General features: G+C 39.7%; 1 protein-coding gene and 1 long non-coding RNA gene across 2 annotated transcripts; one reads left to right on the forward strand and one right to left on the reverse strand.

Annotated features, from left to right (window-relative positions):
• Window positions 1–18,152: 18,152 nt before the first annotated feature.
• Window positions 18,153–30,243, reverse strand: LOC131573641 (uncharacterized). Its single transcript, XR_009276225.1, has 3 exons — window positions 30,105–30,243; window positions 28,934–29,109; window positions 18,153–18,323 (listed from the first exon to the last, which is right to left on the reverse strand). It is a non-coding gene; the product is annotated as an uncharacterized LOC131573641 (long non-coding RNA).
• LOC131573640 (signal peptide, CUB and EGF-like domain-containing protein 1) lies at window positions 30,199–229,548 on the forward strand. The gene is made up of 23 exons (XM_058827792.1): window positions 30,199–30,574; window positions 33,373–33,495; window positions 69,501–69,629; window positions 91,215–91,349; window positions 138,322–138,447; window positions 146,426–146,542; window positions 149,346–149,435; window positions 164,512–164,628; window positions 184,900–185,022; window positions 204,762–204,878; window positions 207,236–207,358; window positions 210,676–210,795; window positions 211,853–211,945; window positions 213,954–214,070; window positions 215,730–215,888; window positions 216,903–217,106; window positions 218,517–218,678; window positions 221,970–222,137; window positions 222,963–223,124; window positions 224,540–224,737; window positions 226,162–226,314; window positions 226,776–226,855; window positions 227,913–229,548. The coding sequence occupies exons 1-23, from the start codon at window positions 30,199–30,201 to the stop codon at window positions 228,063–228,065; spliced, it is 3,345 nt and encodes a 1,114-aa protein (XP_058683775.1). The 3' UTR covers window positions 228,066–229,548.
• The last annotated feature ends 15,690 nt before the right edge of the window (window positions 229,549–245,238 follow it).

Genomic DNA, 245,238 nt, shown 5'->3' on the forward strand with positions numbered 1-245,238 from the left:
CCCACCAATTCCATGTATCTGAAATTTTATCATTATGTTGGGAGTCTTCCCCCTACATCTTGTGTCTTGCAAGAAAGTCACAAGTGACCACACTGCAGCAATGACTGCTCCTGTGCAATCCCCATCTCTCTCCCCTGTTCTCCTGTCTTGGTTCTAGAAGACAGGTGTCTGCTAGAGAGGGCAGGAGCCTCCCTTGGGATGAAAGAATGTAGACCCCCTCCCTCCGAATTATTATAATTTTGAAATCAAGGGGCTTTTAGGCAGAGATCTGGGGATAGGAATAACAGTTCTTTACTAGTAGAACCAGGCAAACAAACAACAATAACTACAGCATTAACAAGAAAACAGAACCAGGGGCCCCGGGACAGCTTTCTCGGCTGAGACGGGATGGAGGAGAGGCTTTGTTTCACAAACCCCCTCGGGCGGGCAGTCCCGGTGCTCCTGCAGGGCTCCGAGGAACAGTCGGCTGGGACAGCAGGGATGAGCTGAGATCCTGGGCTGGTGGATGAGGTGTATCAGCAGCTCCGCGGCGGTGCCTGGCACTGCCACATGTCCCGGCAGGACAGGGGGTGCGAGGACACCAACAAAGAGGGGAGAAGGAGAAGAAGCAGCAGCTCTGTCTGGGTGATGGCGAAATTCCCTTCTCTCCACCGCAGCAGCTCCTCGACCCAGAAAAACGAATGTCTTTCTCCGAAGCCGAAGAAATCCAGCCTAAAACTGTCCCCACCCTCCTTTCCTGCCCCCTTTCCCCCCTGGGCCCGGCCACTCTTTGTCCTTTCTCGAGTACCCACTAAATACCCACAGTTAGGTTGTCTCCGCAACTAATGGGTAAAAATTCCACGGGCAGGCCAGAACAACAAAACAAACAAAAAGACACCTAACCCTCAACATCTCCACAAGATCCTCTTCCTGGAGCCATCATGCTGCAGTTGCTGTCTCTTGCACAGCAGATGTCCTGGTGGATACTGAAGGGTCAGGAGCCGGTGTCCCACCACATATCCCTGGGGTTTTCATTGTGATGGTCCTTCAGTGAAATAATTTTACTTGGCTGAATACCTTGCAGCATTATGGACTGTGGACCTTACCCTCTTTACTGCCCTACTTCTCCCTTGTTTTTTTGGAAATTGTGAATTAGAAAGCTGTGATAAAATAATAAATAATCTTTGGGGGACATTGAAGAGCCAATTTAGAGCAGCACAATACCCAGTGTGTGTGTGCAGATCACTCTACATAACTAGCCTAAGTGCCAAGGGACAATTTTTGAAGCAGGTGTGTTTATCAGGGTAAATATAGACCCTAAATAGTAAGGATTATTAGTGGAACTTAATTGTAAAAGTCACTCTGAAAACAGTCCTGGATATTCCAATTGAATGAAGCTGAATATTTTTTAAGGTATAATGGCGTAAATTATTCTTTATGCCAGTGCCAAGCATTATTATTAGGCTTTTGAAGATGAAACCCTCTATTTTTGGAGTGTCCAGCCACAGCGAGAGACCAAAGTGCAAATTGCCCCAATAATTTTAATTGTTCTCCAGAACCCAGTTTGCTACCAGATACTTAAACAGTAAAGAAAGGGACGGGTTTTGTAGCCCTGAGAGAGTCCCACTGAAAAATGCTCTATCCAGTGGAAATTAAGACAAAATATGGGCATAATGAAAACCACCCTTTCTAGAAGAGAAAAGTATTACAAATGGAGTGAAAGTATTCATACCAACTTCTACACTGTTTCTTTCTAAAATGAACTGTGAGATTCAGCTCTTCACCTAACCTAATTTGTTCAGCAGCAGCTGTTAGCTCTACACAAATGGAGAGGAACAACACATTCTGAGAAGTAATCAGTTTTGAAATTTGAATACAGGCTAGTCTCTTTCTTCACTTTCACAGAATAGCATCTTTTATTTGAAGAGTTCAAAGCATTCCTCCAATAATTTATTACATCTCACCACCTTCTCTCTGAGGCTTTTAAATATTATTTTCCTCATTGCAGAATAGGGAAAAATGGAGAAATCAGAAAAATTAAGTTACTTTCCAAAGACCACACAGTGAGTCAGAATAGAGCAGAGAGTACTATCAGTCTGAAGTGATAACTTCAGCTCTGCCATTCCAAATGCTAGATTATAGTTTGTCTGCAACATTCCCTCCAGGGAGAGGTAATAATTTTCTGAAGAACTACTGTAATTCAACTTGCAGTTTACTGGGACAGATGTGTTAATTACTGGATGAAATTCTGTCACCTAGCTATTCAAAGGGTCAGACTAGATGGTCAGAAAGGTCTCATCTAGTCTTAGAAGAGTCATTGCCACCATACAAATCTATTTGTCCTTTCTCTCCTTCCAACAAAAATCAGCAATTAGTCGTGTTGAAAAGCTGGCTATGGAACTGCATTTTTCAAATCCAAGGCATATTATGCCAGGGGCTGTGGGTTTTCCAAGCAAGGCTAACACCCTTATTCCAGGAGCCAGCCCGTGGCCTCTCTCCAGGGCCACCCTGGCCAATCTACCCACAAGACATCAATATGATGGATGGCGAAGCAATGGCGTTTATTGCAGGGGAATTTGACAATTTATAACCTAGGGTCATTGTGTTACTCCCATCTACATACGTCACACCTAAGTGCTATTGGCTAATTGCAGGTTTTGCTATCCTAACAGAGAGGGGGTCTAGCAGCTTCCCGTTACAATCCCGAATTCTTCCGCAGCGCAATGCCCTAAACTACAACATATTCCCCCCTCACTATGAATAATTAATTTGCTAAAATATAAGGTATATTAGTCTTCAAAATTCTAATGTTATTTTCTATATATATTTCTAAACACTTTGTCTAACTTATCTATATTATAAAGTTTTAAAATTAGATAATATAAAATTGAGTAAAATATAAAATACTTAACTAAAAGGCTAAAAGCTTATAAAATGGATACTACAGTTTTCATTAGTAAATATGAGGCACAAACGGTGACTAAGTATATTTTTAAAGCATCTGTTGCCTTTCTATAAGCAAAATGTTAACTTTTTCTAGTCGGCTTTTAACAAAGGATACAAGCTTATTTAAAACACACGGTCCAAAGATTAGCACAAATAAAATCATCACAACTGGTCCGATCAGGGTAGACACCAGGGTGGTTAGCCACGGAGATTGGTTGAACCAGGACTGGAACCAGTTTTGCTGGGCTTCTCTCTCTGCCTTTCGTTGAGACAGCCTGTCTCGTAGCTCTGCCATGGTGTCTCTCACTACCCCGGTGTGGTCAGCGTAGAAGCAGCACTCCTCTTTCAGGGCAATGCAGAGGCCTCCTTGCTGCATGAATAGAAGGTCGAGACCTCGCCTGTTCTGTAAAACAACTTCAGAGAGTGAGGAGACTGATTTTTCTAGAAAGGATATGGATTTCTCAATTCTCTGTAGATCTTCATCTACAGTCATCTGTAGCTAAAACAGTCTCTGTTGTTGGGTCACGATGACAGAGACACCTGTGGCAGCTCCAGTTGCTCCCAAGCCGAGCAGCATTGCTATTGACAGTCCTGTCAACAGCTCTCTTTTCTGAAGGCGGCCTGCTCGCTCAAGGTACTGGTTCACTTCTTCTTTGGAGTGGTATAGGACCCTGGGGATGATAACAGCTAATACACAAAAGTCAGCAGAGGAGTTAAAGCTTTGGGTGTAAATGCAGGGGCTTAGCCCACTGCGCTTGCAGACCCACATGCCAGACAAGGGGGCGATTGCCCATTTCTTAGACTTGTCCACCTGCACGATGGTCGCACAAACTTTTTTGTCAACAACAGTAGCTTTGCCTAAGCAAAACCCTCGCCCTGTCATGTGGCTGATGGTGATTCTGCGAGAAGGTGACTCACCGCGGCACTGGACTGGGGCTTCTGCATTAACCCACAGCGGCCGGTTATTAAGGGCCACAGCCTCATAGTAAGGGGGCTGTGTGTCATAACACAGCCAACAGGATTCTGTGGCATTAGGGTTGGATTGATTCAGGGGTAAAAAGGTGGCATCTAACATTCGATAGAGCGAATCAAAAGCAGCGGCTTCAGAACTTTGGGGAGAAGCTTCTTGTTTATGCAGCGGGTATAAACTATTAGATCGTGGGTTCTCAGCCCGTACCACAAGGTTGGGACCAACTGCTTCGGGTGTCATGACTGGCAGCCGGATAATTTGTACTACTTCACCGGGATTTCTACCAGCTTTGTGCAAGAACACTGACCACATTCTTCCGGTGGTCCAGCCCACATCAGCTGGCTGCAGAACTTGCATGACCATTTGATGACAGACTTTAGATTGATCATCATAAAAGCCATAAAACACTTGCCCTATGGAGTTGAAGCTGGGACGCATACAGCCTGCCGGACCCCAGGTTACCTGCAGAAACTCATCTGCTTTTAGTGGTGCCCATCTGTTACTCAGGACTATTGTTTCGCACCCCCAATAGCCACAAAACCAATACCCTGGTTGGCGGCAGTAGTCTTTGCCTGGGTTAGTGGCTGGGCACCAGTAGGACTGGTACAGCTCAAACCGAGGGTGGATGTTCTGAGTTACTATACCAGGGAAAATGTCTCGGATGAGCACAGAGAACCTTGGGGTGCCTGCTGTAACTACCTCTTTGATCACTTCATTCGAGGCACGGCGTAAGATCCACCTGAATGGTTGATGGGGGTTATATTCTGCACCAACCTGCTCGCTGTTAACAAGTGCTAGAAACAAGATTACACACAAAAGTTGTTGTTGCTTGGGCTTCACAGGCTCAGGAGTTTTGGGCGTCTTCGGGTTAACTGGTGGTTCACCGCGTCCCTCTGGCAGTGGAGCATATACATCACGTGGGCGCCCAATGATCAGGTCCTGCAAACAAAACTTCAGAGTTCTTGTCAGTTTCATTTTTAAGGTCTGGTTTTATTGACTTAAGTGGACACCACTTCACTTTACCGTCTCTCTTCACTGCAGCGTACCCTCTCCCTGTGAGTACTAATCTCCAACCTTTCTCCCACTCCCCTAACTCATTTTTGATTATGACCTGCGGGCCCTCTTCTAGAGCTCGAGTGGCCCAGTGTTTTTGGGAGGGACTGTTTATTTCATCTCCCCTAGGAAATTGGTTCAGTGCTAACAGTGCAGTTGCTAGCAAGCGCGCCTGATCTGCCTGAGGAATGGAATTGGCAAAGCTTTCTGATTTTGCTAGCACTTCTAGCTTAGTTTTCAAAGTTTGGTTTGCTCGCTCAACAATGGCTTGTCCTGTGCTATTGTACGGGATGCCTTGCACCAGAGTGATACCCCATTTGGAGGCGAATTCCTGGCTCGGCTTTGAGATAAAATTTGCACCATTGTCCGTTTTGATTTGCTTGGGGATGCCGAGCCAAGCCATGGCTGTTAGCCAATGCTGGATAGTTGCTTTGGAGTTGGTTTTCAGGTGCTGCGTGGCTACAATCATTCCGCTGTACGTATCCACTGTTACTGCAAGCCATGCTCGGGGTTTCAACAGCTGGCACAATGTAAAGTCTGTTTGCCATATCTCTGAGGCTTTTAGGCCTCTGGGGTTGATTCCACAGGACCACAGTGGTGCTTTTTGGCAGTGGGGGCAGGAAGCTACTACGTGTTTTGCATCAACAACTGAGATTTCACATCTCTTTGCTAGTGCTTTGGCTCCGATGTGCAGGGTTTCATGTAGCTGACGAGCTTCTTGTAGGGTCCACAATCCTTTTGCGGCAGCATCTGCTTTATCGTTGCCGATTTGGAAGAACCCTTTGATCGGATTGTGGCTGTTAACATAGATGACTGATATGGTACCTTTTCGAGAGGAGAGCGCTTCTTCTAGCATTAGAGCTGCTGTAGATGTTGATATGCCGGGTCCTGACATAGCCAGGCAGAGCTTGGCTACAAACATTGAATCAGTTACAATGTTAAGATGCTCTGTTTGGAACAGTCCACATGCCAGTACCACAGCTGCTACTTCCAGTTGCTGGACTGAGAGTGTACGATCAGTCGCTTTGACACAGTGCCACTGGTCCTCTGATTGCCACACTACAGCCGCAGTGGAGGTTGTCGAGGATGCATCTGTGAAGACTGTCGGTCCTGGCTGGGGCCGGTCCATGACCTTTTGTGGTAGGTCTACGTCGACAACAGCCAGCATCTGAGTCCAAGGGGGCTTTGCAGAATACTGAATCTCTCCGCCGAACCCAACCAGGGCTGTCGCCAGATATTCTGACATCACTGTTGACTGTGTAGAGAGTTGCTTGCGAAAAGGCAGAAATATTCTGGCTGGCTCAATGCCAAGGTGTCTCAGGGCAAGTTTCCTGCCCTTCATAATGAGGCTGCTGAGATACTCAGCTCCTGGGGAAAATGCACGTGTCTGTTTTCCCAGGACTATCCACTGTATTGGATGAGCTTTTTCTGGGGGGCCTTGAGCCAGTGCTCCTACCCCCCCTCCCTTTGTGAAGTGCACATACAGATCGAGTGGTACCTGGGGCTTCCACCTGGCGAGGGAACTTAAAGATACCTGCTGTTCGATAAAGTCAAGAGAGTCCATTGCTTCTGCTGTCAGGGCTTTGTTTTCCCATGGATTTTTCCCTCTCAGTAGATTATACAGGGGGGTCATCTTCTCAGGTGGGATTAGGACGATGTTGCGGAGCCATTGCAGGGATCCCACCAGCTGCTGCACGTCATGGAGCGTTTTGATGTCCCGACGGATCTTTATCTGGGGAGGGGATATGTAAGAGTCTGTGATCCCCACCCCCAAAAAGGTTACACATGGCCCCTTTTTTATTTTTGCACTCGCGATTTCAAAGCCATTTGCTTTTAGAGTTTCTGTGATTGTTGACACTAACTGGTCTACCTGACCTCCTGAGGGTGCAGCAATCAGGATGTCGTCCATGTACTGGATGATGGTCGCAGTCGAGTTGCTATGACGGATCGGTGCCAGCGCTCGGTCGACTGTGATTTGGCAAATTGTAGGTGAGTTGACCATCCCCTGAGGCAGTACTTTCCACTGGAAGCGTAGGTTGGGGCGCTGGCTGTTTGGAAACACCACGGAGAAAGCAAACCGCTCCCTGTCTTCCTCATGTAAGGGTATAGAAAAGAAACAGTCTTTGATATCAAGAACAGCACAAGGTTGGCCCTCTGGCACCATAGAGTTCATAGGTAACAATGTTTGAACAGGTCCCATGGGTTGAATTTTCTTATTCACTTCACGTAAATCGTGGAGGAGGCGAAACCCTTCTCTGGATCGCTTAGGGATTACAAAAACAGGAGTATTCCACGGGCTAGTAGATGGCTCTATATGACCTTGTTGTAATTCACGGTTAACTAACTCAAGAAGGGCATCTAATCGAGGCTTGGACAAGGGCCACTGCTCGACCCACACTGGGTCAGATGATTTCCAAGAAAGCTTGATTGGTGGCAGTGGGTGCACAGCAGCGGCCCTTAGGGTAAATTTGTCACCCTGGCTTTTAGCAGGGCTAGGGCGTCTCTCCCCAGCAATGCTGGGATTCCTGTCATGACATACGGGAAGAGGGCAATAGTTTTTTCTGGCCCTTTTTCTGTGTGGAGTGTAATGGCTATTAGCTGTGCACTTTTTCGAGCTCGTGACAGCCCTCCAACCCCGCCCACCATGGGGGCATCCTCTAATTTCCAGAGAGAAGGCCAATTTGTCTCCGGAATGACTGTGACATCTGCCCCAGTATCAATTAGAAAAGGAACACTGATGGACCCAGAGGGGATACTTTGATCACCTGAGGCATCATAAAGAGTGCAGATCCCCCATACGACTGGCGGGTTGTCACACCTTACTGCCAGGGCCACCCTGGGGTCCTGTCTCCCAACTGTGATCCCTGCAATCCCTGAGGCAGATAAGGCAGGGTTGGCTGAGCAACTGGCTGAGTTATGAAAGTGGTTGCCTCTCGGGGGGGTAATGGGTTCGGGAGCAGCTCGGTTCTTGCAGGATTGGCATAGCTGGGCCGCCTCGCATCCCAAGTGGGAGAGAACTGGATGCGGCCCTGCTGTCCTCTCCCCCTCCCGTTTCCCTGAGCCTTGGATGTGCATTCTCTGGCACGGTGCCCCTTTTTCCCACAAGTCCAGCATAGTCCTTTAAACTGGCTCTGCTGTGAGGTGGACGTTGCCTGGGCCCCCCCCTTTTTGCAACTTGCAGCAACGTGACCTGCCTGACCACATCTGAAACATGCCATCACATTAGCAACTGCTGTGCAGATTGCAGTTTGAATCGGAACTGCCTGTTCCTCCCTTGCGACATGTTTAATCATCTCTGCTATATTTGCCCCTGCCGGTAGTGAACGAAGAATATCTTTGGCTGTTGAATTACACTGCTGTCGTAAGCAGTCTGCCATGACTGGGCCTTTTGCCTCTTGGGGCAGGGAAGAGGAATCAACAGCTGCCTGAAGGCGGTCTACGAATTGTGTAAAGCTCTCACTCTCTCTTTGTTTTATTGTGGCCCACGGTGATGACTTAGCAACTACTCTAGAGGCCGAGCGAATAGCTTCTCTGGCTGCACGAGTGGTTATCATAACTTCATGGGCTCGCATACCCTGGGCTTGTGCCTGAGGTGTCGTCATGGCTGGGTCTGTGCCCAGTAACCGTGGCAGGCTGGAACCATGTAGTGGATGGTCTGCCCCAGTTACTTGGGCTAGGTATCTGGCACAGTTATCTTCCCACTCTTGTTTAAAAACAATCATTCCTGCTCCATCAAAAAACATTCTGCAAGTGTGTTTTATATCAAAAGGAAGCAGGTCGTCACCTCCAAAAAGACCATCGATGAGGGAGGTGACCATGGCTGAATTAAGCCCTTTTTCTGAAACTGCTTTAACAATCATTTTAACTTCTTTAGGATTTATTGGTGAGTAAACCCTCTGCCCCCCCTCAGACACCCTGACTGGGAATACTAATGCATCTGGGGCAACCCAGGTGGCACATTCTGCTCTTATCTGTCCCCAGTCGGTGAGAGGGGTGTCCTCTCTTAGTTCTTTTTTAATGCGGGGGGGGGTGTTCTTGTTTATCTTTATTGTTTCCTCTTCTGAGGACTCGGGCTCTGAGCATTCATCACTAGTATCTCCGTCTGAGTCAGAGCCCGACTGGCTGGCCACTTCCTGTTTGCAGTGCCTTTTTGTTGGGCTTCGGCCCCGCCCACCACCCCTGTGGGCGGGCCATTCCCTCCCTCCTGGTTCCACTCCGCCTCCACCCCGCCTCTCGCCCCACCTTTCCCTCCGCCCCTCACTCCAGGCTCTAACCCGCCCTTTGCTCCTCCTCCTTTCCACCGCCTTCGCATTCCACGCATTCTGCACGCATCCTCCACTTTCTTCTCTACATTTCTTATCTCTCTCAACTCCCCAACTGTGCCCATCTTCCAAGGCCAGCTTTTGTTCTTTGTTAAAGACATACTTTTCTCGCTCTATAACATTTTTCTCAGCGCCATCTTTAAGTCCAAGGGGGGATGTGTCTCCCCTTACTTTCTTTGCTACATTTCTGGCTTCTTCTGTTAAATTTTCCCAAAAATCTCTTGCTTTCTGTTGCCCTTCTGAGAGCAGCTCAGGGTTTGGGGTTTTAGGAGGCATATCATCCTCCTGTGTCCCCTTCTCAGCTGAGCTACTCTCATCTGGGGATTCTAAAGTTTGTGTTGTAGCACTCACCCCTAGTTTTGGGGTGACCAACAGACAGCTTTTTGCTGCTGTCCAGGTTTCCTGTTTCAGTCTAGCTTTTTTCAAGGCCTTAACGACCTTCCCCCACGACTTAAAATGTTTCATATTACCAGAATCTACAGTTTCATTAGCCAGAGCTCTGGTACATTTCTCCCACACCTCAGGGTGAAGAATGTCCACTGGCTGTTCTATAATACCGATTTGTAAAAGCTGTGTAACAGCAAGCATAAAATCCTTAGATTTACAGTCTACACCCCACTGTTTATATAGTTCAGATACGACCTTTATCCTTGGGTCCATCGTCGTTCACGATACAGGGACGTCTCCCTCGTCTAGGAAAGGTCCAGCCTGTCCTGACCGCTGCTCCTGTTTTTCCAGGGATTCCTCACTTTCCGGATTTTTCCCACTTTTCTTCCCGGGTTTCGGGCACCAATTGTGGGTTTTCCAAGCAAGGCTAACACCCTTATTCCAGGAGCCAGCCCGTGGCCTCTCTCCAGGGCCACCCTGGCCAATCTACCCACAAGACATCAATATGATGGATGGCGAAGCAATGGCGTTTATTGCAGGGGAATTTGACAATTTATAACCTAGGGTCATTGTGTTACTCCCATCTACATACGTCACACCTAAGTGCTATTGGCTAATTGCAGGTTTTGCTATCCTAACAGAGAGGGGGTCTAGCAGCTTCCCGTTACAATCCCGAATTCTTCCGCAGCGCAATGCCCTAAACTACAACAAGGGGCTAGCAAAAATAGCCTCAGAAATCCTGCAAAATTGACAGATTGAATCTATCAAATCCATTTTTAATTTTATTTTGACAAAAATTCACACTGGGGCTGACAGCTCCTTGTAAAAACAATGTTGCTGACTGCACTTTGAAACACACATGCTATAAAACCTTGGGAACAGGATTTATAATAGAAACCTGGCAGTCTCCTAACTCTACCAGTATTATCACCATGTGTGACAATAATATATTAGGACCATACTTCAGAGCTCCTTCATTAGATTCTGACATATGAAGGAGAAAAGAGACCCTGAAAACTAGGGAGGACATAGAGTGCAGTCTCAGCTGTGCATGTTTATCATCTAAATCAAGTGAAGGCTATTTATTGACTTATTGATTCTAATTCAAAATGAGAACTTAATTAAAAGTTTAGTTCATTACCACACAATTACATGGCCCCTCAAGACATTTCCAGGATACTAAAGTGCACATTTAATCATGTGGTATATTGGATCTTCAGTTGTTATAAATCAGACATTAGTGGTGCCATGCTAATTTACACCATCTGGGGACAGGGCCTATTAGTTTTCTATGCAGGAGACATTTGTTATTGTTTTAAATAAGGGAACTACAGTTTAATGTTGCCCTTTGCTGAGCAATTTGCCTTTCAACCAGAAGGCAAAGCAGTGATGAGAAATTTTGTTTCAGTGCCATATATGCCACATACATATACCAGCCTCTGCTCAAGCAACATGAAGGACTTTCTGCCAAAATTATAATATCAAACCCTAGAAAAGCTGTTCTGCCTTGGAAACAGGCTTTGGTGACTCTGCTAAGAGAGATTTTGGCAGAGAACAAACGTTTTTGCCTATTTCTCCACAGAAGCATAGCACTCATGTCCAGATGCAGCCAGCATCTCCATCCATGTGCTGTGCCAGCTCTGACAACCCTTTAGGTTCTCAGCCTCACAGGGCTGCACCCCACAGGTGAGGCTACAACTCATAGCTTGTGCTGCTCCCCTCAACACAGCCAGTGGAAGAGTTTGGTTATGTAAATTTGCCTTCTGAGGTTCCTTGAATGCAGCAAATTTCAAATTTGTCCCTGCAAAGGATGAAAGTCCCAGCTATATTTGTATTCACCTAATGCAGCATTCGACGGCTCTAATCTTGAGGATCTTTCTGTCTTTCTGTATTTTTTGATCATTTTTATCTATTTACAAATAGCCAGAACTGACAGTCAGGGAATCAAACTGAAAAGACTTTCACATGCAGGCATGAGCTGTGTTAAGTCATAGAGCATTTGAGGGCAAGTTAAGCTGTTCATGAAGAATCATTGTGTATCTTCAGTGACTAAAGTTCTTTCTCTAAAAGACAAACTCAGAAAAAAACCTGCAGAATGATACTATAAAGTGTGATCCACAATAACGGTTTGAAACTTTCACTTTGCCTGGCATCTTTTTTCAGCTAATGCTTTCTACCTCTGAGCCTTTTAAAAAGAATTTGGGCAGACAATTTCTACATATGCTCATGTTTTGGACTTTCAGCATGGGTCTTCTAGTAGTACAGTGGAGTGAACTAATATCAAACTAATTTTATTCTACTTCTGACCTATGGGATTAAAAAGATTTTTCAGGTGATATGTCCTGTATTTCAACACATGAGCCAGACACCAGCAAGGAAGCGGGACTAGAAAGAGTTTTCAGTCAATTTTTGGCTCCCAGGCTGTTACTCACAGATAAAAGGAAGTGCGGCTGGCAGGGCAGGTGTGATCTGACTGCACAAACAGCACAAACTCTACCTGTTTAATCTGAAGCAAGGGAAGGGCAGAGGGAAAGGAACAGAGAAGGGCACCAGATCCAGCCAGGAAGCTGCATTCAGGCATTTGTCAGCCAGCAGAAATGAAAGCTGTGCTGCAGAAAGCACAGTGATTATCCACCACAGGTACATGTGCTAGTGTGACTGCTGTGGTGGTGACAACAGAGCCAAAGAAGAGAAGCCTTAAATGACAGAGCTTTTGAAAACCCTGTGGCCCAAGGAGTATCTATAAGGAATTGACTGGGGGAACAGGCATTTTAATAGCTGCTTATTAGGTGCACCTGCTACACTCAGTGTTTAACCCAACAGTATTTTCCAGCTATTGATCGAGCACATCCCAAAGCTTCTGAGGAGCTGTTCTTACATAATGCCGGATATTGTGTGTGACTGCGCTTCTCTGTTGCCTCGGATGTTTCTGTAACAAGGAGACACAGACTAAGATGGCCCCTGCTATGTTTGGTTACAGTATCTCCAGCTGGCAAGAACTCATGTTTTAGAGTAATGGTTTGTGCCCTTCTAGTGCTTACAGCTCTGAGCCATCACACTGAGTTTGTATCAATAGCTGCATGAGACATTCTGCTCTCTCAGATCCCATTTACTGTTTCAGTAGTTGTCTTTTCCTTCCATGCTTATGCTTTTTCTTAGGTTTCATTTTGGTGAGTTGAGATCACTCAATGTGTTTGTGTGTGGCCAGTGAATATTGCTGGAAGGGACAGAAGTATGAGTAAGGATAAAAGAGTTTGTCTTGCAGCCATGCTCTGTGCCATAGCTTGTAAACCTGACGCAGTTTTCATTTTGCAGAACTTTTTGGCATTTGAGAGAGAATTTCCCTGACACCTTATGAATCCTACTGAAGTCTGAAACTGAGTATTCAGGTCTAGCAGAGCTAAAACTGCCATCAGTGTGTCCTGGTTTAGGGCAAATTTGGGAGAAAACCTCCAGTGGGGCTCCCCCCGGGAAGCAAACTCACGTGGCCCTTTTCTCCCACCCCCCAACCGGTTCGGGAAGAGATTCCTCTGAGAGAAGTGGAAAAAAACCTGTTTATTTCACAGGCACAGCACTACCCAGCACAAAAATGAACGATATCAAATTACAAAATCTCTCGCCGTTCAGAAGAGATGACAAACTTCAGAGGGTCTCTTTCTTGTGGGTGTTTGCTCTGTTATCAGTCCCTCTGGTGCTGGAAAATGCCGCTGCCCAGGCTGGGCTCTCGGTAGTCCGCGGGTGCAAGCTCCCGGTGCTCCCCCGAGTCTCCAGTCCAGAACAGGCTTGATTCGTTTCAGAAAAAGGGAAAGAAAACAGTCCAGGAAGACCTCTCTGCTCCGGATAGTTGGAAAGCCAAGGTGATCTATGTCTTGTCTGTCTGTGCTGTAGTCAAAACTCCCGATGTGGGGGGGGGAGCAAGTACAGCCTCTGATAACAGACTCGGTGCTTCTTTTCCACTTACTTTTGCTCTCAGATGGAATTTTAAGAATATAAAACCTGTCTCTGGGTTAGGTGGACGAATGGGGATACAATTTAACATCATAATCAACCCAGGACACAGTGTTAACACAAAATGCAACCAAGCAGTTTATCAGTGATTTTCAAGTTTGCAGAAATTGATCTGATGGGGAAAAGTTCATGCTGGATAAATTTTACACTGATTTCAGAAAGTGTCCTAGTATTGAGAGCAACTGAACATTACAGTAGATTAAGGAGGCAGCATGATTGACACCACTTGGAGTCTTTAGGGGGCAGTTTGGATAACTTTCTAAAAGATATTCTTTCAAACTGTGTTTGGCATGAATGGTCCCTTCTGGCCAAGGAATCTGTCCAGAATGTATCATTCATTCAGTTCCTTCCTTCATATGCAACAGGCAGAATAAGTCCTCAGCATGATCATGATTTGCATAAAAATAATGGTTATAATAAAAGCCTGGACTTCAGGGGTTTAGCTGGGTAACCACTGGGGTCAAGATTTTTTTTTCCTCTCACTATACAATTAACCAGATGTACTCTGGGTCAGTGTTTGCTTAGTTCCTCTGAAGCACTGGAAATTGGCCATGCCTAGAAACTGACTCCTCCTTGCGGAGGAGTGGCCCAGGGTTACACAGAAACTCCTCTCCATCCGGAATAGTGGGGGAAGAAGTTTGCTCAGACCTCAGAGCATCTCCTGCAGCATGACAGCATGGCTAGCTTGGTCTACCTCATTGTCTTTAAGTGCTCTCCCAGCACCTGAGAGACTTTGGAAATGGAACAAACTAAAGTAAAGATTGGAGTGACTCCTTTTTTTCTAAATTCTGCTTCTTAAAACATCACTTCTGGAGTTATAAAGGCCTTTCTGTGCTAATTTGGGGAAGGCAATACCAAGAAGTTCAAAGGAGGGAGTATCTACATTAAGTAATCAGGTTATATAGGGTTTCCTATATCCTTCAACTCTGCTGCTGCATTTTTCCAGCCTGTGTAGGTATACCCACCCCCATCCCATCACCATCAAGCCCTCTGCCAGAACTGCAGGTGTGCAAGACTTGGCACATGAGGGAGAGTTTGGAGGAGCCTGTGAAGGTCAGTGACACCAACCACACCCGAGTATTAAAAACCAGCTGGAAATTGTCAGGCAGGCTGTCTGCAAGGGGCTGCAAAGCAGCTTTGCTGGCAGAAGGATACAGCACCTACTGGGAATTGGAAGAGAAGATTAGAGGTGAAGGTAACCTGCCAGTCTTGAGCTTGTTTATGGAGTTGCTGGGCTTTTCAGGCATATAAGCTGTGTGTTGATCCACATTTGTAAAGTGCTTGTATCAGACTCATTTTTACTTTGTGGGCATTAAAAACTGTATGTATGTCATGGGGTTACTTTACCTTTAAGAAGGTTAAAGTTGCTGGGGGCTGCCGGAAGTCTTCTCTCCTGACCAATTATCGGTCATTGCTGAGAATTGACAGCAGTTTTAGCCATTAAAAAGTAGAATCAAGTTGTGAACCCCACCTTAAAGTGTACAACCAGAAGTCTGTGGCTCTTTTTGTTTTCTGGCTGTGAAAGGTAGTAGAGCTTCGGCCTCTCGCTCTGCCCGGCCACGTGTGGCCGGGCGGGGGCCAGGCCGGGCCTGCCGCGTCTCCCGTCTCCCGGCCGGGAGATGGGGCCTGCGGGAGCTTGCTCCGAGCCAAGCCGGGCCAGGCCGGTTCCTGGCTTGGCTGCAGGTTTTGCCGTGATAGAATTTACCAGAAAACTGTCGAGTAAAGAAAGAGAAGAGCTCTAAGCCTGCTGCAAGCAGAGACAGTGACCATGCTCTCCAGAGCAGCTATGAGGAACTTTCCATCGCAGACAGCTCCAGCTCCTGTTCAGCAGAGATCACCGAACCATCTACAAAAGCTTGGGCAGAATTTTAACTCTTTCTTATCCAGATGAGACTTGCGGATTAATCTTTTTATCCAGAGAGAGAAAAGGAAAGTGATCAACATGAAAAGAGACTTTATAAACTACTAGTGGCAAGAAAGAAAAGAAACTTCAAGAAAGGTAGAGAATTAAGAAGATGCTTTAATTAAGCTGAAATATCTTTCTGTTAAAACTATGGGGATGGACAATAAAGTCCTGAAAAGAACTCTTTTAATTCATGATAGTGTATGGGGAGGAATAGAGTGTTCAAAGTGTAAATTTGAGTAAAAAGTAGAGTAATTGTGGTATAGTGAAGTGCTGGGAGATTTGAAGCCTTGAGAGGCAATGAAAAAACTGTTTTCTAGTGAAGCTCACAGAAACAGATGAAGAATACTTTTTGCCTTTGACTAACTTATCCTTAAAAATACTATCCCTAAACATCATGACCCATAACACATTTCAGAGTGATGTGGAATGAGAAGAGTGAGCTTTGATAACAGCAGCTCTGGGCAGCTGATATCAAGGAAACAGAAAACTATAACAAAATAGCTTTCTTGTGAGAAACTCCATAAATTAACAGAAAGGAACTTCTGTTTCTCTACAGAAACTGAGGAAAATACTATAGAAAGAATTAGGACTGTTTAAACCATCAAAATTCTAAAGTTTTTGTCTCTGTTGTCATGTGAACAAAAGAATGGTGAGCAGTGAGAAATGAAAAGGTTTTTCTAAAAGTTTATTCTAGTGTTCTTATTCTTGTAGTTTGTCAATAAACTTTCTTTATTCCTTTTAAGTATTATGCCTGGTTTGCTCTTGTTTTAATCCATATCTCACAGCAAGAAATAAATAATCCTTTTTTCCCCTTTTTGTTAATTACTGGTTCAAAACCACGACAATGTATTATGCATTTCTTAGAGAAATCGTAGTTGCTAGGTTAAATCTTTCCTGTGTTAGAAAATATGCAAATATAAAATCTATCAGGCAGCACAACATAGTTTTGATCCTTCTTTCCTAACCTCCAGTGATTTTAATAGAGCAGGAAGAAGCCTAATGAGATTTGTCAGGACATACTACTGAGATCTGGTGGCTGTAGCAGCTGAATGCTGTATAAAATGTAAAACTCTTCATATAGTGCACAGGTTGTCATTGATCTTTTACTATGGCTCTTTTGGCAGTAAAACTTCCATGTTTGAGACAAAGTAGTGTTTTCATACAAATGAATTCTCTAATACAGGGCTCCTGCAGCTCAAGAATGGGTCCTGATTCTTGAATACTCTAAACTGTTGGTTTTAGTGCAGATGCTCACAGGAGTTTGTCTCTCTTAATCTTGCCCAGTGCTGGAAAATTTTACTTTCAAACATTTTTTTACTCAGTGCAACTTCCTGTGGCTACTCTACTGCACAGCTTGTTGGCTGATAATAGACTGGCCCACAAGTTAATTATTTCCATGTTCTACACAGTAGCTTTTTTTTAAAACTCCTCTTTTGTTAGGAACTTCAGCAAAGATGGATTTTAATGTTTTTTTAGCTGTTGAAACTAAGGCTAGGGGAATATATCCAGAGTATCAAAATTCATAAGGCAGCTCCTAAGGCAGCTCTTTTTCAACAGTACTAAAACAGAGCTGGATTTGTCACATTAAATGTTTACAAAATCTCCCCCCTTCTGTCCCACTGCCCCCACCCCATGTATATTTGTATCCTTTTTAGTATTAATAGCAGAGTTCCCTCAGAATTTTCAAAATCTAAGGCAAGAGTTTGCCATAAAAAATTCTGCTAAATACTGCTTGTTTTCAACCCTCCTGCAGAGTACTAAAATACAATGGAATTTCTTTTCACTAAAAAAATTCATAAAGTCTAATTGTGCTTAGACTTTTTTGATGATTCTCCAGTTTTTTGTGGCTTCTACTGGACCTTGGCTTTCATGCTGTTTGGTATTTTTTTTTTCCTTTGTAGGCAAAGATAGCACCTGATTTACCCTTAAACCTGATTCCTCTAGAACTCTGTCACCTTTCAGTGTTCAGGTGTGCAAGTTTTCTCACTTCCTTTCTAAAGGGAGCAGATGGTTCTGTTTCAAGCCGATTTTCTTACAGTCACAGTAATTCAAGTACCCATTGATTGTTGGTCCTGTCTTGCCTGGTAACACGGCTGTGTTGTCAGTGATGTGCCAGTGTGTGACACCAGGACACGTTTGCCTGGTCTGGGGATCATAAACTAACTTTTACAAACCTTGCCAAAAAATGTGAATTTTAGTTTAGAATATGTGTAGTTTAGATTGTATAACTGTTAAATATTAAGTGTTACCTTTAAAAGAAAATCATAGCTGTCTGGTGTTATGCCAGTTGCAATTAATTTCTCTAAAAATATTTGAATTCGGATACAACCTAAAAATAACATATTTTTCCGACTACTGCAAAAATTTTCTTTACTGAACTGTACTCATTTCAAAAGTTTTAATCAGAGTTGCTGCTACCACTTCCTGCAAGGTTTAGATTTGGTTTTTTGCTCCACTGTCTGACTAGGGTTGCAATCATCTGTAAACACAGGGGACATTTAGGTTAAATAAAAGGAAAACATTGAAGCTTTGATCTGGGGAAAAGGAGGAGGTGGGTTTTGTTTTTGAATTTCTTCTTCATGATTTTACAGTTTATTAGCACCAATTTAAACAAGCTAATAGGTTCAAATTACAACAAGATAATTGCAGTTTTTTATAGAGGCACTATGAAATAACCTCCCTTCTATTTTAACCTTTCATCTTGGTCTCATTCTTATCTGTGGACTTCCCCTTTGCCCTTCTTCCACTTTGCCTGAAAAATAAGCAGAAAATACAGTTTACATTATGTCTGTACACACGTCTAGGTTTTTTTAATATATCCCCAGAGGAAATTGGATAAATAAATATACATTTTTCAATAGCTGTAGGACATTTGTTTAACATGGACTAACTCCCCAATAACTAGCAGAAGATTATACATGCAAATCTGATTTTCCATCTAACTTAAGGTTCCCTCTCTTGGGAACCTTGGTGACTACTTGCAAACACTTTCCTTGAATGAGCAGTACCAGCAAAGATACATTATGGTGCTAAAAGTATATAATGTAAAAAGTGAGCTAAAAAGATGGAAGAAGGTTTAGAAAAAAGGAGGAGATGGAAAAGGGAAGTACTATAAAGGGAAGGGCATCTATAAAGAGAGAGGGGTCTAAGCCTTTTACAATAGAGGCAGACTGAAATAACCATGGTTTCTTCTTTGAGTCGTGAGAATAGCTATTTTCTTGTTTAAAAGCTTAAAGAGCTATTAAGTTGGGCAAATCACTGGTAAAACAGCTGGAAATGTAAATAGCAATTTAAACAGTCCATTGCCCCTCAATCCAAATGTGGAATGTGCAGATCTACTTCAAAAAAGTTCCTCTGGTTTTATTATATTGTCAATGGTAAGAGGATTGAGTAGGCACCCTTTCTCCATGGGCTGAATGGAGACAGTGTGCTTTATTTAGAAAATCCACTTTTTTTTTTCCTTTTCTCATTTTTCTTCTTTTTTCCCCTCTTCTTTCCCCCTTCTTTCCTTTTTCTCAATTTTTTCCTTTATTTTTTCTTTTCTTTTTCTTTTTTTTTTTCTTTTTGCAAGTGAGCAGACGAGTCTCTAATTTTCACACCATTCTCCCTTAGAGACCTCCTTCAATTGCACCATTCTTTCATTATGTGGAACTAATGAAGTGCTCTGCAACCTTTAGGTCTCCAAAGAATCCGTTCCATTGCTCCAGGAATATAGTCCTTAAATAAAACATGTTTCATTGGCTGACTTCAAAACACTATTCTTATGGGGGAGGGGGGATAAATAATTGGCCTGGAATCACTGTGAGGAAAAAAAAAGAAATTACATCAGACAATGCTTTTAAATTATAGTTACAGTCAAAGGATACATTCAGCAATGGCAGTTTGGGTTCTTATTCCTAGTAAACTGCCAAAATTGGAATATAATTTCTTTGAAGTTCCAGACTGCAAATCTTTTTATGACTATTGTCTTTTCAGTGCCTGTGTTCCATTGAGAGCAAATGGCTTTTGTGGTGTAAAAAATCATGCAGTAGGAGATCAGTAAGACTAATAATTCAGCAGCTGAGTTGGAAGGCTGGCTGCTTGTGTGTCTCAAAAATAACACCTCACATTTTATACACTGCTCTTAATGTAAACATTTAAACTTCTTTATTAGTATTCATTTCCTTTCACATTGCTTATCTTTTGGTGCTTGATCTAATTTGTTGCATATTGGATTCTGGCTTTTGGTAAACTGAAATAACACTATCAGCATGATTATTGTTATAGTTCTGGCAGAAGAGATTTGCTGGCTTAATTTCAGTGAAAACTATATGTCTGTATTTGGCTGTAAAACAATTTATATTTATAGAAGCTGTTGTAATCACCTATTTTTGAGTGAAAGGATTTCTTGGCACATAACTGTTCTTCAATACCCAGGACTTATCGCAAATTTCTAGTGTAAAAACAATACACTTAAGCTCTGTTGAACTGATTAGAAAAGAAAACAGTGCTTAATGAATGTGGGGCTTTGATTTTTGGGTACCTAGGGATAAGTTACAGCCTTCAATTGGCTCCCACTGTATTTTGGTAGGACAGCACGCTGCACTTTGCAGTAATGAAGGTTGTGGAGCAGCAGTCAAGAATAGGGACTAAGTTTTGCCAAGGTCATTAGTACCAGTGGTTACCTAATTGTGGACCCTCTAGAGTGGCCTGATTTCAAACAGGAACACAGCTTGCAGTCCCTGTGTCAAGCTACTCTTACATTTATAGTGGCGACACCTGAAAATCCTTCCAAAATCCTGGCTCTGACTCCATTTCTTGGTTTTCCAAACTTCCCGTGTGAACCTGAGAAAGTAATTCAACCTCTCCGTATCTTTCTGTATCTGATCTTTCCCTTATTTTTACTAGGGGAGAATAATACTCCGCTTTTCTGTGTTGTGAGACCTGATTCATGAATATTTATCAATCTCTTTAAACAGAAGAGAGTTGCACAATGCTGGCCTCATCATAAATAATTTTTGAAATTGCAAATTTGAGACTTGCTGGAATTTCTATACCTTGATATAGGAGTGATTCTGGAGTTGCACCCTCTCAGTTCCTAGTGTGGAGTGACTTTTATGTAACTTTGGTATCCAAAGACAGAGTTCCTATTTTGTTTTCTCCCCAAAATGAAGCGTGCAGTTGCTGTAGCTGGCAAGCCGTGAAAGCACCAAGTGAGGCCCAGATGACTCTGAGTGCCAGCACTTGCTGCTGTTGCCCAGCTGCTCAAGTTATTCCTCCCCTGCAGAGAGAGATGTGGGCTCTACTACACCTCAGTTGTGTTCAGGTTGAACTGGGACATGGAGTGCAAGCCCCCCACAGGGCTGACACTGCTGTTCTGCACTCTGCAGAGCTGTTTATCTTGCTGTTTAGATGTTGCACGGTTTGCATACCCGTGACACAAACCTGAGTGTGCAACTGAAGGCCAAATAAAGCCAGCAGAAAGCTCTCCATTAGTCTGAGTTGCGGGGTTGGACTTTCAGAGGTAAAAAGAAGATGAAACTTGAGATCCTGTTCAAGCATTTAATGCCCTGATTAAACACCAGCTGAAGACAAAACAGGGAAAGCTGTAGAAGGTAGGTACTTTCATGTTCAGTGTCGGCTCCATACAAACATGTAGGTGGAGCTGTCTATTTCTAGGTAAAAAAAAAGAGATGCTATGTTTCATGGAGGTTCTGAACATCAAGAGAATTTGCATGTACTATCTGCAGTCTTGACACATGTATCTACATACATCTGGCTTTTTTGGTGTCCAAGGTTTCTTTCATTGGGAAATTGGTGACACAAGTACTGATTTTCTTTCTCTAACTCTACCATATTTGATTGAAATTAATTCCAAATTATTTTAGATGTGTCATTTAAGTTGAAGAATGATGAGAATTTACCCAGGAGCTTTCAAGCAGTCAGTATCTTATGCCTGCTGTATTTTCACTTTGTGATAGTATACAATTTTCTGATTTCACCAGCTCTCTGAGCACACTTTTATGAAGCTTTACTATCCTGTAATCTTCTGTAAACTCCTTTCACTGTAATTTACTATACCTGTGTTAATCCAATCCATCTCTAATGATATAATAATACTAAAAAAAGGCAACACTAATAATAGGTCTGCACTATGTATTTCATGTAATTTGAAAAGAGAAGCAATGAACATTTGAAACTAAATCCTGCTGTCCTTCTTTATTCATTCAGCCATGGCCTTTCAATAGAACAAAATAATATGCAGGATTAAGGTGAGTGGAATTTTACCCTTTCTATATCCAGGCCTCCTGAGGATGCTGCATTTAATTGTATTTGATAATCTTCTCTTTTATTTGCCATTTCACACCAGCTGAAACTGCAGCTGCCTGTCAGGAATTCAGTTAGTCTGAGCTTCAGCTATCATAGGTAGCTTAGTGCACTAAAGCACAGGCTCCTCTGGAGAGTCCTTAGGGAGGAGAACTCATTTAGCAGAAAAGTATAATTGGGGCTTCCAAGTGGTTCTGGAATCATCACTGTATATTTGGATAGAATGATGCATTTTCAAAGCCTCTGCAAGTGTGTAACCAAGCTGAGTGTGCTTTTAAGGATGAAGTAGGCCACCAGAATGCTTTAATTCCTGGGCTTTTTAAACATGATTACTGGGAAAATGTGTCAGATATGCACTCTACCATTGAAATGCAACATGATGGCAGTATGAGGGGTCTGAGGAGTGGTGTTCCCCTTCTGTGCTGTAGCGGGATCTCTGCTGGACCCTTCACAGCCGTGTTAGGAAACAGGGCTGGAGTCTGTGCCAACATGGCCTGTGAGCAACAGGTTCCCTCACAGCAACTGCAATTACCCTGAAACACCCCTGCAATACCTGCTGAAATAGAGTCCTGGGACTTGGGAAAAATGTGCTAGAAGGAAAGAAGATTTGCTGACCTTTTTTTTGTTAAACTCAGGTTAGAACTGCAAAAATCAACACACACAGGTGCATAGACTTTCTTTGTCTTGTTTTGTTTAAAGAAGGGGAGCCATTAGTTGATGTGGTAGAAAAATCTGAGGCAAAGATTTGAGCTTAGATATTTTCTGCAGTATCTTCTCTGTAGGAAGTTTCTTGTAAACCACGAAGATCATGATAGCCTGGTTCCATCAGATTTGTCTGGTGTGTTGACAAGTGCAGCATTGTTCTACACAAGACATGAACTTTCCTATTGCAGGCGTTTCTCTGCATGTTGGAGTCTAAAGGAAAGCACAAGAGTTCCTGCAAAGAGCAACAACAGGAATAGGTAGCAGCACAAAGAAGCTGTGTCTGAACTTCTTCCAGTTCCATGTGAACTGAATTGTATTTATAGTATCCCCATTAAAACCCTAAGCACCCAACTGTATCCTTAGGTCGAACTTTCATTTTTCATTTCCTTTGTCTAGTCTTTCCAATTAAAACATATTCATTTTCACTGGTGGTGAGGTTCATAAGTGTTCAACATCAACATTTTAAGCATTTGAATATCTAAAAATGTGAGGAACACAGCTGATATAAATTATAAAATTAATATAATTCTACTTAATAATGTATATTTAATATAATTTTAAATTGTAAAAATGTTATTAATTTAATATAAATTATACAATAATCTTGGCATCTCTAGACTTTGTTGTCTTTATGAGAATATTAACTTTTCAATAATTTTCAATGCTTCATCCAAGTATTTTAAAGATCCTATTGTGAGATTTATCCTTCTTCCTTAAAAGATAATTAGGAAAAAGTCTTTTCCCTGTTTTGAATTCTTCTTTTTTCAGAAGCCCTATTCTGTTTACTGGAAAACCATTGAAACATCTTAATTGTCACAATTCTTAGCTAATCTGAGCCTGCCTAGAGATGGAAAAGAGTTACTACAGGACTATGAGAGACAGGACCCTGCTTGTTCTCTTTCTGAACCTTTGATTGTGGTGTTGCACTGCTCTGAAAGTTATTTCTCACCAATGAGCCCCACAGTGCTCATGCTACAGGCCTAAATTTCTGCTGCTATCCCCCTGATACTCACTGGTCCTGCCAGATGACAGCTGGAGTGTTTTATAATATTTTTTCACAGCTGAAGAGGTTAAGGCTACAATCACAACAGGGGAGATGCAGGCTTCCTGATCAAAGCTCATCTCAGTTCAGCTGTATTGAAGGAACAGAGCAACTGAATTAAAATGCATTTAATTACAGTACAAAGAATTACATGCATCTATATTTCAATATAGGTACCTACATTGGAATACAACTTTACTTGGTCTACACCAATTTTGCCTACGATAAAAGTTGTTACTGGTAATACGCCAGGCTTAATGGATAAAGTGATGGCTTGAACTCAATCACATCTTTCGTAATAGGCTTCTTGTTTAAGTTTATATGGCAATGAGCTCTTAAATTCTGGATTGCGTGCAGTAAAGACTGCAGCTAAACAAGGGGATGAGTATATGTTTACACTTGAACTAAAATAAGCACACTGATTTTAAGAAATCTGTACTACATAGCTCCCGCTACATAGCTGGCTTGGACTTGGATTGGTAAAGGAATTGATGCTCTGACGTGGTGCTTAGTCCTCCAGCTGGTTTTGATGGAAGAATTTCTGTCCCTGCAGTAAATTGAACAGATGCTGCAATGCAAAACTATCTAAGTTTCAACAGCATTGGACTCTCTTCATATTACAGCAAATTAAAGGGAAAATCTTGAGAGCAGCTTTGGTACTGTGGGCCTCCCTGAGGAATGCAGAATTTCAAATTAGTACACAAATCTCACTCTAGCTCTCAGTGGCTGGGAGGGTAGGGAAGGAGAAAAATTGCAGGAGCTGGCTGCATTACAGATATTTTTTTCCTTCCTTTCTGCAGGAAGGTGTCCTGAGAAATAACCTTTAATTGTTTGTAGAATTGTAGAGTCAGGAAAAAATTACATTTTATGAAAAAGCTTCTGTTGGAATTTTCCTGGAGTCTTGTTGTTGCTTTTAATGTTAAAAATTAAATTGTTTTGGATCAGGAAAGGTTTAAAAGAATTGTTGCAGGAGTCTTACAAGAACTTCCCATGATTTGTCAAGTTGTCCTGCCAACTCACCCACATCTGCAGCTTCTCTGCCAGGCTGCAGTTGAAATTTGCAGCCTCTGGAAGTCCTGGGGCTTTTGTGAGTGCTTTTGGTTTGTGCTGGGTTTTGTGCTTAATTTTTTTCTTTTTTTTTCTTTTTTTAACATTTTTTTGAGGGAAAGTAGAACAGGTAGGCAGGGCTCTGAATTGAAAAAAAATAAAATTTCACAATATTAAGCGTTCTGTGAAGCTGAATCAGCTTTTGCCTCTGAACTGCTGCCATGGTGTGTTCCACAGAGCAGAGAGGACTGCCCATGTGGATTAGAGCCATGTTACTCCCCACAGCTGGTTTTGAACTGTGCTGAAGGATAAAGGGAATGTGAGTGGAGGGCAGGGCCTCTTCTCTTTATCCTGCACTACACAATCCCAAGCCTGCTGAGACAGTCTTTGCAGAAGTCTATAGGCAAGAGTAGTCCTGCTGATAAATATGTACATGCTTCAGTGTTCCTTGCATGTTCAGGGCCTTGATTAGAATGGGAAAGGGAACTGATAGCTGACCACAAATCATGGGTACAACAGAAAGTACCTCAGCCTGAGGGCCTAAAGTGCTTTGAAGAAGAAATTAGAGCCATCTGTAGCCATTTTTGAGAAAAAGTTCACTTTCAAACAAGAGATCAGAAAATGTTTTCTAAAACAACCCAAAAGCTTTCTCTCATCTGCTGTGTTACTAGAATGCTGTTTGTTGTACTGTGCAGTTTGCTATCCAGAGCAGTTAATGACTATTCAGAATTTAAGATTTTAACTAACTGTGATAAGCCTAAAACACTGAAGACAGTAGTTTCCTCTGAGTTGCTTGACATTTTTGGAGTGTGCAGTCCCAGGTGTTCAAGAAGATTGCATGTTAGAGCATTAGCAATACATATTTCTTTGCAATCACAATAATCTGTGAGATTCATTTTGAGACTAACTGAAGTGCTAATGCTAAAATACAATGGCAAGTAATCTGCAGCAGATTAGGAGCAAGAACTTGTACTAGCACAAGTTACTGTTTTGAAGTCCTCAGTGGAGGAATCATTAAGTTAAAATTTTCATCCTACTCTAGTGTAAAGCTAGTGGATGGACAAAGATCAATTGGATTTTTTTTCTCCTTGATATTTCCCTTCTGACTCCCTCATGCCTCTACTTCCTAAAACCAAGCCATTTCAGAATGCCACTGCATTGTGAATCTCCTTGTGAACACAAGGACACATTGCTAGCATTTCTGAAACTATTTTAGCAACAGACTTATCAAACAGGACTTTTAGAAGTTATTCTTTTCAGCTCTACGCTTCCACAGGTCTTTCTCATCATCTCCCACCTGCTAAGGTATAATTTCAAAGCAGGTAGTAGGCACAACCTTGTTTTGTGTGTTCTTTCATGCAGATTTTAGAGGTGACCCTTATTAATTTTAAGAGAGACTGCTGTTACAAATCTCCTGTATAATGATGGTTATAAAGTTTTATCCTGCTCTTTATGCATCAAGTCCTTATTCACCTGTTTGAGATGTAACCTTCATCTTGGCAAAGTATACTTTTACTAGGCTGGAGTACCACTAAAGGAGGATCTACTCTACTTTTCAAGGTGATGGTGGTATTTTCCATCTCTTCATTAATGTTTTCATCTTTCCCTCTCAGTGGTTATAATTCAAGCAGGGGGGAAAAAAACAAACATTACTCTTCCCAGTAACTCACTCCTCTCCTGCCATTTAACACAAATGTTAAAGTGTTTTTCTGAATAGAAAACTGTTCATGACACACTTAAGAGGAAAGAAACTTATGGATTTGTAGATAGTAATGTTAAGTAAGGTGTTTTGAGCCTCATCATCCACTGTGTTAAACTAATTACATGTTTAAGGAAGTGCTTTTGCATGAGTCTTCATCTCTTTTGGCACCTTGGCAATGAAAGGGGAGGAATAGCTGGATGAAGCAGGTGACAAATTTTGGAGGAAGGTAACAGCACAGAGAGTAGATGTCCTCAAGCATGAGTTGATGTTTCTCTTCAAAACCTGGCACTGACTTCCACCTTTTTTTTTCCCAGAATATCCAAATTTGCCACTAGTTCCACAAGGTTTCACATATTGTCTCCCATCATATTGATGGGAGAGTGAGATAAAACTGATTGTGATCTCACCAAAGCTATGGAATAAATGTCCCCTCTTATCTGTTACAGCAGCTGCTCTGTAATTCCCCATTTCCTCCAATTAGGGAAAAAAAGAAAAAAAAAAAAATCCTCATCCCCTTATACACCGAATTTTCTTGTGCAAAACTTTCGTTATGGATTATGGTAGACATTTGTTGTTGTTGTTTTTTATTCCCATGTACAAGAACAAAGCATTGAATTACTTCAGCTGCATGCTTCTACTTGACTTCCTGGAAACTTATGCTGTATTTTCCTGGAAAGAAGTAATACAGCATCAAGTATGTGGTGCTATGCATGTTTATTGCCTGTTAGTATCAAAAGTTATATGTAAACAAATGCAGAATGGTCTATATTGCTTTGAAGAGTTGGGCTTGCATTGTTCCTTCCTAATAGAAAGTATTTAAGTAAACTTTGGAGATACATGGTTCAGGGTTCAAAGTGTAGGTGCTCCCAGCACAGATTCTGACACATGGATTCGTTGTCCCCTATTCAAGGGATCCAGATCTCTCTCGGTTCTTTGAAGTACAGTTCAGAAAAAGAGATGAATTGAAGTTAAAAGGGTCAGGCTTTATGTGCCTCACTGGACTCATAAAAGCCGTAACTGGGGAAACAGACAAAATAAGTACAGTATATTATTTTGAGAGGTGCTGTATTAATACAGTGAAAGATAGGCCCTGCTACAGTGGGCTTTCACTGCAAATGGACAAGAGGGACAGAAGGAAGAGAAACAGAAATGAAGAAGCAATTGGTTCAAGTTTGCACAGGCTATTCAGTGACTGCTGTGATTCCTAGCACTATCAATAGCTTGTGTTGCCTCCTGAGGCAGCAGTGGCCCCAGTAGTCAAGTGTTCACAAATAGCAAACCGGGAAACCAAATAATTCTGCAGATGCTGTTCTGTCTTTTCAAAGCACTTTTGGAATAGTGCATATCTGTGGGAGAAAGTGTTCTGAAGGTGGGAGTACTGTTCTGCAGCCACAATTCTTTTTAATGCTCTTGCCTGATATGCAGCTTTTCATGGACCTTCTATTCTGTAAAGAGATTGATCCTAATAAAACATATCTCTTTTATTATTAAGCATTATTATTATTTTATTGGAATAGCTTTAGGGGCATTAGTATGGAAGAACATTAGAAGCCAATTAACGTGCTGCCCAAAGGCTTTTAGGCAGAGCTAAAGTACTTTGGTAGAGAGGTGAAACACTGGAGGTGCTCCTCAGGCTGGGCTGGCTCCATCTGCAGCCCAGGTAGCTCTTGCTTATGCCCCTTACCCAGAGCAGGTTTGCAGTCATGAATCTGCCTTTTGCCATCCACATTGGAAGAAGCTGCTTGGTCATTACTTCTAACATTAAATTTTTCATAGAATCATTTGTGGAATTGACACAGAGATGATGTTAGATTATTATAACCAAGCACAGGAACATAATTACAGGTGCAAAAGGTAAAAATCCATAAGGATCCCTTTTTTAAGATGTGTCCCTTAGCAAGAAAGACTCTGAAATGACCCATCTGTAAATATTCAGCCTGGCATTGTAGATGATGTTCTTTATTTTATGTGATAATCCTGGCTTACTGTTAAGGTGCTCTTTTAATAAATACAGTACTTTTGTATTTCCTTATGTATTCTATCTGTCAGGACCTTGGTTTAAGGAAATAAACAACGAGCTTGCTAGAAGATGGACACCTGATCTGAATGATCTTTAGCTTTGTATGCCACCCTGGGAGTATACAAGGCCATATATAGACAATGTGAGATTTAGACCAAAGGGACTTCCTTTCCTGAGTGCCATACAGGTGTTACAGATTATAAATGCATAGAGTCAGGCACAAGTGTGGTGATTTCTGTAACTCAACAGATGCAGCTAACATGACACAATGCATGATAGAGAGCAAGTCACCAAGGCAGTGAAAGTATTTTGTTGCTTTAGCAAAATTCTTCATTGCACTGTGGCTTTTAAAAAAGTTGAAATAGTTGATAGCTGAACCACAATTCTGGTGGATTCCTTCATGAAATGTAAACTTTTTTGGATTATTTATCCCATAATAAATTTTATTATGAGTCCATGAAATTGAATGAAAAGGCCAATTGTGAAATACTTAAAGAAGAAACAAATGGGGGCGGGGGGGGGGAGAGAGATTAGCCTTACTTTTCACCTAGAACAAAACTCCTTCCAAAATCTTGGAAAATAAAGGCTCTGGCGTGACGGTCACGAGGTGGCGCTCCAAGACACCGTGTGGCCTCTCTGGGGACCTCCAAGGCACCAACGCGCCGTGGTGTATCCATGGAAGACTCGGGCATGGAATCCGCCGCTGCACCTCAGCTCTGTAACATAAAAAAAAAAAAAATAGGCGTCCGGATTTAAAATAGCAATACCCCTAACCCCACCCCTAAGGGATTAAGGACGGGAATGCCCAAAGTAGAGGTGTAAACACGCGGAAAGCAAACAGCTTTGGCACTGTGTAGTAGTGGTTTCGTTTTATTGGAGGACAAGGACCGTGGTGTGGAGTTTTACTAAACACGCAGCTGAACTGAGCAGTTTTTCTTACATTTCCTTCCCATCTCTTCAAGCTTAAAAGTACTTAATAGTGCTCCTTTCTGGGCAAGTATATTGTACTGACATATATGCACATTTGGGAGGAACTTGTCAGAAAGAGGCATCTAAGGCTGTAACAGGGTCTATTTATCTTCCAGACGACAAGTGGAACTCATACACGACAGGCAGCCTCTCGGGGGAGTTAGGAGTTGAAACAACCAAAAGTAGCAAAGCATTTCAGCAGTAGGGTACCTGTGAAAGAAAGGTGTAAAGCGAAGAGGGGCGGCACGGCCGTAACAAGGGATGTATGCCAGCTATTTCAGTCCTTTAAAGACAGTCTGAAATGGTTTAGGGTCATGAAGCTTGGCTCGGAGGGGAGAAATGTCTCACGTTTGGGTTTAAAAGTGCAGGATTTTCGCCTCCAAGGTGGTGGTGACAACGACACTCATATGCTCGTCTGGAGCGGAGATGATTTTGGGGAGTGCATTCCTCCGGGCCGGGCCAGGGCCGCAGGGATCACTTGCGGAGCTCGTGGTTGGCCCGAGTGAACGGCTTGGAGAAGTAAACCTAGGGCTAGAAAGGCGCACTGGCCTCCGCAGCAAAGCCCTCAAAACGCTGGAGGAAGTCAGCGGCTGGTGATAACCCGTGGCAAGCGCGAGCGAGTTAGCCGAAGCTAGGAGGTAGGCAGAAAAAAAAAAAAAAAAAGTCGTCTTTTAGCCTGAACCCGAGAAGGGGGAAGGATCCCTAGCCGCGGTTGCCAAGGAGATGGGCAGTGTCCGCCGACCTGTCTGCCCTCACAGCCGCGGTGTGGGGGTATCTGTCCGTATCTATCCCTGGCGGCGCCCGCAGCCTCGGAGGGGCGCAGCGCGGAGGGTACGATGCTGCAGGGTCCCTGCCGCCCCTCCCTGTCGGGAGCAGCCAGGCCGCTGTGCCACGCCGGGCAGCGCCCGAGCCACGGACGGGCTCCCCGGCGGCCGAGCACCCCCTCCCCGGGGCGGCGGGGCGCGGGGGCGGCTCTGTCCCCGGCCCGCCCCGGCACCGCCCCCGCCGCGGGAGCCCCGGCGAATCAGCGGGGCGCTGTCAGGGCGTCAGCGCCGGCGGCTCCGCGCGGCCGGCCCCGAGCGCGTCCCTTATCGCAGACGGGCACCGGGGATCGCATCATTATCATGGGCACTGTTTTCTTTTCGCGGCGCTGCTGTTTGCTTTTCGCTCTCGCCTGGGCCGGCAGGTTGGCGGGAGGCAGCGGGGGCGCAGGTAAGAAGAGGGGGCTCCGCCGCCGTGCCGCCTTCCCCAGGCGCGGACGGTGCGGAGCCGCCGCCCCGGGGGGACTGTGGCCGTCCGCTCTCCTCTGCCCTCTGTAAGGTGTTCAGGGGGAGGTCACTTCTCGCTGCTCGTAGCGCCGAGGGTGTTGGAAGTTGCGGTGGGGAGGCGTTTTCTCGCGTGTTTGACACAGCCGGAGCCGAGGGATTTCTGCAGGGAGAGATGGGGAAGAAAAAGTTACTCAAGTGCCTACGAGATAAGCCTGTGCTGAGGTCTGTAGACTCCGCAGAGCAAGCGTTGGCTAGGATATCTTCATAGGTTTTCCTTGTCTGCGCATTAACCCAAAGACCTGGCGTTTTTAACATCGGCGCTCGTATCGGTTTAATAGCTGTAATTATGCTTTGTTTTCGCTTCGGTGATTAAAAGAAAACAAGCCAAAAATCAAACACCCCCCAATGTTATCTGCTTTGGAACGTTGCAAGCCCAAAGTGCTTTTTGAAAGAAATATATGCAGGCTCCGAAGTTGTGCAAGGAGAAATCTTTTGAGGTGAAGTACGAGTGGGAGCAGGCGGGGAGGGAGGAGGAGGTTGTGGAAAAAGTCCCTGGTCCTCGGATAGAAGAGTTTAAATGTAACAAAATGAACGAAGTCAGCCTAGAAATTCTTAAAGTCCGAGTAATGCAATGTGAGATGTGGAGCAGAGCAGGGGCTCATACTTTGTTTTGCCCTTTCATTTGACTCATTGGCATTCACGCCTGACTACCAGGCATCCTCTGGTTGCTGTGAAATGTCCCCCTTGTTGGCTCAATGCAGTTTGAATTTTTGACGGCATTATAAAGAGTCCAGCTGTCACTTTTGCTGTTCTTGATGGGAGATGGGTGCCGGTTTTAATGACTCGAAAGTATGAACCAAAGCACAAAAAAAAAAAAAAAAACAAAAAAAACCAGAAAAAAAACCTCCCAAAAACTTCTTTCTTCTTTGTGGTTGACTGAATCTGTGCCTGATCTGGGCAACACCTAAACTAATTCACATAAATCATAGCTGGATCTGAACTGGCTCAGCCGTAAAAATATACGAATGGACAAGAAAGAAGGAAACATTACAGCAGCTCTGCCTTAGTACGGAAAATTACGACGCTTGGTGTTCTGTTCAGTTTTTTTCTTAAAACAAAGACAAAAAAAAAAAAACAACAAAAAAAAAAACCAAAAAAAACCAAAACCAAAACACCTCTACAACAACAATACAGAGTCCGGGTAATTCTCTCCCTGGGATTCCAGAGGTGTCCCGCGGGGCTGTCCCGGTCTGCACCTCCCAGCGAAGTTCTCTGTTGTGTGCCATGCTACAACGTCTGCTTATTCTCCCCTCTCTAAATAGCCCCCTCCCGTTCCCGGTGACTTTGAAGGATCCGCGTGTTATCACTGGAGATGGCTGAGCAAGCACTTATGAAACAATTAACGTTCGGATTTCAAGCTAACAATAAAACTGTTTTCACTTTAGCGCACCTTTTTGAGGACCTGTTAATCTAACTGGCATGAAACCAACTGCACAAGCCTCTCGCTGGATGCCCGGCTGCCTCCCTCCGCAGCACCTCTGTCTCCTCGGTGCTTCCTGACCATAAAGCGGGGGCTGCGCTCTGTGCAGCTCTGCGGGCTCCCCTCCGGCTGCTCACCCGCTTCCCTGCCTGCGTGCTCGTGTTCTCCCGGCAGCCCCAGATGTGGCTGTGGCGTGGGGCGGGGAGGAAGCCCCTGGGAGGTGCGGGATTGACAGCACGGCCGCGCTGACGGCTGCCGTGCCCGGGCTGCGATGCCATCGCGGCTCCCGGTGTCGGGAGCTCCGGGTGCCGGGGTGGCCGGGCAGCGGCTGTGGGCAGCGCGGGGGGCGGGGCAGCTCAGGCAGGGCTGTAGGTGTTCCCATGCTCCCAGCACACCCCATCCCTTAGTAGGTCGGGGTTGGGGTTTTCCCCCCATGCTCACTTCATCAACATTCCCACGACTACCAAATCTGGATTCTGCCTCATCCTCCTCCCTCCCCATCCTCTTTAAGTCCGGAGGACAGAACGAATGTCCTTCACTGAAATGTTTGTAATGTTTCTTACACTGAAAACAAGAAAAGCGGTCTGGGTCCCCCCTTTCAGAGTCAGACTTACCCAGTAAGGTACACACCCGAGCAGGGGCTGGGAGGACTGCTGGGACTTTTTTCCTCTTAAATGAGTGTTAGTCCTAGTAGATGATGTTATTGCAGGTTACTTTCCTCCACTCTACCGTACCGAGTTTCATATGGTCTTCCATTTATTTATTTTTTTGCTTCTCAGGAAAAAGTATTAATGTGGTTTTGCTGTTTAAATATTTCTTTTTCCCATTCCCTCACCAGCATAGTTTATTTAAACTAGGGTCTGTCTTTATAAATTAAGAAAATCTCTGTGCTAGAACAGGCTAGTGGTCTTTTTTTTCTTCTCTTATAGGTAATTTAAGCATTCTCTTGTTTTACCAAGATGTGGGTCTCTAGTACCAGACTTAAACAGCAGAAGCTAATTTCTAGTGTCTTAAGTATTTTATTCATAGTGCAGAAATGTGAGACTGAGTCCCTCCACCTCAGTGGAACAATGCTTGTAAGTGGCTTGAGGAGATATCACGTTTTCTGGTTTAGTTATTTAGCCTCAGATGTTCCCATTTCCAGCATGACACTGGGAAGGCAGGCAGGCATACAGCTTCAAGGGGAGTATCTATCCTTGGTGTTTTGTTTCTCATCTGTCCCCTTCTTATCTGTCCCCTTGGGGTTCCCTCTGTGCTTCCAGATGTTGACGAGTGCGCAGAAGCTACGGATGACTGTCACATCGACGCAATTTGTCAAAACACACCAAAATCCTACAAATGCATCTGCAAGCCGGGCTACAAAGGGGAAGGGAAACAGTGCGAAGGTAAGAACAGATCGGCTCCTCTCCTGTCTCTTCTCCCCTCCCTTCTTTTATTTGTTTGCTCTTTGAAAGCTTTTGTAAATAGCTGAATTCCTGAAACGATTAATGCAGATTTACAGCTGCTTAACCTCAAATCTGGGTGTTTATTGGCAAGCATCCCCCTGCTGCTTTTGCTAATTGTTCGGCACCGCAAAACGTTGTGCCCGCCAGCCTCCTCTTCAGAATAAAATGAAACAAAAAAGGGGTATGAGGGGGTGGCATTCCCTGGCAGCACCAGCTCCTCCTGGGCAGTGTTGGGCTCGAAGCGCCGCGCCAAACACGTGGGTGTGGCCCGTGGATGGGATGGGATGGGCCAGGCCCCTGGCCAGCTCCCTAGCAGAGAGCGCACGGAAAAGGCTCACCACTGTTTTCCCCATACAAGTTACAGAAGGTGTTTTTCTGTACGTACTCAAACAGGATGCTGGGATTTGCTTCTCTTTGACATTCTACATGTGTCACGATCATATATTTCTAATCCTTGGGACATAATTTTAAAAGGAAGAATATCAGATTATTGTGTTTGTACAGACTTGAAAACACTTACTTTACTTCTCTATGTCCTCATATCACTCTTGTCATTGAAAAAGACCTAGCAGGTTTTATTAGGCTCAGTGTATACTCATATTCCGGATTTTATGGACTCCATCTTGTCTATTGAATCTCAGTGGATAGATTCTCTGGTGAAAAGAACAAATATTGTAATCACAGCAGAATGCCTTCCAAATAAAAGATGCAAGGTTTTTATTTTTTCCTACTTGTAGATGCTTAGTAGATATAACATTTTCCTTCTAAGTCTCTTGCTTTCTATGGCAGAATGCAGATTTTTGAGAAACATCTGTAGCTAGTCCATTAAAAAGATTGGAGACCTAGATATTAATTTGGTTAACTACAAAAATATGAAACCACATATTATTCTCCATGGACCTCAAAAATGTTTGTGCAAGTGTCCTCAGAAAGCATTTTTGTGGTTGTCATATTTTTCTGTCTTGGGCTTAAATTGACAGGGACAAACTTTGATTGTCCACCTTTTGGTGCTCTAGTATATCTGAGCTGCTCCTCTGGAAGCCAAATTTTATTTCTTGCAAACAGGATAATCATTCAGCACCAGTTCTTCCTCTATTCATCCCTTTCAGGGAAAGAGCTACAGAACTCTGAAAAAATGTACTCAAGGCCACAGATGTGGAGGTTACAGCATTCTCGGCATTGGTACTTGTATTGGTTTTCTACATTAAAAGTTTCCTTATGCTTTCACTATTCATATTTTGGTTGTTTAGCTCTGTTTAGTGGTAGACATGGCTTATATTCATGCTTGACTAATACACATATATCTCTTTTCCTGACTTGCCTTGGCTCAGTAAAAAAACCCAAAAAAATCCCAAACTCAGGAAATAGAAAAAACAAGATTTATCCTTGTAATGATGTACAGAAAAATGGAACATATAATATCAAACTCATATCTAATAGATTTTAGTGTCTGACCAGCCTGATAAGTAAACTAGGGCAGACTGCAATATGTTCTGCATGGATGTTCAGCATTAGTCAGGTAATGTAAGTGGCCTGAACCAGGTGTTACTGTGCATGATATATAAGGTTTTTCCTACAACATTATGGTAACAGTTCTAAAGATTTTGCATCAGTGTCACCCTGAAAACTAAACCTTCTGATCTTGTTTTCATAGTTTTTGTTACTTTCCCAGGAAAGTATAAACATACGTGTTTACACATTCCTTCTAAGAAATGTCTTTGATGGACGTTTCACATGACCAGTGTGATTGGGAAGGTGGTAACTTAGTTATTCAATCCCTGGTCATTGTCAAGAATCTATAAATACTGGAGTCAGAAAATAAAGTTACTTCTTTTCCTGACATACCATTGAGACGTGCTCATGTGAATCATTCTGTGTCCTTTAGCGACATATCAGTTCTGTGTCTTAAGTTGGTAATTAATACCAAATTTTGGTAGAAGCAGAAAGCTTCAGAATGGGTCGGTGGCAAATCTAAGATCTGCCTCAGGCCTGTTGTACATGTATATTGTATCTGAGGTTAAGTATTAAAAACCTACAGAAATAAACAGACTAGCTTAGTTGATTGGTATCTAGTATTCTGTCACAAGACAACCTCAGTGACCAGCTGTTAGAAGTTATCTTTTAAGATAAAAGTGACTGTTAACAAAGGTGAAACCCACTGGGTTGTTTTTGTTGTGCTAAAACCAAAACTGGGCCATTAAATTATTCTTGTCTTGAGTCTAAAGCCCAGTCTTTATAACTGGGCTTTTCAAAATAAGTCTTTTGATCCGTGAAACTAGTTACCTATGAGAAAAAGATTTTGTACAGATAACAAGCCTCTTAACTAAGTTTGTAGCAAGCTACCAGTGTTGCTTCAAGTCTGAAGAGTATTCGTTATAACTAACACACTTATATCCCAGTCTCTCTGATACAACAGGATTTTACTAAACTAGTAGAATTTCTATTCATACAGTACAGTGAGTTTAAAGGCATTATACTATCAAATTAATTCTGATGAATTTTAGTGAGCTGCCAGTTTGGGTTGTATTGAGGCATTGCAATTAATTTAGAAATGTGCATGTTTGTTTATTTTAAATGGTAGTCTTAAATACTGCTTTTGTTCACTGAAAATTTGTTTTAGAGCAAGGGGTAGAGTATGGGAAGTAAGATTTTTTGGATGACTCTTAGGAGCACATATTTTTACAAAAGTGTACAGTGTATCAATATGTATTTGTGTACTCTTATGTATTTATAGTTTTTTCTAAACAATGGGATGCTTGGGCCAATGCAGTAAATGTGGAGCCCAGCCACTTGTGCAGGATTTTGCTCAGGGTTTGCTGCTGTGAGCCAAAGGGTGGGGAAAAATATATATGACACAAGTATTTCTTTAAGGACATGTGGAGAACTCTAGCAGCAATTGTATGGAAATTAAACATTTTCCTGACAGTCTGTTAAGTTTCTTTGGTAGGGAATTTATTTCTGAACTTTGATTTTTCTATCAAAATGTCTTTTGGCCTGGGTTTCTCCAGAGTTTATGAGGATTGAGGATGACTTTTCAGTTCACAGATCTTTTTCTTAGTTTTTTTCTTTCTGGATAATTTTCTTGTCTGAACCACTTGACCTGTTTCTTTTCACAGAGTACAGTTATTTGTCCAGACAGAAGAGTTCCTCATTCTTCTTGAGTCCTGTCTTCTGCTTCCTTCTGTAGATTTCACTTTACTTTTTTTCTTTCTTTAATCAGGTATCTGTTATGCTTTGTAAAGCCTCATGGTGAGCTTTGCCACGATATTTTTCCGTATCATGTAATGTATTAATATGCCTAGAACACAAATTCTCTAGCTGGCATTTTCATAGGACAGAATATTGTGTCCAACCCAGATAACTTTTAAAAAAATAATTCTCTATTTCTAGTCAATATACAAAATACATTAATTTATAATTAATTAACTCGCTTGCCCTGGCACATGTGCTATTACCTAAGAAGTCTTCCCCATTGTGATTTTAGTCAGGATCTCACACACAGTGGGCTGGATTCAGCTGCAGGCATGATTTTTCATGATAGGACTTTGTCGTTACCTTCTCAACATTGAATTTTGGCTTTTCCACAGGTTGATATCTCAACAAAATTGTGTCTAAGCAGTGGAAATTCCAGAAGGTTCAAAAGCATTCCAGGTCCTGGGGTTCCTTATGCCCTGACAGAGCATTCTTTGTCTCCAATGCAATGTTGTGTGTTTTCAGTTGTAGGATATTCTGTTATTGAATGGTGTATGAAGGGTTTTAAGCTCTCAAACCCAGTTATTTGGGGTTTTTACCCCAAACTCTTATGCCATTAATGGTTAAAATATTCTGTATAGTTGTTTGTTGGTGTTCACCTATGCCCATTTTATATCAAGTTAGTGTTAAGTTTATATTCTAGGTTGATTTTTTTCCTTAGACTACTTTTTGTCCTCAATGGGACTGTAATTTCAGTGACTTGCTCTAGCTGTTGGTTTTTCCTTTTGGATTATACCTTACATGTAGGACCCTTAAGACACATTTATTGGGAACTGTTGCTTCTGAATTGTTAAACTCTGTGCTTTCCCATATTGACTGAGATTTTCCTCTTGGAGCATTTTTTCTACTGTCTTCCATAGTATTTTCAGACCTCTGGTTCAGTTATTTTAATAATTGATCTCATACAGTTGTTACAATGTTTCTTGAACTTTTTGTGCAGAAGAGAAATGTTCACAACTTTCAGCTGGACTTTTTTTCTTTTTTTTTTTTTTAATTCTCCTATGAAGCTTCATAATGTTGTTGATGGATTTCTTGCTGAGGGCAACATACACATACCATGGCAAAGGGTCTGATAGAGTCTGCCCTGTGAGGGTGATTTTCAGATTTCTGCTCACATTGGAAATTTGTGCTATATCAGCAGCAGTTGTGCTTGACTGCTAGGTGAGCAGGATTGTGCAGTTCTAGTGATTAAAGTCAGTCATGTGTTTGTGTATTTGTAGTCTTTTTCTTAATGTAAATCATCATTCTAGATAAGTAGGCAGGTTATGGTGATAATCTGCAATGAGGGCCTTTATTCTTGATTGCCCCATTGACAGGACCTCACTGGGTTTAAGTACAATCTCAAAATAAGATGAACCATTCCTGCCACAGTCACAGGTATATTCAGCCTCTGCATGTGTCCATTTGGAAACACAAACCAGTTGTCCCTTCTGACCAGCCATTATCATCTTCAGTAGTTTTGTGGACATAAAGCCAAGTTTCTACTTGTACCTGTTTTTCAGATCTGTTTTTAATGGATTTTAAACAAATCTTAGCAATTGGAAAAGCATCTCATCACTTCCATTAAAATAATGATTGACTCTCCAGGCTTGATTTAATACTCCTGTTATAATTTTAATCTTGTTGACCTGCTTTATCTTTCATTTTCTTAAGAAGCTCATTCATAGTCTCACTCATTGGGTTTTAATTTTATTATGGTCTTTTAAATACCTGTTGTGTTCTTCTCATGCTCCTCAAAAGTGAACCCAAATATTGTGACAGGGCCGCTCTGAATCAATCATCCCAGAAACACAGGACTTGCCAGACTTATCATTTCCCAGCTCCCAATCTAGTATCTCATAGTAGAGCCTCCTTTTGTCTGCAGGGATAAGTAAGTAGGGTACTTCTGGATATCCTTTACTGGAACAGTGATCCCATTTCTTTTAAGAGCTCTGTGGTATCCCATCAATCCACTCTCAGCAATTCTTTCTTAACCGAGTCATCTTCATCAATGATGTCCTCTGAGAGCTGGGACACTGTTGGGTGTCTTTTGGTTTCTGAAACTCGGGCATCTTGATGCTTTCACAACTCTAGTGAGCTTAGACTTGTTCTGTCTGTCTCTGCAGAATAACAGTGGTCCCACTGAACAAGGCAGCTTAAGTGACTTCTTCCTGATTGATGATTCTTCCAATTGCAGTAGAAGGTGAATTAATACTTTTGAGGACTGCCTTGATCTCCCTGAATGAGGTCTGCAGTGAATATTAGGTGCTGAAGCTGCTGTGCTTTCTGGGGTTACAATACCTTGACAGATGGTGCTCAGGTCATGTGTTGAAGTTCATGTCACCCTCCCCTAAGAGATGAGACCTGGTGCTCCAAGTCTGTGCTGCTGCGTTTGTGAGGCTGGCTTGAAGCAGCCCATCTGAGAACAGAGCAACACACTCTGCCATCTCCAAATTTTATGGGGATTTCTATTTCAGGGTCAAATCTTCCTTCCCAGTTTGATTCACACAGATTATGGCTTTACTCTGGATGAGCCTCTATGCTGATTTCCCTGAAAGCAGCTTCACAATGAAGCAGTACATGTTGTCAAAAAATGAAGGAGAGAGAATACCAACTAGCTGATTTGATTTGAGCTGGTATCTGCTTTTGTTTTCTCTTTCTATTATTGGGTAGCTTGATGCATTTTATTTGGTTTAGGCTGATAAAAGTGTTCCCAGAATTGAATTCTAAGGCCTTCTACATCTCTGCTTTTTTCTTTCTCCTTTTTTGTTTTAATTGTCTGGTACTATTTAATACTTAATTCTGACTTGCAAGTTTTCTAACTTGCACCAGGGGATGAATTTTTTCTTGATTCTTGGGGGATGGAGAAGTGGAGAAGTAGCAGCAAGTAAGAAAATACTCCTGAGAACATTCTGTATTTAATCAGTATTTTATTACAGCCTAAGTGAATTAACAGCTTATGATAACTTTTTTCTTTTTCCTCCTTCACGCTGCTTTCTGTTCAGTGAATATGGCTTTTGTTTTGGTCATAGTTGAGCCTTGATTTTACTTATTTATTTACTCAAATTGCTTTAGTTTCCCAACTTTGTTTAGTATTTCATCCACTAAAACCAGAATATCCCTTAGCAGGGCTGACATGCCCTGTTTAACTGCTCCCAGGCCCATCAGTCCTTATGTGTCAAAAACCCTATTGTATTCTCCTCTCCCTTTTCTTCCCTACCCTATCCTACATCTCTGAGCTGCTTTTTGACAGCTCATAATGCTGCTTCAGTGAACAGACCCCCGGTGGTCCACTTTGGAAATCTTCCATTTTGACTTAGAAAAAAAACATCCATCCAACTTTTTTTTTTTTTTTTTTTTTTTTTTTTTTTTTTCTCCCTCCAGAAATGCTTTTTGGCTACAAATATCACTATATTTTGCATAAACAAATACCATCCCATACAAAATATGGGCCTCATTCTTCAACAGCATTACACATAATTCTCAGTTTGGGCAAAAAGAGGGTTTTTTCCAAGGACACTTTAGCAAAGTGTTGATAAGCTCCCTGTCTGCTGGATGGCCTATGGGTATTTTGGGTACTTATATATAAAATTTCGTCAGCCTTAACAGTTGCTAAGCTGCAGAACCCAGGGTGGCCTCCTGGGGTGATGTAAACTTGGTATTTAGAAGGAAAGCTTTCCATCCAGATACACAATGTAAATTAGCTGTCAGGAAAATTATAACGAAATGAAGGAGCATAAATAAAACACACTAAGCTCAATAGGTCTGTCCTTCTTTTTACATCTGCCACATACTATCCAGTTTTCCTTGTTTTTCCAACTGTCACCTTTACTTCTGGCACAGTCCCCTTTCCTTGCTGTTTTCATTATGTTGTCTTGTATACTCTGTTACTCAGCTGTCTTTTAACCTTGTCATTTCCCTACAGCAAAAACTGTTTCTCTTTTGTTCTTTCCTCATATATTTTCAGTTATTTCATTTAGCTTTCCTTCCCCTGTCCTCTCAGTGGCTTGCTGCAGTTACAGCAGTGTTGTTCTGAGAGTGAGTGTCCCACAGCAAGACCTCTGGGCCTGGAGAACTGGCAGCTCTAAGTGCCTCTTACTGGTCCTTTCCCTTCAGTTTCATCTTTAAGTCAAAACAGCTCCTACCACCTCTCAGATTTCCCTTTTTTCTTGCCTCTTCTCCCTTTTCTCCACCTTTTTCCTGGCACCCATCAGGAACTTGGAGCTCACCTGTCCCTGCTGTTTCCACCCCCTGCAGACCCACAGCTGGAAAAAGTGGCCGGCTGGAAAAAACATCTTTGCCTGGCTGATTGCCATAATTTGTTAGCTCCTTTTTGGTTATGGGCACTGTCTTCATGTGTGTCCACTGCCCTGTTGAAATACACATTCTTTGATCTGATGCTGCTGCAGGACATGATCAGGTAGCCTCTGCTGGGATGATGGCAAAGGAGGAGTTAAGGAATGTGACCTTCTGCTCCCTTGCCCAAAAAATCTGCACTAATGCTACTTTTGTTTCCTCTGCATTTGAGCCAGGTAGCATCCACTCTGTTTATTAGCATTCATGCTGTCAGAACGCTGTGGAGGTAATGGGAATCATGGGTGGTGGATACTGTCTGTACCTGAGGAAGAGGAAGATACCCTGTACCCATGGTACCAGTCCCAGGTTATTCTAGCCCAGGATAGCTGTGAGCCTTAAATGCAGGGCAGGTTTGGCCAAACCTCAGGCAGATCTGTGATGGAGGATGTACAGCAGGAATTTGTAGGGAAAATGTGCATGAAGTCTAGTGGCAAAAGGAATAGTACTCCCTCTGCCCTGATTTAGGAAGTTCCTTTTCCTTGATGGTACTTTTTTTTTGCAGAGGGGCAATTGATGTGGGGCTATTCTGTGAAGAATATCACTGAAATAATAACCCCAAAATGGACGAGAACACAAAGAAATAGAGCCTGGCCTTGTAAGCATTTCCACACTGAAAAGTCAATGGACTGGAATATAGAGGCTGAGACACATGGGAGGGAGAAGGTGGTGGTGAATAAGGTGAATAGATTTCCTAATCTGGTTTAGTTTCTGGGACCATTGTGGTGTGAAACTATAGCATAAGGTTGAAAAAAAACACCTACCAAGAAGCACATTTTGGAAACTTTAGCTGCCTAAATTTCAGCAGATGCCTGTTGAGCTTTGAAGTTTTTATGTTCTTGGGGGAAGGGGCTAATGAATTTTTAGATGGCTACTTTTATTTTTTTTGGTAAATTTTCGTCTTTAATTTGACCATCTTATTCTGTCCTGAGAAATCTCCTGAAAGGTAACTCCCTGACACCTTATTGGAAACAAAATCTGAGAGTATTAAATCTGTTAAAGCAGTTGAGGGAGATTTTTTTTAAACACAGCAAAGTAGTGATTTTTCTATATAATCCCTTTAGAAAAAAAAGCTAACTTCTTGAGTTTTTCCCTTAGTTTGTTTTAGTACATATATATGTTTTAAATTTTGACTGAAAAAAAAAGACCTGCTTTAAAGCAGATACCTTGAAACAAAAAATGTAGTTCATAAATCTTTGGCAGAATTATAAAAGGCTGAAGATAGGGTCTGACAGACCCTCTTGAAATGTCAAGACTTTTCTGCACATTTAAGATGCTGAGCAAAAGGAGTATCCTTACATTACAGTTGGAAGAATTTTTTTGTTCAAGTGCCATGAATCACTGGAGTACTCAAGCATGTGCTTAATCTTAAGAAACTGTAACCTTTTCAAGTAATTCTGTTTAAGTGTTTTAATAAATTGAAGTCACTGCCTTATTTTATGTTACAGTGCTGCTTCTTTTGAGCCTGTAGAAGGTCAGTTTTTCCTTCAGTGGCCAAAGAATTAAAAAACACCTGGATCATTTAACAAGGTGATTTAGGACCTTGATCTTGCACATGATTTAGACCTAAACTTAGTGCAGTTTGTTTGGTGCTATAGGACCCATAGCATATTAAATTCAAGACCATGCTTTCACAAGTATTGACAATGTTTTATAGTACACCCACCAAAGAATCAGAAACATTAAATAGACAACTCTCAGATTGTTCTGATTCTTACAGTTTGCTGAGCAGATGAGCTGTTATCTCAGAGAATATAAAAGCCAATTTTCATTTACTCTCTCAGGGTGAGGTAACTAAGCTTCATACTATTGTTCCCATGCCTTAATCTGCATGAACCACTGTCAGTCCTTATATTTAATGTGGTGCTCAGAGAGCATCAAAAATTTTACTGAGGGGAAAAAAAATAAGAACAATACATAATACCAATTTGGTGATTATTAATGTTGTTGGAGGGAATAGTGGTGCTGCAGAATGTGCTTCGGAGAAGGGGAACCTCTGCAGAAATAGGTATTTGTTAGATATACCATTGCTGAAAATACTACAGGACGTTACTGCTGTGCACTCTAGTTCTTGCTGTTGTAAGAGGGGAACTGTAGTGAAGTGCCTTTGTTCTGATTTCATCTGGAAGCAGAGGTCACATTCTAAACTTTCAGTCTCCTTGTAGTGGAAAAGGGGGTTGAAGTAAGTGGGGTATTTGCTTTGCTGAATAAGTAGGTAATAAGTAGGCTAGGTAATGCATACCTAAATTGTTTGGCAGCACATGCATAGAAGGAATTTGATATCTGACTTCATACCTCTAGAGATGTCAGTGTCTCTACCAAGTAGCATTTTGGCTTTATTCTTCTTGCACATTTCTGTTTGCAGAACTTTGTTGGAAAAGGATTCCACAAAACCTATTACTTGGAGACATGCCAATGTTTTTCTCAAGCTACAAAGTACCAAAGTCCAACTTCATTTAGAAATTTCTGTTTTTTCCTGATGCATTCCAACGTGTCTAATGATGCATGCAATCATCTCCTTTCCCTCTCCACCAGCACTTTTCTCTTAAAACAGCCCAATTTTTGCTTGTAGTGTGGTGGAGTTCACCTGGTCTTTAGTGCAGATCTTGGTACATGACCCTCTGCAAAGGCAGGTGCTCTGACAGGTTTGCTCCTGCTCATGATTTGGGATTTTCCTTGGAATTTTCCCAAGGCTCTCATGGTGGCTTTGTGTGCCTGGACACACTGGGGAAAGGCAGTGCTGCAAACCGAAGCCAAATCCATGAGGGAGGCTAACTGCATTATCTGGCTCCTAGAGGGAGGTCACAAGTGGAACCCTCTGGCTTTTGCTTGGCTTGAATTCCTAAGGAGGCGATTTTACCTCTGTTCCGATGGGAGTGTGCAGACATATTGAGAGTGCAAGAAACAAATGAGGGAAGAGGGGCTGCCAGGATTTCTCTGTCCTGTGACTGTTTTGTTATGAGAATGAGCCAGGGAATATGTGTAAGAGAGAAATAGACAACCTCAGCCTGTTGTCTGGAAATGAAAACCTGAATACTAAAATGCTTTGGTTTGATATAGTCTATTTCATTAGGTGTAGAATATTTCATCTGGTGAAAATGGCAGCAGCTTGTTCTGTATACACAGTTTAACATTTAAGGAGCTTGTGGCTTCAGAATGGAATAACTTTTATAATACAGTTTTCTCAAAAGCTAAAACAATGGAAACAACCCCATCAAATTGTTTATAGTATGATTGTTTACAAGGAAAATACTTTTTTGTGATATGAGTAAACTCTAAGGTGTTGTCACTTAAGTTGTGTATTAACAGTCACATCTAGCTGTATATTAAACATATTTCTCTTTATCCTTCTGGCACTTTTATCCTTTCACTGTCTGTTTTCAAATTTATTTTTTTCAAATATTTTTCTTGATGGAAATGCAAGAACTGCATTGTAAAAAAAATATCTGTTGACTGCATCACATGTGGGCTTACGGAGCAAAACCCAAAAGCTTCAGCTTTGATTCTAAATAGGAAATACACAGAAATCTGTTCAGGATAGCAATAGCATTAATTTTCTAGAATAGCTTAATGACACATCTTACCTTGAGTTAATACAGAAGTTTCCAATGCACATTTCTGAGTTCTTTCACTGGAGTTTGCTGCACAAAACCAAGAAAGAGTTACTAGAAAGTAGTTTCTAGAGTACTGTATTGTTCTGTATTCCTGTACTGCTTATGCTGAAATGCTCTTAGTGATGTCCATTAATGTTGATGTTATGATTAGGTACTTGTCATAATTTTGAGCTGTTTTTAAGACAAGTATTCTAGTGGTCTGTATAGAAGGCAACAGACAGTTGTTGAAGCCTGCTCCATCCACAACATTAGTCTTCATTCTGGGTAGGATCACATGATACAATTGCCTGAGCTAGCCAGAGTCTAGACTCAAGGGATGGGAAGACACCTTCTGGAAGGACTGGCATGTTTTCCTTAATGCTGCCATTCACTGAGGAAAGCCCCAGTGTTGTCGTTCTGAGAGCACCTGAGTGGTCATGTTTCCACACAGCATTTTCTGTGGGTCTCCTGTTTTATAGAAAGGACAGCCTTTAAATCTTTAAACTAATCTTTAAAACTGTGATTTATTTATGAGGGAGTTCTGAAGAGTCCAAAAGGCAGGTGAAAGGTTTGAGTGTGAGTGTTGCCAGGGGGTCCTGCTGAAGATGGGCTCCGGCACAGCCAGGCAGAGGGATGTGGGGGAGGCTCTTGTGCCCTCAGCAATACAGCCTTGATTTGCTCACCCAATTTGGCTTGAGCTTCCTAGAATAACTTGATCTTAAGGATAGGACCAAGCATGAAGAATCTCAGTCTTTGAAGAAGCTGTGAAAATGGGAAAAATAGGAAATGGAAGGTGAGATGGGAATGCTTTAAAAGTCCATTTATGTACAAATTGTAGTTTATTTCTACCTTTATCTGTCAAGTACACACACAACAACTATGCTTAAGACCATGCCAAGTATGAGTACAAATATCAAAAGTCAGAAATACGCCACTAGGAATTTAGTGCATATTCTTATTATTGATATTTATGGAATCAGGGAAAAAAACACAATGGGAACAAACTTTATACTATAATGAACTGCAGAATTTGTATTTTGTATTTTGGTTTTTTAACTATTAACAACATATTGTTCCACTGAAAACTTAGTTTACCAAGAGTTTCTTCTTCAATATATTTTATGATCAACAAGGAAGTAAAAAACTTAAGGGAAATAAATGCATGTTAATATATGTCTTCTGGTCTGAATTAGTCACTGACATAGTCTTTTCTATTATAGCATTTGAAGCAGGAGGGAGTGCTTTAAATGCTTTAACCCATTTAACCTTAATTGCTTGGTTTTAATAGACATTTGCTAACTAAAGGAACTTATAGCTTGAATTAGGCCTTACTAATCTTAATTAAAAGCTCTGCTTTATAATCGGAAACAGCCTATGTTTAAAACAGTAAGCCTTTCTTAAATGGCTTACTTTTAAATACCAAGACCCTTTTGCTAATAATTGTTCAGACTGAACACAGGTAACCATTATTTTCCTTATATTGCACTTAATTAAAAATATCTCCTCCATGTGGCTTTGTGCAGTCTGCTGGCTGTAAAATTGTTTGACTGGTGGGGGTGGAATTACTTTACTCTTCCTGTGGTAATTTGAAAACATGTTTCTGCCTTTATTTTAAAAGTTTTCTGGGGTCACAAGTTACAAGACTACCATGTGAATCAATACAAAGAAATTAGCTTCCTGCATTTGTCTGTCCTCAGGCAAACACTTGTCAGTCACAACCTAATATACATAATACATAATATACATAATATACATTATATACATTATATACATTATACATAATACGTAATCATAATGCACCCTATAATTCATTTAGTTCAACACTGAAATTATGCTTAGGCACTTGATTATGGTCTCTGCACTCCTTCAGAGACCTAAATTTCAGAATAAATCAAATTTGGCTTTCTCTGTTGATCATTTGGTGTATTAACAGAGCTTCTGTGCTTTTCAGGGCTGTCTGAAGAGGATGGAGGGTGGATTTCATCTTTTCAAAGGTGGCTCTCAGTACTACAGATCAGCCCATTTGAACCATTTGCTTTGCTTTCCCTTTATGGTTGAGGGAGAGGAATTCCCTTCATGCAGTTTGCATTGCATTGTTGGAGACAAAAATAGGGCAGATAAACCATGTCCTCAAAATAAGAGTCTTCTTTCTGGCACAGGTGTGGGCATCTACAAAGCTGGATGAGGTCTATCAGGGCAAAGAGCCTGCAGCTGTGAGATTCAAATTCTAGTGTAATTAATGAAAAATATTTTGTACTTGTGCTTCAAATTTAATCAGGACATGGTATTTATAAGCTGCCATACTATCATTGGATCGTGATGAAATTCATTCTCCCATGCTGTGGCGGTGTCGATGACAGGGGTGCCATGACTACCCTAAAGAAGCCGTCCTGAAAAGGACTGCCCAGGGGCACAGGCACATCCTCTGCCCGGCGAGTGATCTCAGCTCAGCAGCAGCGTGCAGGCAAGGCAGAGAGAAAGACTAGAGAGCTGTATGGCATTCCACTGAGAAACAGCCTTTATTATAACAGGGCCCTCAGTGAAGGGAGACAGTGACAACAGCTCTCCCAACTGGGGAAAATCCGGGGTATTTATAGGGAAGGAGAGGGGAGGGGGAAACTTGGATACATGTATCAGGGTGGATTGATAGGGAGGGAAACCAATGGGGTGTAACAAATTAACATGTTCAACTCAAAGGCCCCTGGGAGTGACAATTTTTCTCTTCATGAGATAAAGTGTCTCACCTAGGGAGAAGCTCTCCAGGGGAGAGCCAGGCTTTTGTGGTTGGCTGCTTCTTTGGCCTCCACAACTCCCCCTTCTTTATTTAATAAAAAGGGAGTTTTTATTAAATAAAGAGACCTTGTCAACAACTTCTTACAAACAGTAAACATAAATAATTATAATTAAAAGAACCAAAAAAATGTTTTTTTAGGATGCAGGCAACTCATCCCTTGAGTCCCCAACTGCCTAAAAGGTCCTCAAACCATTGGTGCTGCTTTTCCTTTTTGAGTTCCTGGACCAGGTTGTTGATTTTCTGGATGTGTGCGTGGATGCTTTCGCTGTGAGTGGACAAGCTGAAGCAGCACAGCCCATCAAATTCCTCATAGCTCTGTCCATGGGCAAGGAGTGGTGGCGCTGTCCATGGACAAGCACATGTGGTCTTGCTTGAGAGACTTTACGAGGGTGATCCACACCTTCTCCTGGGGCTGTGCTACCAGCCAGGCATCCATGACAGCTGTTCTCAGGAGCATCCAGAGGGCCAGGAACCCAAGGTGGCTCTGCCTCTCATGGTCTACAATGGAACATAAAAAGGTTAACTTCTGGTTTCGGAGGGGAGGCTCCCCCCCTTTTTTTTTCTTTTAAAAATTAAGAAAGGAATGGGTACAGGGGATGAGGTAGTGGTTTGCTGGTGGGGTCATTTTGTGCATAGGGGACACATGACCAGACACCAGCGGCAGCAGCATTAAGGTGCGTCTGGTGCAAATTAACAAGTGGGTAGTTTAAGGGTAGGTATTTAAGGTGAGAAAGGGAAGAGGGGGAGGGAAAAGGGAAGCAAAAGGAGTTAGAGGAACCTGTGCGTTTCACAGTGTCAAGCTGCGCGTTGGCTCTTGTCTTTTTGCAGTCTTGGTGGCACGACGATTTGGCTTATATGAAGTGGGTGGTCTGGCGGTAAGCTGTGTCGGTCACCGTCTGATCGATGGTCTGGTGGCGGGCTGGCTCGGTGGGCTCTGGCGATGTCTCCAGGCTGTGGTGGCTTGTTGTTTTTGAGAACCTGTGTGGGTCTCAGTAGATTCTGATTGATCTGGTTCTGGTGCAGGGTTTGCAGGGCCTAAGTATGGTTTTATATTTTTCCCTGGGAGCCACCTAGGACCAGATAGTGTCGACACACAAGCATACCCTCTCCCCCAGGTAATCAATGGGAAAGGTCCCAGTGTTTGCTGTGATTTGGGGTCTTTGATCAGCACCGGCGGTTTCTCCTTGAGTTTGGAATGGGTCGAATTGGAGAAGTGCCATATTACAGGGGGGTCAGGCTCTGTAGGTGAATAATTCAGAAAATTCATAACATACAGAGCCTCTCAATGGGAGGAATGATCTCTGTTCCTCCCTGCTGCTGATCAAGAACTCTCTTAAGGTTCTGGTGTGTCCTTTCCACAATTGATTGCCCTGTGGGAGAGTGAGGTATGCCTGTGGTGTGCCTCACCCCCCACTGGCTGAAGAAATCTCTCAACTTGTGAGAGGTGTAAGCAGGTCCATTATCTGTTTTTATTTGTTGGGGGACTCCCAGGGTAGCAAACGTAAGGAGAAAATGTCAGATGGTATGTTTGGCACTTTCTCCTGCATGGGCTGAGGCAAACACTGCACCAGAAAAAGTGTCCACCGAAACGTGAACATATTTAACTCTCCCGAAGGACGGGACGTGGGTAACATCAGTCTGCCAAATTTGGCAGCTGTTTAGTCCTCGGGGGCTAACCCCAGAATTAATTGCTGGAACTTGAAAAGATTGACAATTGGGACAGGTGGCAACTATTGCCCTGGCCTGATCCCTGGGTAACTTGAACATCCTCATCAGGGCGGGGACATTCTGATGGTAAAATTGGTGGGACAATTTTGCTTGTGCAAAAATGTCTGGGACTATGGCCACTCCAGCAGGCATGGCTAAGGTGCCCGCTCTCTTGTTACCCTCCGCGATGGCACCTGGGAGGTCAGTGTGTGACCTCACATGCATGATATAGTACGGTTGCTTTCTGTGGGAGATGAGATATAGTAATTCAGAAAGCAATTTGTATAAATTTGGTTTAGAGACCTCTTTTAGAAATGCATGTTCTGCTCTCATAGCTATTCCAGCCACATAAGCTGAATCAGTCACCAGATTGAAAGGTTCTTGGAATTTCTCAAAAGCTCTGACAACGGCTGCTAATTCAGCAATCTGTGGTGATCCCTCGACCACTTGGACATCAGACTCCCACTTCTGTGTCCTGGGGTCCTTCCAAGTCATTACTGACTTGTGAGATTTCCCCGAGCCATCAGTAAAAACTGTCAGAGCCTTGAGTGGTGTTTTGATAAGTAATAATTTGGGGACCAAATTAAACGGGGTTTTAAATAATTTGTGGCCAGGTGGGTGTATAGAAATTTGGCCTGAATAGCTATCGAGAGCGAACTGAAGGCTCTCGTTGGTTTGGAGTAAAGGCTCCAAATCCCCAGTTGTCAATGGAAGGAAAATGCATGTGAACTCACACCCCACAAGAGTGCAGAGACGGGTTCTTGCCTTCTTAATGATTTCAGCCATGATTTCTTGTGGAGTTGTGATAGTTTTGGTGGGCTGATTGTGTGTGAAGATCCACTCGATGATAAGGAGTGGCTCTTTCAATGCCATGTCCCATTGGAAAATGAGCGTTTATAAGCGCGGTGCCTTACCCAGGATAACCAGTTGGAAGGGCAGGCTGGGCTTGTAGTGGTGGGCTTGCCGCGAAGACAGGGCCTCCTGGACCTTGGTGATGGAATTCCGGGCCTCCGGCATGAGGCTGCGTGGTGAGTCGAGGTCCTCACTGCCGCGGAGTAAGTTGAAGAGGGGCGTGAGGACATCTGTCGTGATCCTGAGCAGGGGATGTACCCAGTTGATGGACCCACAGAGCTGGTGTAGATCTCGTAGGGTCTTGGGGTCCCCTGCTGGGGTACAACGGTCCGCTCACGGATCCGGAGTCCGAGGCAGGTCCAAGGGGAGGTGTGCTGGATCTTGTCTTCGCGGATTTCAAACCCAGCGTCCTCAATTGTCTTTATAGTCTTTTGCAAAGTCCGGTGGAGATAGTCTTCATCAGCAGCACGAACTAAGATGTCGTCCATGTAATGTAATATAACTGTGTCTGGGAACAGGACCCTCACTGGGGACAGGATGTGGGCCACGTACCATTGGCAGATGGTGGGAGAATTCTTCATCCCTTGCGGGAGAACAAGCCAATGATACCTTTTTAAGGGTGCCTGTCTGTTTGGGGAGGGGACGGAGAACACAAACCTGGGGGCGTCTTGGGGGTGGAGAGGGATGTTAAAAAAGAAATCTTTGATGTCTATGACTGCAAGCTTCCAGTCCCAAGGGAGCATAGAGGGGGAGGGCATACCTGGCTGGAGGGGACCCATATCCTCAATGACCTCATTGATCTTTTGGAGGTTGTGGAGGAGTCTCCACCTGTCCTTGACTGGTTTGCGTAGGACAAAGACAGGCGAATTCCAAGGGCTGTTGGACTTGGTGATGTGGCCCTTGGCAAGCTGCTCCTCCATGAGGGCTTCTAGTGCGCACAGTTTTGTCTCAGAGAGGGGCCACTGATCAACCCACACTGGATGGTGTTGTTTCCAGGTGAGTTAAGGGATGGTAGGCTTGGCACACTCTTCAGTGACCCCCACTAAAAATCCCTGCTGGGAATTCTTAGAGAAGCCCTGCATTGGGACAGGAGATCCCTTCCCCAGAGTATGATTGGTGCCCTCACCACAAATGGCCTGATGGTCTCCATTTTTCCCTCGGGTCCTTCAATGATGACATTGCGTTTGCTTCACATGGAAGCAGTCATCCCTCCAATCCCCGAGATCATGCCTGCCACAGGCTGCAACTCCCAGTTGTCTGGCCACTCAGGGCAGGCAATGATGGTTACGTCCGCTCCTGTGTCTAGCATTCCTGGGCGATGGATACGATCCCCATAACGGAACAGGCGGCAGTCGATGATTGGCTTATTTGAGCCCACAGCCTGAGTCCGCATGGCGGTGGGATTGAGGGGAACCTGTTCCGGACAGTCATTTGGTAACAAAAAGGCTTGTGCCACTGGAGTCTGATGTTTTAAAAAATAAGGAGGGTCTGTGCAAGTTAAAGAGATGAAAATTTCATCTTCTGGGTGTAAGGTCTGGACTTCAGGTGTTATATGGACTTGTCCCGGAGAGTTAATTGGATCCCCAAGTATTAAAATGTTGGAGGGACGGCCTGGTGGTGCATGTTTCCCTGTGGGGATCTTATAAACACAATTACCCTTGAACTGTAAAGAGAGTCTGGTTACCACTTGGCGCCGGGTTCCCATCCGGATTGCTCCACCTGCTGGGTCTGAGGTTGTGGTCCCCATGGAAGTGGGATGGTAGACTTGGCAGGAGGAGCGCAGCGGCACTTCTGATTTGATGTCGGAGCGCAGGGCTGTTCCGCACTCTGCTTGGAGTTTCCTGAACACCAATGTGGTCTGGGTAACCGTTGGTGGGTAGATGGTTGTGAGTAATGTCTCTATGGACAACTTTTACAAACATGTTCAGGCTCGGCACAATGTCTGTCGGGGCAGTCTTTGAAAAATGTCCAAGTTCACCGCAATTAAAGCAGCAGCTTTTGCTTGGGTCTGCCATGAAAGCGCCAGGTATCCCTTCTGCCACTCCCTTAGCTATCACTATTGCCACCGTATGTTCAGTCGGGGCAGCAAAATGCTTGGTGCAGGCTTCCACCATTTGGTCAATGGTTGGTTCGGGGTCAAGTGGAAGGGTTCGCAAAACTGCCTTACATTCTGAATTTGCATTGACCATTGCCATCTTGGCTGGTAATTCCTTTTGTGCTGGGGAGCCCTCTATTTGTTTTTCAATTGCCAATTTTAGTTTATCCACAAACTTAATAAAGGATTCACTTGCCCCTTGTTTAATGTTTGTGAAGCTCTGCGTAGGCACCTTATCATCGGGAGTGACAAAAAGAGACGTCCTGGCAGCATTAGCGATGTCGTGTAACGCTGCCTCGGGCAGATCTCGGGCCTGATCTCTTGGTTTCTGGAAGTCACCTTCCCCTGCCAGTTGTTCCAGAGTTAAATTTGGCCTGTTGGCATCCTTTGCATATGCATCTGCCAGCTGTTTCAAATGTTTTTTCCACTGCCTTTCCCATACCATAGCATATATTCTGCTGGGGAGAGAAGGCAGTTCATGATATTTTTAATATCATGAGGCACCATGATATAGGTGGTGAAGGTGGCTTCCAGTAGGCGTTTGAAAACATTAGAGCCCCGGCCATGCTCTTCAGTGGCTTTGCACAGCTCCTGTAACTCCCTGTAGTGTAGGGTCTCCCGTACATTAATGAGTGCCCCTGCCCTGTCCTTCTTATGTACTACAGGCTAAGATCTTTTTGGACAGGGCTGAGTCCCTTGCCCGCGTGGCTTCCCTCTGTACCTCGGCCCAGTGGTCCTCATATTCAGATTCTGAATATGAGGACTCACTGTCCTCATATCTTGGAGGAGATGGGGGGCGCTTGATAACAGCACGTGGCAGTTTCGGGCAACTGCTACTGGCTTGTGAGTGGCTAAGGAAGCCAAGATAGCTTCCTTCCGGTTGCCGTCATTACCACTTCCGGTCCCAGTGTTGGGGGGACTGGTGGAGGGAATGCCATTGGGGGCAGAGCTCTGGTTGGAAGGGGCATGACTGGGGTCCACAATGGAGAGGGGTTTCCTGATGGAAAGGGAGGGGCCCAACACGGTTACACCCAGTGACACGATGGGAGGGGAAGAGAAGCAGGGCACGACAGGAAGAGAAGGGGTACAGGCGGGAAAGTGGCCATTTTGAGGTGCAAAGGCGGGAAAACCTGGGTGCGAAGGAGACAAGATGGTGGGGCTGGCCACGTTGCTGGCACCATCTTTACTAACGTTAAGAACCGGGGGGGATGCAACTGGGTATGTGGACAGAGGGAGGGGGGTAGAGGAAAGGTCCAGAGCAGCATGGCCAGTGCTGTCCTTGTAAGGGTAGAAAGGCGGTGGGGGGGTGTCAGGGAGACAGCAGCAACCCTGTGCCTGTAGGCTACGTCCACCCACCGTCTCTCGGGTAGGGAAGAGGGTTTAGGAACACTTGGAGAGGGTGATGGGGATGGGGATTTCAACTGGGGGCCCGAAACTTGATCAACCCTTTTTCCCTCTTTCTCAACAGAAGGTATAATGGTTTGAAACAAAGGAAAAAGCTTGGCAACTGATAAATCTCCCCCTGCCTGAACAGTATATAACTTTCTCCACACATTGTCCCAAAATTTTCCCAGTTTAACAGAATTAGAATCAGCTTTAAAATGTTTAAAAATACAATGAATAAATCTCTTTAACTCCCCTTTTGAAAACTTAAAATTTCCTGCTTTGATGGTGCCCACAACTTGGATATAAAAGTCCTTCTCAGGAGGGGTCAGTCTCGGTCTGGAGTGCTGGTTCCCCATCCTTCTCACTCCCCACCCAGCAGCAAAATGCAAACTAAACTAAGAAAGGCCAAAAAAACCCTTAATGGGGTGACTCACACTTTTTCTTCGGCCGATGTCGATGAGGCCAACAGAAAGCTGGTGGGTGGGTGGTCACCTGTCAGCCGGTCCTCAAGAGCTCTTCTATCTTCTGTCTTCTTAGCCCCGGATGGTCAGCGAGGGTCCTGGTCGCAGCCCTTTGGATTGCCTCTTGCTAGAACACAAGAGGTTCTCCTCAGGGGGTGGCAGCTCCAACAGCGGCACGCTCTGCAGTTAAAACTGCAGGCGGACGCTTCTTCAGGGGCTCTTCATCTGCCCTGCGTTGGGCGCCACTTGCCGTGGTGGTGTCAATGGCAGGGGTGCTGCGACTACCCTGAAGAAGCTGTCCTGAAAAGGACTGCCCAGGGGCACAGGCACGTCCTCTGCCCAGCGAATTATCTCAGCTCAGCAGCAGCATGCAGGCAACACGGAAAGAGAGACTAGAGAGCTGTATGGCATTCCACTGAGAAACAGCCTTTATTATAGCAGGGCTCTCAGTGAAGGGAGCCAGTGACAACAGCTCTCCCAACTGGGGAAAATCTGGGGTATTTATAAGGAAGGAGAGGGGAGGGGGAAACTTGGATACATGTATCAGGGTGGATTGATAGGGAGGGAAACCAATGGGGTGTAACAAATTAACATGTACAAGTCAAAGGCCTCTGGGAGTGACACTTTTTCTCTTCATGAGATAAAGTGTCTCACCTAGGGAGAAGCTCTCCAGGGGAGAGCCAGGCTTTTGTGGTTGGCTGGTTCTTTGGCCTCCACACTCCCAAACTCAGTCTTATGGTTTTGATTCTTTAATTTAAATGTTTTTCTTAGTGCATCCTACTGAGGAAGCGCTGCTATACTGTGTGGTCATACCTTTATTTAATTTACAATGCTTTTAATTCAGTGGCTGAATCACATACTTGCACAAACTAAGCACAAATTAACACTTTATGTGCTAAGTCTACTAGACCTCTATATGCACTTGGGAGAAAATTCCATAAGAAGTTATTTGTGCCAGTTATGGAGATGGACAGACCTTCCTGGATGTCAGTTTTGTTTCCCTAGGTATCAGATCGTTGGAAATCCACTAAAGCATTTTTTATAATTTCTGCTTGTTTTCCAGTTAGTTTCATGTTCTGTGATGATTGAATATACAAAGATTCTTAAATTATACCCAGTAAAGGAAAAAAAAATAAGGACTCTTCATAGTGGATGCAAAGAATCTGGTCCCTGCCTATGTGTATTTATATTTTAGTATCAAAAGTGTGCAAGCTGGCCAGACCAGGTTTGACTGAAGATCGGTCTAGCCTGATGTGCAGTCTCTGACAGTGGCTGACAGTGGATGTTTACAAGTAGATTATACAAAAAACATGAAATGGAAGAAAGCAGCTTGAGACTTAAAGACATCCTGAGCCAGAAGTTTCATTCAAAGCACTGTGTTTAATGATATCTTCAGAATAGGAATAGAAAATAAGCGTGTTTGCTTCTCCAAGTGTTCTGCAAAACTCACAGTGATAGACAAGTGGTTAGCCATGCTCAGAATACTGGGAAAGAATTGTGCAGGAGCACGTAATTCTGTACATCTGTCTCTTTGCAGCCTCATCTAATGTGGTTTAACAGGAACCTCACAATGTGTTTCCCTACATGGGCAAACCCTACAAACCTGAGTTTTTGGTTTGGCAGCTAACAGCATCTTCAGAATGACGGGCCTTCACACTTCTCTGAAAATGAGACTTCATTAAGGAGAACAATTCAAGTCAGTTGTGAAAAACTACTAAGTACTTTGAAAAGCTTCACCTGGATGTTTGACTGAACTTCAGATGGCTACACTGTTAAATCAGGTGCTGTGCATGAACACACATAACCCTATTATTACATTTTTGAGCCTTTTACAAGTCCTGTGTTATTTATGGGTGAGTTAACTAGTCAGGCCTTGATGCCCTGTTTTCAGTGGATAACCCAGGATATTATAATGTGTTCTCTCCTGGACTTCTGTTTATGTATCTTAGAAATACTGTGAATATACAGCAGAGACTATGCTAAAATTGGAATTCTCTAGAAAGATGAGGAAAAGGAAGAAGCATGTGGAATTCATGAAGAGCATTTCAAGAAGTGACATCTCACATCTCATGTTTTATGTTGGATGTACTGTCCAATTAAACAAACAAACCCCCCCCCAAAAAAAAACCTACAAAAAAAAGAAAGCGAACCCAAATGGTTTATTGGGCTGTTACCCAAGTCTTCAGGCAAGATATTGCTTTGTTTTGTCTCTCTCTGCATAATAAAATAACGTTGTGAAAAGCATCTCATTAGAAATCATCTACAGAGCACTGGAGATAGGTCTACAGGACTAAACAATGGCTTATATAACCTTAGCCACTTTCACCCCTCTGCTGTTGGAGAGGAGGTCAGTAGAGCTGTTCATCTTGGCTTTCTTTGGTGTATTCTGTCAAAAGCAGATTATTATTTGAATACTACACAGAAGTTGTAGGCATTCTCTGGTTCTCTCTACCTAACATTCTCCCCAACATAACGAACAAATATAATTGCTTATAATTCCCAAAGGAAGATTTCCAGGCTATGAATATGAGCACTCTTCAATTTACAGCAAATGCCCATATTATTATTTCTGTATCTGCTGTTTCATCCTTTTTTCATTTAATAGTGTTAATGGAAGATGTGTGTGCTTTCTAGTATAGGATATTTGAACACTGGAGCCAAATTGTCTGATTTCATGGCAAAGCTGAAATTGCATGTTTTCCCTATCTCCCTTTCTTATCCAAACATCAGATGTGAGCACAGATTATAAATGAAAATATTTTGATGTCACGAGTCAACAGTGGTATTTTTCAGATTTTAATGTTTAATTTCATTCTTTGCCTTTTCATGGACTTTCCTCACTACGAAACTGGTGTTTGTACAGCTTGTCTTGGCCTCATCTAACCCTCACTTACCTCTTATCCAGCAAAGATGAGTGTGTAACTTCATTAAGTCCTGTTCCTGGTATTGCTTACTCTCTAGTTGCCAAAGAGTCCAGATAGTCTGGAAAGGGTAATGTTGATGGAAGAGCCAGTGGGTTGCCTGCTACTATTCACTATCTGTACATTTATGTCCCTGTTGGACAATGGCTGCACATGCACAGGTCAAAAACCAAAGGCTCTTTACTACTGTTTATTAGATTTTTCTCTTTTATTTGTCTCTGGTGATAAATAGGGCTCTGGTTCACAAGACTAATTTCTGCATGGCCTTTTCAAAGACTGAGGAGAGCCTACAGGATAACTGATGGCCTCTTTTTGTTGATAAAATTTTAGGACTGTCAGCATGTATCAGTAGGATTGGGTTTTCTGTTTCAGGAATAAAAAATTACATCAATTTGGTATTTGTTTGAAAATAAAACCCTTTTGCATTCATTAACTACAACATCTAGAGCTTCTTGTTGATACTGGCCAGGTCCATGCTTTAAAAAAAAAAAAAAAAGGAAAACATTCAGTCTGTACATCCAAGCAAAACTCTATGACAGGTACTTTACACGCTGTGGCGACAGAATTGTTGTTAAGAAGCTGAGAGAGGCTGTGCCAGAATTCTGAGTTGTGCAGCAAAATTGCCAACTGTTTTGGCATCTTGAAAATAGCTCTGCATTTCATGATTGTACAGTCCTGATGGAGACAGCTTTTAGAGCTGTGAACTGTTTCAGATAGTGCTTATGTGTGCTCACATTTAGGGTATCATCATTGTTATCACTGGTTTAGTATGTTTGAACTTAAAGAAAGTGAGATGCTGAAACACAAATCTGTAACAAGCTTATATTTTCATTACAGGGACAAAATATGACTTGATCATCCTAAACCCTTGCATAGTAGTAAAATTTGTAGCCTAGTAATTTTTGTACCTTCTAGGTGGTGCACAGAGCTGATGGGTGGTAGATAAATATGAGTTTAAGCTTTTTTTGCAAGACTATCTCAGATTAAAAAAAGGTATTGTAAATATTTGATGATTTCTATCCAGTTTAGTTTTCTGAGATCTTTTTGAAGTGAACAGATCAAGCTCATAAATGAGCTATGTAAACGGATTCATGTAGGGTCATCTCAACTAATTTTATTGTTTGTTTCCTAAAAATACCCACAGCTCTGCAAGGGACTCATGAGCAAAATTAACACCACTCTCTTGAAAACATAAACTAAATACAAATCATGTATCTGTATCTAGGCTGGAGCAATGAAGTATTTTCTAAGAAAAATTTTCTTAACATCATAGAAAAGAAAAGGAAGGTAAGAAATCCTCAGTACTATCTCCTGGATAAAAAGAAATGTAATATGAAATTACTACTATTGCAAATCAGGCAACATATTGGTATTAATAGATTACTCTTGTTAGAGGTACTCTGGAGTCTTAATTACCATGAGTGCGAGGGAATTCTCTTTCATTGAGTTTTAATGAATGAATAATATTCTCATTTTTCAGTGCATTTCATGTGTGTTACAACTGTTTTACCATCATGTACACCCTCCTAGACTGGATAAAAGCTTCTGTTGGTAGAAAAACTATTTACAGCAAAACCAATTTTAATGATTCTGAACCAAAGAAGGATCTGTGTTTTAATGAACCAAGTTATCCCCAATCAGCTGCAGTTTAATGGGTGAGGACTTACAGCCTTTATCCCTGTGAAGGACTAAGAGTGGCATTCCTTGTAGGTTGCTCTTTGCTGTTGTCTGCAAACCAAAATGCTGAGAGGCCTTCAGTTCATCAAGGATGTTGTTGGGGAATGGTACTAATTTGTCTGTATTCAGGGAACAGGTGGAAAAATAGGAGGCAGAGTTGGTTTCTGGGGCTTCATAAGTATTGGGTCTGTCAGGGCATAAAAGTTCATGGTTTCCCTGTGGATCATGTTTAGAAGTAGCCACACAGCTTCAGTAAATGTTGAAATGAAAGGCAGCCCTGAACAGGTGATTCCCTCATTGCAGGGCCCAACAGTAGTGTAATGCAAAGCTGCTCTGCTCACTGCTTGTGTGGGACTCTCCTGCCAGGTTTTTTAGGCTAGCAGAATTAATATCTAGTATGTGTCTCATACGGAGTAGGAAGTTTGACCAAGTGATACAGGATGATAGGAAGCCCTGTATTTTATAAATCTTGCATGATATAAATTACATTATATTCCCCAAGTGGTTAACTAGCACAGCAGAGTAGTTTTCAGCCAGGAGTCTGCAATTACCCAAGGACTACCGCTAAAGTTCAGGTGGCAAAATATAGTTTGAGAACGTAAGCCTGCTGTCTGAAGATGTAAATTTGCTATACAAATGTTTCCACTTCTGCTGGAAGACATACTAGTTCCTCATATCCAGGGAGGCTGAAAACCACTTCTCTGTAGCCTCTCATACTGTTTTGTGGTCTTGGCTTTTTCAGCCTGAAACTGAAGAAATGTCAGTCTGCCAGGGACTAAGGAATCATGTCCTCTATGATATTAAGAAATCTTCTATTTGGCAGTGCATCTGCCACTGACTCATTCTGAAATGGGCAAGAAGCAATGTTCTGCTCCTCTGCATGAAGTGCCACATAAAAGAAGTTAATATTCGTTCACTGATAAGTAATAAAGAAATTTACTTCAGAATAGAAGGCTGGTATTTTTTCCCTTTGTCAGTGGACAGACATTTAGAAATAAAATGCAAAGTAAGGCTGGAGATAAACAATCTGAGAATGTGATGCCTACAGAGTCTGGAAAAAAAGTCAGTGAATTATATCTGTATCAATGAGCTAATTTCACTACTTGAAACATTCTTCTCAAAATTTATAGGAGCATATTCAAATTTAAAGATCTAGGACAACCTTCTGCCATGACTTACTGAAACAATTATCATTAGGATGCATGCACACCAGCAGTGTCAGTAAAGACATAGAAGTACTCTCCCATTATATCACCAAGTACTTTGAAAATTCGATGAAGAATCAAACATTTCCCATTATATTAAGAGCCAGCTGGAAATGGCTGTGATTTAGAAGTGGTGGGAAAAATGCCGTCAAATGTCATGTTTCACATTCATAACAGCTTGTGAACAGGAAGCCTCTCTGCTTGAGCTTGTCGGGCATGGCAGCTACTAAATAAAGACAGACTCTACAACTGTTACGTGCTCTGCAGGTATCCATCTTTATTTGGGTATCTCACTTGAGCTTCAAAGAACTTGCAGCCAATCTGTTTAAATATTAATTAAGACAAATGTCAAGCTGTTCCAAACTCTAATCAAGAGTTCAAGATGCTGAATGCAGGATTACAATAATTTTGGGTTTATCTAGAAAAAAAAATAAATCTATTTACTGCAAATGAAACTGGAATGGTCCCAAATAAGTTTTCATTGTGCTAGTCGAGATGGCAAATGTCACACAGGGCTAATACTCGGATACATTAATAGAACATAAAATGTCCCCTAGGGAAAGAACTCTGCTTAATTATTTCTTTCCCCATAAAGGATTCTAGCTCTCCAAAGGTTTCAGGCATCCAAAAGGTACTGTAGGTAAAAAGCTCTGTAAAACTCCAATGTTAATGCAGTAGGAAGACTTGACAAACAGTCAGAAACTCTGTAAGGTCCTAAGTGAAGAGTGTTCCATATGACTTCTTGATCTCCTCCCTGTTCCTGCTGCTGGAGCGTTATGTATGACAGCACATAGAATATTTAGGTGTCTGGCAAGTGACATCAAATGTGTGCAGAATCTCAGCTTTCACTTTGTATGTTACCTTTTTTATTTCTATATTTTTGCATATTTCTTACTTCACTGTACTTCAGTGATAACTTTGCAGTGGCAAGGACTGAAGCTAGAATACCTGTCTTGAGCATCAGGCATCCTCACAGGAGGAATCAAAGGGGTAGGTTCTTGTGTCTGTTGTCACTTCGATTGGCATATCAATGTCCAGCCACTAAAAATGTTCTTTCAACTCTTCAAACTAAGTTTAAATAAGGAGGGAAAAGCACAGGAAAGAGAACAGTGACAGGAAATGGAGGAAGGTGAATTTAAGAAAAACGTAAGGAAGGGAGTCTCCGGACACCATATTTCTTATTGATGAATGAAGAATGGGATGGTTTTTCACCAAAAATGTGAGATATAACAATTCAGCTACTGCAGAAATTTTGGATTTTCATCATCTGTTGCCTTGTTTCATTTACCAATGTGTGAGCTGTGTCAGCTGAAGTCAGCCTACAGTACTGGGCACTTGTTACTGTCTAGTCACTTGTGTCTTTCAATGTGACTTATTCTCTTTATATGATGCACAATATTTGAAGATAATTAACTAAAACTTGGAAAGGAGCAACACACCTAAACATACCTGCATTTGCTACAGCTGATAAACTCAGTTCAATTACTTCATCAACTCCTTAGAGAAAGACTTGTGTGTCTGAAAGCTGTTTTTCCCCAGGCTGTGAGGGTGATTCCTATAAGGCCATCTGTACTCTGTGCGACTTGAAAATTTGATCCATGCTTACTGTACAAAGTATAATAATAGGAAAAAAAATTACAGACACAGGGCAAAATAGGGATCATTAATGGTTACCTCTGTGCTTTCTTTAAAAGGATAAGTTAATAATTGTGGTTAGGGAAAAAATTATGAAACAATATTTAAATAATACTAAATTTAAAATTACAGAAAATAAAAAAAGTCATATCTACAGGCAGTGATAAATGTGATGATGTCTCATCTGTCTTTCAGATGTATCCTAAATGCTTTTAAGCAAGATAGTTCTAAATATGAAACTGTTCACACTTTTAAAATGTTTGTGTTCTTGAACCAGCTGGGCATACCTTTACAGTTTGGTTTGTATTCCATTTCCCCCCACTACTTTCAGACAATAATTTAGCACGATATAAAGTATGATGAACTTTGTGTTCAGCCATCACAGAAGGAGAGGAAACAAAACTGTTGCAGAGTACTTGATCTTTTCTGGAAACTGGATGAAATGGCTTCCAGAAAAACAGCACAACAATACCACAGACTGTATCCAAATCATGTCCACTAAGCTGGCATGACCTTTTCATTTTATTGATGGTTTAGTACTGGGAAATAAGGGCTTGTGACATTTTTGAAGGAAGTTGTAAAATTGAATTATTCTTTTTCTTTGTGGATGCACTAATGGGAAAAACATGGGAGAGGCAGTACCCATAGTGGAAAGGCTCTTGAGGGATTTACACTGAAAAAACCTCAGGTTAAACAACGTATCGTACCTGTTCTTTTTCCTTCTCCACCGAGAAACATCCGCCTGCTCTTTTTGAATTTACCCTGTTCCCAGCCTACCCACCCTTGACCTTGCCTCTTAGAGAAGTCCTAATGGCTATCAAATTTTACAGTGTTCTTTGGCATAAGCGTCTTGAAAACATCATGGCAACTTGAAAGCTGTAAAAACTGCACTCTTTGTTCCTCTGATTCATTAGATTGTAACATTTATAAGGTCACAGCATCTAAAGATGTTAACATTTATGAGTCAAAAAAAGAAAGTATTGCAGGAAGGACCAGATATAACAAATAATTTGTTTTATAGTAAAAGTAATTTTACAAGCTTTTCATGGAAAGATATTTTAAAAATGGACATCTCTGAAGGTGAAGGGGTTTTTTTGAGTAGATATATTGAATGAGTCCTGGCATATCAATATGTTCTTCATAAAATTTGGACTTGGAGTAGATGCTGAATCCTGATACCACAAAACACAGATGGAAATGGTATTTCGTCAGGTCAGATGGAGTGAAATTTATAATTGATAACGTTTTCCCACCCAGTTCTTCATACATGGGTTACATTCTGTGAATTTTAAGAGTAGAGCAGACTTCAAATGTGTGGAAATGTGCTGATGCTAAACTCTTTGTAAGAATCTAACATGTTTAGTATTGCTGCTTAGGTTGAGTGTTTCCCAGAGAGCTGAACTGACAAGAGTCACCTGCTCTTTACCAGAATGGCCTTTAACCTATGTTTGGGCTTTTATCCTGGCCTTTAGATCTGGAACTGGTTCCCTTCTTAAGGAAAGTGTAATTTCATATGGGAAATGAAAATGCCTTAGGTTCAGGTTGTTCAGAGTGTGATGTATATCTGCTGAAAGTATATAAAACGTGGACTCTGACAAAGAACATATATAAATTTATAAATTTATAAATATTCCCATATAATTTTTACTTATTTTCATGGCTTTTGCAGTCTCAAACCCAGTTATGAAAAAGAGTAAGATGCTGATCTGATTGTGATCCAGGACTTGAACTTATTTGTAATTCTTGTGAGTCTGAATGTAACTTCATTTCCCCCTGTTTCCTTTAAAGTAGCAGTCAGTGCTATCTGCTGTTTGTTCTGAATTGGAAATAGGAACAAAAAATTTGAGTACTGATCCTGTTTCACATATCTCTCTACTGTGAATCCCAGAAAATATGTCTTCCTGGCTTCACTAAGCCAGTCGCAAAAAAGCCTTGTGGCTTTTTTAGGATTGGGATTTCATCTCAGGCTATTTTATCTTTGGATTTTACAAGGTTACTTTCTTTCACGAGCATCTGAGATCAAGCTTGCGTGAAGCTATGCAATGAGGAAGATATTTCTGCGCTGTAAATCTGTTCTTAGTGCGTAGGATTTAGAATCTAGGGGTGAGACTTTTTTCCTGGATTTTTCTGTGGATATGAGGATAGCGCAGTAGCCAAAGGAGGAAGAGTGACCAAAACTCAATAAAGAATCAATAACATTCTTTGCAAGCTCTTAGTAGAGAAGCCATGAAAGTGAAAAATATTGCCACATGGAAATACGGGCTCCAGTGTCTTGCAGTGTTCTTTGCTGTATATTAATTGTGGATAAGCAAGCAAGATGCTGCTGTTGCAGAACTATAGGATGGCATTTTTTAGCAGAAGGCAACTGATAAAAGAGAATTTTGCATCTGGTATGCTTTTCCCTCTGTAGAGGCTAGCAGCAACCCCTTTTGAAGCAAGAAGGTAAAACAGTTTCTTTCCTGTCACATTTGTAAGGACAATGTTATTGACTGTCTCCATAGTACCTTTTTGCCAGTATTTTGTTTAAAGCAGTTAGATAAAAGGAAGATGAATATAATTTTTTTTTTCTTTAGATGCTGAAGAAATACATGGCTTCATCCATCAAGATGTACTTACAAAGTTTTTAATATTTCTTTTTCTAGCTATTTAATGGATTTCAGCTTCTTTATGAGATGTTCCACATCTGCATGTTATACCTGCACAATCACTTTTGTTTGTGGTTCTCTAAATTAGAAGTTGATGTGGGCAGACAGCTTTCTTTGGCTATTTCTTTTAAAATGTCCAAGCACATAAATTACTCCTTTCAAAGTCAATTGAATTTTTTTTCACTAAATTAGCTCCAGATCTTGCCCTTATATTGCTAGTCAAGAAATACTTTAAAATGGACATGGATTTTATTCAATCCCATGCCTGTTTTGAACATCTTCTGTTGCATTGTGAGTGTTGGGATCTGTGGCCTTGACAGATGCCAAGATAAAAATTGTGTCAATGCGCACTTTCCCTTTTTCTATAGAAATCTGTGGAATTCAACACTAAACACTGAATTTGGCTTGTTGACTTCCAGGCCTCAGTCATTCTTTCTTTTGCATGTTAATGGCCATAAGGCTTCTTGTGACAGTTTAGCTGTGACGCTCATCCAAAATTCATCAAAATCCATGCAAGCATTTGCTTTGATTTCAGTAGCTGTGCCCATGATGATCTGTAGCTGTGCTGACAAACTTTGTTGCCTGTGTTGAAACTATTTTTGGACAGTTGGGAACTTAATTAATTGCAAGTGATGCAATGAAGCGTAGAGTAGAGTACCTCCAGAGTTTCTGGAGGTAGGCTTTTTGCTTTCTTGCCATAAATTCTGTGCCACCTTCTAGGACAGCTGGTTAGTGCTTGGAAAATATGATTAGCACACAGTAAATTTCATGACACTGCTAAAAATGTTTAGACAAAATGGGAACCAGCCATTTTTCAACTTCCTCGCTATTTAACAGTTTGATATGTCTTGTGGACATTAGTTATTGCATGCATTCTATTCTCTGCTGAAAGAGAAAGCTGAAATACTGTGATATGGGAAGCAGAAGAGTTTGATTCTTTTTTATTTTGAACATTTCATAGTTGCATGTGCTTCTGGAAGAGCTGCTTCTCTGCAGGGTGGCATTGTGAGGCTTTTGAGAGTTCCGTCTTTGTGGCAGAACAGACAAATTAAACAAATCCTGAGGGATGGTCAGTTTCACCTCTAATAATGAAAGAAGAATCAACCCCATTATGTGTAAGGGAAATACAGGTCCCATCAGGCTAAGAAGAATCAGGTCACTTAAAAAGAAAAGTCAAATTCTTATCCTGTAACTGAAATTCAAGGACTGTAAATTACAGCATGTCCTCATGGTAACACATCCTCAGATTTTCTCAGATACTTGTCTAGGGTTTTAAAAAAAATTCTTGGATGCTTGCATTGTGTAATAACTGCAGTCTCAAAGAATAGGTGTTCTTTAAGTAACACATCTGCTTCTTGAGGAGGGCAGTAGCAAAGCACAGCTGTGTTCCCTAGGGATGTGTTATTTCCAGATAGGAACAGAAAGGTCCACCTCTGCTTTCCAGAAAGAATTAGGATGGAGTTTCCAAGCCTCTTTTACTTTGGTAAATAGCTGGACCAGTACAGTTACTAGTACACCCAAGTAATCAAGTTTCTTTTACCTCTTTTTTCCTGATAATTTTTTAATTTAAAACTTTTGAAACAAGCAGTGAATTTTTGAGATTTTCTGAACCAGTTCCAGAAAGAGACGATCAAAATTATTTTGCCAGCATTTGAGGATGTCCTTACATGCATCTCTGGGATTGGGAGTTGCTGTCTCTTTTGAATACACTAAGTTCAAATCGGTTCTTGGCAGGTTGTGGCTAAAAATGTCTCTACACCTTCTTAATCATTCTAGTGCATTTAATTCTTGTCTGAGATTCCCATGATTCCTGCCATTGTAGTACCACATGAAATTAATTCCTCTTGGACTAGAAGCACCGCAAATCTCTTTTAGGTGATTTCTTCACTAAACAACCCGAGAGTTCCCCATCTGAGCAGCCGGAATTTAAGGAATTGAAAACTTTATTAATATTTTGCCAGTGTAGATAAAAGGTCAGGTTTCCCATTGAGAAACCTTGCAAATTCATCAGCAGATGCACCTACATCCATCACAGTTTCATGGTTGGATATGTACATTTATTTTTTTCTCTTGGTTTTGGTTTTTGTTTTTATGGTAATTCCTTCATGATGAAGGAATATGAAGTGAACAAATGCTAAAAATGTTAAGGATAGTTGAAGCTACAAAATTAACAGGGAAAGCTTAATTTCTCAGAAGTGTTTAGAACTGAAATTTTGATTAACACCCAATTCTATCAATGTTAGGAAAAAAACAATAATAGGATATGACCTAACCAAAAGGAAATTAACACAGATGGCCCCTGCAAATTTTGAGGTTTACAATAGACAAAAGAAAGAGCAAGCCTTCATGTTTTATGTGATTGAATGTACTCCTATTACTTGTGCTCTATATGGAGCATTACTAAGGAAGCTGTATTCTGGTATGTCAGATGTAGCATTCTGTCCATAAATTATAGCTGTTCCACACTGAGTCATTCTTTAAACAATGTCTTCCTCCAGGTATAAGAGAAGATGGAGTGGTTGTCACATTGTTTGCATTTCTCTTGGCAGTTGGAGCCTCAAAAATGTTCAACATTTGGACTTTGTAGGCTTTTTGCATGGTTTTATGAGGTTTTCTTGTTTGTTTGGGGATTTTTGATTGGATTTTTTTGGGCCAAGAGAGGGGCTAGGTTTTTTTGTTTCATTTCTGGTTTTTTGGTGTGTTTTTGCTTCGGGTTTTTTTGGAAATGTGAGTTCACCAGTCTCAGACCCTTTTTTTTTTTTTTGCTAGCCATACTGGAGATAGAAATTCCAATCAGCCTGCCAGGTGAAATTCTTAAATAGTAATGTGGGTTTTGGAAGGAAGAAACACCAAAAATCCCACAACATGGCTCTGAAAAGGAGTTAGAATATTTGGTTCTACTTCTAGTTTTGTATAGCTGTTGGGGTACAAAAGGGAGAAATAATTCTCTAATCCTTTTGCAATATTAGTTGTGACTTGAAATTCTGAGAGAACAAGATGCAAATAATCTGTTTCTTAGCTATTTTTGTGGTTTCTTTATCTGTTTCATTACCCTTTCTCTAACTTGAGTATTTTTATGGCATTATCACTTTGTGCTGCTAATCACAGCACAGCTTTTTAGAACTACATATTATATAAGGGGCAGTCATTCAAAAGGCTTCACATTTCTTTGAATTTTTTTTTGTCCCTTTTGATGGCTCTATCACTGCTTACTTAAACAAATAGTCCTATTTGTTTCATTGTTTGAATAAAAAGGGAATTAAATGCTCAACCTTTGGCAGTCTGATGCTGAGGAACATAAGAGGTGATAACAGCTTATTCTGAATTCCCTCTTCTGAAAAGACTCATTGCTGGATAAAAGTTAAAAACAAACCTTGAAATAAAGATGCCATTTTTTCTGAGTGTTTGGAGGGGAACACCTGACATGCGTGACATCAAAATCATGTTAGATGCTTTGTGAGTATTGTATTGGCCTGTTAAAATATGGCATTACTGTAGGTCTCTGTTTTTGTCCTTCTAGCCTGTAGAGAACGACACAAAGTTTCTGGAAATATTCATGAATGGTTATGGAAGCCGCAAATTTCTGCTGAGTAGAAACCAGACTGTAACATTTTGGGAATATGCACCCAGGCAGACGGAGCTATGGCCTAATAAGAGCAGCTTCTCAGAGATTGCGTTGCAGGTTGTTTGGAATGAGCACTTGACTTTCTGGTTCTTGTTTTCAAGAAAAATCGGAGATGTTTCTTTTTGCTGTCATACTGGACTTGGAAGGTAGAGCACAACCACAGGCTGTGCTGAGTGGGCACTTGCACAAATCATGGATGGAAATTGTTAGTAAAGAATGAGAACCTTCTGAAAAAGACTAGTGCTTTAAAGACTAGGAAATTTGCCTTTAAGTGGCAGGTTGTATTTTTGTTTGAAAGAGCCTTTCTCCAGCATCCTATTTCTGGTATTTCTGTGGTGCCAAATGGTGAGTTAATGAAATAGCCAGTTGGTTTTGCAGATAAAGCCAAGTCTGTAATTTCCTTTTCAAGCATCTGAGGAGATTGTAGAAGGGAGACCTTAGAGCTGTTGGTGGCAGGTGGATGGAGACTTGGAAGATTTAAGGTAGATTTTTGGGAGAGGCCAACATGAGGGGGAGGACCTACAACACAAAGTAGGAGAAGCCTGTCCCTGCTCTCACAGATTTTGTGAGGAGGGACAAACCCAGCCATCCTCAACCCAAGAGCTAGAGGTGCTGGAAGCACTGAGTGGCTGAGTCTGAGTTGGCTCTTCAGGGGAGTCTGTTTTTCCCCAAACCACCTTGCCCTCTTCGATTGCATCTGGATATGATACCAGGTACCAAAAGCTTGTCATACAGTACTTTTAAAAGGGGGGAGAAAAAGGAGAAAATCTGTGTGAGCATGAACCTAATTCAAAAATACGTCAATCACTTCTGCAAGGGAAGACACATTTGAAATGTAATGCTGGGGTAGCTCTGATATACTAACAGGTGGTTTTCTAAAAGGATAAGTTTATCTGTTTATCATGTGCTGCCTAACTTAGGGTGAGTAGCTGTGGGTTTTGGTGTAGCATGCCACAAATTTAGATCTTATACTTATCAAACCATGAGGCTATCTTGAATTATTTATGTATGTTTAGTTGGTTAATGTGCACCACTGAATTATTCACAAGAGTGACTGTGATACTAATGTTCCATGTATAAGCCAAAATACAATTTGTAAAATGAGGAAAGCTTGAATTTTCTAGAATGAGTGAAGAAGTGATTTTTTTGTATGAGGAAGGGAAGATATGACAGGATTGTTTGTAATTGAAGCAGAATCCATCTCTCATCTTCTATGATCCTCTTTCACATACAGGCCAGTGTGAAAAAACCCCAAACAACTCTATCATATCTTCTGAGAATAAAATACTGGACTCTTTGTTGTTCTTGTTGTATGTGGATTAATACAGAAAATTATAGTTTATTTGTAATAAAATGTCTCATGCCATGTTCATAGTATGCATCACATAGTTTTTACAAGTCAAAGGTTTCACTCATTCTCTGCTTGTTATTTTGAAGCCAGAAAATGAAAACTACATTTTAAATATAAAGTGTACCAAAATCAAGTGTTCCTTTTTTTTTTTAATTTTTGATAACATTGTTTACTGTGATAATACTTTAATTATTTTGTGAAGGAATGTTCTATACATTGGCTTGCTGCTTTTCAGACAAATATGACCCTGTTATATTCAGTCCCAGAGCATGTGTTGGTTGAAGTAGGCAATATGAGCCTAAAAGAAAGATTAGGAACATGCAAATATCAAAAAACATGCTCAGTTGGAGACATCATTTTGTATTGTCAGAATTCTCTTTTTACAAAAGCTTCTTTTTCCTCCTCGTGTTTTAGATATCGATGAATGTGAAAATGACTTCTACAATGGGGGTTGTGTCCACGAATGTATCAACATTCCAGGCAACTACAGGTGTACGTGCTATGATGGATTCATGTTAGCCCATGATGGCCACAACTGTCTTGGTAAGTAGTGAATGCTGGCAAGAAACTTTCATTTCATGGCTGTGGCAAGAAGGCCTGATCTGTTTTCTGCATTTTTTAATCTGCCATGTCTTCTGTAAAGACTTGATCCAGGTCACATGAATACTTTCAAACCTGTGTGTTGGCCCCAGTGTGGTTTAGGTCAAACCCTTACAGCTTTCACTCTTAATCTCAACATGCTCAACTCAGTATACCCGTGTTTAATATTGCTGAGCAAAACCATGACCCCCAAAGCCTGTGCTGGATGCTTGGGCTTCTTCTTAAAAAAATGTAATCTCTTAAATATATTAAATATACTGAGATATATTTTGTCTGGTTCTTCTGCCATGCAATTTTTGTAATCCCAGTTGTATCTTTAGAGCTTGCCCTCCCCTTTTTTCCCTTTTCAGGCAATACAGTTCTAGGATACGGTGTATGAACATAAATTACAGAATGTTAAAAGTACAAGTAAGCAAGGAAGGAATACTTTCACTAATAACTGGAGGGACATTGTCCACTGGCTGTGCAAAGCCCAGTGCAGGATCTTCATTGCTTCAGCTATCTGAGGATTTTGGGATCTGTATTTTTGATTCAGTGCCATTGCTCTGGTTTAAATAGGTTGGGTTTGTCCTAGAAGCTACATAAGTATATGTTTTTGTTATGAAATTTCTTCGCACCAGTTACCTGGTGCTTTTTGCAGTTTCCCATAGCTGCTTACTTGCTGGTCATTTTTTGTTAAATTCTGGTACTTAGAGGCTCTTTCGTACTATTCCCAATATAAATGCAATGACCGTTTTTTGGTACACTCCTAAGTTAATTTCAAGGTGATGTTTTATAAAACAGTGTGTAAAAGGGATGTTTTTTCTGTGTCAGCAGCAACTCCACCTGAGTAAAAGCTGAGGTAATTGAATGAAATTCAAGAAATGAGGCAGTGAACCGAAAATTTTGAAGTCCAGTATCATCAGTCTGCACTAACTGAAGCTATCAAAGAACTAGGATTTGATTGATTAGCGTTTCAGTAGATGTATTTTGTACTGCACTTATTTTCAAACAGAGTAATATTTGTTCAGATGGATTATATATCTTGACCATTGATGGGGGTTTGACTCAAACTTCCAAATTTCATTTGTTATAGAACAAACTAAAATAGATTTATTTGCCTCAGCCTGAGGTGGTCAAATGATTAATGGTGCAAGAGGTATTTCTTTGTATATTTTTGAAATGTGTCTTTAAAATATTTCTTATACAAAGAACACATTAATTAAAAAATGAATAAAAACTCTATTTATTCTAATATTCATAAATTCTTACTGAAAAAGGACACAAGCATAATCAAATAGTTCAAGTATCTGGAATTCAAATAACTGTGCATATGTGTTGTTTAAAACAGCTTGCTAGTTTCAACTTTGTCCAAACAATTCCCATTATAGTAGGGAAAAAACCCTTTTGAACAATGAGCAGCAAAAGGGATGGCCAGATCAAGGACGAGCCATTGAGGAGAGCTGTGGGATTTTCTGGGACCTGCTATCTGTGTTACTTTTCTCTGGTCATGAAATGAGGAGACTAAATCTACAGAGACAGTTACATTTCTAAATATACTTTCATTAATTTCTATTCAGCCACTTGATTTTTTGGTGGGTTTTTTTTTAATTAAAAAAAAAAAAAGGCCAACAACAATACAAGCAGGTGACTACAGTGAGAATAATAGCAAAGAGCTCCCTTTCTCCCAGTGTACAACCTTAGGACAGTAAAAGACGTCACAATTGTCTTTCTAATTTTACAACCATGGACTGGGGATGTTGTGTCTGCAACTAAAGAATGGTCTTTAGCACTTATTAGTAAAATATCTGGTTTTACTTGCAGGCACTATAAAAGGGAATCAGGGCACATTCCCTCTTCATTCTTTCCCTCCTTCTTTGAAATTTGAATGAGTTTATTGAGGGCCAGCATGTCTGGTTCTAAGGTTTTAGACTGGAGATTTTAATTGTGACAGTGACCATGTCAGTCTTGCTATGGCTGCTTATTGTGTGCTGACTCAGATTTCGGATACCATTGCTGAAAAAGAGAGAACTTTTTTTTTTTTTTGGATGGCATTTTTCTGCCATTATTTGCACCCCATCTAGTTGCTGGCATTATCAGTTATACTGACTGTTGTGATAGCCTAGTTGTTACCATGAGCAGAGTATCAGTTTTTGAAAAGGAAGAAAATTCTAATCCCTTCCCTTCTTGACCAGCTGTATTTCCCTTCTCTTATGCTACCAGAAATATGTATATGCAGTAAGAGGTTTCAGTGAGGTTTCAAATCAAAAACAAACCCTATATTTACAAATATAAATTAGGATTTCTGTAACATTTTGGAAATTGGCTTGCTTATTCCAAAGATTTTCTTTTTCATTATGATGAAATTAGGCATTGAAAGGAGATAAAGTTTTGGTGAGCCCACTGGTTTCCATCTGTTCTTGTTTTTTGGGAAACCACTTATTTTTCATGGATTTTATGGAGACAAAGAATACTTCAGAAGATTAGTTACAATGTTTTTCACCTTTAAATGAATTCTTGTAATGAAAAAGATTTCACCAGAATTTCTGCATGTCTTGTTTGACACCAGGATTTCTACATAGAAGGGTAGACTGAGGTCTCTGCAAAATCTTAAGCCATCTCTTCTTGACAGGGTTTACAATCCTTCACTGAATATCTTTCTAGAACATCAGTACAGCAAGATGGTAAAAATCTTCTTTATAAATAGCAAACTTGGAGTATTCAATTACAGCAGATGCTGTGGACAACTTAAGTCCTTCCTTCCTTCCTTCCTTCCTTCCTTCCTTCCTTCCTTCCTTCCTTCCTTCCTTCCTTCCTTCCTTCCTTCCTTCCTTCCTTCCTTCCTTCCTTCCTTCCTTCCTTCCTTCCTTCCTTCCTTCCTTCCTTCCTTCCTTCCTTCCTTCCTTCCTTCCTTCCTTCCTTCCTTCCTTCCTTCCTTCCTTCCTTCCTTCCTTCCTTCCTTCCTTCCTCCCTTCCTCCCTTCCTCCCTTCCTCCCTTCCTCCCTTCCTCCCTTCCTCCCTTCCTCCCTCCCTCCCTCCCTCCCTCCCAACTTCTTTTCACTCCTCTGAAACAGAAGTCATTTTTTCTCAATAATTAGTCCAAATTCTGCTCAGTGGATGCAAGACTAGTATTTGGTCTCACACAGTAGGTTTGAAATATGGTTTCCCTTCTTGTACCTGAAATAGAAATCTGGGGCATTTTATGATGCTTATCTCTTCTGATATAAATACAAATATCTTTGACCTTTGTTCATCTCTCCTTTTTGTGTGTTGGCTGGAGGGTTTTTTCATATTTTCTTTCCCCTTAGGTTTAACTTGTGATAGTCACTTTTTAAATAGGGAATAAGCATTGCTTTTTGCAGAAGCAATTCTTGCTGCCAGGCTGCACACATCTTAACTCTTCCTTTTTCTAAAGATGAGGATAGGTTCTATGAAGTCCTCTGCTTTCTAGTAAGCATACTAGATGGTTGCAAACTCTGCTTAGAAAGTATAAAAAAAGATGCAAAGCAGCATGGAGAAAAAAAAAATACTGGATTTAAAGACTTACTTAATTTATTTGTGTTTTTTTTCTGTGGTATTAATTGCTGTAGGAACATGCCTTAATACATTGTAAATAGGAATAAATTTTTCCTCAGAAAGTTCTGTAAGGAAAGGAAATACAATTTTCTTTGTTCTATAGATCAGTAACTAGGGCAAACAGATGAAGTTACTTCTGAGTCTTCACACAAGGTATCTTGATCAAGGTGGGAATAGAATCCTTACCCTTCTGCATCTCTGCTTTTATTTCAAATAGGCTGTGTGGGTTTGGTTTGTCTTACAGAAAAATAGTGATTATGAAGTTTGGACATCTGTAATATGATATCTCAATTGATTATTTTGTATGTCAGACCTCCTGAAGATAACTGTAAAAGTAGGTTTTGATGATTCAATGTAGTTTATGGTTCTTCAGCAGCTAATTCTTTGTCTGATTGAGAAGAATCCTGGGAAGCAGAGGGAAATTCTGGTCAGAAATCAAGACAGAAATGAAATTCCTAGTGTGCATGATAGGTTCCATGGAGCTTTCTGCAGGAGCTGAGCAGACACAAGTGTGGCAGACACAACACAGTGTCAGCTGTGAATTGAATAGTAAAGTCCTGGCTGTGTTCACAACCTTGGAGGTGTGCTTGTGGTAGAAGGCCTGATTTTTCAGCCCAAATAATCTAAATTAGCTTTTTATTTGTCTGTTCTCAGATGGTACTTTGCATCTCTTGACAAAGTGGCTAAGTTACATGGTAACCCCTGTGGGAGAGGAGAGGTGGCACTTTCCCCAGAGCATCTGAACCTGTTCCAGGAGTGCTATTGATTTGCCAGCTCTGGTAGGTGGAGCAAAGCAGCAATTCCAGTTGGGCATTTGGGAGCCTGCAGCCAAAGGAGAAATTTCTGAGACAAACCAGGAACTGATGAGGCCTTGAGAAGCCTGTTATAAAATAGACCTTGGGATCTCAAATCAGTATAAAAGTTCATGTTTGAAGTCACAGAATTTCATTTTTTCTAAGGTCTAAGGTTTAGACCTAAATCCAAGTATCTGGAAGTGGTCTTTAAAATCTCTTGGCCTGTTTTTAGCGAGAAGAGGTTTAACCCTGGCATGCGGGCTTAATTCCTGGCTGGGTGGTAGTAATCTGCAATCTGACTCAGATGAAAAAACTAACATTAGTATATACATAGCATCACAGAATCATTTGGGTTGGAAAAGCCCTCCAAGATCATAGAGTTTAACCTTTAGATCATTGAGTCCAACTTTTAAATGTATGTATATCACATCATATCATTCAGTCATTTTTCAGTAGATGTTCCAGTGTTCTATGTTTTGGGTTTTTTTGGGTTTTTTTTTTCAAAATAAACCCAAACCCATTAGAAATTAAAATCCACCTGCTCCTACCCTGCTGTTCAAATGTACTCACTGGGGCTTGGGATTGTGGCCTCATCTGAATATCAACATGAAGTGGGAGGAGAGTTGCAAGTGTGTGAGAAATTATTCCTAAAGCTGACAGATGTGTCTAGTCCAGAAATGTCACATAACTCAGGATTGCATAATCACTAGTATGATTAAAGAGACCAGTGTCTTCCTTTTAATTTAGCTGTATTTTTCTTCTCCTGACAGCTGTGCACAATTGTTGCTTGCTTAAACTCCAAGCAAATGCTGGTATTCCTGATGTTCATTTTTCTTAATGTTTCCCAACAGTTTAAATAGATTTTTTTTTTTTAATATGAACATTTTTAATATAAAACTAAACAGCTTCTGAGAAGTTGTTTTTAGTTTCATAAAAGCAAATATTTGAAAGAGGAGCTGGAAAATGGTTCATTTCCTTGGCCATCTTCCTGTTTTCCTTGCCCTTCTTTCCTAGATCCAGAAGACTATTATGTGAGCTGACGGTTAAGTGTTGTCCTTCCCTAGCATATTAACAGGTCTTCTAATAACATCATCAGTCATAAACTCTCTTCCAGATTTTCCTGGTTAGTAATTCCAAGCTCCCTGGAAGATGGAGGAAGATTGAATACATCCAACAGCCTTCATTCTATCACTCTTTTATTTTTTTATGAAAACAAATGTAAAATTATGGTATTTTTCTTGAGAAAGTTAATAACCTAAATCTTGAAGTTCTTACTCATTTCCAGGCTTTTAGTTGAACAGGATTTTAGGACTTGGCAGGTGGTTTATGCCTTAAGAGAAGCAGGCCAGACCCCAAATCAGGTCTCAGTAGCTGAGTAGCAAGAATCTTTTCTAATTGTGAGGGGTCCAGGCCACAAGATGGGAATGGGAAGGTATAAAATATATATTTATAGACAAGATGAGAACTGTTGAAATGCAAGGTCTGACAACACATTTATCTGTGTCTTTTAAACCCTTGTGAGCTCTGCCCTTGTCATCAAAAGATGACAGGCAATGATCGGGTCCTTGGGGTGTAATAAAACGCTTGGGATGAGGGGAGCTTCTGGTATTTAGCTCCTGAACCTTCCCAAAACAAATTGCAGTGAGCACATTCACACAAATTCATGCTACAAATTGTACTGCCTTGTAGTGACAGATGTGTTCTTGCAGAATGAAAAGCTTGAAAGCATTTTTTGAAGTTCTTTGGTTTTCAGATGCAAGCCTAAGAGACAAAATAAATTTGTTTTCTAATATATTTCTTCAGCCAACTGATTTTTACCATATTCCTGTTTTCAGATATTTTACCAGTCTTGTTTGGTCTGTACATTAGATTAGTAAGAAAAGCTGTGATTCATCACAGCAGTTTAAAGTATCCAGTCTTTGTGGTATAGTAGCATGAATCAGATTTTAGAACATGTATTGCTATTCTGTAGTTTGTGCTGAATGATGACTTGGTGCTGAGAAAATATGGATATCTAGGATGGAAATGTTCTAGAGACAATTCTCTGTTGGATGTTTACATGCAACTTGTGTATGCGTGTGTTTACTTTTGTTACTTGGCTGCCTGCATCTTGTGAAAGTTCATGATGTCGAGTGGTAGCAGGCAGTTAGAAGACTCAATTAAACCTCTCTTTCAAGATGGGATTGTAATATCTTGGTTCTGATGATCTTCCAACATCCAGTAAAATTCTGGAAGTCTCTTTGTGATTAATGGAAAGGTCTTTGGTATCCAGCCCTCTCTGAAGCTGGGATCTCAACACTCTGCTTTCCTTATCTTGCTTTTTCTATGTCTGTATAAAGTTTCCCCCCTTAAAAGTACCCTAATGTGGGTCACCCCACATTAGTCTTTGGAGTTCAAATAGGATATAACTTCCTTTACATGTTAATTTGCCATCTGTTTGCTTTCTTAACACAATGTGATCTGAGAAGTACTGAAACAAGTGAGTATAAATCAGGATAGGCCAAAGTTTTTTGTTAGGTATGGGGAAATAATCAAAAGTTTACAATAAATCTTGGTGGCTGTCAGCTATGAAGTTAGATTCTCAGACTGTCATAATAAATTAGGAAACTGAGAGCTGTGTGACAGCAGCATCAATCTCAGTCTCTTTTTTCTGCAAGTCTTCTTGTTATCTGAGCCTTTTTCTTTTCTTTTTTCAAATACTTACTCCCTCCCTGGAGGAGGTAATAAATCACAGCAAAGATTTCTCTACATGGAACACTCAGGAAAGTAAAGAATAAGCAGCTTAGAGTGTGAAGCTAGTATCTATAAGTTAAATTCCATATGGATGCTCTTAATGTGATATGGCTGTAGTTGGTGTCTTGGTTCAACAAGCTCAGAGATACTGCTTCACCTGATTTATGTTAGTTTTGTGTCTTCTGTTAACTGATTTTAACTGTCTCATAATAGCAAAATTTCTGAGCCAGTGTGGCCTATATTGATGTATACCTTAAGGGAAAAACTATAAAATACATTGAATTTATCAAAGCTTTGGGAGCTGCATTGTGTTTAGTGCTTACTTAAACCAAGGGAGAATGTGTGTTCACCTGAGAGTGCAGGATTCCAGCCTATAATGGGTGCGTCAGGTGTGTATGGCATTCAAACCATCCATAATGGAATGGTGCCTTTTTCTGCCCTAGAAATGACATAGATCCTTGAAACATTGAGTTCATATGGATTACAAAGAGACATCAGACAAGGAAGTCGTCTGATCCCTGATTTCAAAGAGAGTCATTGTAGAGCTATGCTTAGAATGCAGTCAGTTCTTGGCAGTGTTGATTTATGATAAACAATATGATTTAGACAGTCAAGAAACAGCCATCATGAAGAATATCTGCTACATAGTTGCTGACTGTATTAGAAAATAGGACCTAACTCTTTTCCCATAGGAATGAATTCTCGCTTCAAGGTTGGTAGAGAATTTCTTGTTAAGTAGATTTTTAGGGTCTCAGATTTCCATAGTGCCCTGCCTTTGCTGTCTAGTACTCTCCATTAATTTCTACATCTTTACATTATTCTTTTGACTTCAGTGTGCAGTGTGCAAACTTGAAAGTATGGATCAAACTACAAGACCAAGGTAGATGCTTATTTTTACTGCTTTCATTACTTTCTGCAGACTTCAGTTCTTTTTCAAGCATCTCAAAATATTCCCTGTTCCTTACTGGAGTTAGATTAGAGCATAAGAGGTAGTCTTGCATAAAAGAGGAGCAGGAAGGAACATGGAGGAGTTGATGGCAGCATGTTTTAATATGACTTTTTTGATGACTGTAGGTAACATCAAAACAATAATAACAACAATTACTCATTAAAAAGTCACTGGACATACTTTTACAAGAATGATTGGAGAATTTGCAATGTTTGGAATTAAAGCAAAATTTATGATTAAGAGGCCTTATAAGATATGGAAAGAAATTATTAGAAACAATTCATTCGAATCTTCAAAAAGGGCAAGAAGGAAGACCCAGGAAACTACAGGTCGGTCAGCCTCACCATCCCCAGAAAGGTGATAGAGCAGCTCATTTTAGATGAGAATGTGGAGGAAAAGAATCATAAAATCAGAATGGTTTAGGTTGGAAGGGAAGGGACCTTAAAGATCATCCAGTTCCACCACCTGCTATGGGCAGGGACACCTTCCACTATCCCAGGTTGCTCCGAGTCCCACACAACCTGACCTGGAACACTTCCAGGGATGGGCCAGACACAGCTTCTCTGGACAATCTTTGCCAGGGCCTCCCCACTCTCACTGGGAAGAATTTCTTTGTAATTTCAAATCTAAATATACCCTCCTTTAGCTTAAAGCCATTTTCCCTTGTCCCGTCACTGCATGTACTTGCAAAAAGCCCCTCTCTGGCTTTCCTGTAGGCTCACTTCAGCTACTGAAAGGCCACTGTGAGGTCCACCCTTCCCTTTCCCAGGCTGCACAATCCCAATTGTTCCCTCAGCCTTTCCTCCCAGCAGAGCTGCTCCATCCCTCTGATTGCCTTGGTGTCCCTGCTCTGGCCTGGCTGCAGCAGCTCCCTGTCCTTCCTGTGCTGGGCCCAGGGCTGGATGCAGCCCTGCAGGAGGTGCTCAGCAGAGCAGGGCAGAGGGGCAGAATCCCCCTCCCCTGCCACCCTGGGGCTCTGGGTGCTGCCCAGCATAGGGGCATTCTGAGTTGGGGCATGTCCTGCTCTCACCCACAGCACTCCCAGGTCCTTCTGCCAGGGCTGCTCCCTCTGCTCATCCCCACCTGGATCCATCACACACAGGGATGTGCCCAACACAGGGGCAGCACCAGCACTTGGTCTGGTTACACCTCATGAGACTCCCATGGGCCACTGCTTGAGCTTGTCCAAGTCCCTCTGGATTGCCACTGCACCCTCAGCTTGGTGTCATCTGCAAAGCTGCTGAGGGTGCCCTCAATCCCTTTGCTTATGTTGTGGATTCACCAAGGGGAAGTCACGCTTGGCCAGTTGGATAGCCTTCTGTGATGGAATGACAGGCTGGGGAGGAGGGAGAGCAGTGGATGTTCTCTGCCTTGACTTCACAAAGGCTTTTGACACTGTCTCTCACAAGATCCTGGTGGGTGATCTCGGGGTGTGCAGGTTGGCTGAGTGGGCAGTGAGGCACATTGAGAACTGACTGAACAGTAGAGCATCAGTGCAGGGTTTGGCTGGAGATCTATAGCAGTGGTGTCCTCAGGGGTTAGCACTGGCCCCAGTATTATTCAACTTACTCATCAGACCCTGGGTGAAGGGGAGAGCATGTTTCCTGATGATCAAAAACAGTAAGGAGTGTCCTGGCACACCAGAAGGTGCTGCTTGTCATAAAGTTCCTTTACCTTTAAGAAAGTTAAAGTTGCTGGGGTCTCCTGGGAGTCTTTTCTCTTGACCAATTATCGGTCATTGCTGAGAATTGACAGCAGTTTTAGCCATTGAAAAGTAGAATCAACTCGTGAACCCCACCTTAAAGTGTACACCCAGAAGTCTATGGTGCTCCTTTGTTTTCCTGACTGTAAAGCGTGGCGGAGCTCCGGCTGGCCTCCGGTTCCCTGCCCAAGCCATGTGGCCGGGCAGGGGCCGGGCCGGGGCCGAGCCGGGCCCGCCGCGTCTCTCGTCTCCCGGCCGGGAGATGAGGCTTGCCCCGAGCTAGGTCGGGCTGGGCCGGGCTCGGCCCGATCTCTGGTTCAGCTGGAGGTTTTGCTGTAACTACATTCACTAGAAAACTGCTGAGTGAAAGAGGAAAGAAACTCTGAGCCTGCAGCAAGCAAAGACAGAGACCACGCTCTCTGAAAGCAGCTATGAAGAACTTTCCAGCGCAGACGGCTCTAGCTCCTGTTCAGCAGAGATCACCGAACCATCTACAAAAAGCTTGGGCAAGATTTTAACTCTTTCTTATCCAGATGAGACTTGCGGATTAATCTTTTCATCCAGAGAGAGAAAAAGAAAGTGATCAACATGAAAAGAGACTTTATAAACTACTAGTGGCAAGAAAGAAAAGAGACTTCAAGAAAGGTAGAGAATTAAGGAGATGCTTTAATTAAGCTGAAATATCTTTCTGTTAAAACTATGGAAATGGACAATGAAGTCTTGAGAAAAACCCCTTTAATTCATAATAGAGTATGGAGAGGAATAAGGTGTTCAAAGTGTAAATTTAAGTAATAAGTGAAGTAATTGTGGTATAGTGAAGTGCTGAGAAATTTGAAGCCTTGAGAGGCAATGAGAAAAACTGTTTCTTAGTGAAGCTCACAGAAGCAGATGAAGAATACTTTTTTTTGCCTTTGACTAACTTATCCTTAAAAATGCTATCTTCAAACTCATGACCCATAACACATTTTCAGTGATGTAGAATGGGAAGGGTGGGCTTTAATAACAGTAGCTCTGAGCAGCTGATATCAGAGAAACGAGAAACTATAACAAAAATAGTTTTCTTGTGACAAACTTCATAAATTAACAGAAAGGAACTTCTGTTTCTCTACAGAAACTGAGGAAAAAACTATGGAAAGAATTAGAACTGTTTAAACCATCAAAATTATACAGTTTTTGTCTCTGTTGTCATGTAAACAAAAGAATAGTGAGCAGTGAGAAATGAAAAGGTTTTTCTAAAAGTTTATTCTGGTGTTCTTATTCTTGTAGTTTGTCAATAAACTCTTCTTTATTCCTCTTAAGTTTTATGCCTGGTTTGCTCTTATTTTAATCCATATCTCACAGCAAGAAATAAATAATTCCTTTTTTCCCCTTATTGTTAATTACTGGTTTAAAACCACGACATGCTATTCTGTGAAACCCAGACAGGCTGGGGAGCTGGGCAGAAAGGAACCCAGCCAAGTTCAGCAAAAGCAAGGACAGTGTCCTGCACCTGGACAGGAACAATCCTGGGCTCCAGGATGGGCTGGGGTGACCTGCTGGAGAGCAGCTCTGAGGAGAAAGACCTGGGGGTCCTGGCAGTGCCAGCAGGTCAGGGAGTGATCCTGCCCCTCTGCTCAGCCCTGGGAGTCAAATCTGCAGTGCTGTGTCCAGTCCTGTGATCCTCAAGACAGGAGGGACATGGAGCTCCTGGAGTGGGACCAGCAAAGGGCTGTATACATGATGAGGAGACTGGAGCACCTCTCCTGTGAGGAACCAAATGGAATCTGTGGTTTTGTGATAGTCTGAGGGAGCAAGGATTGGTCACCCTGGGGAAGACATGATTGAGTGGGGATCTTATAAATGCATATAAATATCTTCAGAGACAAGGGGCACAAACTGAAACACAGGAAGTCTCCTTCTGAATATAAGGAAAAACTTCTTTACTGTGAGAGTGACAGAGCACTGGAACTGGCTTCCCAGAGAGGTTGTGGAGTCTCCTTCTCTGGAGACATTCAAAACCAACCTGAACACAATCCTGTGCAACCTGCTTCAGGTGCCCCTGCTTCAGCAGGAGTGTTGGGCTAGATGATCTCCAGGGCTTCCTGCCAACCCTATCTGTTCTGTGTTTCTGTAATGAAAATATATTTTGTTAAATAAATGAGTCCATATTGTGCCATAGGATGGAGCAAAAATGTTTGAAAAAGTTGAGAAAATGTTTAAGTACTTGTGTTGTTTGTTTTGGAGGCATAATTAAGAAACTGCTTCTGAAATTAATCAGAAACTCTGTAAAAATTCTGTATGACAGCAGTGAAAGGGGTCTGGGCCCGACTAAGGATTTAGGAGGATTGGATTTGTAGTGTGACCAGTCATGTAGGGCTTGTTAGATAAGATGCTAAGCACTCTGGTCCCAGTGCATCAAAACTTCTATGTGTACAACAGGTACAAGTCATTATATCTTCCTGCCTGTACAACAGCAGTGCTTTCTTAAATAGGCCTGAGAGTGGCTATATGTCACCAAATGTTATTCAGTACTTTTAAAAAAACTCTAAAACTTCTTGTATGAATGTGTTAGGGAAGTCTAAGACACTTGCTTTTAGTCACTTTTAAAATAATTTGGGGAACTTCTACAAACTAAAAAACCTGAGTGGACCAAGGGCTCAGGCTGTTAATGACTGCACATTGAAAGAATGTGAATACTCATTCTTGTGCTCCGAAATTACATGAATACCCCAGGCAAGGACTGAGTTTTGCTTTGAGTAGAGTCCCGCAAGTGTCCACTTCATCATTTCACACAGGCTCTGTGTCTGAGTGGGACCTCAGGGCTTTCAAGTTGCAAAATTTGTCAGTAGATGGTCAGTCTATTTGCCTTAACATGTTAATAGTTTTCCCTCTGATTTAAGGTTCTGCACAACCAGTATTAGATAACTGAGTAGAAGGTAAGAAGGCTTTCAGTGGAATAAGTTTCCCACAGAAAGCTCTATATCATTCCTGTAATTTACAGATTAATTTACATGCAAAAATCTATTGGATTGGGTCCAGCAGAGGGCTGTGGAGGTGATCAGGGGACAAGAACATCTCTCGTATGTGGAGAAAATCCATTTATGTGTTCCCAAGTGCTGTCAAAAAGAATAAGGAGGTCTGGTGAATCTTACAGGAAAGGTTAAGGAGTTAAGGTGGTGGTTTGTTTTGATTTATTTTGGGTTCTTTGTTTGTGTCGGCTTTATACTACCAAGCCAGCTCCAAACCTATTAAATTCATGCCTCCTCTACATAAATATGATATTCCTCAAGTCAGGTTTTTTGATTGCTGCTGCTTTTCCATGGTAATTCCCAGCTCAGGACAAAGCTGGTCCCTCTTTATAAGAGGTGAATGTGGCTGATGTGTCCATCCGTGGAGTTGCTTAGCACTAACACAACTTACTGCAGCTTACATGTTCTAATGGGTGGCTGCTGCTTAGCTGGTGCACAGGTGTCCAACTGTTTTCTTAAACACAGGTAGTCAAGAAACCCAACCAACCAGTCCAGCTTTGTACTGTGTGATAACAGCACAACTGGGTTGAGTGGTAAGCTAATGTTGCCATTTCATATTAAAAAAAAATTGCTACTTGCTGTAAGATCTTAAATATGTTTCAGGTATTTATGTCCAGAGATATCAGAGAAAATATTAAATATTAAATAGTGGGTTTTGTGGCTCATGTTTAGGAGAGTGGAAATGCTGAACTCATTTCCCAGGTGGCAAAAATTCCCATTTTCCCAAATATTTAGTGCCAAAGGAAGCATTCATTCTCTGAAACTATTCAGAAACTGAGACCGTGTTTATAAAACACTTTTCACTCACGGAGATACTTTCAAGAAAAAGTAATTATTTTAATATGACCTACAGGAAGGATTTCAGCACTTACAAAACATTTTCAGCACTTTCCCCAAGAAGTTTAATGAGTAGGTATGTCTGACTAAGCCAATTTACCTGAATAAGCCAATATTTTTCTACTCCTGCTATAGTTCTCATTTCACTGTATTGAAACTTGCTTGAGTGTGCTTGAGACTCTCCCATTTGTTCCACTTTTCATGGACCTCAAGTATTATCCATACAGAGCATAAGAATGACTTCATAGCCTACTGGATGCTGCAGTGCTTGGGTTAAAATCACACATCTGAATCTAGAGAGGCCCCTAACTGTGTTACTGATAGATAACAATGAAAATCTTCAATGTAGCCATTTCCTAGGCTTTTATTACCAGAGCTCAGGAAGGAAGTGCTTCATGTGGTATAGACCTGGAAAATGGAAATTACCAGCTTGGGACAGAGATACTGTCTCATTTTTCATGTCAAGTTTCATGGTTTGTTTAACCTACAGCAAAATCTTTTGCCATTATTGAAACAATAATAACAATACAACAAGAACACCAACAGCACGCAGTTTTGAGTCAAAGCAAACCATATTTTTCTTATCTTGGTAGGGTCTATAAGTAAATGCCAAAGGAAGCAGGTGTAAGCAGTAATTATCCTGGAAGAAGGATAGTTCAGTTCAGCCTGCAGCAGTTAATGATGCAAAGGAAAAAGACAAAGTAAGGGGCATTCTTATAATGGACTAAATAATTGACTTAATTTATCTCAATTTTTTCCTTCAATTGATTTGGACTGCTGCTTGTTTGTATCTGTAATTAGCTTCCCTCCACTAGTTTAGGGAGTAATGTTAATCCAGCATTTACCACTTGGAGTGCCTACATATAATTCCATATGTCAGTGGAAACTGCAGACTTAGACTACTGGGCCTGTGTGTGTCTGTGCCTCACAGAAAGAGCTTCATGCCAAGCTGGAGGCTTCTGGCATTCCCTAGACAGTGGCACAGATGTAAAGAAGTGTGATCGAATTCACACAAAATTGTCTTAAAACCTGAATCAAAAGAGTGGATAACATGAACAAGTAATTGAGCAGGAACTTTGTTGTGTTTAGGCACTGTTGTGAGGAGGCTACCTCTGAAAGGATAGAAGCTAAGAAATCACATTCAGGGACTTGGATGTTTATTTTGGAAGTGCTCAAAGCTGTGAAAAGGGTTTTGGTGTCTTAAGAGAACAGATAGTCATCCCCAGTTGTTTAAGAGAGGAATAAATAAGGGACATCAAGACAGTTGAACTTGATGCAACACCCACACAATATCCATGGGGCTGTTACCCTCAGGTCAGCAAATGGGCAGCAGTCTCAGCAGAGTTAAACTGTGAGTTACACGTGTATTTCCTGGGCTGTACCTGTTTCCTAGAGCAAAGAAGTCTCTTGCATCTTCATTTACACCGTGTTTGTGTACTGTGAAGTGTAAGACATTCCACTGTGTGTCACAAAATAGCCACAGAAAAGATTTGAAGCATCCTTTTTAAGTTGTGCAGGCAAACAAGAAGCCCAGTCAGTGGGTGCTGAGTGGGAGTGGATAGGTGATTGTAGCCCATTAAAAGACTGAATTCTCCAGGACAGATCACAGACATCACTTTAAGTGTTCTATCCTTGTACATAAAAAGAGTGGTTCTAGGGATCAATTAATTAATCAATTATTTTAGAATTATTTAGTATTCATCACCCAAGAGCATTCTTGTTATTGCTTCTTTATGCTTCCAGTCTGTAAAATGTGCTTTACTTTTGGGGAAATGTAGTTTTTCACACTTCTTGTTGGTTTGGGGGGTGTTTTCTATGTCTAGTTCAGTAAACATTGACTACTGTAGGATCCATCTTCTGCAAGTGCATTTTTCCTCACCAAAGGCTCTAGTGAATATTTTTGCAACTGTGGGAGCGAACAAAGCATTGAATTCAAGGCTGTGGTGCTCTTTCTCCTTTTCTTCACCAGATTTTTCAGTTTCTGAAAGGAGGGGACAAAAAGTAGAATCTAGCCTTATATACAAATAACAGAAAATTTACGCCTAGCTTTTAAATTTTTGGTGAAGTCAGATTCCAGATCTGGTGTAGGTAGAAATTGTGCATGGGTAGCAATGTCTCTTGCCTCTAATATTTCTCCCTGCCATGCTCAGATGAAGTCAGTCTAAGGAAGATGGTTTGGCAGCTCTTTCAAATAGCAGTGATTCTTGTTTCCATGGCCCCCTCAGCTGCTGCAAGGGATCACCCTCCCTGCCTTCACAGCATGTCACTGCTTGTAGGAACATTCCATCGGGAGCACCTGCCTGCAGCCTCTGATCTGATACGACTCCTACATGCCAGATTCACTCTGGGCTTACATGGGTATCTTGAGATCCCATCTTCCAAGACACCCACTCCAACAGAGCATCACAGTACTTGGAGGATTAAAGAAGTGAGAAGAGTGTGTTCCAAATGCTGCTGTTATTAAAGGTTAACTCCTAGAAATGAGCACATTTTGTTTTAAACATGATTTACTGTGGTCATTTGAATTGTTTCTGTGATTATCTTATTTGTATATTGCTGTGCTTCAGGGTTCAGAATAGATGACAGAGACAGTACAAGGCTAAGGGGGATTTGTAAGATGAAGAAAAATGCAGAAAAGTAGTGAATGAATATTTACTCTTCCTCACAATAATGGAATCTGGGGGCATTCATCCAGACTATGAAGCAGCATTTTAGAAACAAATGAAAGTATGGAGTATTTATAAAACTGATAATAAAATTAAATCTCATAATTGAATTGCAGAAGTAATTGCCCCATCTTGTTGGGCTCATTGGAGATTAGGGAAATCCATGCAGGAAAGATCCAGTGGGACAGTGGTCTAAGGAGTGATTTAGGAAAGTTGATAGGTATGTTATGGCTGAAACCTGTGAGAACATGTCTGCAATGGTTCTGTTCCATTTTTACAGTCTTCTCCTGAGTACCAGCTACAAGGACAGTGTCAGAGATGCTGGGTAGATGTGATTTTGGATTTTGACTGTAGTAAATCCAGGAGTGTGATTTTTTTAAAATTTTAATTAGACTTTCAGACAGCTTTCTGACTAGAAATATTCAGAATATAATAATTTTAAAATTCCAGAATCAGGCAGTTTTCCATGTTTGCGGTTGCTAATCTTTTCCCATACAAATTAAAAATATCCTAAGTGGTGTTTTGTTGCTAACATCTGAGAAAAGTCTGCAATATTGATATCAGTGCTTCATCTTTCTGTCATGATGTTCTACACTGGTAATATAGGCATCTTAGAGATATCTTCCAAAAGTTTTCAAGAGTAGCTTAGAGGGGAAAAAAATAGCAGGATCATCTCCCTGGATCATGAGTCAAAATCCTGTTTTTAGAAGTCTGGTGCTACAGCAAATGCATTTGACTATGGTTCCCAAATGCTTTGGAGATTTTGAAGACTCAGATTTCTGAGGAGCTTAAGTGTTTATGAAAATGCTGACAAGAAAGAAAAATGTCAGAAGGAAGGAAGAGAAGATCAGGGGAGGAGGAAAACAGTGGACATACTGTTCCTGGCATTGACTCTGTGTAGTTTCCACTTTTGTGTCTTCCTGCTCCTGGTTTTGGTTTCAGGTACCCTTAGCAGACCTTTCTCCCTCCATAGTATCCAAACAGGACACTTCACTGGAAGAGCTTCCCTAGGCCAAACACTTCAGGAAGCTCTGTGCCAAATCAGGGTGAAACACCAGTGAAGTTAATTTGAAAAATTCATCAGATAAATTAAATGAGAAACTGAAAACATTTGTTTATTTAATATATAAAACATTCATCTTTATCAACTGCAGTATTTCCTACCCTTTGATACTGTTCCACATTACCACTCTCCAGAGGATCTCATCTTACTAAGGTACTGAGCACGAGTTTGATTATATGAAGGCAGTGGGCCAAAAAGCTAGAGGTCTTATGCAAATTGAAATTTGCATTCATTTGCATAATGCTTCTGATATATAGATATAGATTAGCTATATATGTATGCATTTATGCAGCGTTTATCTCTCTGTCTCTGTTGAAAGATCCTCCTCCTTTCCCAGCCTTTCCCTGAGCTGGCTCCTGCCCTGGTCCTGGTTGTCCTTGATGAGGACTGGCCACTCGAAAGTCCAGGAGCTCCTCTCCCTGCAAAGATAGGTTTGTCACTGGTCTAAATTCTGTTGCAGCAATTCTTGCTTTTGTGCTGGTTGTCATCTGTGCCGTTTATTTGTGCTGGTAAGGAGCAGCTAAGAGCTGTAGAAATGGAGCTATTTCTAGGTGTTTCCAGCAGCAGTTGTCTTTTGCAAATAGATTCACAGGACAGCTCTTTGTAATGAGCATTACAGAGAATGGCTTAAGGACATGTATTCACTCTCTATTAGTTCTTCCATCCTCTTTTTGAGGATGAGGGTTGGGGAAGCCTTCAGATGGAACAACCATCTGAGCTCAGCTCAGGTGAAAATCTTTCAACCTTATTTTGTGGGTTTGGATTGTGAACACTTGCCGAAATTTTCCTGTATCAGTGGGGTTTTGAGACTCAGCTGGATAACGTACGTTAGGAAACAGCACACTCTCGGGCAGGGAGGCCAAACTGAAACTTTTGTCATAGAAGAAGACTAGGAAATGGATTTGATTTTCCATACACTAGTTCGAAGGAATGGAGTCTTCCCCCTGCTACCTTGAGACTGCTGTGATCAGAGAGACAATCTAATCCTGAATTATTAGTGGTACCTGATTTTGTGCAAATGTTTATGAAAGAAGACCCGTCTATTTGATCTAAAATAAGAGAAAAATTCTGTTTTATTAACAGCAGAGTATTAACCAAGTAAGTTTTGTATTTGTGCTCAATCAGTTTAAAAGTTTTTAATATGGTTTTAGTTGGGCCTTAGAGTAGGTGTTTGAGTGAAAGGATTTTATGCCGTGACTTTTTTCAAATCTCTAGTTCAGCCCTGGGGTGCAGGTATAAACTGTCACACAGACTTATCACCAATTAAAGCTCCTGAGAATCTACCCTCAGTTTTTTTCAAAACAGTGAACAGCCATGTTTGACATGTAGAGAGCCAGCAAAACTGGAGCTAAAAAAGCCTTATTGAAAAACCAACTCCTTATTTTAGTGTTTCTATGGAACTTAATCCCAAAAAATTCAGTCTCATCCATGCTGCACTATCAAGGTTTCCACATTCAGGTGGATAACTTGAGCTGGATTAATGAGAAATGCACAATGAAAAAGAAGAAATAGGCCCTTGGGAAGGTATGTCGCCCTGAAAACTCAGCTTTTGAGCTTGCTAACATACTTTTCTAATGACTTTCCCAGGAGAGTAACTGTAAACATAGATATGTGTACATTCTTTCTGTTACACGTCTTGTGATGGGCATCTCTCATGGCCAGTGCAGTGAGAAAGTGTTATCCTGACCATCCAATCCCTGGCCATGGTAAGAAGCCTATAAATCCTGGGAGGATAAATAAACTCTGCTCTTCTTTTCACCACACCTCGACCTATGTCCATGTGATCTATTCATCTTCAGCGGTAACAAAGGTATTTCATTTGTGAGCTTTGAAAAAAATCAGAGAAAAATTCAAGAATTACTGTGCCAGATCTACCAAACCTTGAGCTTCTTGTAGTCAATGGAGTTCTCTTGCATAACTTAAGAAGACTATTTTATGCTGTTCTCTCAACTGGGTTATTAATAAACTGATAGGCTGATCATAAAGTGACTTTATTGGAAAGAAAGTTTACCAAGTGAAGAATTCAGTAAATATTTTCCAGGCATCCATTTCCAATAAATTGCTTGGTGTGGTGGATAGTAAGCAATACTGCCTTTTAAGACTGCAGTAATGCAAAATGCTCCAAAAAGCCTAACCCTGGTAGGACTGTGACCTGAGAAGAGAACATGTAAATCCTGTACCATCAGGCCAAGATCCATTGCAAGGCATGTAGTACAGAAACAGAGTAGTCCTAGATCCCAGCTGTTTTCTTTCTTCAAGTCCTTCTCATAAATGCATGTTAAAATAATTTTGAGGCAAGTAATTGGACACAATTGGAAGAAATCCCTCATAGAAAAGCTTTTTAAAGAGCTTTGATTGTAATAATTCTAGCATATGGATTTGGGGCTTGGTGGTAAATTGATCTCTTTATGGAAGTGGTAAAACATTAGCATTTGCTATCAAGAGCAGAAAAAAAAAAGCTTAAATCATTGCATTCGTTTCAGATTATTCATCAGAGTTCAAAGGCAACTGCTTGAGTTAATTTGTGTTACCATAAACAGGGCTCTGGGATGACCACATACTTTGGAGCATTATTTGGGGTTTGTGCATGTACCAACTGAGACATTCCTTCAGAAAGCGTTCAGCTAATTTTCCAGAGAGGAGAATCTAGATTCCAGGCTGCTGTTCTGAAGGAGCAAGTTTGATTTGGCACTGATAGGGCAGCAAGGCCTGCTGACTGATAGAGGAAGGGTCTAACCAAGATGTCCTATTTATTTTCCTTCTTACGCAGCGGTAGGCAAGGAAAGTCTTTGCTTCCCCTTTTCCTCAACATTCCAGAAATCTCTGATGAGGATTGTGAAAATGCTCAGATCTGGAAAAGAGTGAGAACTGAAGGTGGGGAGGATTTTGATACAGAGAATTTGCCTCAGTTGAGCTTAACATTTTCTGGTAAATAAAAAGAGGACTGTCTATACACTTGCATTGTAGTTCAAGACAGAATAAGACTGCCTGGTTTCCCTGGGTGCTGCTGTAATTACCCCAGAGCTTTTTTTTTCTGTGAGAAAGAGCTACAACTGCTGTCACACGAAGGTAGCACAAACAGCAGTAGCTGAGCAAGCTGCCAGAGCTCACAGCCAACCCTGCATTCAGAGCTGCCTGGCCTTTCTTGCAACAGGACCAGCAAAAGCAGCTTGGGTTTACCTTAGTGTTGTGGCCAGTCCTGGGGGAATTAATTTCTGCAGAAGCTGTGCCAGCTATTCTGAGGTTTGGAGTATTGTGGATCATTTAGCTTTATTGTGGGTTTTTTGCCCCTTCCAAAAATAAAATGAAATCAAAACACACACCAACTCCATTGTCGACATGTTGGCACATAGAAATAACTTAACTGGCTGAAGAGTCTTCATGGAAAAGGAAAACACTAATTTTTCAGGTAGCAAGAAAAAAGAAAAAAATAAATATGACTCACTTTCATGACCAAAACAAGAGAATTGCAAAGTTGAATGTGGGCCAGACACCTAATAATGGCAGTGGTTTCCCAATGCTGATACCTATGTGTCTGTTAAACACTACAGCATAAAAACAGTTATGCCAAAGAGAAGTGATGGGGGATAGCCCTCAAAACAGCCAGTAGATAATGCTGCCATTATGGTTTTATATATTTGCCTATTAAAATGACAATACAGACATGGAACATTTAGGTTTAAGAAGCCTTCTTTTCACTAAACAATGTTAAATAAACTGACAAAGTAGGGGGTTATGACTCCAGTAATTGAAACATGCTGTTCTGTTCAAGACCAGAACTCTGTAAAGACTCTTTTCACCCAGTAATGCCCTTTGTGTTTGCCTGCTACCCCTGCTAGAAATTACTGTAGACCTGAAGTATGTCTTTCCAAGTAGAGTGCGAATGACAGAGTGCAACAGCACACTTGGCAGATGGGGTCACAGCTTTTTTAGGTTGTTCATGTTCATTGTGCATTGGAAATCAACTTGCAGTTCAGAATACATGAAGACATAGGGGGATTCTTCTCCCCACTGTTTGAGGTTTTGTTTTGGCATTTTTTTTCATGTTAACTTTAAGCCTAGGATGCAGGAAAAATAATTAGAGGGATTAATTTGGATTAACTGATTTGGGTAATCTTCATTAGCTTAATTTATGTTTCTTTTTGTGTGTTCCTCACTCTTCTAGATTTATATTCTGAATTTGTACATTATATTGAATTTCTTTTTCCTTCTGTCTTCTAGATGTTGATGAGTGTATGGATAACAATGGAGGGTGCCAGCAGATCTGTGTAAATACTATGGGCAGCTATGAATGTCAGTGCAAAGAGGGCTTTTTCCTGAGTGATAACCAGCACACCTGCATTCATCGCTCCGTTGGTAAGTTTTCAGTGTGTAAAACGTGCTCTTTAGAATAACCCTGTTCACTCAGAAAAGCTGAAACAGTTTGGGGTTTGTTGGGATTTTTGTTTTTTAATCTCCACAGCTCCCAAAATAATTTTACTAGTTGGTTCAAATTGATTGATTCCTCTGCTACCCAAACTTGTAGCAGAGCCATAAATAAGACAAAGAAACAGGCTTTGGTTTGACACACAAATTATACTTGGTTCACACAGCAGACTCTTTGTGCAGGCAGAGACAGATTTTCAAATGGTAACTTTCTGCTTCTGAGTTTCCGGAAATTAAAAATCTGTCTATTTTATTATCTGTACACCATTGGATAATGGTGTACCTGTGTTTTACTTCAGAAAGCACAGTATCTTAAATCCAGATGAGCAGCTTGTTAATTCCGTAAATTACACAGTTTATGGGGGGGTTTGCCAGTTTTGTAGCTCATTATTTCATTGCAGACTGATCATGGCTGATACTATATTGACACAGGATTTTCCTTTGGTTCAGTACCCTATCCTAGGGTGGATTAAAAAACAGTTTCTCTGTTGCCTATGCACAAGCAATAGAAACAAGGAATCCCTGCAGAACTAATCCTTGTCTGCTGCTGTTTTGGACTAGAATAAGCAGCTCTCCCTTTTCTATAGATGTCAGACATGGAAGGCAAGTTTGAGTGGAAAGGGAGAAAAGAAAACAACATAGCTATAAATCTTTGCAATTAAGTGGACTCTCTAAGTTTTCATTCGGGCTTCTGTGACCCTGGCATCAGTGGGAATATATGCTAGCAAACTCATTTACCAATGAGCAATACAGAGCAATGAATTAGCAAGATGAGACTGGTGATCAACAGTGTAAGCAGGCTGTAAATTTCAACAGGCCACACAGATGCTTCTGAACTATTTTCAAGTGACTAATACTAACCAGAAAATTATACTTGAACACAGAGTATGAGTTTAGTCGTTCTGTTGATAAGAAAGCAAAACGTCACAATTTTGCTGCAATGCAGCATCTCAGAAATGTAGATGTATTTCTGGCACTGTGTGTCTGCTTAAATAGAATTGTAATGACAAGTAATGATTTTGACTTTCAGAATTGTGAAACTATGGAATATATTGACAGGTCCACTTTTTAGCATGATTATTAAGTTTTAAGTATTTTGATTATGACAAGAATATGCAGTTAAGCTACATGAACCAGTATGTGTTTGAGGTTGTTATCTAATAGGTTTTTAATCGTTCTTTAAACCTAAATTGTCCAGATTTCTGTCCACCATAAAGTAACCCTGACACAAAGATATCCAACAGAGCAAGGAATAGTAGCTGGAGGCTTAATGAAAAGCACTTGCAGAGTACTGTGCTACAATCATTATTTCAATTCGCACATTATAAAATTTCCCAGCTGTAATAAAAAAAGAATTTAGTTATCTGAGATGGAAACTAATGAAATAAATTAAAAATTAGTCTCTAAAGGCAAAAGTTTATTCTAAGGAATAGTTTAATTGGGGTAAAAAGGTATGTTTTTATGGCAATGAGGATTCCTAGTTTGTCAGAAAGTCTAGGGGAGTGGATTTGAATACTGACTGCTGTGGGCACATAATAAATATGCATGGAAAATATATTTGTGTTAACTTGTTTACAAAGAAAATGTCATACAAAACATGGATGTTCAATTTGAAGCAATGTGTTTAAATTATTTTAGATCTGAAAAAAACCAAGCAAACTACCAAATAGACTAGTGGGGATTGCAGTATGTTTTACAAACAAATGGTTTGCAGCTTTTCTGAAGTAAAGTGTCAATTTACAATAACAGCAAACATTATTCTGCGGTGTCATGAGCCTCACAGAAATACATCAGGTGGGTATGCCAGAGGAAGGAACTAAGATGAAATGATCTCTTTCACCTTCTTCTCAGAGGTGACTGAACTGCAAGCAGTAAACATGCATAGTGAGAAAGCAAATGGCTTTTTTAATATCCATGTTTACTCGCTTTCATAGGTATCACTTGTAAACGCTGATACAGAAACTGTTGGAACACAAATATACACATCAACATATTTATCCAGATTGGTGCCCAGGGCTATATGGTGACTCTGCCTCTGTTGGTAAACAGGGCTGGAGTGGACAAAGGCACACCATGCAGCCAGCACTGCAATCCAAACACAAAGGCACTGATTTGCCAAAGGTCTTTAGCAAGTTTGTTGACTTTGCACATAATGAGATCCATTCATTGTAGGACGGGTGCATTTCTATCTCTGTAAAATGCATGTGCAGTAACAGAATGTTGGTGTCCTCGACATTACCTGAAGTCTCTCCAAGAACTCAGCTAGTCTAAAACCATCAGCCACAAGGCTCTTCATGCAGTTTGCTGCCACCTTTTCCCTCCTGTTTTCAAACACCTTGGGAAAAAATGAAGAAGCATTGCAAGGTGCTTAGGACATGATTGGAGTTGGGATGAGTTCAGAAGGGAGGGAGCAGCACCAAGCCTAAGGATGCACTGCCTACAGGCCCAGCTCACCTGTCTCAGACACCAGCAGAGCTGGTGCTGATCACCAGCACATTCAAGTAATGGGATGGTTTCTCCCCTTAAAAAGGACTTTGGGTATTGAGAGTTGAGCAGAAGAAGGAATACATCCCTTTTTGCACTTACCAGGCAAAGGAATGTTATCTTCTGATAAGAGATATCCTCCTTAAAATTGCTGGCTGCCCTGTGAATTTTCTCAGCTTCCAGAGATGCACTGTGCTTGTCCCAGTGTTTTTGGGGTGATTTGTGTAACCGTGCTCCTACCCACAAGTTGTGGTTAAAAGCCATATTGGGGTTCATGACTGGGGGCTTATGTTCTTGTTTCTCAAATGACATGTTGGCTTGCCATCCAGAAGTGTTATTATTTCTTGTAGACAAAAAGTATAAATGATCCACAGATAATAATTTTGTACTAGTGGGAGGTCAGGCTGACATTAAAGTCAGAGCAAACCCTGATGTCCCAGCATTTGCACTATTTCACTTCATTACAGGCCTACTTATTTTTTATGTTTAGTCCCAGTGTCTTTTGGAAGGATAATCTGCCCAAGACAACTTACCTCATTTATTTTTGCATAAAACTTAATTTCGCTTTGCTGAGTCAGATTCAGTGCTGGTTTACTCACAGTAATGATGGCAAGAACAGGGACAGATAATGGGAAGAATAAATTGTAGAATAATTGTAGAAGTTATGGAGAACTTAACAGTTGTTTATCTTTGTATATCTTAATTGCATGAGTGGATATGAACAGTGGGAATTATAGCAGAGACAAGGTTGTGTTTGTTTCCTCATGACTTACAGAGAAACCTGAATAAAACAGCTGTTACTGTATCATCTCCAGCTCCAGAGGGAGCATGTGTTTAATAAATGCGGAGATTGCTATCATATACTACTGCTCTGACTGAGTCAGGTTAGTGGGTTACAGCATGTTTTCAATGAATTTGATGATGAGACAAAAGCCCTAATTTGATGAAGCCTTGGGGCAGATCCTTAAAGTCCTAATTTAGTAAAGCTGGTGAAAAATCTAAATTGTGCTTAAAAAGTATCAAAATAGACATAGTGCCTACAGATTGACGGACAAAACAGACAGAGAGACAGAGTGCCTGTCTCTCTGCTGAAGCTCAGAGTGAACTCAGTGAAGGGTAGGGTGCATCCTATTAGGTTTACAACTTACAAAAGGTATTGTGGGAAGGAGCCCTGGCTTCAAACTGCCTCACCTACCCAAATTCCCAGCTGAGTCCCACCTCCAGGGGCAAGCACAGAGGGTTTTTGCCTACAAGCAATGTACTTCAGGAGCTCTGTGGCTGGGAATACTTCAGCCCCTTTAGATTCCATCCCCTGAATGTCTACATCTAGCATACCTATATTAATGCTTTTATGTCTGCTCATCATTCACTGCCAATGTTTTTATACAGCAAGCACCAAGTAAGCTGAAAAGGCAGGTGAATTATGAGCAGCAATTACATATGGAGATGAGAAGAGGTGGAGAAATACCAGATTATAGAAGGCTGAAATTGTGGTGGTCTCATCAAGTGGTGAAAAAGCTTTTTACACAGTTGTCACTGTCATTTTACGCCTGTTAAAGAAACACTTAGCAAGGAAATGTTTTTTCACCTCCCTTTATGCTATTAGCCTTAGCAGAGTTAGGGAATTTGACATAAAGTCAAGCAACCACAATTTAGCAGGATTCTCAAAAACAGCTTGTCTCTTTCTGTACTCAAAGTGTGTAGGTTTAGACCCAGAGGGAAAAGAAATGTGCCAAGCCACATTGTCTTGCAGTTGCTAAATAAGCCTGTGGAATGTCTTACCATGCTTTTGCTGATATACAGAAACTTATTAAACTTGATTGTGTGTTAAACCCTTGTTAATTTTGCAGTAGTAGAATAGGAGTCCACTAGTCAGCTGACATCAAACTACTGAGTTTCATCTTCTGAGGATTATAAAGCCACCTTTGTTCAATTTTTTTCCTTACTATTTTCCTTGATTTATTTTTATTCTTCGTGTGTTTTCTTAGTTCAGTGGGATTTTGCAGTGGTAGAATAATGTGTTAGGACTTCCTGGGAGGAAGCACCGTCCCCAGTCACTGGGGACTCAGTTGGGCACTCAGTTGGGATTCTGGGATTCTTTATTCCCATCTCTGGTGGTTATTCCTTGTGGGACTCTGGGCAAGAAGGTCATTGTGACTCAGAATTTCTGCAGAGCACTTTAGAGGAAAGAGGTGTTTTTTCTACAGAAAGCACAATAATCTATTAATATTTAAATTCATGTGGAAGGGTGACTTTAAATAATTAAGTGTTGCCAGCACTGTTCCAGACTTTATGAAGTACAAGTTTGAGTTTTTCATCTCAACTATGAAAGCTCTTCCATGATGATGTAACCAGTTAAATTAGTCCACTACCTGAACATGCTTCACCATGGCTACCCTGAGTGCAGACATCCCATTCACAGAATAATCCTATTTTTCTTTTTCAGTTGGAATCCTAATATGATTGTAAAGAAATACATGTAAAGCAAATTTTGGAAAGGAAATAAGTGCATAGATAAAATAAGAAAACATTTCAAGCAGCAGCAGTTTTATCTGCACGAACATAGTGTGATCTTGGAACCCTTCTCCTAAAACTGCACACATTATGATCAAAGTATAATAGAAACTTGTCTCTTTATATATTCCAATGGTACATTTAGAATAAAATATTTAATTATTTTTTTTTCATAGAATATAGGAGATATAGATATAGAAAAGCTATTCTAAATCTCAGTGGGTCCTGTTAGGAATGTATAACTTTTTAAAAATGTGTATAACCCACAAAATTGCTGTTCTAGGAGTCTTGTTTGCTCCAGCAGCCTGTGTGAAGGGCACCTTGCATTTTCTTTTTCTATTCCTCTGAAACAGAAAGAGTTTTTAGTTTGTCTGGAAGGAAGATGCAACAGGTGAAAATACCTGGGTATGAGTAAAATGTAATTTCTGTTAGACCTGATCTCCCTCCTTTCATATACAAATGACTTATTATGATTAGGACTAGTAAAATGAAACTAGTGTAAAACCAGTTTAAGTGTAACCTGATTTAAGTTCAGCTGTGAGGGGAAGCAGTAATCATCACAGAACCACAAAATCAGTTTTAGGTGAAAGTTTAGGGCTAGATGCGATACTAAGTAGTCTCATAAAATTCTAGAACAGCCCAGGTTGGAAAGGACCTCCAGCCTTCTGTGGAAAAGGGAGCCTGGATGAAAATACCAAGTGCCCTGTCTGGTCACATCTTGAAAACCACCATCAGCAGTGATGGTGACTCCACTGTCCTTAGGGAGGTTGTTTCACTGAATGGTCATTCTCATTGTAAAAATTGTCTTCCTTAGGTCATAAAACCAATAAAACCTTGGTCAGTGCAGCTTGTAACCATTGCTCTTTATCTTTTCTCCTTGTGGTTTCTTGTGAAAAGAGAGCCTCCATCCTCTTTGTAGCTGCCTACTAAGCACTATTCAAACAAAACTAAGTCTGTCCAAATAAAACTGCAGAATCAGAGTTTTAAGTTTCAAAATTCTCAGTACTATTTTGTTGATATTTCTTTTTCCCCCTTAGCTTTTCACTTTAAGACCTTCAATAACTGTCAGTTTAAATGCTTATGATGTCATAGAATTGGAGACAAAGGCATGCCACTTTTGGCTTACAAGAAATTTTAAATTCATCTGAAACCTGAGGCTGCAATCTTCCTTTTATATGTAAGAAAATAAAAAGAAACAATAAAGAAAATATTACCGTACTGTCTAAGGCTGTGTCTGGACTGCAGGAGAAATCCCATCCATGAGAGCAGCTGCAGTTCTGTTGCTCAGAGCAGTCCAGACAGAAACCAGGATGTGAGAAAATGTTATGTGACATGAAATCAAGATAGAGTTTCAGCATATCCCAAGTTGCAGAGTTAGATACAACCAAGTAAAGTTGATTGCAGTCCTCTGTTGAGTTCCTAGGGACCAATTCAGATTTGTACTGTACTTAGACTCAGCAAAATGTGAACAAGTCTCTACACGTTCTACTTTGGTTTTGTAGCTCACTTTCCTTCCAAAAGAAAAAACTTTTTTCTGGGACTTTGAATTAGTTTTGATTCAGAAGGAAAACCAAATTTTGCTGAGTAGTCAGTACCTATTGTTGCTTTGCTTCAGTTGAGATTGAATGCAATAGAAAACCAAGAGTTAGGAGGATAATTAATTGAAACTCAAAGGAAAAGTCTTCCAACACTCAGGAACAAGAGCAGATGGCCAGATTCTGCCAAAATCTGGGGTTGAATTCCAAAAGTGTTGTGCATAAGCTGTCCTTCAACAGGTACCAGATTTAAACATACTGATCACAACAAACATAAATATTTTTATTTTAAAAATAAATTACAAAACAAAACAATGCAAAAAAAGCATAGCCTAGATGTGCTAGGAAATATCACCTGGTAGGTAATCTAGAAGTCAAATATATATATATATATATACACACACATACATATATAGTGCTTGAACAGTTAATGCACAGCTGAATATGACTAAGTGATAAACTAGGACATGCAGATAATTTCTCAATGAGAAAAAATCTGAAATAGTTTAATGGTACAGTTGTTGTTTCTGCATGGCTCCATTGCCAGTGGCTCTTGGTGTGGAAAGGATGAAAACTAAAGGGGGCAATTTAAGCTGGAGATGCAAAGAAGTATGCCTTGGAAAGAGCAGCTGTTTGAAACACCCTGCGGCATCATGACAGCCAGCCATCTTGCCAGGGGCAGCACAGAATTTGTAAGTCAGATCAGAAATTCTCCACACTTGTGTGACAGAAAGTGCAATGAGCAGGCTGGAGCTCAGCAGCTGAGGGACTGGCATTGCTGACAGGACAGGAAAACAATACACACGAATGGGAAAACAAACTGGAAAGCAGGACCTTAAGAAAAATATTAAAAAGAGAAAATAGGCAAAAGAGGCTTTCATACTCAATCATTCAATAGCATTGGAAGTGAACCAATGTTCTGTTCATGCTGTCTACTTTGGATATAGCAAGATTATACTAAATGAAAGAACTGACATTTTTTTTAAAGGCCTCTAGCATCCAGTTGACTGAAACATCAGGTGAGAAAGATCTGGGAAGATTATTAAGCCAGAGCTTACTGGGAACAAAGCTTGCATTCACACATAGCACAACAAATGGACTCTGTTTTAAGTATACCATATGTTGCATTTGTCATGTGTCTCAAAGGCAGGGCCTGCTTTGAATACTCTCTAAAGATGCTCAGCATCTTTTGTACCTGCTGTAGTCATGATGGGTCTCTCTATGTGTGTCTGGTATTTTTCACTGTGCAGAGAAATCAGTCACAGGCCATGTTGCAGGCACTGTTCCTTTTTTCTGCTATCCATGACAAATCTCAGAGATGTGATGCAGAAGGAGTTCTAGAGACTGATACTGCAATGTGTTTCTGGTTATAAACCAGGAGAAATTCAAGATATGAATAGGAAATGCCTGTTCATATAAACTGTTAGCCTCCTGTGTGTGGCATGCATTTCATCAGTTCTATTAATTTTTCAGTTCCATGTAATTATGTTTGAGGTTGCTCTGAGCTACCCTGAATTAATTTAGGAGTTAATGGAAATAAGAAGGGAGATGCATATATTTAATAGTCATGTATATTTCAAGCCTAAGAATACTTGCATGCTTTGTTAAATTTAATATCTTAGAAGTCACTGTGAATGCTTTCATAACAGGATCTTTGTAGGAACACCATGAGATATTTTTAAGAGGGAACACAAAGGAAGAAGGGAGTGAGACAAAGGTATGTTAGGCAAACAGAAAATAAGAGAAGGAGAAACAGCCAGCCAAGTGGGAATGAGGTGAAGAGGAGGAGAATAGATATAGAATGAAGGGTGAGAAGCAACGTCAGGCAAAAATCCACACTTCTCTCTCCTTAATTCCCTGACTCACCAGTTACATTTCTTTACAATCTGCACTACCTTAGAGTTTTCATGTACGTAACTTCTCTCTTGTATAAGCCACAGTATAGTCACAGGACAGTCATAGTAGCAGTGTCTTTGGAATGTCATCTTTTCTCAGTGGAATAGATTGTGTGCTGAGATTGCAAAGTCAACCTGCAATCATGAGCAAGACGTCAGGATGATTTCCCTGCTTTACTGCTCCCAGGATTCCAGAAATGGAGAAACAGAGGTGTTAAGTGTAACAGGGGGAGGAGAGCATCTAAACTGTTAATTATTGATAAAAGCATTGAGCTTGTGCAGCAAATCGATTAACCTAGGGTTTGTGCATGATGCATAGTATGACTAATCATTTTCCAAAGGCTGTGCCTGATTTATCAGGGCTGAGAAGCTGCAAGTAATCCTTCTTCTCTTGTTCCATCATAAAGCATTCACCTTGGATTAAAAGCAACATCACTTTTGGCCCCCTTTGTTCTGGAGTTCAAAGTTCTTTCAAAGTTTTGTATTTATAGCTCGCTAAATCACTGCACAGGCCATGTAAGCCCATATTATCCACTTGGGTTCTGCAAGCGTTGTGTTACACTGGTGATTTACCAGATCTGGCAGACTTTCTGCCTGCACTTTATACGGGCAGACAATGGTGAAATAACTGCTATCTTCAATCCATATCAAACAGCAAAGTAGTAGAAAGGCCAAATCTAAGAGCTTCCTTGCTAAAACATTAATTTTTAACAAATCCATGTGATTAGTGTTGGCATTTCAGTATTTAGTGTAATGAGAATTGGTTATTTAAATTGACATTTCTTTGTATAAACTACAAATGCCAAAAAGGGGAAGCAGGGATGTGAATATTCTTATGCTGTGTATTTCTTCTCCTTCTGCTTCTTCTGAAGTCAACCCCTAGTTATTTGCTTTTCTAATCACTAATTGGCTAGAGGATGTCACAGGAGTTTACAAAAACTGCCTCAGGACTTTACCCCTTCTGAAAGAGGAGTTATTACACCATGTGCTGTAACTTACAGATGTGAGGGGCAGAAAAATTAAACAGTTTGCCTGGAGTTACACAGGAAGGCTGTAGAAATCACAAGAACTTTCCAGAAAACCTGCGATGGGATCATTCGTCAGTGCATGCAGTTTAATTGATACTGTGTTGATTTCACCAAATCTGTTTTGTTAAGCTGAGTATCTGTTTTTATGTGTGCTCCTACTATGAACAGAATGCAGATACCCCGAACCCCATTCTGTTGGTCTGTTATTTAATGCCCTTCTTTCATCCCTGGTGCACTTTAACATCAGTGATTGATGAACTGTGTGTACATGTTTAGAGGTCAAAGTGTAGCGCAGGGAGCCTGGTGGATAACAGTGCATTTTGCAAATCCTGTTCTGTCCTGCCTTTCCTTCCCACAATTTTGTTCCCTTTGTTGTCTATTGGTTCCATGTTGTAAATTGAAAAATTTCTGATGGTGCCAGGCAGCTTGACTTCTCACTGAAATTCAGGATGCCTGCTGACTCTCTGCACTGTGCCTTTGTACTGGGAAGGCAGCAAAATTGACATTGGAAATGGATAGGTTCTGAGAAGTGAGGAGGAATGTAACCACCTGAACATGCCAACAAAATGTAGTCAGAATTATTTTTGGAAGTGTATTCTCCCACTAAGCCAAATTTTGTTTTCTGAAGTAGCTGATTTTCCTGGAATAATCATCATCATCATCATCATCATCATCATCATCATCATCATCATCATCATCATCATCATCATCACAAACTTCAAAACTCTGAAACATTTGGACATGGAGGTATTGGCACTGTGTAGAAGTGGTGTTTAGGCAGCTTCATCTGCCCCTGTGGGTGGGTGGCTGTTATATGGCACTGAGAATCCATGAAGCTTCTCGTCTGGCAGAGAGGCTGGTACAAGGTGCAGCTCAAACACGAAGCCTGATTTGCTGGGTGCAGGAGGGTGCTCTTGGTAGTGTCTCTGAATCCAGACAGATGAAATCCTTTCACAGATGAAATCTTCCAGTGTTGGAGGAGCTTTGCAGGAAAAAATGAGCAAAACAAACCCAAAGGGTCCTGCCGGCTCTGCTGAAGGGCACACCTGGAGTGCTGGAGGTGAAACTGCCCTGCCTGGGCAACTGCTGCTTGTCTGCCTGCTCTTCTCCAGGACTGGGATTCTGCTCCTCACCTTCTTTCCAGACAAAATGCTTTCTGAGCTCCCTCTAAGCTTCCCAGGAAAAGCTATCATTTGGCCTAAGTGCATGCTTAATGGTTATTTAATTGTTCTTCTGTAACTTGGGTCTGAAACACATATAAAAAAAATAGCAAGCAAAGAAGCCTGTATGTGATGTTTTAAAGCAGTATTTGTAGTTTCCTAGGCTAATCTGTGTCTCATACTTGAATCCTGGGCAGTACATTCACCTGGAGATTTACTTTGAAAATGCTCTATGTGTAGATCTAAGCAGGACTTTCGTGCATTTGGCATTAGTTCAAAATACTGTGTGCTGTTCAGTCTTTCTAGAATTCCGAGAAGGGGACAGTGAGCTGTCATTGATGTGCTGTATCTCAGAGAAGCTGACCACTTACTGGCACAATGAACACTGTATTAATCTGGAGGATTGCCTATCAGGAGCTCACCAAAGTGCTCCATAAAACAATCTCATAGCAAAGTAAAATGCCAGAAAAACAATAAAGTCAAAGAACACCAGTTGTAATAGTCAGTAATTAGAGCCTTTAAAAGGATCTAAAGGATCCTCCCCCATGGAAGCAGAAGAGCTCTTTTGTGGTTTTGTTGTTCTTGTTGGTTTTATGCAAAAGGGATATTAGGTGATTAAAGGAATTTTCCTGTTGTCCAGGAACTGTGGATTTGTTGTTTAACCCAGCTCTAGTTGGTCTCTAACACTTCTGAATGTCCATCAGATTCACTTCTTCTTATTAGTTATCAAGCACCTAAACCCAAAATGTGAATAAATAAACCTCCATCATATTTATATGTCATTTGTTTAAATATTTTAGGGGTTGTTTTGTTTCTTCATTTCCTCCAAAAACATCTGCAAAGGCCTAATTTTCTCTTAGTGTGTTTCATGACACATTTCATGGAGATACTTCCGTGCTGAGCTTTACAAAGTTGAGCTGTCTCTGAACAACTTTGTGATCAGAAGTGTGGCTGTGTTGAAGGACATCTAATTTTTTCTTTTTCATATTTATTCTTGTCTTCCACAAGTCCATTTACAGGCAGAAACAGGATTTCCTTGATTTCCAATATGGCATGATGTCAGGAAAAGCACTGCCATTTTTTTCTGCTTACCTTGACCACCAGTAAATACCACCCAAATTAAAATACCTGTTCAGTGTTTAGCTGATGCTTTTCATCTAAGTATAGAAATGAAATACAGCTGCTTATCAAGAAGAATTCTATTTCTTTCTGTTCACACAAGCACAGCAATATTGACTGCACTATGTTTAGTCTTCTGCTGACCTCTAGCAAACTTGTAGCTTCCTAAGTATTTTCTTCACCTTTCTTTACTTAGACCATTAAAACCAAGGATTGCTACAATCCAGATATGCTGCTAGGATATCTCATGTTTATTTCCATGTGCAGCTCTGCCAGTGCATCTCCATCTTCACTCATTCTATCTTTTCACCTTCTTGCTCTTTTTTAAAAAATTGAATATCAATTAGTGTATACATCGTGACTAGGATGAAATACAGCATTTCTAGCCTATGAAATCTGTAGAGGCCAAAGACTGCTCCAAAGACTGCCGTAGTGTTCTGTCTGAAGTGCAGATGAGATCCAAGTCTGATCAAACCTGTTCTGACTCCCAGCAGTTTCAGCAGGATTTGAACTGGCATCATGAGACTGTGAACATTTGCCAACAAGAGAGATTGAATCAGAAGGTGAAGCAAACCATTCTCATTTCTTTGGATTACACCATTGCTCAGGTAAAGAAAGTCAGGAATAACTGCTACAATTAACTTCCTGCAGAAGAAATTAGCAGGTCATTTCACTAAACTATAGGAGAGAAATGACTCTAGGTTCTATGCAGAGCTGTGAGAAAGAGAGTAAAAAGCAAGAAAGAAACCAGGAGGTACTAAGTAACTTAAAGGCAATTCAGTCCTGAAGAATATACTTGCAGTGCAATTACACAGCCTACTATTCCCAAAAGTTTCTAATGATTGTTATGGTAATAAGAGGAGAGCTATAAGCAGGTGATACTCTTCACTTTGGCACAGAAGAGAGCCTGCTAGTTTTAGGGTGAAGAAACTATACTGCGATGATAAATAAGCCTCAAAGCACAGAAGAGCAATGATATGACAGCAGCAATGTGGTTTGTGTACACAGTGGATGTTTCTCACCCTGAATGTGCCAGCAGAGTATATAGAGTTCTGAGAGAAGCAGGTTCTTCTACTTTCACACCACTATTGCCCTGTAAACATTTCATTCATCTCTGAAGTACAACTTGCAGATTAGACATGCACTGATTGTGTTCTTGATAGCATTCGGTCTTCAATGGCTAATAACATAGGACTGCTATTTCAGGTGCCTCCACATGAAATGTGATGTAGAGTGCCCCCCCCCCCCCCAAATTAACTGTTTGTGACAGGAATGGAATCAAATTTGCTGCTTTGAGGAAGATGTATTTGCCTTCAAATGCCCACTGTGTGTCTGTGTTAGCTGCTGGTTGTAGCATTCAAACAGAGAAGTAAGAGGAATGTAAATACTAGTGGCAGTAAAAGCAGAAATTATACTTTAATATAGTACTTTTGGTAATATTCTTGTTCAGATAATAAAGGATTTTTGTTCCCTGAGGCAACCAGAAAATGTTTTTTGAGTGCCTTAATGGCACCATCTGAGTAAATCCTGATCACAGGTAACTTTTCTCAAATAGCAATATATTCATCATGCCCATGCTACACCGATCCTTCCCATGCAGCTCTCACTTCTCCCCTGACCTAGACCCTGCAATATCACCTTCCAGACTCACTCATCTCTCTCCCTTGTGCCCCCACCCAGTGTAATCTTCACACTTGCTTGAACCCTGACATTTGATTTGTGTCAGCTACAGTCACTGCATGGCTCAGACTGACATTTTATTCAGATTCCTCTTCTGAGCTAAGCTCAGGGAAACCACAGCAACATATTTCGTTGAATGGCAAACTCTGTGTAACCATTAAAAGCAAGCCAAGTAAAAGGTTTGGAAGATTTTTCATAGCTAAATAGCCCTTTTGTATTTCAACTAGAAAACAACCTTAGGTTTTTTTTTTTCTTTTTGGCTTAGAAAACACTGTTAAACCACCAGTGCACGTATATTTCAAATTTGTGTATACAAATACATATGCATTTTGTAAATACATTTGCCTAAGCTATCCTTAAAAGCAGCTGCTGTGACTCCACTCCTTGCTTGCTGTACCCAAGGGAGGCAGCATTGATTTTCTTCTCTGAGTTTTGCGGGCTTTAATGAAAGCACGGAAGAGTCTTGTTCCTACATTGCAATTTACTTTAATATATGGGCAGTCTTTCAGACCTTTGTTGTTGTGACTATTCATGTGCTTAAGTGTTTTGCTGGATTGAAGCCACAGAGCAGTTAGCAAATTAGTGCACATACCAGGGTATAGCATTCTATTTCTTCTCCCCAGACAGTTAGCATTTCCAGTATTTGTATAGGATATAGACTGACTAGCAGCCTGTTTGCTTTATTTATGAAGCTGGATGTCAAAAAATGAAATGTCTTCTCAGTAGATAGTATTTCTGCTTTGCTTTCTGATAGATGATATTCCCCTTTTCTTCCCATCCAAACTCCATTCCCTACAGAAAAAGTGTATATGGTGGCTATCATTGCCATATTTTCTTCTCTTCTGTGAAAGTAGCATTGTACGTATGGTTTTTCTTCATGACATGTTCCAAACAGTGTTAGAAACAACATTTAGCTGCCAAATGATTAGAGTGATAGCAACCACAGGCATTTATTGCAGGCTGACAGAAACTTCTCTGAAAGCATTTGCCTAATTCTGTGCTTCCAGCTTGGTGTATGTGAAAGTAGTTTTACATCTCCTTTGGAATGGAATTCTGACAGTGGCATTTGAATTGGAAAAACACATGTTTCTACACAGCTTATTAGGCAACAGGTGTGTTATCACTTCATGAAATTATTTGTGAGCTTCTATATTGATACTTCTTTAGCAGCAAGTTGACCAGATGAGCCAAGGATTTCCACTGTCCCCCTGGCACTGCTTTTTGTGGCATGTGCTCTCCATCACCAGTCCATTTATTCCATAGCTCTGTGGTGTCTTGCTTTCCACTTCTGATTAATATTGGGTGGCTTTCTCAGGGCAAGGTCATGCCCCAGTAGAGCCAAAAGCATCAGAATTCCACGTCGCAGAAAACAGGGGTGCTGACTGCATCTTACTTTGCATGTTGACACTATTTCCTGGCATTCTAGGCCTGCATTATAACGCTGTCTCCATGCTTGTTTGCATTAACTTTTTATCCCTATGTGGACTAGTAGGCCAGAAGTTACTTTAAGGCATGGATATGCATTGTTTTCTCACGGTTAAGCTTCTGAAGTAGTTACCTATTTTTTCAATAGAGCACTTTTCATCCTGAAATATCCCAGGTTGCTTTAGAGGTGTAATCCTAGAAAACTACATTACCCCATTATCTCTGGATAGAGATGCTTGAATATATGGACAGTATGGGATGTACATACAGCACACACTGGGTTTTACTGCAAACAAACTGTGATGCTCCCAGTATTGGATAGTGATGAACACTACTGGGAAGTGAGTGAAGAGAATGAGGAGCTAGGGCTTGCTTCACCACCTCTCTGGAGAACAACTGGAACTCATCAAGCAAGAGGGTATAGAAACAGGTGGAAGCACAAGGCTCCAAAATATAAAGTAAGGTTTGTTGTTGTTGAGAGTGGAAATGCTGATGTGCAGCAAGGGGCAAAGAATCAGCAGCAGGTGGACTTACTCCTTGAAGAGGGAGTCATTCTGTATAAGAGAGAAATAAGGGAAGAGGGGTTTGTAGAGCAAGTGAAGGTGCAAGTGGTAACTACTCTGTAGGTAAAGAGAAGAAAACTGGAGTGGCAACTTGCAAGGGATATTATGACAGAACAAATCTGGCAATGAAGTAGCTCTCGGCCAAGATTACATTAATTTGGGAGCTGGATGCAGTGATCCTGATTGTTCCCTTCCAGATAGAGATAAGTTACAGTTCTGTGATTAGGGAAATTAAGAGGAAAACCCAAGAAAAAGAACACCACCACAGGAAGATATAACTAGACTGGGGTCAGAGAATGACAGAAGAGAATGGGATGAATAATGTTAAAGAAATAGGGCAGGGGAAAGGAAAAATTCCAGATCCTTGCTTGGAAGTCTCCCTTGCATTATCTTCCCTCTCCCTGCATAAGAGGCCAGTAGTTCCACTACCTCTGTGGGCTGGCATGTCCTTTTCTTCTGTACCCAAGGGCCCTGAACAGAATCTCCACTGAGATGAGGCAATGAAGAGACAGGTTCTGGGGAGTGTACATATTTGAGCAGTTGTGCAAGGGACCCTCCATTGTACTAGAGGATACTTTAAAGAAAGAATATGCAATTTTTCTATTTCCAGGGACCCGCAAGATGCATCGGATTACTTTGGTGAGCTCTCCTGCCTTCACTGGGATATAGTTAGATACCCTAGAAAGATAGAATAAATCTCTTCAGAGGGGGATGAGTAGTTCAAAATTTTGCTTTTATTGCTGTAAACAGCTTCAATAAAAAGTAATTAGTGGTAAATGTGTTGAACTGTATGTAGTACAGTGCTCTGGGTTTGTTTAGCTACTGAAAAGTGAAGTGGGAGAGAAAACATATCTGGGCACAGTAAAATCTATCTATGCTTATAGAAAGTGTATTGTCATCTGCTGATTCATAAAAGTGTAAATCTCTTTACACACAATTTCATTCGGAAAATCCTGGAGCGTTCTGAAGATGTGTCAGTATTAAGCGTGTAAGGAATAGGTGGTAGAGGGGAGTTGTTATCTGACCCAGTGTAAGCCCAGTGTAATATTTATGCAATCATTAAACTCACTGCATTGGATGGGTCATTTGCTAAGGTAATTTTTGCTCCTCGTGTTCTCAACTAGCCCCAGCTGGCAGTACCATTACAACCAATGGGTCTCAGGCTAATACAACTGCTGCCCTATGTATTTGAGTCTCTGATCATAAGTAAATGGATTTGTTTTGGGATGCTATGAGGAAAAAAGGACTTACTGCTGCTTTCCAACTATGGAAAACATAGTCATGCTGCCTTTCGCTGCTCCTGCCAGAAGAATACAGTGACTGTGTGTAGCACCCTCCTGTGGTGTCTCATTGCTTTTACTGCTACTTTCATTTTCTCCTCTACTCCCTCTTTACCAAAGTTACTGTCCTGACACTCACTACTTGTAGCCAAGACTGAGGACAGAAAGGTCTACCATAATGAGAAATTCATGTGATGCTGTCAGCTTTCCTCATGGGTCTCATTTCTGGATACTAGCATATCTTTTCACAATTCTGCTTGAAAACAAGATTTAAAAAACATTTATTACTTTAATCTTCAGGTTAGTACTTAGGGTCATGTTAAGAAGGTGTCACAAAAGGGTCATGAAAGAAGGAGAAATATTGTGAAAAAATAGGTGTAGTATGAGTAAATGTCCTTTATTACATCTTTCAAAATTCCTCATTCTTATTTGCTGGTGGCATCCCTTTTCCTTCATTTCTGACCCCTTGTCAGACCAAGAAATTGTCAGTCATGGTGAATTAAGTGTAAAGTCCTCATACGGAAGTATTCACTGGAATGGTTCCATTTACTCCAAGAACTGAACATTTCCAGGATGCAGTTCAAGCAGGAGCAGTCTGCTGTGATGCTGCTCCATTCCATACGTTTGACAGTATCCTAATCATCTTCACACATAAATACTGCAGTATCACTCTACATCATCAGTAGAAGTTATTTCTTTTGCATAGAGCTTGTTTGTATTCTCATGTCTTCCATGTGATGTGTGTACAGGATGTCATCATTCATTTCCCCTTCTGCCATTCACCTCCAGGAATGATGTGTCTCTGCCATAAACCAGCTTTACCTCAGAATTACACCTACATAAAGAAGTGTTTGCTTTTTTTCAGTTAGATCCTTCACAGTAAGGACTTTATAATTCCTTTGAAGATTATGAGAAAATGGGTGTAGAAGTCTTTTTAGATAAGCATCAAAAATTTGATGACACTTCAGAAGAAAATTGGAGTGACACCTGATGTGCCTAATCTATGTAAAGCACTACAGTTTTTTGTAGTGTAACACCAGCGTTGTGGAGCACTAGAGATTTGGAGCCTGGGTGTGTCACCTTGCTCTGGTCCCACTGGAAGAGTATGACATCAATAATTGCTGCAGCCAGGTTTAGTGGCCATTTTTAGGCACAAGGTATAGAAGATGCTGTGAACTCTGCTGTGTTAGAGTTCACTTGGCAAGGAATGCAAGAGGCTTCTTCAGCTGGGGATAGAACTGACCAATGAATATTTGACCAAAAGAACCTGCAGAGTATCTGCAAGCTGGTCAGAATCCTATGTCCATCTGCATCATTTGCTGTGGATCAGCATTAGTCCCACTTTTTCCCGATGATAATTTCAGAGGCACAGCTGACGTGCAGCAGTGATATAACAGACTGCTGCTGTTTAAGCCTTTGGTTCTTTCAGGTGCAGAATTTTTTATAATTATTATTATTTAATTTTTTTTCTCCCTTTTTTTAATGGATAAAGTCTGCTACCTCCAAAAAAAAAAGCAGACACTATTTCATACGGCCATACCAAAATTAGGTTGAACTGATAGATTTTAGACTCTTACCTGTGAGAGAATGTTGCTCCTTTTGTATAATATAAAATTGCTGCTACATGTCTCTGTAGAAACAAGAATGGTTAGATGGGTGATGGAAGATAGGCTGACAGAAAAGCACTAATTAAACACTGTTTTGCAAAGACCTCATTGAAATTCATAGCTTGGTATCTTTGGGGACTTGAAAGCAGGGGAGATGGATAGATTTCAATTAAAAAGGTATTTGTATGGTTCTTTGTGATGTCGGTCATTGCCTTTTTAATATAAAGCATGTAAGTATCTAATTTTCTTTACAAACATCAAATATCTTGCCTTGAAACAATGAGCGTCTTAATAGGTCTCAGAGCAAGATACTTCGAAATAAAACAAAATCCCCGCAAATTTTATTCAACTTAAGGCTCTGCAGTTTTTTAGCAGAATAGCAATCTTAGGTAATTTCTACATTGATTGATTAGAAAATTTGAAAGGGAAAACATACATGCATAAAGAAATAATATTTTTTAATAACTGGTTATTTGTGTTTCGCTGCAGTTGTAGTTGCCATTTACAGATTTTAAATGTACATGATGATTGCTTTATTCTTGCAATACTTTTAGATTCTTTCCTAATTCTAGGGACTTGTGCAGCATGACTCCTTCACTGAATTGGTGTCTGGGCAACAAATAACAGAAATATAGCAATTTATGGCTACAAAAGATCCCCAAGGCCATCAGTCAAAGTCAGATGCAAGAGATACAGGTTAAAAAGGAGTCAGGGAACTGAACTGAAAAGGATTCCAGATGCAACTAAATATCACAAGCCACAAAACACTTGGCAGCAAAACAAACTCAAAACTTGCAGTAGAACCAAAAAAGCCTCATCTGTAATTTACCACAGTAAGAAAAAAGCAAAAATCCAGACTATTGTCAGGTCCCTAGATCCTTGAAGTCACAGGGAGCATAAATGTTATCCCAGGTAACCCCTGAGTTCTGTGTCCAGTTGCAAGATTGCTCTAAAACTGATTTCATATAACAATTTCTCTTGTTCCTGAATTTCCTGGTCAGAATACGAGTGTAGCAACAGACAAACATTGGCAGGTGCTTTGAACAGCTGTTTTAAGAGCTGTAGAACCCACCTTGTCTAAACAGTGTTCTTCACCTTCTATCTTCTTCCCCAGTTGTGAGGTCTGTCTCAGTCCTACATAGCCAGGCAAAGCCAAGGGTTTTCTACCACACCTCAGAGAATCCCTGGTACAAGTGCAGATGGTGGAATTCAGAGCAAAGTGCCCTAGCAGAGGCAACCCAAAGAAATTTTGCAGAGTCATTTGAATCTTATTAGATCTCATGCAACACTCAAAAACAAATCTTGAAGCCAAAAATTTTCACCCTGTGGGTCTCTAGGGCATTGGCTTTAAATGCACAGGCTTTCTTGGCAAGAGCACAAATGGCAGCATATTAAATCAGTGCCCTTTAAAGACAAAACTGCTCATGAATTTATTCATTTTTGCTGTGTCTAAGTTTGTGGGGGCATCTATGATGACACCCCTCAATGGCTGCATCATTGGAAGCAGCAGAGCACTTAACAGGCTCTACAATAAACCCCAATACCAAATGATGGGCCGTTCTGATAAGACAATTTCTACCTTCCTTATTGAGTTACAGGAGGATATAACAGGATGCCTTATTTGAAATAAATTATTTTACCTAATACCATCCTGTCCAAGGTTTGCTCATCAACCCTTTTTTTTTCCCCAGAAGTTTCCTTAACTTTTAGCTTGATACACAAACCTATCTAGGGAAGCACTTTCCTAACTGTATTTCTGCAGATTTCTTATGTAGAATAGTTTCATACTTTATGTCCATAAAGAAAGTTCATCGTGGCTTTTTATCATGGAGCATGATTCAGGAGTCAGAGAATAGCTGTGGTTTAGGGTCTGTTTGTTGTTTCATGGTCAGTGGAATGCTTTCTCCATACTCATGCCCACACACTATCACAATAACCCTTGCTCACTTGCATGAGCCTAATTTCCCTGTAAACAGCAATAAAAACAAATAGCATTTAAATAAAACCACAAATGGTACCAATAATAACAGGTAATTACGATAAATATCACTTCATTTTTTTAATAATGATGACTGCATTTTATTTTAAAGTAACAGCTACTTAAAATGTTCAGATCCTTAGGGTTGCATTTTTCAGTTATGAAGTATTCTTAATTTTCTTTATAACAAGTTCTGTGGATAACTTGAATTAAACCATAGAGTCTCTTGATTTTTTTTTATTTTTTTTTTTTTCACTTTTGGCCATTCATTCTTGATAATTATGGCTGTTTTACACAGGTTTAAACATAGTAAGAACATAGTCTGCCAGAGGCAAAGCTTATGCATTTTACACTTCGAGAAAGCACATAACTACCACTTAGGTGATGAATATTTCAGCAGAGGAGCTGGCATTGAACAAGATGATACTATTTTCTTTTTATATCACTGAGGTCTAAAAAAAGTTGCATCACTGTGGTAATTTCAGCATGGGTGGTGAAAATCTCTAATGCATTTGTTTTGTGGATGGTACTGTGGCCAAAAAGTATATTTAGGTAGCACTGGTGAAGGGCTTGTGAAAAAGTAGTATTAATTTGTATTACAATAGCTTTTAGGTCTGGGTCTATTGTGTCAACTGCTATACAGAGGGAGAGAGAGACTGAGAGGTTGAGACTCTTCATTCAGCCAGACAAAAGATGTGTATCCTTACTTTACAGGCAAGGAAGCATGGTATTCAGTGGGCTCCCTAGAGAGAGAATGCTGCCTCCTGATTCCTAGCCCCCTAGATTCCTAGCCCTCACTGACTGTGTTGGGCAAGATCCCACAGTCAAACTGTTCATTAGTTGAAAAATCATGTTTATATAATCTGGACTGATAAGCAAATTGCAGGTAAATCAGAAAACTTTCTCAGAGAAACAGTAATTTGAGATGAGTGCGTGTACTTTCTTTTTCAGATATTAGGAAGAAATAGGTTAAAATATCTGCAGATTAAAAAAATATATATTTTGGTTGTCTTTAAATTAAATTGTGGATGCTTCACTTGGCAAAGCAAACTGCAAAAATATCCACTGAACCTAAAAGAAACAAAACCCAAAAGTGTTTTAGCCTTAAAGCATAAAGTCATCCTCCCCTATGGATATGATGGAAAGAGGTTCCCTGAAACTTCAACATTTGTGCTCAAGTCATTAATGGGAATGAGCGCTAATGCAGCTGCGATTCAGAGCACTTGAGTTCTGCACATTTCCAGAAAGTCCTAGGAACACTGGTATTAGATGCTTAAAGTTAATAGTGCAGATACATACTTTTTCCCTTAAATTTGTTGTGAATTCAGTACCACAACTTCATGTCAAGAGCTGGGATCATAATCTTACTTCCACCTGAAAAAAAAAAACTAGTGAAATCCTATTATAGGTCTACTAAGGCAGCAAGGAGCGGGACACATTTTTCTCAGTGGCTAAGTAAATTGGAAAGTAATTTGCCTTTTAAATTATGAAATAAAACTCCAACGCACCCCAAATTTTATTTTAAATAGTAAAAATTGTTTTAAAAGTATCTTAAACCCTTGCAAATCAGCCTTTTATAAAAAAGTATTTGCTGGTATTTTCAAATACATGTATCCAACTTTGCATTCTGTATTATGGGGCTTGTCCAACCTTAATGATGTAGAAAAATGGTTTGTTATCAATCAGAAAACTGTTGGGTGAGAGTAAGTGGTAAATATCTAAAAAAGTTTAGATATGCAAGTGTGTGAGTGCCAGTTTATTTCTGTGGAATTAGCAGCAGAAAAGCGATAAAGAATAGCACTTAAGAAGTGTCTCATGTGCCTTATGAGTAAAATAATTTCTACATTTTCCAGGAGAGGTGTGGAATGGTATAATCTGTTAATAATGGGGGGAAAAAAACCAACAGAATATGTAGGCCACAGTGAACATGCCAGAGGGACTCTTCTTAGATAGCAAGAACTTGGTACTTGATCAGAATACATGCCTGTCTTGCTGCAATAGCTGTCTCTAGTAAAAGCCTTAAGTACCCAGGGAAGAGGAAAAGCAGGGCAGGCACATGTGATACTTCCTTGCACTGTTTCCAGCTCAGGGGGACTTCCCAAGCCTGGTGTGGCTTGTCTGCTTCGTAGCCATTAGTGAATTCCTCTTACCACACTTTCCTTGCCTGCCTTGAATGCATGCAGGCACTAAACAGAACCCTTCAGGCCTGCAGCCTCTTTTATCAAGAGCTGCCATGTTCTGTTTGTCTCATCCTGGCTCCTGCTCCTTGCATTTGGTGGCCTCTTGTTCCCAGGGGATGAGAGAAAGAGAACTGTTGGTTTGTGTGCATTCTCACACATTCTTCCTTCATGATCACCGCACAGTAGATCTGCACAGTCCCCCCCATTCTAATCTTGCTGCATCCTACTGTTCCAGCCTTGGCATGGGCAGCCCATGGCTGGAACAGGTCAGCAAACCAGGGGTATGGTGGGAGATGCAGAGCTCTTCATGCTGATATCCCATGAGAAATAGTGAGAGTGTGCTTGCTTGAAGATTACGTAGTGTTATGTGTCTAAAAATGTAGTGAGGGAAAACCACAAAATATTAAGCATAAGAGAGATTTCTGAATATTTAAAGTGGGGCTCATTTAGTAAATGCATCAAACATGTTTCAAAGTAAATAGTGAATGTAAAAGAAAAAAAAAATCGGTGTCTTTCCCTCTGTCCAAATAGACTAATTGACATAAAGTTCTGTTTCATATAGGTGGGTTGCTATTATGCCACTATTAAGATGATCTACATCTGTTGAATTTGGTAGGACATAAAGTTCCATTTTTCTTCCAGGCTTAAAAAGATGCAATTTCTGTCCAGTGACACGGGACAAGCAGACCTACTGCTTCAGTCCTCTTTCTGTCTTTGCTGCTGGTGATTCTTCCTTCCAACATGTTGTGCTGCCTAACAGTTGCATTTCTGGTGTTACGGTCTTGTTTGCAATATGAGGACACCATTTTCTGCAATGTGTTGCAGTTCTATTGCTTTGCTAAGACATTAATTTGGTACAGGTGTGAGGTGAGGGAAGAGGAAGGAGGAAGCAGACTCAATATCAAAGCTTCAGCTCTGTGCTGAGGCGGAAAAAACAAATAGCAGACTTGTCAACTGTGTCAGAATGTCTGAATAACAGGGATGGAAATGTGTTGTTAAAAACGATGCACTGGAGTGCTGATAAATCCCTTTCTGAATTAGAGGAATAAATTTTAATCATCCTCTTACAGTTTAGATCCTGTAATGCAAACTTTTAGAAGCATACTAACTTTTACTCCGTAAAGATAATTTGATGTGGCATCAGTGTGGTTCAGATAAGCAGAGATAAGCAAAGATAAGCAAAGCTGTCTTTCTGTGAAATAAAATCATAGGATGGAAAATGAACGGAGCTATGTTCATCATGTAGTAGTAGCTTGTGATACAGAGTATTTGGGCCTCTGTTATGGCCCTAATCAGTTCTGAGGAAAGGAATTACAGAAGTGAACTGAAAAATTCAAAATTGAAATTGTTGTTTTCATATTTTTTTGAGAATCACATCTAAACTGTACGTTTCTGAGCAAACAAAAAGAGTTATGGGATTAATCCAACACTACTGCTATCAATGCATCTTTATGTTGAATTTATCAGGATTAAACATGCAGCCACTGAGGTTTTTGTTTAGTTTCCAAGAATTTTTCTACTCATGCTATTCTACTGGAGTGTGTTCATTTAGTAAGGTGTAATAGATTACAGTAAGCTATTACATGATGAATTATCTATTTTAAAAGCAATAGATTTCACAAATGATATAAATATTATTTTGCTAATAACTCATATTTTTTACTGCTTTTATTATTTTCCCTGTTAGTCAGACCATAAAACAAGGCTGTGCTTCACAAATGTCAGTGATTAAATGAACTTCTGACTCTAGGAGAAATGAGTCTTATGCCAGAGCTGTGTTCTCACCTGGCATTCTGGAGCAGCAGGTGTGTTCCTAAGGCAGACAGCATGGGCATGATGTGAGGAAACTCTTCGTCCTTAGCAGAGGAAAAGTCTGTTTTCTGTGCATACCTAATAAAGAATAAATTAAAATTTTTGTGGGAGACCTGTGCAGATGCACTTTGTCTAATGCAGGCATTTTGACACAATCTCTAGTATTACTGAACAGTTTTGTCAACAGCTTCAAGATAAAAAAGTGCAGTGAGGCTTCAAATTGGAGCCATTTGGATTTCTGGTTTTCAGCAGTGACAGGTGTGCCTGCAGGTCTGGTTGGCTACAGACTGGCATTAAATGGACTAATTTTCAGAAGGAGAGTGCTTAGTAATGTCTGAAAATTTTACTCCTTAAGCAAAACACTGAAGTTAGATCCTGGAAAATTGACACATCCATTTCTGAGAGCTGGCCTAAATAAAATAAGTCACTGTCTCAGTCAATGGAAATACATCTCATTACTAATGAATACTGCATCAGACTCAATATGCCTAGAGCAAGTGAATTCCTACAACAACAATTCACTTCATTCCATAGAAAGGACAGGGAACATTTGTGTTTAGAATAATAGGTCATACAAGTATATTAAGGTCCAAACCGTTCTCTAGTGCTCTCTGATTTTCCCTCCTAATTTTTATTATGTAATTTTCAAGGCTATTAAATACGATTCAACTTGCTTTCCCTTCATTTGCAACCACCTTCCAATTACAAAAATAAGCTGAAGTGGATAACAGCTCTGGCCTTTTGTTCCCAGCACTCTATTTCTACTCCAGTGTGTTGTTTTAATGGAATGACTTAGGTGGTCTCGGTTCACATCCCAGTTGACTGTAGACTGTATTATAAAATCACTGTGTACAGAATCTGTGGAACTGGCGGCCCTTGCTTGAAATAAATCCAGGGCTGAACAAGCATAAAGAATTAATTATTTCTTGCTTCTAGAGAGGGTCTCATTGGGTCAGGGTTGAAAGCATTGGCAGGCCAGTGTAGGGAAGCTTCCACTCCAGCTGCCTGCATTGAAATTAGGCTGTCGATAAATAGAGGACTTCAGTTTTCAGAACTGCCAGCTCCTTAACCTTCATTTGCACAAATATTTGCTCAGGATTTCATGAATGTTGTATTTTCAGTGTGTGCTGTTATATTTCTTTCCTAGAACTATCTCTTCAGGACAAAATATAAGGGAGTTATCTTTTTCTTTAATGGACATGCAGGAGTATAAGGTGTACAAGGTTCTGCAATTTTCCCAGAGAAGTTTCTGTAAATTTCTCAAAGCATTTCCTCTTGTCTGTGGGTGTTGGGTTATATGGTAAAGAGGTAGATGAATTTTTTCCTTCATAAAATAAGCAGGAGGCCCACAGGGACTCATAACTTGACTTCAAAAATCTGCTTTCTTAAGCCACCCCTTATGGCAAGCTAGGAATCCCTGGAGAGCTGGGTTAGTTTGTGGTCTTGGCAGGGTTTTCTTCTGGCCCACCAGGTCTGGTGCAAGCACAGGTAGTCTTAGGCATAAATAACTCTGATTTTAATGAAAAAGATTTATGTGTTCATAAAGGAAAAAATTCCCAGTAAGCCAGTACTGTACGTACCTAAATACCTAGACACATATGTACAGAAAAATAGTGTCTTTTTTTCTAGTATTATTCCACCACATTGATAATAGAGATTACTTTGCATAAAGCTCTCAGCACTGTGTACGTTGTTGGAAGTTTCTAACTAGATGCACATAAATTGAAGAAAAAATTGGAAGTCAATATCACACAAAGAGATAGGGCATAGAAAAAAACCCTTCTTCCCCAAAACAACAATTTGGGTTTGGACAACAGTTCTCCCTATTTCCTGGTTGTGAATCCAGTGCAGCATCAAACACAGGGAAGCGTGGATCTAATATGTAAGTTAGGATGATTTGTTGCAAACATATTTTTGCATATTAGATCTCTTCTAACTCTGACTTTCATCACATCACAAGCAGAGTTTAACAATAGACAAGGAGCTCTGGCAGTGTGAGGGCATCCCCTTGCTCTCAGGAACAGGACCTGACTGGAGTCAGATGCCAAAGCTCTCTCCATCCTTCTTTGAAGCAAAATATAGAGACGGTTTTAAAACTGTGAAAACTTTGTTATATTGAAATTCCAACAAATTTTGATATTCTCTAAAAGCCGAGGGTTTACCCAAGCAATGAAGTATTTACGGTGGAATACAGATATCTATTAGAGCAGTAGGGCAGTCATAGCTGGGATCACTTAATGGCATAAGAAGCATGGTGATTGTCAGAAGACTGGATTATTTTTAGACTGACTTGATAGACATGGAAAACAAAAATGTTGAAAGGTAAAGCTGAACTGAGCAGAATAATTCAGTGTTTGACGAGATGCACAGAGGGAAACACTGGTTGTATTGAGCAGGGGAATAAAGGATGATAACACTGCTATCTCCAGTGTGGAGAAAAGAGGGATAGTAATAATTGTTCTTCAAGTGGTTCTAACTCAGTATCTCCTCCATGCAGGTAACTTGGTGTATTTAATTACTTATTTTTTTTTGTAATAAAAACGCATTGCTAAGGTGACAAAAATACAGGTGACAAATGTCAATAGCATGAACCTATCAGTAATTGCATAACAAATGGCTGAGAATTTTTTAATAAAAATTTTCAGAACTAATTTTCTAATGTTTAAAAAAGACATTTTACCAAACTTAATATAGTTCATAGCTGCTTCTGAGAAATAGGTATCTTTGAGAAGGCAAGATCCAGCAATGCAAGATCCAATTTAACTTGCAAGATTTAAACAAATGATCTTTAAAGTAGCCTTCCAATCTATGTAATTCAATTATTTTATGACACTAAGAGTTACTATAATTGGTGTTCTGAAGACATCATGATAAGTACGCAGGTAGACAGGTGTGTAAAGTGGTTGCATTGTGCTGGAAGAGTGTTTGCTGAATGTAGATTGCTGTTGTAATCCTAGGAAAACCTCAAAATTAATGTATATAATGAAGTCAAAAGAATGTGCTGTGCTTCTTAGTCCATATTTATCTCTTTTCAGAGGAGTCCATCACTGATCTGTGGGAGTAAAAGGTGTTCAAATTTTTTAAAAATTGTTTGGAGACACGTAGCTTATGTAAGTGCTTCTAAAGTTGCCCCTGAATGAACATTGAAAAAAATATCTCTAGCTGCATGACACTAAAACTGTTCTTAAAGGACCTTGCAGCCCAAACCTCTCTCAGGAGTTAATTTTTTTATGAAATTTTACAGCAGAGTCACCTCACACAATGATCAGCTCATAGTTCAGAAGGAACTATAAGGGGAGAAGGGAAGATTTCTAAGTATGCATTTCCTTTCTTTACATTTTCAGGCTAGTGTGCTATGTAAAGTTCTTTACTGCTTTATTTTATTTAGAAACCAAACTCCAAAATAGCATACAAATTATTTTAAAACTTTTCCCAACTGGCTTTCCTATTTCAAGACTGCACAGCCTACACCTTAGATGTTGTGTCTCAGACAGCCATTCCTGTCACCCTTAAATCCAGAGACAGTGACTCAGTAACTCTGTCCCTTTTCTAGCCTTTCCAGCCTTAGCTGAAAGATTGGGATGTTACAAGCATGTCATACTGTGGCATCGCAACAGAAAAATGAAATTTCTTATATTTCAGTGGAATTCCCTGTATTTTTGTTCATGCCTGTTGCCTCTTCTCCCATCACAGGGCACCACTGGGTCTGGGTCCATCTTCTTTACTTCCCCTTTATTATCAAGTGTATACATTGATGAGATCCCCCTGAGCTTTCTGTTCTTGAGGCTAAATGATCCCAGCTCTGTTAGCTTCTCCTCACAGGTCAAATGTTCCAACCCCTAAATCATATTGATATCTCTTCACTGGATTCTGGTGTGTCCGTGTTGAGCACAAGGTGCATAAACAGAAAATAAACTCAACTGTCCAAGACTTTTGTTTCAAGATACCATCTCCAGGCTAAAAGAATCACTGCCATATTCTGAAAGCAAATTTGCATGGACTTGGACAAGCCAACATTTGGAAGAAGTTGTCTCACACGCCCAGAAATTTTCCCTAATAACTAGCAGGAAAGCCATTTGGAACTTCAGGTCTAGAACTGACTGCTTACAAAATTAGAGCATGTTTTCTGCTCGCTACCATTTTGTGAACAACTGTAATATTCTATTATTTCAAGTTAAGCCTGTAAAGTAGACCTATTTCCATGGCCTTTTTTTCTGTACACTTTAATTTTGTTCTTGTTTTAATTTCTGGTGGGCAACTATTTTTAAATGGTTGCAAGAAAAAAAATGTATCATTTTTTTATACCAAAATACATTCGTGTATTTGAAAAAAAGTTTAGATGGATGTTCTTTATAACTTTTAGTAGACTCATTGCAGGGATTCCTACCCTAGTTATAGGAGACAGGTAGTGAAAGGAAGTTGATTTTAGTTAGTTTCAGTGGCCTGATTGTAATCCAGTGTTATCAGAAGTACTCTATCACACCTTTAATCTTGCAGTAGCAGAAAATAAAAGTTTCTGCAGTAGTTACAGTTCAGAACTTTCACTCGCTTCACTTCATGAAGCCATATCTTCATGATTTATGTTACCACCATGGCTAGCACTCAGGTGTGAATTTTTACTCACATACTCTCCAAATATTTCTTTTCATAAATAGTATGTAATTACAGCTTAAAATTTGCCATTTCAGCAAAATGCTTTTTCCAGCAAATTATCTGAGTGAAATTCATTGAAAGCATGCCTGAAAGGGGAATGCAACATTCATGGGCATTTACTTTAAAATACAGACGTACATTGGGCATTAACAGCATTTTTAGAAGTATCTATTGCATTGTTGCTCAGGTCTTCAATCCTATGGAATTTTATAGCTGAGAACAAACATCTGTGTAGACAATATTGGTGATGATTTGTGGTAAGAGCTGCACCATGTAATAGTAGGGTTTAGCCCTGAAAAATTACACAACTATCTCATCTTCTAAACCACACAGCAATTATATGGTAAATACTCAGAGATCTCATTGAGCATAATTATCAGGTGAGCTGCAAAGATGTGTAATTATTCTGAAGCCCTACCTATGATGTTTACTGGTGGGGTTACCTCAAAAGTCAAATATATTTCAGAGGTCTGTACTCATTCTGTCAGTGTAAAGTATTACCATTAGGTTTTGACATGTTTTTTCTCCCAGGATTCCTTTATTTGTTGAGTTTTCAGCTCATGTTTCCCCCTGCACCCTTATTGCAGCTGTGTAGAGGAAGGGCTCAGCCCACTTCTCACATGGTAGAGTCCTGAGGGAAGGGTCAGAAACCTTCCATGCCATCCATCTTCCCTGTCCTCCACTTCCTTCAGCATGCAGGTAGTTTTAATAATTTTGTTTTGTTGGGTATCATATCCCTGTGGACAGCAGCCAGCTGAGCCAGCAAACCTGACACCTTCAGTACTGCACTTCCAGCTTTGTATAGAGCAGCTCATGAAGAAAACCTACTTGTACTAATAAAGTGCAATGCTAAAAGCTGAAATAAAGTTCTGCACATCTCCAAAAGGAAAGACATCAGCTTGAAGAGCAAATTGATACCTACATTTCTTGGTACGTGCATAGACTGATGTGAACACTTACAGGTGAAGCACAACTGTGGCATAAATTGTCACCACTGGCCCTGGGAACAGGAAAGACTAAGAATAGTAGGATGACAGTATTTAAAGTCTGGGAAGAAACATTGGTAGATGCTCCAGATGTAGTTATTGCACTTTTTGAATTAAATATATGTCAGCTTTTCTGCTGTATTTTGTCCTTTATATCTCTAGGTGAGAAATCTTTTGCTAAGGACCTTTTTTTCTTCAGTGTTGTACACTGCACAGGACAAGAGCATCATAGTTTAACTGAAGTGAAGCAGAGTAGCCTGGATACTGGACAGTTGTTTTGTTTGTTTTGGTTTTTGTTTTTTTTTTTAAAAAAACAAACAAAAACCACTATACTCCAATAGTCCTTTGAAACAATGTTTTCTTTGGTCGTCCTGTACTAGACTGTTGTCTTAGGCACTTGAACACAGATACACATGCACTTTTTATAATCTCTTAGTCATAGTAATATTCAGACATATTTTCTCAAAATTATGTCCAAGTCTTTTTTGCCTCTTTATGGTATAAAAAGTATATTAGATGACATGGACCTGTTGGAGCAGGTCCAGAGAGAGGCCACAAAAATGATCAGAGGTATGGAACACCTCTACTGTGAAGACAGGATGAGAGAGTTGGAGTTGTTCAGCCTGGAGAAGAGAAGGCTCTGGGGAGCCCTTATTGCAGTATTTCAATATTTTAAGGGGTGGTTATAAGATAAACAAAGTTTTTAGCAGGGCCTGTTGCAACAGGACAAGAGGTAATGGTTATGAACTAATAGATTCAGACTTGATATGAGGAAGAATTTTTGTGCGTGAGACATAAAGCTGACATGATAGAAGACTGTTCTTCAGCACAGTGAACATATTCAATCATCTTTCAAATACATTCATCTGACATCATGTTGGCAAAGATGTAGTTCACCAAAGATCTCTCTTTAAAAGGCTGAGGGACTTGAAGCACTTGAACATTGTCTCTGCATTTAATGTCATGTGTCCAAGAGAGATTCTGACTTCTAGGGGAGTTTGTTTCTCCCCCTTAACCATGCAAGGAGAGAAGACAGAGCACATTTCTTCTATAGAGAGAAACTATTTTAGATGGATTGTAAAAATACAGATTTCCTACTTCACATCCCTTAGTTTCTTTGGAGTTACTACTGTAATCTAAGTAGTCTTAAATTTAGGTTTACTGTTTGTTCGTATAAAATGCAGTTGGTTTGGAGATTTCTGGGAAGCAGTATTTTTGCTGTGAGAAGTATCAATTAAAATCACTAACTTAACTGGCCTTACTGTGAAGACAATGCTGTTTAATTTTCTTCAAACTTTTGTATTATCCTTGGAATCAGGGAATCGCTGAATGGCTCAGGCTGGAAGGAACCAGTGGTTTCATAGGGTCCAAGTCTCACCTCAATCAGGGCCAGCCCAGAACACAGGGCATAGGATTGTGCCTGAATGGTTCTGGAGTATCTCCAGTGAGGAGACTCCCCACCCTCTCTGGACAATCTGTTCAGTGCTCAGTCACTGCCCAGAACAGAAGTTCTGCCTCATGTCCAGGTGGAACTTCCTGGGATCAGTTCCTGACTGTTAAAAAACTTCCGAATATATTGAAAACAGTCATAGATACAGAATCATTTAGTTTGGAAAAGACCTCTAAGATCATCAAGTCCAACCTATGGTCGATCCCCAGCTTATCAACCAGTACAGAGCACTGAGTGTCATGTCCAGTCATTCCTTGGACACCTGCAGGGATGGGGTTTTCCCCACCTCCCTGGGCCCTTTCCAATGCCTGACTCCCTTTTAGTGAAGAAAGTCTTTTCTGATGTCCAACCTGAACCTGCCTTGACACAGCTTGGGGCCATTTCCTCTTGTCCTGTGCCTCATCCTGGATTGCAGGAGGTCTGTTCTGCTCCCTATAATACCAATTCCTTGTGTCACTGCATGGCATAGGAATGCACATTAATTTATCCTTACTCCTAGAAAATGAAGTTTATCACTTGAGGCCTTTGACCTTGTCTGAGAGTATGAGAAATTATTTAGCTTCTTCAGTTTTAAACTCTGAAAAATTCTTACAGAACAAAAGTAGTCAGTATTCCTTTTAGTAACAAATCTGTCTGATACTTGTTTATCTTGAAAAGGTATCTATGCAGAAGTGATCATTAAAAAGTAAGCTTTCACAATTTATTCTTAATTAGCCATGTCAGGCTACCACAACCCCTGTTGTATAATTTTTAGTGACAACAACAAGGGTAATTTATATTGAGTGACAATAAAATAATCTATTGTGCATTCACAATGAACCAATAGCTGCAGTAATCATTCAGCTAGCAGTTTGCATCATCTTAGAAGGAGGAACCTGTATAATTTTCTGTCCAAACAGCCAATTTCATTCAGAGGCGCTTTCATTCACTTTCCTCAGGGACTTCTTCTAGGATAACTTGTCATCGAGGACCACAAAATCATTTTCAATTTTCCTTTTTGTTCTGACAGTAGTGGCTTAGTTCAACCAAGTCAATCACTGTTTTTTGTTCAGATGGAGATCCCTTCCTAGCTAGTTCTTCATTTAGGAAATTAAGTTCTGTGCTGAGTAAAAAGATTGCCAGTGATTATTGTGTTGTACTATCCCTTTTGGATCTGAAGGCTCTTGCAACATTATAAATTCCATGCAAAGAGCAATGACTTCTAAATTATCAATTTAAGCTTGCTCAACATTTCATCAAAAACCCCTCTTTGGTAAGAACGTGTGTGCAAAAGTCATCTTAGAAAAACACATTAGTGCAAAGCCTCTTACAAAGTACCACTTATAAGATTATGTGGGTTTACATAACATTGCTCTTAGATTCCTTATTATTTCCAAATTGCCATCAGTAGAACTTGCATGCAAGAGAGAAGACCTGGAAGACAGTAGTCAGGGTCAAAAGTAACAGCAACTCTGTCACTACTTTTGAAATCTGGCAATAGCCATAGTGGAGGGAGAAAGCAGAGTGGCTGCCAGTAGGGTTTCATAACAGAAGGAAAATCTCTGTCCTTTCACTCATGCCATGAAGTTGCAGATGGAAGTTCAGTGGCATCATTGTGGAGCAGCATGTCATAAATCATGTGAAATGGCATCTTAGTGCTGGGAAGTTCACTGTTGTTAGACTGAGGTGGGACAAACACTCGTTAGCAGATATGCCAGACCTATAAACCTGCATGAAAAACTTGTGAAGGCAAGGTCCTAAAAGCAGTTTCATAGAAGAATTACAGTCAGATGGGAAGAAGAAGGGTTTCCTGTAGCAGTTCTGAGAAGCATAGGGGGGCTGTCCCACTCTTTTTGCTCTCTGACACCCACCACTTGGCCAGTATTCTTCATCACTTTTAGAAGAACAAGTTCTGCGCAAGAAGGGAACACTTCCAATCTGGTAAACACACATCCTCAAGTAGTAATGTGTTCTCTCCCTTGGCTGGCCAAGTGATGTAGGTGGGGCTTGTGCATATGTTGTGTTTAATTCAGATTGTGGTATCCTGTAATTTTTTAGGATGTGGATTACCATCAAACTGTTTTTTTAAATTTGAAGCCAGGCCCAAGTGTGTGTTCTTTGCCTCTTTCATTGTCACAATGAGTGTAGAAAAAAGCCCATGAGTGATGCCCAAACCAAACAACACAACATGTATTAAAATGGCATACAACCGCCACCCTGTGGGAACTTTACAGATCTACAAATAATTCCAAGTTATGGGAATAAAACAACTAGTTAGAAATGTATTGTCAAACCCACAATGAGCTCCATAAAGACTCAAGAATGCTAAACTCATTACTGCTAAACTCCAGTATCTTACCTTACTCCTGTTTGTATCACAGGTTGTTTGCCCAGTACTTTGCTTCTAAATGTACAGAGTTCCCGGTGTTATGCTTTGCTGGATATTGATAATGATGGCCCTTATGCCAATGGCAGAGAGGAATGCTTATACATTTTTGGTCTGATGTCACCCCACAGGCAGCCTGGGCACACAGAACTGGGGTGAGAATATAGCAGATGAATCAAGCCTTCCCACAAAACTGTGTTAGAAATCTTGGAATGCATACATTCCAATAATAATGTCATTAGTCAGTCACTGTACCAAGAACTTCAGTGACATGTAAGCAATTCATGTCCTGTCATTGAGGAATACGGGAAACCTCAGTGGCACACCTTTTCTAGAGCCTCAAGACTCTAGACAGTGACTGCTTCTGTCTGCTAGCCTTTCTGTTTATTACTCCATTATTCTACTTTTCCAGTATTTTCTTCTAGGTTTTTTCCTGTTTTCCTAGGTGCAAGGAATGTAGCTTACTGGTCTATTCAGCACACTACTTTCCTTATTCCATATCTGCTCTAGATCACTTCCAGCACTTCATCAAAAAACAGCTTTGCTTTCCTTCCCTTGATGGGACTTGCCTTTCCTTCTCCAGCATGGACTGTTTCCCTGTCTGCTGACTGCTCATATGCTGAATGCCAGCATAATTCCTCACATTCCCTACAGGCCTCTGACTAAGTAACAATGACTGACTGTCCCTTCATGCCTGTCCAGCCTCCTTCAGCTCCTTATTTTGCCTCTAGGACCCAGCTCTCATTTGCTTTCTCCATCTGAGCAATGCCTCCACACTTACAGCTTTCATTTTTCTCTCAGCCAAGGATCTGGCAAGTTTCTTAGCAGAGACATGTCACAAAAAGTCTACTCTGCTACCTCCATGGTGATGAAAGAGCAGCTGTAAGACATATTTGCTAGCTTTCAATTTGCAGGTTTTGGCAAAAAAAATGTGTCATTAAAACTTTTCAGTGCCATCTTTGAGAATTTTTAAAAAATAATTTTGTGACCTAAGTGTAGGGCAAATACACTCATTCAAGTGGAAATTGTGATCATGCAGAGGTGAATGGATCCTTGCAGAGGCCGTTAAAAACTGCAGTTTTAATCAAGTTATAGTAAGATATAGTTTGCTTTATCACAGCCCAGCCACAGGCCACTATGGACATTAGGGTTCATCTTCAGGTTTCTTTTCTGCAAATATTCCTAAGATGGAAAGATCTTTCTCTTTTGAGAAGTACCATTAGTATTTAGAATATGATAGCATAAGGAAGTTTGATTTTTTTTTTTACATCATTCCTTCTGCTTTTGCCTTAAAAGTGGTACAATTGTACAGGACCAAATGGAAGAAATTCCATCTGAGGATTCAGGGGACAGAAAAAAAGAATTATTTAGGTAATGCCTGATTATTGTGAAGAATTTAATGGGTTGTTGTTTTTTTTTAAATTACTGGTGAAGGAGAATAATGCTGTAAGTACTGGCATATCTTTTAAAATATCTCAGATATTTTTTTCTATTATTCTCTATTTTTTCTTTTCTTCTCTATTCTTTTCTTCCCTCTTCAGAATAAAAATTGGAGAAGGTTGTCTCAAAGATCTGTGTAAGAACAGTATCACAATGAAATGACCCTTATTTATTGCATGCATTCTGAGGTAACCTACAAGCAATTAATACTAAGTGTCCTTTCAGTCACAGAGTTCAGCAGAGTTAGGAAACTGTTGCTTAATAAGACACATGTACACTTTTATTACTTATTTCATAAATTAGACGTATAAACTTCCAGTGGCCTTGAAATGATCTCAGAGGAGTTCAAGAGGCTTTTACCAATTCATCAAAACAAATGGTTTGTTTGTTTTGTTGACAGCCATGCAGGAGTGTTGATCTGAGGGACTGTTAAACTGGGAATTACTGTTCAGCTCTCAGCCTATTGAGGCCAATGAGGAAATTGAAAAAGTAGACATTTTCTTTCCAAGTCTCAGGCAAGTCAGAAGGGAAAGGAGTCATAACATTTCCTTCCAGGAATTTGTCCTTTATTCCTTCAGCTTAAGAGATAAAGAGGAATGTTTGGATACTGAGAAACAGATTGCACTAATTGTTGTTTTCTGGGGAATTTGGTGAATAGCCCCAGATAAGATGGGTTAGGCCATCAGCTGCTGTATTAAAGCCTTTCCACAGGGCTTTCTAAACAATTCCTAAATGTGTTGAAATCTAGAAAGAATGTGGAAGCTCTTTTTCCATTAAAGAGAACCCAGTCAGTGTTAGCATTTAAACTGAAGTGAATAATGGAACACTTTAAAACATTGCAGAAGCTCTAAATAAAAAGACTTGATTCCTGCCATCTCCATACATTGTTCCTCTTTACTGGGTCACAATTCCTATAGGATTTCCACAATGACAAGTGGAAAGCTGAAGGAGCTCTCCAAAATGAGCAATTATTATCTCTCTTAAGAGGTAGAGGGAGAAGCAATGAGAAATCAAAGGACTATGTAAGACCATGTATCCAGGAAAAGATTCAAACATCTTGAATTCCCTTTCCCAACTAGCACAAACTTTCCATTGGAAATGTGGCCACTTGGTTAACTTCTTGTCTTTTACTCGTAGACCACTCAAATTCAGCTCAAGAGCCTGGAATTGAATCGTCTTAGTAAATTCATATTACTGCTTTGAATCTGATCAGTTTTCTGCTATGTATCTTTGCTGTCATTAACCCTACTAGCCCTTTGGTCTAACTCTGTGGGACATTCACATGCCTCATCTCCAACTCATATCACTCTTTTCTTCCTTTCCTCCACACTTTTCTCTTACACGTTCCTTTTACAACCTAGAGGTAAGGAGAAGGAAGCAGGAGGTTTTCCATCCCCAGCCTCTGACCCTAGTATAGGTATATAAAGAAAGGTCCAAAATATATAAACAGGCCAGTGCACAGTACATTGGCCTTTATATAGAAAGCACCAAGCTGTATATTCAGGGTTCCCATTTGAACATCACCATCAGAGTCATGACAAAAGTGTAATGTTTCAGAAGGACTTCCTAATTATTTGCTGTATGACTCTTAAAAGTCCCTGCAGGCAAATATTGATTTGGTAAAGGTTCCATTATTTATGAACTGACATTGTGTAGGAAGTGTATCTACCATTTTGCTTTGGCCATTGAGGTTTTAAACTGAACAGTTTTTTTCCAACTGTTTGGTAACACATCTAGTGTTGAAATCCTGTTTCCCCCATTTGTACAGAATCAGAATAGCTTCCTGTTATTATGTCACTTAAAAAGTCCATGTTTCCCACTGTAGACAACTTGAACCTGCTGGCTTGAAATTTATATTGATTCTGTCACTAATCTAGTTGCTTTTGTTATGAGTCTTTTAGGTGAATGAGCAGGGTTCTGTAAATTTAATTGCAGCAGATGTTTCTCTGGGGTTTCTGTCTCTCATTTCATTCTGGATTTTAGTTGTTTTTCCTTGGAAAGGTACATGAAAGGGAAATCCCTGTATAGTCAAATGTTTGTTTTACCATGTAAAGCTTGCAAAGGGTCCTTAGCCTGGGTTGATTTCTTCTTGAAGAGCTGTAATTATTCATGGAAAGGAAAAAAAAAGCCTTTGTCACTAATAGGCTTCTTGGTACTTCTTGTAACAGTCTTTATTATTCCTTTCTACATAATTTTCTATTGATGAGGTGAATAAAGGCTTCCTCTGCTGTTGAGAAAGAAAAGGTAATTGTTCTTTTTTCACATTTACCAATGCTTGTTGCGTTCCTTATGTGTTTAAAGGACGAGGATGCAGAAAATGATGTTATTGATGGCATCACCATGGCAACAGTTCTTTGGAATAACACATTCTGGCATTGTTATTCTGCACACACAAAAAAAGGGGGACTTTCTTTTAAGCACAAACAGATTGTGCCCCTTTTAAATGCACCCATGAACTTTGCTTTTCTGAAGATTTACAGACTGGTTTGGGGCAGAAAGGATTCTGACATCATTTACCTCTCTGTGTACATCACATTGTGGTGTTAAAAAAAAACCCACACTTTGAAAAAGCCAGTGGTTTAAAGACACACAGTATGGGAAGGATACATAAACATTTCTTTTTGATCAGAAAGACAAAAAATACTTGAAAGAATTTTGAAATTTATGAGCTCTTAGGACCAGACTCACTAAATAATCAAACAAGAGACAGAGGAGACTGGAGGAGCCAAACACTCTGAGCTTATTAAAGTAGATATTTAGTTATGACAATACTCCAGATAACATTGCCTTTACCCCAGACACTATTTAACACATTTTGTTTGGAAATCAAATTGCTTTCTCACAAGGCAGTTTGCAAACATATATCTTCGCTTTCATATTCTGTCTTCCATTGTCCTTGGGTATGTAAAATCCTGCTATATTAGCATTTAGAAGTGATAGCATTTTCTAAGGTACAGTATAATTTTATCCTTTCTGACTCCAGTTGTAAAATGTATCACTTTATTTCTCAGAGAGTCATAAGTGAAATATATCTGTGTTTTATTAAGAAAAAAAGAGAAGGGAATGTACTGAACTTTGGAATGTTTGAAATCCATTCTGCTCTCTGTGGTGGCACCCAAGTGCACACCTTCCTGTTTGACTTGCCCAAGGAACAAACTATCTCCTGCACACCAATGGTGCATGGAAGTGAGCTGTACAAACCCTGGGACTTTATCACTTTGCACCTAAAATGAACTTGTGTGTAAATGTATCACTTCAATCTACCCGCAGTCTTATTTTTGAGAGAAACTGTAGTTTGACTCTCTGGCTCCAAATACACTCTTATAATTGTGATTCTAAGTTGTGTGTGACTTTTCTGGAAGTCACCATAGCTGGTAGAAATCAGCTGTTTGGTTGTTGGACAACAACTTTGACCAGTGGATTTTTCTGCTCTCAAAATCTGAAGATGTGAAGCTCGGGGGACTACAGCATGGCTATATATGAATGGTGCTTCACATTCAGCTTTCTAGAGCTGATGTGACTCCCTAAAACGGAACAGGAAGCTGGAAAAAGCTATTGCTTTGTTTCTGACAAATACAGTTACCTTACTGCTACATGGTCTTTTCTGCAGGGGAGCAAGTTGAGGAATTCCTTAACATCCCAGTGGGTTTTTTTTTTGTTTTGTAAGGAACAAAGTGACAGAATGAGCTTTAGATCTTGATCGTGTTTAGCCCTACTACAAAAATTATAATCTTGATGAAGGAATATTATTTGATCTGTGCTCTGTATTTATCTGGAGAAGAGTGAGCAGCCTTCATTCCTTGCACAATGTACTTTTGAGTTTAAATAGGTTATATATGCATTAGTACATATAGAATAACATATAATTATGAATATTAATAATATATAAAAGTTGCTACATATATATAATTATACATACATCCATTACAATAGTCCATAGTATATATAGATACATATTCTATAATGTCATGTATCAGTTTGCTAATTACATTATTTTGCAAGAAGTTGTGAAATTGTCCTGGGAAGAGTTTGGGATGTGAAGGAGTTCCTGGAAAGGAAAATGTTATTGAAATATTTACTGTTATTCCATCTATCTCAATATACTCTATGTGTTTGAAAAAGTACCCTAGAAATATTTAAGATATTTTATTAGAAATATTTCTAGAATATTTCTCTCTCATGTCAGTCTCATGTCAGTCGTGCATACTGCAGAAGAAGGAATAAATTTAAATATTTTAGTTGGGTTTGTTTTAATCCTATCCTCTCATCGCTTGCCTTATCTTTACATAAATGATACTGTAGTGATTTAATTTTTGCGATTCAAAAACATTCTCATGAAACAGTAATAAAAAGCCATCTTTTCAACTGATTTTTTAAATTTATTTTTGTGACAAGTGCCTGCTCTCTGAGATTATTTAAAGCCTTTTTATTGGAAACCTAAAAACTTTGCTACATCTTTGTGAGAAGTTTCAGTTGGTAGAGGTGGTAAATATTTGATTAAACACTGAATTTTCTTGTGACTGGGAAGGGAAAAAACATTTTCTTGCCATTGTCTGATCTTCTGCTTTACAATTTCCCCATGTTGTAAACAGGTACTAAGAGGGAGACTCTAGAAATGAGTGAGACAAGTTTTCCTAGCTCTAATATGCTAAGAGGCCCAAAGACCTCATATGAATATTTTTTAAAAAATGCTGCAAGTTTCTTATTCTTGTGCCAACTCTGGATTTATTTGTGTTTCCTCAATCCTGCTGTTGTGAGTGTTTGAAATCCCAGAGTGGGCTGTGGGCTGGGTTGTTCCACCACCCCTGCCCAGCTGAAGGTGTTTGAGCTTGTGATGATGTTGTCCTTTACTGGCTCTGTTGTATCACCTCAGCTCTGGTGCTCAGGATAGCCGAACTATTCAAGGTTTATTTGCTCCTGCTAAGGCACCAAGAAATAAGAGAGTGGTGGTGAAGGCTCAGATGCAGAAAGTGTGTTTCTCTCCTCTGCCTCCTGCATGGCCTTGTCTCCCCTCAGAGTCACCTCCATCTGCCAAAGGACACCATGTGGCAGTGACTCCCTAGAAACCTCCATTTTCTTTTGCTTTGCTTTACTCTTTAAGGAACTGCTATTTAAAGATGAAGCAAAGTTAAAAGCAGGTTGTAGTGCTGACTGTGTTTTGTTTCTCTTTCCTTTCTTGTTCTTACCTTTTTCTTCCCCTATCATTTATTCCCAATATGGGAATAATATTCCCATTTATTCCCTTGCCATTTATTCTTTATTTAACATCAGGTGTCAAGTCTATACTGACAGAGACTCACAGTTGATTCTGCCAGAGCAGCAGTGGCACACAGGTTCTGGACTATCTTGCAGATGTTTTTCTTTTTTTTTTTTTTGATAATCCGTATCTGTGTGTGAGAAGGTAACAGAGACTATTGGAAAGACTTTCAGTTAGCCTCAGCTTCTCTTGGTAGCTTTGCAATGTGGAAAGCAGATTGAGATTGCAGACATTCTTTCATATGTTCACCAAAAAGCCATCATACTGTCACAAGTTGGTCACAACCAGCATGGGATGGATTTCAGCCAGTCTTCTTTACTCTCTCCTTGGTCCTATGTGAATTGATGACATTTTCTGGCAATTTTGGTGTTTCCTTCCCCTACTTCCATGCTTTCTCTCTTAAACTTGGTCCATTCATTCTTGTCCTTCTCCTGAAACCACAGCACCTTTGCAGAACAGCAAATCTGTGCTCTTACTGCTGAAAGAATGAAGTTATATTTCTGATACATTTCTAAATCTCAAGACAAAATCTCTCTCCATGTGGTTTCCTGGCTGCCACTCAGAGCAGGAACATCTTGTCAGAGATTGGACTGCAAGTCTGCCTTCTGAAGATGCTGGCCCTAAGCATGTTTCAGATCCAAATTGAAAAGACATGTAATTGCTAAACAAACTTGAATTTGTTTATTTTATAATATGCCAGCAGCTGTTTTCTTGTACTATGTCCAAGATTTCTCCAGACAACCTACTCAATAGTGCAGAATTCTGTTTCCTTGGGTCAGTTTGCCAGCTTTATTTGTTTTCTTTCCAGCCTCTGTCAGGGTGTAGTCACTGAAACAACTATTTTTTTCCTAAAACTTTGGGCAGAACCAAGTGACTTATTTCAGGAATGAGGGAAGAAAATGCTGTGTTCATTCAGTTAACAGTATGAAAAGCATTAGATGTTTATATAGATGATTTCATTTCCGGTATGCCCAATGTAGGGTTTCTCACTTAGCTCCGAAAGTCTGTTCCTAGATGTATGCTTTGTACCTGTGGCATTGTGATCAGCTGAGGAAGGACACTTGCCTCAGTCAATTAGTTTCACCCTCCATTTTCTTGCTGAAGAGAGCAAATCATGGTGGGGGTTTTGATCCTCAAGAAAGGACATCCTGCTTTGAGATGAAAACATTTTACTTCCCTCACTGGGGAGCAGAGCTTACCCAGACATTCCTCACATCCCATAATCAGGTTCTTATTAGGGAGCTCGAAGTGTCCAGAAGATCTGATGCAACTGTGTTGCATAAAGGTCAGATCCATTCTGTTGGAAAACAGTCCTTTGGCTTTAATAGTCCTAAGATCTGACCATATGTATTTGTTGACTCTAACTGGGTTGTTTAGCCAAATACTGATTTTCATCAACCTTGAGATGCACACGAGCTCCTGGAGTTAGAAGGCAAAGGCAGGGATCCCAGGTGTAGATGGGGAATTGCTTTCCACAAGCCAGACAAAAAGTTAACAGTCTGCTTCTATATGACAAAAACTTACATGCATAATGTATAATTTGGCTTAGAACAGCCATCTCACATTTTCACTAACATCATGTTCTTGTCTCCGTCAGAAACTTGGTGTCTTTTGGTTGTCTTCCATTCCTCACAGAGTAAGAACTCTCTGACAGGAGTTGTCTTTTGTCAGTTTTCTAAACTGCCTGATCATTGAGCAGTATGTTTTCTTGTAGTACTGTACTTTCTTACACAATTTTTAAAAAGATAAGAAAGAAATTCCTACAATGTTAATAGTAGGAATTTGTTTACTTGTTTATAAAACAAGTAAAATGAGAATACTTGTTTCCACTTGTATTCTTTCCTCTTACTGCTGCTGAAAATATATTGTGTATCTTATATATGGTGCATCTTAATAAGAGATCTCACTGTGTACCGTGTGTTAAAATTAGCTCATCAACAGAAAAGGATAATGTGATTAAGTAGTTTTCAAGATTGAGTGTAAATGATGCAGATGCTACTGGGAATGTCAGTGTGTATGTATGGGTTAAGTTCAATATTTCCTGTATATTCTTAGCACATTCAAGCACATGTAGTCTGACAATATTCTGAAAGTTACTCATGCAATTTAAAGTAGTCTTTTTCAGATCTGTTTGGAATCAGAATGTTCATTTGAAAATTATAAAAACAACAGCAATATAAATTGAAGAGTAAATGAAATCATGGCAACACAGAAAATAATTTAAGCATATATGATGAGCCACACAGTAAAATAAATGCTAAAATCTTAATCATGAGAACAGACAGTGTTAATGAGAAATAAAGGCTGATCTGTCACAGTCAGCCTGATTTAAGGACTTTCAGGGCCATTGAGCTGAAAACATTTTTAGAGCATAATACAATGGAGAGGCCATTATATAAGACTGAACATTTTGCAGAACAGCACTGTTAAGAGATTTGTGATAACTAGATGGCAGACTGGATTAATGTAGTAGACTTACATCCAAATCTCTCCTAGGCCAAGAATAAAAATGAGTGTGGATTGTTGGTATACATAACAGTGGCTGCCACTCTCCCATGAACAATCTTTTGTAACTTAAGACTTAGAAAAAAATCCAGGAAGGCAATAGAAGAGAGTTTCTCAAGTCATATCTAAAATGCTGAGAGGATTTAGTTTAATTAGATCAGTGTTTTCCTTTCTTAAGTGACACTTCCCTTCCTGTTTATATTTTCTGTTAGATTTTGTCTGTCTGTAAGGTGAATTTGCTGGGAATCTGTGTATGTTTCAGAAGTTTATTTGTCTGCCAGCACTGCTGAAGAGACATGCACCCATTTTTGTGCTGACTTTAGAGATTACCTTGACTAGCAGCATTTGGGATTAAGACACTGCTTTTATTAATAGTTAATATGTAAAACCTAGATATTTAGTGTATGCTGATAAAGTAAGGAATTTTTTTATATTTTTTGTGTACAGACTTCTCTCTTATCAACACTTAGTCTTTCCCTTCATTTGGGAACCATGGTTTTTCACTTGACCCATAGTGCCAACAGTTCTAGAAGCTGGGACACACCGAGGTCTGCAAAAATCAAGATAAGCTGGGAACAGCTCCTTGGGTTCCAAACCAGAGTGAGGCAGATGTGCACACAATGGAAGAGAGAGAGGGGGGATCACAAGTTCTGTAAATAGTTCTGTAAATACCTTCTGGTTAGGGCTTGGATAGAAGATCCATTGTCTGATACTTTACCCAGGCTGTGCAACACACTGAGGTAAAACTTCTGTGGGCATAATCCTGTACTGACTTGGGAGAGGCCTCAAATAGTTCTGTGGGTGTTTTTCCTCTCTGTCCTGTTTCTGTACTACATTAGTCAGCTCAATGAAGGGGCACCATGAGAAGCACAGGGCACCTCTTGGTGCCAGACCTGTCTGCTGATGGGGCTGATGGTTATAAAGAGAAAAACTTCAAACACATAAATGAGCAGCAGAATCCCACACATTTTTTCCATGATGTTTGGGTTTTTTTTTTTATTTGAATGAGTAGTTTTCCACCCCTTTCTGCAAATAAAGGTGGTTTGGCCTTGATTGTGGCAGTGGAAAAGTAATATTAGGGAGTTTTCCTATTCTGTTATTCACTCTGTGCCCCTTATAGGAAAAGCATGTGCACATTAGGTGGTGGCTAAACATTAACTAAAATATTGCAAAGCTTTCTTTCTCAGGGGGCACGAGTGAGGAGAGATGAAAACTTAAACATCTCTCTGTTCCCGTGGCAGCAGTGTGAACTCATCAGAGCATTTCTTCACTACCAGCAGCACACCTTCTTCCAGTATAGGAAGATACTGGAGGTGGTTTATGCATTTCTAGTTGATTTTAAAGTTTGGATTACATCCAAACTTTATTTTTGTGTTTTTAGTGTTACTTATTTACTGTGTCATTAAAGATTCAGTATTGCCTGAAGAGTCAACTTGCAAAAAAGTAAACTTTATCAGCGGTGATTCATAAATTATTTGTGTATGTAGATTGATACAGAAGACATCCGGACAAATACTGTATTTGCTGAAGAATTAGAATTTTGAATGATTAAAATTATTTTCAAATTAACACAGTTTTAGGTTAGATTGCATTTTAAGCAAGGCAAAATATTGATTTGCTGCATTCTTATTTCACTAATATTTTCAGACTAAAAAGGTTTTGTTTAGGAAGCTTTTTGTAATTTAATTTTTAGGGATTTTGAAAAATACTGGAATAAAAATGAGAATATTTGTTGTGCATGAGCTTCTGCTTTCAACTGAAAAATAATGGTCTTTCATTTCACCAGAAAAAAAAACCTAATATTTTCTAAAATAATTATTTTCAGTTTCAGGAGATTTCTGTGGAGTTCTCTAGCTAAATATGGAACTGAAATAGTTTTTAGACAACTCTGATTAATACAATAGCCGGATTAATTAATACAGTAACTAAAATACTGTGGTCTTACACACAAATACCAGGATCACTTTTGTTTCTAAATGTAATGATTTTGATCTTCAATTTCTCCCAATATTTTCAGAAGTTCACAGTTTCTGTCTTCCCATAAAGGCAGATATTCAGCATCTGCAAGTAAACACTGAAAATCACTTGCTTGATTACACTTGTGGGCCATTAAATGTCTGCTTTCATCTCTATAATTCCTCTCTTCTCAAAGCCTGGGCAGTGGGACTCAATCAGCCATGTGTTATCTTTCCCAGATCCCTTTCGGAGCATAGTGCAGTGCACAGGAATGCAGTTTGTCAAACGCATTGTGTCTGAAATCCTTTGTTGGGAGAAGTGGAAAGAAAGAGATTATAAAATGCCTCAAACCCTTCAATAAGGCCATTCCCAGGTTTCTTGTATCTGTTCAGCCTGACAAAGCCTTCATACCTCACTTTGATGTGTAGGATGGTATATTATATAGCATATAGAGTGTATTGTATCTCAGAGCAGCATCTGTTGTCCAGGCTGCAGTTTACAAAGAATAACTTACTTGATTATAATAACTTACTATGTTTTGGCAAGTTTTTAGGCTCAAGGACAACCCAGAGTGGAATTTAGAAGATATAAATACATCTGTTGTCTATAATATTGGTTTTCATAGGTGGTGAGATTTAGGGCCCTAGTGTATTTTGTAGGAGAGGTGAACAAAAATATCCAATCAGACTGGTGATGTGTGTTTTTCATTACTCTGCTAATACAAACGTCTCAGAGGTAAAGCTGAGCAGTGTGAATAACTTCTTGAAGCTGTTAACTTCTGTCACCCTGAGGCAATCTCTGGCTGACTTTCTGTAGCGTTTCCTTCTCAAAATTCTAGACATAAAAAAAATTTACTTGCAACACACCCACACTGTAGGTTTAAGTTGAACATTATGCACTGGAGTAATTTTAAGAAATTAACCTGGAATAGGTAGGAGCAGACACATTGCAAAATGCTACATGAGTTGCAGAGTCCTCCCTGATGTCACTTAGAGGACATATGTTGCTCATATTTTGAGCAACACACAAGGTTTTCAGCATAGCTAGCTGAGTTACAATGTGAATTCTCTGCCAGTGTATTCTGAGACAATTTGTCTCTCCTTTACAGGTCAGATATCCAAGAGGAAGTCTAGGAAGGCTTTGTAATGCAAATCTAGCTAGCCTTCGTTCACACAAGGAATGTTAGATGCTGACCCATAAGAACTGAGTTCAAGATTTCTGTGAATATGTGGGATTTGAATGAACCCAATAATGAAAGGCTCTAAGAGTATAAGATGCATTCAGTATCCAAATCACTGACATGGTTTAGAAAGCTGAATTTGTCTCTGTGATAATTAAAAGAAAGCTGGTTGATACTTTTCCTTTGCATAAGCATTAGCAGGAATCCACCCGTGGCACTTGGATGTTTGTTGAACAGCTGGTGTGCTTTCCTTAATAGAGTCAAAGAGAAAAGTGGTAGTAGGTTTTCTGGAGATGTGCTGTGTTTACGATTTATGTGTTTAGGGTGGATGACAGAGAATTGAGTTGTAAAATAAATATCAAAGAAATGGATCCAAGCAAAAATGCTTGGTTATAATATTTGGCAGATTTTGTATGTTAGAAAATACTAAGCACATTAACAGGCAGATAAAAATGCACCAGACGGTAACAGCCATTGAATTTATACAAGAAAAAAAAAAACAGTGAGATCACTTATTCAGCTCTGTGGGACACACAACTTCCTGGACTATCCTTTAAATCCCTGATATTTGAATGAAAGATTAGAATATAGATACAGAATAGAGAAATCCCAAATTTCTACATGAAACAGAGACAGACAGTAGTGCCCACATTTACCCCAGAGCATGTCTTTTATTATACTGTTTTGTTGACTATATATATCTTTTCAGCTCTGTTCTTTTGTCTTGTGAAACATGGTCCAGATGAAAAGTAAAAGTAATGGATAAAATTATTGGAGGACTGGATATGCATAATAATTTTGTAATTTGATTTTAATACTAATATTTTCAATTTTTCTTTCCTTTTCCACAGAGGGTATGAACTGTATGAACAAAGATCATGGGTGTGCACACATCTGCCGGGAGACACCCAAAGGTGGGGTTGCCTGTGAATGTAGACCTGGCTTTGAACTTGCCAAAAACCAGAAGGACTGCAAATGTAGGTAGATGAAGATTAAATTTCAGATGCCCCAAAATGTCTTGTTTTCTTCATTGTTATGTTCCAGAAGAAGTTAACTTTGTTTTGGCCAAAAGTGATTTGCAATTTTAGTAATGAGGGGGTTTTTGCTCTAGAAGATGCATTTGGGGATGGATAAGAGGGATTGAATAATAAAATGCTGGCAGTGGCTCAGTTATCGAAAGGATAACTATTCTGCTTTCTTGTGAATGGAGAAAATTGAAGGATCAGTTTAATTCAGACTTTCCTTTTAAAGCAATACAAATAAAATATAGTGGATTCTGGCTTGCAGTATTTTGAAGGTCCGCAAAGGTGGATGTATCAATGAATTTAATGATAAACCCCACTAGAGCTATCAAATTAAGAGTGTCAGTTGCAGTTTTTTTTCAAAGACAGAAATGATTGCCCTAGTCTTGATTCCACTGCTCACAGTCTAGAATTATTACTTGGAAAGCATGCAGCTGCATCATATATACTGTTCTTTAGAGAACATGCCAGAGTGGTGTATTCTTGAAGCTGGGATGCTAAAGATGCTCATTAGCCCACAAAATTAGAAATTGTTCTGTACAGGTTCAAGTAATTGTCCTCAGCATCGTCATCTGAAAGCTTCAGAACTGACTCTTCTGATGGCCTCAGTGAGTCTTAGATCTGAGTCCAATAGCTTGTATTCCTACTTGGTAGCTTTGAGAGAGACAAAAAAAGCGCAGTGAAACAATATAAAATGTTTGCTGCTTTGCACAGGGGCAGTATTTTTGAGATGGTCTTTCTTACACTTCATTTTTTTCCTACCTGAGATCTCCACTATGTAAACACACATAGATGATATTAGTTCCCAAGTACAAAGTGAAAAGAATCACTTTTGAATGTCATAAAGAAATGCCATAGAGTATTGTAGAGCCTGATTTGTGCTCAATATTAAAAGGCTACACAGGACCAAAAGCAAAAGCACAGAGAAAAATGCCTTTATGGTAATTTTCATCTTCGGTGTTTATTAGAAGTGAATATCATGTACTGTTAATTGGAGTGCAACATCAGCTACATTGGTGAAGTGTGGGAGGATGTTATGTTGTTATTATTTGTTTCCTCAAATTCTTATATTCTTTGGGAGTTTCAGTAATAGATGATGGCAGAAGGATTAGAGCCTTTTCTGAAACATTATTTCTAAATGTGTCAGGGTTTAATAGAGTAAAAACTTTGATTTATTCTTTGCCCTCTGGTGTTCAAATTGTAGTTGGAAGTATAATGAACTTTTGGTTCACTTTTGGACAGATTTCTAAATAGGGACACTGAGTTTTCCAAGGCTGCAGAGCTTACTTTGAAGCACACCAACCTCTAAACCTGCAACACATTCTGCAAGTATGATCCAGAGTCTTGTTTAAAATAATTACTTCTTGTCCTTCAAAATGCACAGAAGTATAGAGGTGTAGCCGGATAGCCTGGGACAATAATTGAGAGATTACAGCAGGCTATTTATAGAAGCCTAATTCTGAAACCAAATCTCAACTTTTAAAAAAAATTTTCACAGCTGACCATTTCAGTGGAATTGGCATAAATCCTGACCTGCAGTTTTGCAACTACTCAGTGCAGCTATGTTGAAGAGCTAGACACTTCCCACTTGCCAGCCTGGACTGGGTCTGTAGCCCTGTTTAACAGCGACTGGAAGGGTCAGATAAAACCTTGTAAAACCCTGTATCCCTCTCAGTTATTCTGGTTTATCATGGTCCCCCAGGAGTCCATGCCTTTCAGGGTTTGTCAGAGCTTGCTGAACATCTTAGTACACCTAGTACCTCTCTGGGTGAACTTCTATCAGCCAGTTTACAAATCAGTCAGACCACTAGGAGATGTTTTCAAATTTATTGGCCCAAGGCCTTTAGTAATGATTCAAGTCTTCCTCAAAGGAAGATGTTAAAATAAGTTAGAAAGCAGAAACAGTTGGAGGGAGGCTCCATGCTTTTTATGCATGCATCACATAATTGTCATTACATGCTAGTTACATAGTCACATCCCATCTTATCATTTACCTACACATACTGATGAGGCAGTCACTCTTGCTTCATTCAGTGTCCATGATGGTCAGTGCTCATTAAACAGGCTTGTGTTCAGTAGCTTCCTCTCCATAATTTAGAGGATTCTTTTTTTTAAATACTGTGCATCATCCTTTCCTGCTGCACAGTATTTAAACCTTATTGTGAACATAAAATTTTTCATTTTATTGAGGATTTTCCCATGATAGTCATTACTGTAATACCAAAGTGCTTTGTAGACATTTGTAATGTATTTTCAAAATACTCTTCTCAAGTTAAAAAGTACTGCTTTTCCCATCTTACAAAGATAAAGGCATATAAAGGTATGAAGTCACTGAGTAGTGATAGGTGATTAACAAGAGCCACACAGAACCCAGCTAAGCATTTACAGGATGTTATTATGATCCAAGTCAAATACCTGATGGCTCCAGCTGTAGTTGCAAATGCCGTAGAGAAGGGACTATAATATCAGTAACCTGTAATAGAAGAGATTCAAGTGACTTGCCAAACTCTAAGTAAGAATTCCACAGTGAAGGCAGAAATAGGTTAGAGTTTTTAGGGTTCTTTTCACTGTCTGAACAAGACCATTCTTTCTTGACAGTTCATTTCCAGTTTGCTACTCACTCTGCAGCAGATGAGAAAAGATTCCCAGCTGTTTCCACATCCCTGACTTTCCCCAGCTTCACTAGGCACTAAATGAGAGAGGAGCATTTTCTGCATTTCTCATTAAGGAGAGTTATCATGACACAATAGGTCTATGCTTAAGATTGCAGTCTTAATGGTTTCTTAGTGTAAATTTTAAGTGTGCAATTTCTAGCTGCCCAACATGTTGAGAAAACACTGAAGTGTTGAGGCTGAACAAGAGGCCATCTAAAACTACAACAAGCAGAATCACACAGATCCATATGTGATCCCTCAGATGAGCTGCATCCTTTAGATCCAAAACATCAGTAAACTTCAGCTTCTGGAAGTTTACTGCTACTCCCATAAACTACTTTAATGGCCTCTGGTGTACACAAGCCCAGAGGAGGATCATGCTTTTTCAGTAATTTTTATAGATACTTGCTGGCAGCAGAAAGAAGATACTTCAGAGCACTCAATTTGGCTGCAGATTATGTTGAAAAAAACATGGGAATTTACCTCTTCTTTCTACATCTGTATCCATGATAAGATGGATACAAGATCCTGCTCCTCAGCATGATCGCATTAAAAGTTTTTGATAAACTGAAGATTTTTTTCCCCAAATGTGAACAAACTGTGACATTTTGTGTTCCTCTTTTTCTTAGCTGGAAGCTTAAAAATAAGAGGAAATCTAAAGCAGATTCACATACCTGCAAGATGCAACCTGAAAGAGTTATAAACAAGTAAAAGCTGAATCTTTTAATGAAAAATGCTGTGTAACCCTATCTACAGATGTTTCTGTCTGCCACCTTGTATTATAATGATTTAAGTGAGCAGGAAGGCTAGTGCAAAGTAATTCTAAAAATCTTGTCTAGTACTTTACAATAAAATTCCAACCTCCCTATGCCAAGTGGCATCTTTTCAGCTCGCCATGACAGTGTCCTCATGCAACAGTTTGCTTTCAGTACAATGATCCCCTGAATGTTAAAAATGTAAATTTTTCTAGCCATACTAGAAAAAAATTGTGTAAGCAATGTTCTATGCACATCTTTATCACATAGAGGTGCCCACCCATATATTTATGTAAATTATGTATTTAATGGGCAATTTAGTTAAGAAACAGTGCCTGGAATGACAATATGCCCATTTGAGAAGCCCATTCTACAAAACACAAGATACCTGTCTTGTGACAAGTTCTGTGGCATCTGAACCATGGTATATATTTTAGTCCACATGTGGACAGGATCAGGACACCATTGTCTTGGGCAATTTTTTAGGTTACTGAGTAATAAATGCTGGATTAAATAATTGGCCATATGTTTTCAAGTACTTCTTGTCATGGCCATGAAAGATGGAAGAAACCAGAAAGGTTCTGTGAAACTTCAGAGAAGCACTGAAAACAGGATTAAGGCTGTAGAGTTAGAATTCTTGTATTTTCTGTCTTACAGGGAGTTTAGCATGGAATATCAATACCTATACTTAGTGGAATATGTACATTAAAATCCTTGTTGTTCTTAAAGATGTTATTTCTCTTTCAGACAGTTATTTCTTATTTTTTCATGATCAAAATGTCATTTCTAGACTAGTCCATATATGTCTCTGGGTGTAAGCACTGGCCCACATGCCAAGCTGTGTCTCAGGACTGTTAGGCTGAGCCTAGTCAAACTGAATAGTTGCTGCTGGTTCCAGCGTGGACGGGTGGACAAGTAGGGCCATTATGCCACCTGCCAGGACCGGAAAGGTGTCTGGCCAGCCCAAGACCCTAAGCATTGTAGTCAGTGAAAAGAATTAATCTGGTTTGAAGGCACTTTGAAACCCCAGTGTCAGCCCTAAAGCTCTTTATCCACGTGGAAGAGTGTTGGGAAAACAGACTGGTGATTTGGTTGCCAGCACTGGACGTGTCCCACAGAGGGTGTGTGTCACTTTAGGGCTTCTCTGCTTCTCTGTTGCACAGGGCATTTCTCCCACTAAGGGAAAGAGCCCAGCATTTTGACTGCACTTTAGACAAATGCAAATGCTGAAGCACTGTCAAAAGATGGTACTACTCTGGTTTTAAATCTGCCATGTGGGGATAAGTATGTCTGAGTTCTAACAGATATGTGAATATTCTCCTTTGGTTAAAATAAACCAAAAACAAGTCATTATTTTCCATGCCTCTCATTTTAACATGATTTATGATATTTTAAGGTGATCCATGCCTTTACCATGAATTTACCACTTTGCCTCTGTTTCCCTCTTTAATGTCACAGATTCTGAATGAGCACACAGTTGTTTGCATAGCTGCAGAGTCCAAATTTATCAGAAATCGTTCTTAAAATAACACTTCATGAATTCTCATTATTATTGCTTTAATTCTTTCTGACAAAAATTATGTCCATTTGCTTTTAAATAATTATGATTTTCTTCCTCTAAGCAAGAGAAACTTTCTAGTGTGTTACTGCCACAGAATGAGGGCTGGAAGAAAATTGAAGTGACATATTTTACAACTCGATTTTGTACCAATTTCACCCGTAGAGCTGTCAAATTTCAAAACGTTGACTGAAGTTACTCTAAATAAATAAATAAATAAATAAATTGTAGTCTAGACAGAAATTCAAATCCTTCAAAAACATGGTTTACTACTGTTTCTAGGAGACAGGAAAAGGAACTGACCTACATGTGTATTCATGGGCTGGGTAGAACGGGAACCAGTAACTTTAATATGCAGGGAAGCTGTAAAAGTGTGTGATTCTGCAGGATTTGCTATAAATGCGATCAGTCTAGTGCAATTTTTTTTTCATAGACAAATATGGTAAGGAAAAGTTCGTCGTATTACATGGGTCAGAGCAAGAGTGTTAAGATATTTTCATCTCTGCTGGCAGAGGTTTTCAGCAAGGAATGCCAAAAATAACCGCTGCAGTCACATTTTTTAAATACATACTTTGTTGCTGATTGCACTTTAAAATCCTCAATAAAAATACTGTTGGCTAGAAATGTATTTAAACATCTGTCATAAACAACACCCTTAAGTTAATTTGTGATTGCACTGCAGTCCAACAAGGATAGAAACTCCAGATAGTCCTAGAGGCATATGGGGTCAAGTAATAAGCATGTCTTAATTGGAAACTTTAAGAATAGAGACTTGACATAGAATTTTGTCCATTTTGTATCAAAAATAAAAACTAAAATATTACTGTGTATTGAAGGGGAAGAAATGTTACTTCCTTTGGATGCAAAAAAGACTGATCTGCTTCAGCTATTTTTTCATAAAAATAAATTATTTAGTAAGCTATAAAAGTGGAGAAGGAGAAAGAATTCCTGAGGGTTGCTCAGGAGGTTTCGTAATGTAATTCCTTGCAACTTTAGGATTCTCATGATTTGGGGTCTATTCCCTCTTCTGTCTGGTTGGACTGAGCCCAGAATTTCCATTTTCCAGCCTAGTGCACAAACAGGCTCCAAAAAGGGAACACGGATCACGCAGGTTCTCCCAATCTTTCTTACTGCCATTCTCTCCAGTTGGATAGAACAGTGATATTCCTGGAAACTGAGGTGGGAATCCAGGCAGTCTCTCTTCTCAGAGATTATTCTTGCCACCAGGCCCTGAGGCTATTCCCTATCTCTGAACTGCACAAGGGGTTTTATTCCAAGTGTAAGTGGGAAGACCAAGGATACTTGCACCTGTAGTGGCCTCAGGTGAGCACTCACTCAAGAGGTTGACAATTCCTGTTGTGGTCTTTGCCAGAATTCAGGAACTGAAATTGTAAACTTGTGGTTCCCATACTTACAGGAGGTTTTAATGGGAATTCTGTTGGGTATGCTGTGGTGGGTCTACCTCAGTTGCTTTTTTTAGAACTGTTCCATTTTAGGCTAAATATTTCAGTGATTACTGAGAGTGGCATGGCTGCTCAGCACTAAGACACTCACACCAGAGGTGGGATATTTCATTTCTAGTTACTGTGATGGAAAATTCTGGTATACTCCATTTTCAGGAGCTAGAATTAAAACAGGGTCACTGAGTTCAGTGGGAAAATATATGAACTTAACCCTCTTGCATTAGATAAAACCTCAGATTTTAGTTAGACACATGACTTTCAAATTCTGTTAATCATTATCTTGTTTTTACTGTATATTGCAACTTGCTACCCTGCCTCTTTTATAAATTCTTATCTAGAAGGAAAATTCTGCTAAGACCAATTTGAGGAAGTTCCTTCTGATTACGGGGAGTCAGTGTTTAAATAAATGCAGTCTGCATTTAAATTACCATAACATTTCGAAACATTTAAGTCCTCTGAAACTAAAAGTATATAACTAAATAATGGCATATTGGATTTCCGCCATATTTGCCAGTATATGTTTACCAATAAAGAACCAAGTCAAAATGAAGACAGTGAATTGAATTCAGAAATCACTCAGATCAGAACTGCTATTCAGCATCAAGGTGTGCAAAGGATGAAAAGACACAGGGGCAAGTGAGAGGCTTTATTATATGGTGCTAGCCAACTTAATATTTTAAATCTGGTTTGTTTTACCTGGCAGAAATTAAATCCATCATGTAACAAAGAAATTAATTTAATCTGATCTATTAATACGTGTAACCTTCAAAATTCTACCTATTCTCACAAAAAATGTTTGTTTTAATATATGTTTTCTACTTTTGCACCAGAGTTCATTTGAATTGCTAAAAACTGTTCTTCACTATATTCCTGGAATTGAAAGTGGCATCTCCAGTGCTTCTTTCTTGGCTGAGGCCAGCACATGGCAGAGCCATAACAACTGTGTAATTATTGTTGCAGAGAAGAAAAAAGAAACCCAAACATTTCCTGTTTTATTTTTAAACTCATTGCTTTAGTGGAGGCAGTACTTGATATAGTAGATTTCAATACTTTTGTGGTTTTGTTCTTGCTGCTTGGTCTCTGCTCCGTCTCCTGAGAGAATGAAGGGGCAACAAAAGGGAGATGCCACCTATAGACCTGAAACTATACATTCATATTGGTAGTCTGTTAATTTCATCATGGATATGAAGCATGTAGTTTTAGGAAGACATGGAATTGGCTAAGAGTTGCACTAAAGTTATTAACACAAATAGAGTGAGGAAAATGCTTTTATTTTTCTTTCTCCTTTTTCCTTCGGTATGGATTGAGGCTAGGGCATGAGACAGGCAGAAGGGAGGGGGCAGAAGGAAGAAATGGAAATAATTGCAAACACAAATGTTATGTTGCCTTATATATTGGTATGTTACTGCTCTTCTATGTTCTGAAAGGCTCTCAAGACTAATCGGTTTCATTGTCATTTTATTTATATATACATATATACACATTCATATGGGGCTTAACTAGTAACCTGTAACTATGGGAATGGAGGCTGCCAACACACCTGTGATGACACAGATACTGGTCCTGTGTGTGGTTGTCATCAGAAGTATGCCCTGCACTCAGATGGCCGAACCTGCATTGGTGAGTACTTATCTGCAGCACGTTTGATTTTGGGTTGCTCAGAATTTCTGTGCCGTGTGCGTGCGTGTGTGTCTGTGGGCGCGTGTGTGTGTCCCACAGGGGTTCTGTGCTGCCAGCGCTGCCAGAAGGGTGTTCCAGCAGCTCCTGGCTCAGCCAGGCACACAGAGAAGCGTTTCTGCGTGTTCTGTCAAAACGTTTGTTAATGAAGTATCCCTTTGTTACCCGCTTGTAACTTTCATTTCTGTCTGTAATTATTTTTGAAGTAAAAAGGTGTAGAACATTCATCATTTTGAATGGAATTCAGCTCTTCAGTTCACTTTTGTTAGTCAAGACTTCCTTGATTGAGCAAGGTTAGAAAAATTACCTCCCTTTCTGAGCTGTTACCAGGGAAAGGGAGTCATCCTTTATGTGCTTTCTTCCCTGGTTCTAAAAACTACAACACTTGTAGTGACTAAGCTTTCATTCAGAATATCAGTAGGGAAAAGCCAGTCAAGACATGTAGTATCTTGGCAGATGCTTTGCAAATATTTATGATTATAAAATGTATAACTTTCTTAGCACCACTTCTTTTCACTAAATGTAAAAAAAAATAAATTATAAAGTGCATTTTTGCATAGTGCAAGTTAACATTTGAAAATTCTTACTCACTCACAGATCAGAACCTGAAATCCATAATGGTTTTTCATTGGCATTGCAGACATGTTGACTTTTTTTTGGTTTGTATAATTTCAAGTTCTTACAAATTCTTAGTCATTTCCTGAGGTTAAAAAAACACAGACACATATTTGTCATATTTTCTCTCCTATACTTCAAGACAGAGCATTTGAAACCCATGGAAATCTGTCAGTTACCTTTAGCCAGTCTGTCTTGGTCAGATCCATGGCATAAAGTTCCACGGCTGCCCAAAGCTTCGCTCACTCCTGAGGGGTTTAATTGCACAAGTTGTGGGGTAGAGTGAGGTTTATGCTGGCATAGGTAAAGCTGAATGGGGCTCAGGGCTGGGCTCTGCCTTTTTTGTCTGCACAAGGTGTGTCTGAGTGCAGGGGATCACTCAGCCAGTGTCTCTGATAACAGAGAGGGGTCCATCGTACAGTCCCTGTCCTGTGGCAGTTCCAGATGTGGAGAACTTGCAAGAGTGAGAGCCTTGAGAGCAGGTTTTATTAAATGGATAATCGATCTTCTACTTATTACTGTTCATTAATTTCCTTGGATTGCTGTTTTATTTTTTCCAGCATGTAAAAATTTTGTTTTAAAAGCTGTGTACATTGCATCTATTTTTTTTTCACTTTTTTTTTCCCCATTCTTGTAATGTGATACATACAACTCCATGTTACATTCCTTGGTCTTGTGATGTAAATCACATATTACTCCCTGTGCTGATTTTCTTCCCTCTAAAATAGTTCTTTCTCTTAGAATACTTCTAGTTTTTTATTTATTTTTTACATTTTTATTCCTGCTTTCTGGTGATGGTTCCTGATTGCCTGTCTTGTCTGAAAACTGACGTTTATTAATTATTTACAGAGAAAAAAAAAACAAACTCAAACAAAAGCCTCTATTGCAGCCTGATCCATCTAGAACTTGTTAAAAAACAAAACAAAACAACTTCTTGTTACCACTCAACCATGTAGAGTTGCCACAAACAAAACCTGCCAGCCTCCTCCTCCTCCTCACTTCAGTGATTCCAGTGTTTGCTGTCTTCAGTGGTGTATATATTCCAGGCATCACTGCAAGAATGCAAACTTCTGCAATGCCAGATAAATACTTGTTGACCCTTTGTCTAACATATTTTGTCTTCGTTTGCTTGTCTTAACCATTTTTTTTTTATGTTTGCTGCATGTGAAAGTCCCCACTTGCATTTTTGGTTTTTGTTTTCCTAATGAGCATTTCCCTTTTCCTACAAATCATTTTATTTACCCAGCTGCTGCTTCTCCATTGCTCTTCTGTATCAGAAATCTTTAATTTTATTTCACCTACTGATCATCTCTTCCCACACTTGTGACAGTTTCTGTGTATTTCTAATGAAGCATAATCAAAGTCTTCATTATGTATGAAACTCTTACATGTAGGATGTCAGAAACTATCTTGTAAAGTGACCTCTGATGACATCATCCTGCTCACTGCATGCTAATAAAATTACTAAACCCTCTTCTTGCAACATCTTTCTTAGCGTTGAATGTTTAGCTAGTAGTGTTTCATAGACAAGCAGGCAACCAGCACTGCCCAAACTGATCTTTTCTTGTGTTTGTTTGGTTTGCTGTTTGTTTATTTTTGTTGTTGTTGTTGTTGTTTAATTTGCATGCTGTTGTTTTGTTTCTCAGTGTGTCGATGTGTACAAGGCTATGGTGCATCCGTGCCCATCCATCACCGGACTCTTCTCGCTCTCTCTCTGTGTCTCAGTCTTCTGCCTCCCACCTTCAGATCCTGGTGCCCCCACTAGCCTAGTTTGTCTTTGGTAGTTTGTTTAACTAGCCTTCCTGAATTTTAATTTTCATCATTAACACCTCCCTGGGGCACCCATATTAGCTGTCTTGTTCTCCAGTAGAAATCCAGCTTCCTCTGTGTGGTTAATTACTTCTGAGTTGACCATTCTTCCTTCTCACCCTCTTTCTTCCTACTTTCCCTAAACACCCTTCAATTTTTCCCTGGGTTCTCAAAGGGAATTAACTCTCTAACGGGGATTTAGTGCTTTCATGCCTTGCTTCTTGGCTTTGGCTGTGCCATGCCAAGAAACTGTCTTAGGCAGCGGAAAATTGGGCTTGTGATTAACCAACTGCTCCATGTTTGTCCCTTACTTGTGTTTTAGAGAAGGATGAGGCTGCAATTGAGAGTTCTGAGTACAATGCCACGTCAGTAGCTGATGTGGACAAGCGGGTGAAACGGCGGCTACTTATGGGTAACACTTTTCTTCCACTTCCTTTGTTGTGCTCTCACTTTTGTCTGTATGTATGTCGGGGGGGGTGGTTCTCTTTTGGTCTCATTTGGTTTTGGTCTCCTTTGATTTTGGTTTGGTCTGTTTTGTTTTTTTTAACCTGATTTCTTCTGTGTGGAAAGGTCACCAATTTTGTTAAGTTCTCATCTGTTGTACGACTTCATTCCTTATTTTTAAACTTTTTTTTTCCTAATGCTGCAGCTTTAATGTTCAATTTTCTCTGCATAGAAAGAAGCTTTTGCCATTAACCTTACTTATCTTATGCAAGCTACTTTTTACATGTGATTTGTGTATTTGTGTGTATGTGTTGCTGTAGAATTCCTGAAAAATCTCCTGTTGCAGACCTATGTATTGACTTAAAAGTGGATGATGATGATGATGATGATGATGATGATGATGATGATGATGATGATGATGATGATGATATAAACCAATGTTCTATTACATCTGTGGTGTTAAATTGACAAGCGTGTTTGCCTAACTAAATTTTTTTGTTCTTTTGAGTGAAATGCAAATATTATGACTGGAAATTCATTGATTTCCTTTGTGCAGCTATTTTAGTAACGACTGAAAGATCTTTCCCTAGTGACTAGTGAGCTTCTATACATTCTTCTTTCTCAGGCATGGCTTGTTTCTCTGTGTTGTTGGAGCCCGAGAGTGGAAGACAGTAGGAAGTGCACTGAACAGTGAAGAGAATTCTTTAGCTTCTGCTCTCAGTTAACCCATTGCACACTCTTATGCTCATCTCCTTCACTTTACATTTCTGGCTGTTAGTGAGGAGGGCCTTTTGGGAATAGAAAGGGTTGAGTGGCTGGGCCTCTGCCAGACTTCGCAAGAGACAATGAACACAGAGTAGCACAGACTGCTGAATGATGCTTGGAGGTTTTCAGGTGGTTCATTTCTCTGTATTTTCCACTCTGATGCCCTACTCACCTCATAAAATTATTTCCACTAAGTTTTGAACATAGTGACCATTGCTGAGATGTATCCAATGAATCCACTTACAAGACAGGAATTCATCACCACAGAAGAGATTCTGGCAGGACAAAATTCTGGTCTCTTCCCTCAGGATTGCTGTTTATTTTCTTAAGACCACTGAGTCCTTCACAGACTGTTCTGCTAGCCTTTGGACAGCTCAGCTCTGCCTGTCAGCATCCATACCTATCTGGAATGATGACCTCAAGGAGACCAAAGCCTCACTTTGAATATTTAGTTGATTGCTGGGCTAATAGTTGCATTAGGTGGAAATATTTATAATTTTTCCATATAATTTGTGTCTTGTCTATAAGAAATAATCTATTTACCCAGAGGCCAGCATACAACCACTGTGTAGGAAATGGCATAGTGTTATGATTCTGTAATGGTATTAGATGACAAGATTGAGGTAAAATATTTTCTTTCATGTGAAAACCTGGGTATACATTCCATTATTTTTAGATTATCCATGTTTGTTATTTTCCTGTTAGTTTGCAGACCTAGCAAGTGACCCATATAGCTTTATTTTTAATGGCATACAATTTTAAATATTTTAATATAACAAAAGCTATGAGACAGCTCATCTTGCTTTATAAATGTGCTGTTAACACTTTTAGCTATAATTTCAGTAAGACTCATAGTCTTACAAGAAGTCAGGAAAATAAATAAGCCAAAAGGCCTCTAGACCACTGAAAAATGCAGTCCTCTGGGTCTCAATGGTGAGTTTCCCCAGACACAAATAGTATGTACTCTCTAGAGGTACTGAGCAACATAGTGCACAGTGTTGATGCCTCACCCTCTGAAAAAAATAAATATCCAACCTGAAAATAAGTTCACACTGCTTCCAAGAATCCAGAAAAATAGCATTAAAAAGTTTAGCATTAAAAGGATTAGTAACAGCCTTTTTAATTATGGCACATCTGCAGGTTCCAAGCTGAACATAGACCCTATAAAAAAGCCTAGGGAGATAGTTTAAAATCCAGTTTGCAAAATACATTGTTGAATTCTGTAGTACCTCCTGTATTAGCAGGTATCAGCTGAGAGATGAGAGTTTCTGGACATGCTGTGTTTAAACCACTGATTCCTTAGAAAACATTAACTAGAGAGGAAAAGAAATTTAACTAGTGAGTGAGATTTGACTGGCTGGCTTAATATTTAGGGATTTTTCTATTTGTTTGTTTCTGCTGATTGCTGATGCTCAGAATTATTTTTTTTAATACAGTCTTAGTTACAAAGTGTAGTGGCATTTCCATTAAATTCCATATGTCTTCAGATGTTTTCTATGCAGCTGTTTTAAGAAGTTCTGGAAGGCTCCTCAGGAAACTTTTTTCCCAGATTTCTAAATGGAGTGTGATTTTTGATCCTCCTGCAGGCAGTCTTGGGAGAGTTGGAAATGTAGATGACTTTGGGTAATTTTAGTAATCTGATGAAAGGTGCTTTCAGTTGCAAGTCCTGAGATGATAATTGCTAGTCCCCTGTCATTTGCTGCATGCTATCAAAATGACTATGATCTGTATAATCCTTAATGTCAGCTCAGAATAAGTTTGGCAAGATTGCTTCAGAACAGTGTTGCTGTGAGACAAGGCTGCCTATAGCAGTCATTTTGCTGCACAAAGACCGGCCACCTCTGTGTTTCAGATTGGTTCTTACAGGGGGCCTGAGTCCAAGTCATGCTGTAGTCCTGTGACTTGTGCCTAAATCTTAAACAGAGAAAATTAGATAAATACACAGTCTTCCTTCCTGTTAGATGCATCCTTATCTAGATCTTATGAGGCAGATGATAAAGTGGTCTTCTCCAATGATCAAGAAACTTCCCTTTAGAACTGTCCAAAGATGTCTAGGAATTTTCATCCAGCTTTTTTGTAATGTTTGGACAGACCCTGAGGGCTTCCAGCTGTCACTTATTTTCCTGGATCAGAGGAAAACAGTTGGATTCAGAGTGAAGAGTGCTTCCATTACGGAGATGGCACTGAATGGCTGTTTCCTGGTCCGTGAATGTTCGTAGAGCTCATTTTCCTCTTCTTCACTTCTCCTTGGCCATTGCCATCATGGTGTGGAGGCAGCGCAGCCTTAGCTGTATCCAGGGGTGCTCCTGGAGAGGTTCTGCCTTGGTTCTGTGGTGGCTGCTGTAAACTGGACCTTGAGCCATGAGCATTCTGTAGATGGGGAAGGACATTGATCCTGCAGAAGTACACAGCTCCAAAACCAGAGGTGTACCATCGTCTCTAAGGCACATTGACATTCCCTTTGTTGCAGAACACCTTGCACATGCTACAAAGCAGAAAGGCACAATCAATGTCTTCAGGTCTTCTTAAGCATCTGGTATGGTTCATCTTGCAGTTAGTTGAGCACAGCCTTCAGCTCTTGAAATTATGTTAAAATATCTGTTTTAAATTGCATAACAGAATTTTTTCTGAAAATATTTTGTGTGTTTCTTAGGAGCATCATAGAGACCCTCTCCATTTTCCTTTACCTTCTTTTCCTTGGGACCCCATTTGTCACGACTGTTCTGTCATAGCAGCATAGCATGAGTCTGCCCTACCTGGTTAGAGGAGTGGACTGGTGCATTTCACGTATTTTTCAGTCTAAATCCAGAATGAGTGTGAATCACAGTATATCTGCCCTACCTACCTGTATGAGAGCCATTCTAGTATAGGCACACAACTTCAGAAGCACCAGTTAACCAGTCAAGCAGTTAAATTTCCAGTTAACCCTACTAATTCATTTATCTTCAAAATACTTTGTCCAGTGTCACATCTTCAGCAATGAAAGTTTCTTTTATTCATGTTTCCATATCTCTTTTTGCTGTTATAGCCCTGGATAGAATTCATAAATCAAACAGCCCCGTCACAGTCTACAAATGTTAAAATAAATCATCCAACAGCCTGGCACATTATCATTAAATAAATTGTAAATAATCAAATCTTATGGGCTTATCATTCTCCTTGGCTACTGTCTTTCTCCAAAAAGGCTGCAAGATTTTTATAGAACAATTGTCTGTTGATATCCTGAAGCTTTCTTTTAGAAACCATTATTTAGAACATGATATTCCAGTCACAGAAATAGAATTCATGGCATCAGTTATGCCATCAGGCTTCCTCGTTGCAAATAAGTCAAGTGCTTACAAAGAGATGACAGGCAGCTGGAAACTTCCCCTTTGAGGAGCAAGAACTGTAGAACTGTCTGAAATTTAGATTATTCCTCCTCTCGTAGTCAGAGATAATGCTTTGCTCTTTGGCTGGTCTTTACCTCAACTCTTTGAACCAAGTAATTTCATGAAGTATTTTTTCATATTGTCTTTAAAAATTCAGTCATTTGGTACATTGCCATCATCCCAGGCCTTATTAGACTGCATGAATCTGTAAAGTGTTTTAGGAACACAACCATGATGTTTTGTGCAGGCTGTTTGTTAGATCCTGGCCTCTGGTCAGCTCTTCTTGAAGAGGAAGACTTGACTAATTTCTCACTATATTTCATTTTCCTTCCTCTACTCTTTAGCAGTCAGTGGATCAGGTTCCTTTGGGTTTGACATGAGGTGACTTCAGAACTGCCAAAAGTATGCATCTTCCTCACCTTCACTCCCTTTTCCATTCTTCCCTGAGATGACTGTTGTAAGAGCTCACTTTGACCATAAAATGATCTTGCTCTGGCCCTAGAAGATAAAAAGTTGGTCCCTTCTTGCCACAAGAAGAGGGATGTACAAAGTACTTTTGAGTATAGCAAAGAGCAGCAGGACAATGAGCCCATCCTGAAGTTGAGGAATTGTAATAATTTCCCTTGCATGCTTAAGGAAAGCAAAATGGACACCATTGCTAGAGGTGTCTTCAGAAATCCAAACTGCACAGAAATTCATTCCTTCATGAGACATATTCAATTAATTTTGTGTCAGGGCAGTTGAGGATTCTGCCATTGGACACCGACTTCCTGGGTCATCAGTAAGGTTATTTGCAACCCACCTCAAAGAGAGTGATGCAATTCTCTTCCCTGGAAGCTGGTTCCTAAGAACCCTCCGAAGTATTCTACTCTCAGTTGAAATGCAAATAAAAGCTGTAAAGTGCATGAGAACTGTGCTGGTCTTTGTTACTTCTCAATTTTACTTCTGCCTAGATTGCTTCTGTGGTGCCATTTGGAAACCAGCAAGAACCATCTTTGCCAGGCTGGGATGTATGTGCACCTGTATTACACTTCATCCCTGGTTTCCTAGGAGTTGTTCACAAGCAGGGCTCTGGTCTGGCTGTATTCTTGGCACATAACCAGCAAATAAGGTAGAATTTTCACTAGCTCTGTATTTTCCCTTGTGCAAGAATCATTTTATTTCTGCAGGTGTCTTCTCTTCCATTATCTTAGGAGTGGCTTTCCAGCCATTTCCAGCCATTTCCACCCAGCTACCTTCCTGGAGAGATGAATGTGCAGTCAGCTAAGACCATTCCCTTTGCACAGCAATAACTAGAGATGTGAGCTGTGGAAACCAAATTGGGCATTTCTGCCATGGACCAGTATATGACAGAGAATATCTTCCCTGCATGTTATATGGGGAATAATCATTCATCTCTTTGTTTGCCTTTGCTTGCTGTGGAAATTGCAGTTCCCCATCAGCTCAACTCCAAGGATCCAAAACATTGCAGTAAACAGCCAAAGCCAGTTCAGAATAATAGATCACAAGTGCAAGTCCTGCTGGGGCCGCTTTAATGGCATGCCAGTACTCTCTTCTCTGTGTGCTGGTCAGCTCTTTCATCCAATCTTATGCCTCCTGAATGTACCTGGAAACATCAGCCAGCGTAACTGTTTATCCTGCCCTGGCCAAAGCTGTTTAGGTTTCCTATCCTTTGCTCAGTACCTACAAAGGATTTTATGAGCTGCTCATATCATATTAAATAAAAAACCCAAAACTTGAGCTTGTGCCATGATTTACAGCATTTGTAGAAAAAGCAAGCATTCAAATATCTGTTACATCAAAAAAGACAGAGAAATATACAAATTTAGAGTTTGGGTTTACCCATTTGAACCAAAAGTGGTACTCAATATCATATGCCTTGAGTCATCTGAGTTTAATAGCCAGCCATATGACAATTTTTCTTAATCCCCAGTTATCTAAGGATTAGGCTGCCCTATTCATCCTAAACATCAAGCATGCTTTGACTGACTTGTCTGGAGCACCTGACAAAAAAACTTCTAATTTCTTTGGTGTGCTTAGTTTTACTTCTACCTCTTTGTATAACACACAGGACTCTCTTGGAATCACTGTTTTCTCTTCAGTAGAGACATTCAGCTTTTTCTTGATTACAGGAAAACAGAATCCAGAAAGTTAACTACAATTACCAGAGTCTCATAGTTAACTTTATTTTCTCTTGACGTGTTTAAAATGACAGCATATCACTATGGAAATTCTCCTTCTGTAGTCTTTCAGCATCCAAAGATTTCTCCATTGGTGACTGAGTATGAATAACTTACCAAAATCAAACATCTCTGTTGAAATACTGTATAAACCACAAAGTGACAGTATAGATCATAAGGAAATCCACCATTTTCTGGATTTCAGAACTCTGTGGTAGAGCCATATTTAGCTTCTTTGCAGATCAGGAAAAGGAGCCATAGAACAGTATAAAGTACTGAAGCCACACATTCTTAACAGAATCTTGTCATCTGATGAGCATTTGCTGTCAAAAGCCTTTTTTCTTTAAAGTAGGTTTTGTGGGGAAACTGGTTTTCATAGTACTTTTGCCTGCAATGATCTTCAGAAATAGGAAGATATAACGTACACAGACAGGATGTACTTGTTAGAATATTCATTTGAAATGTGAGGAAATTATTCTAAAGACCCTTTCACAGTGCATTGCCACCCCTGTTCAAGGAAAATGGTGGTCTGTAAAGTCAGACTAACTCATTATTGCCTCATGTATGTGTTCCACCCTTTGGGCCATTGTTGGTAATCAGTAGCCTGATAAGGGCTAGGGATTTTTCAGTTTCAGTAAACATAAAATCATACAAAATGTGACCAGGGTTTCTAACATGCAATTTAATGCCTAAACTACCAAACAATGGAGTAGAGAGTGTATGAGCTTCAGAAAATTTCCAAAAGTCTTACATTGTTTCATTCCAATGTGAATTTAAAACAGATTCTGCAGACTTTATTTTTGTCTTCTTTCAAAATAGAACTACTCCTAGGTTTCTGTCTCAAAGAACAGGATGATGGACAAGCTAGTGTTTGTTTTCAAGTGTTCTTTCAAAGCAGTTAACTTCTATCACAGTTACAGCATACCAAGGGTCACTTTAAGCCAAGAGCACTTTTCCAGTGCTCTTCAGTACTTCAGTACCTAGCTTTGTTGTACTGTCTCCTAGGACTCTTTCAAATTACTTAACATATGTCTTTATTTTTCTGAATGGCTTTTCCCCAACCTAGAAATGCTCACTGTCAGAAAACCAAGCTTGTGTCTCTGTATGCACCATAATCCTTTTGTGCTTTAATCAATAAGGAATTGCAAACATTTCATTAGCAGGCATATTGCTAGGAGGTTCTATAATTCAGTTACTGACTGTGAAACCAAGACCTTGCTTTAACTCCTTCTGTCAGTTCTACTTTGCTGTATGAAATCATAACAAACAGGGGGAAGGGAATCCCTGAGGTCATTCATGCATTCTCTCTCTCCCAAGGGCAGATCTTTTCATCTTCAGTTACCGTCACTTTTATTCATTGAGTTTGTGAATGATGTGCTATTTCCTGTAAAAATCCCTTTCCTTCATTTCTTTGCTGACGATAAAGACTCTGACCTTATCCAGAATTCCTGGCACTATCTTCCATTGTTTTCCTTTCCCATTTTAAATGAAAGGATTTATCCAAGGTCAGGAGATAATGCCTCTTCATGATGTTCAGAGAATTTTAGTTTTTCTTTAATGCAGCTTCTCTATCTAAAGAGATCACCACAGCTACAAGTGTTAATTTTAAGAACCAGACTGGACCCATAGGATGCTTGTAAAACACCTGATCCAATCTATCAAGTGATATTCCCTAAATGTGTAGTGTTCCCTGAAGAGGAATCAAGCTTTTCTGAACTGAGAGCTGCGGGTTTCATCATTCAGTGTAAAATTCACCCAGTTGTTTCTTCACACATTCCCTATGTGGCAGGGCAGAATTCTTATCCTATTTTCATGCAAATAAAATTCTACCAATCATGAAATTGCAAGGAAATGAGGAGACAAGCATAACGAAGTGAAGAATTCCACATCCTGCAAGTTACCCTTTCTGTCTTACCTTTTTCATTCCCTGAATATGAAGCTTTCAGTTTCTCCTTCATCTGTTCACAGCTATTTGTTTCTTTCATTATACTCTTGTGAATGCTCTTTCTCTATCCTTTCAGCATCACAGAGCATAATTTGCATGAGAATAGCATCATTCTCCCTTAACTGAAAATTGAAATATTCTGTCTGTTTAGTTTCTTCTTGTGCTTGTTGTCCTTTGGGTCCCTCCCTGTACCCTGATCTCCTGCCACATCGCACGTGTACCTCATGTACTGCTACTTTCAGTAAAATGTTTTTTATGGATGGCAATAGCAGTCTTATCGTCTGTTCTCTGTCTCATTGCTTTCTTGCTCATATTGCACATACCCTCTTACATAAAGGCAAACTCATTTTATAATCCACAGATTTTTTATTTTTTTTTAATAGCTTTTGCTGAGTTAAGTTTGAATCTCTTCCAAGTTTCAGGCTTTCAGGATTTGCAAATTTTTGGTAAGGGTTTTCAGGGGATCTTCAGTGTAGCTTTTTTAATTCAATTAGGTAGTCCTTTTTCTTAGGCACGGTCATGTGCTTCACATACCACCAGTAGTTAAAATTATTTCTGGATTCTGTAGATAAAATTTAGGAGGAAGAGAAAGAACTCCAGTCCAAACCCCCAGTATGTCTGGAATTCAGAAAGAGCTCTCTTTGGTGGAGATTGTGCTGTGGCACCAACATGAAGGAAGCAGATGAGATGTCTGCACAAGCAGCCTTTGAGCCAGATGGAGCAAAGTGCTTTTTTCAGGTGTGAGAGGAGGGGAGGTACAAATTAAGAACTAATTTGACTCCAGACACTTTGTGAATTAAACTAAATGAATTGAACAATCTTTAAGGGGAGGGAGCCAGTACCACTCAGCTGAGTAAGATCTTGCCCTCTCATAGAACTGTTCTAATACCTTACCATCATCACTTCTTCAAAACTGCAACATAGTTGGCACAATGGAGTCCTGGTGTTGGTCTTTATGAGGACTCCAAAACACTACAGTGATGCAAGGAATCATAACAGACAATGGCAATTAATGGTATCAGAATAGACCTTCTCAAAATTCTCAAAAAGCCATATATTTGTCTCTCTTTAACAGATATCCTTAATCTTTTCTCAGTTGTTCAAAGTTGGTGTTTCACTTTGAATTAAATACAGAGAAATAAACTCATTTTTATGAGCTTAGAATAGGTAAACAGGTTATCTCTTGATTCAGAGACAGTAGCAGTTTACAACAGCTTTAGTAACAGCTCATCTGCTGAGAAACAGATATTGGGAGTAGTTTCTGCATTTTGCCAGTTGCTGGTTGGGTAGTTTACCCAATTCCAGTTGCCCGGAATTATTATTTCAGAGGCATCTTTTTAGGAAAAAAATGGTCTAATTAATCTGTATACCCCCTTGTTGCACTGGCTAAAATTGTGAGTGCACTAAAGATGCCATCCTGCTTGCACCATTTAGCTTCCATTGCATGAAGATCAACTTGTTCATGTGTCTGACCCCTGAATTTAAGACAGCTATTCTGAGCATGAGATGCCATGTTCAGATATTGTGCAAAATTCAGACCAGGTGTAGAAGCAGATACAATTACAGTCTGAGTACAGTTACTCATAACTTTGCTTGGACTATGATTTACTTGATAGGATGTGATGGCTTCTCTAAATTCTGAGCTCCAGGCTACTCCATCCAGAATTGCTCTTGTCTAGCATAATAATGTTGACTCAAAATAAGTTCAAAATAATATGGCACAGATTTTAAGAGCAAGGCCCAATCATCCTGTTTCTGATGACCCCAATGAGCTTTAGTCCACTGCAAATGAATTCCACATAATGGCAGTCTGAATTTCTCATTTTCTTTAATCTGCCCTTTGGTTAGTGTTATCATTTGGGCAATCATAGGAACTAGGTAATGGAAAAAAGCATTTTTCCACTTTCAAGTCTTCTTTTCGGCTGTACTTACTGCTTACCATGTCAACCTAAACAGTTTCTAGAAATCTGCCAAACTTAGAGAACACTCTTTGTTTTGGAGGACTGCTGTGTCTTTAATCTGCAGCCTAACAGTTGCTGCAAAAAATCCTTTTCCTCTGCACAAGGCCTTAGGACAGAGGGTCAGTCCAGCCATCCTCTCTGATTTAGAGGAAATGGCAGTCATAAGCCCTACAGAACAGTTATTTAATTTAGTCCAAGAACAACTTCTTCTGAGCAATAAGATGCCATTCAGTGTAATTCTCATGCTTTTCCTAAGAGACAGATGCTGCAAGGCTACCTTGAATGTAGGTGATGACTTCAGTGGCTTCCGTCTCCCATTTTCACTTAGGTTACATAGTTCTCTTGTTTTCACTATAGCTGGCTTTTTGTCTTCTGTTAAGATTTCTTTGCGTGTTTTACACACATTCTTGAGACCAGCTCTTATGTTTACAGTTGTTATCCACTCTTTCCAGTCATTGTGTTATGATCAGGAGTCTGGAAATAAACATGGTTTTTCTGGATCCTGTTGACTTCAGGTTGCCATGATGGGTAACACAAAAAATCAGAGAATCACTTCTCCATATCTCTAAAGAAAGTACCTTGGTGCTAGATCTCCCTCCTCTTATCTTTACTGGTGTTTACCTTGTCCAGTTTTAATACCTGTCCTCATGATTTACCAAAGATTATAGAGAATGACCTAGTTAAGACATAGATTACTGCATGACCCTCAGATGTATCCCTGCTAGTCTCAAGGGCCTATGTAATTTTGTTCTGCTTTGCACCGTATCTCAGTTCCTATAAAACTGGTTTGGATCTTAGTCCAGATTGAACCAACAGTTGGTTCAATAATAAAGATTCCAAGATTTGCCAGTACCCTTAAAATCATGTCATGTTTTTTCTCATTTTTCAAGATAAATTGAAGTCACAGAAGTTGGCTTTATAAAATAACTGGCTACTTAAAAAAACCCAAACAAACAGATTTTTATTAGAAGCTTATATTTTAAATGGTTATATTTACTTGTTTCATAGAAGAAGCTGAAAATCAGGCTTTCAGAAATATTCTCAAACCATGAGATGTGTTCAGAGTTTCAGGCATTTAATAGCATTCAAAGCCAAATAAATCCTGCCTAGTGTGACTCCTTTTTATGAAAGTGACCTGTTGCCACCTGGTAGAGATTCTGCTTTTGTTCAAAAGCTTAAGAAGTAGAGCCTGAAGAGCTGCTCTTTCACTGCTAAACCATTGCAGCCACTGGAGTAACTTCACCTGATAACTAAGTCAGTGTTCCTGATCTGGTGCTGAAGGGCTAACAGCTCCAGCTTCTGTTTTTTAATTGGATATTTTAATATCCAGAAGCAGTGCATATTCCATAGTGCACTGGACTAATGTTATAGCAAGAGTTCCTATGAATTAAACCATAGCATATTGGTAATGATTTTAGTTATTTCTTATCTGTGGATCCATTAAGCAGATACACGAGAGATTGTTCCATAATTAGGAGCTTACACTGGAAAAATACAATGTACTGTCTCCCAGACTGCCTTCTATAAATAGATGTCCTTTTCTTTAGATCCCTGCTTCTGCTTGAATTTTCTGGTAAGAATTCAGTAGGGATGTAGATGGAGCTACAAACATCCCTTTAAATTAACAGTAAGGTCTAATTGTTTCAGATTATGAGCTTTGTCATAATTCAGAAGGAATCTAAATGTCAGTAAGATGACACTGCTTTAGTTGTGTCTTCCAGGTCTTTTTTCTGCTACCATGTCAAAACAAAAAACTAAAAAATAAAACAAAACATACCAAAAATAAAAATGTGCAAAAAAAGTTTGAAACAAACAAACAAGAAAAAAAGGCTAAAATGTTGAAGTTGTCTTTCGCAGATAAAAAAAAACAGCAAAAATGGTCTGTAGGATCAATATTACCATGAAGACCTGATGCAATTTTTAACATCTGTTCTTTCCCTTTCATAGCTTCTCCAGTGTGATAGAATGAAAATAAGTAATTTGCTTCTGCTCTTAGCTTGAGGCCTAAAAGTTGTATTTGTATTTCAAATATATACTGAGGTTTGGTAGTGGTGAGGTGAGGGATGAATTGGCATCATCCCTTCTCAGAAACACAGGTGGTCGGTCATACATTTGGCTTGTGCTGTGCGTAGGCCTCAGCTCCTCTCTTTGATGTAGCCTCTTTCCCACATTCTGCTATTCATGTTTGCTTTCTTTTACCAATGTTTTCTCATGACCTTGAGTTTAAGGAATTTCATCAGTACATTCTCCAATTATCCAAAGTGCGAGAGATACTGTCACATGTCCTCTTGCTCACTTGGATCTTCATTCTGTTAAGAGTTTGTCATGTATGAAAGTCAGAGTTGCTAGGAAGGTTGCAGGGCATTTACCCTTTTTGGTTTGTTTTACTAAATCTGTGTTAAAATAAGAAAAGCTGGCTTGATTCCTGCTGTTCATACGTAGAAATAACTCTTGTTCATTGAATGACCCTCACCCTATAGATCCAGTCATCCATGCCATGGGAAAAAAATATTGTTGTGTCTATTCATTTTCACTGGATGTCATCCAGAAAGCAGAAATATTACTGCTTATGTTCATCTTGTGTTGACACACTGCAATAAAGGAGTCTTCGTATGCCAGAGTTAATCTGCTAACAGAAGATTTACTGCTCTTTGCAGTGCCATGCCAAATGTAACCTTCAGTGCTTTTTCCTGAGTTTTAACCTTAACTCTTTACTCCTGGCAAATCCTCCTGCCCTTAAGCTGTGCCCAAGTTATAAATTTTAAATGACCTGAAAGATTTTTTCCTTCCCTGAAAGATAAAATTATTATTTGATATGTTGGTCCACGAGGACACACATGTTCACATACAAACGGAGCAAGTGGTAGCATTGTCATTTGCAGAAGAATTCTTCAAGCAGAAATTTCAGCCTCTAAGTTTAGAAAATAGTGCTTCCCAGAGAAGTAGATAAAAATGAGAACTATATTGCTTAAACAGATAGGTCCTGCAAGGTGAGTAAGAGCTGCCTGAAAATCAGGAGCTGCAGACTCAGCTCCATTTTCAGAAAGGCATTTCAGAAAACTTATCAATCCATTTGTTAGCTGTGATCCCTGGCAGTTACATACAAATCTACTTCTATACTGGTAGCTGTTTCTACACAATGTTATTACATAGCAAACAGACAAAAAAAATTTAAAATCTATCTGGAGGACCACCTGTGAATGTATAGGGGCTCAGAGATCTGTCCCATGCTGTTAATACATGTGTGCCTCAAATCTGCATTTCAGTTTGTTCTTAAGTGCCAGGAGCTTATTTCATAAATGGTGGAGAAGCCTGTGACAGTGCGAAAGAAAAAAAGTTACACTTTTTTTTTTTTTTTAAGCAGTGAAGTCCCTCCAAATAGCCAGTCTAAGTTCACCTTGAGGGCAAAGCACAGGCTACTTTAAAATAAAAATCTTTTAGTATTAGTCACTAGAAAAATAAAGCCTGTTCTGTTCTGTGTAAATAATTTTTGATCAATGTACTGTTCTAAGGCAATTCCCAATTAGCATATCCTATAGCTGATTGTCAGATCCTGTCCACAGGGTACAATTGTGACACAGGCTGTGAATATTCAGCAATAGGAGTCTGTAAATCTGAGTAAGTAATGACAAAGCCTCTTTAGGGAAGGAGGTGAGCTGAGTAGAATAATGGCAATCTTGGAGGGCAGTGGGGTATTTTAATTTAATCAAATCCAGAGCAACTGAAAAAGATACTATTAAAAGGACTTATTCTCTGAAGTAAATACTTCTCAGAAAAATGTACAGTTCAAACTGACATGCTAAATTGGCATCCTTATATCCACTCCATTCTGTGGATCAAAGCAAAGTTAATCATTTCCCTCGCCTTTTATCTCTTTTATGGATGTGTTTGTGAGTATGTGTGCATATGCATGTGTACGGTGTGTGCATGTGCATACATGAGTAACACAGAACAATGGCAGCGACAGAGGGGTTCTTGCTTTTTCTGTAATGAAGTTGGCGATTTTATGTTTTTTATCTAGTGGTACCTAATGGTCACTGCCCACAGTAGTAAAAGCTCAGAAGTATTGCAACTTTCTCTTGCCTGTGTTTGCCCAGCCACCCTTCTACATACTACAAGCACTGGGAAATTTCAATGACACAGCTTGGAATGGGTTCAGTGACCTCAATTATGCCCTCCCACCCACTCCAAGCTCCTTTCAATTTGCAAAAAGCTTTAAGTGGACAAAACCCAGATGCCTTTTGCTTGTAGTTCAGTAAGAACAGATTGGACATGTAGATTCTTGTCAAAGTGATATATGTAGTTCATTTTCCATTAACTCTTTCTTAACTAAGGGTTTTAAATTATCAGTTCCAAGTCTAGCACACTGCTTTGCTTTCTACTGTTTTTAAAATCCATTATGCCTGCAACATCGTTTAACAGTGAAACTTAAAATACCTCAGCTAGACATTGACTGATACAAAACAGAATGGTTCTGCTTTTAAAGGCAATAACTCTTTTTTTCTTTTTAAACTTGTTTCATATATAATAACCCATTCTATTGTCTAAGAGAGTTGAAAAACACTAATTAAATACACTGAGTAATATCCCCAGTTTGGGAGGAAAAAGAAGTCATGACTTGTGCAAATGATTTACCAGTCAAAACCAGTATATGGACCCTGATGACCTTGAGCTTGCTTCAGTTGGCTTGCTTAAAACTTACATTGCTTTTAATATGTTGTAATATTGCCCCAAAGAGGCAGTGCCCTTCCCCTCCCCCAGAGCATTTCGTTACACTCCCTTTCTCCCTCTCTCTCCCTCTCTCTCTCTCTCTCTCATTCTGCAGAAACATGTGCTGTCAATAACGGAGGCTGTGATCGGACTTGCAAGGATACCGCAACAGGAGTACGGTGCAGTTGCCCAGTTGGATTTACCCTGCAGCCTGATGGGAAAACGTGCAAAGGTCAGCCTCTGTTTGCTTTGCAATGTATCATTTGCCTTCAGTGGGCCCAGTACAAGATGTAAATATTCAGTTATTTAATCAATACTTTTTAAGTCAAGGCAATACTGGTATAGTGATTGCAATTAAGTTCATTAGCTTTCTCCTTCCCTAATTATTATGTATTTGCCTGGTTCTATTGTTTTCCTTTTTATTTATTAGAGGGTTTTATTACTGAAAAAAAATGAGATACAGAGGTCAAACTGTTCAAAGCTGAGCAGAGATCTAGAGGAATAACTCAGGGCTGCAAAAGGCCTTTAGTTTCAAAGGATATTCTGATACCTTTGTAACACTTCAGTCATCTAATGGTGTCTGCATTTGTCTATTCAGAAAATGAGTTACAATTGTTAAGCAATACTTTGTTTCCTGAGGATAATCAACTGCTTATTACTAAGTGAAGCCAGGTATTGCTCAGAAAAAAACTTGCTCATTTCTGCACCTTCAAAAGCTAAATAGACAGCTACAAAGGAAAACCAAAATAACATTTACAAATGCAGGAGTCTAAACCACACAGCTGATGCTCAGGTTTTACTCCCCACAGGCAGCACCAGAACTTTGCTATTCTGTCTTTTGTGTGTGTGTGTTAAAACTGAGGTCAGGGGAAAAGAGAGCAGAAAAGAATATCTGATAGCACTATCAGCATGTGCTTTCAGTTAAAGAGACCGGGACAGCTCTCAAATGTCCCTACATTGTCACACTTCAATGGCACATGAAGAGATTTGGGTACATGTTGGTAGGACATGTCCGTCCATCAACCATTTTCCCACTTTCTTGGGTATTTCTTTTGAGCTTCTTTGCAAAAGATCTGGAAGTGGAGATCCAGGAGGACATGGCATATATTCTTGTTGCAGAAAATATTTTTCATCACTCAGTGACTTAGCTTAAGTTGACATAACTTGCTAAGAAATTTTTATGACTCTTTTTCCTTCAAATTAATCAGAAATGTCATAATACCTTCCATCCAGGGCTTGATGTTACTTAATACAGTAAAATCCACAAAAATAAACAGAAAATATGTGGTTTCCTCTTGCTACAGGCTGAAAAATCTCAGTGCTTGGGCATGATCCTGTTAGTATTTATAGAAATAACAGTCCATTTGCCTGTTTATTTGAAAATAAAACATTTAAATTGCCATCACACACAATGTTAACAGTTAAGGGTGAGCACACATCAAAACTCAATCATCTTAGTTCAAGCCACATAAAAATAAATATTCATTTTTACCAGCAGACTAGCTAAGCCATAGCAGAACAGTAACAGTGATTCCACCGAGTGCTTAAAAAGAAGGCATTTTAATAATGTAACATACACCTAGGCTTGATCATAATGTTTATTATTGAAACTGTGCTATGAAAAAAAAAGAGTAATTCTAAATTTAGACATTTGGCCAGAGAACTAACATGAAATGATATTTATATAATAATCAAGACTGTAATTATTCCAGTGGACAAAATGAAATATTCTACTGATCCACAAACCAAATACCATAGCTCTAAGCTCTTTCACATTTTGCTTTTCCCCTTTTTTAAGAGTAGAAAATATAAGAAACAGAACCTGTATTTTTATGACACTGCTGATTCTTTCTTACTTTCTTAAAATAAGCAGCAGCTGGAAATTAACACAGATGGTTTAATAAAGCAACAAGCCATTTCTTTTTAACCTTTATGGACATTTTAGGAAATAATCCTTATTGTAAAATGGTAAAACATACATTTGAATTTAATTTCATTAATAAAAGTTGTCTTATGTATTGCACTGTGAGATTTCTGGGCTAGATCCTGCTCTCCTGAAGTTGAAGTGATTTTCCATTTAAACCTGTGCACAAAGAATCCTGCACTTAAACTGACCTTGAAGTTTCTTGCACAGCTTTTGCAGGCATCCCTTAGCCAAAAGGGATGGTCTGTAGGATTTGCAACTCCCGAGGGCAGAAGTAAACCTTTTGGTGGAGTGACATTGATGTCCTCTTGGCTCCTCTTGCTGATAGGTAAAGCCTGGAAAAGACAAGACAGGAGAAAGTCAGTGTGCACATATTCCTTCCTCTGAATTCTCTAGAAAAGAAAAGAAGAGAGTGATCAGCACAAGTTTTCTCCTTGGATTTTTTTTCTTCTCTACTCTCCTTGACTTGACTGGCCCCCAGTCTCTCATATATCCAGTTCCCTCTGTCCTCCAGCTGTAATTTTACATCTGTTTGGGGGTTATGTCTTGGATGCCCTTTAAAGCATCTTCAGGGATCATGGAGCTGTCACATGCTGTCTTTCTTGGGCACAGTTTTCAAGTGCTTCAAGTGTCACAGCATGTCCAAGTGACATTTCTCATAGAACATCATTTTAAGGTAGGTTATGTTTCTAAATATAGAATAACAATATGCCATTGTCTGTTAAGGGAAAGTAGAGATGCAGGGCATGTAAGAAAAGCTGAGAAGAACTGGAAGGAGAATTAATATATTAACTGGAAAATGCAATTGTGGATTGAGCAAAATGATTAATATGTTTAGGTTTAATTTAGCAAATAATGTTGACCAAAATAATGTTTTTATTGGAAAGTCTCTGATTTTTTTTTTTAGTCCATTTTGGCATCTTCCTCTCTAAGCCATTTTACATAGTGCAGCTACTACATGAAATTAGGTAAAAGCTTAGATTCAAGAGGACTAAATAAGACTCAAAGAAACATCTGTACTTTGGGTATTACAAAGTGGATGTAGAGTAATTTATTAATGTGTAATTCTAGCTCATTTGTAGGTGATTTCCTCAATAATGAGCTTTTACTATACTAGTAATTTACGGAAATCTGCTGACACATTTCTTCCTTATTTTTTACTAGGGAATTTGTTAATTTTTTTAAAAAAATCATGAAATAAAAATACTATTTTGCCAAATAACAAAAACTTCTAGATTATTCTGTTCAACAATCAGGACTCTAGTCAATTTTAGGCACTGTGTAGGCATGTAAAGGGGGAAAAAGTTTCCTATCCACAATGTCCACAGGTTTTTGTTTCATAGTTGGGAAGTACATCTATTGTTTGTTTAGTGTAGAAAAAAGGCAAGTATAAATACAAAAGGAAAGTTCTTAATAAAGAGTATATGCAGACACGCTTGATTACCAAAAGGTGGCAAAGAAACCCTTTTAAATGTAACTAATTGTTCTGTGCTTTGCTTGCAATATCACAGCTCCCATTCTGTAGTTCTATTCTAGAAGCTGGCATAAATTTAAATCACGAAGTACACAACTGAGTCCTGACTAAAAGTCTGATACTTCTCCTGGCCCTTCTCAGTGTATCAGAGAACTACACCAGGAAGGTGTAGGAGAGCAACTTCAGAGTAATACAAGGAACCTGCCTTCAGTGGTTTTGCAAGAGGTTGACCTCTTCCATAGTGAGAAATCAGAGTTCATTGTACCTCAAAGAATCAAGCTCCTTTTTTAATGCAAAGTACAGTCTGGTTTATATCAAATGTCAGTAAAATTGGGAGGTATAATGTTGTGGAGATAGTTTTAACATGGCATAGGTACAGATACTGGCAGAACATGTAGGAAGACTACTGTCCACTGTCATGGAGGATTGCTTTGCTTTCTGGAAACTGGAAAAACCTTTTTAATCTTTGATTAAAAATCTCAAATTTCTCTGTTACATACATAATTCGCAAAAGTGTTGTCTGTGGTCTAGTTAGAATGATCTTCAGGTGTATTAATGGTGCTTGGATAAAAATTCGTTAACCTTTTGCTGGCTTTTAAAAGTCAGTCTTGAACTCAAGTCTTCCCGCAGTTGGCTTGGCACACAATGGAGAATGCTCCTTTATTCCCTTCAGCTTTCCTGTCAATTTGGCTCTTAATAAGCCAAACCATGGAGGCTTTTGACAGCTGAGAGAAGAGACATTCCAGGCAGAAGGAGTTCCATATTCTCCCTCTAATTAATGCCATTTAATTCCAATTGCCATTGTAACTGGGTGATGCCAGCTTGATGTTCAGTTCATTTGATGCTGTTGATTATTGTGCTACACATGAGGAAACAGCATAGGTTATTTTCTTGAATGCTTACCAAGTTATCTCACAGGATTCAGCCAATTCACAGAAAGGGAGACTGAATATTGAAAGATGTAGAGGCCTGGGATGCTTATTGCTCATTACCTCCTACCCACTTTTTTAATATCCTCTGTCTTGGGCATATCAGGGGTTATGTGGTCCTCAGCTCCCTTTTTTGTTGGTTTCTGTGCCTCCTTCCTGCTGAGTGACCTTTTCATGGATCCAGCTCCATTCTGCCCTCAGTGAGAAAATTCATCAGTTCAGCATTTTAATTATACTAAATACAGCTTGGGTAACTGATCATGCAGGAAGCTCATTTGAAAAAGACTTGTAGGGTTCAAGAGGAGTGAAGTCAGACTAGATTAGATTTAGCACAGATTTCTGAAGATTATTTAAATCCATCTGCCAAACTGGATCAAACAATAAAGAGCTCACCTTCCCGAGGGCAGCTGCAGGAGACAAGCTGAGCCAGGGAGAATTCTTCTCTCAGGACTTAAAGTAGAGAAAGACTGAGAATGATGGCAAAAGATGATACCTGAGAGAGACAAGGACTTTCCTTTGTTGCTTCTCTAAGTGAATTAGAGCAAGAGAAAGGGCAACAAGCTTCTAGCATGGTGTAAAATATATGACCATGTGTATGATATATACGTTCCGTTTCTGCCCTGGGACTTAACAACATAACTGTGCCCCCAGGCAGTGTTGTGCTTGAAAAAAGCAACTTCCCAGCACTCTGCACCTAGACATAGAAGTACTCTGCAGGCTGCAGCCCTTGCTGAGCTCCTAGGGTCAAATGGCACAGCAAATGAAATTTTTAAGCAGGAGAAACTGGATTTCTAAGGGTCATTGAGAAAAAGCAACATCTCAACTATGACTTTTCCACAAACATTCATAAAGTGCTACGTAACTTTGCAATGTTCTGCATATGTTTTTTTTAACAGCAAGATTTGGATTATTTTGTTCAGTTGACTTCCTGTTTTACATCATTTCACCCACATTTCATCATTTGGTTTGCCTCTTATGATCCACCCTTAAGGGGAAGGAACATGACAACACGATTTTGGGATAGTCAGCTGGGCTGTAATGTGAGGGGGATTAGTAGCAATGTGGTATTACATGTTCATAATGTGCCCCCAACTGTGACTAAACGCAACAGGATCTTCCTGTGCAGGACTAGGTCTGTGCCAAGCCCAAGTGGTCTTACAGACGTGTGTTTAGGAGACAGAAAGTTCCCTTCGTATCCACACCTAGAGATGGTGCATTTTCTTGGCTGTGTGACACTCAGTCAGCCCTTCTCAGGCCCTGGGATATGTAACTAGGGCGGTGTTATGCTGGGGTTATGTGCCTGCATGGCAAACATTTCTCCTTCCTGCTGTCTCATTGCCATGGTGACCCAGCAATGAGGTGGGCTCTCCACTTCCTCAAAACAGGCCCCCATCCTTCAGCATTCAGATGTAGCAAAGAAATGTGGCACTGAGGTGCTTAAATACTTGACTGTGCTGCAGTAGGAGTATCAGAAATGCCCGAGTGGTAAATGATCTGCCTAGTAACTCAGCTCTGAAACTTCCTTTATCATTAAGCAATCTAGGGGGAAAAAAATAAAATAAAATAAAATAAAATAAAATAAAATAAAATAAAATAAAATAAAATAAAATAAAATAAAATAAAATAAAATAAAATAAAATAAAATAAAATAAAATAAAATAAAATAAAATAAAAATAAAATAAAATAAAATAAAATAAAATAAAATAAGGAGCATAGAGACTAATGAAAAAATTCAGTCAAAGAACTGCATCAAAGTTTATTTGAAATAAAAGGGAAATTTTGCACTGGCTCTGGTAGTTTGATATAGTAATTACTTTTTTTATCTTGCTTAATTCCAGCCTATCACAGCAGGAAAATGTGCTTTAAATCAGCTTTGAGTAAACAAAAAAAATGAAACCCTGAAAGTGAATTAAATTTGAAAATGGAATTGTTTCCATGAAAAGAAAAGTTTTTTAGAGAATGAGTTTTAATGAAACAAAGTATGTTTTGTTAAATATGAACTGAAAGGTTTCATTAAATTAAATGTTTTAAATTAATGCTTGACATCAGTTTGGTATAAGATTATGACTCAGATGCTGAAGGCTTTCCTCTCTTTTTATTCAGAACACACTAACACTGAGTGAAAAGCTCACAGTGAACAGTTCAGCTGGCCAATTTGGCTTCATTTCCTAGCTGCAAAGTATCTGTGAACAGTTATGATTTCCTCCATACTTCCATTAATTGAAATTACTTAAAATTTGTTTTAGTTTTTTTCTTTAAAATGGATTAAATTGACTAAAGCACTTAGAATTGCATCTTGTTAGTCCAAATCAATTCATATGAAACTGAAAATCTTTCCTCTTTTTTAAAAAAGTACACCAGACAGAGCATAGGTTATTTTTACTGTTTATTATTAGTAAGATAAAGGTGTTAATCTCATACCTCCACAATTAGTTTGCCTGAATTATGATAATACTTTTATTTCACTGGGATTGGTTAGGTAAATTTCACAGTGTTATAGTTTTTTTCATTTGTTGCCTAAATGCAATTCTTTTGCTGTCAGAGTACCTTTGATAAACTCAGGTTTTGTTTGATTAATATCCCTGATCAATTTGACTTTTTTTCCTACATGTTAGTAAAAATTAGACAGTAAAATATAATCCACTGCAAGAAAACTTCTAAAATGTATGCATCAGTCAAATTTACACTAAGGAAGATAAAATTTTCATGGCTGATATGACTACACTTCTCACAACAATAGGGGTCTCTTTAGAGTCAAGACTGCAAGTTTGGAACAGGCCTTCTGAACTAAGATGGATCATGACCTAAGAGAAAAATACAAGGCAGGCCCAAATGATTTCATGTGAATGAACTTTTTTTTTCCTTAGTTGTAAACTGATCTCATTGAAAGTTGTCACCTAAACACAAAGTTTTCCTTTGTTGAATTCATTCACATATATCAGCATTTTAAATGGGAAAAGAATTTAAATTATCTCCTGAAGAATTTAACATTTAGAGGCAAATCTGTCCATAGCTGTCTGACTACTCCTGCTCTGAATCTACACCTTCTTTCTGTGCACCTCCCATGAGCAGTGTGTGCAATATCTGTGGTACTCCACGCAGTGAAAGGAGTATCAGTGGTCTTAGAGCAGGTCCTGGGGCTTACAAAGAGAGCTTTTCCCAGCTCGCCTTTCTCTAGCAACATGAATTTTTTTCTCAACACATGTGAAGAAGTCAGTTTAGCTCCCTCCACATAGGTTTTTGAGGAATGTAAGCATTATTAGCCATTAGCCATAATAATCTGTTACATTTTCCAGTGCTTTCTCAAAAAAAAAAAAAAACAAAGCAAAACAAAAACATGCAAATGTTGTGAAAGAATAAACTCAAATGAAAGAAGTTACTGACACCTCCTCTGCAGTCAGAGTGCTGTGGTACCAGCAGATGTCAGCATAAATGTCAGCTTCAAAACTACAAGCAACAGTGTGTTTTTGAAGAGGACGCCTGGCAAAGCCAGAAAGGACAGAGAACTGCTTTTTTTTATTCCCTTTTCTTCTGATTACATTTTCCTTGATCATTGCACCATGGTCATCTACTTACATGTCTTATATTTGAGAGAATTTAGGTAGTTAGTAGAGTGATTGTACTTTTACACTTGATTCTGGTTCATAATGTCAGTGCTTCATGCCAGAGAAATGCTGTGTATAGCACATAAAATTTTCAAGGCTGAAATAGTGCCTTGGATTCATAGTTTGGTTTGGAAAGGAGCAGATGGGGAATGGTCCCTTAGCCTTACCTTAGTCAAAGGTACAGTGACAAGGAGTGAGGGCAGCTTTTCCTTTTAAGCTGATACGTAGCATCTCTTTGCTTGCTGCACATAAATGAAGGTATCTGGCTGGATCACTCTGGGATATCCCAGAGCCATAGTGTGCATGTTGCTTAGAGTCTGTCAAAAGTACGTAGGGGAAAGACCGGATTACTCTCAGCATACTTTAACTTGCTCTGCTAGAAAAAAAATGCCAAACTTTGCAAATGGAACAAGACTGAGACAGACTCAGTACTTAGACTCTCTATGAAGAAGCTGACCTGAGCACATAAACCACTTTAACCATGATCCTTGGGAGTGGCAAGTAGTACAAATGTTTTAAGGTAATAAGTCAGATACACTTTTGACTTTTTAGGGGAAAATTTCTCAGACATTTCAGAAAACGGAATGCTCATGGGATTTCAAGTCAAGAACCTCAGTAGAAAAGGCACTGAAAATTGCAGTTTCATTTTTAAAACAGAGGTTGTCATCCTCAGGCCTTTGTGTAGACTCCACCTTCTGTGATTCTTCATTTGATCGCCAAGGCCACTGTTGTCCCCACCGTGGATACCCAAGTAGAATCTCCATCCTCTCTCTTATGCATCAGCCCTCAGGGGGCATCAGATTTGATTTTGCACATCACACCTTTTACTTCTCTCAGGAATCCCTCAGTGAACTGTGTTCTACAATAAAGTCAGAAGAATAGGTGAATTTATTTCCCCAAGGGAAAATAAACACATCAGTCTTTGGTAATTCCTGATGGGATTAGAGGTTTTGCATCATATGACTCAGCTACCTCCTATTTATACAAGCTTAAAGAGATGTGCATTGGGAAATAACATGGGACACCCTCTGAACTCATATCTTACTGCAATAACATGCTCCTAAGTACATTGAAAAAGCTTAATCCCAATCAAAAGTGTAATCCCAATCCACTTTACTTGCTTTGACAATATCTCTGAACTGGATTAGCCTTTCCACTTCCCCTCAGAGTCTAACAAGGAATACAAGGGCCTCTCCTTGAGCTCAAAAATAGAAACAAAATATAAGAAAAGGCGGTAAAATAGCGGTGCAAAGAGGCCTGTGTTGTCAATTCAGATGTGGAAGTCAGTGCAGGACAAATTCTCAGTCCCTCTCTGGTTTTTTTCAGTGTTCCTCCCTCTGACAAACATCCTACTCCAGAGGAATCAGAGTGCCTTGATTTTTTCAGTGGCAAGCCAGAGCCAAATGATTTTATCAAATGATTTTGTCAAAGCCAGTCCACAAGCTGTCTGAAGTCAGGTGGTAGAGCTTTAGAAGTTAGCTATTAAAGTATGTGTTGTCTCTAAGCAACCCCGAAGTGTTTACTTAAATGGTTCATTTTGAGCCATTCTTCACCCCCAGATGGCTTTCTCCCTACTTCTCATCAATATAAGCCAAGAATAAACTTCCCAATAATCAAATCAAGATCTAGTTTTCATAATTCATTATAAGCAACTCTACTTCTATCAGATTCTTTACACAGTTCTGCTTTCAAGATACAGCAACGTACCCTTCCAGTGTTTGCCACTAGAAATAAGTGCATGTTCAAAAATAAGCACTATTTGAGTTTGCCTCTCTGAACCTGAAAGCAAAGAGCTATCAGAAAATAGATCAGGTGTAATCACAAGCCACTATAGCCATGTATCAAAACAAAAAATACGTTTGCCATCTCCATGTTGATCATGAGGCAAATATAAATCTTGTGGCTGAGGTCTGTCTTTTATCCTAAAAAGAAGGAAAAAATAAATACAAAAACATCTTATGTCTTTGCATGGACAGAGGGCCATCTTTGCCTTGCATGAGAAGTTGGCACCTAAGTTCATTCATGAGACTGATGTCAAGAATGATAGTAGTGAAAATGTGGGTTCTTCAGTAATTAAATCGGTGCTTTTAGGAGGAACAAAAGCATTAATTTAAAATAATCCTTTTCTATATATGTATGGTACACAGATTAAATGTGCAATTAAGTATTCCATTAAAATAGCCAAACTTTCTTAAAATTACCACCTGACACATCAGTTCTGACCATTATCCAGTACTTCTACACAGTTAAAGGGTTTTGAGACCACATGCCATTTTCAGGAAGCAAGCAGGGGGCCTTCTTGGTAAAAGCAGATTTGTGTGAATCCCAAACTGCTCAACTGATTTACAGAAACCATCAAATTTTTTTGAAAAATGGTGCAGCAGCTAGATCACCTTGTCTCTTCCCCTTCCCAGTACTCCTCTTTTTCTGACAAAACCATATGATTTAAAAATAGAGGCATTTGTGACAAGTGAGTAACCAAAGGCAGCCAGTGGGTGATTTCAAGATGTGAAACAATAGATGTGTCTGCCCAACCAAAATAAAAGCAATAAAAACAACATGAAATGAGATGAAAATTGGGAATTTTATCTTTAAAACAGTGGTCCTGGTCAGGGCTTGAGTACTGGCAGGATTTTCAGAACACACACTTTGGGGAAGCGCCAAGAAGACTCTTATAGTTGGACCCACTAAATACCTCCACAGGGAAGTTTTTGGCATGTGAATCGACCACATGTATGCTGCAGAGATAACAGGTAGACTTGTAGTTGGTGAAAGAAGAAAACAGAACGGGAACTTATTTGCTAGCAGTGATAAATGAAATACTAAAGCCAAAAGGGAATATTAAAATACAGAGGCAGTTTTGGGGTTATTTTTTGTTTGATATGAGTCTAAGCAAGATGCGAAACCATCGGTGTCCAAAATAAACAATCATAAAGATCAGGACTGAAAGAAGGAAAACTGAGTAACCAATGGGAGAGTAATAATCAAGTTCAGCTTATGAGAAGAGATATTTGTTTTAGAAGAGGTGGGTAAGATTTGGTTGAGAGCACAAGTTGCCAGGTAGCTACAAAAGCATTTTCAAAAAGCTACCTAAATGTGAATTAAAGAAAGAATATTTAAGGTCTTTTTGCTGAGGCTGCAGTCATTTTATGCTATTCCATCAATGTTAGCTCAGTCTCAAGACAAAGCACATATAAGATCAATCCAATGTGTGGAAAACAGAGCAGCATCCAGCAGGCAGCTGTAGCATCTCAGTAGAAAGCTCTGTGTCATGTCCAGTGAGAGAACCAGAACCATCTGGGCCAGCAGTGCTGTCCTGGAAACAGCTGTTTCAAGACTTGCTAAGACTGCAAAGTGACTCAAAACTAGGTTTCTAATTTTTCTTCCCCACTTTTTTGGAGCAAACAGGGAGTTGGCTGTTGTTGGTGTCTAATAAGAGAGACGCTAAGAGTATCTGACTAAGGAGAAGGCTCTGAAGAGTTCATGATGAAACCATAAATAATGGAAGAATTTTGGAGAGGGAAAATGCTGCTGGTTATCAGCAGAAAGTGAGTGAATGAGTGGGACTTGAGGGAGGAAAAGATGGAAACTCTTGGTGCTTGGAAACTCAGGTGACAGTGGTCAGAAGCCTAGTGTGGGGATCAGAAAAATGAGCAATTGGACACTCACTGAGGAATACATGTGTGACTTTGATTTAGAGACGTAAGTGATTTAGTCTTTCCAAAAGAGTTGAAGTTTCAGACTACAGTGATGGAAAACCTAATTATAAACCCATTATTTTATTATTAAAGAAAAAAAAATTGAAGAAAATGCAAGTTTTAGATAACAACAAAGTCGAAATTTTTCAGAAAGAAGAAAATGGAATGGAAAAAAAAAAGAGTGGGAAGAGCAGAATCCTTCTAACTACTGCTGCAAGTTTATCTAATCCACAACTTGTGAAACTGTCACTGCCCCTTTCCCTATTTTTAAGGGAATTGTCTTTTAGGTTTTCAGTTGGGCCTTGTTTGTTTTTGGTTTTGGTTTTTTTTGCTTAAAGAGATACAATTCATTTGACTGCCGTAGACTTGTTCACGACAGACAAATATAATACAACAAATTATCTTCCATTAAAAAATTGCTGACTTGGGTCAGCTGCCATGTAACTCATTCCATTTCATTCCCTCCCAAGGGTTCCATCTATCCCCACAAAATAAATTCATGTGTACTAAATTAGGGTTTTTTTCACAACTAGGAAATATCCCTGTTCCCTAGAAACTTGCAGTTGTTATTTGTCTTCATGAACCTCCCCTTTGAAAATGCCAAATCCTTTAAATTAATGCTTCAGAGGGTCATATTTTGCATTTCAGTTGTTGAAAAGACCTTGCATTTATTCAACAGTATAAAGCCCCCTGAGGATCAACGACCACAGTATATTATGGAAAAGTGTGCTGTGCTGTTACTTGGGAGTTGACTACTCACGTAATCATAACTGCCAACCTTCAAAACTTACAGCATTTTTTTCATTCTTTTATCATTGCCTTTTTCATCATAAAATACAGTTGTTTTTTGGGGTTTTTTGGGGTTTGTTTGTTTGTTTCTTTGTTTGTTTGTTTTGGGTTTTTTTGCTATGACTAGATCCTGCTCTCGGTGGTGGGTCTGTCTTCCCTGGTACAGAGTAGATCCCTGGCTGGTTGAAGTAGTGTCTTCAAAAACTTACGGAGGGTAATTTTTGGTCAGCATCCAAATTTCCTTGATTCATTAAAAGGTATTTAAATTATCAGAGGCTAATTGTTTCCCTTTCAAGAGCAGCTTCATCCCAGAAAACTAGTACAATTTCACTGGGATTTTAGAGAGAACATCAATACCTTTAACTGCCCTTAATACCAATTTTATCTAATTAAACAAACATTTTTCTAGAAACAAACTGAGATTCTTGAAATTAAGCACAGAACTTTCCTGAGCAGTTAATAATTCCAAGGGGGTAAATTAAAACAACCATGAGTAAATGTAAATTGAGTTCATGTACTAAATCTAGGGATTCTTGTATCTTGGTCCAGTAGTACAGTTAACTCACCCCTTTGCTCTTCATTCAGACTATACAGGAAAATTGAATACACTAAGAGCCAGGCCTTGTTTTTTAGTGACACCTAGCACAGAGAAAATTCCTAGGGATGTCAGCCCCACAGTTCTGTCTAATTTGCTCCTTAAGAAACACCGAATTAACTCTTTTATTCTTGTTATTAACCTGCAGAAACCCATTTAGTTCTTCTGCCTCAGCTCCTGCTGCATAAACATTACAAATAGACTTATTCTGGTGGTAGCGACTGTGTGAATAATTACACTGCACATGGAATTATTCTGGTGGTAGTGGCTGTGTGAATAATTAAGGTAGGTAAGCAGTCAGCCCAGTGTATTTGAACAGTTTTCTCCCGCTGTTTTACCCACAGACTTCATATCTGCCTGTACTCACTCACACAGCCACAGGTACAGCCTAGTTTCCTAGAATTTGATGTCCTGTACTTTCCACATGCTCTGTAAAAAAAGAGAAACATTCTTTAGTGTCCCCAAGTACACATACGAGACTGAACAGCACGCTCATTTCTCCCTCTCCAGTGTTTTAGAAAAAGCATTTTGATTGACAAAAAGCATTTTGATTGATAAAATGTTCCAGGAGGAAAACTAGTTTTATTTCCCGGGATTCCTGTGAGGTTTATCTTTGCTTCTGGTGAGGGGTGGTGGTGGGGAGGGATAGTTTTAGCATTTAGCTCAGCCTAAACATCAAAAAGACTATCAGTCTGTATCTTTATGTCTGCAGTCCCCTTAACATTCTGGTGTCACAGCCTCAGACAGCTTGCACTGTTTGGGTTCGTAGCATCGCACTAACACGTTTTTAAGGTTAGAAAAGAATTCAGTGTTCAGCAAAAATTTTAAATGAAAATCCTCTCTTTTCATATTAGATTTAGTAAATCCCTTCCCTTTTACAGATGGGAAATCTGGGCCTAACCTATTATGACAGCATTTCAGAGTTTTTCACCTGCAAAGGTTTTTGTGTTTTATAAATCTAATTAACTATAATAAGATAATAATAGGACATAATGTTTGTTTTACAAGGTGATTGATCTCTTGGCAGCCTAGCAGACTCTTTTATTGATTGGTTGGTGGATAATGTCAGAGTGGATATGTCCGGGAGGAGAATAGCTGACACCTAAATCCATATGTGACAGATTACCATCTGTGTTGGAAGACAGGTTTCTTCGTGAAATTGCGAAGATAACAGGTGAAAATTGAGAAAGTGACATGAGGGAAATGTGTTGAAACCTGCCTCAACCTTTCCATGCTCTAAGAGCATTTACACAAAGCTCTCTCTTTTGTGGGCAGCCTGTTTTCAGGATGAGGGAGATTAAATTTTAATTACATTCATTCCTGTCTAGATTTAATCCTGTTAATTAGGAAAATGCCTTGTCCCACAACCTGGCTATAAAGCTAATTAAACAGAGAATCTTCATTTGCTACTTAGTGGAACTTCAGTTCAGTAATGACTATCATTCTTTACAGTTAATTAGCAGTGTGGGAGGGAAAGTGAGGATATTGTTGAAGCATAGAACTCAAATTAGGGGTGCTATAATATGTGCTTTATTTCATTTTGCAGCTATCTGATGCAGGCAAGTTGCACACTATCCTACCTGCCTCATAATAACAATAATCTTCATTATTATCAAATGAAGATAATAAGATGCTGGCCTTTGAAATCCTCAGTTAGAAGGTACTGCATAAGTAGAATTATTCCTCCCTGAAATATGCAAGAGGCAATGAACTGTGAAGTTTCAGGTGGAGTGGTGGAACAGCAATTGTGCCTCTTAAAGTTAACACGGCCCTAACTGTCCTGCAGAAGCACTGCCAGCATGGAACCTGCTGCTGGATCAAACCATTCTGAAGCCCAGACCAGAAATTTAAAACAACTGTGATTTGACTTAAAAATTTTGACAGCAAATGACTTGGATTCATAACACCTTATTCCATAATAGTGCATTTTAAAGTATTGATCCTGAAAATACCAAGTGATAATTACCAATCCCCAATTTTACAAATGAAGTAAAGCAGGAAAGTGTTACGCCTTTCCTAAATGTTGGATAAATCCATTGTAAAACTGGAACTACAGCTACTGAAACTTACAGCTCCCTGGAAACAAACCACACAACAGCTGGCTTGATACTTCTGGATGGAACAGCAGAGCCTGTGTTCTGCTTTGATTTAGATTTTCTAATAGTGGCACTGATGCAGTGAATCTGGGGATAGGAAATTATCTTTCAACCTTACTGAGATATTCCTGGTATGCATTATTTAAGATGCTATGCAATGCTACATTTAGTACCAGGCAAGTGGAGCCTGGTAGCTTCTGATTGTGTTAATCCTGAGTTTACAAGTTTTGTTGAGAAGTGTCAGGCAAATATCAAAATAATTACGTGTGAGCATTGGTGGGTCTGTAATATTTGAAACATAGAACAGCGTGCAGTACAAGGTGTTATGTGCAAGCCTGTGCTGATTGGCACCCCAGGGTAACCTGCTGAGTTGTACACTGAGCTTGGATTCAAGTGTGGATGAGTTAGTTATTTTTTCTATTCCTCTCTTTCCCCACCTCCAGCATGGAGTTAAAAAGTTTTGTCGCTGCTTTATAAAGTACTTTTTGGTCTGTGCACATCAGGGAACTAATACCTGTGTCAACAAGGCAACACTAGTTCAAATTTTTAGGAGACGGTGGTGATTTGTAAAACCATGAGAAAGAGCAAGGGAAGAAAAGCAGGGGAAAATTAGGAAATCAGGGAATAAAAAGAACTAGCAAACAGCCATCCTTTCAGAAAATATGATTATATTGATGTCCACTGTATACTGGTAAAAGCATTACTAATTTCAACACCCTGGCTTTCATTATTAAAAACAAGAATGTTATGAAGTTTCAGAAATTATTTTAGGTTGATCTGGGAGTATATTATTTTCCTGGAGCTAGGTAGCATTTTAAATCTGCAAAGGATTAGACAGACACAATCAGTTCAAATATTTGTCCAGCCATTGAAAGGAGGATACTCACTTCCGCCTGTGATGAGGCTTTGGAAATCTCCATCTCCATCATTGTTCAACACCTAAGTGCAGATTGCATGTTTATTACCCTTTCAGTTGCCTTTAAGTAGCTTATGTGAAACGTTAAGTTCTAAGGTACCTAAAATCCATACTTTTTAATTTGTTCCCTGGCTTGTATGCAGCAAGGCAAATCTCTGTGGGTTTATATGTGCACAGACAAGTGCATACATGGACCCTGATCAGAGCCAGCTCCATCCAAACATGAATTGCACTGAGCAGAGCTTAAAAAAGCTGCAAGTGGAACAGGAGCATGCATTCCCATCAATCTTCACAAGATCATGAAAAGAAAAATAACAATCTGCCTGCTTAGCCGAGTAAAACTGTAGCTATGCAACTTAGCACAAAACTGAGTTTCTATACTTTTATTTAAAACTGAAAAATTTATTTAAAGATGATTCCACTGCCTCCCTCACATTTTGAGATCCTTGGAAAAAATAGGATAATCTATTATTATACAGTATCATAATTGTGATATGATATGATATGATATGATATTATATGATATGATATGATATGAGATATTACATTAGATTTACAAACCCAGGGTTTGTTTCTGGGTTCACATGGATGCACAGCTTTTTGTGGTGGTCTTACTGAGCTCCATCTCCAGAAAAATATTTCCAATTGGGGTTTTTTCCTTCAAATATTACAACTTTAAAGAAGGTGTTAGCTTCCTTGTTGCAAATCTTATCTTTGCTTTTGTTTGTATTTAATTGCTTGGGAATTGAATGAACCATTTTCAGAGCTAACAGGAGGCTTGAGTGCTGAGTTGCTTGTTACACCATACCTTCACCTGACAGTTTTGACCATAATTTTCAATGCTCTGTGGTTTCTCACAGGTCTGTATTTTCATATCTGCATTTTGGTATTTTGTAGCAGATCATCAGCTGTATGAGCAAGGGATCATTTGACAATATTGACTTACTGCACTGGGAGAAATCCCTTGGGATTTTATTCCCAATACACTGAAAGCCCATCCAACCTCCCAGTCTGAAATGACTCATACAGTATCATCAGGGCATTTTACGTACAACCCCTGTGGAGGAAATACAGTTCTTTACATCCTTTTGCATTTCTGAGGATAAAGGGAAGCAGAGCCTGTGGAATGTTGGAGCTATTTTTCTGCAACCTGCCTTTTAAGGAGCCATTTGAGAACTGTTTGAAGACAGCAGGTTTATGACTGCTCCTCAGACAGTCCCAATAATTGTAGGGAAATACTTGACTAAATAATGTCAAAGCTGGTAGAGACATCACAATGGGTTTCCACTGTGTATTTTTGCCCTACATGAGAGGCAGACATGCTTACCTCTGTGAAGTTCAAAGAGGCACTTCAGTGCTCAACCCGAAGTTGGATACCAGTGAATTTAAAGATAAATGGGTCCTTAACCTTTTTACACAGTGGAATAATTTATTTTCACATGGCTCATAACACAAATTATTTATAGCCAAGGAAAGAAAAATAGCGGGGATACAGACTTTTTGCAATTTCTCTGAACCAGTTAGACATACATACAGTTGGATACTGCTCTCTTCCAAGTGAAATGCAGCAATATGCTGCTCTCCACAAAGTGAAATAATTTTTACATGCCTTGTCAGTCTCACTATGGCCATGAAAAGAAATACAGTGAAAGCAGAGACATTGGCACTGTTTATGTTATTTAGAATGTTTTCGCAGCTAACAGTTTTGACCTCTATTCTGTCTTCGTGGTCCCTGTTTCAAAAGGTCATGTCATGTTTTCCAGTTAGAAGAAATGAATAAATACTTTCTTTTCCTATGGACTCTCACAGGTTTAACCCAGATCCTGGTTCAGAATTATTCTAAAGAATTGCTGGTGTAAAGCTAATATCCTGCGTTGTCAGTGGAATTACAGTTATTAACAGCCTAAAATCTATAGTCTGATGCCAGCAGGTTTTCATTTCTGACCCTTATGGTCATGAGAGACACAGAAAAGAGATTGGAATTTGGAATTTAACATGTGAAATCTAGGGGCCATCATTTAAAACATCAATTGTAACTCCAGAATGATGTTTGACAGGCTGCAAGTAATTTCCACTTCAAGCAGTCTCAGGCAGCAGAGTAGCCCAAAGGTCATGTTGTTCTTATCACGGGTAAAATATACTTTCTTCATGATGGATGACTGTTCTGTGTGTTTACGATGCACAATGTGTTAGTAATTTTAATTCAGAATTCCATTTGTCCCACAGTTTTGTCAGGGCAAGCTAAACTGTAGTTAGGTCCCACAGTTTTGTCAGGGCAAGCTAAACTGTAGTTAGTGCTGTGCAAAAGGATGGGACCTTTCATGGCAATCCATCCTAACATCCACACCACAGTCCCACTTGCACATTAGGGAGCTGGGAGGAGTCACTTCTACAAAAGGAAATGCCAGGCTGCAGGAATTGGGCCAAAAATTCTTGCCTTTTCACTGCCAGTCTTGACCTATGCAGATGATCACAGCTGAAACCAAAAGGGTTGCTGCCTCCAGTCCCATGGTGTTACATAGAGTGACCTTCAGGGTGTTCTTCACCAGATCTGTCAGGTTGGGAGCTCACAGTTATCTGCTGTTGGCCAGCCAAATGCCAGAACTGGAGTACCACAGACAACAAACAAATACCTGATTTTGGGGCACTTTGAGAACTTTGTTACCCGAGACACAAAGATTTGAGCTAACTTCGCACAAAGCACTCAGGACGTTCCACAGCTGCTGCCTACAATTTACCCTTATTTTAATTGGATTGAATGCAAAAGCCACTCCTCTGCAGAACCAGACACAAAAGTAAGCAGCAGGAATAGTTCAGAGGGTCTGAGAACAAATTTCCCATCTCCTTGCCATAAGTGCAACTCATAAGAAAACCTTTATAACAATATACATTGTTCTTGCTTATTTGAGCCCTGACATATTTCTGTCAGTATGTGTGCAACAAAGTGCTCTTTAGGAATGATGGCTGAATTTGCCTCTCAGCTGTTGAAATTTTTAGATTTACCACCTCACTCCTCTTGCTGCTGTTTATGTTTTACATGAAGAAATATAAGTTCCATGCCACTTTCCCGTGTTGTAATCATATTTTTGCAAAAATTAATGAATTACTTTCATTAAGAATCCTCCTAAATTCAAGTAATTTTTAAAGCATGCCCTCCATTCACCATTATCTTGCAGGTTTTGATAAATTTCCATCTTCATATATTAGACCTTTTGGCATCTAGAGATTTGCATTTTGCAAGATTTGCTCTTTAAATGGGCAGCTGTTACCTCAGTTTCAAAGATCTTATAGCAAGAAGATTTTCAAAAGGAAACATCACTCTCCATTCAGTTCCGTGAAAGATCTTGTTTTCAATTCCAGACATGTCAGCCGAGGCTCAATGTCACATTACTTTTTCACTGTACGCATTCATGAAAAGAGCTGATTTGGCACTGTTCTTCTGAAAAATAATAAAAGTACTTTTTGTTTTTCCTTTTTCAAATAAACATAGATCCATGATTTTATAACTGGGGGAGGATGAAAAGATACCCTGTATTTCAAATGTGGTTTTGTGGCCTGTTAAATACTTATTTCACAACCTTTTATGATTGGAAAAGGAATTGGTCATTCCAGCTCTTCAACACCTTTAGGAGAAGTTAGAATGAGCAGGAAGCAGAACCATTAGTATGAAATTTAGAACAGGATTCCTACCAAGTTCATCAGTCCACTCTGTAATCAATATTTGAAGAGCCATTGATCCTGTTCTTCATACATACATATATACATATATATACACACATATATTTATATGGCTTTCAAATAAAGGCAATGGGTGCTCTGTCTTCAGAATAACTGAAGAAACAACATTTCACATGCACTGACAGTTCCTTTTCTGCTACACCAAGTAATAAAGTTTGATACAAGATAATGGGTGACACTGTCACTGTCATTGACTGACAGTGTCACTGAATAATGAGCGAAATAGCATATAATGCTCATTCTGAAAAAACATATCCTTGCATTTGTTTATGTAAGGATGATAGAAGTACTTCTTCAGAACTCAAGTATCTTTTACTTCGTGTTTGGTATTACTTCAATTTTTTGTGTTTTCTTATGTTTTGATAGTTTCTGTACAAGGTAAAATGATTCACATCCTTCACAGGTTGAAGTCTGCTGTCAGGCAGAGCACTCCATCCACAGAGAAGCTTTCCTGAATGTTCCCTAACACCAAAGTACCTCACCTTGGGTCATCTGTTGGTTCCAGTTCTGAGAGAAACACCTCTATCTCCTGAACAGCTCAGCCCATAGCTCTCCTTGTAAGCCTTGTGAGATAGGTCTGGGAAGGGACACATCTGACCAGCCTGGTTCCTGACAGGGATAGCAGCCTCCTTGGGGATCTGAGTATATTCCTCTGTTCCTGCCCTGAATGACTGAACTGCTGTCACAGACTAAAGTTTTGCTGTCATGAACTAAATCTTTGCTGTTCATTCTTTGCAGATATTGATGAGTGTTTGGTAAACAATGGTGGTTGTGACCATTTCTGCCGAAACACCGTTGGCAGCTTTGAGTGCAGCTGCCAGAAAGGCTATAAACTGCTCACAGATGAAAGGACCTGCCAAGGTAATACCTCATTAACCTCATTCTTCATATAATGAGAATGTTCTTCATATAATGAGAATGTGGATTTTTGTTGTTGTTTTTATACTTAAGGCATTTGTACTGCAGGTTTTAATTGTACTTTCATAGGAAGTAAGGTTAGAAAACACCTGTGAGCTTTCTGTTTTCTGAGGTGGGATTAGAAGATTATTGGAAATGTCTTGTTTCAATGTTTTTAGTAGTAAGAATGCCAGTGTCCCGTGAAGTGTAAAAATCCAAGTGGCGTAGTGAAATAGCCTCAGGCAAAGACTCTTATGTTCAAATCCCCTCATTTGCTATGATCTGAATGGGACAGAGGCTTGTCTTATTCAGACCAGAGCCATTTAGAGGAACTGACTGTAATACAGCATTTGTAAGATTTGAACTAAAAAAAGGGTTTAATTTGTGAGCTCACCTTTGCTTGAGAGAAACTGTTTATGAAGGGATGATGGTGGCATTTTGTGGGAATTCAAATGAAGTGTGTTTTTTACCATTTGCTGTGCTTGTTACCTAAGTCATCTGATTTTATGTATTCTATGACTAATTAAGTGCATAGCCATTTCCAAGTACTGACCATGTACCTTTGGAGAAATGACATTTAAACTCTGTTGCTTTACTTTTCAAAAAACTCATAGAAAAGGTTAGAAAGATGAGCATGCATCAATAGAGAAAGAAAGGGAAGGATGATGTATTCAATTAAAATTTTGTGCAGAAAATGCCATTTTATTAATATGTGATTATTTGCATGGGTTTTGAATGAGTAAAGGTTATGAAGTCCAAAACAGCATTAGTATTTTAAATCTTTTTTGATTATCCACAAAAGAGAAACCATGATCTGAAGATACACGTCATTCCGAATTTTTCCGTTGCTTCTCATTGGTACTTCCATCCATCATTTGAGAAGCCACCTCCACCCTGACTGTGTAATTAGGCACAAAGGAGTTAGTGAAAGGTTGGTTTCAAGCAGGACAGGATGGAAAGAGTTGAGATTAGCATAGCTTTTGCCACATGATTCAGCAGAAATAACACTGCAGGACAATGTCAGACATGGGGAAGGTGCCAGGTTTTGATTTGCCTGCTAAAAACAGGGACAGAATATTAAAAAGGATATTAAAAAGAAACATTCCCTTCAGGATGTATTTAGAGATGATTAGAAAGAACCTTGTTCATTAATTTCATGTATGATGGCATGCTTTCACTGTGCTATCGGTCAGAGGTTTCACCATTGAACTGATTGTTTTTACAACAGGGAAAAACTCAAGAAAAGTTAGGCAAGAGCTGGTGCAGAATTTATTTGTTCATAATCCAGAGGATTAATAGTAGGCTGTAACAACTCCCTGTAAATAATCAGGTTTTTGTGATGATAGTGAGAATCAAGAGGCAGCTCTGTAAATGCTGTTCAATTGAGTTTTGTTTCTTCATGTGCCAGAGCTCCAGAATGAGAGGGTTGCCGGTAACAATACACACCATGCAAAGACTAAAGCAGGAGCTGATCTTCTCCCCCGCATGTGATCAGTCGTGGAAGTATAACCATGACCTGGTCATCCTGTTTTTCCCATTGTCAGTGAGGAAGGGCAATCAACTCTGTCTTGCCTCTATGTGACACATAGATTGATAAACGGTAGCTTATCTGTTGCTGTAAAAGATAGATTAGTGCAAACCCAAAGAGTTTTTGAGCTGGACAAGTTCCTCCATCCCAGAAACTCTAGTTCTTCATACCATGAAATGGGGAGGACAGAGTCATTTCCTGTTTCAAGTCTGAGGTATTTGGGCCCCAGCAAACATGATGTGATGCCTGCTTTGAGGAGGGATCACTGTGATAATTTAGTTCCTGACTGGTGCTTAAGGTGATAATTGGTGACTCATGCAAGTCAGTATTAGCCTGCTAATAAGGAGAGAAAGAAAGTGAACAAGAGCAAGAAATCACTGATGTATGAATCACCTGCACTTTGCTTCTTCTGCTGTGAGAAAATATAGTCAGGGAAGTGGTTGTAATTATTAATGTCAGATCCATCAGGAAAATGTGGTTTGGGGTTAGTGACTCTTCTGGGATATAAATCATCCACATTTCGTTTTTTGTAAGAGCTGGTTGACACTGACCATAAAGCATTAATGAGAGATTCAGGGAAATTTATTTTAGACATATTAGCCTTTCCAGTGAGTAAAACAGAACAATCTAATTTCTGTTTATAAAAGATGCAGTTGTTTATGTTGCATCTATTGTTTTGATTCATAATAGAGTTTCCATGATTTATGATCTTTCTGTCAATATTGCCTTTCCCTTCTTGTTTTCATTTTTTAAAGTAAAGATTTCTTTCAGTTACTAATCAACATGTTTACAAAATACCCATTTAGGACCTTAGAAGTCTGCATTGTTTGGGACTGGGTCCTATTTAGATCAGGTGGCCTCCCCAGTATATAGAGCATTCATCTCCAAACACCTTCATCATTAATATCAGCACAAGGAAATTCTGAATATTTCAATATAAAATGTTCCTTCATCTTCCCAGTGGAATTCTGAAGCTGTCCCACCTCACCTAATTTCCTTCATGTCCTTTTATTGTAGACCTCAGAGCTGACTTTGAGATTACAGGGAAATTGTATCAGTCGCAGACTTTGTTCCGGTTGTTTGCAGAGCTCCCACCCTGGTCGTACCAAGTGCCTTCCCCACATTCATACTCTCTGTGAAGAGGAGAGTATTTCTCTTTCAGTTTTTAGGCAGGAAGGGTGAAGCCAAATATAGCAGCTTGCCTAAGATCACACATGCAAATGCCTGAGCTGCCTAGAGAATAAATAGATTAAAATAGATTTTTGTAAATCTGCCCCTGCTCATTTGCCCATAACAAGGTATTCTTTTTCTCTTGCATTTGTGTTCATATCCTGATACAAGAACTCCTTGATTTATTCAAGAAGTCTGAAGCTTGGTGCTTTCTTGGTGCCACGCTGCATGTTGAGTGCCTGTATAAGCAGCACTTGCCTTTGGAAAGGGCCTTAAAATATTCTGCATTTGTCTCTTTACAGCTAAACCATTTTTAGCCCTGGCTGCAAATAAAACCATTGTCAATCACAGATTACTTCTGCTAGGGAGTGGTTCTCAAGCTGTGGCTCCTTGCTAGGCCAGGAGAATGTGGGGGGTTCCCTTCCTTTCCCCTCCCCTGCATTCCAGCCACTTAAAAGGAAACTTACTTGTAATCTAGAAGGTGAAGAATCCATACTGCCCTGCCAGTAATATTGTGGAGGCTGATACTGTTTTTCCAGAGTCTATTTTCGCTCAAACTTAGAAATAGATTTCCCCCCTTTGACAGGGAAATCACTGTATGACAATACCAAACCCATTTATTGTGTATTACTTCAATTGATCCCTGAAGTCTAAGGTATTGTAAATACTTCGGTGCAGGAAGAAACAGTTGGATCTATTTGTACAAACCTAGCAAAAGAGGTCTGCATCTCCTTTGAACATGTAATAAAAATAACATAGCTATATTTATAGCAAAGAGAGCTTGTGTTTGTAACCTTTTTGGTAATTAATAGAAGGACAACAATACCAATCAGTTCTAGAATGACATCAGCAACAAGCAAGCAGGCAAGACTTGCTGCAGTGAAATAAAGCTGCAATGAATGTGTGTAAGCTCAAACATAATTACCTTAATCCTCAGCCAGTAGGAGTTTTAGAGCCAGTTAACTTAATTGCTTATTCAGTTTCTGTTTGTTGTGCAGTGATCTCAAAAAAACATCAACAATAAGCAGTCTCTCTGCTCCACTCAAGTTCAAGCTTCATTAAGCACCCAGAAAAATGTGTGAAATTCTATCGTAAATAATTTTCTGTTTCTGCTCTAGGCATTGCTTTTTGCAAAGCCAGACAGTGAGAGACAGCGCACACATTTGTTACAAATCTCTCCAGGGAGCGGTAGAGATAGAAAAATGCCTTACCTTGAGGGAAAAAAAAGTGCTTTTAGTGGGAACATCCAGTGATCAACATGTAATATTTTGTGCTAAATCTACACTCACCTTCTGCCCCTCACCATCTCAGTTCAAAACAGAGACAAACCCTCCTACGCTGAGGAATTTAAATTTTTGCAGGGGGCAAAAGCTCAAGGCATTTGCATCATTCTGGTCCACTTACAGTCTCCAGAGTAGGCTTTAAGGGGATTTGATGATATCACAGACATGATAAAGTCTGCTCAAGTTGCCTTCTCACCAACCATTTGAATTGATACAGCCACTGTAATAAAAGGAGAAGTCTGTCCACCAGGGAACATTACCTCCAGGGCATGTGGAATACCTGAATGGGCCATCTGGCTTTTTTGGGCCTCCTTTACAGCCATAGATGACAGCAGTTTTTATTTGCTTTGAGTTATTGCTGGTTTGACTGTTGGTTATTCTTTACTACCCTCCTACCAAATTTTAAACAAATGTGACTGACCCTTTTGTAGCCAGGCACTGGAACACAAGGTCTCACAGTCTGCTGTTGATATTGCTGGTGTCTGTCCAAAGGAGATTCAGTGATGCATGTTTCTACAATAGGAAATCCCAAACAGAATTTGTCCCATTGCTTCAGAAGTTCTGAATAATTGAATTTTCCCTCTGGTGATATTCTATGGGCACTTTTTGCTATATTTGGATAGCTACAAAGCTCTCCAGTAGAAGTCCAAGTACAGCTGATTTGAGGTCACTACAAGACCATCAGCATTTATACCATCATATCTGATATTTGTCCGTTTGTTTTATTTAAAACAAATGTGCTTCCTATGCCCCCCTTTCTCTCTCCTCAGCCTCACTTCCAGACAAGTGTTCCTCAACACTTGATGCTCATGGAGGGGAGCAACTGGAAGTAATGGCCTACAGCAGTGATGCTATGAGCAGATAATAAAGCAATTTCCTTAGTAACTCTAGCACCATTTTGCAGTGCTGTCCTGCAATACACCTCAAACTTAGTCCAGCTCTGGATTTTCTGTTTCCTGTTTCTTTCGTTTGATTTTTGTTTTATATCTCTACGTATCTGTTAGTAGAGGGATGGGCTTTACATAGGGCTTCCAATGCCTAGTGTCAGGAGAAGCCTTCTTTCATCCCAGAATGAGAGAAAGAAAAATAGCACCTTGAAAAACACAGTAGCTGTCTGTGATCCAAGAATCCTGCAGGCCTGGTCTTGAAACATTGCCCAATTAACTGGGTAGGTAATCACTTCTCATAAGCCCATCTTCTAGCTTATTGTACAAAATAGGCACTATTTGCCTTCCCAGAGTAAGATTTGGATCTCCCAGCATGGTATCTCTGTTTTGAAAATGGGTATGAAATGAGGGATTATTCATACATGGAAGGAGAGCTAGAAGGTGTTTGTGGGAATTATTTTTGGCCTAAAAAAGCCCCTAAAGACTAGCTACGAAGATCTCATTGTATTCTTCTGTATGGAACCATCGATGATAAATGTGGAATTACAGGACCAGTTTAATCCCAAATAAATCAGTGCATCTACACCAGCAGCACTGAATCTCCAGCCATCTTTGACACAGAGTAACTCAATTAGAAAATAAAAAATAGCCAAAGAGGTTTGCACCCTTGGGTTACATGACAGTGACCTGTTACTCACATTTGATCCTGTAACCCAACAAAACAACGCACCTTGTCCCAAACACATAACCTGATGAAGGTACCAGGATTAGCATGCATACCTTGCATTGATTTATGCAGGACACAATCACTCATCTAAGATAACAAAACACAGAAGTCAAGACTGGAGCATCTGGCCCCTCAGATTCAGTTTATCAACATGGTTTGGCCAACTTTCCAGTGAAAAGGGGCAGAAAGTTTCGTTGTTGGTCTACCCCCTCTCTTTCCTTTTCTTACCCCATTACACACATAGAAAAGCAAATGCACTTATATACCTATCCCCATCAGATAGATGTGCCCTAACATATAAAATACATTGGCTTGTTACAGGCTGATTTCCATCCAGCCCAGCTGAGTCTGACCCAAGTGTGTTTTAATTGTGGGAACTCTTCATATACAGACAGTAGTGCTGGTTCTGCTGCCACCAGGGCAGTGTAGCTCAAGAACCAGGAATTAATGCTCTGGAGGAGATAGTGGGAGTTGTTTGTGGAAATCAGATTAGCTCAGAGAAAGAAAACTCAGGATGATTTCCCTGTCACTGATGACGTTCACTCCCTATGTAGATTTTCTCTATGGCATTCTGCACAACAGAGACTTACAAAAATATCTTGCTTATGACAAGGACCATATTGCTTCTTGCATCAAGATTTTAAAAATACTCCACTGAGTAAACAACATGTTACACTGTCAATGAAAGGAATACTTCTCAAAGCCTTTCTGTTACACTGGGTGTCAGTGAGACTGTGAATATTGCTGCAGTCTGCCTCTGTGAGAAAAAAGGGTTGCAAGATCATACCCAGAAACAATAAATGCCCCAGGTATGAAGTAAAAACAGCTCTAGCCAGCACAAGTTTTTTTGCCAAGTGATAGTATCTGCAGTGTTGGTTTTAGCAATTAAGTCTGCTGAAACATGAAAACAAACACATTCCTCCACCACCTCCAGTTCTCCCCTCTGCAGCAGTATTTTCATAAGTTAAAGGAGAATGCTCTTTGGTTGCTGCTTCTTGGAAGGCATATTAAAACTCACAATCTAGGCTTTAAATCACCTTCTAATAGAATGAGACCTAATGTGGAGAGAGCAGATGGGACAGATTACTCCAATTCTATTTTGCCATGAAGCTTCTGACACGGGCTACTGTTGGAACTTAGATAGTAGATTAGTTTGACCTCAGGTCTCATTCAGTATGGTAGCTCTTATACTGTTAAACTCTAAAAAGTACACTGCTATCAAATTGCTTTTTACAGCTCTGTCTGACCCCCTCTTGATGATGTGTGTGGGAAGCCAAGCAAAACGTTCCATTAGTGTTTAGAAAAAGAATTTGAGATATATTTTTCATTTTATTATTTTAGGATTTATGACTTGAATAGTGCAGAAATTACTGGCCTGGAATCATGTTATGTATTAATGAATTACCAGGATATGAGTCAGCCTTGGAATAGTTGGAGCAGGAAGGTAGCATTCTTCCACAAACAATAATCTGTTGATAAATCATGCTGAAAGCTGTAATTCAATAGGAATTGTTTTTAAAGAGAATCAGAGAAAGACTATATGTGTATATCTATTTTCCACTACAGCACATTAATACCGTGTTACTGTGCTCAAGCGTTCAGTCACGCTGATTATGGTCAGATAGCCTTTACCCTGAGTGCTAAACAGAATTGCAATAAAATGACAGCCTTATCCCAAATATTTTTCTGTGCTTTCATTTACACTCCTGGGTCTTTCAAAAGTGGTCTGGTTTGTTTATTTTCTTCTAATAAGAATAAAAGCCTAACCTGTTGAAACAAAGGAGTGTGATTTTTCTTACATTAGCCATGTTACAAACCACTACTCTTTGTTTTGGTAGCTTGGAGAGGAGGCCTTAGTTAGAACAGGTGAAATAAAACCAAAAACTAAGCTCCAATACTGAATCAGTGGAATGGAGGAGTGTTTTCTGGAGTTTTGCTGAGTGGAGGATTTTTGAGGCATGTTTGCAAATCATGATGTTGGTGTTTTCAGAGGGATACCTGCTGGGATTCTGCAGAGGCCAGCCCTTCTGGGCAGGGTTTTTAAGCAAGCCTTTGAGGCAGAGCCAGAGAACAGCAATTCTTGTGTATATTCAGTGGTCCCTTGGATTCAGCAAGAACTTGAAGCACGCTGGGAATGCACAGGTCCACAGGAAGTGAAGTGCTGCATTTGAGTTCTCAGCTGAAAACTGAAACTGTGTTGTTGTACTTGCTCTTTCAGCACCATCAAATAACACTAGGCCATGTTTTCACTCAGACTAGTCCCTTGTTCCTTCAAGAAGTCTCACTAGCAGCTCCTACTAAGGGTGATAGAGACAACACCTTAGCAACCTGAACAGTTTTCTCTTTTCAAAATTATGGCTAAAAATCAAATATATTGCAGAATAGAGGGACTATTCCTTCCTTGCTACAGAAAGGGTAAAGCCTTTATTATGTTCTCCTCAGACTGTTAAGCTGCTCTTACAGAGTTGCAATGTAAATAGCGGCTTGAGCAGAGTGCAGACTAGTAAACATATTTATGTTTGTAGGAAAACAAATAAACCTGCCTGAGGTTTCTTTTAATGCACTTCTCTTGATATATGGCTTCTCCTACCCCAAGCTCTTGACATAGTAGCACAGTTTATTCTTATAATAGCAGTAGATAACTCAGCTTGCCTTTGCCTTGGGAAATGATTGATACTGGAAAATTATACATTTCCGTATAAAATCTTGGCAATGTATTGATAAAAGTACTTACTTTCTTTAAAAAGCATTGGAAAAGTATTGACTTTAATTGCATTTTAGATTGTCCTAGCAAAACAATGGTAAGAGGATAAACGTAATAGGAGCCAAAGCCAATTGCCTCCTGCTGGGTTCCTGAGATTAACAGAGGAAGGTGAGCACAATAAAAGCCCTCAAGTAATGGAGAGGGGTGGGGAAAAGCTGGGACAGGTAAGCATAGGCCCAAGAGGAAGGTAATGTCTGGGAAGTCTAAGCATTGGCACAACTTCTGTCTCCAATTTTGAGAGGTTCTTCACACAGAAAATGAGGCTTCTGCCTTTCTGGTCGCAATCTCTGTTTCACTTCAAGTCACAGCAGATTCAGCCCTCAAAGCCTGGAGAAGCTTGTATTGCTGGGAAGTGGTTGTATCCAGCTGTCACATAAAGAAATATGAGTTGGTTCAAGAGGATGGTTGCAGTGTCCCTTTTGGAGTTAGCACTCGGGCTAGCTCAACACTGTTGACCTGCTGGGGGACACCCCTCCGAATCCTGGGAATCAGAGGAGCGGCTTGATGGAAGAGACCACAGCAACAGTAGAGGAGGCAGGAGTCAGGCTCTCTTGAAGGGCAAAGTCCAAGGTTTATTGAGTCTCCACAGGGACCTCTGACCTCAGGGGTGCTGCTCCAGGAGAGGCCCCAAAGCAGGGATGACAGCAACTTAAATTTGGGGGAGGAACCAGGGGAGGGGACAGATCTAAAAACAATGGGAAACAAGCGGGGAGTGCAAAGGGATCAGAAGGACATTGGAAAGAATCAATGAGGGAGGTTCAGGGAGGGACCTCCTCTGTCTCTGCCCTATCACTCGACCACCCTCCCTGAGCTTTCTAGAAGCTGGGAGGAGTAGCCAAGTGACAGACAGGGCCCAGAGGGGAGGAGCAGGGAACATTCAAGAACAAGAGGCAGGTACAAGGGTGGATTAACAATTGGGGTAGGAGGGTACAACTTGGGTTAAACTAGTAACAAAAACAAAAGGGATAGGGGAACAAACCATTAACATAGCAACATGGGGAGCAAAATTAACAACACAATATAACAGAGGATCTTTATTTTCAACCATTTCATAAATACATCAGTATTTACTTCTGTTTCAAAATCTTATGTCAAAGACAATCTGTACTTAATGTGAGGAAGCTATAAAGTAAATAAAATCAGTGTCAGAGACGTGTTGAGGATAGTGGTCCCCACTTCTGCCGAGCAATACATTTGTTAGCACAGGTGCACCTTCCACAGAGCAGTGAAGATGCGATTGCACAGATTGGTCCCTAAAATGCTCATATATTGAAAAGAGCTGTTATCCGAGGGCTACATATCCTTGATGCCCATAGTGCTATAACTTCATTCATGCTAACATACATAACAGCTTTGACTTTATCAAAAATGCCACTGGCTGTTGCTGCACTTGGCATTCTCCAGGCTAAGCATTCAGGGGGTACAGTTTTAAATCAGGCTCATTTATCACAGCTTTTTTGACCTTTCTCTGATTTGCCTTTGCTGAAAAGTTGAAAATGTACTTGGACTTTCTTTGGCCTTCCAGCCAGCACTTCCTGATGCAATCATAGGAAAATTTTGTAGCTCCTGTGATCTGACAAAATGCTTAGCCTAACTCATTTCCTATTGATTTTAAAAGTAATAGGTTTTAAAAATGAATAATACTGTTAAGTGCACTTAGGGATTTTTTATACTATTATCTTTCATTGTTAAAAAATAATGGTGCTTCAGTCAGGTTCAGATCCTTATAGTGCATTTTTATATGTTTTAAAAATCATTTGGAAATCTTCTTTAAAATTGTTATTCACAAAGATAGCAGTAAGGAGAAAAAGCAGGATGGAGAACTGCAATGAGCTTATGGTGAGGTTAAATGTAATGTGCTCAACAGAGAAAACCAGTACCAGTTTGAAATCTTCCCTTCCAAATGCCTTAATAGAACACCTCCCTAGGCTCACTTTGTGCCTGTGACCTTGGACAGACATATTAATTTTATACCATTGTGTCTAGTTTTAGTGGCTTTTTTCCATGTCCCATAAAAGACCATGCAAAATTTCCTATCTGAAAAAAAAAACCCAAACAAACTAAAAAACCTTTCTTTTTCTAACTTCTCTATTTGAAAGTATCTGCAGAGCTGTCTCTGGTGACCAGCATTGGTTTTCTCATTCTTCTCTCTGCTAGGACAGCTGACCAAATTCAGAATTGAGCTCAGATGACGAATCAGAGGAAGAGGGAAACTTGGCTTGGTGCTTGAGGCCAGGCACCTTTTCCTCTTCAGCAGTTCACATAGCGTAAAGTTGATGCTGCTGTTCCCCAGCTCTGCTTGCAGGACTGAGATTTAGCAAGTTGAGCAATTTTGCTCAACCATGTTTAAAATATTAGAAGAAATTATTATCTGCTAAAATTGAATTTATCAGGTAATCCTCTACCATTTTTCTGTTTCTAAGTTTGGTGCTGCCCCCAAAAATAGCAGATGGTGGGGTTTTCCATGCTGCTGCAGGGAAACATATTAGAAATCTTTTCTTCGTCCAACAGCAGAGAAATAATAATGTAATAATAATGGTGGTGATAATGATGATGTATTTCATTATAGAAAAAGCCTTGGTCCAAATCCCGCCACCTACAGTCAAAGAAAACCCAAAAGTTGGCTGCCAATTTTTGCCTGGCTGAAATTGCCAGATTCTGCAGTTTCCATGCAAAAGCATAAACTTTCCTACCCCTTGGGCAAAGCTCCTGGTGATCTAAAAGCAAGCAAATCCATGGCTGATGCATGAGGCAGAACAAAGCCATAGTGCCTGGGATCAGACTTGGCTTTGCAGTGCTGACAGGAAGAGGGATGTGTGGTGGCCACTTGGCTTGGCACATGCATTAAGGGGAACACACACACACGTGTTAAGGGAATAGGCGTTTACTGCAGTGATTTGTTGTTCCACAGCCCCATTTCTGCAGACTCAGAGGAAGTCCTGAGGGAAGCTTGTGGAAGAGAAAGAGCTTGTGGATTCTGTGTGGAAGAAAAACTAAACATGGAATTTTTGAAAGAAACTAAAAAGAGAAGGGAAAATTAATTTGTTGCTACATGAGATCACATAAAGCTCCCTTGGAAGAGTTCCTAAAGAAAAGATTGTGTTTACTGTGGAGAGGGAGCAAAGGATCTAGGCCTACAATTTGATTGCCAAGTCTCATTTTTTAACCTGCTTTTCCTTTTGTTTTCAAACCCCAGAGATAGCACAGTGGTTCACAGAAAGTGCAGCTGGTCTCTTTTGATAAGGTCTGATAGCAGAGATAAAGGAAACAAGCTGCCATTTGCCTTTAAAGACCTTCCAAAATGTGTTGTCTTGTTCTTCCTAAAAGCAGTTCCCTTTGCTTTAACGTCTAGGTAAATAGTGGGAAAACAGTTGCTGTGATGTTAATGAGTGTGATGAATTTGCTGGGTGAAGAGTGGTCCCCTTGGTGCTTAGCATCAAAGAAGGATCTGCCTGCTGCAGTTCCTTTAAAACTTAAGGGACCAACCAAAGATTGCTGTCTTTTGAACTGAGGTGGATTCACAGGAATTAGTAGAGGCAGCCAGACAGCCCAAGGGAGCTGCTTAGCTGGAATCATTCCTGCTTTCTTGTGTGTAACTTCAGGCCCAAGGAAATAATATGAGAAATCTAAAAAGAGGTACCTGCTTATTCCTGAAAGGATCAGATATGCATTGCACTTTTTAAGATAAATTACTCAGCCTTTACAAAATTTAGCAGTTAAAAAAGATCACACGAATTTGAACTCTGAAAGTTAAACTGATGGAAAAGATTAAGGGATCTATTCAGGAAAACACCTAGACAGTCCCTTCTGGGACAGGGATGCTTTTGGAGTTTACCAAGCAAAATGCTGGAGGCTGCTTAAGTACAGGAGGTTGGACTAAATGAGTATGAGTATTTAATGTTGGCATTAAATATCCTTATTCTATCAAAATAAACATTCAGTTTCTGGATTATGTCTTGGAAGACATTATTCAATTTCAGACATGTAGCAGAAGTGTGAGAACACACAGTAAAAGGAGAAGTCAGTGATGCCCAGATATTCCTTAGGGCAAAATGAAGGTATCTAAAATGATCAGACCAAAATGATAAACACAGAGACAGCTGTGGCTCCCTAAACTGCAAATGCATCAGAGCTATGTAGAGTGCTCATACCACATTTGGTACTGTATGAAGACAAAGACATGGCCTGTCCTAAGAGTGACAGCCTCAGGAGCAGAGATAGGAGGTTATTGAATTTACCATGGGTACAGATAAGCCAGGAGGAAGATGAAAACAAGCTGTTTCCAGGATCTCAATACACTGAATAAAAACATACAGACAGAATCCTGAGGCTGTGAGTAGAGTTAGGTAGATGATAACATTTGTCCTTAGTACAGCTATATACTGTGTGCCTATCCCTGAAGCTGAGTAGCAGTCACTTCATTGTGGACTGCTAAATCCTTGAAATACCTGCTCAGTGGAATGCTTACATAATAAGTCACGGGTTTCTAATTATTTACTGCCTCTGTCTCAAACATATATTGCAGGTTTCTTTTGCTGTTTGTATACATTTATTTGTTTTACTCCTTCTTTGCATTTTAACCAATCATCTCTAATAAAAAGCACATTTCCCTGCAAACAAATCAATTTCCTTAAGAAGTCTTTCAGCCCCTGATTATGGGTTACATTTGGTCTTCACTAATCACGTACTTAACTGTGAGTAATAAAGTTCTTAAATAAATAAATGCTTTGGTCCAAGTCAACATTAGTCATAATGGACAGTTTCCCACTCAAATATCTGAAATACAAGATGAGACCCTGCTGCCTGGGCACTTAGCTTCCCATTTAAACTACAGCAATTAATGCCGGATCTGGTTTTTTCCGCAGGTCATTAGGTACGTTATTAACAATTAAGTCTCAGCAGCAAGATGACTTGATTGCAGCTCAGTAACGCAGTGGGAAGTCTAAATGGGTGTGGGTTTTCAATTACTTTTCAAGACCTGGGGTTATGGCTACTTTTTCTCCCCTTTGTGTTAGCCTGCTCCAGAAGCACTCAGTGGGAAGGTAATGAAGTAGATTTGTACATTACTACATCTTTCCCTGCTTCCTTTTCATTTGTTTTATTATTGTAGACTTTGAAACTTAAGGAGAAGTTAGCTGCAAGCCATTCCACCTGGTCGGGGCTGGCGGTGTATTAGAGAGTTACATTCTCACATGGAGGATGCATTTTTACTAACTGTAAACAGGGCTAAGTCACTGTGGATCAAAAAACCTGAGATGTGGTAGAAACCCCATCACATGACTGCTATAGCAAAACAATGCCTTCCCAGCATTGAATTTAAACCACCATTTCTTGGGCAACATAGCTTGAATCATTACTCCCTATGGTCCAGCAACCACTCAGATTAAGATACGTCGTTTCCCTAATGTCTGTCAAATATTGTTGGAAACAGGGCTGGCTCAGCTGTGAGGTGAACATTACATGGGTGGTATCAGTTTCCCACAGAAATTGGAGGTGGGAGAAGGAGAAGACAGAATATAACTTTCAGCCAAAATACATACGAAAAAAAGCATTAGTGTTTATTTTAAAAACACCATGTCACGCTTCTTTGGAGTTTCTGTGTATGTGTGCTTAATGAATGAGAACAAGGAAAGGCTCTGTTTCTCAGAGAGGCCAATAACTTGGAAGCTGAGAAAGGTGAACACAAAACATTCTGACTAACCTTGAGTTTGGCTTGTGTGCATGGCCTGGGGTCCCCCACACTGAGTCCACTTTTGGCTTGGGGGTTAAAAATAAACCAGGGCTGTGTGAGATGGACAAAGCAGAACTACATCTTCCAGGCCTTTGCATGAGGAGGATGTGGCCTTGTTAGGAGATAACTCCAGTGCTTTGAGAGTGGCTTTGCTGTGCCCACTGCTCTGGGACACCTGGGCCACTCTTCCCAGCCTGGGGCTCAACCCCCACCAATGTCTGAATCTGAAACCCACAGCTTCCTTGCTGTGGATATTCATCATAGCAGCTTGGGCAGCAGTTATGAGGTAGATAGAAATCTTTGCTACTATAATCAAGGTGTACCTAAGCTTACTGGGCAGATTGGAACTGTACAGACTCACAGCTGTAAAAGCACTTTTAAGCATTGCTGTAATATCAAAAATGACCATTTTTGACTGACCTACCAGCATTCAGGGTGTCATCAGTCACTTCTGCTGATGAAGGAGTTGATAGTAGAGATAGGTATTTCCTTTTATTTTTATTGTGCATTCCCTTTCTACGTAAAAAATAATTCTTTTATATTTTACTTCTATTTGAAATAGCATATTTAAATTTAATTTACCTATTTTGCAGATAAACTTCATGTCTTGCCTCACTGAACACAGACAAATCAAATATAAGATGGGTTCTTTGCTTACAGTGTCCAGAATCTTCAGTCTGCACTTGTTTCCCATGCCTGTTACAGCTTTTTTTGATTGTCTTTGAGCCACTTCTGTCTTGTTCTCTGTAGCACAAATAGCACCACCAAATAACAATGATTTCCCCTTGCCACTTTTATTTTCAGATCAGGTGAAAAATATTCCAGGCTCAAGACTAAACTCTTATGCAGTTATAATATATGACCTGTGTTTTGGAAGGAGACACCCAGTTTCATAAAATGACCTGGCTACTGAGTGTATGTCTCAGAGAAAAGCCTTTGAGATGACCATTAGTTTTCACTAAACAATTTTCTCACCTGTTCTTAATATTAACAAAATTACATTGAGGAAGACAGAGAAGGGAAAATCCTCATTTTTGAAGTAGATTTTTAATGTGAAATTGGGAAGTTGGGCATTGAATTCTTCAGTTCTATAACCACAACGCTGAAATCACACCTCTGTGCAAGTGAGTTTTGCACATGTGCATTCTGTCAGGGAGTCACAGCAGGTCCTGCATCAGTTTGCAGTTCTAAAACATCTCTAAATCCAGCAGCATTTACCAGTCTCACCTGTGTGTGCCTGGTGCTGAGCTGCTTGTTTGTAATGCCAATGCTTTTTTGGAAATGTCCTGCTTTACACTTTGATTTCCTGATCATTGGTTCCTTTTAATTACTCTGAAATTTATTTTAGAGCAAAGACAATCAGGAGTACAGGGTACTGTGTCTGAGGGCTGGAAACAGAGTACAGAAAGGAGCCTTTCACTTGAGAGCTGTTGGTTGGAATCCAGCTCAGGTTCAGGCTTAGCAAAAATCACCACTGTGTGATGGCTTCTGGTGCCCTGCACTCTATGTCCACAAATGAGTCAGTGTCCACATCACACAAACCACAGAACAATTGGTGCTACTGTAATTGGGAGTCTAGTGGCAGCACCAGTGGAAAGGGCGGGAGCTTGAATGAGCATGGAAAATGAGCTGCTTTATTCCCTGCTCCCTCAGGTCACCTTTGAGACACATCTGTTTGAGGAAACTTAGAAGAAATTCGATCTCTGGTAGCTCCCTTCTGGAGATAGAAGAATTTACTTTGCAGTACTGACAATCTGACACCCACTAAAAAACTTCACATTCAAGAAAAATAAAGATCATTATGGGATCGTTTAACATGGGAAAGCCTGAACTAAAAAAAATAAAAAAGCAGCTACATATGATTGAAAAATCAACAATAAAATTCAAATGCTGACTTGAAATAATAGGAACCTAGCCAAACTAATATTATCAAGCATGGCCACCACTGCCAAAAATTGCTTCCCTCAAAACCCGAGGGAAATCCTGCTCTTTTATTAAACCATTGAATAATCTCTTCCAGTTGAATCCCTTCTAGGGAAAAAATAAGGAGTGCTTCCTCTGTTCAAACATTCTCTTTGGAGGTGAGAACATGGACTGCTGGAAGAGATGGACTTTATTCAGCCTGAGTTGATGCCTTGATGTCATGGAAACAGGGACTGCAAGGAGAACTGTCAGCAGCACAGGACACCGTAAAGAGAAGTCTGGCACTGCCAGTGTGCCCATGAATCCATGGTGTAGCTTGTAAAGGACCTTTGGAGGTCACCTGCTCCAGCCCCTGAACTTGGCACTTCCACTGGGTCTGCTGTGAAGTAGGGAGCTCCTTTCTTAGATTTTATATGTATCATTAGTATGCCTAAAAAAAGCTGGCAGGAAACTAACCATGTGCCACCAGCAGTGAATTTAGCCCCATAGTCCATGCAAGCTTCAAACAGCTCAGCTGTGAAGACACCTCTTAATATGCTGCAATGACAGTCACCTATGCTGATTACAGTGGTGAATGTGGCATGAATTTTTGGGTAAGTGAAAGTAAAAAAATTGTGTTGATGTCAGATAAGTGTGTTAGCAAATCTGAAATGTTCAAAGACAGCTTGGACTACATGTGAATTCATGCCAAATGCAACCAAAACAGCAGTTCTTCAAAAACACAACATTTTGGCTTTTCATCTTCAAATGGTTAAAAAACTTTATTTAAATAAGCTTAAATCATTTTAAGAGCACCTCAGACCTAGAAAGTTAATTTATCAGTATTTATTTTGGGGTGTGGGAGGGAGGAAATTCAGAGCAACATAATACCAAATTGTTTGTGTGTTTGAGTGTGTACGTGGAGGTGGGGGTGATGCTGTAACCTGCCACATCTCTGCTTTTGTATTTTTTGACTGATGGGTAGATGAGGTAGATGATTGGTAGATGAGGCTACCAGATTTTGTAGTGTTGCTTGTACAAATGAGACAGGGTTTAGATGCCCACGTTTGTTCCCTGTTGTTGTGGTAAAGCAGGATTTGAATCCAGGGGCTGTGAAGGTGAATGTCATGAGGGTGGTGGGAAATAAGCACATCCTTTCAGGCTAAATATGGAGAGGTATTGTGAAGCACCACAGAAGTGTGAGGGCAAGCTTCAAAGTTCCTGGGAGCCCAGGGATAACAGCATCCAGAGCACAGACTTCTGAGTTTTGGGGGAAAAAAAAAAAAAAAAAAAAAGGAGGATTTCAGCATTCTGTATCACATCACCAGTTTCTTGTAATGAAGAGTATGTGGTGCATATTTTTGCCTTTTCTGTGACAAGTGCTGAATTCCTCAGGGTGCTGGTGATTGTGCAGACAGGGCTCTGCAGAAAGCTGGGTCCCTCCCTGCCTTCCTCAGTCAGGAGCAGCCAGGGCTGAGGCTCAGCCAGGGGAACCTGCACAGAGGTTTGCCCTGTTCCAGCAGCCAGAGCAGGATGCTGAGTTCAGCAGACTGAACTTTTGAGAGCATCAGCAGAAAAGGAGATGAGAGGTTTAAAGGGTGAAAAAGCTATGAAGTAGAAATGCGTTTGGTATCCTGCGTGCCTGTTACTTGGCAAGCAGTGGTCACATTATCAGGCCAGACTATTCTTCCATGGGTAAAGAGGGGAGTGCATCCTCCTTAATGTGCAGAAAAATAGGCCATATATGCAGCAACACAAAGTGCTCCATGTGAAAGCAGTGCATAAACACTATGGACTAAACTAGTGCAGGATAAGATCACTGTTGAGAACTAGGAAAAAGAGACTCCCAAGGTAAGTGAGAGGCCAGAAAATGAACTGCTTTTGTAAATTTCCCGCAATTCCACATATCGAAAGAGGTTACACATGAATGAAACCATGATGTATGATTTGGCTTCTTAAGCATTAAAAATCCTTTAAACTATGGCTGCAGTGTTATTCCGAAATGATTTTACTTTATGTATTTAGAGAAAGCTGAAACAGTTTGCCATTTATGTGTATTCAAAGCTGCACATTTCCAAGACTATAAAGGAAACCTTAGAAAGAAATTACTTTCAGAACTCAATTGATGATATTTAAAAATGGATTTTAAAATGCATTAAAAATTCAATAGATGTAAGAAAGAAAAATCTCAGTTGTCATCTTTTTGTGACTTGATCACAGAAAGTGATTGTGATGCACACATAAAACGACAGCACAGATTTCTGTTCATCATTCATTCATTTTATGTTATGCATTTGCCTGAACAGTTGCTTCCCACATTGTGAATCTTTTCTGGGAATGTTTTGAAACATTTAAAGATGGAGGTCATATAAAATATAGCTGTTTGTGTCATTCTGAATTTGTGCATAAACTCTCACACAGATTTGGGTTTGCATACCCATACAGGAAATCTCAGTTTTAGAGTTCGGGAGGGTAAGTATTTGCATTTATAATAACAGAATGAGACCTAGAATTAAATGTCAAAACTATGTAAATAACACTTGGATGTAGGAGATAGAATATCCTGAAGTATGGTGAGTTTTCAACTTTTTTCAAACACCAACAGCTTTCCAAGCATGTACAATATGAAAGTCTAAGTTACATTTTGTGATGGTGTTGTTCAGGTTTTGTTCCTAAAAAGCAGCTCTAATAAGTGTGGAAAGTGTCATAGGAGTACTATTCTATTCATTTATAATTCAGGAACATTAGGAGAATGAGATTTGTTGAAATGATCACTCTCAAATAATGTCATTATATTCAATTTTCTGACCTATAAGCAGAAAAATTAATTATTGAGGAGAATTTAATTTAAAAAAAAACAACAAAACAAACCAATAAAATTAACCCAAAAATGTTATTCTGCTCAGATTGCTGTTTAAGGTACCTTTAATGTTTTCAGCAAGTCCATTCTGTCAGGACTGCTGTCAAATCAACCTCCACAGCACCTGCTCAGCAAAGCCTTTGTACTGTCCTGGAAGCAATGTGCTCTTGGTTGCTTTTTCCATGGCCTGCTGGATGGAAGAGGCTGTGTAAGCCAGGGTTTCATATTGCTGAGCAGAGATAATTAGAGATGCCTGTCTTTTTTTAAGGGAAAAGGTCATAATTTTTTTGAGTTGGGTAGAATGTGGGCTTTGGACTAATATTTTCTGTGCTAGGTGCAGCCTGTCTGTTCCATATGCTGGTTTATTCTCCAATAGTGTTTTGCTTGCCCTCTGCAAGTCTGTAGAGTCTTGTAAGGCAGAGCAGAAGTCTGGAAGCAATTCCCAGTCCTGGTGGGCAAAATGTCAGCGTATTGGTCAGTGAAAGAGAGAATTGCTTGATTCAACCTAAACCTTTTTTCCATTGTGCCACTAACTTCCCCAAAAGCTCCATACTTGCCCAGCCCTGCTGGGTCAGTATGATCAGAAGTTAAAGGTTGCCATCTAATGGGGAAGGTACATAATACAATCTTCATCAATAATTTGGTTTTACCAAATTATCTCTTCCTGTCCTTCTCCATGTACCCATAAGTATTTTCTTTACAAGGCACTAGAGGAATGAGAATATTTTATTCAGATTTTATGTAGGATGGTAAATGGTACTTTCATCAGTAACAAGATGTTGCAACCCAGTGAGAAAATCCAGTAATTCAGAATTAAATGTAATTTCTTAATGCTTTTTCTATTAATTCAGATATCGATGAGTGTTCCTTTGAACGGACCTGTGACCACACCTGTATCAACTACCCTGGAAGCTTCGAGTGTCTCTGCCACAAAGGCTACACCTTGTATGGACTGACGCACTGTGGAGGTTTGGAAACTGAATTTTGCTTACATGTGTGTGTGTTTGCTTTGTGAACTGTTTACAGAGCCACATGTTCTTTGAGATTAAGGTTTTATGACTTAAGATGATAAAGACATAATGTTAAAACAAAATATGAGCTGGGTGTGACTAAAATTTCAGTATCTCAAATTTGCTGAAGCATTCCCAAGAGAAAAAAAATGAAAACCAATGTCCCACCATTTTTTGATCAGAACTTCCACAGGAGTGAGGTTTTTTCACACCTGTAGGGAGGCTTCATATGATGGGCAACAAAGAAAATAGGGGAAAGATGTCAATTTTGCAAAGTTTATGTGTTTTGGCTCTGTTGGCATTTGTCCTTACCAGTCTGTGACATAAACTGCCTCTGAAATGCAGAAGGCTGTGGTGGATATTCCTCCCGTCTTCTGAGGACCTGCTTTCAGCCTTTTTGGTATGACTGGAAAGAATTGGTACTGTAATGTTTCATTATCTAGGAGAGAGATATTTTTGAAGTACAGCATTTCCACAATGACCAAATTAGAGGTTCAGCTGATGTAACAGATGTGCTGGCCCCTCACTTCTGAGGGCTGAGTTCACCTGATTTTGTAATGCCAACATGAGACACTGCTAATGGCATCTCTACACGGCTTCTTTTTGGGAGAAAGAGGTAGGAGGTGTATGCTGGTCTCTCTTTTATGGAAAAGTATCACATAAATTCACGATAAGAGTAGAGCCAGGTGGGAAGAGAAATAGGAGTCCATCTAAGGAAGCAGTTTTGGAACAGACCCCACATGAAAGCAATTGTGAAAGCAAATTCTGAGTCTAAAAGTTTTTGGGACCTGTGTTATATGAGGTGTGGAGACACTGATCTTCAGTTTCACAGTTAATTCCTTAATGACTTAATGTAGTAATTTAGGGAAAGCCTCAAAGTTTGGAGTTCTGCCTCAGTCTTTAAATAACCTTCAGCCTCAGTTCAGCTTCAGTTTTTTCAGTAAGACTGAAGAAGGACTAAAACTATAGCTGGAAATACTCAGTGCTGAACTTCGAGCAAAAACATGACCAGATCCGAACCTCCTGCTTTTTTTTTCCATTATGAGCAGATACAAAATCACAACTCCGAATCTACACTTGTCCAGGCCCCAAGGTTTGCCACTTAGGCCTGTCCTTAGTTTTAGTCCTGGCATGCTTAATTTTGAGGTCTACCAGTGAGCCAGAGCATTAGCAATTCTGTGTATCTGCTGTTGATTCAGTCTCATTTCAGCTCATTAAATAAATAAACATCCTGTCTGGTGGTGGGAAGAGAGGAGATGAGAGATTGACTTTGTCAGCACGAGTATATGAGTGCTGAATGCATGGACTAAAATGGACACACCTCATACTGGCTAAATACTTCTCTAATGTACCAAAAGTTGAAAGATTTTCTGTGGAATATCAATGATAACACATACAATAATTTCTTCCCCTTCGTGGAAGCTTTACCTTTTATTTTTATTCAAGGAGCATACATCTAAACTACAATTCAACTGCGTGGTTTCTTTCAAAAGTGTAATTTCCTCCTTCACCTGTGTTGCAATCCTCCTCCCAGTGGGACCCCTCTGTCCCACCCCCTGTTGTGAGAGCCCCTCTTGTCTGGGAACACAGGCGGCCGAGGGGGTCCTGGAGTGGATACAACATGGTCTCAAAGTATCTCGACACAGGAGGCTCAAACTTGCTGGAATAATCCCGGGTTTATTGTCTGTAGTCCATCCGGGGCAAGAGAGAGACCGAAACGCCCTGGGTCTTACCTCTTATACCAGGGGGCAGGGGTGATCAGGGGATACAGGGAGGTCACAGCCAATAGGAAGGGGGAAGGGAAAGAAGATTTTCAGGTAGGAACTAACATTACACAGACCAGAGGTGAGTTTTACCCTTGGGAGATACCAAGATTTTTTAGATGCACTACAACACATCTGAACTAAAAGAAACTCTGTGAATCACTGTAGAGAATTTATCTCCTTGTTTTGCAGAAGTGATGTGATCTCATAGAGGTTTATGCCATTTTTCTGTGTAACACATCATTGTCCAGATGCTGCAGAAACTTTTGAGCATGTTTTATATCTTGTACTTCCAAGAATTTCAGTGTGACTGGTCCTGGCAAGTAAACTGTATCAAATCCTTGGGAGAGTAGGAGCTGTATAGTTTAAGGCCAAATACATGCAAATATGCACTAAAGTTGTTGGGCACTGTCTGTCTTCATACATGTTTATGTGGCCTCAAATGTAAAAGATAAAGTAGAAATAGGTTTCCTTATGCAAGACATATCTTAATGGGCAGTATATGTGTATACACATGGTTAAGACTCCTCACAACTTTAAATATGTTTTCAGATATTGATGAATGCAGCATCAGCAATGGTAGCTGTGACTTTGGGTGTCTTAATACCATGGGGAGCTATGAGTGTGTCTGCCCACCTGGAAAGAAACTGCACTGGAATAAAAAGGACTGTGTTGGTAAGTGTGGAAATGTGACTCAGAGGTGACTGTGGTGAGGCTCCTGTTCTCCAGTAGGGTGCAAAAGTCCATGGTTTTGTTTGAGAGAAGCTGCATTTTCACAATCTAGATCCCCAAATTCATTTTATAAACTCAGATAACAGCTGATCCTGTGAAGCTCCATGGGCTAGGATACAACTGTAGGTGGATTAGCAAATGAGCAATATGTTGGATTTCATTTGTGTGGAATGTTTTTATAATTTTATGAGTCCATTCATAGAAATTGAAGTATTATTATTATTATTATCTTAGGTATTTTATACTTTTGTCCTTAATTTGCACTCTTCCCATCTCTGTAATGTCAGCTATAACTCTATTTACCTCTAACACTAATTTAGAATATTCAAAATATTTAACTGTTTACAAGTAGGACATGGTAGGACATAATACCTACATTCACAGAACCATACCCAAAATTTTCAAGTTATCTCTAAAGGTATCCTGCTTCATATAAAGTACTGACACTAGCTGTGTCAAAAGTATTCATCACAATGAGCACAAATCCCAAGACCAGATAAATTTGGCACTTGCTGTTAGTGCCACTTTGGGGCAGACCTGAATTTCTGTATCCTTTAAATAGATGGCTTCTTTTTCTGGAGTCTTATTTGAAGCACAGCAAATCTTAGTCATGGCTACAGCCAAAGCCTTTTCTGTGAGATTTTAATTCTGTTTTTTAATTTTTAATGAGAATGGCATACCTGGGGTTTTCCATGGCCAAATTTTGAAAACACTAATAACTTCTCATAGGCACATTTGTGGATGATGCCTAATGCCTAACTGGGAGCCAGACAGAACAAGGAAGAGGGGGAATCTCCCTTCAGGGAATCTCTGCACATACTGAGAGAAAGCACTGCTTAAATCTGGAGTAGAGAGCACTGCACTGGCCTTGTGTGATCATGCAATTGTGGTGTTGTTTACATGGATATAGCAGTATGGAAAGCACTTTATAACCAAGGTGGGGTGGGGGGTGAGATCCTCAAGCTGAATTCCAGTCTTTTCCTCTATGTTCTTCCTAAGTAAAATTAAGTGCTTCACTTTCCTGCTTACCTGTCTACTACCTTCCCTGCTATGCAGAGAACTAAGCATTGTGACAGCAAGAAATAGCTCACTGTGGTTTTTAGTTATCCACTAGGTCTCCCTTGCCATATACCAGTTATTCCTCTGGAAAGGATTTTGTAAGTTAACAGCTGGGACTAAAATTTTTGGAGGTCTGGTATGAAGACTACTTGTGCTATATTCCCTCTCAGCCTACTAAGAATGTTGGTAAGAGACTGTATTGAAAATATTTTCCTGGTTGTAAATTTCTCCTCATTATTTATAATGCTCAGCTGGAAGATGGAAATAGAACACCCTTGTCTATTGATACACACTCTAGTATTTGGTGACTTCATTGAGGCTTAAAATGAGCATCATCTCCCTGCTGATCACCTGCCTTTATAGCCAACATTTTTGAGAGGAAACTACATTCTAAATTGTTACAAAAGCACAATAAAAAGTGGAAGAATTATATTTAGTGATGCTGAATGCCATGTGATTTGGAGACATTTGCAGTAACAAAACTCTCTTTTGTTCAGCAATGGCACTTTGTGCTTTGTTGTCTCCTCAGTCCAAGGAAATAGTTTCTTCAAAGACATCACCAGAGAAACACAGAAGACTTAGGAGGGAGATAAGTGGAGGATGATTATTCCCATATCTGAGATGTGAGCATCAGGCATGTTTATGGGACTTGTATCTATTTACATTTAATGACCAGTGAGGCCAGAAATACAAACCAGCTGGACGCTGCTGGGACTCTTCCTGTGCATGCAAGCCAAGTCAGACAACACTCATTCCAGCTACTGCTCTGGAACTGCTTGGTTTCATGATGGCTTTATTGGGCTTTTCCCAAGCCCTGGTAGACCGAAACCAGTCTTGCTGCTACAAGGGTTGCTTCTGGTGTCAGAAGCAACCCCTACCTTTGTGCTGGCAAGCCCACAGGTAGGAAAAATTACATTTACAGTGCCACAGTGAGTAGTAAGAAAAACAAGTGTCAGCCAAACCTATCTTGTAAGGTGAGCAGGTTGGAAGAAGTAGCAAGAAACAGATAAAAATCATGTACCTGAAACAGCATTTCTACGGGGCTGAAGCAAGAGCTGCCCTACAGCCACCTGGCTGAGACTTAAGTCTCAACTTCTGCTGTGTGGAAAAGCTGCTTGAAGAGGTGCCCAGCTGCACTCGGTCACCAGTCAGTGCAGAGGGGAACCTTCTGGGAAAAAGAGGGAAGCAGTGAGGCTTCCTCCCTGTAGAAGGTGATGGCATGTGCCAGCTGCAGCCAAGAATGAACCTTGTCATTTGTGGGGGAAAAGATGTGCTTAAGTAATATTTCAATCCAAAAGGATGGCAAACTAAAATAAATGCAGGTTTATGATTATCAGTGTCATACCATCTTCTCAGGGTGAAGCACAGAGAACTGCCCCAAATAATCTACAATAACTTCATGTGTTTTCAGCTGAAACACAAGCACTCCCTTACCCAAGTATGAAGACTCACTTGGGAGACCTGCAGGATGCTCTGACTTCATCCTGCCATAAGATAAGAGGAGAGTCTGGACTTTTCCTTCAGATGAGCTGCAGTGTGCCTTATGCTGTAGGCACTGATGAGAGATGGCTCTGTAATCTCTGTGTATGTCACAGGGTCCCTTCTAGCATTGTTTGGGACATTTCAGCAGCATCTGAAAGGGCCAGCAGGACTTTCCATCTCCATCCTAGCATCTCCTGCCTCACCTCTGCCTTGCTTTGAAGTTTTTTAGCTCCAGAAGCTAGAGCATGGAGATAAAGTTAAAAAGACAGTGGGAGTTAGAGAATTTAAAAATACAGTTTTAGTGGTGATCTAAGTAAACAGAGCACTGTGCACAATGTGTAGTTGGTCTGTTAAATCAGACAGCTGTGCCTCCAAATCAGAGAAAGGGAATCTCAGGTGATCAGTGTTTCCTCTTGCTTCTGAGATCAAGATGTGCACACAGAATTGTGCTCATAGAGCACAAAGATCCCAAAGTGGAGGACAGGAGAGAAAGATTGATCTAGAGTTTAGGTCTAAAAATGGGAAGGAGTTTTATTTTCAAGTACAAGCTTAACATCCCAATCCAGAAGCTCTCCCTTATGTGCTTATTGCAGAAATACTTGTATCTGTCATTATGTTTTTTGCCACTTGCTGCCTTTTCCCACCATTGTATCCAGGTGTGCACACCAGGTTCTGTGTTGGGCAATTGTTTTACATTTCCTAATTTTTTGTCTCCTCAGAGATGGTGAAATGTCTCCCAAATACCAAACCAGCTCCCAAGGCTCAGCTAGTATGCGGTAAGACAGGAGGCATAGAGAGCTGCTTCCTGTCATGCCCATCCAATACTCTTTTTGTTCCAGGTTTGTGCAAAGCATTTGTCCTCTTATGTCTAGGATGTGATTTGCTGACTTTCTCTGTTAATGTATTCATGATTCTTGCATTCATTTTTTGTTATGGACAACAGTAAATGAGCAAAACCTCATTATAAATTAAATCAAGAGCAACTACACATGAGAAGATTGGTCCTTCATTGTTTAATTTGAGATGTCAGTTGCGAGGGTGGGAAAATTCTAAAAATCTTGTATTAAAAAGTAACAGGAATTCATTGAAATAAACTTTTCATTTTTGCCTTCCCTTTTGTCACAGCTGTTCAGTATATAACTATTTTTTTCTGCACCATCCTGGTTAAGGTGGATGTGTCTCTCAATCCAGCTGAGTAGTATTTATAAAAAATTGGGCATTTCGTTCCACTCCCTCCTTTTTTCTTTTCTTACCATTTGCTACTTGTAGTTTTCATCTTCACAGTTTTTCAGGGAAGGAGTGGGGGATTGCTGCTTCTTTTTCATAGATGTTCTGGCACAGGATTATTTTTGGGCGTCTACTTTTCACGTTTAGTCTTGGCATTATATGCAGTCAAGCTAATGTTTTATTTACATTTTATTTTCAGTTTAGCAGAGACTACTGAAACTGTGCATTTCTCTAATTTGTAAGCACCAGGACACAGTTTTATCTCTGTAATATGTAAACACTGAAGTACGCCATTTCTGTTTCTGACAATAAGTTCTGTTGGAGCCTGAAGCTAAAATTATTATGACAGTACATGGTTTGTTTTCTAAATTACAGGGATGATCAAAGGAGAAGGACTTTGCCATGGACAAACACAAAATATGTTTTACTTGTGCACAGCTAACCTTGTGCTGAATCACTTATGAAATGTATCATTTCAGTGCTAGGAAGAAACAAACCTTGTAGTCAACACTGTGAAGCATTGAAGCTTTTGGCAAAGTATTTCAGCCACTTAAAATCCAAGTTCAGCATTTAAAATGTCTTCTTGTTTAGCAGCATAGAGAAGCTGAAGCCTCGAGCAGGTGCTTTGTGAGGCTGTTGCCTAAATGCTGACTGTGTTCTGTCCCCCAGACTCGGAGAACAGCTACACACTGAGCTGCGGCATCCCCGTGCAACATGGCAAGGCACAGCCCAGGCGCAACTCCACTCTGCCCAGCTGCTCAGGTGGGCACTGCCCTACTTGCTCCCTCTTTTCTGGGCCCAGGGAGGGAGGGGATGGACCTCAGGCAATTGCAGGACATCAGGTTCATTCGTTAGGTAAGGCAAGGTTTAAGGTGTTGCCTAATAACAAAAAGAAAAACCTTGGGACAGAGTTAAAGTGGTAAGATAAAAAAGTAATTCTTGCAATAGAGTAGTAAGATATAAAACCAATTATTCAATGAAAGCTTTCAGGTCAGCAAAATATGGCTCTGAGCACACGAGGTACAAAATTTCTATGATTCTATAAGGTTAATTAATTAGGATATCGAATAGGAAATCAGTTACCCCAGTAACTCACCTGTGGGTCAGTCACCCTGGGGCTTCTTTGCCCTATTCCCTTGTTATGTCTCTTAAGTTCTGGTAGAAAATAAGATGTCCTTGTCAGGAATTCTCTTCTTAAGAACAGGGCTAAACAGAATTCCAAGTATGTGTTAGTAGGGTTAGCTTACTATTCTAAAATCTAAGATAAAGGGTATGAAAAATACCAGGAGCTATGTAACCATGTATTAAGAGTCTACAAAGCTACAAATATATTGAAAATGTATAAAAAGCAAAAATCTTTAGGCATCAAAGGTAGCCAATGTCCCCTTATGCACACACTTTTGCTGCAGCCTCTCCTTGAGGGTGGGGTGTGTGGAGCTGCAGCATTGTATTGAAGGGTCAGTGTGCGAGGATTGGTGCTGCAAGTTTGAATTATGTTCAATAAGGACAAATATTTAGAATTGTTTGCTTTCCATAGTCTAACAAGGCAACAGTGAGCATATCAAAACAGGACTTTTTCCCAGGCTTAGGAGTGAGCCAGAAGGACCCAGCAGTAGCACAAGCTGGGGTCCCAGCCCTCACCTGCAAAGCCCTTCCACAGGAGCACAGACTCTTCTACTGCAAAGATAAAAGGTTATCCTCCCATGAAAAGGTTATGAGACTTCTGTGAGAAAATACTGCATTTATTTCATTCATCTTCTTCTCAAAAATGGCTGGACTGTTTTTGCAGAGACATTTCAAATGTTTATGGAAGCTGATTGTATAGAAAAAACCAAACCAAAAACTTGAAGCCTGGCAAAATTAGAAACAGCTGAAACATCCAGCAGTAGGAGGAGTCAGCCCACCATACACGTACCTGCTGTACTTCTCTCCCATTTTCCAGTTCTCCAGACATGTATTTCCTATATATTTGGGATAGGCTAGGAGGTACAGTGCTGTGGAGTGGTACAGTGCTGTGGAGTGACACATCTTGGAAGCAGATGTGTCTGCTTGTGGCACAGGATCAGGGCACCTGTAAAGTCCTGCTTCAGCAAAGGCCTACCAAGGAAAGAGGGACCCACACTGTGGCATCACCTGGCACCATCCTTCACCTTCAGCAGGGCCAGTGGGCAGCCCACAGCAGATGGCAGGTGACAAGCCAGTCTCTTCATTCAGGGACTTCGTCAAATCAGACAACAGCTCAATTTTCTACTCATGGCATGGGTGTATAACAGCCTTTAAAACATGAATGTGAAACCTGCCTTTGTTCAAAGCTGAGGGATAAAGCTTGCAAGCCACAGACTGCAATACAAGGAGTTCCTTTGGATGGTTTTCAGTTGCCAACAGCATAGCTCCACTAAATAAATCTTACTGGCACTAGCAGGAGCAGAACTACAACTAACATGGGAATTCAGAGACAGTGAGTCCAGAAAAAAAAAAAAAAAGGTAGGATTTAATATTTCTCATAGTAAAAGACAAATTTACCCAAAATCCGAGAAGATGCGCAGAGCAAGCATGGTATGAGCACATTCATTGATCTGCATGGGCCCAAGAGTAGGTACTCACTTAAAAAAATGAACTTGTGGAAATGGGCCCCTTGCACAAGTGTAATTCTTGGGTTGCCTCTTTTTTTAAGTCACGAGAAAGCATTTGAGTCAGTTTTTAAAAATTTTCAAAAATGTCTCATTTAATTTCCATCCCAATGGCAGCTTTTTTTACTTTACATCAACAGATTCCTTAGCCCTGCCAATCAAGCAGAAAGTTCGTTTTAAAATCAAAGATGCAAAATGTCATTTACGGCCTCGCAGCAAAGAAAAAACAAAAGATTCTGGGAAGCAGGCTGTTTCAGGTATGTGGTTTCTTCCAGCATGTAAACAACATGTTAATTAGTTTTATTGTTTGTTTGCTTGTTCATTTACATTCTTTGTTTTCACACTGCAGACAGGAAAAAAAAACAGTGGTTTTCATATTTGGTGTGAATTTAAGTTCAGGCCAAGATTCCCACTCTGGCTGAACAGTGCCTTGGGTTTGGCTCTTGGGTGCTGAAAATCTCACCAGTTGCTTTGAAAAATCTTTGTTCAAAAATATATGAGTTGGGAATTAAGCCAGTCCTTCTTCTGGCCTGGATAATGGCAGAAATGCCCTGACAAAAAGCAATGACTAAGGCAAAGTTATGTGAAACAGTGTCAGTTTGGTTGGTTTAGTTTGGTTTCCCAAATGAGTTTTTAAATTAAAACAAAAGCTATTATTTGTTTGGTTTCTACTGGATTAGTAACCTATTGTAGCGCCAAAGACAACCCCTAAAAGCGAAGGTTATTATGAAAATCTGATGTTACACAGCCTTAGATTCTTTGTTATGAAAGAGTGAGTAGTTATGATATTAGGAAAAAATATTTATAAGATTTAGATATAAATAACAAAAAGGTGGTATTAAAAAAGTTATATTGCTGCTTAAAGCAATTTAGCAGCTTACACCAAACATCTACTGGTGATGCATTCTCTGTTGTGAATTTGTTTTACCACCACTTTCTCTAGTGAGTGAGAAATCTTATATGAGCCCTGAACAAAGAAGAGTAAAATAGCTATTTTTTAAAAAAGTAAATGGTTCAAAGATTTTATTTTTTAAATTTAGACTCATATTTCATCTTTACCCTGCAGTCTACACATGCTATCTCTAATCTTACAAGTACTGACTTAAGTCTTAGTCATCAAGATGCTTATCCTGTGAATAAGGTGTGATTATCAGACTTATTTTTAAAGTCATAGAAGTTGAATTTTTCGGTCCATACAATCACTATGGGAATGTGGTTTTTGCATGCATTTCCTTGTCCTTTGCTTCCTTTGCTTTGCATTTGTTCTCTCATCTGAACCTCTGAGTCTAGCAGTAAGATTACCTCAGACAACCACACCCTTGGAATGAAATCTTTCTGGTGGCTTGAGTACTACAAATTCCTCTCTTATCCCTGACCTGGAAGGTCCATCTGTGGCAAACTACAGTTCCTGCTCAGATAAAACCTTCCAATACATTTTCATAACCTCACATTCAAAGCCTTTTAAGCTTTTGCTATCTGATGATAGTCACTTCTGAAAGAGACAAAATACCCATTGACAGTTTTTAGAGGCCCAGGTCTGACATTCTCATAGATTTATGTAACTGGCTCTCTTGCTTTGTTTAGCCATCAAATATAGTTTATAGTATTTGCTGATTTTAAGATCATTTCTGTAAAGGGCTTTCTAATCCTTATGCAGGAAAGGGCCAGGCAGTTTTAGGCATTGGAGGCCGCATTGTGCAGCTGAGCATCACCAGACTGTGCTTTTGCCTTCTGCATCCACTAGCAAAATGAACAAACCCAACACTGCCCAGAGAAGGAGGTGTCTCACAGCACATAGGAAATGTTATGAAGCCTGTCACTGCATTCATGATAACCCAGTGAGATACCACTTTTTAGCCTGTCACTTGGTACTTTGCTACTTGATTTCTTTCCTGTGTTGCTTCTCTGGTGCAAAGGAGGTCAGTTCCCCTGTACAGACAACTGCCAGGTGACCTTTGTGAATCTCAAGTGTGATTCCTCCAAGAAAAAACGCCGAGGCCGCAAGTCACCATCAAAAGAAGTGTCCCATATCACTGCAGAGTTTGAAGTGGAGATGAAGTCTGAAGAAGTCTCAGGTTTGTGAAAGAGAAATCAGAATTTAGTTCTCCAGTGTGTTGTTAAATTCTCCTTGAAGCTATTTCATCAAACTGCCATAAACACCTTTTAGCACAAGCCTCATTCAACAGCCTTTCCAAACTCAAAGATTTAATTAAAGAAATAAAGATTTCAGAGATTTACTTGACAAGAGCCAAGGATGAAATTAAGCCAAAGGAACAAAAATTGAGGCTGCATCAAAATTCCTACAAGGTCTTAAGTTAAATCATGTGCTTTAATCCAGTCTGATTTCTTTAAATAGCAGAAGTGTTGATCAATGTACAGGGAACATAAAGATTAGGTAGAAGTTCTGCAGAAAGGTTGATAAAAATATCCTCCAAAATGTAAGTTGCTTAATATTTAGTCTGTGAATCAGACAGTTTTATCACACAGTTGAAAAATTCATGTTTTCTTACCAAACTTTGGAATAAAACTAATTACCTCAAGTTATAAATGAGATGGAATATTATGTTATAAATTCCAGCCAAAGAAAATGTGGAATGAATCCTATAAAGTTGCCAGTCCACAAAGGCTGATTTCTTAACCTGGAGGGGCACCTCATTAGCCAAGTAGTTCAAACAATAGTTGTGCCTGAAATCACATTTCTTTCTGTCACTGACACAAAAGTGTTTTGGTCAGGGAAGTGGCAGGAGTTCCTAATCAACTGAGAAAAGCGTAGGTAGAGAAAATTCAGGGACATTAACGGTGGCAGACTGAACACACAGCTGAAGGGAGAACACATGTGGATTGATGCTTTCTGCAGCACTCAGTGTGCACTTGCAGGCTATGGAACTGTTCCATGGACCTCAGGATACTGTCCTGTCCCTTTGAAAGACTTGATCATGAATACAATGAGCTGCTGCTTCAATTTATATGGGCAACACAGTGAAACAGACAGAGGTGTCGTAGTGCAATGCAGGCTAAGCTTTTTGTTAAGCACCTCTTTTAAACATGAATCTCAATTGCTTCTAGTTTTGTTATCATTTCCCATTTAGACACCTGTAACATTGACTGTGTTCGGAAAAGGATGGAACAGAAGCTGCAAACTGCAATCAAAACATTGAGGAAATCTATTAATAAACAGCAATTTTACATTCAGTTTTCTGGGACAGAATATGAAGTGGCTCAGAAGCCAGCTAAAGCTACTGAAGGGCATGAAGCATGCAGTACAGGGCAAGTACTGCAGGATGGAAAATGTGGTAAGTCCAAACAGCTCGTATATTCAGTTGTATCCCCCAAAACAAGCAGTCTAAAATTACCTTTTCCATGGTGAACCAAGGAGGAATCTCTGAGATAATGACTTAGAATTTAATAATCAGTATTACTCAGCATATATACATGGACTATGGACGGTTCATAAGAGTCCAAAGGGAATTCATTAGATGGTTGTAGGAAATCAAAAGTATAAATATGGATACATTCCTATGCTGTCAGGTGGTAGGTATCAAAACTTGCCACAAGAAAATGTTGGCAGTTAGTTCCCAGTAGTTCCCATCTTATCAAAACACATTTGCAATTTGGTAAAACAGTAATACGATGTTTGCCTAGTAGCTGTATATTTACTTTTATATCACCAGTGTCACTGTCCTCACCATCAAATAATCCATGATCCATGGATATGAATTAATGCGCAAGAGGTCCAGTTAAAAAAAAATTATAGAAATCTATTTTATGTAAAATACCTAATTTATTTAAGCCTTTTCCCATGCTATCAGGCTTTAGTGCTTTTCTGTGCTTTTTAAAAGCACTTTTTAGTGCTTTACTGCTTTTGTAAAGTGCTAGTGCAGATTTATTAATGGCAGTTCTTAGCACTGCAAGCTTTCTAATCACTTACAGACATCTTTTCAAAATCAGCATACCTATTTTTCTAGCTTTTAGATACCAAGTGATTTACAATCAAAAAATCACATCTGATAGGTGCTTCTAGTGAGTGGGTTCAGAGGTAGTTGTCATCATGTAGGAGCAGTGATTTAAAAACTGTATTTGCAATGCTGTTGCTATCAGTATCTAGAAACTCAGACATTTTGACCACCCCTATCCAGCAGAGAAAAATGTGTAATGTCCTGTTAAAGCGAGAAAAACACATGTATTCATATCTGTATTTAAAATGCTGTACAGCTGGGGTATTTGAGTGGCAAGAGACAGAAATTATTACTGGGGACACATTGCCCATGGAGAAATCTCTAGAACTGATCTCAGTTGACTTTTTGTAGTCATCGGCCATAAAAACAACTTGTAACTGCACCTGGTATAAACTAAAAGCTCATGCTTCCCACACTCTCTGCAGCACTGCTTTAATAAACTGCATGATACTGTTTTAAGACTGTACCCAGCTTTATTAACAACACACGTGTGATACACACCTGAGTGCATTACAAAGGCAGTTAATAGTTTAAACAATAGAAGTAGGACCTCACCCTGATAAAAATTGACCTAAACCACAGTGGAGATGGGTCTGTTTACATCAGGCAAGGATCCTGGACTAGCATATGCAAAACATGTGCCATCATAAACCTGGGGCCAAAGACCTTCTCTAAACGTTTGGTATTAGGGCAAATAATGTGATCAAAGTGAAGATCCTTACATAGGCTCCCCTTTTGTTTCCTCAGTTACCTGCAGTACAGGCACCTTTTATAGTGGAGAACACAATCAGTGCATTCCGTGCTCGCCAGGAACATACCAGGACACCGAAGGCCAGCTCACCTGTGAGCCTTGCCCCAGTAATGATGGCCAGGGAGTAGCAGGTGCCCGGAACGTGTCAGAATGTGGAGGCAAGTTAAACTTGAATATAAAAGCTTTAGGTGTTGCCACACACAGCCTGTGAGGTAAGGAGGCTGAAAGAGGAAAGAGCCTGCCACAGTTCTGTTTTGTAAAGGTAACAGAAGAAATCTCTGTGTACTTACAAGCAACGGATGGTTTGTCTTGGGCCACCTACTCACATTGCTGACAAGACAATGGGATCTGCTACAGCAATGTGAGTTATGGTATGGAGATAAGCAAGCCAAGCAAAATACTTTGTGCTTCAGGTCAGGTATGGAAGTACCTTGACTTGTAAGGACTCATCTGTACATTCTGAGCCAAAGGGATGGATTATTTTGGACTGGTATTGGTGAGTCTAATAATGAACTTGCTCATTTATTGTTTTGGATGAGATGCAGCTTACCTGCTCTAATTAGCAGCAATTATAAATTTGAGACAGTTATGCTGCAGGGATCTGTAACCCAGACTCAGAACTAATGACTGCAATTTTCAGCGCTGTTTGAATGCACTGTAACTTTTTGGCCAACTTCATGATTTATAAACTAAATTACAATGATGATAATACCTGGTGCTTCTACTGTAACTTGGTCAGTCTAACTTTTTAGGATACAACTGTTAATTATTTTCTTTACCTCATTTCATTACAGACTATCAAAATCTAGTTTATAGCAGATGCATTATTTGACTTTGAAATAAATCTGTCCTATCTGCTACAAAATTTCAAACTTGAAAACTCATCCATGTAATTTGCATTAATGTGTTCTTCAAGGATATCTAAAGGGAACACTTGGCAAATGTCACTTGAGAAACTGCTACTTCTTTCCATCTACTGAACAACAAATAACTGCAGTGTCTCCAGTCCAAACATATGATAGATTTTGCTGATTTGCTGTATGAAGGAGCTATCAGACAAAAAATTTGAAACACCTGTGCATCTTTGCTATGCTGATTTGTATTTATCCATAACACAAGAAAGCTTATCAAAATACAGTTTGAGTTTATAAAGATTGACTATAGCATACTGACAAAAGCAGCATAACAACTAGAGGAAAGTTTCAAGGCTTCCATTGGAATTATTGTTCTGTACAAGAACAAAAAAAACCCCTTTTGATTATTTTTAAAGAATGTATTTATTTGACAATATTTATTGTCAGATCAAAACAGTCTGTTTTTCTGCTTAGCTCTCCCCTTTTCCTCTGGATGTAGCAAGAGAGAATATGCTTTGGACTTCATAAATTTCCCTGTCAAAGATTTTATCAAAATTTGTGTCAGCACATATGATGAAACAGTGTATTTTTTATAATGAGACTTTGTTAGAAAGTCTGTACTGTCTGTACTCACTGCCAGTAATCAATAGTATTTTTGCATCGTATCTTCCAGAGCAGAAATGCCTGTGCAGTAACCAATAAACTTTTTCTGAAATCCTCACTTCCAAATGTGAGGAATGTTTGTTCCACAAGTATGTGAGAGATTTTAAGTGCCTGTTGTGCAGAAATCTGTTGTAGCTGCAAATGAATTCCATGCTGCAGTGGACTGCCCCTGCCTGGACACCAGGCACCCGCCAAAGCTGATGTCATTGTCTTCTTCAGGTGGAGAGGAGAGAGACAGGGTAACAAATTTTCATGACTTAAGGGCAGGGAGAGACTACTCACCAAATATCAAACAGACTCAAATTGGGAAAATTCAGTGAATTCATTACTAATCAAAATCAGAGCAGGATAAGGAGAAATAAAATATCTCCTAAAAACACCCCTTCCACACCCCTCCCTTCTTCCCAGCTCTACCGCCTCCCAACGAGCAGTGCAGGAAATGGGAATGGGGGCTATGGTCAGTTCATGACACTGATGTTGTTTCTGCTGCTGCTCCAGCATGGGGTCCCTCCCATGGGAGACTTCATTAACTTCTCCAATGTGACTCCATCTCATGGGCAAGAGTTCTCCAATATGAGTGACTTTTCCAAAGGGTCAGTCCTTCAGGCACAGCCTGCTCCAGCATGGGTCCCCCACAAGGGTCACAAATCCTAGCAGGAAACATGTTGCATTCTGGGTTCCAGTAACCAATTGGACCAGGCCAGGTAGATCCTTTTTGCTCCTAAAAACAAGGGCAAAATTGTCCACAGATTAGTAATATCATAATATTTCTCTGAGATCTGTGTCACAACTGCCAGTTTGTACAGTCATATTCCAGCCAGATGGGATTGGAGCACAACAAAATCCTGGAGATCCTGACTCCACAAGTGGCCGTAGGAGTTTGGGTTTTGTGGGGACAGAATTTGAACTTTGCTTTCTCAGTTCTGTGTCACAAGCTCATCCTAAGTAGCAAAGTTCCTTGCTCATGCCTAGCGCCCAAGATACTGAATGGCCCAAACACTTCCCAGCAGGTATCAAGGTTCTTATGAGACTGCAACAATACCTAGAGCTCTCAGAGCTTTCTTGTTTTCAAGCCAGTTGTTTCTGTCTGCTGCTCAGTTCTCAGGGAAGCTAAATTACAAAGTACTGGGGTTAGGCAACTTCAGGGAATATGTAGCATCTCACAACACTGGTGTCCCTGTCTACAGTGGTGTGAAGGCACACATTCATGCCATAGACTTGAAAACCCTGACATCCTGGTTCTCACGTTCACAAAGTACTCAAGCTAACAAGAACCAAGCCAAACAAATGCCTATCAGGAACTGCCTGGAGAGCAAGTTTGGAAACTTCTGTCAGTAGATTCATTCACAAAGCAATTTGCTTTACACAAATTGCTGTTTCCTGGCAGAGAAGCACCTGACAAGCACCAGCTTTCACAACTACTTGAAAAGCTCCTAGTGTTAGGCATTCTCATAGACAAGGTGCTGGACTGGTACCATCCCATCTGGTAAACCCCATGATCCACTGTCCACATCTCTAAAATGGAGATACAAAAACTTTCTTCATAGGCATGGTGCAGTTCCAGTTCTTCCTATGAAGTGCTTTGAAATACTGAGATGAAAGACTTGGTGAAAGTACAAAGTATTCTAATGAAATCTTAATAGACCCCTTTCTAAAAAAAATTTAAAAATTTAAAAAATAATTAAAAAATAATCCAAACAGAAGTATAGTTGCCAAAAAAGCATATTATGAAACTGGTTCTGTTTACTGGTGGTGGTTTTAGGAAGAAAATACAGGAACAAGACAAAATTTGCAGGTAAGTTTAGAACTTGATCTGAAGCTGTCTTAATGTCACAGTTTAAGTGAAAGAAAACCTTGCTAACTACTAGTAGGTTTTATACTTCATCCAGAAAAGTCAACACACTAATAAAGATGATCATTTTCAATTTCTAGGGCAGTGTTCTCCTGGACACTACTCTTCAGATGGTTTTAAACCTTGTACAGTCTGTCCTCTTGGTACGTATCAACCTGAACCAGGAAGGACCCTCTGCTTCCCCTGTGGCGGTGGGCTTGTGACCAAATATGAAGGTGCTGTTTCCTTTCAAGACTGTGAAACCAAAGGTGAATTCAAAATTCTTCCACAATACATCTTCCTACTTCCTGGCCTTTGGTTTATTATCATCAGTGCCAAGGGGCATTTGAAGGCTCCAAAACAAACATTGTTGCTGCCTGGGCATGTGATTAAATGAAATCTGTAAGCTGGGAATGGTCTTCCGAGGTTGTGCAGACTGAACAGGATTTATGGTTTTCTTTGGAATTTACCACAGGCAGGTATGGGGTCAGCACTGCTACTGGTAAGGGAATCAGCCCCACTGTGTGGCAATAAATAACACAAGCTTGGATTAGACAACGCTTTAGCTTTTGTGTCCTGTATATTTTTATTTACTATATCAAAAAAACTAAACACTACAAAAGTTATACAAAGTTAATGATTGATTACTCATGGACTAGGCAGAAACTGTAAGCATGCAACACATTCTATATTTTATAATGTCAACTTCCAGTGCCAATACTGAAGAAGGAATACATTTTGGTTTAGTTACTGGAATGACATGCTGGCCCTGGCAAACAGACACTAATGGAATCCCTCTACCATGAAAGTAATTTTTCTTGTTGAGGTGGATTTATATCAGCTTCCATTTATTACAAATATATTAAATACAGTGAGAGATACATATCATGCATTTCTAGTTCATAAGGGTTTAGCTTTAGTCATAGGGTTTTAGTTGGAAGATCCTTTATACTGGCAAATATAGGGACCTGGTGTCTTTTCTGCCCGTTATGGCCTAGTAAGTATATTGCAGGCCAGGTATGTCCAGGGCAGAGGAAAGTTCTCTGTGCTGGAGGTTGCTACTTTTTGAAAATAATATATCTCATACCTTGCAGTTCACTGTTCTCCTGGACACTACTACAACTCCACAACACACAGATGTATCCGGTGCCCTGTGGGAACATATCAGCCTGAATTTGGTCAGAACTACTGCATCACCTGCCCTGGTAACACCAGTACAGATTTTGATGGCTCCACCAATGTCACTCATTGCAAAAGTAAGTCACATTTATGTCACTGACACAGAGCGTGTCTTTGGATCTGAACTGCAGCTTGAAGGTTCCATCTGTCAGGCTGGACTTCAGTTTTGTATTTCCTAGTTAGCAAATATCTCCTGCCTGAGGGAGTTGTAAAAGTTGGGAAAACAATGAGGAAGAAAAGTTGGGGATTTCACAGAATGCCAGCTACAAGTTAAAACTACAAAGCCTTTAGTTTCCCAGATCCTGTAAGTTGTATAACAGTGATGCATATTTCTCTGTGTTTCTGTAGAGCAAAATATCTTCTATCAGAGTAAATGCCACATAGAATAATTGTAAAATATTAGAAGATATGGTCATGCATGCTGCAATTGCCAGCTAATTGCTTATGACAGTGAAATCTTCTTGGAGGCTTTTTTGCACTACTCAGCCTCCTATCTTACCATTTTAAATATCCCAAAGGATTTCAGTACAGTTTTATTTGATCCTTTGTGAATGACTGATTATTTTAGGCAAGCATTTTTTTTCATCTCTACCATGCTAATTTAAGATTATGTTTCTATAATAATTAAGCAATGTCATCTAACTATTCATGTGCAGATCTCCTGTAAATTTTTAGTCTGATTGTGTGCCATATGTCTTATAAGCCCTTCATAATTTATAATGTCATTTGAGTAAATTATATATTTGTATGGAATTTTAAGAAGTTTGATGACTTTCCTGTAAAATAAAACCATCCTTGTTACTCTGCTATCTTAGATCCTCTCAGTTTTCAAGCCAGTTTCTGACCTTGCATAATATTTGGGAGTTGGATTAAGCAAAATATTTAAACATGTATCTAATATTATGTGGATGAGTGGGACTGGGGAGGTCACGTTTTAAGTAACTTGTGCCAAATTCAGTAGGATTTTTGAAAACTCTGAAAGAAAAACTGATCCATCAATGGAGATCCTTTACTAACTGGTTTAATCTAAGATGAAGCAAGGCAAATGTGTAATCAAGTAAGGCTGGCTATTTGGACCAGCATTCTCATTCAGATAAAGCCACTTAAAATCCAAGTAAATTAAAGCAGAATATCTTCTGTATGTCAGCACAGTATCCATGGCAACCACAATTGGATCATGTTTATTTACCTGTGTTTCTCAAGCAAAGTTAAAGCATCCTGGATGAAGCATTTAGTCAGTACATGCACTGGAGAGATTAAGGTTTTGCAATCGGCTGCAGCAACCTTGTTGATCAAGTATTCCTTTAAAGCTGGAGAATGTGTGCATTTCTAAAGCCACAAGGAGGCGTTTAGACTTGTTCATTGTAACTTTTCTCTAAAAAATCCTTTTTATCCTCTGTATCCCAGACTCCAGCAGTTCATGACATATCTAGAAAAACACCTAAGATGAATTTATCAAGTAACAAAAATGCTAATTTATGTTTCTCCCCAGACCAGCACTGTGGAGGAGAACTGGGTGACTACACTGGCTACATTGAATCACCCAATTATCCAGGAGACTACCCAGCTAATGTGGAATGCATTTGGAATATAAATCCACCCCCAAAGAGAAGAATACTCATTGTAGTACCTGAGATATTTCTCCCAATTGAAGATGAATGTGGTGATGTTTTAGTAATGAGAAAAAGTGGTAAGTTGCCAGACATGGGTTATATTTCCTGCAAACTGATGGGGTTCATATTGAAGGGATGTCTTCAGTGTAGCCAGTGTTTCTAAAACTTTTCCTGAATGAAGTGGCTCAGCAAGTTAGAGCATTACCAATAACAGTTAGCAGTGTGATATTAATTATTCAAATTTATTGTCTGAATCACAAAGCAGTAATGGGCTTCTGTCTGGCCAAGTTACCACATGGAATAAATCACTCCCATTTAGAAGTCAACAATGATAAATTATATTTGGGGAACTATCTCTGTAATCTGTACAAACTGTGTTCTCACACTTTGTAAACAAAAATATACTGCAGTTACTGCTAAATCTGGCCAGTGTGCTGGTACAACTGGCACCCTCAAGAAATCCAAAGTTATCCCGCTTTTCTGTCGAATGGAGGGAGTGCATTGTGTCTTTGATTATGAATTTAACTCAACAACTTCTGAAATTAAGATCCCAATGAAATGCACTCCTCTGTTGCATGGAGGATGTGGGCATCATTCTGGTGATTTGTTGCTAAATCAAGAAGCACCAAACCTGAAAGGCAATTGTTCCTATGGAGTTTTTGTCAAAACAGTGTATTTACTCACAAAAATTGTGTCTTTTATTTGCTAAAACAATTTTCACAACTTTTTATCCCTGAGGGCCTGTATTGACATTCCTGTATATCAGAAGGAAGACACCTGGTCACTATAGATGGAAGAAAATTATACCTGTGCAGATGAGCATTTTTAAAAGCAAAACACTTAATACAACAAAACAGAGCAGTTGTCCTTCTGACCCCAAACTGTGGTTCCAACAGTGACCAAAGCCAATCACATCAGGGCAAAGTTATTCTTCAGGCATGATTTGCCCTTAGTGAAGCTGTGCTGACTGTCACCAACCACCTTCTCACATCCAGGTTAACTGTTCTATGGGTCACTGACTCTGCAGGGTGTGACAGTCTTTTATTCAGAATTACCATACCAACATTATATTCTGGTTTTATTGTGTTTCTATTTATAAGTGCTTTATTGCTATCAGATGAACTCCCCAAACTGGCCATGTGAGGGACTGGCTACCATGTCTGCCTGGCATGCAGCTCACTTCTTCTTACCTGTCTGGGACAAGCATATGCATACTCTGGGATACAATGCTAGAGTAGTAAAAATAAAAAAATTAATATTCATAGTAGTTTTATAAACATCAAAAATTATACCTTGCCATCTGCTTAAGCTTCTTGCTGAGGAATTCCCATTACCTTTGTGGAAAAACCTACTTCTCTTTGTAGGCAAATAAATCCATTCTATCATAAAAAGCTTCTGCTGTCAGCTGGGAAGTGTCTTGTCAATTTGGCATCTTTGACCCCTAGATGAGGAAGGGTGCAAAACTTATTTTATAAAGAACATTGTTTAACTTTATTTCTAGCTTCTCCTACTTCAATTACTACATACGAAACATGTCAGACATATGAGAGACCTATTGCATTTACCTCAAGATCGAGGAAACTCTGGATTCAGTTCAAGTCAAATGAAGGAAACAGTGGCAAAGGATTTCAGGTCCCCTATGTGACTTACGATGGTGAGAATGGAATTGGTTTACATCTCTGTTATATCTGAATTACAGAAAGTTTTCTTTAGAATCTCACACTGCTTGCAGGGACAGAAGAACAAGGAAAAACTTTATGTGCCTCATCTAATTTTAGTTGCAAAGACTTTGAAATAACATACATCTATATAATGTTTGAACAGTTATTTGTATCCCTGTTTCTTCATCTCTAGAGTGGAGATAATACAGCGTTATTATCTGGGGGAAGTAGTTTTTTGAGGATGTTTTTTGAATATTTATAGGGATAATTCAAAACCACTGTTATAAAAAATAGAGAATTTTAAGGTGATTAAATTGGAATACAGCCTGAGAGACACAGAATAATTAACTGGATACAAAATTTCTCAGCTCTGTCTTCAAGAGGAGGTCTAGCTAATGTCTGACTATTGCCCTCCCAAAGGATGTCAGTCACTCAACTGATCTTTATTTTTCAGAGGATTACCAACAACTAATAGAAGACATTGTTCGAGACGGCCGATTATATGCATCAGAAAACCATCAAGAAATTCTAAAGGTAAGAAATTTCTTCTTTCTTTGAGACCAACCAAGAATTCCTAAGCATCTTCCTAAAATAGTTCTTGATACCTTGATAGAATCATTATATTTAAAGCTCAAAGGTGACCCCAAATTCAGTTCTCTGTCTTCTGAGATTTATGCTGCTATTTGAAGCAGCCCAAAATCAAGTAACTGAGCTAGGCTCAGCACATCCTTACGTCCTTTGTAGAAGCAGGAACTCAATTAAATATATGCTAATGTGATTAATAAGACTGTATATTCAAAAAATCAGTCAGCCAAGAATGAAGGGCCTATTGTTTGAAGAGCCTTCTTCAGCCTCACTCTGTCATTTAAATGCTTATATGACTCATTAAGTTTGCTGTGCATTAAAAAATGTATTTACCTAAATCACTATTTTGCCTCAGTAAGAAATGATTTTCCAAAGATACAAGAAACACCTGTAACAACTAACTAATTAAAACTGAAAAAAAAAGGTTGGTCAGAGGGCAGAATTGAGCCATGTAAATGTCAGGCTTGGAAGGACAGGAGCTAAGAAGAGCCGGCTCCCTTCACCATCCTGCCCAGCACTGTTCTCTCCCTCCAGCTTTTGGGTTGCTCAGGTCCCAGCTGCAGTACACAGTGCCAGGCACAGGCTCAGCTGAGGCTCTGAATCGAGGCTTTCCCAAGGTACACAAGAAGGTCCTTAGAAAGCTCAGCATCACTGAGGACCAGCCTTGTCTCCCATCCGTGGAGGGAAGGCCTGGACAGCAGTATGGAACAGGTGGGAAAGTCAGAGACAGCTTGCAGTTTTATTGCCTGATACCTGTAGTTTGTGGTTAATTCAGAGCTGCCCTCCCAGGGCAGGACCTGCCAGGAGAACTTCAAAAAGCATCCAGCACAGCAGGTACACTCATCCCTCTAAAACTCCACAGCAACATGGAGCACTTTCCTTACACTGCTTTACCCAGACTCAAGTTCTTGCAAAATAGACCTGAGTGTTCTTCAATTTTGAAACCTGTGTAGACACTAAATCCAAATCTTGCTTTTATCTAACATACCTATGTTGTCTTCCATAGGACAAGAAACTGATTAAAGCTCTCTTTGATGTATTGGCACACCCTCAAAACTATTTCAAGTACACAGCACAAGAGTCAAAAGAAATGTTTCCAAGATCATTTATAAAGCTACTGCGATCGAAAGTTTCCAGGTTTCTACGACCATACAAGTAGTCTAGTGGTATTCAATTTTTGGTTACTTTGAATTCCTGTCAAATATTGTCTTTCCTCCATAGTAGAAATATTTGTTAATTTGAAAACTCTTTTCTGCAGTCTTTGTTCTCAATAGTTATTGAAGAACACCTGTAATGTTTTATAATTGTTAAAAGTCAGTGTTCTGAATGGGATTATTGCCAAAAACCAAAACAATTATACATCCCTCAGTACCTCTAGCTGTAGATCCAAATTTGTGTCTGCACTAGTGTATCCTCACTTTCCATCTGAAATCTCACTATGTAAAAATATTCTTTCTAGCTTTTTATTTTTCATCAACAATAACTTTTGTCAAAGAAAGGAGAAACCTATTCAAATACGATTAAACTACCTGCAGATAAGTTCTCTTATGGAAAGAAGTATGTAGTATAAATAATATTTGGATTTTGAGTTGCACTTGAAGTTTATATTTGAATCTTCAGAAGAAAAAAAATAATCAAAATTTTGTTATTTCTCATTTGTGGCTTAATGGAACCTCTGTCCAAGTAGAAATAATAATAAAAAAAAATTATAATTTTGTTTTATGAATTACATGAGATTGAGTTCCATGCCCTAATGTCCTAATGTTTTTATCTGTTCTCTTCTAAACTTCTTCAGAGGTTTGCCATTCTCAATTACTTAATTGAAACAGATTTAGCTCTGGATTTCCTTGCTTCAGTTGGTCCCTTGGAAAACATTTTTACAATAGGATATGTGAGAAATGAACAACAACACTAGTAGTCTTGGTTTTCTTTCCATTAAGAGAGCATCTAATTAAGTACAATATATAAATATATAAATATATACTTCTATTTGTGGGTACATTAGTAATGTTATCTCTAGTTACTGTAAATATTATTCATGCTTAAATCTTTACTCCCACACATCCTATTTACTCATATCTATATGTAACTTTGTGTAGACAATTAAATGACTTCTCCAAGTGCTTGTCACTTCTATTAACACCCAGCTAAAGCCTTTAGAAGTTTCATAATACAGGATAATGGTTTACTCTGGGACAATCTCTTTCAATATGTATTATTCCAGGAAAAATAGCATCAGTGGAGATGCAACTGCTGCCCAATAAAGGGTCAGCTGTTGCCTCTTCCTTGGGAACCCCCCACATGCCCACCAAGAGTCACCCTCAGGACACGTGGGAGGGGCTCAGCAAGGAGGGGATGTTGCCGGACCTGCTGTCTTTAAAACACTGGGAATGCAACTGTGTCCAAGCCCCAGATTCTCAGGGGGTCAGGGGTGAACAGGACATGGTTTTGCAGAAGAGTTGGAGGGCAGGTTCTGTGTTTGCTGGAACATGGCTCTCCCCTTTATCCTAAATTTGTAGCCACAGTACCCATCAAGCACAGGGACTGCAGGAGAGCTTTAGCCTTGTGCTCAGGCCCTGCTCATGGAGCAACAGTGGGTTTACCATGAACATAAATCTTGGGTTTCCTGCTGTTTCCTGACACAGAAGCTAAATCAAATGAGAGAGGAGCTTTTTTTTTTTTATTAGTTTTTCAGCCTCTTTCCTTTTCAGTCCCTTCCTCTTGTGTATCATTTTTCCTTTTGATTCTACAAGTTTATTAAATGGAGAAATGAACTCCCCTGGCAGCATCCTTTCAGAAAAAGAGTAACATCCAGTTTTGCTTTGCTGCTTTTTTTTTTTTTTTTTTTTTTTTTGCCTGTCTACCTTGTAGTTCAACACATCTTTGCATGATCTCAAAGACATATATTAGGAGTGGTTGTGATTATCTTCTGACACTTCTTTTGTCCTTGAGCAAGTACTGCTTAAATTTACACAGTTGATTTCTGTTGAATACAAGTGGCTGAATATTCCATTTCTAAGAGAACACACGTATTCTGTTGAGTTCTTCTACTTAACAATCTTGTAATTTTGCTTGCCTTTTTTCCTTTTCTGTTGAAGAATATCACTTTTTTCTTTCTATGCCTGAAAAACCTGATCTTACAGTCTAACAATTCTTTTTTTTCCACTCATGGACCTCAAATCTTTGGTGAGCTTTCTTTTTAATATAGACATTAACCCTTGTTAAAAAATGTCACTTCTCCATAAAAGTCCTTTGTTAAAGGCTGTTAAACCTAACTTTTTCTTGAGGATGTTGAAACTACTTTTATTTATTATTCACCAAGGGTCACTAAAAAGAACAAATTTTTATAATTTTTTTCTTTAACAGTAGTCATTTGTACAAAAAATTAAAAAGGAAAAATCTTTTCAGGTACTCAATTATGCAGGAGTATATAACTAAAAATCTACTTTAGCCAAACAGTAGTTCAAAGTCTGATAGGTTATTCAGAGTTTTATTCAGATCCATTAGAATGAGTCAGGACTGCAGCCATTCTACTGAAATATATGAAGGAAATATATGAAAAATATGGTGAAAAAAACTTCCTCACTTGGCAAATTATTTACAGTGATCTTTAGTATTTCAAACTTGAGTAAGCAAACTTCAGAACCTGGTACTGTACACTGAGTAAAATCCTTGCTAAAGTTTTTGCTTAACAACCAACATGTTTGGACATAATACCATTGTATGACACTGATGCCAGACTCCAGAAACCACTGGCAGCACCGTAACATTTTCCAGGTTCTTAGCTCCAAGGGAAATCCCGTGCCAGAGAGAACTCATAAGAGGGACAAGTCCCAATTCTGCTCAGTGGTAGTGGGACCTCGGTAGAGCTATGAGAGGTGAATATAGGTGTGAGAAATTGCATTTGGCTCTGGTACCACTTGCCCTGACTTAAAACCACACTACAAAAAAACAGGGTTTTGTCCAGTTCATCCTGACAGTCAACCTGAGAATGAGGCTGGCATTTCCCAGAGCCAGATCAGGGCAGAGACTCCATGGTCAGGACAAGGAACTTGTGGACTTCAGTGGCAAACACAGGCTTTGTGCTGCTGAAGGAAGGTGCTGAAAGAAAGAGAATAATTTGACCCTCAAAAGCTGACACTTAAATGCTTGTGGACATAGAGGGGGCTCATATCTGACATATTTAAAAAATGAGTCAGGCTTGAATGCTTGTCACTCTGCGTAGAAATGCTCTCAGATGTGCAAATTTCTAATGAAATAAGTAATGACAAGTGGTATATATGGCAGTCTGAACTGGTTTCAGTTGATTCAGAGAACAGCACAGAATTTTTTTGTCAGCTCTAGAAGTTAAAAATGCTTTGACTTTCATACTAGATTTACAGTTACAGAAACTGGTAGTCATCATATAGAAGGTGAGTTCAGCTCTTCATCTGTTAGTGTAGGATGCCTTCATTGTCAAAGTTAGAGAACCTGTTGCTGCTACACAGTAACAGCACAACAATAAAGAATGTTTTCTTCTACACAGAACACCTACACACATTTGGGAATCAGAAACCATACAAGGAGAAATACAGCTGCCTTTAAGCAAACCAGCTTCATGAACGTGGCAGAATATAACATGTTAGCTTTTACCCTGAATCTGAAATACTGCATTTGAACATATCAATAAATAAAGCCCTTTATCTGTTCTTACAGAATTACACATTGTCAACAAAGGACAGGTGCAACAACACATTTATGTGTTATGGATGCTGAATGCAAGAAAGCAGGCAGGGAGCACAGAGCCTGTGTGAAACTAAGTCACACAAGGTTCTCACTCTGGCCTGAGAAATCATAAGGAGGAATCCAAACAGTCCTTGGAGAAGACAACAACTTTTGCAGGTGCTGTTTAGATCCTTGTTATTTACTTGCAAGAAACAGTCAAGGGGTGTAGTACCCAATTGACCAATGCTGGTGATGTGTTGGTTTAATGATCAATGAGAGTTTCACCTCTCAAACGTTCTCGGATCTGTCTATAAAAGAAGATCTGAAATAATAAAACTTGGTCTCTTGGGCAACCCAGCTAAGAGAGTCTGTGTCATACTTCACTGTTCCTACTGTAGTGCGACAATATCTTAGTTACAGGTAGACTGAAGAAGTGCCCATTTATGATTGCCCAGTTCTGTGGCACAAACAGAGCTCTTTATTTTCAATTTGCAAATGTCTGTGTGCTTAAAGCTGCACCTGCAGCACTTACTGTTTTAAGCCTCTCTTTCTGATTTAAATACTGTGCTTATTTTTAATGAGGTGGTGGCGAATCATCCCTAAACATTCTCACTGTCTGCACACCTGCTGCAGTCCAGGACACTGCAGCAATAACAAGGTGCTCATCAAGCCCTGAATTGTGCCTTGAAAGTGCTGAGGAAACAAAAGTGCCTCTGTGTGTCATTTGAGTACAGGGAGCAGCAGGATTCTGTGTTCAGTGGATTGCCACCTCTTCTGCCACACTGTATCTTGCCTTCAATTATAAGGCTTACTCTGCCTGGAGATTTAGCTCCTGAAACTGGATTTTAAAGTTCTGAAGTCTTTCTTTCATCCCATTTTCTTGCCCCGTCTTCCTTCTTCCATCATACATTAGATTTTTACCTAAAGACCAACTTCTCAAAAGAAATTTATTTCCTCATTGTGCCTCCCCCATAGAATAAAGTTATGACTACTTCAGATTTAGACTAATCCTTCCTACACAGCAGCTTCATTCTAGAGTAAGCTTACTTAAAAGTAAGCTTACTTAAAACTAGCTTACCTTGTAAGCCAGGTTTAGTTTAGTTTAATTTAATTTAGTTTAGTTTAGTTTTAGACTAGCTTAAATAAATACAGGATTGGTCAGAGAGTTTTCAGAGGGTCCACATTCTGAGTTGTCAGTGGGTTTTAAAGAGCACAGCTCACCTGAAATCCTGTCTGTGAGCAGAATGCAAGGATGCTGCTATATGAGTGAGAAACATTCTTTACATATGTTCAGCATGCCAAAAGGACAGTCAAACCCCAACCTGTGCCTTTTTATAAGCCTGCCCAACACATTCAAATTTCTCAGATCAGTCTTACCTATAAAAAACCCAGTTTTAATCTTGCAGACAGCAGGTTAGGAACTTCAGGAGCAAAAGTAGTGCGGTGATTCTTACACAAGATCTGCTGAGAGGTGTTTGACAGCAAAGCTCACCTGCTCTGTGACAGCTCCCATATCTGGACTATCTAAATACCTTTGAATGCTCTTAAAAACTTAGCTGGAGTAATATTCAACAACTGGACCCAGTGGCAAATTTCTCAGCCACCTCAGAGGTCTGTATGATTTCTTAATGATGGGAATGAGTGACACACACAGTTCCTTATATCTGTATCATGACTTAAAGGAGTTGCATTTTTTCATAGTTTAAAACCACTGATTGAAAAGGAATGGGAGTAACTGGAGGAGTTCTTATAGAATCTCAGTACTTTGGGACCTTAATTAAATAGTTTTCTAGAATGAGAGACTGTTGTAGGCACTTGGGAAAAGGAATACTCTTGTCTTCCAGAAGAATTTTTGGAAGAAAGGAAATTTCTGTAAGGTACTATTCTGTAGGGAATTTATTCCTCAGTGAGAGACTTGGATTCAGAGACAATTCTTGTGTTTTATCTCACATCTGAATAGAAGCAGAGTGGGAATAAACAATGTCAAAAAACTGTTATCTAAGGATCTGAATATATACAATTCCGGTTTGTTACTTCATTTATTTATTCTTTCATCATAAAGCTTTTAATCTATAAAATTAATATGTAATATACAAGAGTAAAATGTACAGAAGTACCTTTAGATCTAATAATTTAAACCATCATTCAGAGAGCGGAGATAACAACTTTAAATTGCAATTTTCTCAATATCTAGGAAAAAAGTGGCTTTGATTAATTAAACTTTATTTTAATTATTGTGAAAATAACTTTTTTAGAGTTTGTTTTTGTTACTTTTTTAATTAAGATTATTTTGTAAATATTGTTTTCTATGTTTTATAACTTAGAAAGGCCATGAATTTGCATTGAGAGCAGCAAGGACTCAACATGTTGATTATAAAGATACTTTAGGAGACTGGGGTGGATGTGAGGCAGTTGCCAGATTTATCCTTCCAGATTACAGATCCTGTTATTTCTCCAGTCTCGCAGGCATGACAGGAAGAGTTTTCTGGGGCAATTTAACACCCTAATTGAAACAGAACTAACTATCAAGTGTCATTCTAAAGTGCTTCTCATTTTCACAACATAAGAAGAAGATGTATTTTAAAGATCTTCTTTTTAAAGTTCTTCTTCCACTTTTAGGATAAGAAACAACACAGAGGTCAGAAATAAAAGGGAATTTATTCCCTTGGATCAGATCACAGAGCCTATTTTAGACAAAATCACTGAGGCCAGTGGTACTTTCATGTGCAAAGAAGTTCATTATGATCATGACCAGCACCAGTTTAAGCAGAAATTTCTGGCAGGCTGGATTTCAGGGGGAAGCACACAGGATACAATACTGATTTCTGCATCAATTTGCTCCACACAAACCACTGTAGAGGAGTGTGAATTTAAACTGAACTGTTGTAGAGGCTGCTGGGACTTCTAAGCTTTATTACAAATGTAAATTGTGTACAAACAGCTATTTCCATATGAAATGTACAATAATAGTTTAGAGCAAGGGTAGTGAATAACTGTATAAAATTTGATACTTAGAAAATAAAACATAATGCTAAGCTTTACCAATATTTTAACAATTCTGGCAGATTTATAGTAGAAAATGTTGTTGTAAATGTACCTTATAAGAAAATACATTTCGTTTTGCATCTGTATATTAATAGCTTTGATTTCTATGTCAAAATTAAAAATGAAGCATGTAATAAAACCTTTGTTAAAATCACTTTAATAATAAACATTAAAAGGAATGGATACCCCTGCCTGCCATTTATTTGTGTATAGGACAAGGCTTCTTGCACAAGTGTGGACAAGAATAAGAAGATAACTTATCTTTTTTGATAGCATTTACATATTTTAATCTAATTTTTATCCTTAAGCAACAGAGAGCTTTTTCTTTCTCATCAAACCACTGGAGTTTGTGGAACACTGATAAAAGTTCCTTCCAAACAGGCTTCAAGGAGAGTTTTTCAAAGAAGAAATCCTGGCTACAGGGAAGGACCACATCACCAATATCCCTCTATGACTCTTAACTACTTGTTAAACTAACTCTGGTGTTACCATGTATAGCTCATGCAGATGCCCTTTGTCACAGACTTCTATTGAGAAGCAGCCTCAAAGAAAGAGGAAGGAAGCTGTCATGTTTAGCATGGTATGTGCCATTCTGCTGCTATCTGTGTAAGCAATTCAGCTTGTTGAGAGAAAGCATTTATGATGTAACAGTATCAGCTTTGCTGATTTTATATCTACTGATCATTTAAATACTGTTGGTATGACTGATGACTCTCAGTGTCTGGCAGGTTTGAAAGGCATCAGGAAATTGGCTGCAAATTATCAATTACTGCCTTTTTCAGCTGGTAGGGATTCACTCAGGTAATATGGCAGCTATCCTCATTGTATTCCAAGAAGAACAACATCACTTTTATGGGACTACAGAAACACCATATGAAATGACACTCAGCTGTCCTTCAGAGCTTTAAACGAGTAACAAGAAAAGTCAGCTTCTATCAAAGACAGAAAAGCTGAACCTCTAAGTTCCTAAAAGTCATTGGAAATCAAGCTGATTACTGGTAATGAAGTATCTGTGCACAAGGACAAAATCTGGAATGTGAATGCAGAGAGGTCCCGGCTGACTGGAAGCTGGCAAACATTGTCTCAATTTTCAAGAAGGGCAAGGACGGAGGACTACAGAGACTCCAAACCTGCCAGTGTCACTTCAGTGCCTGGTAAAATCATGGAAGAGGTTATGCCAGGAGTTACTGAAAAACACCTGGAGGACCACACAGGCATCGGTCACAGCCAGAATGGCTTCATGAGAGGAAAGTCCTGCTTGTCAAACTGATTTCTTTCTAAACAAGGGTAGAACAGGAAATTTTTGTAGCAGCAACTTAAGTTTCAGCAGTCATGACAGTCTTCATTTGAGTACAAGATTCTCATTTACTGGAAGAGGCATTGCCTGGTGTAAATTGCAGAGGGGTCCATTCTCAGTTCCAATCTTGCCATGACTTCCCAACAAGTATACAAAACATAAGGGCCTGAGGAACAGCACTCTGGCACAACCCAGCAGATAAGTGAAGGCAGGCTGGGCATTGATTAATTATCAATCAACAGACTCCTGGTGTCACAGAAAGGGTCTATCCTGTAACCATCATAACTGGCTATTTTTGCCTCTTAAATACTACATCTAAATCAACAGCACAGCATGAGGTATGCTACACTCCAAAAGCACTTCTTAATGGGTAGAATAACAGGTAGAATAACAGCACCTCTACCTCACTTGTGTGTGTAGAACAGTGTTTCTAAGTAATGGTCCAACTTCTATAAAACTAATATATTAGACAGCATGCTATGTATGCCTAAAGACATGGGAAAGGGAAGAACAGATATCTGCCTTTCAGAAGATACCCAAGCAGCTGATGAAAAACTGCAGCAGTAGCTGTGGAGGATGCCTCAGGACTGAGGGCAGCATGCTGGATTGCCTACAGGGACACAAGATCCTTGGAGCTGCCTGGCAACGTGTTTTTTCTTGGTTGTACCCCCAGAATGAGGGCAGCCTCCCCCTACCCCAGTACTGCATGAGCAATGAAAGAGTATCTTTGAGAGTAAAACACCTGCACTTGTCAGTGTGTGTTATGTCAGCACATAAAATGGGTCCAGTAACTTTGTCTCTTAGGGAAAACACTCAGTGGAAGTATTGTTTGTGCCAGATAATTTGTTTGGTTTATTATCCTTCACACACACTGATTTCTTGCCAGATTTTTAGAGGGGAGGCTGAGTCCAACCTGCTAAGATCATTCATCCACCTGCAGAGTGTTCTCCCAGGCTCTTTCCAAGCTCCACGCTCACACTGGGCGTGCATTGCAAGGTCAAAACATGGGTTTCCCTCCTCACTCATGTGACCATCCAGCCACACAACAGGACAGCACAGCCCTAATGGAAAACCACTCAGAATATTCACTGGGTCCTCATGGAGGTAAAAGTGAACTTTGCTTTATTTCTATCTTTAGCACACTCTTATAGGGTCCTACAGGGTTCGTGCGGCTTAACAACCTACTATTGGCTAATACATTTTGTTTATCATTCCTTTTCTTGTACACAACATCATTGTTTTTCTTCTCACTGCTCCAGGAAAGTTCCAAGGACACTATCTTTAGAATTGTCATCTGGGTTGAAAGCTGGGTTGTGCAGACAGGCTTTGACTAAAATATCATGCCCTTGCTCTGTTAAAATGTTTTCCTACAATTCCTCCTTTTCTTTTTGCACAGCCCAGGCTTTGGAAACAATTCGTTTCAGACCTTTATGGATACATGATAACGTACAGCTTACAATAACTACCCCTATTAATACTACAACAAAAATTAGTCTCTCTTCTAGTACAAGAGATTTTAACTACTTAGCCAACTTCTAATGGGGTCATCAACTTCTTTCAGGGCGTGTAACCTGTTTTGCAGCTGTTTTAGTTGTTCATGGATAGAGACTGAGTGTTTAGAAAAATTTATACAACACATTCTTTCAAATTTTAAAACAAGCAATAACTGAAGAAAATTGGTAGAGACTCAACATTATGAAGATAACATAAAACTTCTGTTGGCAAACTGTCTGTGTAGTTTTCAGACATAACTGTCTTGGCAGATTCACTTCTGATCTTGTTTGGAGTACTAAGGTTGTGTGGTGACTTCTCTGTTCACTGGGTCTCATGTTTTCAGAGGCAGACAGTCTGGTCAGATGAACAGGTGACCCTTTTGAACCCGTCAACAAAACATAGTCACTTCTCTTGAAGTTAATGAATCATTTTGGCTTAGCTGTGGTACACTTAATTGTCAATTCAGATTATATGATCTTTTCTAATTTTTTTATATAAATATTTCATTATTCAAAATTAATTGTGATCTAAATTTCTAATGCACATACTACATTAATCGAATGCTTTCAGGGAATCAATTCCTTTTGTTTTTAAAAGTGAGATGTACTTTTATCATGCATATTAATATCACCACAAAACTATACACATAATGAACGAAAAACCTGCAGCAGTCAGAAATCAGTCAGATAATAAACATTATTAATAACAGATGTGATACAGAATTACTATTTACCACTAAAACACTGCACCAGCATCTCATAGTCTGTAAACAGACAACAAAATCAGTGAAGGACTGGATAACCACCTCTGGAAATGATTCTCCAAGCCTACTTTAAAACTGATCCAGCTGTCATATTAATAGGGTCAAATTGCCAAGTCAAAAGTGACTCAAATACTGTATTTGGTGCAGAAGACATCTGATCTGTTGGCAAACATTCTGTCCAGGTAAAGTCAAGGCTTGGCCAGGGCCTTAGGCTTTAAACTGGAAAGATGTCGCTTAACTCATTTTCAAAACAAGGTTCTTAATAATAGCAGCTATGAGATGCTTAAAGCTCAGCAAACTGGTCAAATGCATTTGTGTAAAGCAAATGATAAGAAGTCTTAGGCAACAGACTAATCAAACCATTTAGCAGTTGATTTAATATTAAGTTTTTCTCATGGTAGCTGACTCAGTAACAATACATTTTCTTGGAATTCTGGAAGCACTGAAAAATAATAAAGCTACACTGGATAAGGCAAAAGCAAGTCTCCTTAAACAAGGAAAGGAGTAAAAAAACCAAGAAAAACTCTTAGGAACAGCTGTATAGCTTGTTTACAGAGATGCATCTGCAGATAGAAACCAAAAAGATCTCAAATGACATATGTCTAAAAAGTAACTACACAAAGATATGTTAAAATATATAAGAAGCCAGCTATAAATACAACGACACCCTATAGATAATGCTCATAAAATATCCATAAATTCATATTATACAATGACTGTCAGCAGTGTCTGAGAAAATCAAGATAATATTTTTAGAACATTAATATCTTAATGACCAAAAATTAAATAAGGTAAAAAACTTCTAAATTTCATAGTAAATAACAGTCACTATTCTTTTGTGTTACCTATAGAAAACAAAAACTGCAGAGATTGCAACAAACAATAGAACTCCCAATGAAATCAAGGGTGTCACAGACTGCATTCCCCTCCATCCACAAGCAGGTGTGCATAAGTGTTTCATCACAGCTGTTACAGTCGTAGTCATCTTCATCTCTCTAGGAAAATAACTATACTTTGCAATAAAAGACAAATGTATTTTAACAAAACGTGAGATGATTTAAATTTTAAATTTGGCAGAAATTAATTTTGACAGAAGGAAATAGTAAAACTTAACTTCAAAAGAATACCAAACTTATAAAACCTAAGAATAGTCAGACCTAAATTTAATGAAATTTAACTTTGCTTAATTTTATTAACACTTAATCTTGTTGGAGTCTGAAATACAGACTGTGTGCCCTTGTTTTTAATATTTAGTTCTGAGATTCAAGAGAACACTGAATTTCATATAATATGAAATTCATGAGCATGTTTTCATGGTGATACATGAAAACAAATGTTAAAGTTAGATAACAAAGGTAGGTGTGTAGATTAGAAAGTTTCTTAAATCACTGGGTGAAAAAAGTAGTTTAGAGAACAGGAGACAATATGGAAGATTTAGGGTGTTGTCCCTTGTCTTTCTTCTTTCTTCTTCATGTTCTTCTCCTGGAGGTTTTTGGGTAATAGTGAGTGATTGGATAGAGAATGCTGCAGTGCATCACAGAGGTGATGGGTCATTGGGTCATTAAGAAAAATAATATACGTGTCTATTGTTAATTGGATAAAACTAGGTATAAAGGTAAAAGAACTGCGTAGTTCAGGGCCATTTTGTGTATCAGACATGAAGTGTGCCACAAGGCCTTGTTTGTACCATCAGAAGAAAGAAATGTACCAGATTGCAAAGATTAACCTTGTAACCAGCCTGAAGAGACCTGTTAAGTTTTGTGAGGATCCTGCAATAAACACGAGAAACAAGATTTTAACGAGCTCGAGAGTTTACTTCAAATAATGAGAACTGAGATAAGTGGAACTCCCCGCGAGGGAGGATCCCGGGAGAATTCAGGAATTAGAGAAAAAACCTGTATCTACAGAGAATTCAGCCCAGAGGAGGCTGGGAGACTATAGAGAGCTGTATTCACAGAGAATTGAGCCCAGAGAAGGCTGAGAGACAAAAGAAAAGATATATCCACAGAGAACAGAGCCCAAAGGAGGCAAAGAAAAGAGAGACAGAGGTAACAAATCTATATCAAATGAAAAGATAACTCAATCTTACTCTATTATTACAAAAAAGGCAATTGAAAGTTTGGTGTATACCTTTTGAACAAAATGTAACATCAACATGAATTTACTATAGAGATTATAAAGATGTAATAAATACATTATGATTTTATGTAATTTGGCTTTGAGAATAACTCATAGTAACTACAGATGTTACTGAAAATACTTATTAGTAGCAGGAATTTGCCTGGTATATGCTTAAGTTGGTTAGGATTTTTAAAGTGCAGTTTTACTAGAGGAAAAACACAACAACGCAGGATTTGGTGAATTGCTTTTCAGCTTTTGTAGCACTTCTCAGAAACATCAAGTCCAATTTTTAATTAAAATCTGAAGTCCAGATCGGTATATATACTGTTACATGTGTTTTTTATAGCAAAAAGACTCACATTGAAATTGCCTTATTAAAATTGTGGAAAAAACAAGCAAATGGGTAATATAGTTAACTTTGTTTTGTACAGTGAAGTTTTCCTAGCTAATTATTTTTTAAACCATGAATATCTTCTGTAGATAACACTAATTGGAAGGTTGTTTTATTAGTAGCTGTAAATCATTCAATATTTTGACATTACGTTTTAAAACTAATTCTTGCAAGGTAACTTTTTACTTCTGTTAATATTTACTGTAAACATTTCTAAAGAGGGGTTTTTTGAATTTTCTAAAGGGTTGTGGTAATTTCTCCAGTAAAACTCTAAAACCACAAGAACTCATAATTACTTAAAAACACAAAATTAACTCTAAAAGGGTATATAAACACATTCTAAGAAAACAATTAATTATAACTTTTTAACAAACCGGGTACTATCCCAGCGCTTCTTCTCGGAGAAGGAGCTGGGGGGCTGAATGCCCACTCTGCTGCTGTTACCTCTAGAAGGTTTGAGTGAAGTCTTTGTCATCCCCCACATATGCTCGCAGAGGGGAAAAAGTGAGAGAAAAATACCCACAAAGTTAACTTTAACAAATGCAGTTTTTTCAATAATTCTCTCATTATTTGCAGACAGAGGGAAAAGGAACGATTTTACAAAAACAGTGTTAAGCGAAGAGCTTCTCAGGGCCAGGTGATAGCAGCAGTGACCATTGCAACTTACCAACCTTTAATTACAGTAATGAATTTCAAACTAGATACCATATAGTTAGCAATTTTTTGACTCTGTAATTGCTGATATTTGTCCAGCATGGCCTTGGAGCTTCTTCTGCAGCGGCTCTGCCATGGGGGTGTCTCTGTTCTCTACGCATGCTCCAATGCTCCCCCCATGTCCCCCTGGGTCGGGTGGATACTAATCTAAATTTGGCTTCTCTTCAAAGATAGAGTTAGTATTTTGCCCCTGTATGTCCACAATCGATTTAAAAACACTGGACATCTCCTTATTTTCTCTCTGACTCTCCCCACCTCTCTCCAAGGGCGTCATTGCCAAGAATGTTCACCCAGCAGTGGACAGTGGGACTGCTGCTGCATGTAGAATTACAGGGCTTGCAGCCTGGGTAGATTTCTATCTCATGTCTTTTAAGGTATTAATTACAATCTGCCAAGTCAGGTTGTAAGACAGTGTCCTTGCTTTTCCCCATAATCATTTTCTCCCACAACTGGTCTCCTATTTTTCTCCATTCTTCCACTGCAAAAAGCAGTGGAGGCACTTTCAAATGCCTGTTTTCTCTAGCCCATACAACAAGCTTTTCTAGGTCCTTATCCCTTACTGCTTCCCCTCATTTAACGAGTATATTTTGAAGCAGTTTTTGTGCTGCCACAAATTGAATATCCATGCTAGCAGCCCTGGACGGGGGGAGATTTGCAACTCCTCCTCCCTGAGTGCTGACGCTTATTTGCCTTCGATCTTCATCTCAGACTCCTCTGTCCCCAGTTTTCCCCAGCTTATGTTCGCAATTCCATGTCCAACCACTGCACGAACCCACCACCCAGCTCCAATCCACTTCCATGTCCAACCACTGCACGAATCTGCTCCCTCAGCCCCGATCCGCTTTCCACATCCAACCACTGCGCAAACTTGCCAAGCTGGTACCCTTTGCCCACAAAGGGTCCCTGTTCAGAGCACCAGGTAATGGAAAACTGCTCAGAATGTTCACTGAGTCCTCATGGAGGTAAAAGTGAACTTTGCTTTATTTCTATCTTTAGCACACTCTTATAGGGTCCTACAGGGTTCACGTGGCTTAACAAGCTACTATTGGCTAATACATTTTGTTTATCATTCCTTTTCTTGTATACAACATCATTGTTTTTCTTCATTCTCACTGTTCCAGGTAAGTTCCAAGGACACTATCTTTGGAATTGTCATCTGGGTTGAAAGCTGGGTTGTGCAGACAGGCTTTGACTAAAATATCATGCCCTTGCTCTGTTAAAATGTTTTCCTACACAGCGCCACTGTCACACGGTAGCCAAGGTATGGGACAGACCTCATACAGACTCCAGCTGGCAGGTGGGTGTTGCAAAACCTTCCCAAAAGTTGTACCTGTCCACAAAGCAGTCAAAATCTGTAACTATACTATAACTAAAAACTATAACAGTAACTGTTTTTTTATAGAGAATAATACATTTTCACTTCTTACAACAGCCTTCTTACAAACCTCTCTGACCTTTATCATAGCTATACAGCTATGATAAAGTATTTACAGCAAATGATGTTCCTCTCATCTAAGCCCCTATCACAGCTTTGCATGCTCTGAAGTTCTAGTTTTACCACTGAGAAAGCTGTTGACTTGAAAGTAAATGGTTTATTTTAAAACATATTACAGGCTTTATTTTGAAGTGCACCAAAAATACGTCCCTTCATCTCCTTTTCTCTATGATGTTAAGGTCTCTTCTGCCCCTTACATCCTTACCTCTCTTAAGGAGGTTTCGATGCCATGTTGACCAAGAGGAAGGTTCTAACATTAAACAACAGGAATATGAAGTGGGAGCGTACATCAGATCTATTTGGATGAGATAGCCATAAACATTTCGAATAAAGTGACAAACTGCCAGACTCAGAAAACTTTTTAAAACTCTCGCTGTGTTTGTTGGGGACAAATGCTACTTCACATATGCTAACTCATGATAAACTTCTGCTGCAGACTGCTGCAGGGTGGGAACTAAATGTGGTAGTGGATAAGTCAAGGGGTCTGCTGTGACAGAGAGGATTGAGGGTTCCTTGGGTTGTCTTACTATGGATAGTGACAGAAGGCTAAATCCTCTTCTTTTAGACTGGGGTAGTGCTAGTAGGCTCAGCCTTGCTGGGATCTTTTTGCATTCTTTATGAATACGTATATAAAGTAACCCATAAAATTTAACTAGCACATTGCCTAAGTAAGGGCTGCGCTGTTCAGGCACTGTAAATTAGCAACTCTTCCTAAGGAAACAATCAGAATAAAATACTGTGGTGAGTTTTCTTTACAAAGATTATCCACAAACACCTCCTTTCGTGCGAAGCTGGCAGTGGTACCTCTGGGCTATGGTTCTGGCATCCATCAGAGTAGGAAGGACTGCTCCTGAAAGCCTCAGGGTGCTTGAAGAATGGTGAGTGCTGGCTCCCACTCCCTGCTCCAGGAATTACTCCTGTTGTGGAAAACAAGCAAAAAAGAAAAACAAGCTGCCAAGCACAGCAGCTGAGCAAGACCACATTTGGGTAAGTGCTGGACAAAGTCAGAAAAGAGCCAAATTACAGTGTACTCTTAACATCAGTGATTCTCACTGTCTTATTTATTACTTGGAGTTTAGCAGCAGCAGCCCCCAGACCTGCAAACTCACCCAAACATCCTGGAACCACAGCCGGCCAGCCAGCAACCACAGCTCCCATCCAAAGTGAGATGGAAGTGCAAAGAAGCAGTGAGAAGGCAGCTGCCTACACTTGGTGAGAAAAATAATTATGTGAATCTCATGTTCAAACAGGATCACATTCCCCTTGCCTCTGGTCTGGGCATGATCACTGTGGCACTACTGAACAAAGTCATGAAGACACCCCAAACCTTTCCTCCTTGGTCTGTTTAAGAAAAAAATATTATTTTTTTTTTTAACTACATAACATGACAAAGACAGAAGTGAGGGAAGGGTGGCCTTTTCAAGTAAGCAAGGTCCCCAGGAGGACTACTAGTAAGTGGTCAAATCTCCACATTTTACAGTACTAGGGCAAGATCAACACCACAGCCATCCTCTTTTCCCAAAGCACAATATTAGCAAAAAATGTGCTCAAACTCAGGGTAGCAGGGTGGAAACACAGTCAAGGAACATTGGAAATCCAACTATTTTTTGATCTTCTGCTGTTTAATCAGGGAGATCGCCTTAGAGACATCCTAGTGGAGCCTTTCTGCTGAGGAAATGTGCGAACATGGCACATGGTGAGGTAGACACAGTCTCAGGTAAAGAGGACAATTTGCCCGCATTTATTATTCAGATATCCAACCTGGAGATTTGAGTTAGATCCTCAGCTGCTGAGTGGTGATGTATAATTATAGCATGTAGGCACCATTTAAAATCTCTTCCTACTCACTCTCTGCCCAGTCAACCTATTGTAGCCCTTTAATTCATAGACCTTCCTCCTGAATAATTCTGTGATTATGTGGAGAAAGGGATTGTTGCTACTCTTGGGTAGTTACAGAGCCCAGCCAGACTAGACAGCGCAGAGAACAAAGAGGTATTTCTTCAACATGGCACATTCTCTACTGACTGTAGTCTGTGAATGTGAAGCTTTCTTGACCAGCAACTAGATCCTAAAATCCTATTTCCTGAACTTGACTATTTCCAGGGTTGTAGGATGCCCCTCCCAGCACAGTACTGTGCTGCCAGCCCAAGCAGCACTGAAGTTGAATCCTTGACTTGAGGATGCACTGCCAGGAAAAGGAATTTCCAGTCTGTGGAGGAAATAATCCATAGAGGGAGCAATGTGGGTTCTCCCAGCAGCAGTGATAGTAAAAGGTTCTAAAATCTTAGAAAATTCAGGGACTTAGAAA

This window comes from Poecile atricapillus, chromosome Z (genome assembly GCF_030490865.1).
Source record: "Poecile atricapillus isolate bPoeAtr1 chromosome Z, bPoeAtr1.hap1, whole genome shotgun sequence".
NCBI classification, from domain to species: Eukaryota; Metazoa; Chordata; class Aves; order Passeriformes; family Paridae; genus Poecile; species Poecile atricapillus.

Excerpts from the sequence above, each read along its gene's own strand:
- LOC131573640 (XM_058827792.1), top strand. The coding sequence starts at position 30,199 with ATGCTGCAGGGTCCCTGCCGCCCCTCCCTGTCGGGAGCAGCCAGGCCG. Across the intron at positions 91,350-138,321 it reads CTGCATTCATCGCTCCGTTG|AGGGTATGAACTGTATGAAC; the intron begins GTAAGTTTTCAG and ends CCTTTTCCACAG. Across the intron at positions 224,738-226,161 it reads TTTAGTAATGAGAAAAAGTG|CTTCTCCTACTTCAATTACT; the intron begins GTAAGTTGCCAG and ends CTTTATTTCTAG.